The sequence below is a fragment of the Pipistrellus hanaki genome, assembly GCF_964339955.1.
Source record: "Pipistrellus hanaki genome assembly, chromosome: 2".
Lineage (NCBI taxonomy): Eukaryota > Metazoa > Chordata > Mammalia > Chiroptera > Vespertilionidae > Pipistrellus > Pipistrellus hanaki.
The window spans coordinates 199,947,108-200,190,066 of record NC_140504.1 but is presented as its reverse complement, the minus strand read 5'-3'; the positions used below and the strand labels follow the sequence as shown (position 1 = coordinate 200,190,066).

General features: G+C 57.5%; 11 protein-coding genes and 1 pseudogene across 37 annotated transcripts; 6 read left to right on the top strand and 6 right to left on the bottom strand.

Moving 5' to 3' along the window:
* The first annotated feature begins 6,357 nt into the window (after positions 1–6,357).
* On the top strand, positions 6,358–10,962 carry LOC311618370 (iron-sulfur cluster assembly 1 homolog, mitochondrial-like; annotated as a pseudogene). The gene is made up of 2 exons: positions 6,358–6,757; positions 10,771–10,962. The product of its transcript is annotated as an iron-sulfur cluster assembly 1 homolog, mitochondrial-like (transcript).
* Positions 10,963–21,694: 10,732 nt separating this feature from the next.
* LOC311616873 (uncharacterized protein) lies at positions 21,695–62,774 on the bottom strand. 2 transcript variants are annotated; one of them, XM_084872804.1, is made up of 13 exons: positions 62,212–62,774; positions 60,083–60,250; positions 59,320–59,497; positions 41,065–41,240; positions 40,892–40,975; positions 38,168–38,297; positions 37,063–37,208; positions 36,769–36,906; positions 35,940–36,079; positions 29,331–29,426; positions 28,957–29,052; positions 26,710–26,885; positions 21,695–21,940 (listed from the first exon to the last, which is right to left on the bottom strand). In XM_084872804.1, the coding sequence occupies exons 6-13, from the start codon at positions 38,244–38,246 to the stop codon at positions 21,825–21,827; spliced, it is 987 nt and encodes a 328-aa protein (XP_084728930.1). In that variant the 5' UTR covers positions 38,247–38,297; positions 40,892–40,975; positions 41,065–41,240; positions 59,320–59,497; positions 60,083–60,250; positions 62,212–62,774; the 3' UTR covers positions 21,695–21,824. The 2 variants fall into 2 exon arrangements, with proteins under 2 accessions (XP_084728930.1, XP_084728931.1); XM_084872805.1 differs by lacking the exon at positions 28,957–29,052.
* A 42,903-nt stretch (positions 62,775–105,677) lies between these two features.
* Positions 105,678–124,648, top strand: SAMD11 (sterile alpha motif domain containing 11). 3 transcript variants are annotated; one of them, XM_084872793.1, is made up of 14 exons: positions 105,678–105,697; positions 107,643–107,734; positions 111,279–111,460; positions 112,670–112,720; positions 116,143–116,267; positions 118,583–118,672; positions 118,818–118,952; positions 120,997–121,156; positions 122,105–122,220; positions 122,420–122,498; positions 122,593–123,059; positions 123,271–123,395; positions 123,723–123,833; positions 123,925–124,648. In XM_084872793.1, the coding sequence occupies exons 2-14, from the start codon at positions 107,663–107,665 to the stop codon at positions 124,168–124,170; spliced, it is 1,959 nt and encodes a 652-aa protein (XP_084728919.1). In that variant the 5' UTR covers positions 105,678–105,697; positions 107,643–107,662; the 3' UTR covers positions 124,171–124,648. The 3 variants fall into 3 exon arrangements, with proteins under 3 accessions (XP_084728919.1, XP_084728917.1, XP_084728918.1); XM_084872791.1 differs by lacking the exon at positions 105,678–105,697 and adding an exon at positions 105,769–106,714; XM_084872792.1 differs by lacking the exon at positions 105,678–105,697 and adding an exon at positions 106,935–107,020.
* Positions 124,303–135,853, bottom strand: NOC2L (NOC2 like nucleolar associated transcriptional repressor). Its single transcript, XM_084872794.1, has 19 exons — positions 135,719–135,853; positions 135,427–135,579; positions 134,163–134,337; positions 133,952–134,074; positions 133,209–133,329; positions 133,032–133,122; positions 131,391–131,469; positions 131,157–131,267; positions 130,858–130,971; positions 130,057–130,245; positions 129,787–129,926; positions 128,904–129,015; positions 127,830–127,943; positions 127,417–127,518; positions 126,246–126,389; positions 126,052–126,165; positions 125,489–125,621; positions 125,080–125,181; positions 124,303–124,855 (listed from the first exon to the last, which is right to left on the bottom strand). The coding sequence occupies exons 1-19, from the start codon at positions 135,757–135,759 to the stop codon at positions 124,746–124,748; spliced, it is 2,268 nt and encodes a 755-aa protein (XP_084728920.1). The 5' UTR covers positions 135,760–135,853; the 3' UTR covers positions 124,303–124,745.
* Positions 135,854–136,920: 1,067 nt separating this feature from the next.
* On the top strand, positions 136,921–142,267 carry KLHL17 (kelch like family member 17). 4 transcript variants are annotated; one of them, XM_084872797.1, is made up of 12 exons: positions 136,921–137,157; positions 137,843–138,099; positions 138,178–138,299; positions 138,410–138,631; positions 139,004–139,120; positions 139,335–139,548; positions 139,839–139,983; positions 140,065–140,232; positions 140,574–140,662; positions 140,765–140,838; positions 141,046–141,227; positions 141,418–142,267. In XM_084872797.1, exons 1-12 carry the CDS (start codon positions 137,054–137,056, stop codon positions 141,644–141,646), a joined length of 1,923 nt encoding a protein of 640 aa, XP_084728923.1. In that variant the 5' UTR covers positions 136,921–137,053; the 3' UTR covers positions 141,647–142,267. The 4 variants fall into 4 exon arrangements, with proteins under 4 accessions (XP_084728923.1, XP_084728922.1, XP_084728921.1 ...); XM_084872796.1 differs by having other exon boundaries at positions 140,765–141,227; XM_084872795.1 differs by having other exon boundaries at positions 138,902–139,120; positions 140,765–141,227.
* Positions 142,268–142,621: 354 nt separating this feature from the next.
* Positions 142,622–150,257, top strand: PLEKHN1 (pleckstrin homology domain containing N1). 2 transcript variants are annotated; one of them, XM_084872802.1, is made up of 15 exons: positions 142,624–143,182; positions 143,268–143,370; positions 145,972–146,118; positions 146,210–146,290; positions 146,398–146,470; positions 146,761–147,089; positions 147,193–147,273; positions 147,834–147,909; positions 147,999–148,147; positions 148,270–148,419; positions 148,587–148,727; positions 148,901–149,041; positions 149,312–149,521; positions 149,677–149,725; positions 149,808–150,257. In XM_084872802.1, exons 1-15 carry the CDS (start codon positions 143,100–143,102, stop codon positions 149,921–149,923), a joined length of 1,929 nt encoding a protein of 642 aa, XP_084728928.1. In that variant the 5' UTR covers positions 142,624–143,099; the 3' UTR covers positions 149,924–150,257. The 2 variants fall into 2 exon arrangements, with proteins under 2 accessions (XP_084728927.1, XP_084728928.1); XM_084872801.1 differs by lacking the exon at positions 149,677–149,725 and having other exon boundaries at positions 142,622–143,182.
* A 145-nt stretch (positions 150,258–150,402) lies between these two features.
* PERM1 (PPARGC1 and ESRR induced regulator, muscle 1) lies at positions 150,403–158,600 on the bottom strand. The gene is made up of 3 exons (XM_084872790.1): positions 152,330–158,600; positions 151,624–151,749; positions 150,403–151,394 (listed from the first exon to the last, which is right to left on the bottom strand). Exons 1-3 carry the CDS (start codon positions 154,983–154,985, stop codon positions 151,309–151,311), a joined length of 2,868 nt encoding a protein of 955 aa, XP_084728916.1. The 5' UTR covers positions 154,986–158,600; the 3' UTR covers positions 150,403–151,308.
* A 4,101-nt stretch (positions 158,601–162,701) lies between these two features.
* Positions 162,702–167,462, bottom strand: HES4 (hes family bHLH transcription factor 4). 2 transcript variants are annotated; one of them, XM_084872807.1, is made up of 4 exons: positions 167,221–167,462; positions 167,039–167,134; positions 166,861–166,948; positions 162,702–166,785 (listed from the first exon to the last, which is right to left on the bottom strand). In XM_084872807.1, exons 1-4 carry the CDS (start codon positions 167,326–167,328, stop codon positions 166,400–166,402), a joined length of 678 nt encoding a protein of 225 aa, XP_084728933.1. In that variant the 5' UTR covers positions 167,329–167,462; the 3' UTR covers positions 162,702–166,399. The 2 variants fall into 2 exon arrangements, with proteins under 2 accessions (XP_084728933.1, XP_084728932.1); XM_084872806.1 differs by having other exon boundaries at positions 162,702–166,948.
* Positions 167,463–173,718: 6,256 nt separating this feature from the next.
* On the top strand, positions 173,719–174,804 carry ISG15 (ISG15 ubiquitin like modifier). Its single transcript, XM_084874284.1, has 2 exons — positions 173,719–173,851; positions 174,254–174,804. Exons 1-2 carry the CDS (start codon positions 173,849–173,851, stop codon positions 174,743–174,745), a joined length of 495 nt encoding a protein of 164 aa, XP_084730410.1. The 5' UTR covers positions 173,719–173,848; the 3' UTR covers positions 174,746–174,804.
* Positions 174,805–176,959: 2,155 nt separating this feature from the next.
* On the top strand, positions 176,960–208,936 carry AGRN (agrin). Of its 8 annotated transcripts, XM_084874255.1 has the most exons (39): positions 176,960–177,262; positions 179,104–179,365; positions 191,999–192,046; positions 195,724–195,939; positions 196,020–196,244; positions 196,332–196,556; positions 196,671–196,877; positions 197,704–197,922; positions 198,000–198,194; positions 198,274–198,474; positions 198,552–198,700; positions 198,793–198,898; positions 199,646–199,762; positions 199,838–200,002; positions 200,130–200,273; positions 200,404–200,528; positions 200,603–200,708; positions 200,792–201,118; positions 201,196–201,333; positions 201,751–201,878; positions 201,981–202,095; positions 202,171–202,290; positions 202,376–202,723; positions 202,843–203,035; positions 203,140–203,355; positions 203,684–203,910; positions 204,002–204,136; positions 204,297–204,387; positions 204,538–204,702; positions 204,770–204,881; positions 205,082–205,093; positions 205,288–205,404; positions 205,476–205,668; positions 205,737–205,824; positions 206,010–206,033; positions 206,623–206,655; positions 206,856–207,080; positions 207,366–207,469; positions 207,764–208,936. In XM_084874255.1, the coding sequence occupies exons 1-39, from the start codon at positions 177,056–177,058 to the stop codon at positions 207,919–207,921; spliced, it is 6,186 nt and encodes a 2,061-aa protein (XP_084730381.1). In that variant the 5' UTR covers positions 176,960–177,055; the 3' UTR covers positions 207,922–208,936. The 8 variants fall into 8 exon arrangements, with proteins under 8 accessions (XP_084730381.1, XP_084730382.1, XP_084730383.1 ...); XM_084874256.1 differs by lacking the exon at positions 205,082–205,093; XM_084874257.1 differs by lacking the exon at positions 206,010–206,033.
* A 9,908-nt stretch (positions 208,937–218,844) lies between these two features.
* On the bottom strand, positions 218,845–224,532 carry RNF223 (ring finger protein 223). 4 transcript variants are annotated; one of them, XM_084874269.1, is made up of 4 exons: positions 222,429–224,532; positions 221,444–221,633; positions 219,989–220,227; positions 218,845–219,934 (listed from the first exon to the last, which is right to left on the bottom strand). In XM_084874269.1, exons 1-4 carry the CDS (start codon positions 222,455–222,457, stop codon positions 219,265–219,267), a joined length of 1,128 nt encoding a protein of 375 aa, XP_084730395.1. In that variant the 5' UTR covers positions 222,458–224,532; the 3' UTR covers positions 218,845–219,264. The 4 variants fall into 4 exon arrangements, with proteins under 4 accessions (XP_084730395.1, XP_084730396.1, XP_084730394.1 ...); XM_084874270.1 differs by having other exon boundaries at positions 218,845–219,961; positions 220,079–220,227; XM_084874268.1 differs by having other exon boundaries at positions 218,845–220,227.
* A 479-nt stretch (positions 224,533–225,011) lies between these two features.
* On the bottom strand, positions 225,012–231,471 carry LOC311617676 (uncharacterized protein C1orf159). 8 transcript variants are annotated; one of them, XM_084874276.1, is made up of 9 exons: positions 231,345–231,464; positions 228,447–228,701; positions 228,281–228,356; positions 227,575–227,661; positions 227,329–227,394; positions 226,634–226,828; positions 226,387–226,412; positions 226,134–226,164; positions 225,012–225,608 (listed from the first exon to the last, which is right to left on the bottom strand). In XM_084874276.1, the coding sequence occupies exons 2-9, from the start codon at positions 228,642–228,644 to the stop codon at positions 225,511–225,513; spliced, it is 777 nt and encodes a 258-aa protein (XP_084730402.1). In that variant the 5' UTR covers positions 228,645–228,701; positions 231,345–231,464; the 3' UTR covers positions 225,012–225,510. The 8 variants fall into 8 exon arrangements, with proteins under 8 accessions (XP_084730402.1, XP_084730400.1, XP_084730405.1 ...); XM_084874274.1 differs by having other exon boundaries at positions 226,634–226,768; positions 231,345–231,463; XM_084874279.1 differs by having other exon boundaries at positions 228,482–228,701; positions 231,345–231,461.
* Between the last annotated feature and the right edge of the window lie 11,488 nt (positions 231,472–242,959).

Here is a 242,959-nt window from a genome sequence, read left to right as displayed (position 1 = left end):
ATCACACTCGCCCATTCCCAGTGTACGCCGAGTATATTAAGGGTAGGGCATCCTCAGAGGGCTCAGACTACAGCACCTCCCAGTGAGCATTTCTGGGTTTCAGGATGATCCCGTCCTCCCTTTTGAGCCTGTGTCTCCTGCATGTACTGCTGTCCTCTGAAGGCCCAAGCTGAGAACATGGGCTGACCCCCACCATCCCTCCCACCCATTCTCCGCCTGGTCAGTTCCAATCCCTCACCCACATCCACACCCCCTGCAATTGAGCTAATCCTCTCACTACCGTCTCTGACCCCTGAAGGGGGGGTCTCCCCGCCTGACCACCTCTGTCTTCTACATTGTAGCCAAGGTGACCACTAGCAGGAACTCTTCCAAGGAAATGTTCCCACTCAGAATCCTTCAGGTGCCTCAAGGGACAAAGCCCCAGTCCTTGCAACCGCTTCAGCCCTGCTCCCCTGTGGGCCCCACACGACCACTCTTCTTGCTCCTCACACACCCCTAGGGGCTTCCTCGCCCTCCCCTATCTCTGATCTGCAGCAAAGAAAATGAAGGTGGAGCTCTGCTCAGCCCTGTGTTCTAAAAGGGGAAACTGAGGCTTGACCTACTCAGGTCACATGGCTGTCCAGGGGCTGAGCAAGAAGTCCAGGCTGGCTGACACCTGAGCTCGAGCACATGGCCTCCTTCCTCAGTGAACTTTTGTTTGAATAGATGAGTGTTAAATGAATCGATTCTTAAACTCACAAAATACCAGAGTTCTCAGTAAAGGAAAAGGTTTGTTCACATATTAACGATAAAAACATCTTAACCACTGGAGCAGACCATCACAGATTGCTGGGACACGAAACACAACATTCACCCACTTATTTTGACGTGCTGGTCAGCTTCTGAGCACTTAGCACTTAGGGGGCAGGTCGAGGGACCCATCGTCCCCTGGTCTGGTCCTGGAACGTGCTGCCTGCCCGCTGGCTTTGGCCCTGGTCTCCGTGATCACTGCCAGGGACACAGCATTGTCTTTTCTCAACGAAAATCCCATTTCTCAGCCTTCACAGGATCACTTCCTTATCTTTCAATGGTAAGGTTCCAGTACGTTTACTCAAAATGTTGAAGATGCGGAGAGACTGTACCTGGTGAAAATCATACAAAAGGGCCAGGATGGTGAACAGGCTGCCACCCTCCTTGCCCTCGCTTCCCTTTCTGTAGACATCGTCAAACTTCCTCACTGCGTCCTACAGACAGGGAGCCCCATCCTGCACAAAGAAAACAGGCCAGACCTTAAGTTGGGAACTATTATAACATGGCGGCACAGGTAAACGCTTGTACTAGTATGTACTGCCTGCCACAACCACATCAAAATTACAACTAAAATACAGAACAACTATCATCCAGAACCGTGGGCAAGCTGGCTGGGTGGAAGTACTACCACAAGAGAGGTCAAGAGCAAAGGGGCATTGAGACTGGCAGGAGGTGCAGAGGCATGGAATGGGCTGGTTGGGCACCCGGGAGTGCGCTTTTGTAATCGGGAGGGAAATGGCCTCTTTGGAGGCTGCCTGGAGGAGCAAGGACCCCAGCCCCTCATCAGCCCCCAGCTGGGCCTCATCTTGGCACCTCCAAAGCCCAAACAAAAAGGAGGAATCTGCAGATATCTCAGTAGTTTCTGCTGGGTGGCCTCAGGCAGTGGCTGACTTGTTACCTCCTTTGAGATCCAAGAGTCAGTGTACCCAGTGGTCAGTGTGAGACCAGACCAGTTTCCAACCCTTCACATGCATAAGTGACATCCTCAAGGGGCAGACTCAGTGAGCACCAACGCCCCACCGAAGTAAGTCCTGCCCCATAAGGATGTCTCCTGCAAAGCAGCTCTTCCACTGTAGACCCAGCTAGTCCGCACAGCCAATTGGCCTGGAAGGTAGCTCCTCCCATTGATACCAACAGCAATCAAGACTTAACTACAACAATACTTTGTGAGCACACAGCTCACAAAGGAGTACACCAAGAGTGTCCCATCTCAGGTGATTGGGGAAGCCTATAGGAAACCTACCAACGAAGGGCACTCTATCAATTCAAAGAGATTTAGCAGCTACCCAATACGAAGAAACAAACACAGGATAGCAACCAAAATGCAGAGACAAAGAAACATGTCACAAATGAAAGAACTTGAAGAAAGCCAAATAGTGGATATAGAGTTCAAAACCACAGTTATAAGGTTATTCAAAAATCTTCTAGAAACGTCTGAGGAACTTATTGAGACCTTCAAAGAACTTAGTGAGAATGAAAAAAAAAAAAAAGGAAAAGGACCAGTCGGAAATTCTGTATACATGGATTAAAATAAAGAATATATGGAGACTCGACAATAGACTAGAGGAACCCAAGAATCAAATCAAAGATCTGAAATACGAGAAAGCAACAAACACCAACCAGAAAAACAAAAAGAAAAAAGAATCCAAAAATATAAAGATAGTGTAAGGACTGTCTGGGACACCCTCGAGCATACCACTATCCGAATTATGAGGGTGCCAGAGAAAAGAGAAAGAGCAAGATATTGAAAACATATTTGCAAAAATAATGACAGAACACTTCCCCTACTTAGTGAAAGAAACTGACTTACAAGTCCAGGAAGCACAGAGAGTCCCAAGCAAGAGAAACCCAAAGAGGGCCACACCAAGACACATCATAATTAAAATGCCAAGGGCAAATAACAAAGAGAGAATCTTCTTTAATTTAATAAATATTTATTGTTCATATTATTACAATTGTTCCCTCTCCCGCACCCCCAAAACTCCACTCCAGTTAGTTCCCACCCCATCCTCTGCCCTTACCTCCCCACTACTTTCCTCAAACATAGGTGTACACTTTTTGTCTAGTCTCTTCCCACACTTCCGAAGAATTGTCAGCCCACTCCCTTTCTATGCCCCTGATTCTATTATATTCACCAGTTTATTCTGTTCATCAGATTTTTTTATTCACTTGATTTTTAGATTCACTTGCTGATAGACATGTACTTGTTGTTCATAATTTTTATCTTTACCTTTTTCTTCCTCTTCCTTTTATTAAAGAATACCTTTCAGCATTTCACATAATATAGGTTTGGTGGTGAGGAACTCCTTTAGCTTTTTCTTATCTGTGAAGCCTCTTGATCTGACCTTCAATTCTAAATGATAGCTTTGCTGGGTAAGGTAATCTTGGTTGTAGGTTCTTGCTATTCATCACTTTGAATATTTCTTGCCACTCCCATCTGGCCTGCATAGTTTATGTTGAGAAATCAGCTGACAATTATATGGGTGCTCCCTTGTAGATAATTAACTGTTTTTCTCTTGCTGCTCTTAATATTCTTTGTGTTTTGCTCTTGGCATTTTGATTATGATGTGTCCTGGTGTGGTCCTCTTTGGATTCCTTGTTTGGGCTTCTGTGCACTTCCTGGACTTGTAAGACTATTTCTTTCATCAAGTGGGGGAAGTTTTCAGTCATTATTTCTTCAAATAGGTTTTCCGTATCTTGCACTCTCTCTTCTTCTGGAACCCTCATAATACGCATGTTGGTATGCTTGAAGTTGTCCCAGAGGATCCTTACACTATCTTCATATTTTTGGATTCTTTTTTATAGTTGCTTTTCCGGGTGGGTGTTTTTTGCTTCTTTGTATTTCAAATCTTTAACTTGATTCTTGCGATCCTCTAGTCTGCTGTTGTATCTCTGTATATTATTTTTTATTTTAGTCAGCATATGTTCAATTACTAGTTGGTCTTTTTCATAACCTCAAGGGTCTCACTAATATTATCAGCATTTTCTAGAAAATTCTTGAAAAACCTTATAACCATGGTTTTGAACTTTAAATCCAGTCGTTTACTTTCCTCCATTTCTTTCATTTGTGATGTGTTTCTTTGTCTCCGCATTTTCGCTGCTTTCCTGAGCTGGTAGAGTAGCTTTGTGTGCTAGGTGTCCTATAGGGCACAGTGGCTCAGCCTCCCCAGTTACCTGAGGTGGACACTCAGGGTGCACCCCTTTGTGGACTGTGTGCTCAGCCTTTTTGTAGTTAAGTCTTGAGGGTTGTTGGTATCACTGGGAGGAACTGACCTCCAGGCCAAATGGCTGTGAGGATCAGCTGTGTCTACGCTGGAAGAACTTCTGTGCTGGAGACACTCTCATGAGACAAGACTTGCAAAATTGCAAAATCCTGTGTGCTCAGCTTGGATGGGGTGGAGATTCAGGGCGGAACAGACGGCTTTCCCTTCAGCCTGGCCCTATGAGGCCCCTGGGTCTCAGTGTCCTTCAGTAATCACTGCAAGCACCTCTGAGAGAAAGCCACCCTTGAGTTTTGCCCGCTGCCAGCCAGTCCAGTTTCTCCCCGAATGAGACGGGGTTCCAGAAACTCGAATGGAACTGGAGTTCAGCACAGTTGCGAGCCCTTGTCTCCCTCCCACTTTAGAAAGCCAGCCACGCACTCAGCTGCCCGTGCACATAGTCACCCGTCCCCTCCGTGTGCTCATCTCCGTATCTCAGCCTTTTGCAGCTCCTCAGAATCAATGTGCTTTCCTCTTTTCTTTTAGTTGTAGAATTTCCACTCAGCTAGCTTTTCTATGGTTCTGGATGGTGTCCATTTCGTCTTTTAGTTGTAGTTTTGATATTGTTGTGTGAGGCAGCAGTTTAGGTATTTACCTATGCTGCCATCTTAGTTTTTCCCAAAGAGAGAATCTTAAAAGCAGCAAGAGAAAAAGTTAGTTACCTACAAGGGAGTACCCATAGGATTGTCAGGTGAACTCTCAACAGAAACTATGAAGGCCAGATGAGACTGGCAAGAAATATTCAGAGTGATGAATAGCAAGAATCTACAACCAAGATTACTCTACCCAGCAAAACTATCATGCAGAATTGAAGGTCAGATCAAGAGCTTCACAGATAAGTAAAAGCTAAAGGAGTTCATCACTACCAAACTAGTATTACATATATGAAATGCTGAATGGTATTTTTTAAGAAGAGGAAGAAGAAAAGGGTAAAGATAGAAAATTATGAACAATATAGTGACAACAAAAACATATCTATCAACAAGTGAATCTAAAAATGAATTAAAAAATCTGATGAACAGAATAAACTGGTGAATGGAACAGAATCAGGGGCATAGAAATGAAACAGACAGATGATTCTCAGAGGGAATGGGATGTGGGAAGAGATTAGACAAAGATCTTATATGCATGTATGCAGTAAGTATGCTTCTTTGTATTTCAGATTATTACAATTGTTCCCCTGTTCCCCCCCCCTCCCCAATAACTCCCCTCAACCCAGTTCCCACCCAGACAATAAGGTGGCAAGGGCCTGCAGTGGGGTGGGGTGGCTGTGAGGATCAGCTGTGTCTACGCTGGAAGAACTTCTGTGTAGTTCTTATACAATATAGTTTCATATACAATATCTTATACAATATAGTTTCATATACAATATATAATCTTTATTGTTAAGATTATTAAAGATATCCCTCTTATTTCCCCCATAGCTTCACCCCAGGTGGAGTGAAGCTATGGGGGAAATAAGAGGGATATCTTTAATAATCTTAACAATAAAGATTATATATTGTATATGAAAGAGAAAACAGGCAAAAAGTCATCGCAAACACCTGACAATAGTGGCAGTGAGCTCCTCTCAGGGGCCCTTTATTCCAGCCAGCTGAAGTGTTTATGCTGGAAGAGTCAGTACTTTTCAAATCAGCGCATCAACATGCACACGGTAGGATACACACCCCCACAGGACACACGTTTTAAGACCCCGTCTGAGTGTGCAGTACTGCTATAGGGCCGCAGGGACTGGTGGAAGCAGCACAGAGCAACCTGCCCGGGCAATGGGACCTGCCTGTAAGCACACCCTCTCACCTCAGCCAGCAGTCTAGCTTCTTGGAGACAAGAGCACCACACGTCTGTCTGCAATGCCGCACATCCAACAGCACTCATTGTGAATCACATGCTGACCCTGGAGGAGGAGGAGGCGGGAGCAGGGCCAGGTCGGGGCATGGAGCCCTGTGGAGGGGCACTCTGGAAGGGACACCTGCCAAATGCAGACCTGAGGAACCAGCAGCTGTGCCCAGCCATGCAATCACTAGATGGAAAAGATCAAACTCTGAGGAAAAGGAGCAGGAAGAGGAACCCAGATGGAGGGGCATGGGATAAGAGTTGGTTTCGGGGGCTGCTTCAATTGTCACATATATGTGTCACTGCTGACGGGCAAACACTAAGTGCTGCAAGCCTCCAGAGAAGGAGCAGATGGGTTGGAGAAAACCATGACCTCACAGAGGCCAGCGCCCATAGACAGGGCATATTCTTTATTTAATAAATAATGTCAACTGTGAACTCCCTATTGGAGCTCCTCACTAAAGATCAACCTGAGGAGCTTGTGGCGTCAATGCGCCGCTGTGTCCATGGAGAGAGGCTGAGGCATCTGAGCTGCTGCGGCCCAAACCATCAGGGGCCCCGGGACGGCCAGGATGTCGGCTTCGTTAGTCTGGGCCACCGTCCGGGCTGTGAGCAAGAGGAAGCTGCAGGCCACCCGGGCCGCCCTCACCCTGACACCTTCAGCAGTAAACAAGATAAAACAACTTCTTAAAGATAAGCCTGAACATGTAGGCGTGAAAGTTGGTGTCCGAACCAGGGGGTGTAATGGCCTTTCTTATACTCTAGAATATACAAAAACTAAAGGAGATTCTGATGAAGAAGTTGTTCAAGATGGAGTCAGAGTGTTCATCGAAAAGAAAGCACACCTAACACTTTTAGGAACAGAAATGGACTATGTTGGAGGATCCAAGATGGCTGCTCGGGTATACACCTAGCCGCAGCAGCTCACAACAATTTCAAGGGAATACAACTAAAATGTAGAGTGGACATTGCCCAGAGCTACAGGTAGTCGACTGACTGAAAACTCTACAATAGGAAGGAGGGAGAAAACCAGAAGGAAAATCAGAGGAGCTGAAAAAAAGCCTAAGGTACGGAGACATGCTGCGCGCTCGCACGCACGCGCGCGCGGAGAGGTCGCAGCCGGAGAGGAGGAGAGGGCTGGGTGCTGCCTGGCGTTCCCTAGCAGGAAGGAAATAGAACCCCCAGCCTGGGCTGAACCCCCGAACCGGCAGCGCTGAGCCCCAAGTTATGTGCCAGACCCTGGGGACCCAGGCTCCGGCAGGGGGAGACAATCCCGGGGGACGGCGAAATGCGGGGCCCCCAGAGTCGCGCGCACATGGCGCGCAGAGGACTGAATGTTGACTCTGATGCTGGATTACCCTAGCCGGAAGAAACAAAGCCTCCGGCGGCAGCTCTGAGCCTCAGTCCAGACCGCCCCGAACTCCAGGTCTGGGCCAGTCCCTGGGGACCCAGGCTTGGGCAGGGGGAGACGGAGCTGTGAGGTGGAGTCCTGGGAGCGCGGCGAAAGGCCGAGCCCCCGGAGTCGCGCACACTGTGCGCAGAGGACAGTCTGTTGACTCTGATCCTGGACTCCCCTAGTGGGAGAAAGAAAGCTCCAGACTGGAGGAACGCCACGAGGAGCAGGAGCCCCTGCCGGACACCGGCCAGCCGGGCGCCAGCAAGGAGCCGGGCGACGGGACCCCCAGTGGGGGGGGTGCCCCTGAGCCTTCGACTGCTGAGCGCTGGCAACGGAGCCAAGGACGGGGGCTGCTTCCTGGGCGGCGCCGACCCCGGCAACAGGCTGGAGCAGCGCGGGAGCCCACGGAGAACAAAGGGGTGCCACAGGCCAACCTGCTGAGCTCCCAGGACAAGGAGGAAGAAACCAAAGAAGTTCTCAATGTGAAGAAATCAAGTGAGAGCAAATGATAGTAAAATTACTTAAGAATACAAAGATCTTGAAAAATCAAAGACTAAGTCAGAACTCAACGCACCAGCCAACATTGCAACATAAATGCGTTTTGTTTTTTTTTTAAAAAAGAAAAAAAAAGGAGAAAAAAGGGACAGAATGTTGGAACAGCGGCGACCAGGCCTAGAGTGGCCAGGCACAAGGCAGTGGCAGCTGGGCCCGGAGCAGCAGTGGCCAGGCCCCAGAGCAGCAGCAGCCAGAACAAGAGTATCAACGGCCAGCACTGGAGCAGCCAGACCTGGGGCAGTGGCAGCCAGGCCTGAGGCAGAGGCGGCCAAGCCCAGGGAAGCCAGTCCAGGAACACCCAGACACGGAGTGGCTGGGCCCGGAGAAGCCCGGTCCAGAGCAGCCGGGTTGGGAGCAGCCAGGCCCAGAACAGCAGTAGCCAAGCACGGAGCATCCAGGCTGGGAGCGGCCAGGCTCGGAGCAGCCGGGTCGGGTGCGGCCAGGCCTGGAGCAGCAGCTGCCAGGCTGGGAGCAGCCAGGTCCGGAGCAGCCGGGTCTGGTGTGGCCAGGCCCGGAGCAGCGGCTGCCAGGCTGGGAGCGGCCAGGCCCAGAGCAGCAGCTGCCAGGCTGGGAGCGGCCAGGCCCGGAGCAGCCGGGTCTGGTGCGGCCAGGCCCGGAGCAGCGACTGCCAGGCTGGGAGCGGCCAGGCCCGGAGCAGCCGGGTCTTGTGCGGCCAGGCCCGGAGCAGCAGCTGCCAGGCTGGGAGCGGCCAGGCCCGGAGCAGCCGGGTCTGGTGCGGCCAGGCCCGGAGCAGCGACTGCCAGGCTGGGAGCGGCCAGGCCCGGAGCAGCCGGGTCTTGTGCGGCCAGGCCCGGAGCAGCAGCTGCCAGGCTGGGAGCGGCCAGGCCCGGAGCAGCCGGGTCTGGTGCGGCCAGGCCCGGAGCAGCGACTGCCAGGCTGGGAGCGGCCAGGCCCGGAGCAGCCGGGTCTTGTGCGGCCAGGCCCGGAGCAGCAGCTGCCAGGCTGGGAGCGGCCAGGCCCGGAGCAGCCGGGTCTGGTGCGGCCAGGCCAGGAGCAGTGGCTGCCAGGCTGGGAGCGGCCAGGCCCGGAGAAGCGGCTGCCAGGCTGGGAGCGGCCAGGCCCGGAGCAGCCGGGTCTGGTGCGGCCAGGCCAGAAGCAGCGGCTGCCAGGCTGGGAGCGGCCAGGCCCGGAGCAGCGGCTGCCAGGCTGGGAGCGGCCAGGCCCGGAGCAGCCGGGTCTGGTGCGGCCAGGCCAGGAGCAGCGGCTGCCAGGCTGGGAGCGGCCAGGACCGGAGCAGCCGGGTCTGGTGCGGCCAGGCCCGGAGCAGCAGCTGCCAGGCTGGGAGCGGCCAGGCCCGGAGCAGCCGGGTCTGGTGCGGCCAGGCCAGGAGCAGTGGCTGCCAGGCTGGGAGCGGCCAGGCCCGGAGCAGCAGCTGCCAGGCTGGGAGCGGCCAGGCCCGGAGCAGCCGGGTCTGGTGCGGCCAGGCCAGGAGCAGCGGCTGCCAGGCTGGGAGCGGCCAGGCCCGGAGCAGCAGCTGCCAGGCTGGGAGCGGCCAGGCCCGGAGCAGCCGGGTCTGGTGCGGCCAGGCCAGGAGCAGCGGCTGCCAGGCTGGGAGCGGCCAGGCCCGGAGCAGCGGCTGCCAGGCTGGGAGCGGCCAGGCCCGGAGCAGCCGGGTCTGGTGAGGCCAGGCCAGGAGCAGTGGCTGCCAGGCTGGGAGCGGCCAGGCCCGGAGAAGTGGCTGCCAGGCTGGGAGCGGCCAGGCCCGGAGCAGCCGGGTCTGGTGCGGCCAGGCCAGAAGCAGCGGCTGCCAGGCTGGGAGCGGCCAGGCCCGGAGCAGCGGCTGCCAGGCTGGGAGCGGCCAGGCCCGGAGCAGCCGGGTCTGGTGCGGCCAGGCCCGGAGCAGCGACTGCCAGGCTGGGAGCGGCCAGGCCCGGAGCAGCCGGGTCTGGTGCGGCCAGGCCCGGAGCAGCAGCTGCCAGGCTGGGAGCGGCCAGGCCCGGAGCAGCCGGTTCTGGTGCGGCCAGGCCAGGAGCAGCGGCTGCCAGGCTGGGAGCGGCCAGGCCCGGAGCAGCAGCTGCCAGGCTGGGAGCGGCCAGGCCCGGAGCAGCCGGGTCTGGTGCGGCCAGGCCAGGAGCAGCGGCTGCCAGGCTGGGAGCGGCCAGGCCCGGAGCAGCAGCTGCCAGGCTGGGAGCGGCCAGGCCCGGAGCAGCCGGGTCTGGTGCGGCCAGGCCAGGAGCAGTGGCTGCCAGGCTGGGAGGGGCCAGGCCCGGAGCAGCGGCTGACAGGCTGGGAGCGGCCAGGCCCGGAGCGGCCGGGACCAGAGCAACCGGTCCCAGAGCAGCCGGGTCGGGTGAGGCCAGGCCTGTAGCAGCAACAGCCAAGTCCAGAGCAACTAGGTCAGGAGCGGCAGTGACCAGACCCGGAGCAGCTGGTTGTGGAACGAACCAGAGCAACAGAGGCCAGGCCCGGAGCAGCCAGGCCCGAAACAGCTTGCTCCTCGCCTGTACCTGCCCACGGCTGCCTCTCAGACATGGCTGGAAACTTTTGCGGGAACTTGAGGGTCTGCTGAATCAAGTGATGAAGGCTTAGATCTGGATGTGTTGAGTTAGTATAGCGCTGGGGTGTTGATCTGTGAGTGCCTTGGGTGGGGCCTGGATGAGGCTGGTTGACCTATTTGAAAATGTCTTCTGTGTGAAGTGTATCATTGGGCATGTGGAGGTATTATTGATATGAGAAAATGCTAAGTAACAGATTTACTATCTGAAAAGGGATTTACTATCGGGGAAAGGGAGGGAGGAAGAGACTGAACATAAACTGTGCACCTATGGATGAGGACAATGGGGGATGGGGAGGGGACAGAGGGTGGGGTGGGAACCTGGTGGAGGGAGGAAGAAATGAGGAACCTTTGTAATAATATGAACAATAAAGATTGATTTTAAAAAAATAAAAAAAATAAAAAAAAAAGAAATGGACTACGTTGAGGACAAATTATCCAGTGAGTTTGTGTTCAATAACCCCAACATCAAAGGAACATGTGGCTGTGGAGAAAGCTTCAATATTTGACTCCTCAGGACTGCTCTGGCTGTCCGCTCCAGGAAAGCTGTGGAAGAACTCGTGACTGTCACGTCCTTAAGGTTGACAATGCATGGCTGCCTTACGAGGAAAATAAACTGATGCATTTGAAAATGAAAAAAAAAAAAAAAAAAAAAAAAAAAGATCAACCTGAAAAGCAAGCCACGAACACAAGACGTTATGTTCAAATGTAACTTAAAAAGAGCGAAATTAGCCCAGGGGCATGACTCAGTGGTGGAATGTCAACCAACGAACCAGGAAGTGGGGGTTCAATTCCTGGTCAGCGCACATGCCCAGTTTGCAGGTTCAATCCCCAATGTGGGGTGTGCCAGAGGCAGATGGTCTATGATTCTCTCTCATCATTGATGTTTCTAGCTCTCCCTCACCCTTCTTCTCTTGGTTTCAAAAAACAAATTAGAATGCTGTAGTCATCAAGAAAAATTCATGTATAAAATTCTATGGTGCAATGTTATCAACACAGGAATGGATTGACTCAAGTACAATTTCCTCAAATGTGTTGGACGTTTTCATATAAAATATAACTTCATATAAAAATAATTGAAAAGGAGCAATACCATCCATGTTGCTGGAGTTGCGTGAGCACACATGGTAATTCCGGCGGGACTCCCATATCTGCAGAGACCTGATGGCTCAAGGATCCATGAGCAGCAGCAGCTCCGTGAGGGACTGTGGGCTTGGGACACACTCTGGGTCCCACGAGGCCGCTCCTGGCACCACACACCTGGAGCTCATGGTGCCCCTGGCATCACTTCCGGTGTCCTTCCTGTCGCGAGGAAGGCTGAAGAGCCCAGTGGGCAGTGACCTCCTGGGCACACGTCCAGGGGACGCCTGACCTGCAGCAGGTGGTCGGGTCTGTGGCTTTTACTCCCTGTCGGTGACTTTATTTGTGAGCCGAACCCTTGGGCTGAGTAGGACAGGTCCCACACCGATGCCCTGGGCTGAGGAGGATCCGGTCCCACACCGAGGCCCTGGGCTGAGGCCCTGGGCTGAGGAGGATCCGGTCCCACACCGAGGCTTTGGGCCGGGAACGCCCCGGAGCAGAGTCCTGAGCGGCCCACACGGGGCAGAACAGCCCGGGCTCCATCGGCCTCTGCGGGGAGGGCGGCCTGGCAGGTGAGGAGGGGGCTTCCTCACAAACAAACCCTGACTCAGAGGGGCCCCCTTGGCTGCTGGAGCAGCAGAGCGGGGCCCGATGCCTGGAGGACCTGGAGCCCGAGCGGGGCGGTCCTCAGCCCGCGCCCCAGGGCCCCCAGAAGCTGACTGACTCCCCAGTGACCGCTGCTCCCCGCGGGGCTCCTCCCAGGGCTCAGCCGCCTCAGGGCCCGCCAGCCGCCCCCAGGCCCACCTCTGCCTCAAGGCTCCCTGGCACCGCGCTGCCTGAGGGCCCTCAGGTCACACAGTTCCAGCAGCAAGAGCACCTGCAGCTGACTTCCGGGAGGGGCGGGACTTCCTGGCAGAACGCGGTGGGCTGTGCACTGCGTGGAGCCCGTGGTCGCCCCCTGCTGGCGGGAGGCGGCAGCACAGGGAGCTGCGCTGCCCCAAAGAGTCTCCTGTCAGAGCACTGTGAAAGGAGTAGGGGTGATGCAGAGATGTGCTCCCCCTTCCTACAGGAAAGCCCTGCAGTTTCCTGGCTCACAGGCCTCTTTCCGCCCTGCATGGAAGGGGCCACCCCGGTGGCAGGGGGTACATCTTGACATGCGTGGGCACATGGACGGGGAGAGAACAGGCCCATAGGGAAACGTCCCTTGTGCCTGGGCGTGCCTTTGCCAGCATTTATGGGAAATTCCTACTGGTCTTGCTGCTCTGAGATTGGTGTTTCCACTCAGCCCTGTGCCTCAGTGTCTCCGTGTGCCGTGTGGTACCTCTTCTGGGCTGTGTGCTGTGTCCCCTGATCCAAGCGGATGGGACAGAGTGAGCGTGGCCATGTTGGGAATAGGGCCTTGGCAGGTGTCAAGGTCAGAGTGGGTTTCACGATCTTGGATGGGTGGGCCATCGCTGCCGTGACAGGTGTCCTCGAAAGAGGGAAATGACCCCTGGGGCACAACCAAATGTGGTGGACGCCAGGACAGATGCCTCAAATTGCTTCTTTATCATGTTAATTGTTCCTGCACTCACCTAAGTAAGAGTCCATCGTTTTACTTTTTATCCAATCCCAGAGGTTTCCCACTGCTTAGGCCATCACCAATGAATTTCATGTAACCCACCTATGTCCCTCCTTTGATTGCAATGTAGAAATAGAAATGTAACCTGCCATTCTTTGGAGCATTATCTGAATCCATTGAAGTTCTGCTTCCTGACATATGTCGACAGTTTGGCTCAGATAAACTCACTAAAATTCTTTAAAAAAAAAAAAAGAAGAAGAAGAAGAAAGAAAGAAAAAGAAAAAGAAAAGAAAGAAAAGAAAGAGGGAAATGAGAGTCACTAGCAGAGAGAAGGTCGTGTGACTTGGACACATGCAGAGATGGGTGCGGAGGATGGGTCTCCAAGCCAAGGAACCAAGGACAGCTGGTAGCACCAGAAGCTGGGAGAGACTTTCCCTTGCAGCCCCAGAAGGACCAGCCTTGCCCTGATCTCCAGGGGGAGCGTCTCCCAGGCAGAGTGGGGAGCTCTGGTCCCTGCCCAGCTGCCTGGTCACTGTGTCCTTCATTCCTGGAGAGAAGCCACAGAAGAGGAAGGGACTCCCAGCTGCAGCCTCCAGGCTGGGGTTGAGGATCAGCAGGCGGAGTGCCTGCGAAGCTGGCTCATCCCTGGCTTCCTGAGAACCTCACTGCCCCCACCCAAGTCTCTACAGCGTCTCCCTTCTACCCTCCACCCTGGCGCCCATGCCTCTTCCTCATGCAATGATTTCTCTCTGGCCAATTGGGAAGAGGGAGCCATTCACCCCATTTAACAGGAACCAAAGAATTAAACCATTTATTCCCACGGGGTGCTTAGAAGGGGTGTAGCACACAGTAGCTGCTCCCTGAATGAATGCCAGCAACCTCCGAAGGTGTTCAGGGCAGTAGGTGGGCAGGAAGTTCTGTTTCTCTGCTCTGGGTGAGAGGCCTGGTCGCAAACATGAGACAGTCCATGAATAACACAGGGGCTGATGGTGTGCTACAGGGCAAGTGGTATGGACAGGGTGCAGGAGTGCACTCATATGTCCATGAAGGAGGGAGGGAGGGACGGAGGGAGGGGGAGAGAGAGAGAGAGAGAGAGAGAGAGAGAGAGAGAGAGAGAGAGTGAGTTTGCAGGACATGCCAGATTTTCATAGGCTGTCATCCTAGAAATAGCTGAGGGAAAATGTATAAATCTATTTTAATGAAAACGTGAGTGCAAGTTTCCCAGCTACTTCTGTGCCAGCTCACACTCAAATTGAGAGAGGACGCCTGCCCACCACCCCCACCTCCTTCATTGACTGCTTCCAGGGTTTTCATTGCCCACCTGGTAGGTGAGAGGTGAGCCTGGAGATGCCCTGTGAGAAGGGAAGGAAAATGGGGGGACCCTAGGCTGCAAGGTCACCCTGACCCTCTTCTCCAGCTCCTTTCACCAGCCAGCCACCGAGCCACAAGCCAGCTGTCTTCCCTGGTCTCCACCCACTGAGCCTGGGAGAGAACATTCAGGAAGACCTGGGAGCTGACCTCAGTCCCCTGCAGCCCTTCCCCAGCGCCTCCCACAGGTCCTCTTTGGTGTGCGCCCAGCAGAGGGCTCACCCTCACCCTCGCAGGCCCCCTCCCTTCAGCCCACCCAGGCTTTTTACAAAGAAACCCTAAAGCTTGCCACGTGCCATTGTTTCCTTGTAACTCACACTCTTGGGGTTACTGAGACCTATTGTACCTGCGTGGGGGTGATATCATAGAGCAGGGTGGCACCGCACACCTATTCCCATCTCCCTGCTTAGGGACACTGTGTCACCAGGTTGAAGTGGACACTGGTGAGAATGTTTACACCGTAGGAATTGGCCAATGTTACCAAACCAGGACTTAATTTGTTTTCTGCTGTGCCTGTTGTCTCTAGATGTGAGAAAGTGATGAAGAAAATGTTAATAGTAAAGATTAAACCTACAAGTGTGTCCTGAGTGAATGTTATGGCACGTAAATGGTCTCCCTGGTTTTAAAAAGATGTCTGTAGGCATTCCAGGGCAAACACATTACAGGAATGGAGGGACTCAGGATTGCACCCAGAAAAGCACTACGCCACTGAGCAGTCACTCACATCGTGAACAAAAGAGTGAGGATCCCACACACACCTTCCGCTTGTCTTACCTGCTAACGGGAGAGAAAGCATCACCCAACCTTCTCGTGGGAACGACACTCACCCGTCAGAGGAGGGCAAGCACAGCTTGGCTGTAAGTACATCTGTTTGGCAAAAATCAATGAGAGCTTTCTAAGGGAATCAATGGGCTGCGTATATGTTTATATGTGTGTGTGCGTGTGTGTGTGTGTGTGTGTGTGTGTGTGTGTGTGTACATATAAAGGTATTTCCTCCTCTTCCTCTAGTTGTTTGGTAAACATTTGGCTGGATCCTTCCTTCCCAAGGTTTGCCCAACCTGTTCCCATTTCCTCACTGTCCTGTTCTCCCAGGGGGAGCCCCTCTGGGGCCACAGGTCACCCCACCCTCTCTGCAGGCAGACCTCAGCCCTGAGCATCACCTGGATGTTTCCCACCCCCAGACCACACAGCTCCCAGCCAGTGCAGGGTGGGGGGGGCATGGAGGTCAGGAGGGCGTGGTTAGGGAGTCCTCTCAGCAAGAGGACCCCGTGGGACCGCCCAGGGGCCCAGCACCTGGGTTCCGTAGTCTGTGAGCGAGACGTCAGAATTGGAAGCAGCTGAGGGAGTGATGGATGGGACACGGGGAAGAGTGGGGGGTGGGGGGGGGGTACCCAGCAGCGTCTGGGTGCGGGGGACAAGGTGAGAGAGGAGGCTCACAGAGGCTTTGGTGGGAGGATGGGAAATGGTGTGCTGAGCATTTAGGTTTGGCAGTGTCTTGGGACATCCAAGCTGGAACAGGTCTGGAGGCTCCCAGGGAGGCCTGGGCTAGAGGTGCTCCCAGCCTCGGGGAAGATTGCAGGGAAAGCTGTGGGTGTGCACCAGCTGGTCTGGGGCTGGGGGAGGGGTGATAGCAGAGGGGGTGCACTCATTGGTGAGCCCCATGGAGCACCTAGTCCTCAGAGGGATGGGTGTAGCTAGTATGGAGGCTGAGGGAGGGAAGTTCACAGAGGAAGGTCACTGGGTGGATGCCCAGAGGTGCCAAGGGGCTGAGGAGCTGTGGGAGGCAGGCAGACCAGTTGGCAAGTCCCTGCCAAGACCCAGGACAAGGGTGTCGGGGGTCCTGGGATGAGAACAGTCAGCTAAGTGGGAGGCAGATTCCAGACCCATTTCCAGTTCAGGGGAGCTACCACCTGTGGGAAGCGGAGAGAGGAGGGGCCCCCCTGCACCACAGGCTTTGGGCTTCTGTGAGGGACAGCTGGTGCCTTGGGTAAGCAGGGAGCCCAGAGGAGTCAGGGGGAGAGGGGGAAGCCTGCAGCCCGGGCAGGAGGTCCAGGCAGCCGACATCAGGCCTGAAGCTCAGGAGTGGTCAGTGCTAGGGGAGCAGGTGGTCAGCCCTGCAGAGGGGGCGGAGGTGTGGGGGGACTGCCTGCACGGTGCAACCCGGGAGCCAGCACCCAGGAAGCTTTCAGTGAGTGTCTGTGGAAGGGATGTGGACTGGCCCAGGGGCTGGCCAGTGGGAGCCCTGGAGAGCTGTCCCAGGCGGGAGAGAGTCAGGGACAGAGGCTGAGTGCTCCCAGGGGGGGGGCCTGGCCAGAGTCAAACCCTGCAGCAGCCCAAGGCCAGGGGAGGCGGCCTGCAGGGCCTGCGCTCAGTTTGGGTCCAGCACGGGGAGGGCGGCGCGCTGAGTGCGGCTCCCACAGGAGCTGGGCCACGGGAAAGAACGGGAAGGAGGGCGAGGAGGCACCTGCCAGCAGAGGCTGGTGAGGAAGGAAGGGTCACGCAGGTGGCAGCTGGACAGCCCGCCATGAGAGTGGGTCGGGGGATCTCAGGTGCCTCCCTCCCTCCTCTGCCTCTTCCCAGTGGAGTAGCCTTGGAAAATCCAAAGGATGGTCTGGAGCTGAGTTCCTGCTGTGCTATAAAACCCAAATCAAAATGGATTAAACTCACATGAGCTTACAACAACACCCAGAACTGGGACGGCTGCTGCCTGGTGAAGGGAAGCCTCCTTCCTCATCCTCTGACCGCCTGGCCCCGGGAGGTCTGCATTCCAGGGCCCAGGAGCCTGGGGTCCGACTCGGGGAGCCCGGAGCCCCGACATCGCTGCCAGTGATGCGCGGAGAGGAAAACGAGGACTCAATTATACACCAACTCACTTTATTAAAAACTCAATTCTACTCCAACTCACTTTATTCAAAGCCATCCTGGATCCACCCTACAGGCTGCTCAGTACAATCTCCAAACACTCAGAAGAAAAGCCTGTCAGTGCTCAGCACGTGAGCTCCAAAGGAAAACCTTCCAGAACCGCGTCACCAGGCCGACCCCATCCCAGGAAGAGCACCTCAGGAACAACAGGACCCGAACGCGCAGGCACCCGGTCGCAGACATACAGCAGGTGCGACTCCCGATGGCAAAGATTGACGACAACTGATGTAAATACAGGCTGTCCTCCAAAACACTATATAGAGGTTAGGCTGCTGCTGGACAATGTGTCCCCGCTGCATGCAAATACATGCTGTCCCCCAAAACACTATAAAGAGGTAAGGCTGCTGCTGGACAATAAGTTCCACTCGATGTAAATACAGGCTGCCCCCCAAAACAGGTACAGAGGTCAGATGGAAAAGGACACTCACAGGATATAAATATAGGGTGTCCCTCCGAAAACGTATACCAAGGTTAGACACATGCACCCACTGACTGGAAATATAGTGTCCCCCCAAAATGTACACACTTTAACAACCGCTAAAGCACTTAATTGTCACTCCTTTTCAGGTTTAACCGACTTGAAGAAATGGGTGAAGACAGACTAAGATTTGGATGAAGAACATTTCTCCCTGAGGCTTTCTACGAGGACACACACAAGTTAAAGTTTAGGGACCCACGCCCAGCAAGCGAGGAATCCAGGGCAGCTGCTGGAAGAGATGCGCACAAACCCCGAACCGAAGGAGCGATTCTTGATGTTTGGACTCCATGGCCGCGGTAGTCTGGTCCAGGCGCTGCTGCTACGGAGGCAATGGAGCCGCAAACACCGAGAATCGCTGTGTTCGTGTTTCTGCGCATCCTCTGTCCACAGCGGCCCTGGATGCCTGCACTGTGGCCCGGGTGGGACCAGACCCTTCACCCTGTATGTGTCCCCAAAAGAAAGTCCAGAGGATACATCTTTGTTCAAAGCTTAGTCTGGCATCACCCATCCCGTCAAATCCGTTAACCTGAAAAGGAGTGAAAATGGAGTATCAGCTGTTAAACTGTGTGTACATTTGGGGGGACACGCTGGGTGCATATAGTATTTGGGGGACACCCTGTAGTACCATACATTTGGGGAACAGCCTGTACTACATACATTTGGGGGGACACCTTAAAGCACATAATTTCACGAGTGCCTGCAGCAGTGGGTAATATATTAAATTTGGTTTCTGTCCCAGGAATTCACTCAGAAATAATGAACCAAAGTCTGACCCTCAATGGGGACACTGGGCGCTGCTGCCCCTATACCTGTCAGGCAGCACCTGCCTCTCGCACATGCTCCCTCTGCGCACTGTGGCTACTGCACGGAGGGGCGGGCTTCTCTGACCCAGGCCTGGCAGAGCCAGTGCTTGTAGGAAAGTGAGCAGGGGGCAGGTCCCGGGAGGCCCAGGAGCCAGCTGGAGAGAGGCAGGGCCTGAGACCACCTGCCTGGCAGACGCCTGGGCCTGGGCAGAGGGGCGTGGGGCCAGGCCTGGCTGGGCGATGCTCTGGGGTCACAGCGAGCCTGATCCAGGGTCACCCCGGGCCTCGAGGTCTTTGTAGTTTGGCCGGTCTGGGCTTCCCTTGGATTACTGGATTCTGGGGACAGAGTCAACTTTAAGAACCATGAGGGCGCAGCCCCGAGAGCATGCGTGAATGAGTATCTGCTCACCCGGGGCCACGCACACACGCTTCCATGGAGGTCAGGTGGCTGACACGTGATCTACGGGGCACGCTCACAGTGTCTGCCTCGGAGAGTGGGTTAGTCCTTGTCCTGCGCACAGCCCCAGGCCAACGTGGATTTGGTCCAAAGAGACCATTGGCTGAGGGGCAGGTGCGTACTGCCATGGTGGGAGCGTGACCCTGGGGCTGGCACAGCGCTGTCACTAACAGATGGAAGCAGCGGGAACCCTTTCTCATTCCAAAGGCGATCCCGGCCCCTCAGGTGGATGGGAGAGGGGGCCCAGGCGGTCAGAAGGCTGGTCGGAGTTCGTAAGGTTCAGGAGCTATGGGGCCAGGAGACGAGTCACCTCGGCCACGCTCCATCCTCAGATACCGTCTGCCGGGCCCAAGCTGCTGTGGGGCTGCCGCCTGCTCTCTGCCGCCTGTTGTTCCCAGGACCCATGTCCTCAGGGGCCGTTGACGGGGAGCCATGTCGGGATCCCTGTATGATCTAGTGGCAGGGAGCCCCTCTCTGTGCTCCTGCCCTGGACCCGTCCCCTCGGAGAGGCTGAGGTCCGCTGGGAAGGGGCCTCGGGGCCACTTGCCCTGAGTGTCGGGGCTGGCGCTGGTCCTGGCAGCCGGGGCTGTGTGGTGCTGGGCTGTAGCCGCTGCCTCCTGTGGCCATGGCGGGCTGCGGCGGAGGGCAGCAGAGGAGCCAGCCTCTCTTCCTTTGGGGGAGCCAGTGAGAAGGGCCTCCTGTCCAGGGGTCAGCAGTGGGGCCCAGGCCCTGAAGGAGCTGAAGGAGGAGAGGCAGGGGGTGGCTGGCTGGATCTCTGCCCCCCAAGGACTCAGAACCTCCGGCTGCAGGGAGACTCCTGTTTGCAGGACTCTGGCCCGCGGGCCCCAAGCAGCTGGGCTAAGGCCAGGGTGACGAACCTGTTCAGGGAAGCGCCCGCGGGCAGCTGTGTGGGCGGTCGGGCAGCCGCGTGGCGTCCAGCTCTGCCCAGAAACAGGCTCTGGGAGGCGGGCTGCCTTAGGTGCACTGGGTGGGCCTCGGCCTCAGCAGGTCTCAAGCTGGGTTTCAAAAGCTGCCGCCCTCCAGCAGCTTCCCGGAGGGGCTGGCAGTCCTCCCTCCTCTCCTGGCAGCTGGGCCTGCTGGCCTCCAGTGGTCAGTGGTAGGGAGAGCGTGGTGGTTCTGACCAGGCACCTTGGAAGGTTATCAGGCAACCGGGAGTTTCCTAGAGAGAAGAGAACAGGACAGAGAGGCGGGAGTGAGGACAGGAGGGTCCTAGGAGAGCCCTCCCCTCCAGGGCAGCCCCTGCGCAGGCCACATGGCCAGCCCCAAATTTCCCGCTCCTGCTGGGCCTGCTCACAGCCCAGCGTGGCCCCAGCACACACCGCGTCTTGGCCAGGAAGCCAGGGCTGGGGCTGGGTCAGCAGAGGCATGTGTGCAGTCCAGGCTGCCTCCCCGGGGGGCGGGGGGCTCCCGTCAGTATTAGGTGCCCAGGGCCTGGGGCAGAGAAGGACGGTGAGAAATGGGCTGCCACATCCCATGCCAAGGTGGGCGGCCACACCGAGGCCTAGAGGAGAGGCAGCAGGGCACACGGAGCCCGGGACAAAAGCGGGCCTGTGCCTCACGGCCGTGGTCTGAGCGGAGGCCCTGGCCGCAGACCTGAGCCAAGGCCCCGGGAGGCCGGCCCTCGCTCTAACCCTCGCTCACAGCACGGGCCCTGAGCAGCTGGGAAAATGTGAAGGACCAACTCACGAGGCTCCACCAAATGTTGGCACAAGGCCAGCACATGAAGTCCTGGGCACAGCTGCTGTGTGACGCTATGTCCTCAGATCCCTGACCTAAAAGCACCCTGACCCGTGTCCGCTCAGGACCACCAAGACCTCTGGGCCGGGCCCTCACGGGCCAGGACAGAACCCTGAGGACTTGATACCAAGTCGGTGGCCACCCCAACAGCCGTTGGCTTAAGAAGTCCTAATCTCCACATGGTGCCTTTACTGCACAAGGAGCTCATCTTGTGTTTTGTGCTTTTCTGCAATCTGTGCATTTAGTCATGAACAATACTCTTATCAAAGGCAAACAGAACCCTAATTTTAAGAAACCATGAGGGAAAAACCCCTAAAAGGCCTCCAGCTACCTCGCACTGGGACAAGATGTGCTCTCAAAACCCAAGTGGCAAATGCACGCAGCTGGAGTACCAGGAGCAGGAGGACAAGGCTGTTTTGCACAGCGTCCGGCTCCAGGCAGCCCGGGGGCTGTGGGCCCGGAGCCCTTCCACTGTCCGGATTGCAGGCCCTCACCTCACTCTGCCAGGACCTGCCCCCTGCCCCTCAGCTCCTCAAGGTGTACACCCACCATGAGGTCGGAAGCACCTGGCGTTACCACTTGAAATCAGGCATCCAGTGCGTGAACTCACCATGGGGAGAGCGAGGCGGAGATGGACAGACAGCAGCCAAGCCAGAGTCACTTCGCGTTTCCCAGTGCCCCTCGGGAGCCCGGCGGAGGCAGGAGCAAGCTGTGCCAGCCCAGGAAGCAGGGCCAGGGCCGGAGTCCAAGTAGATGACACAGAAGTTAGTGAGGCACACCGATGGCGGCTCCTTGGCTTTGATGTGGCCTTGTTGTCATGGCGATAGAGGTTTCCATTTGCTAAGGGATCTTTTTTTCTTATTTTCCATAAGTACTGATTTTCTTTGGGCTTGTTTGTTTGTTGATGTGTTGTTGTTGATTTTGTCTTTTTTTTCTTAAATTTTCAGAAATAAAGGGTATATGGTCAAGACAGGGATAAAGGGGAAGGATAATAAATCTTCGGGGTCGGAAAAAAGGGAGAGGCTAGTTAGGGGGGTTGGGGGGGGACTTTAACGTTTGCAGCAACATATCAGGTTAGACAAAGTCGAGCTGGCCCTGGGAGGCTGGTCTTTGACTTTGTCCTTCTTCTTCCTGCTCCAAAAGGCACTCTTTTGTTGCCCGGTTGCTAAATTGTTAAGCCAAGGGAGGAAAGATAAAAAACACAGAAAATAGCAAGTGAATGAATTGAATAATGACCAATGACGCTACATTCGCTAAATGTACTTGGACAATCAGAATCCTGTCCGGCCCAGGAGAGATGCCACATTCCCCACGGCCCACCCCGAACCAGGACTCCGTGAGTCACTTGTGCTCTGACTCCACTGAGCCCCAGGAGTGGCGCCTGGAGCCGGTGCTCTGCGGAGCTCCAGAGGAGAACTCTGTGTTGCTGGAGGAGACGACACGTTAGACCACTTTCCCATGTCACCGGGTGGCGTTATTAAACAAGGTGTTTATCGATTTAGGGCTCGGCTTTTCTTACTCCTCCATGTTTTGGTCCAATGTGTTTTTATTGATTGTCAGAGAGGGAGAGGGAGAGGGAGACAGAAACGTCAATGATGAGAAAGATGGATCGACTGTCTTCTGCACGCCCCGTACTGGGGATCGAGCCCGCATCCCGGGCCTGCGCCCTGACCGGGAATCAGAAGGTGCTCTCCTGATTCACGGGACGATGCTCAACCAACGCAGCCTCACCAGCTGGGCTTACTCATCCATTTTAGTGACAGGCTCCCTGGCAACTTGGCTCACACACAACCAACTCCTGCTCCTCCACAAAGACCTTGGGACACTTAGGGCACGTCTCTGGCCTGCTGCATGCAGGGACGTAGTCCACCCCAACTACTCAGTCATAATACTTCTTTTTAAAAAGTCCTCAAGGAGAGTATAGTTTTCATTGATCTTTAGAGAGAGAGTGGAAGGGAGGACATAGGTGGAGGGAGGGAGAGAGGGAAACATGGATGTGAGAGAGATACGTCCACTGGTTGCCGCTCTCATAAACCCCAACCGTGGTTGTGGATCAATCCTGCAACCGAGGTATGTGCGCCTGACGGGAAAGCAAAGTTGTGCCCCTTTGGTCCTGTGATGCTATCAGCACTGAGCCACACGGGCAGGGCTAACTCATGATCCTTTTTATTTTTTTACAATTTCATTTTAAAAATATATTTTCCTGATTTTCCACAGAGAGTAAGGGAGAGGGATATAGAGCTAGAAATGTCAATGAGGGAGAATCATTGACCAGCTGCCTCCTGTACTACCCCTACCGGGGATGTGCCCGCAACCACGTACACACGCCCTTGACCGGAATTGAACCTGAGACCTTGCAGTCCACAGAGCGATGCTCTATCCACTGAGCCAAACCCGTTTCGGATCACTGATGATTCTTAAACTTCTAACAGCCTCTACGGCAGGATGACTTGAACATAATGAAAATGCCTACCTCGCCGAAACCGGTTTGGCTCAGTGGATAGAGCATCAGCTTGTGGACTAAAAGGTCCTGGGTTCGATTCCGGTCAAGGGCATGTACCTTGGTTGCGGGCACATCCCCAGTGGGGGGTGTGCAGAAGGTGGCTGATCTGTGACTCTCTCTCATCGATGTTTCTAACTCTCTATCCCTCTTTTCTTCCTCTCTATAAAAAAATCAATAAAATATATTTTAAAAAGAAAAGGAAAAAGAAAACGTCCACCTCCATTTCATACCCAAACTCCCTCCAAACCAAGGGTCATCGCAGCTCAGATCCCAACACATCCTCTCCTCTGGGTTTGCCCTTCACAACCTTCAGATCAGAGTCTCATCAGAGCAGGCGAGTGGTCTGACTTCCTCAACTCCTCATGTACATGGATGAATGGAAGGGATTCTCCCAGTTCTCACTGAGGATTCAAGTGCAGGGCGGCACCCCTGTTATTTCTGCCCCCACAGCACCACCTGCTGGCCACAGCTCACACCAAAGGAGAAGGGACCCACTATTCAATGCTGGTGCCCCAAGATGGTGTAGCATCTTCAGGGACCAAAGCAGCTTGAAGTGCAGGCCGTGCTCACAGAGGTTAAGGGCTCGGGCCTGTAATCTGTCAGGCCCAGTTCGGAACCCAGCTCCAACACTTGTCCTCTGGGCCAGTGCTTACCCTTGTCAAGCCTCACCTTCCCGGCTCTGAACAGGGGACAGGAAGCGTGCCCAGCTCACCCTGCAGTTAGACTCAAGGAGACGGATTAGGCGGGTCACCTACAGAAAGGCTGCTGAGCCCAGAAAGCACCATCGCACGGCTGCTGTTACTAACATCAACCACAGACCTGCTCACTCATGGATCCTACCAGAGCTGGATCTGTCAAGCAGTTCTTTCTCAGAAAGTGTTGCTAACTCAATTAGGCTGATTATAGCTCACTAATCAACTTAGCCAATCACAGGAGTTGACGTGATACATGTCAAAGAGTTTGTAGGGCCAGTATGAAAACCTGAGGCTACAGAACCCTCTAGATAAAACAATGTCAATAAGTCAATAAGCTTCATGATCATTTACCTGCACGTGAGTGTTTCACCTAATTCGCCTCCTGAGAGGCTGGGAATGCAAGCACCAGTCCCCAGACAGTGGGTCCGGGAGCGAACACTTCATGGCTGCATCTCGAGCCACACGGCAGGACCTGAAGTGGTGACAGCCCCTCGGAACGGCTGGTGAGCCAGTCACACTCACAGGGCGGCTTGTCCCAGGCCCTGGGGCCTGTCGGGTCCTGTAACGCCAGCCCCTGGGAGCGCACGAGTCTCAGGGCTGGCCCCGTCTTCAGAAAGCCCTAGTGTCCTTCAGCAAATTGCACTTTCCAAGGGCACACATTTTGCGGGATTACAGATGAACTAGAGGTCCGGTGCAGAAAATTCGTTCACAGGGGATGTGTGTCCCCCAGCCCAGCATGCACCCTCTCCAATCTGAAGATGTTGGGCTGCCTATCGGGATCAGGCCTAAATGGGCAGTCGGACATCCTTCTCACAATCCAGGATTGTTGGCTCCCAACTGCTTGCCTGCCTTCCTTCCTGATTGCCCCCAACTGCTTCCGCCTGCCAGCCTGATCACCCCCAAACCACTCTCCTGTGAGCCGGATTGATGCCTAACACTCACAACTGCTTTCCCCTGCAGGCTTAGGTCCCCCCCAATTGCCCTTTCCTGCAGGCCCAGTCACCCCCCAACTTCCCTCCTCTGCTGGCCTGGTCATGCCTAACTTCCCTCCCCTACAGTCTTCATTGCCCCCAACTGCCCTCCCTTGCAGACATGGTCGGTCCCTACTACCGTCCCCTGCTGGCCTGATTGCCCACAACTGCCTTCCCTTGCAGACCTGGTCCCTCCCAACTGCCCTCCCCGCCCTGCTGGCCATCTTGTGGTGGCCATCTTGTGTCCACATGGGGTCAGTCATCTTTGACTACAATGGGGCAGTCATTTTGAATGTTGGCGTGAAGGTCAATTTTCATATTATTCATTTATTATATGAGAGGATTAGACAGGATGGAGGCCTGGTGAATGGGTGGGGCCAGCTGGTTTTCCCAGAAGGGTGCCTCGGACCAGGGTGGTGGTTCCCTTGAGGTGTGAGGTTGCCTGGGCCAGGGGCCTTTTGTGGTTTGCATGCAGGCCACGACCCCTATCAACCCAAGAGGAGGTCCTGGTATCTGCTATTCATTTATCCTCTATAATTGAAACTTTGTAGCCTTGAGCAGAGCCAAGCCTCCTGCTCACTCTGTGGCTGCAACCATTTTTGCTGGGATTTATGCATCTTCTATAATTTCAACTTTGTAGGCATTAGCAGAAGCCAAGACCATGGCAGGCAGAAAGCTTGGTTTTCTCCATTGCCAAAGAAACCCAAGCCTTCTGCTCTCTGTGTGGCCGCAGCCACCTTGGTTGGGTTGATTTGCATACTCGATCCTGATAGGATGGTGGGCATGGCTTGCTGGTGTGGCAGAGATACAGTCAATTTGCATATTACTCTTTAATTAGATAGAATAACCAATAAAATGATATTTCCAAGTGAATTTGAAAACTAAACCACATTTAAGGCGATGGCTCTCTTCAGTCGGTTGTAAGATGAACACCCCCTCACCCCCCTCCACCACACCGCACCTCTATGAAACCAGGATGCAGTCGGGGCACTCTCCCAGTCACTGTCAGCAAGCTGGCAATGCTGACAAAACCGTCACCTCGGTTTGCATGCAAGCCACGACCCCTATCAACCCAAGAACCTGCCACCACCCATTCATTTTCTTTTTATGAGCACGAAATGGGGCAGCTCACAGCTGCCAGCCTCTTAGGTCCCAGGAAACGCAAGCAGCACATGCAGCTAGAAAACCCCTGGCACCTCTGGCTCATGCCCGCCACAGTCCTAAATGCGCGCCCCCTGGTGGGAGGACTCAGGGCCTGGTCAGGGGGGGGAGAGGAGAACCACACCTGCTTTTAGAGGCCCGGGAAGAGCAGAGCCCGAGCCTTGACAAAGACCAGGCAGATGTCCATGATGTGTTACATGCGTGGGATCTCCCTGCAGAAATGGCTAATCCGAGGCCTGGCACAGACCAGGAACCCCACAAACATACTCTCCTGAGCTTGTCTCTGCGGTAATTGTCGGGAGATCTGCTCTGGATACTCGAGGACCCAGCACAGTGTGCGTGATGGGGAGGCTTCTCATGCTGAAGGTACTAAATGGTTCTGGGACGAAACCACCACAACAGAGACGGGGGTTCACATTCTCTACTTGGGTGTCCACACACGTAAGGGGCCCGACGTGGGTGTGTGTGTGCAGAGCACCCCTTTCAGCCTCCAAGCACACGTGTGGACACCCAGCTGGCTTCTCGATGCTTCCGCCCTGCCCACAAGGGAGGCCTGCCATCCTCCCCTTCACTGGCCTCCTGCAGCCAGGCCAGCGCCTCCTACCTTTTGGGAGGGGCCCACTGCCGGTGTCTCTGTCTTCCAACCAGCCCGAGACGGCTGAGGTGGCCTCCGGGGACCCGGGAGCGCTCTCTGCGGGTGACTTGGCTTGTACTCTTGAGCCGTGTCTCTGGCGTTGGAAGAATCTGAGCAAAGCTCTGAGTCGACTCCTGCTCTTTCTCCTATTAGAAGCAGAGGTTCAGGACATGCCAACCCTCACTGCCCCTCCAGCCGGGAAAGTGGCCGTTAACTGGGGCTTCAGCACCAGGTTCCCACGAACGTGTGTCACCAGCACCATGATCATCGCATGTGGCCTCATGGCATGGGACACATTTGCAGTTCATGCGCACAGACCCCGGGAGGGGAGAAGCATTCCCGGTGGCAGAAACCCACACTAGCCTCTCGGGAACCAGAACTTCACATGCAGCCTCCACTCTGGGTCCCTGGGAGGCACCGGGACAGGTGCCGTGCTCATCTAGCTGTGCTGGCAATTGTGCATCCAAGGGCCATTTCCATAAGAGCAGGACCTCCTCATTTCCGGCCAGAGCTAATAGTACGTGGGACACGCGGGCAGACTTTGCCCCTTCTCCGCAGTGAGGAATTGGGGCGAGGGGGCAAGAGGGCAGGGCCCAGTGGTCCATTTGGATGAAAAGGAGTGAACACTGACTTGCGTGCCTCAGGGGTTAGAGCACTGGCCCGAGCACCCAAGGGTCAAGGGTTTGATTCTGGGTCAAGGGCATGTACCTGGGATGTAGATTTATCCCTGGGCCCAGTGGGGGTGTGTGTGGGCTGGCAACCATTGAATGTGTCTCTCTCATATTGAGGTCTCTCTCTCTCTCTCTCTTTCCCACCCCCAAGTGATGTTTAAAAAAAAATTAAAATAGCCCTAGCCAGTTGGGCTCAGTGGATAGAGTGATGGTCTCTGGAGTGAAGGGTCCTGGGTTCCATTCTCGTCAAGGGCACATGCCCGGGTTGCAGCCTTAATTCCCCATGTGGGACATACAGGAGGCAGCCAATTAATGATTCTCTCTCACCATTGATGTTTCTCTCTCTCCCTTCCCCTCTGAAAACAATAAAAATGTTTTTCCAAATATATAGACTAGAGGCTCAGTGCACGAATTGGTGCACGGGTGGGTTTGGCCGGCCCAACCCGATACTGGGTCCCATCTGGCCTGGCCTGCCTGGAGGAGGGAACGCAGGCCATTGGCTGGCTGTCAGCGTTCCCTGGTCAAACTCCCAGTGAGGGCACAAGTTGCATATTAGCCTTTTATTATAGGGAATAAATAAAATGAAATAAAAATAAATAAATGGAAGCAGTGAACTTAAAGGGTAATCACTGCAGCTAACTTCAAATGGCATTCTCATGTCACAAGAAGAACCGCATCTGGTTCAATCCGGCTCTGCAGCGGAGCAGCACTGTGCTTCCTCAGCTCCCTCCCTTTCCCCACTGATGCTTTGATGTGCTATCCACTCCAGGGCCGGGCAGAGGCTGGGAAATGCTGAGCTTCTGGGATGTCCACAGGAGGCCTTGCGGGATTCATGGCGATTTGACCTCAAGGCTGGGCTGGGGCAGGGGAAGGCCTGCTGGATTGAGCCTGGCAGTCTCAGGGACCAAGCTGGCCCCCCGCTGGGCTGCTGCTCTGCAGAAGGGTACGTGATGGTGAGCCACCCTGAGGCCCAGAGACTCCAGAGGAATGTAGGGAAGCTCAAGAGGGAAGCCTGAAGACCATGGGTGCTGGCCCGGGTGTCCGGGCCACTCTTCCTTCCCCAAACAGAAACATGGCGTTCCAGGTCCTGAAACCTGGAGACACAGCCTGACAGTCCTACTTCAGTGGCCCTAAACCACAGACTCCAGGCCCCTCCCACAGGCTCATGGCCAGCTGCATTCCCCCTCCCTCCGAGGAGGCCCCCGGCGGGACAGAAAGAAACTCCGTCTGTCAGAGCTGGGAGGGACATGCCCAGAGGGGACCTGCCCCGGAAGGGAAGGTGGGGGCCCACCGAACTGGCCCCTGCTCCAGGTGGCTTTCCCCACTCCTGACAGAGCAGCTCTGTATTCTGAGTTTAAGAGCATTTCCCTGGGACTCAGACATCACGGAGCTCATGACCGTCATGCTCGCCACGTGAAAATACAGGGATGAAGCAAGTGGCGTGGGCCCACCGAACTGGCCCCTGCTCCAGGTGGCTTTCTCCACTCGTGACAGAGCAGCTCTGTATTTTGAGTTTAAGTTACCGCCGCCGCTGAGAACAACTCACATCCCTGCAGCAGGACTCTGGGCGTCTTTTGTTTGTGTCATTGAGTCTTCATCCTCCTCCTCCGCATTTCCTGTAGGCTGGGTCATCAATGAGCCTCTGTGAAGAGTGGAGAAAGAGAAAATGATCTGGTTTTACATAAAATGTGTAAACTGACTTATCGGCCTGGGCTGGGACCTGGCCCACAAGGGCCGGCATTTCCCTGGGACTCAGACATCACGGAACTCATGACCGTCATGCTCGCCACGTGAAAATACAGGGATGAAGCAAGTGGCATGGGCCCACCGAACTGGCCGCTGCTCCAGGTGACTTTCCCCACTAGTGACAGAGAAGCTCTGTACTTTGAGTTTAAGTTACCGCCGCTGAGAACAACTCACATCCCCGAAGCAGGACTCTGAGCGTCTTTTGTTTGTGTCATTGAGTCTTCATCCTCCTCCTCCGCATTTCCTGTAGGCTCGGTCATCAATGAGCCTCTGTAAAGAGTGGAGAAAGAGAAAACGATCTGTTTTTTCATAAAATGTGTAAACTGACTTATCAGATCGGGCTGGGACCTGTCTCACAAGGGCCGGCATTTCCCTGGGACTCAGACATCACGGAGCTCATGACCGTCATGCTGGCCACGTGAAAATACAGGGATGAAGCAAGTGGCGTGGGCCCACCGAACTGGCCCCTGCTCCAGGTGGCTTTCTCCACTCATGACAGAGCAGCTCTGTATTTTGAGTTTAAGTGACCGCCGCCGCTGAGAACAACTCACATCCCTGCAGCAGGACTCTGGGCGTCTTTTGTTTGTGTCATTGAGTCTTCATCCTCCTCCTCCGCATTTCCTGTAGGCTGGGTCATCAATGAGCCTCTGTGAAGAGTGGAGAAAGAGAAAATGATCTGGTTTTACATAAAATGTGTAAACTGACTTATCGGCCCGGGCTGGGACCTGTCTCACAAGGGCCGGCATTTCCCTGGGACTCAGACATCACGGAGCTCATGACCGTCATGCTCGCCACGTGAAAATACAGGGATGAAGCAAGTGGCGTGGGCCCACCGAACTGGTCCCTGCTCCAGGTGGCTTTCCCCACTCGTGACAGAGAAGCTCTGTACTTTGAGTTTAAGTTACTGCCGCTGAGAACAACTCACATCCCCGAAGTAGGACTCTGAGCGTCTTCTGTTTGTGTCTTTAAGTCTTCATGCTCCTCCTCCACATTTCCTGTAGGCTTGGTCATCAATGAGCCTCTGTAAAGAGTGGAGAAAGAGAAAACGATCTGGTTTTACATAAAATGTGTAAACTGACTTATCGGCCCGGGCTGGGACCTGGCCCACAAGGGCTGTCATTTCCCTGGGACTCAGACACCATGGAGCTCATGACCGTCATGCTCGCCACGTGGGGATATGGAGATGGAAGCACGTGGCGTGGGCCTGGGAACCTAACACTTGAGGAGACCTGCTAAAGCCCCAAGGATCAGGCAGTACCTCATCTCATGAGAGTAAGGCCCGAACCATGTGAAACTCAGGATCACAAATCCGTGGGCTTTGACAGCTCACACCCCGGTTTCCTTCCTGGAAAATGAGTCCCCCGGTTTGAGGCAGCAGCTCAGGCTCCTTCGGCCAAAAGGCTGCTCAGGTCCCTCCTAATCCAGGGCTTTTCCGAGAGCTCACCATAAAGTAGGCAGAGTGAAAAGTGATGACTCACAAACCGCTGGGCCTAGGCCCACCGAACACGCTGGGTTCCCAGCGCCCTTGGCTCAGCATCTGCTCTTCCAGTCTGTGTTCTTCTCCTCCCACAGTCGTGCTCCTCGGCCTTATGCTAGAGCGCTTTCCTGTCTGCTTTAACCGACCCCCACCTCGAGGCGCACAATTTCACGGAGCGCAGGCCCCGCAACCCTCCCTGGGCTGGGAGGACTCCCCTCAGAGAAGCTCAGGAAGCCAGCCAACTCCCTGGCCTCCTGCAGACACTGTCTAATGCAAACCACATCATCCCCTGGGTACCAAAGCCCGACGCTTCCAGTTGGCACCTGCCCAACCTCCGCTGGTCATTTGTGCCCACTACGTTACAGAGAGCCAACTCAGGCCACAGTCATTTCTGCCCCAAACTACAATGTGGCTTTCCAGGTAAGCCATCCTGAGTGGGTGGCGAGCCGGCTGGAGCTGAGCTGAAGAATCCGGGAGAACGGTGAAGCAGCACCCTGACCCCGGGGTGCTGGGACAGGACCCTGTAGTCACTGTGACCTTGTCCCTGTCCCTCAGGGCCAGCCATACCCCACCATAAGGAAGGACAGTCCAGCAGCACTAGGACCGAGGGGTGAAGGCCACCCTGGACCCACCAGATGCCTCTCCGGTTACTTGACTTCCAACCACAAGGTTCCCAGCACCAAGCCTCTCCCTCCTGCCTCATTTCAGGCAGCTCCCTTGGCCTCTAGACCATAAACACTCACTCCTAGTGAATCCCACTCCTTAGCGAGGCATGGACGCCTTCCACATCTTATTGCCCCCTGCTCCAGCCTTCCTTCCTGCCACTGCGTGCGCCTTCCCTGCACCCAGACCACTCCTGCTCCATCTTCACGCCCCCCCCCCACGTCCCGCCCCACTGGCTGGCCCTGGCTCCATCTGGGTCAGCAGCAGAACCCCGATGCTCACCACCACGCTTCCTTCTACACCCCCATGGAGCTCCTCACCATCTGTCTGCTGTGCACACATTCTGCTCACATCCCATCACCCCTGCTGGTGCGTGGCCACCGGGTCACAGGTTCTGTGCCCCTCGCAGGGCCTACGCCACAGTCAGGTCCGTGTCATGTCAGCAGAGGGAGGACAATCACGGCGCACCCACAACCCTCTCTCCAGTTCTTTCGGGGGAAGTCAGACACAAAAAGAGCTCATCCCATGATCCTGGATCTCTCCCCTAGGTGACTCTTTTCACCTCTCATATTTTTTAAACGGAGCTTAACTCAAAAGCAGAGGAAGAAGGGGCTGGCAGTGGGCCATGTCTTGGAAGCCAGCAAAATGCAACCACCCCTCCTTGCAGAAATCTAGACCCATTCCTGGGAAAGGAGAGGCAGGGGCGCTGGGAAGATGGTCTGTCCCCTTGCCCTGCCCTGGGGACGCCAGTGCACCAGGGGGCTCTCTGCCCTGAATGTGGAGGCTGTGTGTGGAGCGGGAAGCCGGGAGCCGTGGAGACAGGCATCGGTCACCCCACCCCCTTACTTATTCTGATGCCAGGTGCCCGCATGCTCTTCCAGGAGAGTCTTGCTCAGCTGTTTCAGTGTGTTAGTCTGACTCCGGACTTGCCTTCTTTCCTCCTCCAACTCCTTAGTCAAGAGTGTGAGCGACTGAAACAGAGATCAACAATGTGTCCCCCACCACGGCCCCTGTGGCTCCACTGCTGGGAAACTGCTCCCAGAGAAGAAAGGCCACGTGCACAAGAGGGCCTTTTCGGTAGGAGCCACACCCGTCGGCAGGACCAACACAGCCAATGACATGGGGAGGACAAGTGCACCGGCCAAACGGGCGGCCACTGCCCACGTGTGGCCGCTGAGCACTGAAACACAGTCAGTCTGAGCTGAGAGGCGCCCTTAGTGCAAAATGTACAGCACGTTCTGGGAACTTCACAGCCAATTTCAAAAGAAATGTAAACGATCTCATTAATGAGCTGCCCGGCAGGTGTGGGTCAGTGGGTGGAGAGGCCTCCCAGGCACCAGGAGTTCACTGGTGAGATGCCTATTCAAGCAACACGCCCAGGAGGAGCGGTCGATCCCCAGGAGGGGGCGTGCAGGAGGAAGCCATCACAGATTCTCTCCCCTCACTGATGTTTCCATCCCTCTCGCCCTCTCCCTTCCTCTCTCTGACATCAATAAAACAAATGATGGGCTGGATAGGAATTTCGGGCTGAGGTGGTTCAACTCCTGATCCCGAATAACACCCAGTGGGAGGGGCACGAAAGCCCAAGCTTTGGCTTCAATCAAACGGAGTCCAGACCCACTGCCTCCGAGGTCTGAGGACGGGCCCCCCAGCTCAAAAGGCATCGCGAGAAAATTCAATGCGATGGCACGGGAGCACAGAGCACAGAACTCAGCCCAGAGGACAGAGAAAACGGCACTTGGCTATTTCCATGCACCGCCCCGACCCTGCAAAAGCAAAGGTCAGGCCCTAACCAGTTTAGTGCAGTGGATAGAGCATCGGACCTCGGACTAAAGGGCCCTGGGTTCCTTTCTGGTCAAGGGCATATGCCAAGGGGGTGGGCGGTATCCCCCGCTGGGGTGGTGTAGAAGGCAGCTGAATGATGCTTCTCTGTCATCATTGATGTTTCTATCTCTTTCTTCCTCTCCCTTGTTCTCTCTCAAATCAATAAAAATGTGCTTTAAAAAAGAAAACAGCAAAGGTCCGCTGAAAGGTCTTTTCTGACACATCCCCAACAGCCAAGGTGCTTGTGCCCGTTAAACGCCTCTGGCTGACTCCCGGCCTCTGGGTGACATTCACACACAGTGTTTGGGCACAGATGCCAATGAGGACCCATGCGGACCTGGCTGAGCCCCCGGCTGTCAGCGCAGGGCTCAGGCCCGGTGTCCTGGGGCCGGTGGGCCTCACCTCGCACTGGGCACTGAGCTGTGGCAGATTGATTTCCTTAGACCATTGCTCCACCCTCATCTTGTAGTACTCGTTCTGGAAGATCTGAAAATTCTCCTGCTCATTCTCTAAGGAGGCCTGCAGATCCTCGATCTTGGTGAGAAGCTCCCCCTGCTCCGCCTGCAGCTGCTCGGTCCAGGAGGTCAGTCTGTGGGTAGAGAGCCACAGGGCCCAGGGCTGAGGAGCACTCCCAGCCTCCATCCCAGGGGTGCGCCTCCATCACACCCACCGCCTCTCTGGGCCTCAGGGTGTCCCCTGTAAATGAGGGCTGAGCACAGTCAGCGCTTCTCCAACTGTGTCGCTGGGGTTCTATGTGGCCACCCAGTTGCCCCCTGTGGACTGGGGACACAGGACAGGCAGGCTCGGACACTTCAACAGAGCAGCCTGTGACAGCCCTTCCCATGGAAGGCTTTGCAGAGCCGCCTCTTTAGAAAAACGGTTCTTGCACTAAAACACTTTTGGAAAACATGGAATCAGAACATCGTTGCTCTGAAACTCTGTCTTTGCCAGCTCTTCTCCCCAGGCCAAGTCCCTTTCTGATTTCAACTCCTGACACAAATAAACTGTGAGATTCTGGAGCATTATGTAAAGCTACTGACATCAGCATCATCATCGCCATCATTGTCATAATTACCTGACTGGCTTTCTGGGGCAAAGGGTTATATCTGAAATCTCAATGCTCAGAGGCTCACAGACTCAATATGAACGCAGAGGGACCCTGTTTGGCCCACACAGCTTTGTTATTTAATTTAAATTAGTAAGTTATTTAATATTTTTAAATGTCAAGTTTCACATCAACTCTCAGCTATTTCCCTTCTCAGAGGGTGGGAGAAAGCATAAAGCAAAGGCTTTATGCTTTCTCCCACCCTTTTTAAGCAGGTGTGGCTCCGCAAAGACAGCGTCAACCTGTGTACGGAACCGCCTCGGGTTGGATTCCCAGTCAGGGCCATGCACCTGGCTGAGGGATTGCTCTGTGGCATAGAGGGGTGTGTGCTGTAGGCAGCCAGGAGAAGTATCTCTCACATTGCTGTTTCTCTCTCACCCGCTCCCTTTCTTCCTTTCACTCTCTCTGAAGGGCAGTGCAAAAATTATCCTGAGATGAGGATTAACTTTTTGTTAAAAAGCAGAAACAAAAGGATGACCCAGCAGTGGGGGTCTGCCTCCAGATGACAACCTTCAGAGGGTGTGCATTCTCCAGGAGGCCTGGCCTCCTGCTGACACTCCTCCCCCACCAGCTGGACCCGCCTCCCTCCCTACTCCCCCTCCCTCATCCCCCCCTCCCCCCACAGGCACCTGAGTTTGTAAGTTTGTTGCCCCAATATCTACTCAAACAAGGCTGGGCAAAGGAAGGCTTCCTGTGGTCATGCATCTGGGATGAGATAAGACCTGGATTTGAATCCTGACTGGCCACTACCCCCAGGATTGACCTGAACATCTTAGTTACTCTCTCAGAGCCCCTTTCCTCATCTTTAGGGAGGGGAAAAGGATAATAGCACAGTCAATTCTCACGATTCACAGGATAATGTCCTATGAAGCCACTGTGAGCACTGAGTCAGTGTAACTGCAACTGTCCCAACGTTCCTGGAGTCTCTGGCCACATTTTTGTCAACCAATCAAGACCTAAAGACGCTTTGGTTACTATGCTCACAGCCATCAGCACCATACCTCGGGCCTGAAGGAACCTCAGGTGCTACTTGGATATTGTCCCTGAGGCCCAGTGCAGCTTGCACTTGGGGACACTAGACAGCCCTCAGCACTGCATTCGGGGCCATTTCACACAGCGACATCGCCACGGAAAAGCACGAAAATAGAACCCACGGTCCTCAATGGAGCGCGGAAGGGACGCTCATTTGCAGTGTGAGAGCTGAAACAGGCAGGAGTCAGAGGCCTGTTCAACCGCAGATGCAAATGTGCACATCAGGCGACTCCCGTGTCTCCCCCTCTGGACAGGCCCCTGAGAGGCCACGGGGACCGATGTGGGGGCGACAATGCATGTCAGCCAGCAGGTGAATTCACCCACAGGGAACGCGAGAATGACACGGAGCGAGCACACGTCCTTCCCGGGATCGCAGGTGTGAGAGGATGAAGTTGCCCTTGCCCGACACAGTCATCACCATCGTCACGTGGGATGGGCGGCCCTCCAACCCTGGACCATGCTCCATCCCAGTTGTCACTAGTCCTTCCATCCCAGCCACCAGCTGGAGGCCCTTCCCCCGAGACCATCAGCTGTGACCCTAACGGGGTGGAAAGGGGAGGGGGGAGTGCGGGGGTAAGAGTGCACCCTAACCAAGGGCCTCACTGGAGCTGAGCTCAGGGGGCGCTCAGAGAGCTGGTGGAATGAAACCCGGCAGATGCCGCTGCAGGGCAGAGGCAGTTACCTGGCCACCTCCTGCTGCAGCCTCTCATTTTCCTGGGTGACCAGGGCATTGGTCTCCTGCTCCCGCAGCAGGGCCTCCTGGACTTCAGTCAGCTGCTTCTGCTGCTCCCCCAGCTCCTCAAGCTGCTTCTCCTCAGCCCCCTGCTGGTTCAGGGGGAAAAGGTGAGGATGCCTCACTGGGTGCAGGCCCCGGGGAGCTACTCACTCCCCATCCCTGCACCCACACACCCAGTGAGGGGCCAAGAGCAGGGCAAGTGCAGACCCCAAAGGAGCAGGGACCCTTGGGGCAGGCAACACCCAGCCATGCTGAGTGCGGTTCTCCCAGCGCTTAAGGAACTGTGGTGGGACAGCCCAGGGTATGAAGGGACCATCACATGGGGCTACATGAGTCCCGTGTCCTCTCCACACATGGGAACTTTAGGGCAAATGATGCCGGCTCTCTGGATCAGCTCCTTGGTTGCCCTCTTTGATTACATTTAAAACCCTATTTTTTAAAGCACATGGAACCTCAGTAAGGATGCAGAATACATGGACAACACTAACATCTAATTTTCCCTGATATTGACAGAACAACTATCCACCCTGCACAGCCAGCAGCACCTCCTTCTCGCACCCCCAGTCCTGTCCATCAACAACAAGATGGCCGGTGTCCCGGGGAGCCAATACCTGCCCCGGGGCCCTGCCGTGGCTGAGAATTGCTGTTCTGAGCTGCAGCTGAGCTAGGGAACTGGTCACTGGGAATCACTGATCAATGACCAAGACACGGCTGTGATCCTGGACCTCCCCTCCGGCAGGCAGGGGCGCCGGGGTCCTGCGCTCTGAGGGCCTACCTGCGGGGACCTGGGCAGCGTCTGGTTTTCGATGATGTTGAACATGTGCTCCTGTTCTACCTCCAGCTCTTCTTTGACGCTCCACAAGTGCTCATTGGTGTTCTTCGCAATCCGTAGTTGGATCCCCAACTTTGCCACCTGCAGAGCCAAAGACCCAGCCCGTGCCAGTCAGGTCACAAAGTGAACTTGGCTTTAAAGCAAACAGCAAACCTGTCACCCCCTGTCACACCCGGCCTCCGGCTGGCCCATATGTTCCGGACACACACACACACACACACACACACACTCAGTTACCTGCTCCCGGAGCTGCCGGTTCTCTTTCATCAGCTCCTCACACTTGCTGTTGCTCTCCTGCAGGGCCTGGGTATCGCCCTGCAGCTCCAGGACTGTGTCCTGAGGGGCCTGGGAATTTTGCCCCAGTGCCAGGGTCACGCTGGAGGCTGAAGAGCAAAGTGGAGTGAGAGCCCCGATCCCGGGGCCTCTGCTCCCTTCTTGACTCCGCCTCGAGACGGTCATTCCTCCGAAAGGGCCATCCCCCTGAAGCCTAGGTCTAAAGACCAGAGACGGCCAGCTGGATGCCCTCTGTTGTTCACAGGGTGCTGTCGCTGTGGGTTGTGGCCCCTCTGCTGGCTCCTCTGGGGTGCATTGGGGAGCCACACAGAGTTTAAGAAGAAAGCAGGTGACCGTGGACAGGCCAATACAAAAGTTCAAGATGCTGGAACTGCTGGAGCCACTTTTTGTCAAGTTCCAACCTGACCATAAAGTCAAGGATTTCAGACACTCACAGAGAAGGCAAACAAATGCTTGGTCTCTGCCAACCCTCAGAGTGGGGTGTTGGGTAGCTCAGTGGGGTGTTGAGTAGCTCAGCTGGCAATGTGGGGGGCATGAAAATTGACCAGTATGTCTGTGGGGGGTAGAGCCTCTGGGGCGCGTGTGCCCAGAACTTACCACCCTTGGGGAGGAGGGGTTCCTAAGCAGCCAGCCCCTGCCCAGGGAGACAGAGCAGACTGCACCCATTGGGAATCAGCCCAGGCTCCTGTGATAGTGCAGGTTAGTGACTGCTGGGGACGGTGCCTCAGTCCCGCACAGACAGATGTAAGACAGCCGCTGGGGGCCAGCGTGCCGTCCTCTGAAGGTTCCTGGGACTGTCTGCATGGGAGCTGAGAAAACTGGCAGCACTTACATTGTAATTCATGTCCTGACTTCAAGGCTGCCAGACCCTTCATGTTCTCCTTGGGGAGCAGGCAGTTGACAGTTCCAAACAGCCCTTGAATCAAACCCCATGGACTTGGGCTGAGGATGGGCTGACCCAGGAGATTCAGAGCCAAGGGCTCAGCTCCCTGGCTGAGGGAGAAGCTGCGGCCAGGCCGGCTCCCCAGCGCCAGGGGCTGCTGCCTACCTTCTGACTCCTGGCCCAGCTCCGCGTTCCGGTGGTCGGACTCGTTGATCCTTAGGCCCTGCTCCGCCTCCAGGGCCATGTTGTCCCCCAGCAGCTCCTCAAGGAACTGCTGGGGGCTCTGTCCAGGCTCCTAGTGCAAGAAGAGGGGTGGGTGAGGATGCGCACCAGGGCACCTTCTGGGCAGGCCCTGCCCCGTGCAGCTGCCCTCCTTCCCCCCGGATGCAGGGCCTCCATGCACCTGCTCACTTCCTAACGCACAGCTGCACAAAAGTGACTCCAACACAGGGCCCAGCTGGGACACCTACAGCCACTTAGACATGCTGCCCCAGTGGTAGGTGATGAAGACACTCGAGGTCAGTGATATCTGAACAAAGTGACGCACAGCACGGAGCTGTAAAGCAAGGATAGGAGGGCGGGCAGCTCTGAGGCCCTTAGCTGGTTTAACATGTCTTGGAAAGGCCATGGGGACCGAAAATCACAGCTTAACACACATGCTAGATGCCAGCAGAGACCCTTTTTGCCACATCAGCCACCTACATCCATCCTTTCAGAAAAGCAACACAGCAGCCAGGCCTTACCTGTGGGTTTTTGTTGTTGTTGTTGTTGTTGTTTAATATCTATACTAATAAAAGGGCAATGTGCTAAATAGACCAGTAGTCTTCTGGACATCCTTCTAGATAAAGCCAAGGTGGTGGGGACTAAAGCACAGGTGTTAGGGTTATCAGGCCGGCAGGGGAGAAAAGGTAGGAGTGATCAAACCGGCAGCAAGGAAGAGGAGTAAGGGAGGGATCAGGCTGGCAGAGGAGCAGTTAAGTGGTGGTCAGGCAGAAAGGCAGGGGAGCAGTTAGGGGCCAGCAGTCCTTGATTGAGAGAGGAATGGCTGACTGCCATAGTAGGCCTAATCCCTGAAAATCAGAGAGCCCCAGGTTGGAGGGTGCAGTCCCAGATTAGAGAGGTGCAGGAGGCCAGGCTGAGGGCCCCCCACCCCGAAGCATGAATTTCATGCACAGAACCTCCAATGTATTTCTTTAAAATATATTTTTATTGATCACGGATAGCAAAGGAGATGGAAAGATAGACACATCAATGATGAGAGAATCACTGACCGCCTGCCTCCCACAGGACACCCCTCGGCATGGAGCTACCACCTGGGCATCACCCCTTCAGCAGGCCCTGTCTGCTTTGAGGGCCTCTGTAGTGCCCACTTAAGCTGCTGAGCTTAGCCGATGACTTTTGGCTGGCAGCAGGCCCCTGTGTTCGCTGGAGCAGAAAATCAGGAAGCACACCACATAAACCTAACACTGCCCCATCTCTGGTACCCTGATGTGAGAGTGTCTGACATGTACAGCCTCACCTGCTTGGATGAGAGGCCTGCTGATAGGTATGGGACTTCACTGAGCCCATTTCCTTAACCAGGAAGGGGTGGGGCTAAGAGCTATCCAGGTTTGAGGGCTGAGCCTAGGCCTCTCAATTCCACAGTCACTCCTCTCATCTGGGCACTGGAAATAAATGGCTATTCGAGTGAGTTGTTGTTAAATACATAGTTCCCTTCTGAACAGGTCACACATGTCCTCTCGAAAAACCAACAGCTCTGGACAGTGTCTCGGAAATGAGGGCTGAGAAACAACAAACAGGACTGTGGGCCTCCGGGTGTCAGGCACATCTGGTGTGGGACGCCAAGGCTGGGCCCTCACAGGCCCCCTCACGGGAGGAGTCCGTGGGGCCTCTTCCTGTCCCAGGGCCCAGCACACAGAGGGGAGCCGTTCCACTCTTTCCTTCATCTGTCCTCTGGCCCAGATCCCTCCCAGAACCACTGTCCTCGGGGGCTGAGTCTCCCCAGTCTGCCTTCTCAGTTTGGGAACACGCATACACCGGATGTGTCGGTTGCTCTCGGTGGGCAGCTTTCCAAGCCTGGCCCCACGCAAGGTTCTAACAGCTGTGAGGGGGCGGTAGCTCCTGCTTTTCCATTTTTTGTTCATTTTACCCCCATGATCCAGCACCCAAGTTTCTTGGTGGAAGGGAAGCCGTGGACCTACTGCCAGTGGGCACGGTTCTGATCAATGCCTGGCAGTGGGAAGGGTTAGCTCACAGACTCTGGAGTCGCCTGGGCCCCGTGTCTCTGCCCATCCCCAGCCCAGGGCTCGGTGCCCTCGGTCCTTGCTCATTCAATCTTCACAAGAGCCCCGAGTGTGAGGCAGGGAGGGTCCCTTCTTACCCAGGAAGAGGCTCTGCACTCACCGACTGTATGTCCACCGGCTCTTCTCACACCGACTTTTCACACCTGCTCTCCACAAACTGACAGTTCACCAAACTACTCCGCACACTCCAACTCCACAGAAACCCGCTCCGCTCCCACCAACTCCTCACCTACCGACTCCTAACCCTCCTACTCCACGCCTACCCACTCCACAACCACCCACTCTGCACCTAACATTCCACTGTCTCCATGCCCACCATGCCAAACGGCTCTAGGCCCCGCATTCTAAACGGCTCTGCCAGCGGCTCAGACCCCTCTCCCTACAAAACTTCAGACTTAGCTGGGCATATAAAACATAAATAAACATAAAGGTTAATTTATACACCCTATATCATAAATGGAAACTAACCACTTCATTCTAATATGTCTACCCACGTTTTGAAAAATTTTTTCCCATCAGCCAAATTACAAAGATTTGACCCATTCCTTTAAGGGAACATCATTCACTTTATTTTGTCAAGTCTTACCTAGAGAGCTCAGCTCGGGAATTCTTCTCCCCATCCACTGGGAAGAGTTCAGACATAGAACCCTGAAGTCCACCAGTCAACTGCCTAAAAAACAAATTGACAGACCACTAACCAATATGTATTTCATACCAAACATGAACAAAGTAATGCTGTATATTTGGAAAATACTTTACTTATTTAAAAATATATCTTTAGCCGAATCCGGTTTGGCTCAGGTGATAGAGCATTGGCCTGCGGACTGAAAGGTTCCAGGTTCGATTCAGGTGAAGGGCATGTACCTTGGTTGCAGGCACATCCCCAGTAGGTGTGCAAGAGGCAGCTGATCGATTATTCACTCTAATCTTCCTCTCTATAAAAAATCAATAAAATATATTTTTATCTTTGCCCATAGCTGGGGAAAGAAGTCCCTATAGACCGGGCCATAAGAACAAGTATTGTAAAATCCAGTGTGGATTGGGGCTGAATGACACACAGGCTGCTGGAGACCCAGCTGCTCCTCTTAAAAGGCCAGCACCACAACTGAATTTACAAGCTCCCACTTGTGCCGAGTCCAGTGCCTCACAAGGCTCTGGGGACCCAGACAAATACGGGGAGAAACTGGACTGTCTGGCATCGGGGCAGGAATGCGGGGGCAGCTTTCTTCCAGATGGAGATGCTAGTAGTGGTCATTATTCCTGTGCTGGAACCTCCCTGGTGCAGGGCTGACTGGCAGCCATTTCTGTTTGCTCTACCCTGAATATTCCCTTAGACCTCTCCTCACCCAATTTACAACCCCAACCAAGCTGTGAGCAACAGCTATTATATATAATTGGCCTGTCCTTGTTCAGCCTAAAACTTGTCTACCAAGCTGCAGCTGGAACAGGAAACTGCAAAGCTATCAATAAAAATCCCAAGGCTGGCACCAGCACCAGCCTGCCTTGCTTCACAGCTGGGCCTCATCTTGGCACCTCCAAAGCCCAAACAAAGAGGAGGAATCTTCAGATATCTCTGTAGTTTCTGCTGTGTGGCCTGAGGCAGTGGCTGACTTGGCACCTCCTTGGAGATCTAAAAGTCAGTGTACCCAGTTGTCAGTGTGAGACCAGACCAGATTACAACCCTTCACATGCATAAGTGATATCCTCAAGGGGCAGACTCAGTGAGCACCAACGCCCCACCGAAGTAAGTCCTGCCCCATAAGGATGTCTCCTGCACAGCAGCTCTTCCACTGTAGACCCAGCTAGTCCGCACTGCCAATTGGCCTGGAAGGTAGCTCCTCCCAACAGCAATCAAGGCTTAACTACAACAATACTGTGCACACAGCCTACAAAGGAGTACACCAAGAGTGTCCCATCTCAGGTGATTGGGGAGACTGAGTCACTAGGCCCTATAGGAAACATACCAACCAAGGGCACTCTATCAATTCAAAGAGATTTAGCAGCTACCCAATACGAAGAAACAAACACAGGATAGCAACCAAAATGCAGAGACAAAGAAACATGTCACAAATTAAAGAAATTGAAGAAAGCCAAATAGTGGATATAGAGTTCAAAACCACAGTTATAAGGTTATTCAAAAATCTTCTAGAAACATCCGAGGAACTTATTGAGACCTTCAAAGAACTTAGTGAGAATGGAAAAAAAAAAAAAAAAAAAAAAAAAAAAAGGAAAAGGACCAGTCGGAAATTCTGTATACATGGACTAAAATAAAGAATATATGGAGATTCAACAGTAGAATAGAGGATCCCAAGAATCAAATCAAAGATCTGAAATACGAGAAAGCAACAAATACCAACCAGAAAAACAAAAAGAAAAAAGAATCCAAAAATATAAAGATAGTGTAAGGAGTGTCTGGGACAACCTCAAGCATACCACTATCCGAATTATGAGGGTGCCAGAAGAAGAGAGTATTGAAAACATATTTGCAGCAGACCGGCATAAAGCCGGAGTGGCGGGCTGCGGACCCAGCCGGGGATGCCCTCGTCCCGCCAGATCCTAAGAGAGAAACCAAGATGGTGGCGTAGGTGAACAGCTGGTCTGCTGCTCGCACAACAATTTAAAAAATTAAAACTAATACAAAGGACATCTATCATCCAAAACCATGGGAAGGCTGGCTGAAAGAGAGGGGAGTGCAAGCGCTGAAAAGCTGAGGAGCCTAGGAGAGAAGATGGCGGCCGAACAGATGGATTTGTTCTGACCCTGGTCCCAGAACAGATAAAAGCAGCGTCTGAGTCACTCAGGGAATCTTGATTGGCAGCTAAGGGGCAGAAGAACTCTAAAGGAAGGTAAGGAAGGGTCCGCTGGACAGGATTTCCTGACCAAGCAGCCAGCCCTGCGGCGGCGGCAGCAGCGGCGACCTCTCCTTGAGCTACGGGCTCGGAGGGAAGGCTGTGCCATCTTACCAGGAAAGGAGGATCTTCTCTGAGGCCTGGAAAACCCACAGCAGAGGAGACCTTCGAGTAGCTGTGACGCCCCAAGTGGTGCAAATACGTGGATTCAAGGAAGTTCTTCAATCACCACGGAAAGGAGAAGGAATACCACATAGCCAGACATCCTGAAGAGAGAGACCATGGGGAGACAAATAGCCCGCACATGAAAGAAAAACAGGCATCACCAAAAAAGGAAGTAAACAAGTTAGAGGCAAGCTACCTACCAGAGCAAGAATTCAGAGTGATGATCATAGGATGGCTAAAAAGAATGGAAGAGAAATTTGATGATATGAATAAGAAACAAGAGGAAATGAAGAATAACCAAGAGGAAATAAAGATGAACCAAGAAGAAATGAAAAATGATATGCTACTATGAAGAACTCAATAGAAAGCATCAAGAGTAGACTAGAAGAAGCAGAGGACCGCATCAGTGAGCTAGAAGACAGGATGGAAAAAAATACCCAATTAGAGCAGCTTCTGGGGAAAAAAATTAAAAAGTAGGAGGAGAGCCTAAGGGAACTTTGGGACAATACAAAACAAAACAATATTAGAATAATAGGGGTTCCAGAAGGAAAGCAAACTGAGGAAGACATGGAAAACGTATTTCAAGAAATAATGACAGAAAACTTTCCTGAGATAGAGAAGAAAAAACCCACACAAATCCAAGATGCTCGCAGAGTCCCAAGCAAGATGAATCCCAGAAGACGATGCCAAGGCACATTATAGTTAAATTGGCAAACACCAACGACAAAGTAAGAATCTTAAAAGCAGCCAGAGAGAGACAGAAAGTTACATATAAAGGAACCCCCATCAGACTAGCAACTGACTTCTTAACAGAAACTCATCATACCAGAAGGGAATGGGATGAAATATACAAAGTCATGCAAAGGAAGGGTCTGAATCCAAGAATACTGTACCCAGCAAGGCTATCAATCAAAATTGAAGGTGTAATCAGGAGCTTCACAGACAAAAAAAAATCTAAAGGAATTTATCTCCACCAAACCAGCAATGCAAGAAATGCTAAAGGATCTACTGTAAAAATAAAGAAATAGGAAGTGAAGAAGGAACACAGAGATATAGAATAAAAATGGCATCAACTGAGTACCTATCAATAATATCTTTAAATGTAAATGGATTAAATGCTCCAATCATAAGACATAGGGTAACAGATTGGATAAGAAAACAAGACCCATATATCTGTTGTCTACAAGAAACCAACTTCAGAAAAAGACGCACACAGACTGAGGGTGAAGGGATGGAAAAAGGTTTTCCAGGCAAATGGAAATGAAAAAAAAGCTGGGGTAGCAATTCTTATATCTGACAAATTCGATTTCAGAGTGAAGGACATAACAAGAGATAATGAAGGCCACTTCAAAATATAAAGGGAGCAATCCAACAAGAAGAAATAACCCTGGTAAATATATATGTACCCAATATGGGAGCACCCAAATACATAAAAAAAAAAAAACTGCTGGAGGACATTAAGGGAGAGATTAATAGCAATACAATCATAGTAGGAGATTTTAATATCCCACTGTCACCCTTGGACAAATCATCTAAACAAAAAATCAGCAAAGAAATATCAATCCTAAATGACTCACTAGACCAGATGGAATTAATGGACATCTTCAGAACATTCCACCCCAAAGCCACAGAATATACATTCTTCTCAAGTGCACATGGGACATTCTCAAAGATAGACCACATTTTGGGATACAGGCAAAGTCTCTGCAAGTTGAAGAAGATAGAAATCATATCAAGCATCTTCTCAGATCATAGTGGCATAAAACTGGAAATTAACTACAATAAAAATAATCCAAAGAAATCAAACACATGGAGACTAAACAGCATGTTATTAAACAAGGACTGGGTTACCAGAGAAATCAAAGAAGAAATTAAAAACATCCTGGAAACAAATGACAATGAAAACACAACAATCCAAAATCTATGGGACACAGCAAAAGCAGTTTTGAGAGGGAAGTTCATATCCCTACAAGCCTATTACAAAAAAACAAGAAAAAATGGTAATAAATTATCTAACTCTACAACTCAAAGAGTTAGAAAAAGAGCAACAAGAAAAGCCCAATGTAAGCAGAAGGAAGGAAATAACAAAAATTAGAGTGGAGATAAATGACATAGAGACCAAAGAAACAATACATAAGATCAACAAAACCAAGAGCTGGTTCTTTGAAAGGATAAACAAGATAGATGAACCTCTAGCCATGCTAACCAAGAAACAAAGAGAGAGGACTCAAATAAACAAAATCAGAAACAAAAGAGGAGAAATAACAACACAGACCACACCGAAATACAAAGGATTGTTACAAAATACTATGAACAACTCTATTCCAACAAACTGAACAACCTGGAGGAAATGGACATATTCCTAGAAAAATACAACCTTCCAAAACTCAATCAGGAAGAATCTAAAAATCTCAATAGACCAGTGACTTGGGAAGAAATTGAAACAGTCATCAAAAAGCTTCCAGCAAACAAAAGCCCAGGGCCAGATGGCTTCACAGGAGAGTTTTACCAAACATTCAAGGAAGAACTAAAACCTATCCTCCTCAGACTATTCCAAAAATTCAAGAGGAAGGAACACTTCCAAACTCCTTCTATGAAGCCAGCATCACCCTAATACCAAAACCAGATAAAGACAACTCAATGAAAGAGAATTACAGGCCAATATCCCTCATGAAAATAGATGCCAAAATCCTCAACAAAATTCTAGCAAATCGGCTCCAGCAGAGCATCACAAAGATCATACACCATGACCAAGTAGGATTTATTCCAGGAATGCAAGGTTGGTACAATATCCGCAAATCAATAAACATGATACATCACATAAACAAATTGAAAGATAAAAATCATATAGTCATATCAATTGATGCAGAAAAAGCATTTGATAAAATCCAACACCCTTTCCTGATAAAAACTCTCAACAAGGTGGGAGTACAAGGATCATACCTCAACATAATAAAAGCTATATATGATAAACCCACAGCCAACATCATACTCAATGGGCAAAAACTAAAACCATTCCCTCTAAGAACAGGAACAAGACAGGGATGCCCACTATCGCCACTCCTCTTTGACATAGTACTGGAAGTACTAGCCATTGCAATTAGACAAGAAGAGGAAATAAAAGGCATCCAAATTGGAAAAGAAGAAGTAAAGTGATGCTTATTTGCAGACGACATGATATTGTATATAAAAAACCCAAGACTCCATTAAAAAACTAATTGACTTAATAAATGAATTTGGCAATGTAGCAGGATACGAAATTAACGCCAAGAAATCTATGGCATTTCTATACACCAACAGCGAACTTATAGAAACAGAGACTAAAAAAGCAATTCCATTTACCATCGCACCGAAAAAATTAAGATACCTAAGAATAAACTTAACTAAGGAAGTAAAGGACCTATACGTGGAAAACTACCCGACACTGAAAAAAGAGATAAGGAACATGTAAACAGATGGAAGAACATACCATGTTCATGGATTGGTAGAATCAACATCATCAAAATGTCCATACTTCCTAAAGCAATCTATAGGTTCAATGCACTCCCCATTAAAATACCAACGGCATATTTCACTGACCTAGAAAGAACTCTCCAAAAGTTCATTTGGAACAATAAAAGACCCCGAATAGCCACAGAAATCCTGAGAAAGAAGAGTAAAGTAGGAGGGATCTCAATACCAGACTTCAAACTGTATTACAAAGCCACTGTTCTCAAAACAGCCTGGTACTGGCACAAGAACAGACATATAGATCAATGGAATTGAATCGAGAACCCAGATATCAACCCAAATCACTATGCCCAATTAATATTTGACAAAGGAGGCACGAATATACAATGGAGTCAAGACAGTCTCTTCAATAAATGGTGTTTGGAAAATTGGACAGATACATGCAAAAGAATGAAACTAGATCACCAACTTACACCATACACAAAAATAATCTCAAAATGGATACAGGACTTAAACATCAGACGGGAAACCATAAAAATACTAGAAGCATCCACGGGCAGCAAAATCTCAGACATATGCCAAAAGAACTTCTTCACTGATACTGCCCCTAGGGCAATGGAAGCTAAAGAGAAAATGAACAAATGGGACTACATTAAAATAAAAAGCTTTTTTACAGCAAAAGAAACCATCAACAAAACAACAAGAAAACCCACTGTGTGGGAGAACATATTTGCAAATATTACCACTGATAAAGGTTTAATCTCCAACATCTACAAACAGCTTATACAACTAAATAAAAGGAAGATGAATGATCCAATTAAAAAATGGGCAATGGACCTAAATAGAATATTGTCAAAAGAAGACAGAAGGAAGGCCAAAAGGCACATGAAAACATGCTCAAAGTCACTAATTATCCAAGAGATGCAAATCAAAACAACAATGCGGTACCATCTCACATCTGTCAGAATGGCCAACATCAACAAATCAACAAAAGACAAGTGTTGGCGAGGTTGTGGAGAAAAAGGAACCCTCGTGCACTGCTGGTGGGAATGCAGACTGGTACAACCACTGTGGAGAACAGTGTAGAGTTTCCTCAAAAAACTGAAAATGGAACTCCCATTTGACCCAGTAATCCCACTCCTAGGAATATATCCCAAGAAACTAGAAACATCAATCAGAAAGGATATATGCACCCCTATGTTCATAGCAGCACAATATACATTAGCTAGAATCTGGAAACAGCCTAGGTGCCCATCAGCAGATGATTGGATCCAAAAACTATGGTACATCTACACAATGGAATACTATGCTGCCATAAAAAAGAAGGAATTCTCATCATTTGCAGCAACCTGGATAGAACTAGAGAACATCATGCTGAGTAAAATAAGCCAGTCAATGAAAGAGAAATACCACATGGCCTCACTCATTTATGGATATTAAAGAATATTATAAACTGACAAACCAAAAGTCAGATATAAAGACAGTAAAGCAACAAGCAGACTATAAAATTACAGCGAGGAGAGTAGGGAGATCTGGGTGAGATAAGAGATCAACCGAAGGACTAGTATACATGCATATAAGTACAACCAATGGACACAAAACTCTGGGGAGGGAGGGTAGGTATGGGAGGGGAGAGCAATGTTAAAATATGTACACAGATAATAATTTAATAAAAGAAAAAACATTGGATGCAAAGAACAAGAAAAATTAAAAAAAAAACAGAAAATAATAATTATGCAGCATCAAACATCAGACAGACACAAAATGAAGGATACTATCCCTAGAGCCCACAACACAACCACACAACAAGACTCTTTCATAACTCCAAGGAACGCATGCAAGATGACAACAACAGTTATGACAAGGAAAAAAACTACTCAAACAAAAGCACCTCACACCTGTCATTTTCAAACTGTAGCCTTTCAGCACATGGCAATCAATCAAACGCAAGAAACAGGAAAACCCAAAAGGCACGTACATCGGCACACAACTGGCAGACAAAAAAAGAAGCACATAAGCCAAAGCAGAAAAAACTGCACCAAAACACTCACACACATTGTAAATGACAAAGCAGAACAAAACACCCTCCCCAGGCTCCCCACGAAACTCGCCTCAGGAGCCAAGAATGCAAGCGACATAGACGTAGGCTTCTACAAACGCAACGATCCCATCTCTTCAGGCGCTGCACAAAGAAAACATGGCAGGCACAGGCGGAGCACGAAGCCTTGCTGCTCATAAACACGCACAAAAGGATGGGATCGTGAAGTTCGTGTGCCTGTCATCAAGACAGGGACCTGCCCTGTAACTACCACATGCAAACCTCAGGAATGGCCTAACCGATTGCCATCTGTCAACACCGTTCACTGCGTTCAAATTTTCTACAGAAAGTGGCAACTTCCCTCCCTCACCAGAGTTCACTGAATTCAGAGACCTACAACAAGGGGTAAATTCCCACTCTCACCAAACTACATTCATTTCAGAGATATCACACAAGTGGTGACCTCCCTCCCTCTTTCAGAAACTCTGAGGACACAAAAATGTGCAGAACAAAAGGCGCAGGTAGCAGAAACCGGGTTGGTTCAGTGGATAGAGCGTCGGTCTACGGACTGAAAGGTCACAGGTTCAATTCCGGACAAGGGGAATGTACATTGGTTGCGGGCACATCCCTGGTAGGGGATGTGCAAGAGGCAGCTGGTCGATGTTTCTCTCTATAGCTCTCTGTCTCTCTCCCTTCCTCTCTGTAAAACATATATATAATATATATTTGTGGAATCTTTCTTTGTTACGGCTATTAACCCTAGATCCCACCATCAGGTGGGAAAATCACTCAGCACCCCGCCCAGACATAGAAAAAAATACCCAGCAATCACCTGGCCCTGCACCCAATGGCTGCCCTTCCCTACCGTAAACGCTCCCCAAGCCCACGAATGCGGCATCCAATGAACAGCAGGGAAGCCAGTGCCGCCCTTGTCCCCTGAACAGGAGGTATAAGAGAGGGGTGCGAAGTCTCCGCCCCCTTCCGCGTGCCGCGTTCCTCCTCATGGGGATTGCCTGCTGACGTGGAAACGACACCTTGGAGAAACTCAGGAAAGTGGACAAGGACCGGAAAGCACGCTCCGCTCGCCTCCCTGCAGTTGAGGGAAGACTCCGAGCCGGCTCACCCGGCAGTACAGACTCGGACTCGGTGCCAGAATCCAGCTTGAAGCTCATTGCGGCCCGCCGACTGCCCTCCGCACCTTGCGGCGAACCTGAGTGAGTTGCCTACTCTGGAGGCACTGCATTCCTTTCTTCTGTGCAATGCCAAAATTCACTGTCAAAAGCTTCAGAGTTAGATAATCGGGCAGAAAGCAAGGAATGGGGAAAAGGAGCCAGACAAATGTGTGCAGGCATGTGAGTGAGCAGGATAGCCAGGCACGCAGGAATAAGACCTGAACTAAGCCTGCTCCCAGGAAAAACTTACACATACTCCCTCCTGGGGGACTCGTGTGTGCCCATAAGGGACCTGGAAACTCTGGGAGAGCAGTGAGGGCATCCCTGAGGCACAGCATGCTGCCCCATGGAAAAACTCCTCACGTGGCATAAGTGACGCTTGGAGCGCCCATAAGGCCTACAAGCAGGCCAGCTCCACCAGACGGAGGCCGTTTCACACGGATGGGAGAGAAAACAAGGCATGTAACGGGGTTAAATCCCTCCCTCCAGGAGCTCGACCCTGAAGCGGCACACTGGGGAAAGCATGCCACAAGATCCCTACAAAGTACAGGCAAACTACAGTGACACCATCCTTAAAAAAATCAACAATAATCTGAATACTGACAATGATGGCATTATTAATATTGCCAGTGACATATAAAATACAGTGAAAATTAACTAATCCGTTATACTTAAAGGACAGGAAACATAGTGAACCCAAACTACAGCAGCGAATGTGAACATGAGGCAGGGCTTGCTTGAGGAACACAAACTCGTGCCTTGTACACACCTGAAACGAGGAAGACAAACAAGTAAGAAAGCGGAAAGATCACGAGCACGTGAAACAAATGGAGACCCAGCATAGACAAACAACTTCCACTAGAGCGCCAACGAAGGAGGACTACACAAACGGGTAAGCGAAAAAGGATCCATTGCCAACCCTCCACCTTCTGCTCCACATCTGCACTATGCACTGTTGGCATGAAATCCATTCTGTGTTCGCCTACCCCACCTAACTGCATGCTCCCTCTGCTAACATTCCCCACGGGACTGACAGGACAGAGGGACAAAGAAAAAAATGTGCAAAGTGTTAAACGTGCCTTTTACTGGGCGCAGTAAGGAAACAGCACTTCTCACAGAGAGGGAATAAAGCACTGCCACATGTTCCTAACTTGGAAACTGAAATATAGTGGCAAGCATACTTTGGGAAAAACTGTTTCAATTTTAAACCTACTAAGGCAAGTTTTCCTATGCCTGGGACCATGCCCTTTGGAGATTAACCACTCAGTTCTGCTTCTGCAACATAGGGCCACATTCCAGTGTCCAGCAGGATGTGACTGGGAACGACCCTGCGGGCTGACCACAGTTTTTAGAATATAATCTTTAGGATTTAAAATTTAGAACAAGAGAAAATTCTTGTGTTTTGAACTGTTGCAGAGTTCCCGAGCGGTTGGATAGTGCAGGGGGAAATTTTGGAGACGCTTGGCTTTGTTCATCGCGCGATGGGTTTATGGGGCATGATATTGACATTGTGGGCATATCTGGTCTATGGCCTACAAGGTCAGACAGCTAAGTTTATCATCGTCACTCCTCAAACGGGCTAAAGCAAACTAGAACATTTTATCTAGAAAGAACAGCAGAAAAATTACAGTTTGTTGCAGAATGGGGGTTTTCCTTTTCAGAAAATTTAAAAATAACTACCTGCCCCTAAAGCGGCGCAGTCGTGTGGAGACCGCCTGCGTGTGGTGCTCTCGCATCTTTCCTGGCCACATATTTCAATAAACTGGGGTTCGACCACACGACAGAAACGCGAGTGCAGATGCCCAGCCAGTCATCACGGAGCTGTTAGTAGGTATGACCAAAAATAGCTTCACACCACATAGCTCTTGATGATGATGCATTTCTTTCCGAAAGGCATATATCTAAGAAGAAAAAGACATATCCGGCACTGATGCTGAATGACTTCCCCGGAGATGCACCCTAAAGAGGAGGATGAAGCACGACGCACCACACGCTCGGAAAACACCTGCTGCCTGAACTGACAGGTGAATGTCTGTGCCAGAACACAAAACTAAGCACGTGCCTACCTGCCACTGCACATGGGGGAGGGTAGTCAACACTAACGACAGCTAAAGCATGGCCTCCAGGCAGCAGACATAGAAAGACCTCTGAGATTGGGGAGAGGGCCGTGATGCACCATTGTAGGTGCAGTGATTTCATTAGGTGGAGTGATATGATGGGGTTGGGACCCTAAGACGGGAAATGACAGGTGGACCAGAATGCATTCCACCCATCCAGAGAAAACACCCTTTCTCCCTGGGCTCAAAGCAAACTACTGTGCACAGAGAAAGGCAAAGAATAAGCGTCAGGAGAAGGTGAACCATTCACAGGAAACTTGAGTGGCATTACTGGGAAGTATTTACAAAGTTGCAATACTCACATAAAGAGTACAGTGAAGGAGAGGGAGGAGGAGGAGGGCGAAGAAGAAAACCTCCCTGGAACATTTCCTGGGAACAATTACTAGCATGAAAGACGCCTGTAAATTGGTGCCTGTTGGGGGATTGGACTGAAATACAGGAGGGATTAAGGTCTCAGCCAAAGGCATAGCATTGGGAAACTATAGGTAAAGATTGTGCAATGAACATCACCCAAGCTTCCAACAGACGCGTTTCAAAGCTTAGGCACTGTGAGAAACATGCCGGTCACTCCATGGAAGGCAAAGCTCATTAACGCAACCCCTCACCAACACAGGAAAAAGAAGTGCCGGAGACTGTATGTGTCACCGCCACTGCTGCTGCTGCAGGGGACTACTGAGGACTACTGTGGACTGCAGGGGACTGCTGAGGACTACTGTGGACTGCAGGGGACTGCTGAGGACTACTGTGGACTGCAGGGAACTGCTGAGGACTGCTGTGGACTGCTGGGGACTGCTGAGGACTGCTGTGGACTGATGGATGACTGGAGAAAATTCCAAGTAGTTGCGCCTTGTTCGGACAACACAGCAATCACTGCTGAACACACTAGCTGGTGGGTGCCATGTACAGGGAGGAAAGGACAGTACGATACTGCTTTGTAATGCTCATTCCCCAGGAATTCAGGAAATGAGCCATAGACCAAAAAAACCAGACCCCCTGCACGGCCCCTCAAAGGCTGACCTCCCCCCAACCCCCTTACCCTACATGGACCTCCCGTGACCCCATCACACTTTGCGCCACAGCTACCCTTCTGTCCCCATGCCCCCGACCCCACCGCCCTGTCAGTGTCCATGCTTTCTTCGTACGTGAGCCACTCCGAACATGACACATGGGAGAGAACCACCATGCATGGCAGGGTGGGCACTGGAAGGGAAATGACAGAAAAACACATTGAATTTCAGACAATGGGGGCCGAGGGAGGTTGCAAAGATGGGTGAGTGGGTGGGGTGGGGTGGGGTGAGGTGGGGTGGGTGCGTGCGTGCGTGCCTGCCTGCCTGGCTGGCTGGATGACTAGGTATGGATGGGTGGGTGGATGCGGCCAACATATAACGAGCCGGCAAAGGTGCCAGACGGTAGCAGGCCTATTCAATGAGCTGGCAAAGGTGCCAGACGGAAGCAGGCCTAATCAATGAGCTGGCAAGAGTGCCAGATGGTAGCAGGCCTAATTGATGAGCTGGCATGCATGCCAGATGGTAGCAATTCTACACAATGAGCTGGCAAAGGTGCCAGACAGAAGCAGGCCTAATGAGCTGGCAAAGGTGCCAGAAGGGCCGAAACCGGATTGGCTCAGTGGATAGAGCGTCGGCTTGGGGACTGAAGGGTCCCGGGTTTGATTCCGGTCAAGGGCATGTACCTTGGTTGCGGGCATATCCCCAGTAGGGGGTGTGCAAGAGGCAGCTGATTGATGACTCTCTCATCGATGTTTCTAACTCTCTATTCCTCTCTCTTCCTCTCTGTACAAAGTCAATAAAAAATTATATTTAAAAAAAATAAAAGGTGCCAGAAGGTAGCAGGCCTAATCAATGAGCTGGCATGCATGCCAGATGGTAGCAGGCCTACACCATGAGCTGGCATGCATGCCAGACAGAAGTAATATCTTGGACAACTGAGCTAAAAATCATGGGTGTCCTCACAAAAACAGATGGGGTTGTGTATCTGATGAACACAGAAAACACTCATTAAAACAGAGCAACCGGAACCACTGTAATGAGAGATGACACACACACTCATGCCACTCATATGTACCTGTCTCCATCCATGGGGTGGGAAGACTAAGACTTGAATGGGAAGCACCATGATTGCGAACAATGGGAAACATGAAAAGGGTGGAACACGGCTGACACCGATAACAAAAACACTGGTGGGGAGGGCACCGTGGAACACGAACCAGGAACACTGCAAAGCGTGCCTCTTAGCTACCCAAAGCTTCAGGACGACTGTGGGACAACGTGGGAAAACACAAAACTGGGCAAAATCAAAATCCACACACTTAGCCAACGTTTATTCCAGGCAAGGGTTCTGTGAGAATTGGGAAACAGGCAGGTGGCCACACACACTGACGTGACATGAAAGTCCATGAGGTGGGTGGAAGCAGCAAGTGCACTAAGGGGAGGAATGATGGCATAAGCCTGAGGGGGAAAGTTTGGTGGAAAACATTGTCCCGGGGATGGGGGCGATGAACTAAGGTGGGCACCCTGGACTATGGCAGTCCGACTCATGCCTTCAAATGGCAGGAGTGCGAGTGGTCTTTTACAGGGAGCCCCACTTCTGAAAAGGACTACACGGGCAGGACTGCTGGGGTGGGGGGGAGGGGGATGTGACAGCAATGCTGGGCGTGAATGAGGAATAACACAATAAAAACAGGATTCTGGAAGGGGTCAGACATGGTGGCCTTTCTGTGAGGGCAGCACCAGAAGGGGTGGAAAGGGGCACTAATTTTGGAAAAGTAACCTCTGAGAAATTGAGACGCAGACTCGTGCTTTGGTGGTCAAACAACATGCACTGTTGACCACACACTGGTGGGCTGAAGTGAAAATGGAAAGTCATGCCATGATTCAAATACTGGATAGCTACAACAGCTATCAATCATGCCTAGGGAGGCAGAGGACTTTGGTTCCCACACTAGGTACCACGCCCAGGTCACGAAATACACTGACCCAAGGCCTGGCAGCTTCACAGCCTTGTGCACCTCCCCCCCATGTGGCTACATGCTCATGTGGATACAGGTCAGCCACCACCAGCTGTGCTACCCAGGATGATGGGGGGAGGGGGGGCAGGGGGAATCCTACTAAACTTGTGGAGTATACATTGTGGCTGGGAGTTAGCATGACTAACTGCATACAATAAACAGCATGGCTACACTGCATGCAATAAACGAATAGGATGGAGAGGCTCCTGGGGTTACTGCTGACAATGATATCCCCATGCAAATAATAATGAGCATACACAGTATGGGGATATATAACCCTAGGAAATGCCATCTATAAGAGCACACACCGTCTCTGAGGTGATGAGTACTCACTGCTCCCAAGAAAAATAGCAAATAACTGGTACCTGATGGGGTCAATTAGGGAAAAAGCCAGTAGAAATGCAGGGGGGGGAGGGTACCAGGACATCCATAGGTTTGAAGTATCAAGTGAGCCCTTTTGCAAGTACTCCACAGCACCTCAAGAGCTTAAAGACATGTGACCAAGGAACAGGGAGGGATATGGGCATACATAGCACAGAGATTGACTGAGGATACAGATCAGCCACCGCCAGGCTGTGCTACCCACCCAGGATGATGCAGAAAGGGGGGTGGGGCCGCAAATACAATTCTGTAGATGCTCATTGTGGGTAGGAGGTACCATGACTACATAGAATAAACAGGCTGGAGGAGCTCCTGGGGTTACTGCCACATGACCATGGTGATACTATAACCATAGTAAATGCAAATACCTACAAGGGCACACACCGTCTTTGAGCAAATGAGTACTGACTGCTCCCCAGAAAAACAAATTACCTGTTAGTAAGCAGGACAGAGTTCCATGGACTCAATTAGTAAAAGGGGCAGTACATATGCAAGGGGTGGCTACCAGCACATCCACAGGATGGTAGCCTGCACTTGGCCCTTTCTCAACTAATCCACAGCACACTGCAGCACCCCAAGAGCTAAGAGCTATATGACCAAGGAACAGGGAGTGATATAGGCACACATGGCACAGGGATTCAATGGTTCATCAGCACATGCACATAACATATAGAGAAATATCGCAAACAAGTTTTTTCAGGCAAAGCAACAGCCCTCTAGGGACCTGGCTGAGGCCAACAAGGGTACTGCTGGCAGCAAACTCACATATGGTGACACACGGTTATCTAAGTCAAGTACTGGGATACATGGGCCATACATGGTGCACTTCCTCATGAGAAAAAGTGCAAACTAAGACGGGACACCTCAGGATCCAATACTTAGCAGCATAGACTGCCAAGAACACTCTGCACACTTACTTGGCTGCAACAAAAAAAAAACTTCCAACACCCTAACAGCTGCATGGTTTCTATGCTTTAAAATTCAGACATTACAGGTGCAAACCTCCATGACTGCGTCACTATATTTATCACATCATGGAATTTGGTGGTGGTAGGGAAGGATGGGTTCATAACAGCAACAGGCATAATGAACCAATCACAGTAACCTCTGTATTCCACATGGGAAGGTTTAGACACCCTGGGCAATGGATGTCAAATACATTTCTTAAAATGCGCTGAGTGCATGATTAATGTCCCTTAAGTGGTTTCACAACGTGCCCACATTTTGACAGGCACGCTATAGCAGTGATCACTGTCAAGCAGGAGGGGGATGGATACAGGACACTATCTACTGGATTTCCCAGTCACTAGGGCTGGACATGTATGAGCTAGCACACAACGAAAACGATTCTAGGGGGATGGCTTTCACATGTGGGCGTCTGTGTGAGGGCAGCACCCCAAGGAGGTGAAGAAATGAGCACTACTTTTGCAAAAACAAGCCCTGGCACATTGGGAGCAGGACCACAGACATTTGTAAAAGTACACATATGGATGCTTGACAGCACACTGATAGGCTGCAGTGAAAACAATGGTAACAGGGATGCCATCATTCAGCTGCTGGACAGAGACATCAGCTACCAGTCAGGGAAACGGAGGGCTTTTGTTCCCAAGCAACACAGCACATCCGCACAACCAAATACACTTCTTGCCGGAACCTGCCGGCTGATCGACCAGGTAACCTGAATGAGGGGGTGAGGCTGAGAAAGAAAGATAAGAGACAGGATGGGGTTGGGAGGACTGCAGCTCAAGACTGCAGCAACTTTATTAGTTGCAAGCGTACATTTATGAGGCTTTTCTGGGCATTTCTCCAAGTGCCCCTTTCCCAGGACAAGGCCGCCCGTCAGCCCCTCAAGACATTCTTGGAAGAGATACATAGAGCAAGCGTCTGGTTAGATATCATTGAGAACAGCCTAGCTGAGAACATCCAGATAAGTCGTGCATCACGCGCACTCTCTAACAATGGGGCTATGGTCTGCCCTGTCCCTGGTTGACCCTGAAGGCTTAGGGGAGAGCAGGTAGGCGTCCCTACCCTGCGCTCAATCCCCTGTAGGAGAGCAGGTAGGCGTCCCTACCCTATGCTCCATCCTTGCCCTTGGGCCCCACGGAACACGGCTTCCCACAACTTCTCATGGCCCTTTTGCTCATCTTGGGGGACCTCACACTCCTGAAAATGCACGTCAGTCACCGTCAGGCTGTGCTGCACAGGATGATGCAGTCGGGAACAGGGGGCAACAAATTGTGAGTGCACATGATGTGGGAGGCAGTTGGGAAAAATAACCGCATGAAATAAGCATAACCTGGATAGGCTCCAAGGGTTGCTGCTGCCAGGCAACCATGATATGCCCATACCAAAAAACAATGGGCATCCAGGACATGTGAATATAAAACTAGGAAATGACACAGAACACAACAGTACGCACCACCTTTGACAGTAATAAGTACTTGCTGCTGCACAACAACCAGCAAAAATTGACCTGTTAGTGAACAAGCAAGGGTCTGATGGAATAAGGTAGGGAAAGGGGCAGTAGAAACAAAGGTTGCTTGCAGCATATGCACAGCATCGCGTGAGGTATTGAAGTTAGCACTTATTCAAAAACTCTGAAACGTACACTCCACATTAAACGTACACTCCACATTAAAGTTAGCACTTATTCAAAAACTGAAACATACACTCTACATTAAACTTAAAGATGCCTAACCATGGAACAGGAAGGGGTGTGGGCATACATGGCACAGTGATTCCCAAGGACAATAAAGGATGCTCAGAAAATGCACATAGTAAAAAAAAGAAAGAAAGAAAATGCACATAGACAAAAAACTCACAAGGAAGTTTTCACATGGAAAAAACAGCATTTAAGGGAACTCAGTGAGGCAACAGAGGTGCTGAAATCAGCCAAATCACAGGGTGGGAAGGCTATTGCCAGCCACAGTGCTGCAACGATCTGGTGCTGTGCCGCGCATCAAAGTCCAACTTGTGGAATAAATGGGCTATGCATAGTACAGTTCCATGAGATCCCCCATAAGATGAAGTGAACACTGTGGTAAGATAACTTGCAATTCCAATACTCAGCGGCACAGAATCCCAACAGTAGGCTGCATACTTATATATACCTTGTCATTCAGACATTGAATGCTGGCATGCCTGGCAACAACAGATAGGGGACATGAAAAATAACACAATCCACAGACTGTAAACATATGGCTTACAGCACGCTGCAGGGCAACACTATTACAATCTCACATACAATATCCCACAACCTCTCACAGCTGTCCATCTCCTGCACTGTCAAACCTTAAAACCTTAAAGCACTGTGGCTGCTAACAAACTCAACGGAACCTGCCACCCACCCACCAAACGATGCGTTCCATACACGGGTGCATTCACACATTTCCAATAAACAAGCCACACAGGAAAAGGGAATTCTCCTCACGATTGCAACGGGCAGGGGCAAGGACGGGCCGTGGCCTCGAGTGCCCATGAAAACACGTACAGAAACTCATCATAACACATTCAAAAAGGACATTACAACATGACCACACACAAGCAATGCTAATAAGCATACACGCTGAAAAAACATGGCCACTTTGGGAAATACATTAGCTGCCCCATAGGTTCAATAAACCTTAAAAAAGATGGTTGCTTAAAGTAGGTTGCCATCAACATTTCTTTAGATAAAAACCTCACATAACTAAACCTGTCACTGTCGACATGAGTACCCGACATACACGGCACAATGCGGTGGAACAAAATGGGATGCCTCAGGGATGTGTTTTAGGAAGATTATCAGGGCACATGGACAAACACACTCTGACATTGCCTTGTGCTCATGCTCTGAGAAACTACGGCTTCATGGAAGGGAGCGATGCCGCATACAAAGCCAGGGCTCAGTGGATACTCCGGAACGTAGGCTAAGCATCGGAGAGCGCAGATGTGGGGCATGCGCCTTCCTCGTCCTGAAAATACCGCTGCTCCTCCGTCCACGGAAATCTCTCCATCTGGAACACATTGCATCAAAAAACATATACATCAACCATAAACTCCCAAAAACGCTCCAAAAATCAACAGTGGATCCTGAAAATATCTTTCCACAATCACAGTGAAATTAAAATAAATTAAAGAAAAAGATACATTACAAACATGTTTCGTTTGAAAACATTAATCTAAAGTGCATCGAAAAATTTTTTAATATACCAACCTGAAAACAAACGAGACGGCAAACACAAACACATGCACGTACAACAAAAACTTGCTTGAAAATAAATTACACCTGCAACGTGGGGAACCACGATACGGGAAAACATGGAGACCGGTCGTAGAGGAAAAATGGCCAAGGACAACCATCGATTTTACAAGAACCATTACAAAACAAAAAAAAGGACTGATGATACATCATATGTCAATATAGTTTCTCTTTCTCTCAGGGGCACGATTCGGTGGCTGCAATGGACACAAATTAAAAATGCACATGGGACGGGACTCCTAACGATGTCCCAGACACTTCAAAAATCTCAAACTACCTCCCGAAATTTATACAAAACCCCATCCCACAACACAAGATACCGGAATACCATAACACTTACAATAACCTTCACGCTGCAACGGACACTCCTTTTCCATAGACAACCTGCAGCTTCATTCTTTTGCGGCTTCACAGTCACTGCACGCGCCTTGCACAAAAAATGCCGTGTCCCACGCTCACTTGTCCGGGAGGATGGATGGCCATCCTTTTTTGGGAGCAAGTGCCACTTCTGAGGGAGAGAAAATAAAGGTGATATGAAACACTAACAAAGAACACATCAACATTCTCACGATGCTTTCCTTAGGTCACAGAGGTACTGAGCACATACACACAAACATGGAAAAAGGCACTCGCTTAGGTTCACGCTCCACACAGAAACCTGGCACCTCATCCGCCACTGGAGCCGTCAAACGGAGTGCAACAAAATAAACAAAAATAAAAACCTTCACGTTTTCATCACTTCTCTTGCTGCAGCACTTCATTTCCAACAATTACTCATTTTGGACTTTCAATGTCACACCATTCCAATGAGTACATGACCATATTTCACAGACAGAAAAGGACACATCAAGCCCACTTTACAAAATCACAAATTCAACTGAAAGGAATAGGGATCACACGTGCTGCAAAGACAACACCTTCACTCACAATCAAGGCGCCTCACAGGCAAGGCTTGCGATGGCACATCTTTAACACTCAATAGCACCACCATCCTGCTGCTGCTCACTCATGGCAGCATCAACTTACAACTTGCACAGCTCAACACTCTCCACTTCACTTCAAAAAGGAGGCGGGGATGGGGGGGGCAACATCTGACTCACAGTGCCAATCAAACATCTCACAGGGAAGTGCCATACAACACTCTATAGATAACCCCTTGGCGACCATCAGAGAAAAGGGGTGCCCAACCCACAGCACAGAAACTCACGAATGCCAATTCTCCCTCATCAGGGATTCTACAGCAGCATCCATCAATATTTCTGCTTCCTCTCTCTTCCTTTACCAAATAAGAAAATAACTTTCCAATACATTTTTAAAAACACTACGATTCAACAACAAACTACTCAGCACAATCTTTTTCAACACTCAATAACACCTTTGCATGAAAAAATGGCATGGCCATGAACTACCCTCACAAATAACACGCTCCCCTACATGGGCTATGTCCACGGTACACACAGTCTCGTTAGGGACATCCTTGCCTTCCTGAGACTAAATAAATACATACAGAAATAACTGCCTTCACAATCACAGCCTCCAGCTCCATGCTATCTCCCTGCTTTGCTCACGACCACCTACAACGGACTGTCTGCCTCAACCAGACTGCCCTCCATGCCTCCCTCAAAAATCACCGCCTCTCCAGGACCATCTCTGCAACAACATCTTCTCACAACACCCCTACCACTCCACCCACCCACTGCCTGCTCCACAATGGTGGCCTCCGGGGAACTCATGGCCCACCTCCAGGGGAACAGCTCACTTTCTCAACGCAACCAAAAACCATGCCCCCACTCCAATCTGAAAAGCATCCCTTGCCGGGACTGGGCCAAAAAACAGTTCACAAATACACACCTGCAACTTCATTCCATTCACCAAACGAATCACTGTACCCTTAGACAGCTTCCACGATTGCTTACCTTTCTTTTGGACCTTGTTTTCTACACATTTGTTTGCGGACCTAACGTTTCAGCACCAAGGACAGAAACACATTCCTGGATGGCCCAAAAAACACCACCAGAGGATCGCTTACACGCAGGAAAAAACTCACAGCAATTGCACCTTTCCTCAGCCAATCACACTCTCTTGGCAATCCAAGCACAACAAAAACTCTCCCAAATCCCAAAACAAAAAATACCACCTTCCATCAGGCGCAGTCACGGCACTTAACACATAGGACACTCCTCACCTTGACATCCCTCCCTGGCATTCAGCTCAGCCTGCCTACAACATCCACAGCCTATTGCCTTGCCAACAACACTTCTCGGACTCTCACTTCCACAAATTGTCAAATTCACACACCGGACTGTTCCAACTCACCCTCAGGTGGGAACTTCTGCACAGGTGACTGGGGTCCCTCAGCCAGAGAACTGGACTTATACGGGTTGCCCACAGTACTCAACTAAAATTGACCGAGCATAAACTAAACACAGACACAAGAGTTAAAATACATGAATCCCAAGGTTTATTTACCAGAGTCCTGGTGGTTTCCAGAAGCCTAGGCAGGTCACCTGGAGATCCGCGCCGACAGACACACACACTGGACAGGAACACATTGCTGCAGCGTCTCAGTCAGGAACGAGGCCTCAGAAGTTCGGCTCACAGGAAGAGTGACAACTTCGCTCAGGCAGAGTCTCAGGCAGTATTTCGAACAGGGAGAAGAGAGTGGGAGAGCACGTCGGGTGGAGGAGCCCTTCGTGGTCTCTGCCCAGTGCCTTAGGTCCCTTCTTTTATGGCCATTTCTGGGTGTTTCTTAATTCCTTCTGGGTGCAACCAATAAAGCTTCAGTGTGTCTAATCAGGCACTCTCCAGGTACCTTTTGCCTCAGTTCCCAACTTTCCAGATAAACATTTGTTAGGGTGTTCACACAGTTACAACTTTCCAGATAAGGGGCGTTAACACAGTTAGAGGCTCAAAGTCAGTTTTAAAACTCAAGTTTTGCCGGGACCGGTTTGGCTCAGTGGATAGAGCGTCGGCCTGCGGACTGAAAGGTCCTGGGTTCGATTCCGGGCAAGGGCATGTACCTTGGTTGCGGGCACATCCCCAGTGGGGGGTGTGCAAGAGGCAGCTGATCGATGATTCTCTCTCATCGATGTTTCTAACTCTCTATCCCTCTCTCTTCCTCTCTGTGAAAAATCAATAAAATATATTTTTAAAAAAACTCAAGTTTTACAAAATGGATTCAAGTCACATTATATGGAGCTACTTATACTAAGCCTAAAACACATTTTAAATAATTTATTTTACTTAAAATAAAATCAGAATAAGATCAGAAATACAATTCACACTTAAACTATAAATCACTCATAAAAGTAAATGCTTTCATTCCTATTTTAAATCACACAAGTAATTATTCTTACACTGTTTTAAATCCTTAAATCATCACACTAATATAACTATAACACACACACACACACACACACACACACACACACTTGTCCACAGCAGACCATGAACCATGAGCCAACATGAGCCATGAAGGCAAATCTTGGGACCAAGCAGTACAAGCAGACAAAATATACATTCCCTAAGGACCTAATGACATAGCTGAGAGGAGAACCCACACATGAACAAACAAAGGAAAACCAGAAACACCCAAACAGATGAAAAGCTACCTAAACACAATTCACCCGGAGAACACAGACACAGCAGATGAAATTCAGATCTGCATCTGGAAACTCACATCCCTAAGCAGACACTGCACACCGGACGCCAGTCACCAAATGGCAGACACAGGAGTTGAAGAACAGGCCCTCACACTGAGAACAGAGCACCAACACCTAACTCCAGACATTCTACCTAACCGTAACCCTAACCCCACCCCTATCCTCCACAAAAATCTTTGCAAAGTACAAGAAAATTTCAAAAAGCACAAAATGATGGTGCAGCGTCAAACATCAGACACAAAATCAATGAGGACAATATCCGTAGATTCCAGAAGACAACTCTGCATCAAGAATCTTTCCTGCCGAAACCGGTTTGGCTCAGTGGTAGAGCGTCGGTCTGCGTACTGAAAGGTCCTGGATTCGATTCCGGTCAAGGGCATGTACCTTGGTTGTGGGCACATCCCCGGTAGGGGGTGTGCAAGAGGCAGCTGGTCGATGTTTCTCTCTCATCGACGTTTCTAGCTCTCTATCTCTCTCCCTTCCTCTATGTAAAATATCAATAAAATATATTTTAAAAAAAAAAAGAATCTTTCCTAACTTGAGCCAAAACCGGTTTGGCTCAGGGGTCCCAAGTTTGATTCCGATCAGGGGCATGTATGTTGGTAACAGCAGGCAGCTGGTGGATGTTTCTCTCTCATCGATGTTTCTAGCTCTCTATCTCTCTCCCTTTCTCTCTGTAAAAAATCAATAAAATATATTTTAAAAAAAAAAAATCTTTCCTAACTTGAAAGAGCACATGTAAGATGTCAACAATATTTACTTCCAGCAACCACACAAGTCAAAGCAGAAGCATCTACCACCTGTGAATTCTAGAATGTGGCCTTTACGCCTCAGGGCACAAATCTACGCTCCAACAGAACACATCGGAATTTAAAAACTGCACTGTAACACGAAAGAACATCTAACCAAGGCAGCTTCAAAATTATGAAATGGCGTGCAATTCAAGAAATGTCCACAAGGCGGCAGCACAGAATCGCAGATCATATGCACACAATGGAAAGTGTAAAAGACAGAAGCAACAATTCCAACATTGGCCACAAGATGGCAGCAGAGGATCACACTAAAAAATGAAGCAAAGCAATCAAGAAAACACTTGAGGAACGGGGCCTATAAAGGAAAACCACAGATGAGAAAGCGAAAGGAATCACCCGAACGTAAGACACAGGAGATCCGCAAAAGGTGCAGACGGCATCGCATACTGTCAAATTAGATCGGCAACCTTAGTGAACACCAGCCCACATAACTCGTAGACACAAAAGTAAGCACAGAAGGCAAAACAGCACAAAGTTTGGACAAGACACTCATCACAGGGCAAAAATTGTAAATCACTCCGCACAGCAGACAGTCCTCCCCAGGGTACCTGAGCTACTCACCTCAGGAACCAAGACTGCAACCGCAATGCTCACGCTCAACAGCAACTACACAGCAACACAGACCATTAGCATGTAGCTTCTATGAATGCACAGCCATTTACAGAACAGCAGGCATCATACTTACTGCTCATTTGGCCACCAGGAAGAAGATGGTGGGGAAAGTGTGTACTGTGCTGTGCTACTGGTACAACACCCATGGATTTGAAGCTAATTCCGCTCTACATACTCCAATAGTAGCAATTCCAGATTAGAGTACAGACTGGAGGTACAGATGAGTAATGAAAAGCAATCCAAAAACCAGGCTTCCAGGAATCACAACATGGGCAACAATGATAGTTGATGACGGGAAAGAAAAAGGAAAAGGTGGGGGGGAGGCAGTCTTTGGCCCACCTATGAAGAGGAGCACCTGTATTTCTTAGTGACAGAAGCTTTTCTGCAACTGCAAAGCAATAGACAACTGATGGAGATGCAGCTACTGTGGGTGGTGCACCACTATCCACTCATTTCAACTGCAGGGGAAAATTCAGGATGAAGGGGTGGAGCAGTTGAGGGGGGGGGGGGCATGGAAGGATAAGGCAGTACACTGCCAAGCAATAGCTAAGATGGCACAAAGCAACTGCACCAACCCTATGCTAACACTTGGGGGTACCCAATAAATCACTGAATTACAGCCACATTCCATCTTCCACAATTGCTCAATAAGGGAAAAGAAAAATCATAAGCCAGGACTGCCAGAGAATAGGAACACAACCTGGGAACATACCAAGTAAGGACTGCCATGACACATGCCTGAGCAACATAAGAATGCTTGCAGCATAGGAAACAGAGATTATGTACATCATTTGGGACTACAGACTATGGAACAATTATGCTGCCTGCCAGTGTACTGTGCAACTGGAATTGTCAGTGCTTTTAGTCACAATGCTGCAGGCATACCACACCCATGCTGTGGGGACGTGAGGTAGGCTACACAAGAGTCTATGGGAACAGCAAAACATACTGCTAACAGCAAACTCAAAGAGTGAGCAATGGAGAAAATGCAGGAAAGGAGCTACAGGTAGCCAAAGACCTGCAACAAACGTAGCTTATGCTGCACATCCTCCAGGTACCTAAGAGCTGGGGAACAAGCGGAAGGACAGACTTCCAGAACTGAGAATACAAATGCAATGGCGGTAGTGACTGTATTGGTGCTGCTGATTGGGAAACGGGACAGGGGAGCATGCTTTTCAGCCATCCCATATGCCACACAGGTATTCAACCACACACTACGGCAGCTGCACGTTAACAAGCACCCCATGAAGATACGGACCCTCAAATGAACAGAGAGGGTAGGGCACTTGATCATTTCATGACCAAAGACAAACTGAAGGGAGGAAGCACACTCAATAACGATGTGCAACAAACTGCTGGGAGAGAAACTGCTATAGTGGAAATACAAGTAAAACTTCACACAAAATTCTTCAAATCAGACCTAGCATATAAACTCTGAGCAATCACAAAGCTTAATTAAGGTTTTCTTAGAATAAAGAAAAATGCCTTTTTTCTCTCATTAATGGGGAGAGAAGGAGGAACAAAACAGTACAGGATACCACTGAAAAATTAAAAACATCCCCATCTTTGACTTTCCATTCCCTCTTTGTGCATGCTTTGCAAAAATATGTGACACGCAAACTACTGCACTGAGCACTGAAGGCAAATGGGGGAGGGCATGTTGACTGCAGTGATGTGGATAAAGGATGATGTGTACGGACAGAGTTCACTGTTAACTGAGATTTTCACCAAAAAGTGTACTGCCTACTTACTGCAACAATGACATGAAAGAAAACTGATTTCATGTCTTCTTTTTCATATTGCCTCATTGAATTCCACTACCAGCTGTAATCAAACTACAAGGGCAAAGATATACGACCAAAGTGACTTCTCCAAGGCACAGGCATCATGACACTGACTTGTAAGGGGCAAGGGACAGAACCATGACACTACAGCAACTGGACACCAGGGAAGATCTTACTAGCTAGCCTAGATAACAATGACCCCTGCCTGACAGCAGAACAGAGGGAGGAACACATGCTTCTCATTTGACATAGGACAATGTGGGTATGTATGTATGTGGGCGGGTGGGTGCCTTGAGTTTTAAGCAAACCAACATAGACTGGAAACTACTGGCATGATACAAAAAAATCACTGTGCATGCCCAAAACAATTTACTGTCAACTTATGCCACCATGGGATAATAGCTACAAGATTTAATTGCCATCAGTCTATCTATTTGCATTTGGTGAGTGGGAATCAAAAAATTACCAAAAACACCACAAAGATTACATAACTTAACACTACATTCACTCATTTCTATATGCTTCATTTACCACGATGAAAGACACACGACCACCCTACTTCAACTAAAGACCAACAAGATCTGAGGCATGTAGGCAAAACTAGGATGAATGTGACATGACAAGAAGGATCATGGCACAACATGTGATTGCTACCAGGAAACATTGGGTCCACAGGAAAGTTTACAGGTCCATCTTTTTGTGAACAGGGAGGAAGCACTAAACTTGTCCAACACACACACAAGCTTCACATACTCATTGCAACTTGGATGGTATGATTTGTCCTCTATGGTGTCAGACCAATAAACCACTACATTGTAAATGCATTTCTTTCAGCCACAATACAAACCAGATGCCCAGTTGGATACTAACCCTAGTATTTCAAAACAATGTGACCTAACTGAGGGTAAATGGACAGGAGACAATCACAACTGGCAACCAGAGAGGCATGTGTGGTGAAACAACACTGGCCCTGGGAGGTGCAATGCTATGTAAGCTAGAACCAGACCTTATGTGAACACGCAAACAGGGAGGAAAGGAGGGAGGGAGGGAAGGAGGGAGGGAGGGAGGGAGGGAGGGAGGGAGGGAGGGAGGGAACCGTCCCATCTATTCTAGAGAATGTCAATGGAAACCACACAGAACAATACCTAGTGATCACATGGACAACAGCTACAGCACATTCAGTATCAGCTACCTATCTGAGAATTAACACTTGTCAGAACACAAAATGACTAACACATTTGGTACAAATATATAAGGAAAGTGTGACATTCCCAGACCATGAACCTATAAAATGGACACAGGAAAAACAAGGCAAGCACATAGCATGCACACTATACACAAACAACAGCAATATCTCATCCAAGTAGAAAAAACAGGAGGCTGGCAGAGGAATGTTGTGAACAGACAACTCCAGGGATCCGGGATGGCGGTCTTACACAATGCCCTTCTGTCTTCTCTTCTTCGAACGCACCAGCCAGCATGTTGAGTTACCAAAGATAACAATGCAACATCATGTGAACATTAATTGCATTTGAAAGGACACCATTCACTCAAAAAAAGGAATGACTATGGTCCATTACTGAGGTGGTTCAAGCCCCCGACCACACAGACACAATCACCAAGCATCCGTGCACAGCGGAACACAAATGCACACCTTCCATAAATACGGCCTTTTCAAGGAAGCATCAACATGACACGTGGCTGTGGCACTGTTGTGCCCAAGTGTCATGATCCCCAAAGACTACCAGGGAGCCGAATCCAATGCAATTGCAGAAAGCCTGTATTTACTTCGGATTAGTCCGAGCTGGGCCCCACTTACACTGGAAAAGGCATGGTGGGAGAGAGAAAGAATTTTTTTTTAATATATTTTATTGATATTTTACAGAGAGGAGGAAGGGAGAGAGATAGAGATAGAAACATCGATGAGAGAGAAACATCGACCAGCTGCCTCCTGCACACAGAGAGAAAGAATTTAACATATCAATGGGTTTTATAGGGGTGATGATGTCCCTACTTTGGCTAACCCTGATTGGTTGGGTTAGGGCTAGGGTCCAGTTACACAAAATGGAGTCGGGAGTTGCCTCACAGTACAAGATGAAGTTGGGAACTGGCCCAAAACAAATACAAAAATAGCAACATATACATAGTACAATCTCATGGCATCTTTTCTTCAAGAGATAAATCTTGCAATCCCCCTGATACAGTGGCGATGCTGCTTCTATAAATGTCTCTCCTGAGACATCCACACTAATACTGTTACAGAGTTCCTGAACAATCAAACAATGCAGAGGGAGACTTTGGAGAGACTTACTTTATTCATCACGCGATGGGCTTAGAGAAAATGAATTCAAATTCTAAGCAAGGCTACAAGCAGAACTTCCCTTTTTATTAAAGAGACAGACCTATGTGCACTTAGTGGTTATCTCTATGGTGGCCTTGAAAACAATACAGTTCTATCCAATTAAAAAATGCACCTGGCATGGCATTGAGATTATGGGCATATCTAGTCTCTGGCCTACAAGGTCATACAGCTAAGTTTATCTTCATCATTCTTCAAACAGGCTAAAGCAGACTAGAAAGCAACATTTTATCTAAGAAAAACAGCAGAAAATTCAAAACAGCAGTTTTTACAAATAGGGGTTTCCTTCTCAACACAGCTTCTCCACCACGATTACAATGATACAACAAAAATGATGCACACAAGAATACACATGGACTGAATGCTCTCCAAAGTGGCGCTATATATAATATATACTATATATATATATATATATATATATATATATATATATATATAAATTTTTTACAGAGAGGAAGGAAGAGGGATAGGGCTAGAAACATCGATGAATGAAAGAGAAACATCGACCAGCTGCCTCCTGCACACCCCCTACCGGGGATGTGCCCAAAACCAAGGTACGTGCCCTTGACCAGAATCCAACCTGGAACCCTTCAGTCTGCAGACCGATGCTCTATCCACTAAGCCAAACCGGTTTCCGCCTAAATGGCACTTTTTAACAACTGATTTTAGACATTTTAACTCAAACAAGAAAATGGACGTTTGTTGTGGGGTCGAACCCTGGGTTCAAAATAAGACCAGCAGAGGCTGATTAATTAATTTTTAAAAAGGCAAGGATTTATTGAACTGGCCAGGACAGCCTCGAGAGCACCACATGCAGGTGGTCTCCAAACGACTGCACCATTTCAGGGGTAGGCAATTCCTTTTAAAGGTTTAAACTGCAAGAATTTTCCTGTTGTAATCCTAAAGACTAAATTCTAAAGACTGGGGACAGCCCGCAGGGTCGATTCTCAGTCACATCCTGCTGGACGTTGGAATGTGGTCCTATCTTGCGATAGCGATAACACAGAAGCAGAGCTCAGCGGTTAGTCTCTAAAGGTTATCTACAGTTTCTATCTCTGAAGCTACTGAGTCAGTGGGAATCAATCTCCTGTGGTCCTGGTCCCAGTCAAGGTAAAATTACCTTAGCCTCCAGGTCTTCACCTGGAAGCTGAGGTAAGTACCCAGTGTTTGAATCAGATGCAAGAGCCAGACTTAGCAGGGTTAAAATTCAAACAGCAGTTTTTACAAAGTGTGGCTGCCACTCTATTTTACATAGGGGAGGTGGGACAAAGCAAACTTCTGGGGCGGGCTAAAAACAAACAAAGATAAAGCACTTAGGTTGCTGCAGAGGACTTAACAGTCACCATTGACAGGATCACAAGAACAATACACCAGTTAGGATCCGAGACAGGGGGCTGGAAACAACGGAACTTCAAAGTGAATAGAACATTTCACAACTAGGTCCTCTCAGATCCAAAAGGACAATAGGCCCGATAAACATGCAAATGGCTCATCCTCAGAGAAAAGATTGCCCGAAGACATGGCTACCCAGTAGCAACTCCTTGGCATTTCAACGTTGGCATTCACAGGACAGCCTTGGGGGTGACTTTAAGTCTCCAGTTGAGGATGCCGAGTAGCACTGCCCTCACTGACTCAGGGAAACGTGCCTGCCTGGAAACAAGACAGGAAACACATCCACGAGTCACCACACTACACACACCCCATCTGCGTTCTCCTAATGGAAAATGGTCAGCGCCCTGCCATGGCATCAGGGACTGAGTAAGAATCAGCACTCAATCCTCGCATTCAAACATCCTGTAGGAAGTGCAAAACACATCCTGGAGAAAGTGGGGTGTTGGCGATGGGGGATGCTAGCAAGCCAAATGTGAGCGAGCACTTCATTGTGCAAACCTTACATACACCACACACCCCAGGAGAGGTACTCAACACGGATGCTGAAACACCTGCGAATGGGTGGGTTTACAACAGGAAGCCTAAGGGGAGAGGGACACACAGGTCCACAGTGAGTGGGTGAGAACAGGAAACATAGACTCCTCACATGGCTCAGAGACATCACTTCCCAACCCCAACATTCATTCCAGCTTCAGATTAGTCACATGGCAATGCAATGATGTTCTCAAGGGATCGCACACTTGGACTAGGCCTCTTCCGCCTCACACGTCATCCAATTTCATTTCCAATTAAAAAAATAATAATTAAAAAAAACCTCCACACAAGCGGCTCCTGACATTAGGGATACTCAGCTCGGTTCCAACACACTTGGGAGGGGGCAACCATAACCTACACAAAAAAATGCACAAGGTCATCACGTGAATCAGGGGAGTGACAAATACAAACACACCTTTTCCTTTAGCAGCACCCCACCTTGGGGTACCTCAAAGGATACCCCCTTTCGCACACCCGCTACAAAGGGGCACGTCTGCCCTCACTGTTCCGTCAGGATCCTCACATCAGAGATCACACGGAAATGCTTCCAGCAAAAAAAAAAAAAAATTCACATTTATCGTCGAAGAGGACTTGGCGCCACCTGCTGGCGAACACGGGCAAGGGCTTTACAACTGGAGTCCTCTCAGAACCATGGACAGAGACATAACGGCTAGCACCAAGATTCCTGGGAGCAAGTTGGCAAGAGTACAGTGTTCTCCTCCTAGATCATTCAATTACAAGAAACATATTTTCAATACAAATAGATGTTTGCTTTTAAAAAAAATACAAAAATCTTATTTTGGTAACAAAATATTCACACACGGAGTGCAACAAAATAAACTGCCATGCAAACCTTTAAGTTTCAAAAAACATCACTTCTCTTTCATCAATTTACTTCACACACATACTGACTTTGACCTTTCAATTGCACAGGATTCAGAAAAATCTTCAATGATGACGTTTTCACATTTAACATACGGAAAATGATTGCAATTTCACATCTTTAACAGTCAACAACACCACTATCCCGCTGGTGATCACTGGTTACAGCATCAACTTACAATTTACACAACTCAACACTCTCTACTTCACTTTAAAGGGGGGGGGGGGGGGGCGCGGACAGAATCTTGGTCAGGATGGAGGTCAGTCACCTCACAGGGAACTTCCATACAACAGTCTCTGGGACATCCCTTGCAGCGATGGGAGGGGAGAGGTGCACAACCCACAGCAGGAACACTGACTTATGGGAATTCTCCCCCATCATGGATTCGATCACACCAGGAAGATTTCTCCCTCCTCTCTCTTCCTTTAGCAAATAATAAGATACCTTTTTAATAAGAAAAAAATTTAAAATATGTTTCAACAACCTATTCTACAGAATCTTTTGCTCCAGGCAATAGCACCTTCAAATGATAAAAATTGCATGAGTCTATCAACCACAACCCTCACGAATGACAGGCTCCCCACTACTGACTGCCCCTGCATTGGGGGTCTCCACGGTATAGACGGCCTTATCAGGGTCAGCCTTGCATCCTTGGGACGAAATAACTACATAAATAAATAACCGCATCCACAATAGTGGCCTCCAGCACCATGGATGACTACTTAGGTCAGGACCGCCTACAAGGGACTGGCTGCTTCAATCAATAGGGAAGATACGTTCTTGTGACTTATTAGTTGTGCTTATAAATTACTGGGCCCTGTTAGAGTCTCAGATTTCCCATTCCACTTGCTAAAGACTTTTCCTAGCTTTTTAATATCCTGTCTGCCTCAACTCTATAAACTTGGGGACTCTTATTAGTGTTGAATTCAACACAATGACCATCACTGGGCAGACAGTAGATGCCAGAGACAATGAGGACCCCAGACACACACCCTGGACTCCAGATCCTAGACCATACAGCAGATCACAAACTCTAACCTGGACCCACGGCTCTGGGACTCAACTCAAACCGATTCCCCAGACTCAACCGTACTATGTAACACAAAAACCAGAAACCAGATACCACAGACTGTCAGTGCACACTTAAGACCAGATTCCAGCTGAAACCGGTTTGGCTCAGTGGATAGAGCATCGGCCTGCGGAGTGAAAGGGCATGTACCTTGGTTGCAGGCACATCCCCAGTAGGGAGTGTGCAAGAGGCAGCTGATCGATGACTCTCTCTCATCGATGTTTCTAACTCTCTATCCCTCTCTCTTCCTCTCTGTAAAATAAATAAATAAATAAATAAAAATTAAAAATTCAATAAAATATATTATTAAAAAAAAAAAAGACCAGATTCCACACATCAGAATCTGAATCTATACCTGAACTCATATCCCACGCAGAAACCAGGACACGAAGGAATGCCCAAAGAGACCCACAACATCAGACACACAACAAATACATTTTTGACGTGAAACCATAGACCCTGGACATATAGCAGGGATCAATAATTAAGATGCCACAGCCACAATGTGGAGATGGAGACAGACCAGACCTCAAGTGCCAGATGCCAGATGCATGAACTGAACCAGATCCTCACATTGCACACAAACCCGTGATTCAATAAAGAGAACCCACGTCACTCCAAGTCCAAGCAGCTACTTTCACAAACACTGTTTTTCATGCCAATAAAAATGTATAAGAGAAGAAAATAATTACAGAACTTCAAAATTCTACCAAACCCTGCAGTGTCACACACGTAAGGCTAACAGAATAAAATAGCAATAATAACACTTACCTTTTCTGGCACGTGTCCATAATTTCTCTGCTGCTGCAGCAGTGTGAAAAGTTGGCTGTGTCCCAGCCAATAATTTCACAAGGCTGGCTCTTCAAATCTGTGGGAGGTTTAAAAAGTAATTATTTGACACATACCTTGTAAATTCTAACAGCTGGGATAATAACAAAATAAACATGATCAAATTAACAAGAGATGTACTACATTAAATACATGCACAAGGAAAACTCACATACCAATGAATGCCAAAGACAAGAAGGAAATGTTAGAAATAGAAACGGGAAATGTTGGAAATGGGGAACCAGGAAGGGTCTTAGATTGTGGAGGTAAAATGGGTGATATTTAGGAAAATGCAGGATATATGGAATGTTAATTTTTATTAGGTAATTTCAAAAACTATAGGATGGGGAGAAGGGGTAAGATGTGAATATCAAGAAACTCCTGCCAAGACCAGTTTGGCTCAGTGGATAGAGTGTTGGCCTGCGGACTGAAAGGTCCCGGGTTCGATTCCGGTCAAGGGCATGTACCTTGGTTGCAGGCACATCCCCTGTGGGGGGTGTGCAAGAGGCGGCTGGTCGATGTTTCTAACTCTCTGTCCCTCTCAATTCCTCTCTGTGTAAAATCAATAAAATATATTTTTTTTAAAAAAGAAAGAAAGAAAGAAAGAAACAAACAAACAAACAAACAAACAAACAAACTCCTGGGAGCCTGGATAGTGTGACTCAGTGGTTGAGCATTGACCCATGAAGCAGGAAGACATGTTCGATTTCATCAGGGCACATGCACAGATTGTGGGCTTGATCCCCACAGTAGGGGGCATGCAGGAGGCAGCTGATCCATGATTATCTCTCATCATTGATGTTTCTTTCTCTGTCTCTCTCTCTCTCTCTCTCTCTCCCTCCCTCCCTCCCTCCCTCCCTCCCTCCCTCCCTTCTTCCCTCTCCCTTCCTCTCTAGAAATCAATAAAAATATATTTGAAAAGGGGAGAATCCAAGATGGCGGCATAGGTAGCACCTAACTGCAGCCTCACCCAACAATTTCAATAAAATACAACTAAAATAAAAAATGGACATTACCCAAAACTACAGGAAAGTCAACTGATTGAAAATTCTACAATGAGAAGGAAAAAGAAAACCAGAAGGAAAATCAGAGGAGCTGTAAAAGCCTAAGGTACGGAGACATGTTGCACGCACGTGGAGAGGACGGAGCCCGAGAGGAGGGGGAGGCTGAGTGCCTGGCTGACATTCCCTAGAAGAAAGGAGATAAAAGCTCCAGACTGTGCTGAACCCAAGTTCTGACAGCACTGAACCCCAGTTCTAGGCCAGACCCTGGGGACCCAGGCTCATACAGAGGGAGCCCGGGCTGTTAGGCGGAATCTCAGGGGAGCAGCGAAAGGCAGAGCCCCCGGAGGCACACATATTGCGCTCAGAGAACAGGCGGTTGACTGTGCCGCTGGATTGCCCTAGCGGAAGGACACAAAGGCTCCAGACTTCTCTGAACCCCACTTCCAACCACACTTCCAACTGAACTGAACCCCAGTTCCAGGCTCATTGGGGGAGAGCCTAGACTGTTTAGTAGCAGGCGAAACTGGAGGGCACCTTTCTCTCAGAGGTGCTTGCAATGAGTACTGTAGGACCCTGAGGAATACTGAGACTCAGGACCCTCATAGGGCATGGCTGACGGAAGCGAAGGCTGTAGGCTCCACCCTGAAACTCCGCCCTATCCAAGCTGAACACAGAGACTTTTAAGGCTACCAACTCAGGGAAGCTGCGAAAATGCCGAGGCAAGAAAACAGATCACAAATGAAAGAAATGAAGGACAAAAAGCGACTGGATATATTGCCGAGACCGGTTTGGCTCAATGGATAGAGCGTCGGCTTGGGGACTGAAGGACCCGGGTTCGATTCCTCCGGTCAAGGGCATGTACCTTGGTTGCGGGCATATCCTCAGTAGGGGGTGTGCAAGAGGCAGCTGATCGATGACTCTCTCTCATCGATGTTTCTAGCTTTCTATCTCTCTCCCTTCCTCTCTGTACAAAATCAATAAAATATATTTTAAAAAAAAAAAAAAAGCGACTGGATATAGAGTTCAAAACCACGCTTATAAGGTTTTTCAAGAATTCCCTAGAAAAGGTCAATAAGACCTATGAAGATATGAAAAGGGATCAACTAGAAATAATAAGGGATCAACAAGAAACAAAGAATACATTGTCTGAAATAAAAAATATTATACAGAGTCCTAAAAACAGAATGGAAGATCACAAGAATCAAGTCAAAGATTTGGAACATAAAGAGCCAGAAGATACTCCTCCACAGAAGCAAGAAGACAAGAGAATCCAGAAAGTTGAAGATAATGTAAGAAACCTCTGGGACAACTTCAAGCGAACCAACATCAGAATTATGGGGGTCCCAGAAGAAGAGAGAGAGAGCAAGATACCAAAAACTTACTGAAAGAAATAGTGACAGAAAACTTCCCCCACCTGGGGAAAGATTTAGACCTACAAGTCCAGGAAGCGCACAGAACCCCAAACAAAAGAAATCCAAAGAGGACCACATCATAATTAAAATTCCAAGAGCAAAAGACAAAGAGAGAATATTAAAAGCAGCTAGAGAAACTGGTAGTTACCTATAAAGGAACACCCATACGATTGTCAGCTGATTTTCTCAACAAAAACCATGCAGGTCAGACGGGAACGGCAAGAAATATTCATGGTGATGAATAGCAAGAGCCTACAGCCAAAAATAATCTACCCAGCAAAGCTATCACTCAGAATCGAAGGCCAGATAAAGAGCTTCACTAATAAAAAAAAGCTAAAGGAGTTCATCACCACCAAACCAGAATTATATGAATTGCTGACGGGGGTTCTTTTGGAAGAGAAAGAAAATAAAGATAAAAATTATGAACAACAAATACATAACTATCAACAAGTGAATCTAAAAACCAAGGGAATTAGCTGAAACCGGTTTGGTTCAGTGGTAGAGCGTTGGTCTGCAGACTGAAAGGTCCCAGGTTCGATTCCGGTCAAGGGCATGTTCCTTAGTTGCAGGCACATGATCGGTGATTTTCTCTCATCAATGTTTCTAACTCTGTCTCTCTCCCTTCCTCTCTGTAAAAAATCAATAAAAATATATTTTAAATAAATAAATAAATAAATAAATACCAAGGGAATTAAAAAACCTGATGAACAATATTAACTATTGAATATAATAGAATCAGAGGTATGGAAGGGGAGTGGACTGATGATTCTCAGGGAAAAGAGGAGTGGGGGGTGTGGGAAGAGACTGAACATAAACTGTGCACCTATGGATGAGGACAATGGGAGGTGGGGAAAGGGCAGAGGGTGGGGTGGAGGGGGAAAAAATGAGGAACTTTTGTAATAATATGAACAATAAAGGTTTATTTTTTTTTTTAATTTATATGCATATATATATAACCCATGGACACAGACAACAGTATGGTGAAGGCCTGGGGGATAGAGGGTGGGAGCTGGGTAGAGAGGATCAAAAGAGGGAACATTTGTAATAGACTCAAAAATAAAGATAAATTAAAATATATATATTTGAAAAGAAAAAAGAAAACGTCTGAAAAAGCAAATGAATGAATAAAGGCTATCCCGATCAGATAGAATAATGTATTGTATTGTAAAGCTATAGTAATCTAAAAATTTAGGTAATAGCTGGCTTGGCTCAGTGGATAGAGCTTCAGCCTGCGGACTGAAGGGTCCCGAGTTCAATTCTAGCCGAGGGCACAGGCTCGGGTTGTGGGTTTGATGCAGAAGGCAGCCCATCAATGATTCTCTCTCATCATGATGTTTCTATTGTATCTCTCTATCCCTCTCCATTCCTCTCTGAAATCAATAAAGAAATATATTTTTAAAAATAAATAAATAAAAACTTTGGTAATATCCTGTGAATAGAAAAGTTGGTGGAACGCAATACAAAGTCGAGTAATAGACTAAAATACATATAAAAGTTTCGTATAATAAAAATATCTCCTTAAACCAGTGGGAAAGCATGCATTATATAATAAACTAGGGGCCCAGTGCACAAAGTTCATGGATTGGGGAGGGGTCCCTCAGACCAGCCTGCCTCCTCTCACATACTATGAGCCCTCAGGGGATGTCCTATGGATGACTTAGGCCTGTTCTCCATTGGGAGTGGACCTAAGTCACAGTCTGGCTTCCCTTTGCGGAAGGCAAGGCAACAGGGCTGATTAGGGGAAGGTGCCAACCCCATCACCCCAATGCTGCAGACACTACACTGCCAGTCACTGCAGGCACCAAGGTATTTTCATCAACACAGACTCCAGTAACTTCACCATGAAAAAATGACAACTTTCTTTAGGAATTTTCAAGATGTGTCTTTCATAGGATATGGCATTTATCTCTATTTTTTTTTTATCCTCACCTAAGGATATGTTTCCATGGATTTTCCACCTTCCATCCAATCGCAGGCTTCGCCCCTCCATCCCCCCACCCCCCAACCCTCGCACCTCCAAACACAGGCTTGGCCCATTCCCAAGCCTAATGCCTCCACTCAATGATCGCTGGGAGTGATCTGGGTGTCAAGGAGGTTCCCAGGACCCAGGTATGTATGCAAATTAGCACCCATCTTTGTTGTGGTAATTTGCATGCTTACTCTGATTGGCTGTGGGCATAGCGGAGTTATGGTAAATTTACATGTTTCTCTATTATTAGGTAAGATGGTGTTGGAAACAGCGGAATGGGAAAAAAATATTGAACGGAAAACTATTCATTTCACTCATAACTAGTATATAATCTGGAAGCTAACAAAAATATAAGGATACAGCTGAAACTGGTTTGGCTCAGCAGATAGAGCGTCGATCTGTGGACCGGGTTCAATTCCGGTAAAGGGCATGTACCTTGGTTGGGGGCACATCCCCAGTGGGGGGTGTGCAAGAGGCAGCTGATCAATGTTTCTCTCTCATCGATGTTTCTAGCTCTCTATCTCTCCCCCTTCCTCTCTGTAAAAAATCAATAAAATATATTTTTAAATATACATATAAGGATACAAAGATATAAAAGTGAAAGAGTCAAAAAAGATATATTAAGCAAACACAAGCCAAATAAAAATTATATGATAATGCAAAGACTTAAAGGCAAAAAGCATTACTGTAAATAAAGAGCACTTCATATCAATAACTTCATTTTAACAGAAAGAGCCACATTCGCAATCACTTCATTACATGAAATCAAAGTACACAGAACTGACTGAGCTACAAAGGAAAACTAAACAATTTTATTATCATAACTAGGGGCCCAGTGCACAAATTCATGCACCTTAAAAGGAAATGTAGGCTGTGAGGCCCATCCTCCATGCCCGTACCCGGCCACTCCCACCACAGCCCCCCAGTCCCATCTGCCAGCAGCCCCACTTCTGCCACCACCGCTCCCACACGCTGACAGCACCGTCCCACTCACACCCGCTGACAGCGTGGAACCATTGAGGCCAGTGCCAGCAGTGGGTGCGGGAGGGTCACCGTCAGCAGGTGGGAGAGGCGGTTGAAGCCCTGATCGCCCCTCAGGAGCACAGGGAGGTGGAGAAGCCCTAGGGGGTGATCAGGACAGGCAGCTGCCACTCGCACCTGCTGATGGTGCCAAGTGATCAGGACTAGCACCGGGCACCAGCGGCAGATGAGTGGCAGCTCCTGCACTGGCACTGGGTGTAACCGGCAGCTCCAGCAGCACTGGGCAGGACCGCGGCACGCGGGAGCAAAGAATTTTCAGTAACCTCCAGAGCCTTGCCTCGATGGCAGCAACCAACATCCTGCCTTGGTCTGGCACCCTGGCTCACCTGCTCCACCATCCCACAGCAGCCAATGCCCATCCCCCTGGTGGTCAGCAGCACATGTCATAGCAACTAATTGTTTGATTGTTCCACCATTCAATATATTTGCATATTAGTCTTTTATTATATAGGGTAAATTTATAATCATAATACATTTAACTCACCTCTCTCATTCAGAGACAAAGGATAACTCTTTTAGAGACAATAGCCTCCCACAAAGAATTCAGTAAAAATATAAAATACTTCAACAACCTGAGCAGCAAACTGCATTCAGTGTTCAGAGAACCCACTGTACCCAACAACCTTTCCTGCCGAAAGGCACAAAGGTGTTATCACCAAGTTGCACACAAGATGGCAGAAGAGGAGCACACTTCAATTATAGTTTATGTGACTATGCAGTACCATGAAGCAAATTTCAACAAAATTCAAAGAACTGAAATTTTATACAGTATGCTTTTTGCTGTCATTGCAGTTAATCTATAAATCAGGAACAGAAGGCACTTAGAAACTCCTTTTATTTAAAAGTTATGAAATACACCTCTAAATAACCCCAAAATACATCACAATTTCAGTTACAAAATAATTTGACCTGAATGATAATACATACCAAAACTTAAGATTTTAAAAAAAAAAAAGTGCACTAACACATGCAAATATTAGGAATAAAAGTGGAAAATTTGCATGTTTTGCTTTTATATTAAGAACCTAGCCTGTTGAATGTAGCTCAGTGGTTGAGCGTTGACCTGTGAACCAGGAGGTCATGGCTGGAATACAGGGCACATGCCAGGGTTGTGGGCTCCCTCCCCAGTCGAGAGTATGAAGGAGGCAGCCAATCTCATCATTGATATTTCTATCTCTCTCTCCTCCCTTCCTCTCTGAAATCTATATATATACATAAAAGAACCTAAAACATTAACAGAAATTGAGAGAAAACAAAACCAAGGAAATGTGTGTGTATCTGAAGAGGGATATACTTAATACCATAGCAGTTTTTTTAAGTCTTGGGGTAGAATTTTGAGTTAATTTTATTTTTTTCTGCATTACTGAATTAAACTACAACAAACAAAGCCATTTTCATTTTAGGGGGAAAATATTCTCAAGAAAAACATGGTATAATTTATAAATAATAAGCTCTACTGTTGTGGAGACAACACAAGTCTTTTCTTTGATCACCAAGCCTGGTCTCTTAGTATAAAGAAAATAGAAGCTCTTCCTAATTGTTTAGCCCCAAGTGCCTCCTTTCATAATTCGCATTTTCCCCTATGCACTCCCAGCAGTTCTGAGAGGAACTCCTAAGCTTTGGGTCCCTGGAATTTACATGAGCCTAGTTCTAACATTTACGGTCGATGTTCTTTTCAACACAGAACAGATCTCTCAGGGTCTTCATTCTTTAAATTATAAAATTCACACACACACCTTTTTTTTGGTTAATCCTCACACAAGAATATTTTCTTCAGTGATCTTTTAGAGAGAGAGGGAGGGATGGGGGGAAGGGAGAAAGGGAGGGAGGGAGGGAGGGAGGGAGAGAGGGAGGAAAAGAGAGAAACATCCCTGTGAGGGAGACACATCGATTGGTTCCCTCCAGTACTCACAGGAAATCAAACCTGCAACCCAGACACATACCCTTCACTGGGAATCATCTATCCACTGCCCTATACTTGCCATGCCAAATCCCTGTTTTATAGCTTTAACATTCGTTGCTGACAGTCCGAGTCCTAGCACCTGAGCTCTGCCTCCAGAGAGACTGCAGGATGGGACTGTGCAGCTCAGTAGACTGACAGGGAGGCGGCGCTCCAGAAGCTGGTGTTAGGCTGCAGGCCGTGCCTATGAAAAGTGATCCCACAGGAAAAGACCACCTCTCGAGTCCGGAAAAATCCTGTTGGTCATCTTTTATCTGCGACCCAATGTTTGATGTCCCAAAACCCGTTATTTTACGAGGCATGCTGACGAAACTGATCTAAGAAGACATCTATATCATACAAAATGTATTCATGGTTTGGGGTTATTGACTAACACTTCTGTGCTGTTCCATTAATTTACATACAGTTGAATGCGAAAAGCAATGAGGTAATATTTGGAATACAAAGGTTTTGAGAAACAGTGAAGCAGGATGAACCTGGTACTGCGTGGACCCAAACCAATGAGACCTGACGGGTGGGTAGTCAGCAGGCTCCTGTTTGCACCTTAAGCCTTTACGCTAGCGTTCCCTCCTGACACCAGGCAGCGCCATGGAAATCTCCTAGGAGAAATGGGGAGAACCACATGTTCCTTCTTACCTACCAGGTTAGCATCTACACGCACCATGCACAACCGTGTCCTCTGGATTCCCACCTTCGGACGGTAAATAAAAGCTTCACATCCAGCAGTAAACCTCCATGCTTACACTGTCTACGCATTTCCCCTTTAATCTTCACCGACTTCAGAGGGTGCGGGGGAGAGAAACTCCGGACACGCCGGGACCTGGATCCAAACGCAGTGCTGTCGGCTGCGGGAAACCGAGTCACGGGGCCATGTTGTTGCCGCTGAAACACGTCATCATCGCTCACAGAACGTCCTGACAGCTGCGGGCGGTGCACCCAGAGGCTCCGCACGGAAGCAGCAGAGCCTGAGGGGCTGTGGCTCCTGAGGAATGAGTCCCAGCGACAGCGGGGGCGGCCGGAGCGGCCTCACGGGTCCCGCCGCTCGCCCGACCCCTGCCCCCTGCGCCACCTCCCGCCTCCCCCTTCCACCCCCGGACCCGTCACCCGTCACCCCACACCCCACACCCCACACCGGAGGCGTCTCCTCACGGCCTCCGCCCCCTCACCCTCACCCCTCACCCCTCACCCCTCACCCCTCACCTCTCACCTCTCACCCGGAGGCGTCTCCTCACGGTCTGTCCATCTCACCCCACACCGGAAGCCTCACCTCACGGCCTCCGCCCCCTCACCCCTCACCCCTCACCTCTCACCTCTCACCCGGAGGCGTCTCATCACACCCCACACCCGGAAGCCTCACCTCACGGCCTCCGCCGCCCTCCTCACCTCTCACCCGGAGGCGTCTCCTCACGGTCTGTCCATCTCACCCCACACCACACACCCGGAGTCCTCACCTCATGGTCTCCACGCGGCTCACCCCACACCTCACACCCGGAAGCCTCACCTCACGGCCTCCGCCCCCTCGCCTCTCCCCTCTCACCCGGAGGCGTCTCCTCACGGCCCCCACGCGGCTCACCTCAGCCTCAGCCTCAGCCTCGCGCCCGCCGGCCTCTCCCTGAGCCGCTCCGCACACGTGAGGACCCCGCCACGCTGCTCCCAGGCACCACTCCCCTCAGGCCGCCAGCGCCCGCCTCATAGCTGAACCCGAGTGGCTCCGCCAGGGACACCTTCCTCTCCTCAGGTTCAAGGCCTCTGTCTCTCGCCTCAGCTCCCGCTCAGCCCTCACGTCAGGGCGGTTGATGCGCGGCGAGGCCACGCCCCTAAGTCCCAGGCCAGCTCCAGCTCAAGTTGGCCCGACCCCATTCCAACCTGGCCCGCCCCTCCAGACAACAGCTTTGTGGCATAGCCTTTTTTTAGTTGTTAATCCTGTTTGCATTGATTTAAAATATATATATAAACACTTCAGTAACAGCCTGAATTGGCATGGCCACATTCTCACGCGGCTGGGCTGCCGCTGGGACCACGGCTCTGCGTGACACCCCAGAGCCGTCCTCTGTGCGTGACCTGTCCAGGCACCCAGGTGAGAATTCCGGCAGGAGTCATGTTCCTGGAAACACGCCAACAAGCTTCCTCAAAGATTCTGCGTTTTAAAAATGGGCTTAAGCAAACCAAATTTTAGTCATATTTCTTTAATGTTGAAATTTTGGCTGAATTAGACCAAAAGATTAGAATCTCATGTGAAAAAAAATAAATAAAATAAAATAAAATAATATATATAGTTGATTTTTTTACAGAGACAAAGGGAGAGGGATAAAGAGCCAGAAAGGAGAGAGAAACATCGACCAGATGACTGCTGCACACCCCCCACGGGGATGTGCCCGAAACCAAGGTACATACCTTTGACTGGAATCGAACCTTGCACCCTTCAGTCCGCAGGCCAATGCTCTATCCACTGAGCCAAACCGGTTTCGGCTTGCATTGATTTTTTAAGAGAGTGGAAGGGAGCTCTAGCCGGTTTGGCTCAGTGGATGGAGCATCCACCTGTAGACTGAAGGGTCCCAGGTTCAGTTCCTGCCAAGAGCACATACCCATGTTGCAGGCTCCATCCCCAGTGTGGGACGTGCAAAATCAATAAAATATTTTTTAAAAAATAAAAAGAGAGAGAAAGTGGAAGGGAAAGGGAGAGACAGAGAGAAACACATCCATTGGTTGCCTCCCACATCCAGCCCCCAGGCCAGGAAAGGTGCCCTTGACCCAGGGCCAATGCTCTAACCACTAAGCAAACATGCTAGGGCTGAGGCTAGACCTTTTTTTTATTATTGATTTTTTACAGAGAGGAAGGGAGAGGGCTAGAGAGTTAGAAACATCAATGAGAGGGAAACATTGATCAGCTGCCTCCTGCACACCCCCTACTGGGGATGTGCCTGCAACCAAGTTACATGTCCTTGACCAGAATCGAACCCAGGACCTTTCAGTTCGCAGGCTGACGCTCTACCCACTGAGCCAAACCGGTTTCGGCTGCAGCTAGACTTTTATCTGTAACTTGTTGCTGGCATCATGTCCCAACTCCATTTATTATATAAGAAGAAGCCCAGCGTGCAAAATTGTGCGGCTCCACCCACCCACACCAGTCTTTGATCGTTTCTATGTTAGGGCCACTGGGTTTTTATAATATAGATGCACATTTTTCTAATGACCTGAGGAAGCATATTTATCATACAAAATTTATCTTTGGATTTGGGTCTCTTACTACACCGTCCATTCTGTTTCATTAATTATCTATTTGGCCCAGCTAGCTCAGTGGTTGAGTGTTGACCTATAAACCAGGAGGTCACAGGTCAGGGAACATGCCCGAGTTGCATGCTGGATCACCAGTAGGGGTTGTGCAGGAGGCAGATCAATGACTCTCTTGTTGTTTCTGTCTCTCTATCCCTCTCTCTTCTTCTCTCCCTAAAATTTAATAAATACATATATATTTTGAAATGTGTCCATTGGGAGCAGTGCACTCCTGAATCGTGTCCGGAGGAGGTAATCATAAAAAGGGGTCCAACTGGAATCAGGAGGATACTCCCCAGGAAACTGGTCCTGAGGAAGTGCTGACTTGGAAACAGCTGGAGAAAGTGCTCACAGACTCCAGCTGGCTGCAGTGCACCCCACCCCAGGTATCCCCTCTGGCTCTCAAACACTCGCTGAAACCCTTATTTCAGGCATCCCCCACACTGCCTGCACCAGGACTGAGACATTGCATCCAGGTCTCTCCTGGCCTGTTTTTGCAGATGCCAGATGCCCATTAGATGCTGGGGTGGAGTCGGGACACATAATTCATCTCAAGGTCTCTACTGGCCCTCATGTCCCCTGGCCCCTTTCCTTATGTCCTCTTTCCCATCACATCCTGGAGAAAGCAAGGGTAGAAAATTCAGCTACAGAGCTTTCTCCTTTTGCCAGGCAAGTGCTGTAACCACACAGGCTGGCTAGAGCTGTGATACAGAATTCTGCTCAAGGTCTTTCCTGGCCACGTACCCCAACCACAACTGTGCCCTTCACAGTGGGTTGAAGCAGGAGAGAGAATTTGCCTGCAGGTCTCGCCCTGCCCATTAAGTCATGACCACCTAAAAAGGTGCGTGGAAAGGAGATAAATAATTTGCTCACCTCTTAGACAAATACCTGCTCTGCCCCTCACATACTGCTCTCAAGGCAGAATGGAAATGTTGCTCCAGGTCTATTGCGTTCTTCCCCAGACCGAGAAGAACTTCATTCATGGTTCCAGCCAGGATAGAAAATCTGCGTCCAGTTCTCTCCTCGTCCATTACCTCAGGACTTCACGTGCAACTCACACTGCAGACAACAGATATGGGTGGTAAGAATAAAGATCCCTAGTATAAAAGGGCTCCTCATAAATAAATGAGCTCAAATTTAGCACACACACACACACACACACACACACAACAACAACAACAAAAACAAACAAACAAAAAGAGCCTCATATTCATTTCTAAACAGGGGCTTCTCATACAAACTCAATTCATGGAGTGACCAGCAAATGTCCTACCACATATAACTGACTAATAAGACATCTGAACTGAGCCAAGAAGAGATGACAGGACCAGACCAGAACACATAGACTGGAGCAGAGTGGAGCTGAAATGTGTCGCCTGAAAGGGAATTCACTTGGGCAGCCTGACTCCAGGGTTTTCTCAAGCCATGACTTAAAGACTCCAGTTGGCACTGAGCTAAAGACAAGGACCATCAATTAACAGACACCAGACAGCAGAGCCAGGCTTGGGACCCCAAAAACAGGCCATGGTCACCACAGCAGACCACAAACCAAAAGCTAAACCTCAGATGTAAAGCCAGACCTTGGGCCATGAATGCCAGACACCAGGTGACAGAGAATGACACAGGACACTTTACATCAGGCCCTGATGTCATAGCTGCACATGGACCCACACAGGAACGCAGGAAACCAGCCACCCCCAAACAGAACCCAGACAAAGAGCTAAACACAGTTCACCCCCAGACCACAGACACTGCAGTCGGAACTCAAATCTGTGTTTAGGAACCCAGGTCCCTAAGTAGGCACTGGACACCAGACACCAGTTACCAGATGCTGACACAGGAGCTGAACTACAGACCCCAGGCCTCACACTGTCAGCAGGGCTCCAAAGCAGGGGCCCAGGAGTTAGAAAATAATTAAAATTAAATTATAATAAAAATACTACATTACAAGACTTACAGAAAAATTTACAGCCTTAAGTGCACATATTAAGAAAAGAGACAAGCTGAATATTTACAAGTTTTATACCCTTCTTAGGATCTAGAATAGTAAAGTCCACAGAAAGTAAAAGAAAGGAACTGTGCATGCAGAAGTGTCTGGAAAGCTATGTACTTCTTTTTCTTTTTCTAAATAAATTTCTTTTATTGATTTCAGAGGGAAAAGGTGAGAGAAATAGAAACATCAATGAAAGGAGAAAATCACTGATTGGCTGCCTCATGCATGCCCCCCAATGAAGATCCAGCCCACAACCCGGGCATATGCCCTTAGCCGGACCCTTCAGTCTGCAGGCTGACATCTATCCACTGAGCCAAACCAGCTAGTGCTGGAAAGCTATGTATTTAAAATGAAACCAGTTTTTACAACTTGTGGCAGGATTTTGATTTAATTGTATTACTCTGTATAGTTTAAGGAAGCTGCAACAAACAAAGCCATTTTAATTTTAGAAAACAAGGACTAGAGGAAAACATAGTATAATTAAAAAGTATAAGAACTGCCGAAACCGGTTTGGCTCAGTGGATAGAGCATCGACCTGTGGCCTGAAAGATCTCGGGTTTGATTCCGGTCAAGGGCATGTACCTTGGTTGTGGGCACATCCCCGGTAGGGAGTGTGCAAGAGGCAGCTGATCGATTAGTCTCTCTCATTGATGTTTCTAACTCTCTTTCCCTCTCTCTTCCTCTCTGTAAAAAATCAATAAAATATATTAAAAAATAAAAAAAAGAAATGCCACAGGCCAGTGATGGGTGAGGCTGGCAACTCTTCATAGGGAGAGAGACACAGTCTGCCCAGCAGCCAGCCCTTTCTGCAGAGCTTGGATCTGGGCTGGGCATCCTGGGATTCTGCCCAAGCTCAGCTCTCTGTGAGACAGATGAGGCGTTGAGTTAGGCAGCTGCAGCCTGAGTTCCCTCTGTCACTGCGATGTCACCCCATCAGTGAGACTAACAGCCTGGCAAGGCCACCCAGGGCTTGGGGACATGCTGCGGTGGCCACCGGTGCCTTGTGAGCCTGGCCTTTGACCTCTCTGACGTCATCTACTGGGTCAGGTCCTGATGGGGCGCTGGGGAGAGCAGCAGAGCCTGGTCCCCCCTCCCTGAACCCAGACTTCCCTGAGTAGCACTGAAAGGGTCTGGCTTCCTCACGTGCCCTCTGTGGGAGCGATAACAGGGCCTCTGCACAGGTTCGCAGAGTCGCCATTAGGGAGCGCTGCTCCACCGTGAAACTCCTCACTGCTGAGAGGGTCATAAAATAGAGGCATGGAAATAGGGGTTAGCAAACAGGAAGCTTTTACAGAAAAGACATCGCAATGACCAGATCCCCAATTTCACTTAAAGAGGCTCATATTCTACGAAATGTCTGCATGTAGAAATTTGGTTTGTTAATTTTGACCAAAGCAGCGCCTCTGGGGACCCACCTAGTTCCATCAAAAAAGTGTTTTGGAACCGAACAAAAAAAAAAGTGTTAGTTGCACAACACTATGAATGCTCTAAATGCCAGCTAATTGTTTCATCTCAACACAAGAAACAAGACAGGGAAGCGGGCTTCATGTGCCCAAAACACCAGTAGTGAAGCTGTGCCTGGAGTCATACAAGCCTCGCCACCATGGATCCCCAGGCCCATCTGCTGCTCTGGGGTCTGATGTGTGGTTCCTCCCAGTCTCTACCCATAGGACCCTCTCCATGTCCCTACTGGCACCTTCCTCTCCACCTCATCTGCCCTCACCCAGGCCCTCCACCTGCACCCGCTTCATCTCTTGCGTTTCAACCAATTCCCTCTGAGACCCCACTTTCAATATGCACACCCCAATTTCAGTGACTGAGGACCAGCATCTGGGCCTGCACTCCTATCAGGCACTCCTGCCCTCAACCTGATGCTGGGAGTCCTTTCTCCCACAAAGGCTGACCCTCCTCCCCTAGGAAACTCCCATTGGATCTTCACCCCCTGCACTGCCTCTACAGCAGACCTTTGGCCCTTTATCACCCTCAGTCTCTTCCAACTTCAGTAGGAGGGATCCACTTTCCAGTACTCAACCTCCCCTCTACACTTTGCTCCTCTGTCAGACACTCTTGGTCAAAATCTAGGAAGAGGGTGGAGAAACCAAGATGGTGGCATAGGTAAACACCTAAATTGCTGCCTTGCACAACTATTTCAAGACTACAACTAAAAGACAAAATGTCTATCATCCAGAACCACGGGAAAGCTGGCTGAGTGGAAATTCTACAACTAGAAGGAAAGAGAAAAGAGCACAGTGCTGAAAAGCTGAGGTACAAAGGCGCATGAATCATGCTGGCAGCGGGCAACTGGGTGTGCTGCTTTTTCAACATGAAGGGAGACAATCTCTCAATTACTCTGAACTCCACTTTCTGGGGAGACGCTGGGGACACAAACTCCTATGGGGAGAAGCTGGACTGTCTGCCATCGGGTCAGAAAGTGAGGGTGACTTTCATGCAGAGTTGTGTCCAGCAATCATTGTTTACTGCACTGGAGTGTGGGACTCAGGAACTTGGAAATGCAGAGACAGCTGATTGGCAGCCATCACTGTTTTCCACACCCTAGTCTAGTGACTCCCTGAGACCCCACCACGCACAATTTACAATCCCACCCAAGCTCCACACAGTGGCTTTTGCATATAGATGGCCTGCCCTATTGCATCTTAACCTAACAAACTGCAGCTCTGGTAAGACAGCTCCAAAACCTCCAAACCCCAAGCAAAAAGGAGAAAACTGTAGTTTTTGCTGTAGCTCATGTTGGGTGGCCTCAGACAGCAAATGACCTGCACCCCGTTGGAGATCCAGAAGCTAGTGTATCTAGTGGTCAGTGTGAGACGACACCAGATTTCAACTGCTCACATCCATAAGTGACACATTCAAGAGGCAGACTCAGTGAGCACCAAAGCCCCACTGAAATGATTCCTGCCCCATAAGTGTGTCTCCAGCGCAGCAGTTCTTCCATTATAGACACAGCAGGTCCACACAGCCAATTGGCCTGGAGGTCAGTTCCTCCCTGTGACACCAACAACAATCAAGACTTTACTACAACAAGGCTTTACACACAGTCCACAAAGGGGTGCACCAAGAGTGTCCACCTCAGGTAACTGGAAGGCCGACCCACTGGGCCATATAGGACACCTAGCACACAAAGTCACCCTACCACTCAGGGAAGCAGCGAAAATGCAGAGACAAAGAAACAGATCACAAACAAAAGAAATGGAGGAAAACAAATGACTGGTTATAGAGTTCAAAACCACAGTTATAAGGTTTTTCAATAATTTCCTAGAAAAGGCTGATAAATTTAATGAAACCATTGAGGATATGAAAATGGACCAACTAGAAATTAAGCATACAATGACTGAAACAAAAAGTATTATACATAGATCCAACAGCATACTAGAGGAAAGCAAGAAACAAGTCAAAGATTTGATATACAAAGAAGCAAAAAAAACACTCAACCAGGAAAGCAAAAGGAAAAAAAAATCTAAAAAATTTGAAGATAGTGTAAGAAGCCTCTGGGGCAACTTCAAGCATACCAACATCAGAATTATGGGGGTGCCAGAAGAAGAGAGAGAGCAAGATACTGAAAACCTATTTGAAGAAATAATAGCAGAAAACTTCCCCCACCTGATGAAAGAAATAGACTTACACCAGGAAGCACACAAAACCCCAAGCTAAAGGTATCCAAACAGGACCACACCAAGACACATCATAATTAAAATGCCAATGGCAAAAGACAAAGAGAGAATATTCAAAGCAGCAAGAGAAAAACAGTTACTTACCTAGAAGGGAGCACCCATACGACTGTCAGCTGATTTATCAACAGAAACTATGCAGGCCAGACGGGAGTGGCAAGAAATATTCAAAGTGATGAATAGCAAGAACCTACAACCAAGATTACTCTACCCAGCAAAGTTATCATTCAGAATTGAAGGGCAGATAAAGAGCTTCACAGATAAGAAAAAGCTAAAGGAGTTCATTACCACCAAACCAGGATTATATGAAATGCTGAAAGGTATTCTCTAAGAAGAGGAAGAAGAAGAAGAAAAGTAAAGATAAAAAATAAGAACAACAAATACATATCTATCAACAAGTGAATCTAAAAATCAAGTGAATTAGAAATCTGAGGAACAGAATAAACTGGTGAATATAATAGAATCAAGGGCATAGAAAGGGAGTAGACTGATAATTCTCAGGGGAAAAGAGGTGTGGGGATGCGGGAAGAGACTGGACAAAAATCGTACATCTATGGATAAGGACAGTGCAGGGGAGGTAAAGCAGAGGGTGGGGTGGGAATCGAGTAGAGGGGAGCTATGGGGGGGAAACAATTGTAATCTGAACAATAAAAATTTATTAAATTTAAAAATCTAGGAAGAGTAGCTTACAGAGGATCTTTGCTCACTCTGCGCCTCCAGTCACACCCACAGCTCCAAAGCTCGCCATCCCCACCCATGTCTCCTCAGGGCTCTCAGCCTCTCCAAGACCTTTCTCAGAATTGACAGCTCCCTCCCCATCAGCACACTCCTTTGCCCAAAACCCAGCCCGAATCTTGGGGAGCACAGGTCACATGTGTCTCCATGTGAAGAAGCTAGGCCCACAGAAAAAATTCCAGGAGCTCCACTGTGTGGTGTCTTGCTCTTCCTGTCCTGGGCGCAATCTAAGGTAAGTCCTGAGGTTTTTCTGTCATTTGGCAGCAACTGAAGTCTTCTGCTCTTCGGCCATTTTTTCATGCCTTGTTCCCTCTTGTGTGAGCATACTCACCAGCCCCTTGCAGTGGGCAGAGGGAGATGTTCGTGCCACACACCCTTGGCCATGGCAAGGTCAAGGAGGAGTGGCAAGGCCGGGTATCATCTGGTAGTGGCTGTGAGAATCTATATTTTCTGGGCTTAGGAGTAGCTTGCAGGTATATCTCTGCTCACTCTCTGCCCCCCTCGCCACCACTAGGGATGTATTGCCTATAGATCCTCTGGGTATAGTTCCCAGAAGCCACCAGGAAGCTGTCTTCCCAGGTGGTGGGTCCTGATCACCAATGAGAGCTCAGCTCCTCCCAGAGTCACTATCCCCTACCAAGCAGCAGCAGCAGCAGCTAGCAAGCCAGCAAGGTTTCGCCTTAGGACTTCCCAGGGCCCCTCCTTCTACCTGAGGGGCCTCCCTCTGGCCAAGTCTCAGCTCACTATCAACTTTCAAGACAGACACCCTGTCAAAAATAGCCACAGAAGCACCGACCCTGCTACAAGCACAGACTGTCTAGTATTTTTCTCATTTATTGAACAATCTTTTTGTTCATGATCTGCCCCACACCCAAGTAGACTACAAGTTGCAGGCAGCCAGGACCTCCCAGCCCCTAGCACAATGAGCACATCGTAGGAGCTCAATAAAAACTGATCATCAGAAATAGATCCAGAGACACAGAAGCATGGAACAGACTATGGCATCTCAGAGGGAAGGGGAGGGTAAGAGATCAACCGAAGAACTTAAATGCATATAAGCATAACCCATGACACCGATAATAAGGTGGTGAAGGCCTAGGGCAGAGGATGGAGAGGGCCCACGGCCTAAAAAGGGGTCAATGGAGGAAAAGGGGGACATATGTAATACTTTCAATAATAAAGATTTAAATTAAAAAAAATAAAAAGGGCCGAAACCGGTTTGGCTCAGTGGTAGAACCTCGGTCTGCGGACTGAAAGGTCCCAGGTTCGATTCCGGTCAGGGGCATGTACGTTGGTTGCGGGCACATCCCCAGTAGGGGGTGTGCAAGAGGCAGCTGGTCGGTGTTTCTCTCTCATCCACGTTTCTAGCTCTCTATTTCTCTCCCTTCCTCTCTGTAAAAAATAAATAAAATATATTTTTTTAAAAAAAATAAAAATAAAAATAAAATAAAAAGGATAATCTAAAAACAATAATAATAATAAAAAAATAAAGCCTGGGCATCAGCTTGTGGAGCTGTTAAATCTACAGGCCACAGGGGTAGAACAAGGAGATACAGAGGCGCATAAGGGAGGGAGATAAGGGAGGGAGCAGGAGCCACACTGAGGGTGACCATGCAGTGTCTGGGATGGTGAGGGAAGGAGCTGGAATGAGGGTGTAGGAGGGGAAGGAAGGTGCAGGAGGGGGAGGTGAAGGGGGAGGAAGGCAGAGGAAGGGGAGGGGGCGGTAGCCTGAAGCAGGAGACAGGATCCTGATCAGTTGCCAGCGCTGTGCTGGTCCTGTCCTTGGCCTTCCAGTTTCCTCCTCCGTAACCTGGGGCAGTGCAGTGAGTGTTAGTGCCATGATCTATCCACGCAGCACAGTGCCTGGCACACTGCTGCTGCTACTGCCAATAATGGTCGCTGGTTGTGTCCTTATTGTTTTCCCTGTGATGTTGGGAGGAAGGACAGGAGGTAGATGGGCTGCCGAGAGCTGGTGGGTGTGGAGGGCCCAGGAAGGAAGGGGTGGCTTCCTCAGTGACCACAAGGGCACATGGCGGAGTCCTGCGCCAGCAGCGTCCTGCGCCAGCAGCGCGCTGGGTCCTCGGGACACCCCAAGATCTGCCCCCTCCTCCCTCCTCGGCGCAAGCATAAGCCTGACCCCCTGGGACCTGCGTGGCAGGACGAGCGCAGCCCCGCGCTGGGGACAGAAAGGGGCGGGAAGGGTTAAGCGGCTGCGTCGGGTGGGGGTGCCGGGAGCTGCCGCCGGCGAGTCGCCTGGATTGGCCGTTGGCCGGCGCAGGGACCCGGGGGCAGCTGCGGGCGGCCAGCCGCCCAGACTTCCCGGACGCGCCTGGCGCCTGGGCTGTGCCGCCGGCGGCCTCCAGGGACGCTGCCCAGCTGCCCGGGGACAGCTCCGCTCCCACCAGCCGCCCACCCCGCCGGTTCCCCAGGCTCCCACCCCGCTGGGCGCTGTGCTGCGGGCTCTCGCAGCGCCTGTCAACCCAATGACAGCGCGGCTGTCAGCGCCTCCCACGCGCTTGCCACTCTCTCTGCCCGCCAGCGGAGATGCCCCAGGGTCCAGGACTCCTGTGGGGCTGTGTCTGTCTGTCCAGACGCCCGGTCCGTGAGGCTGGGTGCTCCCAGACCCCAGGAGCCTCACAGTCTTTAACAGAGAGGGTGGACCTGCCCCCTGGCCTCCCGGGCTGTGGCCAGGGACCTGAAGAGGGCGGGGTTGGGGGGGGGGGCAACCGACCAGCACACCCTCCACAACCACAGGCAGCACCTGGAAGAGGCTCCGGAAAGCCCCACAGTGTGTGCTCCCATGTGAGGGCAGGAGTGGATGGATCTTAGTATTGTGAAGAGTCCAGGTGAGATGGGATTCTGTTGAAAAACATCTAAATTCGTTCAGAACTCCACTGCAGACTTAAGGTGGGGCAGGGGCTGGCTAAGACTCCTGGCCCACCAAAGTGGTTCAGTGGTTGAGGTCAACCTGGGAACCAGGAGGTCACGGTTTGATTCTCAGTCAGGGCACATGCCGGGGCTGCAGGCTCCATCCCTGATTGAGCGAGAGGCAGCCAAGGGACCCACTAGTTTCATTAACTAGAGGCCCACTGCAGGAAGATTCGTGCAATAGGCCTTCCTTTCCATGGCAGCTGGCACTGGTTTTCCTCCAGCACCCAGAATCCAGGCCTTCACTTGGGCTGCAGCAGAGAAGCCAAGCCTCTTCAGTCTTTAGTCTTCAGTCTTCACTCCACACCTGTGTATGCAAATTAACTCATATTTGTTGGTTTAATTTGCATACCCACTCCTGATTGGATGGTGGGTGTTGTGGAGGTTCAGCCAAATTGCATATTTCTCTTTTATTAGTGTGAATGTTTATATCTCTCTCTCCTTCTCCCTTTCTCTCTGAAATCAATAAAAATAAATATATATATTTTAAAAGACTCCTGGAAAAAAATACACTGAACACCTGCCTTCCTGCTTCCCCTCCCCACTAGTACCCTGTAAAACTTTAGCCCAATAGGGTTTTGGGGGAGGGCACTTTCGTTTCCATGCTCCAACTGTTGTCTGTCCTTCCTCAAGAGGGGCCTGGACTTGGTCTGTGTCCTCTGTCCCCCACCCCACTCCCACCCTAGCCTTGCCACAGCCTACCTGTGGCTCCTCCTCCTCACCCCATCCTGAGCCCCTGGATCTTTATACAAAGGCAGGAGCCTCCTTCCAGCTGCTTCCCCGGGGAGGGAAGCAGTGAGGCGAGCACCTGCCTGCTCCCTCATCTATCACCCGGAGCTGTGTCACAATGACATTACTCATCCTTGGCCAGTGATGAATGAGATCAGTCTAGAGAGGACCACACGTGTGGGGGTGGGGGCACCCCATTCAGGACTTCTGGGCCTGGATGCCAGAAGCAAGGTGCACTATGTGTCTGTGTCTATGCACTGATAGGTACTCTTGTTAGTAGATAGACATGTTTGTGGAATTCTGTGTGAGAGTGACAACAGTGGGGTGGGGGCCAGCTGGAATTTGGAGTTTGGGCATGACAGCCAGGGGAGAGCTGGACAAGGCTGCAGAGAGGAGTCAGAAAAGTGGGGTGAGCCATGGAGAGGGGTAGACAGAAGGAGGGGCTGGGTATCTAGAAGCCTAGCCTGGTGCCTGGTGCCGAGGGAAGGGAACAGGCAGCAGAGCCCTGCCCCTCCAGCCTGGAGCCTCCAGACCTTAAATATCCAGAGATCAAGCAACTCTCAGCACCAGCCGGGCAGCAGGATGGCCACAGGCTCCTGTGATCCTACTGATCCTCTCTCCCTTCTGCTGTCAGCCCAGGAACCCTTTAGAAGTCCTTAGCTGACCATGGAAGGGTAAGTTAGTCATCACAGCGAAGAACTGAGGAGGATGGGTTGGGTCCAGAGGACCAGGCCTCAGACCTGCTCTGCCACCTGCCAGTTGTCACCTGTAAAAGAAGTAAAGAGAGCACCTAACTCACAGGTTGCTGTAAGACTATGCTAGTGAAATGCTGAGTCACTGTGACACTTATTTCCAAGGCCTACTGAGGACAAGCTGGATCCTGAGGTCCCAGGTCGGGTGGGAATAGTGGGTGCCTGTGTGGACCAGAGTTTTGGAAATGCAGGGATGTGTGCTCAGAAGCTCGAGGGATAACGTTCTGCCCTGATTGGAGAGATCCAGGATGCTTCATGGAGGACGGACATAGCAACTAAAATTAGCAGTCGAGGTGAGTCAGGTTAGTGAGGGCCTGCTATCAAAGTCTGTTCTGGAACTTGCTCGGCCCACCCCTCCTGGGGAGCCCTGTAGAGGCTGTGACAGGTGTGTCACCTGCTCCACCTGGGTTGGGGTAACACTGGAGGGTTGGAGGTTCCTGCTCTGACTTCCCCAGCAGGAACGAAAGGCTATGTGAACGTTCACCTGTCCCTGGAACACAGCACTGGTCACAGAGGCAGACTCAGTGTTGGTTGAACAAATCTGAGAGAAATAATAAATGTGTGCTCACCCTGCAGGCAAGCGGAGCCATGGAGTTAATGAGTCGGGAAATGACAGGCTGAACACTCTGGGCAGTCCAGGAGAGGCCAGTGAAGACGATAGGAGCCTGGGAAGGCTGCCCCACAAGGCCAGGCTCAGGGGTGCTTAAGACTCTAAAAGGGAAGTGGGGAAGTTGAGGGGGAGGGGCGCAATACAGCCTGGGCAGAGGGTCTGTGCTGTCTGAGCTATTTGGGCCCCAGCTTCCCAGAGTCACTGCATTTGAGGACAATGCCTTGTAGGGAAGGGGGCCACCTCCCAGGAGTAACACTGGCCTCCCAAGTGTTATCTTTCTCCCCACTTGGGCCTCCAACTTAGGGTTACCAGAGGATCTACCTTGCTGCTGGATGTGCTGACATTTTGAACTAGGCCCTACTCCCAGCTTCTCTCTGGGAAAGAGTTTTGCCTGCCACTTGAAGAATTCCTGGCCCATTGGAGCCTTTGGATCCAATCTGCACCCCTGCAGAAGAAGAAGAAGAAGAAGAAGAAGAAGAAGAAGAAGAAGAAGAAGAAGAAGAAAAAGAAGAAGAAGAAGAAGAAGAAGAAGAAGAAGAAGAAGAGACAGAGTCCAGTTCAAGACCAAGACTGGTGGATGGTACCCCACTTCCCCTCCACACTCCCTGGACACCCCACACATGCTGCATATGCAGAGCTGAGACCAAGGCCCCGGCTGCCTGCAGGCAAGAGGTGAGCTCCTCCAGGGGCTGTGCCCAGGCTGCTCCTCCGCCCAGAGGGCCAGCCCTGAGAGTTGCCCCAAGCTCTGTGTGACTGGCCAAGGTCTGAACCCACCTGTTTTGGACAATGTCTGCTCCAAGCCAAAGCCAGATGCTGCCAGTCCTGCCCATGTCTCCTTTCTGCAAGCTTGTTAGAAAATCCCAAATACAGTGTTCACTACAGCTGCACCCAGGTGTTCAGAGGGAGGTGCTGAGTGGGGACATCTCGGAGCCAAGTGAATGCAGTGAGTTCAGTCGTGGGAAGAGAGCGGAAATTTGGATGTGGACAGAGCTCTGCAAGAGGTTCGGGCTCAGACCCCACCCCTGTGGAGGCACCCAGCACCGGCTAGACAAGTGCCACCTAGAAGGAACCACACCTTCCACACCTCCATTCAGGACATCTGTGGTCTGGAGCCCTGCACTGCAATTTCCCAATCTTGACTCAGCCCCAGCCTGCCCACTCTGGGGATGGTAACAGGAAGGACAGTGGACAGGGCATACCCAACAGATCTCATTTTTGTCGTTACCATAATTGCTGGGGTCTGTGCCTGTGTTCAGCTCCCACCTCTGCAAACCTCAGCCCTTCCCTCTGGGGGGCAGATGCAAACACAGGGTCACCACCCCCACTATCCCACCCTCTGCCAGGGCCTCGTTGGCACTACACTGGTGTCTGGACTACTTGATCAATGCCTGTCTGCCAGACCAGAAGCCCAGTACCAGACACAGGAAGACAGGGTAAGCCAAGGAGCAAATGCCACGTCTGCAGGTGCTCAGGTACAGGTGCTGGCTCTGCACCCAGGGAGGCATAGGCCCAGAGGTAGATTTTTCCTCTCCTTTCGTCAGGGGCTGGGATGGGCTGTCTGTGGGCCTCTGCTGTGCTGATAATGAGGATGGCTGCCCTTACTCACCAAGTGAACCCGGACTCCCTGGTTTGGCTTCACTGGCAGAGGGAGGGTCTGAGAGCAAACAGGGCCAGGGGCTGGGGGTCCTGCCACTGAGGGGGAGGGAGGACTGAGCTCCTCTGAGTCCCCACAGCCAGCAACCGCTGACAGCCAGGCCCAGGCAGGCAGGACCCTGGCAGTGTGAGTGATGGTGGGCTGAACGATAAGAAACTAATAATTTATGTTTCCAGCTCCACGGCCCTGGCGCCGAGGGAAGGCTGGGCCACAGCCGCCTCCTCACTCCAGCAGCCGCAATCCTTTATTGCACAAATTATTAACGACCAGAGAATGAACGACTCCATAATCAGATCAGGGCTGCCAGCACTTTTCATTTCACTTATTTGTATAAATTCTGAAGTCAGGGTCTAGCCTGAGTTCAGAAAGCCAGGATCATACTGGCTGGGTGCCCAGGGCTGCCTCCCTCACCCCTCCCTGCTGGACAGAGCCTGCCCTCTCTCCCCTACCTCAGGATTCCAGGGGTGATGAAGACAGAGGGGATCAGGGAGGTCAGAGAGGGGGTCCGGGAGGTGGGACTGCACTGGAGACCTGAGTTCATGTGGACTCTGTTCTTCTAATGCCCCAGGGCCACCTCCTGCCTGCTCTCAGAGGCAGGGGCTGGTCCAGGGCTGGGGAGTAGGAGAAAGCCTTCCCTGCTGAGTGGAAACCTGTCCAGGCCAGCATCTCTCCAAGGCCTGGGCCTGGACACACCTGCCCCTCCTGTCCTCCCTTCACTGAGCCTCGCAGGTGGGTCTGTCACCTGCCTTCTGCTCCTGTCCTGCTGTGGTTGGGCTGGGTTGCTGGCTCCCTTGAGCCTGGGGGCTTAAGCTGTGAGGTTTTCGGTGGCAGCACCGAAGAGTGAGCTGCCTGGAGTCCTCCTGAGTCCTCTTTTAATCTCATTGACCTCTCGTTATACTACAGCGCATAAATTCGGATTTGGAGCGCTTATGTTCCATCATAAATTGGGCTGGCAGACTTCCGATCAACAAGATAAAGCTGTCTCCTGTGAGGTGGGTGTTTTATTAGTCTTGGCCTCGGCGCTGCAAGCAGAGGTGGGAGGCGAGGCCTCAGCTCAACAACCCCCCTAGCTGCTCAGAGGGGCCGATGGTGCCTGGGGTCTGAGTCCCTCCTGCTGTCATGGGCAGGCACCAGGACCTGGGCCCACATCCCCATAGCACCAGCATAAGCAGCTGCCGGATGCCCAGGCTAGGCACTGAAGGGAGGAGACACAGGCCTGTGCATGCATGCCTTCCTTCAATAGTTCCATCTCTGTCCCCTTGCTGACACTCTGACCAGTTTCTGGAACAGCCTGCCAGCACCCTGTTCCTCACCCACTCTAAGTTCAGTTCAGTAGGAGTGTCTCTGAGCAACCTGGTCTCCCACAGCCTTGGCAGCACCTCAGATAACCTGTGGGACCAGCATGTGTGCCCTAACAGGAGAGGAGAGCAATCCTGGGAGACTTCTAGGAGGAGGGAATGCTGCTATGAGTCTGGAAGGCACGTAGGTGGGAGCAGAGCTGAGATGGCCACAGGCACAGTAAGCAGAGCACCTGGACCCTGGTATTTTTAGGGATCACAAATATAATTGAGAAAGAAAAAAGGATATAACAAATATCAAATACTGAAGCAGCATGGACTATATGCGTCTTCACCCCAACACAGTTGTAGAATAGAATTTAAACATTTTAATGAAGGGGGCTCACAAAAGCAAAAGGTACTACACTAGTCGTAATGGGGTCCTGAGTGGGTGCAGAATGGTGATGTTGGGGACGGGGGCTCCTGGGCTCAGGTAAGGCCTGGAGGACAGGGAGCCCGGACTGATCCCAGAGGAAGCCCTGAAGAGCAGGATGGCCAATGTGTCCATCGGGCGCTGGTTGAGTTGGACATAGTCTGGGGCTATCATGGAAGTAGTGAGGGGTGAAAGGGACCTGGGAAGGAGCACAGAGGGGAGTCCAAGTGAGTGCAGTTCTCTGGTGACAGGGGCCAGGTGGTGAGGAGAACTGGTGGAGGGAAAGGGCTGTGGGGACTGTGTGGTGGATGCACATGGCAGGCTGTAGGCTCGAGTGTCTGAACTGAAGCTAGAGATGCAGACCAACAATGTGAGGAAAACCACAGAAGTACGTACAAAAGATAGGAGTGGGCCCTAGCCAATTTGGCTCAGTGGCTAGAGCACTGGCCTGCTGACTAGAGGATCCTGGGTTCGATTTCGGTCAAGGGCGCATGCCTGGGTTTTAGGCTCGACCCCCAGTAGGAGGCGTGTAGGAGGCAGCGGTTCAGTGATTCTCTCTCACCATTGATGTTTCTGTATCTCTCCCTCTCCCTCCCTCTCTGAAATCAATAAAAATGCTAAAAAAAAAAAAAAAAAAAAAAAAAAGATAAGAGTGGAACAAAGGGTAGAACTCACCAATCTGTTATCCATCCACCAGCTCTCCACCCATCTAGGGTGGAAGGGTGGGGAGGCAGAAAAGCACCTGAAAGAGTGAGAAGTGCGAGAACGGATGCTGATCTGAGAGGAGGGTCTCGGGGCATGTGTAGCTTATCTAATATACAGCGAGGCACAAGCTGGAAGCAGTGTGGGGGCCAGAGTAGGGCAGGAAGAGGAAGCAGCACATTAGCATCAAGCTGAAGCTGACAAGTTTGCTGAGGGCCGTGTTCCTGGCTGGAAGTTGGGATAACCCAGCCCAAGTGTGGCTTTGCCCAGACCAGTGATGAATCAACTCATCCTGCCTCTGCAGCTCCAGGCTCTGGAGCGCACACATACCTGCTGCACCTCAGACAGTTACTCAATTGCTGGCTTGGGGCAAACTCTTGTATTTTGGTAAGACCGCCCAGTCCAAAAGGATGGTCTGTCTGTCCTCCTGGACGGAGTCTGTAGCACAAAGAGCATGAAAATTGATGCCTCTGTGGACCAGGCATGCAGACCCACATTTGAGGATCCCACACCCCGCCCACACTCTCAGACCAGCCCCAGCCACTAGCTGCCTTTCCTTCCTTTTCAGGGGTCTCCAAGAGCCTGCCCAGTGCCTCAGTCTGCAGGTGGGAAGCTCTCCCCACCCAGGGCCAGCCTGGAACTGTGCTCAATGCCCCTGGGACTGTGGTGACCTTAGCTATAGCCCTAAAATTGCCGCCCTTCCCCTGCCCATGGTAGGTTCTGGTCTGGCATGTGCATACGGGCTCCCCTCAGGGTCTCAGCCAATACCAGGTGGTGCCCTTCAGCCCACCCACTGACTTTATGTGCATCACAGAGTCGCTGCTGTCATGGCACAACGTGCAGGGCTGCCCCATTGTGACACAGATACAGAAGAGAACAGGACCCCTGATGGCTCACCGGCCATAGTAATAAAGAAACCCTCACAGACAGAACCCACAAAGACTTCAGTGCACCCACAAGGAGGGCACAGACTCAACCTGCCTTTAGAAGAATAGTTCCTATAGATGGGGGTCCAGAGCTTGGCCGCAGGTGGGGTTGGGCTAAGTATATGAAAGCCAGCCTGGCCAGAGCTGTGCTGGGAGACACAGAGAAACTAATGTTCACCTTTGCATGTCATTTCTGAAAATCTCTGAGAAATTAGTGTGACAAAGTGACTGCTGGTCGTCTGGTGATCCTGGTGGTGGGACTATGTGGGAGGGAGGAGGCCTCTGGTAGTCACCAGCTGTACTGGGGGTGTACCTGCTTCTTCATGCAGGAGGGGGCACCTCTGTGCCGCCCTACACGGTCAGCATGGACCTTGGGACAGCACCACACCTGTCCTTGGGCCCCACCCTCAGCTCTCGGTCTGGGCAATCCCTGCTAAAAATCCAGGATGCCTATGGCCATGGAAGCTGGGAGGCCCAGCTGGGCTGAGAGGGCTATGCCTATGGTTGGCAAACTGCGGCTCGAGAGGCACATGCAGCTCTTCGGCCTTTTGAGTGTGGCTCTTCCACAAAATACTGCAGCCTGGGCGAGTCTATTTTGAAGAAGTGGCATTAGAAGTTTAAGATTAAAAAATTTGGCTCTCAAAATAAATTTCAATCGTTGTACTGTTGATATTTGGCTCTGTTATCTAATGAGTTTGCTGACCACTGGGCTACGCCAACAGTGTGTGTGTAGCCAAATGCTGGCATGTGGGTAAGTCAGTGAACTACTGCGAGCAAGCCCTGCTTGCAGGGCGCTCCTGTATAGCAGGAAGACCACCATATAACCAGTCACTTCCCTGGACTCCCTGCACAGCCTGGCCAGAAACTTCTGCACACCTCCCCCATCAGCCCCTTGGATCTAGCCAGCTTCCCTCTAGGCTTCTGCTCTCACTGTCCCCACCTAGGTGTCCCCTCTTCAACTTCCACCTGCAGAAAGCCCACCTGAGCCCACCCCCGCTGTCCCCATGGGGCCTGATTGGTGCCCAGTGGCTGAGGATGGCATAGCCTCGTGTCTCTATTGGGACTGTGGTGGGTTCTGAGCCTCACAGGTCTGCCCAGCCCACAACAGGTAAACGTGCAGAGTAGATGCATAACCAGCACAGTTGGGATTGACCGTCCAGGGCATAGCCCCCCCCAGTGAGGCGCATGGGTTCCCAAAGTCTTCATGTGGGATCTGTGTTGCATGTGAGCTGATGTGCACAACAGGGCTGAGGTCACAAGAGGTGGGAAGTACAAATGCAAGAGGACGGAGCCTCTGCTGACCTCGCCTCGGCAGGAACACATGAGCACCTGGGCATCCTTCCGTCCTCAGGTCTGGATCTCTCCTCCCTCGCACTCAGCCGTGCTGGCACATTTTGGGACATGGGGTGTGGGGAGCCCAGCTCTGGTCATCTCCCTGACCTGGCATCTGGAAGAGGGGCCATCGTGGTGCTGCAATGGCTTGTGTCACTAGGGGTGAGAATTGCACAGGACCTCAGTGTCCACATCCATACCCCAAGGCCCCAGCCACATCCAGGGACCCTCCCTCCCTGCCTCCAAACCCAGGCCAGGTCCAGGCTGCAGGGAGAAGAAGGGTGGAACTAGCCTCAGGCCCTTCATGGGAGACTCTTCTGCTCTTAGCTCTTAGCTTCCTGGAGGGCTCTGTTCCTTCCTTTTGTTTGGCACCACCGGGGGGGGGGGGGGGGGGGGGGGGGGGGGGGGAGCCCCCAGCTCCTGCACTCCCAGCCCATTCCTGCAGGAGCATGAGGGTGTTAAGTTAGCATACACCCTGGGTGTGTGTGTGCTGAAGCTGTCAGCATCTTCACACCCGTCCTGTACATGCACATGGGTGTGAGCACACATGCAGGTGGCTGTTTGTGCTTTCAGAAGGCACGTGCTGTTACTGACGGGGTGTTTTGTGGGCACCAGAGTGTGTGCAATGAGTGTGCTTCCTCACAGCTTAGTTTCAGCTTCTCCATTCACACCTGTGGGGCCAGTGCGACTGTTCTTGCATACTTTCTCCAGTGAGGCAGGTCTAGGCCTGCCCTCCAACCCCCATTTCCCTGGATGAGCACAGGCCAGCTTTCCTGCAGCCTCCTCTCTGGAACTCCCTTCCTAGGATAATACCACATCTGGAGCTCAGTAAACGATTTGCTGATGAAGCATGAATGGAAAGAGGGCACTAAGGGGTGCAGTCCGGAGAGGGGCATTGGCGGGCACTCCAGGATGGGAGCGTCCTGGCAGGAGCACCAGTTGGGGACAGGGTCGGGCAGCGCCAGAGGGGGCGGTCAAGCCTGACTGAACGGGGGCTGGGGGTACTGAGGTCGGCAGCTGCCCCCGAGCTCCCCGGGGAAGTCTCCGGTCGCCGTCTGCGCCGCCAGCCGGGTTATTTATGACCCCCTCCCCTCTCTGGCGGCGGCGGTGGCGGCGGCGGCGGCGGCGAAGCGGCGGCGGCGGCTCCGGCCTCGGCCCAACAGCGGAGGGCCCCGTCAGGGGGACCGCGACCAGCGACCGCCCGCGCTGCGGAGGCCGGGGCGGGGCCTCAGCCGCTGGAGGTGGAGCTGTGGCCGCCGACCCACCGGCCCCCTCCCCTGGCCCCCCACACGGTGTGGCCCGGAGGGGGATGATTCTAGCCTCTGGCCCCAATCTGAGAAGTGCAGAGGTAGCTGTGGGTCCAGGTGGACAGGAACTGAACAGATCCTCGCGGGAACGGGATGATGACCAGGGGTGAGAATGCCTGGTCCCCGTGGGAAAATGGCTCTGACCCCCGGAAAGCAGAGGGTTTGTTTCCCAGAAAGAGGAGGGAAACCTAACCAAGGCCCTCGATGGGGAACCAGCAGGGAGCTTTGCACTCAGTCACAATCTTTTCAGGAAAGAACCCTAAAAAGATTGAGCAGCTGTCACCAACCTTTCAGACCTCACAGACCACCAGTACACCAGCGGTTGGCAACCCCTGCTTTAGAGAGAAGTGGAGCCAGATGGTGGCATGCAGGTTGGGCTGGCGGAGCTAGGTTAGCCCCACACCTTGCCAGCTGAACTCCTCCCCTGAAAGCCAGAGTTGGGGCCCCCAGGGCCCTCCTTAGCCACTGCGGGCTGTGATGAAAGTGTGAGAAGCAGTTCTAGAGAAGGAAAGGGAGGTCCCAGCCACAGGCTCATGGTTGTGACCAGACAGTGGGCACACTGGCCGTCCACCAAGCCCTGGCATCCTTGCACTGACATGATGGTTCCTCCATGGGCCGTGGCTGTAGACATGGAGGCAGCACATCTAAGAGCAAGACACAGGCTGCAGAGGTGCCATGAAGGGAGCTCCCACCATCAGGCTACGTAAGGACTCAGGCTGCAGATGGGGTGGAGGAGCCTCAGGTGGTGAAACAAGGAGTCACTCACTCACTTATATCCATGTTCCCATCAGCAGACAGATGTACCGGGAGTGGAGGAAACTGAAGGGGGTGCAGAGGTTTGGGTGCCCTGACCAGTTAGTTCCTGGTCTGAGCCCAGACCTCCATCGCATGCTGTTCTTGGTGCCCCAGCTGAGGATGAGGTGGGCAGTGGGTCTGTGAGGGAAAGCAAAATGGTTGCCAATGGTCAACCTCAGGCCCAGCTGGTAGGAGGTGAGTGGCAGTGGTGTGTCCTCTCACTCTCAACCCCTCCCTTGCAGAAGGTGCTTGTGCAAGCTGTGACCCAGCTCACCCTGCAGTCTGTTCAGGGATATGCCCACAGATGCCCTCAGAGGGACAGGGATTGGGGTCTGACTGCTGGGCTGGGATCTGAGGTTACTTCCAGCCTGTCCACAATGACACACCAGAGAAAGGGAAGCCTGTCTCATCGGTTATTACCACAGCTTTCCTGCAGCCTCTGAGTTTCTCAGCTTCCCTTCCTAATTCTCCCAGTGCAAGGATGACATTCTGGCCTGCACAGAGGTGTGGGCTGGTCATCAGGGACAAGCCGCTCTCATTCCTGCTCTCCAAAGCCCTGAGATAGACATAGATACAGCAGGTCCTCTCCTCCAGAGCTGCTCCTCACAGGAAACTGGACGTGCTCGAGGGCAGAGCCCCTTCTCCTCCCCCCACACCCCCATTCCTCACCCAGACTAGGTCCAGCCCACCTTCTTGCCCCACACCTTGGCACAGATACTGTTAGATGACCTGGATATGAAACAGCTGTATGACATCAGGAGTGTTACTTGACTTTTCTGTGTCTCACCTTCCTCCTCTATAAAGTGAGAAAGATAAGGAAATAGTACTGAAATGATCAACTTAACTAAGGCATATAAAGCAGCAATCAATAATCAATAGAAATGTTATTGTTATTCACAGAACACAAACCCTTCCCACCTCAATTGCCAAGGCCTCACTCCACAAACCTAGGCCTCACACCCTGTAGGTGCAGAGGACCCCCCCCCCCCCACACACACACACACACTGATGCCCACCACCCACAGGCACTGGGCAAACACTCCTATCCAGAGCTGTAAGCTCACAGTACACACCTGACGAGGAAGGGAGGGAGGTGGCGGGTGGGGGGTGGGGCGGGAGAGCCCAATCCCGGATCCCCTCCTCTGACAGGAGCCCTCTCTGATCTGGGGCCCACCCCTACCCCACGTGGTGTCACAGACTACAGCAGCGGGCCCCAAACAGTAACTCCCTCAACAAAGGCGCTTTTCGTGCGCCTGGTCTGGCCAGCTCGCCCCCACGCCAGGTCTGTCTCCCTTCGTCCTACCCTCAACCACTCAGGGGTGCAGCCCGGTCCCGCCGCCTCCTTCTGAGGCCGGTCGGCCTTCACGCACCCCCTGTTGGAGCCCGCGCCCGCCCGCCCGCCGCGCCGGGGCCTTTTAAATGGGCCAAGTTGTGGCGGCGGCGGCGGCGGCGGGGGGAGTCTCCCAAGTCCCCGCCGGGCGGGCGCGCGCCAGTCTACGCGGGTACGCAGCCCGGGCGACTGAGTGGGGCGGGGCGGGGCGGGGCGGGGCGGGCGGGGGCCTGGGACCCCGGGAGGGGTGGGGCGCGGGGCCCGAGACTTCAGGACTCCTCTCCGCCCCGCTCCGCCCGGAGGCGGGCCGGCGAGCGGCGGTGGGGGCGGGGCCGCCCCAGGGGGCGCGGGCGCAGGTGGCCCGGCGCCCCGCGGAGCCCCAGGGCCCTGGAGCTGCGGCGTTCGGCACGTCGATCCGGAATCGATAGCAGCTCCGGCAGCACCATGTCTCCGTTAGCCGAGGCCCTGCCAGCCAGCTGGGCAGCTGTCCGAGGTGGCCCGGCAGGAGGCGCGGCGGCGGCGGCGGCTGCCGGCGCCGGGGCGCAGTAGCGGGCAGGGCAGGCGCACGGCCAGGCGCCTCCCGGGCTCCCCTCCCGCCAACGAGACCCTGCGCCAGCCTGGGAACAAGTTTCGCCGGCGGCGGGAGCCAGGCTGCAGGACCGCTGGCCCGCCATGCCGGCGGTCAAAAAGGAGCTCGCAGGCCGCGAAGACCTGGCCCTGGCTCTGGCCACCTTCCACCCGACCCTGGCGGCCCTGCCGCTGCCGCCGCTCCCTGGCTACCTCGCGCCACTGCCCGCCGTGGCCGCCCTGCCCCCGGCTGCCTCGCTGCCTGCCACGACCGCCGGCTACGAGAGTCTGTTGGCTCCGCCGCTCCGCGCCCCGCGCGCCTACCTGAGCCTGAACGAGGCCGCCCCGCACCTCCACCTGCCCCGGGACCCTCTGGCCCTCGAGCGCTTCTCCGCCACGGCGGCCGCGGCCCCGGACTTCCAGCCGCTGCTGGATAACGGCGAACCGTGCATCGAGGTGGAGTGCGGCGCCAACCGCGCTCTGCTCTACGTGCGCAAACTCTGCCAGGGCAGCAAGGGGCCATCCATCCGCCACCGCGGCGAGTGGCTCACCCCCAACGAATTCCAGTTCGTCAGCGGCCGTGAGACGGCCAAGGACTGGAAGCGCAGCATCCGCCACAAAGGTGCGCCCGCAGAGGGGCCGCGGGCCGCCCCTGCCCCTGCCCCTGCCCTCCGCTCCCCGAGGACCCGTGGTCCGGACCCCACTCGTCCACCATCTGGGAAAACTCCGTCACTGCCCAGAGAGGGCGCTGTGACTCCGGGGCGGCCGCAGGGACACTCTCCGTGTCCCCCCCCCCCCCCCCCCGCCGCGCCCCGCTGCCCCCCCGCCTTGCACAGTCTCCTCTGTGGACCCGGGCCGAGCGTCCTCAGCCTCCACCGTTCGCCCAGCTCCAGCTGCGCACTAGCCGGCTGCTCCTTACGCTCCGAAGGTCTTTGCAGGATTGCTGGGCCTCGGGACGCAGGGGAAGTTACGGAAACTCGGAAGAGAGGGCGGGCTGGGCAGGATACTCCACGGGTTCTGGCGGGAGTGGAGGGCACACGTGTGGCCGAGGTGCGGGTGCGAGCTGCTGGAGAGAAGGGCGAGGCGTAGGGTTGGCACAGGCAGGTGGGGGCGGCGGGGCCGCGCATCGGGTCGGGGGCGCGCGCGGAGCTGGACCGGCAACGAAGCTGGGAGCAGCCAGTTGAGCTCCTGCAGGAGCCTGGCTGGCTCTTCGGGGCCTGAGCGGACAGCCAGGAGAAGTGCGGTGAGCGGGGGTGGGGGTGGGGGTTAAAAAGCTGGGGACCCAGTAGCGTTCGACTTTGAGGTTCGCGAGTCCACAGTGGCCCGCCTCGGTCGGGAGAGCGCTCGTCCAGGTCTTCAGTTTCGGAGCTCTGGATATTCCCGCGGGACCCACGAAGATGGGGTGGGCGGCAGGGCTGGTGGTGGGTTTGGAAGTTGGCCTGAGGTGGGTGTGCATATTCGTGCCGGGAGGGAGCCCCAGCCCTGCTGCTGACTGCACCCCGGAAGTGCCACCCACTCCCTCACCGGTCCTGCCTCGCCTCTCCTCGCAGGGAAAAGCCTGAAGACGCTTATGTCCAAGGGGATCCTGCAGGTGCACCCTCCAATCTGCGACTGTCCGGGCTGCCGAATATCCTCCCCGGTGGTGAGCTGTGGGAAACAGTTGGGCTTCGGGGCCTTCTTTCTTTCCAGGGGAGCATGTGCTTATTTTGTAGGACCCAGAATCCTCACCTCAACCCTGCCAGTGTGCAGGAGGAGCTCCCTGGGCCAATAGGGGCGACATTGCTTGGGGTGGGAATCCTGGGCACCTGGAGGCCCCACCCCTTTGGATCCTGCCTGTCCTGAAGCTTTTCTTTGGGAGTCTCAGAGCTGCTTTTCCTGAGTCCTGGGAATGTGAGGTTTCCTCCCTGGAGAGTCTCGTCCAACTGGCTTGGAGACCCTGCCCTCAGCAGCCTGGGCGGTCACCATGTCGCCTGGCCAGCTCGGAAGAGGAGCTGGTCCTAAGTAATGCTTGGTCTGGGGTGGGACAGTGTTGTCCGGCCGATGTGTGTCTGGGGGGTGGGTACAGGCTTGGATGTGAATGATGTGCCTTTTTGGGTACCCACAGCTGGAACCCTGCAGGGCAAGACCTAGGGTGTGCAAGATTGTCTGGGGCAGCTCTGTGCTGTGTGGGCCTTTGGTAACCAGAACTGAGGCTAGTATGGGGCCCCCAGCCCAGTGTAGACATGGCCAAGGGGAGCCGAGCAGAAGGTGCTGTGCCTGCCCCGGCACATGTCCTCCAGGCAGCAGCGGGTGGAGGGTTGATCTGGAAAGGAAATTTCATCTCAATAAGGACCAATTTCAAGGCCCTGGGGAGAGCTGATTAGAGCCCTGGCTGCATAGTGGGTGGTTGTGCTGCTCTGACTGGCATCACCCAGCAGTCCCTCTCACAGGAAGGAGTGGGAGAGGCAGAGGCCTAAGAGGACCCAGGGTCCCTGGCCTTTATCTTAGGGACAGCCCTCGGTTGGGGGAAGGAGATCCCGTTCTGGGTTCCTCTTGGGCCCTGGCGGCAAGGAATTTGGAGGAACTAGGAAGCGACAGACACCTGTGAAGACAGACACCAGGTCAGACACGCACATGCTGGGGAGGGGACTCACTGCATGCCCACTGCACACATTGTCTGACATGAGCTCATCACCCACAGCCATGCCTGCACAGGACAGTGTGTGCACAGGTAGCCCACCTTCTGCCACGGCCTCTGTACCTTCCTGGGGCCAGAGACCAAGCTTGTGCTCCACTCTGCACCCTCTCAAGCAGCTGGAGCAGAGGAGGGGTCCTCAGCGCCTCCTCACCGCTGGCCTGGAGCTTCTGTTCAGGTCGGGGGAGCTCTGCCTTCCCACAGGAGCAGGGGAGCAGGTGGCCTGAGCCCAGGACCAGTTCCTTATGGCTGTGGTGTGGATGGCGGTTCAGACAGGGATGGGGACACAGTTTAGGACTGCCTGCCTGTCCGGGGCTCCCAGGTTCCTGCTTTGCATGAGCGATCGCTCAGACCTGGGCTTGTCCCTCCTGAGCCTGGTCCCTCCCAAGCCTGTCATTCTACCCTGCCCTTAAAGAGCGCCATGGAACTCCTGTCTTTCCAGCCCCCACTTTTCCACACAGACGGGCTTCTCACACAGCCAGCTCCATAGGTGTATGTACACCACACAGTCACAGATACTCAGGGGGCAGAATTTGGGTCTGTGGCACAGGTATCATGCAGCCACACAAGCGGCCATCCTTGCTGCCTGAGGAGCCAGTATTTGGCTAGGGGTGGAGGTTCGGCACCCAGTTTTCAAATCTGTGCTGCTAAGTGGGGATGAGTGGCTGAGGTTTCCAGTGTACGTGGAAGGCATGAATGTGCCCTGTCCTTGGTCGGGGTCAGGGCTGCCCATCCTGTTTCTGTCTCTGAGCCCCCCTCCCAGGGGAGTACCCACAGGAGCCTCCCCAAGCCAGCAGAGCTGGTCTGGCCTCATCGCAAGCAGTAATCTTAACCCGCCATTTCCCTCTCCTCTTCCCTATCCTACGGATGAGAAGCAAAGAGCACACCTTTCCTTTCCTTCTTAAGTGGGTTTGATTCAGTAGGAAAGAAGGTCCTGATGCTTGGCCTACAGCAGGCTAGAGAAGGGCAGAGCTGAGCGGGACCTCCCAGCAGAGTTGCACTCCAGACAGGCAGGGAGCTGTACCAAACTCCCAAGCCCACTGGTCGGTAGAGGTATGGGGACCAGACAGTGGTCACCTGTGCAGCCTCACCTGCTGATGCTGGTAACGAGCTGGGCCAGGGTTAGGGTCAGAGAGGGGCTACGGATCAGGCCCTGTCTTATAGGCTACTCACAGACTGACACCCCTCCCACAACCTGTGCCGGCTCCCGGCTGCCCAGTCTGTCTCACTGAGAGCTGCAGAGGAGACTGGAGGGTGTCCTGGTAGACTCCTGAGGGCAGGTGTGGAGGAGACCGGGGCGCCTGAGGGTGGGGGTGCTGTGTGTCTGGACATGATGGTGGACTGGGTCTAAAGAGAACCAGAACTCTGAGGACAGGACTGATGGCTTCAGGTCCAGGGGGCACTGATGCAGGGAGGGGCCAGGTCCCCCTGACACTTTGCTCCTAGAGCTCAGGGGTATGGTGGGAACGCCTTATCCTGGCAACAGAAGGAAGGAGGTCAAAGGAGGCCCCTGGGACTGAAAATATGAGAGAGAATGAGATAATCCCAGGACCCCTGCCACCTCCCTGAGCCAGTAACTTGTTACTAAATAAGAAAAAGCTCCCTGCCCACCACAAAACCATCACTGCCTTTTCTTCTTCCCCTGGGCGGTGGGACCTGAGACAGTGGACAGGGCCGTGTGTGTAGGAAGCTCTCCAGCATGTGTGTACCAACTCTAAGCATGCACTAGTTTTTGTGGAGTTCCCTGTGCATTTGTGTTCTGGCTCAGGCACCTCAGCTCTGTGCCAAGAGCCCTACCTGGTCACAGTGGGCGGAGGGGTGGGGCTCAGGGGCCTTGTGGGAAACTGGATCTTCTAGGGCTCCTGGGCTCACAGTGCTGGGCTGGCCAAGGGATCAGTGAACCCAGGCCTTCGATTTATCAAGGACTTCAGACCCCCTGGGACCTGGGCTCTGCATGGCTTGGTCTCCATTGGGGGTTCACAGAGTCTGAGTAGGGTTGCCAGGCAGACACGCATGCACACATGGAGGATACTGCACATCAAAAGAGTGACAGGACACACAGAGAGGTTGTGGTGCAGACAGAAGACCCCTCTGGGCTCTGAGGAACTGGGGAAGCCAGGTCTGCCTTCAGGTGGCATCTCACACTCAGGCTGATGGCTGGGACGGTTGGGCTGGAACGTGCAGTCAGGACAAGGCAGTGCCCAGAGCAGCCTGGCCAGGGCCACCCCGAGCCTCAGCCCTGACCAGGGTGGAAGGGTGCCCATGGAACGGCTCTGCCCGAGGCCTTGTCTCCCTGCTCTTGGCCTCTGGTCATTCGTGGCTTTTGCCAGCCCTAGGGCCCGTCCTGGAGGCTGGTGGCCTACTCCTGACTAGGGCAGTGGGGAGCATGGGCTGCTGACTGTGCCTATGTGATCTCAGTGAGGCTCTGTCACCTGGGCCTACTAGGGGTCGGGCCAGGGTGCAAGCCACCAGGGAGCCAAGGGGCTTACCTTCCTATTTCCCCTCTGCGCAGAACCGGGGGCGATTGGCAGACAAGAGGACAGTTGCTCTGCCCTCAGCTCGGGTCCTGAAGAAAGAACTGACCCCCAGCTTCTTAGCCAGCGATGGCGACAGCGATGGGAGCGGGCCAGCCTGCGGGCAGCGGCCTGGCTTAAAGCAGGAGGACGACACCCACGTCCGGATCATGAAGAGAAGGTACTTTCCCAGGGCGAGGACGTGGACGGCATGTGGGCTCAGATGCCAGAGGGACGTCAAGACAGGTCTGCAGGCAGCTGGAGGCAGGTCCAGCCTGGAGGGGAGTCCTTTGCCCTTGGGACTGGGCCCGAGTTTAGCTTGTTGTGCCTCAGCTGAAGCATGCCAGTCCCTCCTTCTCATGGGACCACAGGGACTGGATCAGCATTGTTGGGGGTGAGCACAGCAATGGGCTGAGGAAGGAAGGAGGACTGCCCAAGGGCTCCGGGGGACAGGGAGCCCCAGGCAGGTTTGGGAAGGGGTGCCTGGTCCCGCCACAGCCAGGTGAGGGGTGAGGAGTGGGTGGACCCTCCCTCAGGGAAGCCCCTGTACACTTGTGCTCATGTGCCTTGGTGGGTGGTAGCTCTGATGGGTCCTCACTGTCCCATCCCAGGCTGGGCCCACCCTTCCTGACCTCCCACATCTCCTCTCATGGCAGAGGAACCTCTCTCTGGCCATCCATCGTGATGCATCCCCAGAATTTTTAGGCCTCTTCCCACCTAGTCTTTCAGCACTTTCCAATGTCTCCTATGCTACTAGCCCTCTCGTACCTCGGGACCCCATTGCCTTCACCCACACCTGGTAAGGTGAAGCACCACACAGGCTTCCCCCTGCCTCCTCAGCCATGGTCTTTCCAGGGCACTGCTGTGGTGGAGGGCCTGGCCACAGGGCAGAGCTGGGCATGGGGCAGAGCTTCGCATGGAGCAGAGCTGTTTCCTGCCTGATCTCTGGTCCTGGCTTCCCTCCTGCCTCCGTGGTGCAGTGGTCACTTTTGGGAAGGCGACTGGCAATAGCTGGTACCCCGGGGCTTATACCTGGGCGGACACCCAGCCATTGGCACGAGTGGCAGTCTCCGACTCATTCCTGGCATGGTTCCAGTCCAGCTGGCGTAGCTCTCGTCACCAGGAGTTCGGGTTTGGTCATATGAGTGACAGACAGAGGAAGCTGCAGCCCACACCCCAGCACAACATGGGGCTCCTTGGGGCCCACAGCAGAGACATGGGGCCTCAGCTCTGTGCTTCCCACCTCCTGATGGCAGCCCTCGATGATTGAACTGGTCCGGATAGCGCTGGAGACGGGGTGCTGGGGGTCGATGAGAGACATGCCGCACACCCGTAGGCTGTTCGGCAGCCCATCCTGGAGGCCATGCTGACTTTCCTTCTTTCCTACCAGGGTCCACACCCATTGGGATGTGAACATCTCCTTCCGAGAGACGTCCTGCAGGTGAGGTTGGGGCCTGGATCAGGCTTCCTCCCAGACAGTGTGTGCTTCTAAATCTCTCCAGCCTCCTCCTTCATCTGCGGTCTGTCTTTTGACTTGTGCCTGGGCCTTGGCAGCACAACCCTGGATCCAGAGTGCCCCCCTCCAATGGGACTGGCCATTTGAGCCCATTTGCCTAAAGATGAGGTCATAGCTGCCCCCTCCCAGCCTCCCAAAGACCCACCAGGAGGTGAGAATGGTGATGTGTGAATGGGATCTTGAAGGAAGCATGGGAGTTTCCTAGGGAAAGGGGATGTCTGCAAAGACATGGAGAAATGAGGGGAAGGATATGGGAGCGGAGGAGGTTCCCAGTCAGCAAGTCTAGCTCGATCAGATGTTAAAAAGCCTTGGATTCTAGCCCTCTTGGGCATTGTCCTCCAAGCATTGGGGAGCCACTGAAAGTTCTTGAGCTGGAAGAGTGACCAGGTGTATGTTTTCAGAGGTCCTCCTGAGGTTCTGCCCAGCAGGTGGGGGGTTTGCTGAGTCCACAGTGATTCAGGCTGTGGAGGCAGGACGGAGGGAGATAACAGTGAGGGGACCTGAGAGGAGGTTGGGGGGCATCGGGAGACCCAAGTTTATGGTTCCCGGGGGACAAGGGGTGATCAGTCTGTGGGCAGAGCCCAGGATGTACTTTCTGGCCAGTGGGGTCAAGTCTTCTCCTCCTCCGGGGAGGCCACAGGAAGGGCAGCGGCAGTGAGCATCAGGACTGGCTGAGCTTCCTGGAAGAGCACGGTGGAGCTGTCCTGCCCACTCCCAGCCTGGCTCTGAGGTCTAGATCTGGAGCCAAATTACAATGAAAACATCTTCAAACTTATTTCTTCCTCGTTTTGAAGTTACCAGCTGAACTGATCCTTTTTATAAACCATCGTGAACAGAGATGACATCTTATGAGGCTTGTACTTGGGAAGCCACAGGATAAATTTATTCGCGAAGCCGGTAGGAACCCAGGAGCTGCTGCTCCTCCCCAGGTCAACTCTCCCTGCAGGCCCCCAACAGCGCCCCCACGCACCCGGCCTTGGAAAGTGGGAGAGGTTCCCCCTGCTCAGACAGGCAGTAGAAGCAGCTAGGACCACATCCTGGCTTTTAGGAGAGGAGATATGGTGAGGTGGGGAGGAGTGGCTCCCCGCCATGCAGCACCCGGCCCAGCTGCCTCATACTCCCCACCCTCTCTGTCTTTGTTGCCGTGGCCCTTTTTGGCCCTGTCCCTCTGCTCTTTTATCTCTAGTCTCTTGTCTGTCTGTCAGACTCTGTCCATCTGTCCAATCATGCCTGTTTGTCTGACATCTTCGCTCTCTATCCTTCTCTGTCTGTCTGTTCGTCTGACTCCATCATCCATCTTCATCTGCCTCTCCATCCTGTCCTTCTATCCATCTGACCCTGAAGTGAATGGGTTTCAGCAATGGGCAGCAGCAGACGTGGTCCCTGCCCTGTCGGAACCCCTGAGCTGGCCAGGAGGTGGGAAAGGACTGAGCAGTGTGATGGTCGCTGAGGAAGCCTGTAAGGCTCCTTTTCCTCCTCCCAGCACACCCTCCTCCACTCAGTCCCCCAGGGAACCTCAGAGCCCCCCTACAAATTGCGAGTAACAAATAACAGGTGAGAGAGAGGGTGTTTTCATGGCTTTGAGAACTCATGGGATGCCCAGTGAGGATTCACCTATTATCAGTAGTGTGTGCAAAGTTTCTTTGTCATGTAATTTGTTCAGTGAGTGACCAGAACAGACTTCCCAGGGCAGGAACTGCCTATCTTAGAGTGAACCCTCAAGGCAAAGAGTGGGGTGTCCTGGTTTCCAACAGGCATCACCCCCAAGGGGCTGCACCTCCGAGTGCCCAAATGACCTGTGCATGAAAGAACTGGTGGCTGAAGTGGAGGCCAGTTCTCACCTAGCAGTCACCTTCTGCAGGAGCCTGGGAACCTGAGGGAAACATTGGCCCCGCCTCTAAGCCCCACCCCACCCTGGTGCTGAGACAGCAGCTCATCTCCTAGCCCCCTCAAGTTGATGAGGATGAGTGAGGGGGTGGATTAGCTTCTAATTAGTCCTCTACAGTACCTGCTCCCACCTCACCCCCTACGGCGGGGGGCACCTTCTCTCCTGAGGGTGAGGTGGGAGGGAGCCCAGCCCTGGTGTCTTTGGTGCTGAAACTGATCTGCTTAGGGGACAGCCCTGGATTAACTGCTCAGCCGCCCAGGCCAAGTTGCAGGGCTACTTAATGAGGTTTAGGGTCGGTTCCAGGTCACTCCATGGAGGTCCCCCTGCAGTGGCCCAGACAGGAGACTGCTTGGTTACAGGTGGGCCAGGGAGCAAGGGTGCTGGGGGGAAGGGGCAGTCCCTCCTGCTTCTCCTCTGTCTTTTTTTAATTATTATTATTTGCCTCTTGCACACCCCCCACTGGCCATGTGCCTGCAACCAAGGTTCGTGCCCTTGTCCGGAATCGAACCCAGGACCTTTCAGTCCGCAGGCCGACGCTCTATCCACTGAGCCAAACCGGTTTTGGCTTCTCCTCTGTCTTGCCCCAACTCTATCTGCAAGGTGGCAGGTGACCCTTCTTCACTTATGGAGTGGGCCGCCATCTCTACAAGTTGCACTGGGGTTTCCTCACTCCCTCTTCTCTCTGGGGTTCTGTAATATAGGGTTGAGCTGATTTAACAGGAACAGAAGCAAGAGAACAGAAGAGTTACCTACATGCTTACCCTAAGCCCTCCCCTCCCCCCGCCCCCCAAGGCCTGGCCGAGGTTCTGCTGGGATCCTTGAGGTGAGCAGGCTCTCACCATGCCTGTGTCCATGTCCGGAGGTCCACAGGGCTGTGGCCCCCCTGAGTGCATGTGCCTGTGTGTCATGAATGTGCGTCTCCATTCATGTGCTGGCCTTTGGTCTGACCCTTGGTTTCCTTATTTGAAGAAATCGGGGGTCCCTGGCTGGCTGCAAGTTTTAGTTAAAATAGTGTGGGCAGCCTTCTCTCTGAAGCAGCCAGGGCTTCAATAAGTGCTGCACACACGTGACAGTGTGTACCCGGGCTCCCCGGGGGCAGGTGCACTGCCTGGTGGGTGCCTGGCTGCCTTCCCAGTAGGGAGCATGGGCACAGTTCTGGTCACTAGAGAGAGCATGGCAAGGCTGCGCCAGCCCAGCTCTGCACAGACCCTCCCCGGAGCTGCCGTGGCATCTGTGTGCAAGTTCCACTGCACAACAGACACTTGGCAGGTGCTAGCTGTTCGATGTTGGTCCTGCTACAGGGATGCTCATACATGTGGGGTCACAGGCCACCCCGGAGGTGTGCAGAAGGCATGGTCGCATTCAGATGCTGCCCCCTGATGCTGTACATGACCACACTCAAGCTTGGTCTGGCACCCTGCCTCATGGGTCCCACCTTCCCCATCTTGCCTTGCTGCAGCCAGGAGAGCGACCTTCCCACACTCCTATCCAGCCTGCATCGCAGCAGCCACCTCGTTATGCCTGAGCATCAGAGCCGCTGTGAATTCCAGAGAAGCGGTGTGGAGATAGGCCTGGGAGGTCCAGGTGAGGATCCGGGAGCACCAGGGGCCAGGAGGGGGCTGCCAGGGCCACAGCAGCTTCGCCTGAGGACAGCCCTTGCCGCCACCCTTCCAGTATCTGTTCAGTGGCCTGGATGCCGCCCCCGCCCCCCCCCCCCCAGCCTTGGCAGGCAGCCAGGGAGGCCAGTGGAGGAGGAGGGAGGTGGCGAGGCCGGCTGTCCCCTGGGGCTGCATGTGATGGTAATTGTGTTAATCCCGGCCAGCAGGGCAGACGGGGGCGGAGGCAGTGGCTCCATGGTGGCTGCTGCTGCGGTGGGCTTGGAGTGGCGAGGCCTCTGTCTGCCGCTGTGAGCAGAGGCAAGGACGGTCAGGGATCTGCGGGTCTCTCAGAGGCTCAGAAAGGCACACCTGCAAATGGCATGCACTGAGCACCCTCCAGCCCCACAGCACACGGGGTCCCAAGAGGGAAGGGTCCCTCACTGAGCAGGAAGGCTGGGTAGGAAGGTGCTGGCCCAGGAGCTCTGGGTTCACCTAAGCGGGGTGGCTCTGTGAGGGGCAGCAGCTCAAGAGAGAGGGGCTGTGGGCTGGGAAAGGAGCTGGCAGGGTCCCTGGCTGTCCTAGGAGCCCTGGGCAGGGAAGTTTCCAGCAGTGGCTGCAGTTCTCAGGTAGGCTGGGCAGGGGTGCCAGCATCCTGGGCCCCCAGAGCGTCCTATTAGTGCCCCCCCACCCCCCCGCCCACATGCCTGTGCCTGGGAAGGGCCTGGGTGGGGACTGCTTCTAGAGCCACGCTGGAGGCTGCTGAGCAGGCGGCTGATAAAATCTAATTGCCCCATCGATCGGCAGAGCCTCCGGAGCCCTGTGATGATTGAGATATTCTGAGCCAGGGGGCCCACCCTGGACAGCAGGGCGCCTGCACCACACGTGTGCCCAGCCCCAGCCAGGCTGTGCTGGGGCCCTGCATGGCTGGGTCAGGGTGTCCTCACTCCCACTTTGTGCCGAGGTCACCACTGCTCTGCAGGAAGTGCCACCTGTGCACTGGATCCAGGTTTCACCAAGGTCTCGACCCCTCCTCGGAGCTGTAGTACCCTTTGCCTCCCTCTGTTCCTGTGGCCCTGGCGTGGGGTCACCTGCCTGTCTTTATCTGCTCTACCCCAGATACCACTGCTAGTCCTGTCCCCACAGCCCCAGCCCCTCCCTGGCCCCTGAGTGGGAAGGTCGGGAGGACTGGGTGGGGGGGGTTCAGGTGGGTGGGGGCAGCACCTTGTGGTTGGCGCCTGCTTCTGGATATAGGTTGTGTCTCTGCATAAATGTGGCCCTCGTTGCAGACTAGTCACCTGGCCCTCTGGCAGGGCCTTATGTAGCCACCACGCGGGGACCTCTCCCCGCCTATATAGAAAGGGGTGGGGGGTTCCACTGTGGACAATGGGAAGCAGGTCACAGGGAGGTGAGAGCCCTGGGTTATGTGCAGGTTGGGGTGTGGACCCAGCCCAGGCCCAAGCTCAGGCCAGCCATAGTTGGATATGCAGCCCTCCTACCTGAGACGCTGAGGCCACCGGCTGTCCACTGGGCTTCCCTAGGGGTCTCGTGCTGGCTGTGCCTCCATCCTGCCAGGCCCCTGAGGTAAGGATGGGGCAGGGCCTGGGCTGAGCCACGGGACAGGCCAGTGGCAGCAAGGTGGCCAAGATCAATAAGTTATTAGCACCATTCTGTCAGCTGTAAAGTGGAGATTGATCGCGCCGCACTTCCTGGGCTGATAAAAATGACAGATTAAGGGAATAAGGAAAAGGAGTTAGGCTCTGGAGCTGATGGCAGTGTCCCTTCTCCGAGGTGTCCTGGCGGCCCTGGGTCACAGAGGTGGCAGCTCCTGCACCCCATCCCCAGGCCTCCATGAGCAGAAAGAGTGTGGGGCAGTCCTCATCCCTGTCCTGGGAGTAGCACAGGAGCCTCTTCTCCCTCTCTGGCAGGTGGTGAGCAGGCCTACACTTGCACTGGACAACCATCTGGCTGGGTGGGGGCAGCAGGGTGCCTGTGGGGTCCTGAGTTGCCACCTGAGGCTATTACCAGAAATGTGCCATCACACACACACACACACCCAGAGCCCAGGGCCAGCACTGTCCTCTGGCTAGAGGCCTGGAGCTTGGCTAGGCAGGGCCTTGATGTGGCCAGGACCTACAGACATCCTGAGCAGTGATGGGTGTGGTTCTGGGTTGACCTGGGGCTGGACAGGGCCAGAGGCTGGAATTACTGAGCCTGGGTCGTCCCTCTCCCTCCCTGCTCTTCTCAATCTCCATCCCTCCAAGCCCCGAGATACAGAGTGGGGCTCACTCTACCCTCCCCCAGGTGACCTGTTGGGCAAGAGGCTAGGCCGCTCCCCCCACATCAGCACTGACTGCCCTTTGGAGAAGAAGGCTCGAAGCAAGTCCCCCCAAGGTGGGAGCCCCATGGGGGTGGAGGTGGCGGGGGCAGGTCACAGGAAGGGGGGGTATACGGAGACCCTGCACAGGGTGGGGTCAGCCCAACCTCTCCACTGGGGCGGTACCGAAGGAGACGCCTCCCCATGTGCTCCCCCCACCAGAGACTCTGCTGCTGTCAGAGCTGGGGCCCAGCATGGCCCCCGAGGATCACTACCGCCGGCTCATGTGCGCCCTGAGTGAGGCCAGCACCTTTGAGGACCCGCAGCGTCTCTACCACTTGGGCCTCCCCAGCCCTGGTATGTGTCCCTTCCCAAGTGTCCCCCTACTGTGCTGGCTCTCCCTGCCCGTGGAGGCTGACACTCGCCCTGAAAAGAAACCCTGGGGTCTTTGGCTGCTAACAAGGCTGCACTGGGTGCAGGGCCTCATAAGCAAGCTCCCTGGAGGTGGGCAGAGACATGACTCTCCTCCATCTGCCTGAAGAAGGACCCCACTAACAGGTCCCCTGCGGCCCCACCCCTACCCCCCACCTGTGTGCCCCCTTCGGCCCCACTCTCTCACCTGCAGGGCCACACACACCCTCGCCACATGCAGACACTATCATTTCACTGTGAGCCTGAGTGGGAGTGGGGGCTGATGCCCCTGCCATCCATGCAGGCAGTCCTGTCCCTGTCTCCACTGCAGGCCTCCACTCCAGCTGGAGGGTGCCGCAGTGTCAGGGCCTCCTCCAGGGAGCCCTGGGCCTGCCTGAGGGAAAGGAGGGAGGGGGAGGGGGAGGGGGGAAAGGGGAAGGGGGAGGGGGAGGGCGGAGGAGGGGGGTGAAAGGGGGAGGGGGGAGGGGAACGAGGGGGAGCAGCAGCCTTAGGAACTTCCCTGGTGGATCCAGGAGGACCGCACTGGTACTCAGAAGCCTGGCTGGAGGCGCCTGTCCCTCCCCATGCCCCACCCTGTCCACAGCCCTGACCATCTGTCCGTCTCAGCTCTCAGCTTGGGAGTCCCACCCACCATCGCGAGGTCACACCTCAGCACCCTGCCCAGCTGCATCCTGACCCCAGCCCCCAGTCTGCGGAGCTTGGCTGTTGTGGCTGGAAGATGGGTGGGGGGTGCTAGGAGAGGGGGCAGGACTTCCTCTCCTCACACAGGCACTGTCCCCCAGGGCAGCGAGGCACCGAGAGCCTGAATTATTCACCAAATGTTAATAATTTAAAAATCTTTCTTTTTAATTGCTTTCCCTGCCCTGCCTGGGGCCGGCTCGGCTGGCCTGCGCGGGGGAGGGGGCGCCGGCCGCCGGGGAGCAGTGCCGCGAGCTGGGCTGTCAATCACGGCCCGCGCCGCCGCCCCCGCTGCGGAGCCGACTGTAAATAACCCGGCCGCCAGCGCGCGGGGGCGCGGAGGCCCCGCTGGGATCGATGCAGGCGGCCGCGCCGGCTGGGCTCTGCGGGCTGGCACCCGGCCCGGGCAGGGCCCACCTCCGCTTTTCGGGTAATTAATTTATAAACAGGCGGCGGCGGCGGCGGCGGGAGCCTGCACACGCGGGGGGGCCGCGGGGGGGACTCGGAGGCCCGGCCCCGAGCAGGCTGGAGGGATGCGGATGGGTAGCAGAGAGCACCAGGCGCTGGGTGGAGTGCGCAGCCTCAGTCTGGGGTTGGAGACCACACTGCCCTCCAGGAGCAAGCGGGCGCCCTCTACCTTGGGCATCCCCCTCGCCCCCCTTCTCGAGGCTCCTGCAGCCTTGGTCTCCATGCTCTCTGAGCTCAATTTCTTTTTTTTTTTTTTTCTTTTTTTAATATATTTTATTGATTTTTTACAGAGAGGAGGAGAGAGGAATAGAGAGCTAGAAACGTTGATGAGAGAGAATCATCGATCAGCTGCCTCTTGCACACCCCCTACCGGGGATGTGCCCGCAACCAAGGTACATGCCCTTGACCGGAATCGAACCTGGGACCTTTCAGTCCGCAGACCGACGCTCTACCACTGAGCCAAACCGGTTTCGGCTGAACTCAATTTCAGCAACACTCATGCACCCCCAGCCTCCCCTGCCTGCCGGGTCCCCCCCCTTTCACCCCTCCCACTGCAGTTTGGTTACTAACATCCCCATATCACTTCCAAATGCTTTCCTGGCCCCCTCCCAAGACAGATGGGTGCCTCCCACTCCCACCCCAGCATCCTGTTGCACCGTAATGACCTGTCTCCCTTGCCCTGTGGTCTTTTTGGGTCAGTGTGAGGACGTGCTCTCACTGGTTCTGGTCTTGGTGTCCTTGGCCAGCGCCCTGCGCTTGCCCAGGGTAGGGGGGTGAGAGCCCAGGGGGCTCTGGGTCACTGCTGTTGTCGCCCCTTCCCCAGACCTCCTGAGGGTCCGGCAGGAAGTGGCAGCAGCAGCTGTGAGGAGCCCCAGTGGCCTGGAAGTCCACCTGCCCACGCCCACAGGTCAACGTCGGAAGCAGGGCCTGGCCCAACACCGAGAGGGCAGTGCTCCAGCTGGCACCCCATCCTTTTCAGAGAGGTACTGGTGTGTCTGCATCTCAGAGGCCCCCATAGTCACGGTGCTTGTTGCTGGGGTGGGTAGACATCACCTGGTTTCTGCAGGTCAGGGTGGCAGCCTGCACCTTCATACTTGTCAGCCACCTTGACTCATCCCAGCCACTGGGCTGGCCCTGGGTTCATAGCTTATCGTGCAGAAGGGACCTGAGGCCCTCCTGAGCTGGGCAGAGGCCCGAAGAAAAATATTCTTGGGGTAGAATGCGTGGGGGTGACCCCCGCTCTGGTTGGAGTGCTAAGGACGATTCTCTTTCCATTGATCAACTGTGGGACCTGCTGAATCCAGGTGCCCCCGAGACAACTGAGGGCCTGGATCCCCCAACAGATAGGTGAGGGCGTCAGATGCAGATTGGGGGACTTGTGGAGAGGGGGCAGAAGGCAGAACTCGGACGTCGGAGGCCCCTGCCTCCAGCAGCATCGATTCAGACTCGAGCCTTTGGCGACACAGACGCTCGTTGCGGCCCGGAGGCCCCAGGAAGGGGGGAGGGGGGCGGCAGACCTGAAGAAGAGCGAGCGAGGGATGGGGCGGGAAGAGCTGCAGCGATCTCAGCCTCTGGCCCGCTCCCCGCTTCCCCACAGCCCCCACCAGAGCGCCGTCTGCAGCCGCCTCCCGAGTCGCGGCTAATTGTGCTCCGCCCCTGGCCGCGCGGGGTCCGAGGACGGGGAGGCGAGGGCCGGCGCGCCGGGTAATTACCGCCGCAGCCGCCGCCGCCGCCCGCCGGGTCAGCCTCCGCGCCGCCGCCGAGATTAATTGGCGCCGCCGGCGGGGGCAGGGCGGGGGCGGCGCGCGACCCGAGGCCGAAGGGGAGCGGCGCTCCCGCCGCCAGCGGGGCCGCAATTAGCGGCGCGGCCGGGGGCGGGGCGTTCCGGGAATGGAAGGGGCGCACGGCGCTCACCGCCCTGCCGTCCACAGGGAGCTGTCCCAGCCGGCCCCCCTGCTGTCGCCCCAGAATGCTCCGCACATCGCTCTGGGCCCCCACCTCAGGCCTCCCTTTTTGGGGGTGCCCTCGGCTCTGTGCCAGACCCCAGGTGAGGAGGAGGCGGGTGTTGGAGGCTGTGTCCAGGGGGGACCCTTGCGTTCGGGTCCACACGGTTTGCCTGTGCCCCACCAGCGTCCGCGAGTGTTCCTTTAGGACCCAACCCTGCCAGGGACAGCCGGGGTGGGGGTAGGCGCTTGGGGGGCATGGACCGCTCGGCCACCCGCTCCGTGGACTGTCTCCTTCCCCAGGCTTTGGCTTCCTGCCCCCGGCCCAGGCGGAGCTGCTCGCGCGGCAGCAGGAGCTCCTGCGGAAGCAGAACCTGGCGCGGTAGGTGGCGGGGCTGGCTGGGCCGGAGGTGGCCCCGTCCCGCTCGCTGGGTCCTGACCCCCCCACCCCGCTGCTCCTCCCTCCCTCCCGCCAGGTTGGAGATGTCGGCGGAGCTGCTGCGGCAAAAGGAGCTGGAGGGCGCACACCGTCCTCAGCTGCTGGCGCCAGAATCTGCGCTGCGCCCGCCGGAAGGCGCAGAGGCCCTTCTGGTGCTGAGACCCAGCTCCACACCCAGGCTGGCGCTGCCCCCGCAGGGACCCCCGGGTTCCCCCACCCCGCCTCGGGAGCCCACCCGCCGCACCCCTCGGAAAGGGAGCGTTAGCCCGGCCTCAGCCCGGCCCAAGGATACCGCCAGGGCTGGGCTTTGGGTACTGGATGGCTCTGAGGATGAGCCCCCCAAGGACTCGGATGGAGAGGACTCCGAGATGGTGACTGTTGGGGGCCGGGGCCCTGACCCAACTGGAGGGACCAGCTCTGAGGGGAAGGGACTTCTCTCAGGGTCCGTGCTGCCCCCATCTCTGCCCTTGAACGTGCCCTGCGTCAGCCCCTACTTACACACAGGTGGGCACCCCAATGATCTAGAACCTTCAATGGAGGTGGGAGGGGTTGGGGGGGTCGGAGGAGACTATCCCCCCCCACTTCCCCTTAGGAAAGTCCAAGGGGGGAAAAGACCCATTTATAGTCATGATCTGGACAAGGGCAGAGGTGAGCAGATGGATGGGAATCTGGAAAAGAGGCAGCCACAGTCCTAGTAACACCCCCTCCCAACCAGGAGCCACGGGGGGACTCTTCAGTGATGGGGAGGAGGCCACCGCCCCTGAGGACATCAGCAAGTGGACAGTGGATGATGTCTGCAGCTTTGTGGGGGGCCTGTCTGGCTGTGGAGAATACACACGGGTGAGGGGGCACCTGCCCAAGATGGTTCTGAGCCCCTGTCCCCCGTGCCTCTCCTCACCCGTTCCCCTCCTCAAAGGGTATAGGGGGCACCGTGCATGCTCCCATCCCCACCCGCAGTGCTGTGCCTTCCACATAGGCATATGCCCAGGTTTTCTTTCACATGAATATTTCCCCTAAAACTTCACAAACGGCTCCTCTTGGCTCCACTTTCCAAAGCCTCGAGCCCTCCGCCACCCCAGCCTGACCTGACAGCCTTGGCCTGGCTGAGGGAGTTTGCAGGGCAACCAGGCAGTTCCCACTCGGGCTGACAGGCTCTCACTCCACCAGGTCTTCAGAGAACAGGGGATAGATGGGGAGACCCTGCCCCTGCTGACCGAGGAGCACCTCCTGACCACGATGGGCCTGAAGCTGGGGCCTGCTCTCAAGATCCGGGCACAGGTGCGTGCCAGGGGGCGGTGGTCCCACATCCTGGAGGGACAGCACGAGGCCCTTCCTGGCTGCAGACCCCAACCCAGGCCTCTCTCCATAGGTGGCCAAGCGCCTGGGCCGAGTCTTCTACATGGCCAGCTTCCCGGTGGCATTGCCACTGCAGCCACCAGCACTGCAGGCCCCCGAGCAGGAGCTCACCTTAGGGGAGCAGCCCCTGTCTCCAGCAATGACCCCCTCACCCTATGGAGGGGGACAGCCCACCGCTGGCCAAGCTTCACCCAAGCAAGAAAATGGGACCGTGGCTCTGCTTCCAAGGCCGTCAGACCCCTCCCAGCCTCTGTGCTGAGTTGTGGGGGGCCTGAACAGGCCTCCACCCTTTAGTGCCAGCCACTGCAATACAAATGCTCCTCCACACAGCTGGTTTTCCTTTGGTTTTGGAAGCAAAAACACAAAGAACTTTTAAAAGAAAACATGTGACTTAAGAGGAAAAGAATGTGTTTTCAAAGACTTCTGGGGGTGATGCAGAGCCTGGCACACATGCCTGGGATCCAACCTGGGTGCTGCAGACAAACCAAAGACGAGCAGTTCGCCGGCCAGGCGGCCCCTGGCTCCCTTGGGAACTGGGACTGCAGTGAGATTTCAGCATCCTGATATCAGGTGAGAGCTCAGCTTCCCTCAGGGGTGCCCAGCACCCTCCGGTGCAGCAGTGGGCATGCTCCACAATGCAGGTGTCCGTCACCAAGGCTGCCACTCCAGTGATCAGCACAGTGCTTGGTACTTCCTGGTCTTTTATGTTGTAAAAATAAAGCCCTGTCCACCTTCTACTGTCCTTCCTGGGGTATGAGCACTGACCCCCAGGCCTCACACATAAGGCCACGCTGCTGTGAGATGGGGGACTGCACGCAGCCCAGGGCATGGCCCTCAGTCCTCCTCCGAGAGTTGTAGGTCTTCCAGTTCATCCTCCGGCCCCTGGGCCAGCAGTTGCCATAGCTCCCGGGGGGCCAGCCCTGACTCTGCATCAGAGCCTCCATCTGCAGGGAGACAAGGAGGCTACATAAATTCTGCTTTATCAGAAAGAAGCCAACTTGGGGGTTACTCATCACTAATTAATCACAGCACTAATTAATTTATATGTGCCACTGCTGCTGGCCACTAGGGCCAGCAGGAACAGAGCAACTGGCCCTACATCCCCAGGGAGGAGCCTTGGGCACACGGGCTCAAAGGGCACAGCATCCTGACCCCAGGAAGCACTCACCCTCTGAGTCGCTAACTTCTTGACCGCTACTGCTGCCGTCCTTGTCTTCATCCTGGTCTTCCTCCTCTATCCCCTGCTGAGCTCCAGGAGACCTACGTGTAACTGGGGGCCAAGGGAAAGAGCCCATGGGAGGGGTCCACAAGCAGAGGCACAAGGGGAGGGTAGCTGGGCTCATAGCCCAGCACCCACCCTCCCCTTGGGCCTTCTTTGTGCAAGTGGAAAACATTCAGAACTGCCCTGGAGAGTAGTGGGGAGAGGGACAAGGCCTAGGAACACATGTTCCAATTCCAGGAGGCCCACCTCAAAGAAAGCAAAGTGGTGGGGAAGGACGGAGTGGCCCCAGCAAACAGGAGCAGAGGTGGGAGTAGGTGGCTGGGAGTTCTGTTCAAGCCAAGCCATGCAGGCCCACCTCTCTCTGAGAAGTCCACAGCATCATCCTCATCACTGTCCAGGTCAAAGAGGTCCTTAAATTCCACCCTGTCCTCATCCTTTCTGTCTCCCAGCTTCCGCCGCTTTATTTCAGGTAAGTTCAGATCTTCCAGCTGGAAGACCCAAAACAAGAGCAGAAGGCGAGGGTGTGCTGGAGCCCTGGGTACCAGCCCGGTCACACAGCCACAGCCGTGCTACCAGCAAGAACCCTCGTTCCGACTCCACACCTAGACCCGGTGTCCTGTTTTCTTCCTCCACACAAATACCTGCTGGGCCACTTTTCCTCCCAAAACCTAGTGAGCATCCCTAGGATTCCTGGACAACTACCTGCCAGGTGAGGGAGGAGGCCCCAGCCACCCACTGGCCTTTAAGTCCCATCCAGGTCACCGCCGCATCCTTCAGGGCAGCCCCCGCCCTTGCAGACATTGTTCCGAACAGGCTCCACTCCCATCCCGTCTTAAAGTCATAGCCAGGGTGCTAGGTCCTCATCTCAGAACAATCCAGCCAGGCAGGCCCAGGCTCCGACACCCTCTCAGCCCATACCCGCTCTTTGCCACTGATTTCCAGCTGGATCTCTCGGTCCCTCAGTTTCCGCCAGTGGCTGTAGTACTTGGTGAGCGGAGTCCCCTCCTCTCGGATCTGCTTCTCCCAGTCATCCTGTGGGAAACGGTTTGGGTCATGTCCCATCCTTGGCAAAGCCCCAAGCCCCAGCCATACTCGGTGTCCTCCTCACTGACCACGGCCTGCCGGTTGGCCACGCCGAAGGAGGCTCTCTGGCGGAGGCTGCAGATGTGGTCTGCATTCTCCTGCACCTTCTCCAGCAGCTGGCGCACCTGCCGGCAGTAGTTGGCCACCTTGCATTCTCGGAGGAAGGACTTCAGCTGCAGAAGGAAGAGGGGCTCGGCCAGCTCCACACAGGGCTGCTCTGCACACATCCAGGGGCCCACCCCCCACGTGTGCCCGAACAAGTGGAGCCGTGGGGTGGAGCCATCTGAGAACCAAGGCTTGGCCCCTCGGATCCCCCGTACATGAAGCTGTTCTGGCACAGCCACTCATTCATTTACACACCTGTGGGGTCTTTGTTTGTTTGTTTGAATATATTTTATTGATTTTTTACAGAGAGGAAGAGAGAGGGGTAGAGAGTTAGAAACATTGATGATAAACATTGATCAGCTACCTCCTGCATACCCCCTACCGGGGATGTGCCCGCAACCAAGGTGCATGCCCTTGACCGGAATCAAATCCAGGACCCCTCAGTCCACAGGCCGACACTCCATCCACTGAGCCAAACCAATTTTGGCCACTTGTGGGTTTTTTCCTTCGACAGCAGAATCGAGCAGTTGTGTAAATCACAAAGCCTGGCTCTTTACAAAAAAAAAAAGTGCCAACCTGTGGAGCTTCAAGCCTGGAAATAGAGCCTTGCCCACCCAAACCCATGTCCTGTTGGGCCTCTAAGCCAATGCACTGGGTGGAGGCAGCCCCACCCCAGGGCGGCCTGTGCCTCCCTGAAACAGGAACATCTAGGCTAAAAAGCAAAGGACTCCAGAGAGAGCCATCAGGGGCTTCCGGGAGGGTGGACGCACCCCTGCCCCCGATGGCCTGAAGGAAGCTGAGGCAGCCCTACTTTCACACCATACACAGGACCACAGGGGAGGCATGCAGTCAGGAGACCAGCCCACTCCGTCCCAGGAAAGACTCCAGGCCATCTGTCCCTGGGCTGTGGCAGGCCTGGGATCCTGGTAGTCACCCAGGCCAGCGTCCCACCACTGGCTCTGTGGCTGACACCCAGAAGACTGCCTTCTTCCGCCCCTGTGTATACAGGGAGCTGAGGCCATTAAAACAGTCTAGTCAGCCTCACAGTAGGTCACAGAGAGATCTGGGCAGGGCAACCGGACAATGAGCACTCACCTGCAGGATGGCGGGCAGCGCGAGTTCGGGGAAGGCAATGCTATGGGCCTGGCTGTGCAGGTACTCGAGGGTGAGGTCATACAGCTGCTCCACCAGCCCGTCCTGAGGAGCAACGGGAGAGGAGCTCAGGCACCTCCCTCACAGGCTGAATGCCAGCTCCCTCCCAAGGCAGGAAGAGGTGGGGAGCTACAGCTTCACTCAGGTTCATGGGGCTGGGCCCACAGGTGTCTGCTCCCTGACCCTGGGAGCCTACGAGAGTCTACGCATAACCTACACCGGGCAGCGAGCCCTTCCTGTCCACACTCCTCTTGCCTCCATGGTCACTCAGGATGCTGACCTGCGTCCTCTGACATCCTGCGGTGGCCCCTCCTGGGGCACTCCCTCCCTAACCCCTCCCTGGAGGCCAGCCTCACCCGGTAAGCCTTCTCCTGCAGGTTGACCTTGGACAACTTCAGGATCACAGTGAAGTTGATGGGCTTGGAACTCATCCGTCCCGGCTTCCTGTTGAAGTCAACCTGCTGGAAAACCTGCAGGACCGACGGCCTCTTCAGCCAGACTGCAGTGCCCACATCCCACTGCACCCTACCCACACCAGACCTGCAGCCCCACAGATCCCCCTGGCCCAAGAGCTGTTCGCCCCCCAGAGTGGAACCCTGGCCAATGGTGTGCCCAGGCCCCGGCCTCCTACTGCTGCTGCTGACCCTCCCCTACAACCCGGCCTGAGTGCTGCATCCCCAGGAGCTACACACCGAGGGGCACGAGGTCTCAGGCGGGAGCTGGCAACCTTGCCACTGCATCCTCTACAGAGGGCAGGCTGTGTTCTGTGTGGGTCCTGCCTCGGGGAGGAGCCCCCGCCCCCCCGTCAGGAGAGTAAGGCAACCCACTGGCCTCTAGCTGGGCACCTCTCCCCAGGATACCAGCGCTAGGGAGGTGGGGGCAGGGGGGGTTCATTCTATGAGCGTGAATCTTCTGTCCCTGCCTCAGGGGTGATCGGGATGAGTTCCTGAGGGGCACATGGGCCGAGATTGGGGGAGCCCAACTGGGAAAGGCACCCCCAACAAGAGACTCCACAGAGCTGAGCTCAGGTCAGCTCCAGATGAAAAGCAGCCATGATGCGTGGATAACAAAGTGGTCCCCGGGAGGGCAGGGTGCTTGCTTCCTGGGTTGGGGCCTAACCACGAGTGATTTCTGGCCTGAGCTTGTGTGAGCATGCAACGCAGATGCACACACTTGTGCACACACATGGGGACGTGCAGAGGGCAGATGCAGCCTTGGAATTAGACCTGGGTTTCCGGCCTGGATCTCCCGCTCGCACTCATCTCGGACAAATGCCCAGATTGACCCAGGTCTGTGCCTTAAAACCAGCACCTCTGGTCCACCCCACAAGGCAGCTTCCTTGTCCTCACTGCTGCTCTTGCCAATTAACACATGCCACCAGCCTATGCAGGACAGCGATGCCCTTGCAGCACCTGGCCCTGCCCACTCACCTCGAGGATGAAGGGCAGCACAGGGATGAAGGTGCCGGTGCCCTCGGAGAGCAGCGTTAGGATGCGCACGCAGTGCATGCGCAACGGGTAGAAGCGTGCGGTGGGGACCAGCCTAGGAGCAAGAGGATGGGAGTCAGACAAGGCCCAGCCCCCCGGGATCCCACAAGCCCGCCCCACCCTCCTGGCACTGCCCTGACCTTTCCCATGGAGCCCCAGCTGCAGCAGGGATCCTCCCTATCACCCCTCAGGGTCACTGGCCACACCTGCCCCACCGGATTACTGACAGAACAGGGCAAGACACAGGCCTTCAGGACTTGACTCCTTGCTCAGTTATGGGGCTGAAGGGACACCCAACCAGGTCTAACTTTGTTTCAGTTAAATGTGTTTGTAGGGATCATTCATTCAAGCCTCTCATCCCAGCTTTCAACTCTCCTTCAGGACAGGGCTGCCCCCTCCTGGCCAACAGCCACCAGGCCCGCACAGCTCCTCCATTCTCTGCTGAGACCCATGCCCAATACGACATCCAGGACTCCACACACCAGACCCCACCTGCTCTGTCCAAGAACCCTGTGAGAATGAACCCAATCCCCTTCAAACTGCACGTGGCCCTCTCCAAGAATGCACACTGCTACGTCCTCAGACAGAGACACAAGGGAGGCACTCACAGTGCAAGCCACCGGGAAGCTGAGCTACCCAAGCCTGGGTGTACCCCCACGCAGGGTACAGGCCGTAGGCAGCTCCAGCCCAGCCCCTCCACGGATGTCACTGAGTAACAGACCGCAGCACAGACCCTCCCTAGAGACCTGGCCACCTGGGAGAGGACCCCTGCAGGAAGCCTGTGATTTGCCCTCCAGGCCTCAGGGCCCCACACACTCAGACTCACTTGATGCAGCCGAGGACAACCTGGGCGAGGGGGTAGATCAAGGGCTGGAGGGTGTCGCTGGGGCAGATGGTGCTGAGGACACGGCACCACAACTGCAGGCAATGCATGAACTGCCAGTTGTACACAGACTGGTGTGTCTCCTGCAGGGAAGCCCCCAGGTCAACAGGGTCCCCAGGGCCCAGGCCCTCCTCTGCGCCATGTGCACAGGCCCCAGCAGGCTGTGCCCCTCCCAACCCCACAGCCAGGACCCTGTCCAGCCCGGCCACACACCTTCTTGCGCATGGTCATGGCGTTGCGGAGGTGGATGGCGAGCTGGCGGATGTACAGGAAGGCATGCTGGTAGGCAACGCTGGTGTCCAGCGCCAGCAGCTCGGTCAGTGTCCGCTGCATGAAGCTGATGAGGGGCAGCGTGCTGGGGGAGGTGAACTTGCAGTTCCTTACGTACGTGATGTACATTTGCTGCCGGAAGACCAGTCACAGCTGCCTGAGCTCCCAGGCCCCAAGGCCCCACCACAATACCTGGGTCTGACCCTCAGAGCTACTGCCTCTCAGAGCCACAGTCCGGCCGTGTCTGCTGCAGACCCTCTCCTGGGGCCCCTGCTGCTGCTCAGTTTCCGCAAGGATGTACCCAAAACCTTGGGCACAGAGTCTGCGGTCAGAGGGAGGTCCCACTACCTAGGGAGGGTGAGCTCCAGCAGGAACGAGTCTGAGGACCAGCAAAGGGACCATGAGGGACTGAGAGGAGGAGCCTGCTGCCAGGCCTATGCAAGGGGATCTGGAAGTTCCATGCGAGGCAGGCCACCCTCGTTTGGAGCCGGGCACCAGGGTCCCTGCCCCTCTCCACACCGATGTCCTTGTGCACTGAGGGAACAGCTGCACACTGTAGTCCACAGAGGCGGGGCCGGGGCAGGAGGCCATCATTGTCACCACCCCTTCCCAGGGAGAAAAGGTGACAAAGACCTGGGTCTGCCTCGAGCCAGCCCCTGTGAGAGGTGCTGACCACGAAGGCAGCCTGCCAGCCCCTCAGGCTGAGCCTTTCAACCCAGGGGTGGGAAGCGCCGGCCACACTACCTTCAGGACGGGGCTCAGGAAGGTGTCTTTTTTGTGCCGGCAGACTCTGATGAGGACCAGGAAGGCCAACACTCGGACTGTCTCTTCGCCCGTGCTCCACAGGACCACCATCCTCTGCAACGAGCGAGAGGTCACAGCCGGCCCCGGCCTCCCCAAGTCCGGCCAGAGGCGTCCATGGTCATGGCTGGAAAGCAGCCTCGGCTCAGAACCTGTTCCCACACGCCCATCTGTGTTGCCGGTTTGGGGTTATGCTTAAGGGCAGCCACATGCACTTGAGCACGTCAACGGGGTATGCCCACCTTGAGCAGCATGCGGCACTGCTTGGGGAAGGTCAGGAAGTAGGGCACGGAGCTGCTGATGTGCTGCAGGAGCGCTGCCGCCACCGTCGCCTCTGCCACACAGGCCACGAGCTGGGGGAGCAGGAGGTCAGCACCACCAAACCCACCACATGGAGATACAGAGAAGGACCAGACCACTGCCCGTGGCCAGGCCCTGGTGACCCAGCAGCGCCCCACCCTCCATGGACACCACACCTGTATGACTGAGCTCAGGTAAGCCTTGACGTCCAGCCGGAGCTTCCCCCACAGCGGGCTACTGGATGGCTGCAGCAACCTGCAGAGACCACCCCACCCCACCAAATGAGACCAAAACCTTAGACACCCCCGTTTACATTCTGTCCATGCACAGGACACAGGGCCCTGTGGGGAGACCCTCTCGAGAGTGGCCATGACCAATGCATGAGGGATAGACTGCCACTTCCCCAGGGTTCCCAGAGGGCATACACCCAGGTGCTAACCACCACCATTGCAACCAGGTTTTCTGTGGCCCGAACAAGCTTTAAAAAAAAAATCAAAGTCGCCCTGGCCGGTTCCCTTAGTGGATAGAGCATCAGCCTGCAGACTTAAGAGTCCTGGGTTCAATTCCTCTAGTCAAGGGCATGTACCTCAGTTGCAGGCTCAGTTCTCGGCCCCAGTCGGGGTGCAGAGTTAGTGTGGGAAGCAACCAATTGATATATCTTTCTTTCTCACACCAACGGTTCTCTCTGTCTCTACCCGTCCCTTCCATTCTCTCTAAAAAATCAATGGAAAGATACCCTCTTGTGAGGATTAACAACAACAAAAACCCTGAATTGGCTGGTGTGGCTCAGTGGGTTGAGTGACATCCATAGACCAACGGGTGGGTTGCAGGCTCAATCCCAGATAGGGACGTGAGGGAGGCAGCTGACAGACGAGTCTCTGTCATCAATGTTTCTCTATCTAAAAACCAATAAAACATATTTTTTAAAAACCACCTGCTGAAGTACATGAAGGGCCAAAGGCCAGGGGCACCATGGCGGCTCCCTCTGCCCAGGAGGCAGTTCTTTCCACCTCCTCCCCCAGGGGCAGCCAGCGGCCTCCTTCCCAGGAGGGCACCACCAGCACTGCCTCTGCTGCCGCACACCCACTGCCAGTCCCCTTCCGCCATACCCTGCACAGACAGGGTGCCTCCACTCGGCCCAACCACCTCAGTCCATCAGGCCAGCCTGACCACCACCACCAGGCTCAGGTGATGACAGAGGGCCTCTCTCTGGACACCTCTTTCTTCCTTTGAAAGGCATTTGGGCCATGTGGCCCTCCCTGCTCCAAGTAACCCCTGTTCTACCAATCTGCTGCCCTCCTCCCTCCTCTGAATACAGCTTCTCTGCTCGATCTACTTCTAACTCTTAACCTGGAAGGTAAGGTTCTCAAAACCACCATCCACCAGGACCCCCCAGGAGACACACCCAGCAGCTGAACAAGAGTGAACAAGACTGTTCATCCAAAGAGGAAGATGAAAAGAATAGAGAAAGAGAAGGAAAGAGGGAGAGAAAAGGAGGAGGGGAGGAAGGGAAATAGCGAGGGAGAGGGGAGGAGGGAGAGGGAGAAAGAATTCTGACAGGGGAAAATCGTGAACAAAAGGAAGCAGTTTGTGGTCCCCGAGAAATTCTGGGCCAAGAATGTCCCTTCTCAGGAAGAGAAAAGGAAAGGGCCACTCCAACAGGCCCTGGGAGCCGAGCCTATCTCCAGAGCCCAGAGGGAGCCTGCTGTCCCCAACATCCCTCTGTGCCAGCTGGGCCCGAAGGGAACTGCCAGGTCCCAGATCTCTGCTTTTCCCACACTGCAGGGCCCTGGGTACCCCACCCTATCCCCCCTCACCTGCTGCTGTCCTTTGTAACTTTTCGAAATAGCAGCTTCTGGAGGCATCCAAAGAGGTCTCTGATGCAGAAGGTGACCAGAGCATTGAACACTGCAATGAAGGGACCAGAAATGCTGTTTACAGGACAGCAGATGGAACAGAGAGCCTGTATCCCAGGTCCCCTGGCCCCAGCTCACCAGCACTGTCTGTGACCTGGAATTTAATGGCCTCAGCACCCTCTGGGTCTCCTTGGGTGGTAGCCACAGCTGCTCGGAACGCCTGCACAACTTCATGGAACAGCTTTGGAGTTAGGTGTTGCTAAAGGGGCAACAGAACCCAGAAGGTTAAGGGAGCCATCGGCTGTGCTGGACAGAGGGAGAGGCAGCCAGCAGCTCCCAGGAGAGAACGGCACCCCTCACCCTCATTCTCACACAAGGCAGAGGTGGGGTGAGTGTTCCATGTGCCAGGAATAAACAGAGTTCAGAATCCTCCTGGGCGGGCAGGGAGCCCAGCTCAGGGACCACAGGGGAGGGGCTGAGGGTCCCGGATCTGGACAATGGCCAGCTGTGCACAGCTTCTGTAGTTCTCCCTTTCCATCCCTTCCTTTCCCTACAGAAACCACGGCCAGACCCTCAGAAGAAGAGGCCTGACTTGACCAACTACCAAAGGCACAGAGACTTCAGGGAGCAAGGAGCCAAAGAGAGAAACTGAGAGCAAAGGAGCAGGCACAGCCGCTAGGATCTGACTGAGGAGACAACGCAGCCCTGGAGCCTCCTCGCCTGAGGAAGAGCTATGCGAAGTAGTTGGTTTCTAGGAGGGGACCTCCCTTCTGCACAGTACCATGTGACTCAACCGAGTCAGGCCAACTCCTAATCACACACACACACACACACACACACACACACACACGGGGAGCGGGGGGTGTCCAGCCATTTCTCACTTTCGCTGCCTGCTTCCATCTCTCGACCATGGCCAGGGTCACTGGGGTAGAATCCCTCTTCTTCCCCTTCGATCCTCTGGAGGCCCCATCCTTGTCCTCCTCGCCTTCCTCCTCACTGGCTTCCTGCGCCAGACAGAGGGCCGGGCTAGAGCAGGATGTAGAGGCCAGGAGTGTGCCCTCTGCCCCCATCCAGCTCTGTCCGGGCCCTCACTTCCAGCATGTCGGGCAGGGAGTGCAGCTGCTCCTCTCCATCCTCAGAGCCGTCCGAGTCGCTGAAGTTCAGCAGGCTCTGGTCGTTCTCCTGCAGGAACTTGTAGAACTCGGGGTCTTTGTCCTTCAGCCGAGAAAGCTGGTCCTTGTGCTCAGATGCCCGGCCTTTACGTAGGCTGGGGAGATGGGGGTCAGTCACCCAGTCAGATGGATGGGCAGAGCCCGTAGGGGTGGGAGGTAAGGCTTCCTGGACTTCCCACTACCAGCTTCCTGACCTCCTCTGGGAAGACAGGGGGCTAACCTGCTCCCTCACAACAGCTACCCACAACGAAGGCAGGGGATTTCTAGGGGGTAGGTTTTAAGATCGCTCTGAGTCGCAAGCTCCAAGCTCACACATCCCACAGCCTACATTTCAGTAGGTGCATTTCAAACCCAACATGCACAACACTGAACCTAGGGCTCCCCAAACTTGCTCTACCCACCCCTGCTTTACCTCAGTGGTGGCAACTCTACCTTCCAGGCACTCAGGTGAAAGGTCAACCTCTGTCTGTCTCCCATTCCCAGCATGCGCTCTGTCAGGAGCTCCCACCAGCAATATCTTCAAAACCCCTCCCACCTCTTCTCTAACCAGCACCATCTTTCAGTACCCATCCCTGCGTCTACAGCAGCCCACGTGGCTCTCATATGTCACGTGCCATTCCTTCACTCTCAGCACAAATCCCTGCGACTTCCCTTGTTACTGGGACACCTTAGAAAGGGCCCCACCATCACCTCTCCAGGTCCACCCCTCTCCTGCCACAGCCACACTCACCTTCGCGGGAGGCCCGCTCCCAACCCGGCCCGGCTGTCCTGCGCCTGCAACACTAGGACACGCTTCCCCTACCGGCGGCGCCGCCGGCTCCCTTAGGTCTTTGGTTATCTATCACCTCTTCCAACGACCTTCTCACTCCACTTAGCACAAGATGCCAGCCACGCTCCAGCTTCCCCTTTCTGTCTATCCCTGCACTTCCTGGCTCTCTCTACCCAGCCTAAGGGGGCCTCCCGGGCCGGCCTATGCCCGCCTCCAAACCAGGCTCGGGCAGGCACCGAGCGGCCGCTCGGTAAGCATCCGGTGAAAGAGTAAACAAGCCCGAGAGTGCGGGGCAGGGGCCATCAGTCCCCAGACCTCAATGCTGAGGCCCCAGGAATAGCCAGCACCCCGCGGTTGGGGCACCGGGACGACGAAAGGGATGCAGCGCACACGCCCGGGGACACGCCCCGCTCACCTGGCGGAGGGGCTTCCGCCTGGCCCGTCCGGGTTCCGGGAGGCTCCGCGCGCCGCCCGCGCCTCGGCTTCCTCGACTGCTTCAGGCTCCGACTCGGACTCGGAGTCAAAACCCGAGGCCAGGAACTCATCCACCGTCAGCTCCGCCAGGCGCCTGCGGGCCCGACACCGGAATCACGAGCGCCCGCCAGCCCGGTGCCCGCCCCGCTGCCCGGACACGGAGGGACGCAGAGGGGCCCCTGTGGACTGGAGCGCCGCGGGGAAGCCTCATCGGTCCCAGACTCTCAACTCACCGCTTGCTGCCCCGCACCGCCGCCATGCGCTCCGGTGGCATCGTGAGCTCCGCTTCCGGCCCCAGAATGCCGCGCGCCAGCCACACTTCCGCCGCAGGCCCCACCCCTTGCCCCGCCCCGCACGCTGGCTCTGCGGTTCTCCAGCCGCGGTCCCTGCGGTCTGCGAGCGGGAGGGCGTGTGCACGTCCTCGGTGCCGCGGGCGCCCAGCTCCAGGGTCGCGCGGAGGCGGCGGCTCCGGCTCAGGCCCGGTTCGGTCACGGCTCCCGCGCGCCTCCGCTCGGGCACTGGGCGGGACGCGCCGCTCACGCTTCTTCTCCGTAAGAGGCAGTGATGACCCTACGGACCTGGCATCAAGGGGCCTGGGGCCCACGGCCCAGCGGGTCACAGCCTCCCCAGGGCTCCGTAATCACGTGCCTGTGAGGATGTCAATGCATGGACAACGGACAAAATGCACCACTGAGGACCCCTCTAGAGAGACCTCTTACAAATCAGCAATAAAAACCCTAACTCTGGTAGGAAAAATAAAGCAAAATAGAAACGGTGATGCTTAGGTGAGCAGTTCGCCAAAAGATTCAGGACACCCTGTGGCCAGACTGGCCTCGCCCGACCAAGGAGGGTCAGAGCCAGGAGAGCAGTTTCCGCTCCACGGGACGGTCCCTTAGTCTCCGTGGTGGGGAAGGGGGTGGGTGGAAAGCGCTCTTATTCAAGGCAGTTTGCCCAAATCCGCCGAAAGTACTAGGCTTGGTACTTCAGTCCAGCGACTCCCCTCTGCTGTGAATGCACTGTGAACACTGTGCCTAAGGCCACGGCCCCCGGGGGCGGGGGCGGGGACTGCCCCTTTCCAGTGCTGATGTGCAAAGGCCCAGAGGCTGGAAGGCTGGAAGGTTGCCTTAAGGAAGGCTTGTGCCCTCCTTCCCGCCAGACCCCCACGGTGGATCCCACAGCCCTGCTCCTCCCACCCCCACCCCGCAGCCCGCGCCCAGCTCCAGGTCTGGGGCTTGTGTGGGTGGTGGGGGCTTCTTGGATGGTTAGCGGGAGCGGCAGGCCGGGAAGCATCTGGAATAGAAGCGGCAGACGGGGCTGGGGTGGGGCGGGCGCCTCCCGGGGGAGCGGGCGGGCGTGGCGCCGGGACGTGGAGAGGATTCGCGTTCCACGCTGCGCGCCCGCAGCTGCGGGAACGCGGGAGGCTGGGCGGGCGGCGCCGAGAAACAACGGCTGCAGGCAGCGGCGGGAGCCGGAGACCCGAGCAGCCGCCGCCGCCGCCGCGCAGCCCTCAGCGGTCCCGGCCGTTCGTCTGGCGTCCTCCGCGGATCGCGGGTCCGGCGGCCGAGCCCATGCAGCCGCGCAGCGAGCGCCCGGCCGGCAGAACGCAGAGCCCGGAGCACGGCAGCCCGGGGCCGGGGCCCGAGGCGCCGCCGCCGCCGCCGCAGCCGCCCGCGTGAGTGCGGGACCGGGGACCGCGGGCCTGCGGGCGTCTAGCGGGTCCGGGAGGAGAAGGGCGGGGCGCGCCGACCTGGCGGGCTGCGGTGAGGGGACGGCCCCCGGCGGTGGGTCCAGCTGCCCCTCCGCGTATCCACGCGCCCCGCGGGGCCGGGGTCCCGGCGGCGGCGGCTCCCGGAGGCTCAGCCCCCCCGCCGCCCGCTGCCCTTGAGTGCCGGCCGCGCCGCTAGTCTGCAGAAGGGGGGCGGGGGGTAGGCTGGCCGGGCGAAGCCTTTGGAGGGTTCAGTGAGGTCACGCCTGGCCGGTGGGCTTAGGGGTCCGCTTCAGCCGCCCGAGCCACTGACCAGTTTCATTCCGGGCACTTCCTGTGCCAGCGGGGCTGCGGGCACCCGACTCCTTGATCTAACGCCCCGAAGGGGCGGGAAAGGCTGGCCATGGACAGAGCAAAGCCGGTTCTGAGGAGGCCTGAGCACATGGGGGCTGGTGCCCAAGGAGGGGTGGGCAGAGAGGCTGTACAGGCCCAACACCCCGACCTCAAGCGGGATGTGGGAGACTCCTGGAAGTGAGGGAGCAGGTAGGTGAGCCTAGGCCGCAGGGGAGGTCCTTGCAGGTGCCAGGTATGGCCCTGGGGGAGGAGTGGCCTCCTGGTGCCCCGGTCCTGACCCGGCACTGCCCGTCTGCAGCACCGAGGCAGAGCGTGCACGGGCCCGGCAGACCCGGCCCACAGCCCCCATGGAGGGCATGCAGCTGCTGAGCCGGGAGGGCCACACCGTGTCCCACAACTCCAAGCGGCACTACCACGATGCCTTCGTTGCCATGAGCCGCATGCGACAGCGTGGCCTCCTGTGTGACATCGTTTTGCACGTGGCCGCCAAGGAGATCCGAGCTCACAAGGTGGTGCTGGCCTCCTGCAGCCCCTACTTCCACGCCATGTTCACAAGCAAGTACCACCCGCCAGTGGGCACCAGGGGCCCTTCCGGTCTCCCAGGGGGACTGGCCTGACCCACCATCCCCACAGATGAGATGAGCGAGAGCCGCCAGACCCACGTGACCTTGCATGACATCGACCCTCAGGCCTTGGACCAACTGGTGCAGTTTGCATACACGGCTGAGATTGTGGTGGGCGAAGGCAACGTGCAGGTGAGGTGCTTTCCCCTCCCGACCTGTGTCCCACCTGGTCTCCTGCCTCAGCTGTCCTCACCTGTTTCTCTGTCGCTGCTCCCCGGCCTTCTGTCCCTCCTCACCCACAGACTCTGCTCCCTGCTGCCAGCCTTCTGCAGCTGAATGGCGTCCGTGACGCCTGCTGCAAGTTCCTGCTGAGTCAGCTTGACCCCTCCAACTGCCTGGGCATCCGGGGCTTTGCCGACACACACTCGTGCAGCGACCTGCTCAAGGCAGCACACAGGTACGTGCTGCAGCACTTCGTGGACGTGGCCAAGACCGAGGAGTTCATGCTGTTGCCACTAAAGCAGGTAACGTGCCAGCTGGGGTGCAGCTTGGGCCATGACCCAGTCCCTGGACCCCAGAAAGCACCCAGCCCTTGGACTCTTCAACCCCCATCATTTGGGCCCTAAAGGCCCAGGCCTCTGCCCCCTGACCCTTATTCCCAGCCCCACCCCCTGCCTCTGACACATCCCCTGCCCCCATCTTCTGACCCCACCCAAGCCTTCTTCTTTGCTCTGGGCCTGGGCACCCAGGAACTGGGTCTGTGGTTCCTGACCCCACTTGGCCCCTCCTCATAGGAACACTGGGCCCCCATTGGACTCTCCTTCCCAGGCATCATCAGGGCTCCGTGGGCCCCCAAGGCCCTCCCCAGATTTCAGGTCGAGGGTCCCTACCCCCAGGTGCTGGAACTGGTCTCTAGCGACAGCCTGAACGTGCCTTCAGAGGAGGATGTGTACCGGGCCGTCCTGAGCTGGGTCAAGCACGACGTGGATGCCCGGAGGCAGCACGTCCCGCGGGTGAGGCCAGCCCCGGGGCCGCTGTGTCAGGAGGGGGTGCGGTGTCTGAGGACCCGGGCGCACCTGGGCTCCTCCGCGTCCAGGGTGTTGCAGGCACATGTCCCGAGAAGTGTCCGGTGGACAGTAGACAGGTGTCCGGGGGGGTCTCACTGCTAGGAGGAAGTGTGCCCGTGGGTTCTGCCTGCTGCCTGACCATGGTGCTCCTGCACCGCAGCTGATGAAGTGTGTGCGTCTGCCCCTGCTGAGCCGGGACTTCCTCCTGGGCCATGTGGATGCTGAGAGCTTGGTGAGGCACCACCCTGACTGCAAGGACCTGCTCATCGAGGCCCTCAAGTTCCACCTGCTGCCAGAGCAGAGAGGTGTCCTGGGCACGAGCCGCACTCGGCCCCGACGCTGCGAGGGTGCTGGCCCCGTGCTCTTCGCTGTGGGTACGCCCACCTGCTCGGTCCCCACCTCCCTTCCCTCTCCCTCACCTCTCTGTCTGGCCCTTCTATCCGCGAGCCCAACACTAGCCCGTCCCACCTGTGCCGGTCACATCCTGCACCCACCTATGCGGCTCCTCCGTCCACCTTTGGAGGGCCCCATGCGGTGTGACCCACTCAGATCCCTGTCCACACCCTTGGAGCCCCCGTACCCTCCACCTTGAGCTGTGCCAGAGCCCCTCAGCCCGTTACCTCCCTGAGCCCCTCATCCTGACCCCTCCCCTACCCCTCCCCAGGTGGCGGGAGCCTGTTCGCCATCCATGGCGACTGTGAGGCCTACGACACACGCACGGACCGTTGGCATGTGGTGGCCTCCATGTCCACACGCCGAGCCCGAGTGGGCGTGGCGGCAGTCGGGAACCGGTTGTATGCAGTGGGCGGGTAGGTGTGGAGGCTGCTCTTGGGTGAGGGCCCATGTGTGTCCACTGGGCCAGCCCTGACCGGAGCGGACCCCTCTCCTAGTTACGACGGGACTTCAGACCTGGCCACCGTAGAGTCGTACGACCCTGTGACCAACACCTGGCAGCCCGAGGTGTCCATGGGCACGAGGCGCAGCTGCCTGGGTGTGGCTACCCTGCACGGGCTCCTGTACGCAGCCGGTGGCTACGACGGGGCCTCGTGCCTCAACAGGTAGTGGCGGGGTCGGGGCAGGGTGGTGGCTCTGCCGCAGGTGTGCTGCATCGGGACTGCAGAGGTCATACTTCAGGGGGAGCAAAGCGGGATCCCGTCTGCCTCAAGTCCCCTAGGCCTGTTCTCTGTGCCAGCCACCTGTCCCTTCTGCTCCTCTCTGGGGTGGGCCCGGGTGGACACGGGCACAAAAGGGCCCAGGCACCGGGGGCCATGCACACCCAGCAGGCCCGCTTCCTGTTCCAGTGAGACTCTGGGGTCAGTCTCTGACTTCCCGTCCTCTGGGGGCGGGGCAGCCCTGGTCTGCTACCGCCCAAGGCCAGCAGCCGTCCTGTTGTCCACAGTGCCGAGCGCTATGACCCCCTGACGGGAACGTGGACGTCCGTCGCCGCCATGAGCACCCGCAGACGATATGTCCGTGTTGCTATGCTTGGTGGGTGACAGGGCTCGCTTGCCGTGGCGCCCACCCCTGCCTGCCCCGTCCTGGAGACCCCACACACAGCAGGCCGGCCACGGTCATGTTGACTCTCTGCAGATGGCAACCTGTATGCAGTGGGCGGTTACGACAGCTCCTCGCACCTGGCCACTGTGGAGAAGTATGAGCCCCAGGTGCGAAACACCCCATTCACAGGTGTTCCCCTCCCCAGGTGCTGTCTGAGGTCAGCACTCTGGCCACCCGCACCCCCAGAGCCTCAGACCTTTAGATCCACCCCCCCTCCCCCCCGTCCCACAGACACCTGGCCTGGAGGGGGCAGAGTGCTGGGCAGGTGGAGGGAGGCTGGCAGTAGGTATGCCCAGCGGGTCCCCTCACCACAGGCGAACACGTGGACGCCGGTGGCCTCCATGCTGAGCCGGCGCAGCTCGGCCGGCGTGGCGGTGCTGGAGGGAGCGCTCTACGTGGCTGGCGGCAACGACGGCACCAGCTGCCTCAACTCTGTGGAGAGATACAGCCCCAAGGCCGGCGCCTGGGAGAGTGTGGCGCCCATGAACATCCGAAGGTGTGCTGGGACACAGCTCGGGGGGCCCCTCACAGATACCCTGTGTGGTGTGGTCCCCCTCCCTGCCCGGGCTCAGCCCTAGTAGTGCTCCCCACCCCGCACCTCCCAGCTCAGCCTGCAGCCCCACCCCAGAGGCTTCTGCCTTGGCCCGGGCCCATCTGCCGTCTCACTCCCGGCTGTCCCGCCCCAGGAGCACCCACGACCTGGTGGCCATGGACGGCTGGCTGTATGCTGTGGGGGGCAACGACGGCAGCTCCAGCCTCAACTCCATCGAGAAGTACAACCCGAGGACCAACAAGTGGGTGTCTGCGTCCTGCATGTTCACGCGGCGCAGCAGCGTGGGCGTGGCGGTGCTGGAGCTGCTCAACTTCCCGCCCCCGTCCTCGCCCACCCTGTCCGTGTCGTCCACCAGCCTCTGACCCACGCGGGACTCACAGAGGCTTGCCCGCAGCCTCCCACATGCCTTAAGCCCCACAGGGGGCCCAGCGCCTCCCTGCCCTCACCTGTGCATCGGGGTTGGGCTCCCCACCAAGGACGCCCTGTACTGTCTGTCCACGTGTCCGTGTCCATGCCACAGTGTCCATTTATGTATGTGTGTGTATTTATGCGTGCGTTAACTTATTCATTATTTATTGATGATGAGTAGTGCCACAGCTACCAGTTCATACGATTGCTCTGGAAGTTTCTGTGTCTCTGGGACCAAGATGCCATCCGGGTGTCCTCCGGCCTCACTGGGGGTGGACACTCAAGGGATGTGGGTCAGGGCCAACTCGGACTCTGCAGACCTGGGGGGACCCAGGGGTAGATGCAGAACAGTGGGTGGGGAGGGGGCCTTCTGAGCAGGTGCAGACCCCCAGCCTCCGCTTTGCACAGGCCCTGGCCTCACAGGGCAAGGCGTGCTGCGGAAGCCTGCGGGGGAGGGGCTTCCTGCCTGTGGACATGGTGTCTCCTGGACCCTGCACTGAGCTGGCACCGCGAGTGCCACAGACCCCTCAGCAATATGAGCTGCCTCGGACAATAAACGTGTTCCTTGGGCTCTGGGCCTGTGTCCAGTGTGGTCTCTGCCTTTTGGGGTTCTGTCTTGAGTGACCGGGAAGGTCTAGGGGTGGGTATACAGTTGGGCTAAGGAATGGCATTGGCATCCGGGGCCTTGGAGGTGGCACCATCGGGTCCAGCTGGGGCAGCGCTGCGATGTCCCGGACGAGAGGCTGACCCTGGCCCCTCAGCCTGGTCCTGTGTGGCCCCAGGTCTACCAAGCCTGTCCCACATGCCTCGGAAGTCCACCCACAGCCTCCTTCCTTCCCGGGTTCTGGTTAAGCCTATGGGACCCTGACCGTGGCGCAGAGTGAGGCCTGAACCAAGGCAAGCGAGGTGGGGGGCGGTCCTGGCTTTCCCTTCCCTCACTTGGACTTATTTCTCCAGCAAGCACACATCTCCTCCTCCACACCCCCCGCTACAGTCACTGGTGACTCAGGTTGGCATTGAGGTGGAAACAGGATGTATGCTCACGTGGGGTGCCTCGACGGGGTCCCTGTCTCCCCGAGCTCTAGCCCCAGACACCCCAGCCGAGGTTCAGGCAGGGTGCGCGCTCAGAGGCCAGGCCTTGGAGGCCCGTCCTTTACAAGTGGGAGGCTGAGTTGGGGCCCTGGGCTGGGCTGGGGAGGCCTCCCGGTACCGCCCAGGACTGCCTTCTTATGCAGAGGACCCAGGGCTGAGGACTGAAAGGCTGGGCCCAGGTAGGAGCCGACCTGCCCAGAGAGGCTCCACCCTCAGCCTGTGTCAGCCCCGCCCCAGGAGGTGGGGGCAAGAGGCTCAGGACCCAGGGACCCAGACCTGTCGCTCTGCTCACCAGGCCAGCCGCCACCGCCGCCCATGGGGAACAGCCACTGCGTGCCCCAGGCTTCCAGGAGGCTCAGGGCCTCCTTCTCCAGAAAGCCCTCGCTGAAGGGCAGCAGGTGAGGGGGCGCGGCTTGAGGCTGGGTCTCAGGGTCGCCTCTACTCGCCTGGGGCCAGGCTGTGAGCCCCTCCCTTTGTCCGCAGAGAGGATGGCACCAGGAAGCTGGCCGGCCTGTTTGGCTCCGAGGCCAGTCCGGACGACGGGGACACCGCGGCCGACAAGATCTTCTGCTACATCCCGGGGACGGTGAGCGGTGGGCGTGCCCTGCGCGGTGCGGCCGCCGGGGCGGGGCGGGACGGGGGGGGGGGGGGGGGGGGCGGGCGAGGGACCGTGTCTGCTCTGCCCAGGGCCCCCAGGGGCAGCCCCGAGGGGCGTCAAACCTAGAAGCAGGTGAGGAAGTAGGAGCAGCCCCGCCCTAGAAGCTGGTCTGGCCGAAAGTCTGAGCTGAGAGCGAAACTGGGGCCAACTCTGAGTCAGTGGGTGAGCAGCGCCGGCCCCAGCTGGGCGGGGGCGGGGCCTCTGAGAGTGGCCCGGCTGCGAGCTCGAGCTCGAGCTCGGGGTCTGCAGCTGGGCGGGGACTGGCCAGCGTGCCCAGGCACCTTTGGGTTGGACCAAGCACGTGTCTCTGAGCTGTTCTGTGTGGGCCTGGATGTTGTGTTGTCCCTACTGTGGTTGTGAATCCCACCCTGTCGGCTCCTTACTCTGAGTAAGGGGCTTGGGTGGCAGTGAGCCAGCCTCACACTTATTCCAGGACTCAGTTTCTTCCAAGGTGACCCCCAAAATCCAGCACCCACCACTGCCCCCTCCCATAGCAATGCCCTGTGGGCCCTCACCCCCACTCCCAGGGCCGTACTGCAAGGACTGGCACAGTTGAGCTGAAAATCACCCGCCCTCTGCCCAGCCCCTGTCGGGGAGAGACACCCAGCGTCCCGATGACTGGCATGCGTCCTAGCTTGTGAGGGAAGTGACCCCCAAGTTGTCATTCCAGGAGAGGGTGTAGGAGAAACAGGTGTAACTGTGCCAGGGGCTTGGGCCAGGGCTCCGCCCTGCATGCCTCGATTGGTCCCTATGCTGGTGTGGGATTCCACCACCACCTTCTCAATGTGTGCCCGGCAGGCGGGCCCCTCCATTCCCCCTGAGGTCCAGGGCTCCCTGGGGCAAGGACTGGCTTCAGCAACGTGCTCCCTCAGAGGGATGGGGTCCCGCGTGGCCCCGCCTCGGACCTTAGCTCCTGCTGTCCAGGCCCACACATTGTAGGGCTGGGTGGACTCCTCCAGGTGTGACGGTACTCTTGCCAGGACTGGGGGTGGCTGGACAGGGCACCGGCATGTTGTGTCAGGAGATGGGGCCCCAGAGAAGTCGGCTCTCTGTGGTGGCTTTGAGCTGACTCCTCCCTGGACCCTAAGGCTGAGTCCGGGCCACAGGGCCAGTTTCGCAGCCCTTCCTGCTCTGTGGCCTATTTTTCACAGTCCCATCCCGGCATCATTCCCCGAACTGGGTGTGGGTGCAGGAGGCCCCACCCAGAGGCAGGGAGGCCAGGAAGCTGCGCGTCTGTCTGTGCACATTCCTGGGCTTGTCTAAGTAAGGGGCGGCTTGGCTTGGCCAGGGCATGGCAGCCTGGGAGGCGGCCCCTGCCAGCTCCTGGAGGAAACATGGCCCTCCACAGAGCCCCCTCCAGCCACAGCCCTGTCTGACTCCCAGTCTGATGATCAAGCTCCCATTTGTGGAGGCCTCTCTGTGCCCCAGAATTGGCTGTGTGTGTGCGCTGGCAGGCACTGAACCTCCAGCAAACCTCAGACCTGTCCTGGCCCGGACAATACGGCAGTGGCCAAAACAGACCAAACCCCTGTTCTCAGGGTGTTCCTATCCCTGTGACACAGAGCCAGATGGCCAGACAAATGAGCACAAGGTATTATTATGAGGAAGATGAGGTTAGCACTGAGGGGTGGAGAGCGGTCAGGGGGGTGGGAAGTTGGAGGGGCAGACAGGGTGTCACCGAGGAGGCGGCGGCTTGAGCTGCTCCCTGAGGAGGTGAGGAGGTGGTCCCAGGCAGAGGGTCAGCAAACTGGGAGGCTCTGCGCTGGGCATGTGCCTGATGTGAGGAGGAGGCAGGGAGGGGGCGGGTCCTCAACGACCCCTCAGCCGTTGCCAGGCAGGAAGCCCGTCCGGCCCAGGGCTAGGCAGCATGTCTGGGCACATTTGGGCCTCCACTACGTTACGTCAGGAGATCAAGGTCACGGCTCCCTTCCAAGCTCCATGTTCACAGGCGTCACACTGACTCAACATGGGCTGCAGAGGGGCTGGCAAACACATCAGGCATCCTCTCCCCGCTTTTTTAGAACCAGGTCAAACATTTTCCAGTCAATGGAAGACTCAGGAAGACTTTTAAGTATGTATATTTTTATTGATTTCAGAGAGGAAGGGAGAGGAAGAGAGAAACATCAATGATGAAAGAGAATCATTGATCAGCTGCCTCCTGCACATCCCACACTGGGGATGGAGCCCAAAATCCAAGCATGTTCCCAGACCGGAAATCAAACTATGACCTCCTGGTTCATAGGTTGATGCTCAGCCACTAAGCCACATCAGCTGGGCCAGGAGAGTTTTGAGTACTGTCTCATTCAGACACCAAAATACTGTGACCAACCAGACTTAGGGGCTGAATAACCAAAATAAGGGTACACAGCTTGGGAATCTCCTTTGAGTCCAAACATCACTGTCTCCACCACTGGCTGTGTGATTCCACGACTCGAAGTGAGGTGGTGTGTGTGTGTGTGTGTGTGTGTGTGTTTGTATGTGCGTGTGTACTGGAGTTCAGGCCCCCCCCCTGAGCGGTGCTCCTTGCAGGACCTCCCGGGCCTGGAGAGCCAGCAAGAACACCTGGACCAGCCGTTCCTGAGCGTTTTCAAGAAGGGACGGCGCAGGGTGCCTGTGAGGAACCTGGGCAAGGTTGTGCACTATGCCAAGGTCCAACTGAGATTCCAGCATAGCCAGGTGGGGGCCGGGCTGGGTGGGGGTCGGACCCAGCCTGCAGCCTACCTCCCCCCCCTCCACCGGTGCTCAGCCAGCAGCCCTGCTCCCCCAGGATGTCAGCGACTGCTACCTGGAGCTGTTTCCTTCCCACCTCTACTTCCAGGCCCACGGTTCCGAGGGACTCACTTTCCAGGTGAGGGACCTGGGCACAGGGAGGAGGCTGGGGGGACAGGGAGGGAGCCCCTGAGGGGCCATGGCGCCTGGGGGTGCTCAGCCTCCGATCCTGCCGGGCTCTGGCAGGGGCTGTTACCGCTGGTGGAGCTGAGCATCTGCCCGATGGAGGGCTCCAGAGAGCATGCCTTCCAGATCACAGGTGTGTGGGCATGAGCAGTTCCGCCCAGGAGGGGGAGAGGGCTAAGGGTGCCCCCCAGGGCAGTTGAGGAGCACCTGGCTCCCTCAAAGCTCCCTCTGGCCAGACCCAAGGGCATTGGCAGGACCCTGAGTGTTGAGAGATCCTCTTTTCTTCCAATGGGCACATGGCCGTGTGCCTGGCTGGGGGGAGTGCAGCAGGTCCTGGTTAGCAGCCCTGGGGTCTGCGGGAGGGTCCTGGGGAGGGGCCTCTCCTGGGGGTGCCGGCCCAGCCCCCCTGCTCTCCACCCACAGGCCCACTGCCTGCCCCCCTGCTGGTGGTCTGCCCCAGCCAGGCTGAGCTGGGCCGCTGGCTCTACCATCTGGAAAAGCAGATGGCCCTCCTGAGAGGGCTGCAGCGCTGCCACTCAGCACCCCCGCAGGTCAGTACCACATCCCCCAACCCCCTTTCCCAGCCCCCCTGCCTGCCTGCCCTGACCCCTGTTTCCCAGGGGCCCCCTGAAGACCAGCTCCCCTGGAGTCTGCAGCACAGGCTGACCCAGCTGCGCACCGCATGGGGTCGCCAAGTGGTGGGCAGTGCCATCTGCGCCTCAAGGGTCAAGCTGCAGCATCTGCCATCACAGGTGGGTGGGGACACAGGCTGAGGGGTGAGGGGTGAGGGAGGGTGGAGGCAGCAGGTGGGGCCAGGCCCTTGCTGCACCCCACTCTGCCCTTGACCCCCGCCAGGAGCGATGGGACCGGATCCTGGTCCTGTACTCGACTTCCCTGGCCATTTTCTCAGAGGAAGCAGACGGGCTTTGCTTTAAGGTAGGTCCTCCCACTGGAACCCGCCCCAGGGAGGCACCTGTGTGTAGGGGTGGGAGGGGGCGGCGGCTCAGGAGGAACCTGTATTTCGGGGCCAGTTGGGACAGAGCATCCTGGCCCCACCTACCAGCCTGCTGCCCTGGTCAGTCTGGTCTCAGCTCTGATGTGAGCAAGAGGGGCCCTGCCCAGGCACCTGTGTCACTGTGGAGGGTCCTTGGCCACATAACCTGGGGGTGACCATGGTCTTCAGTTGCCGAGAAGCACCATGGGGGCTCCAGTCCCCCCAACGTCCCTCCCAGTCAGCAGTGACGGAGGGGACCCGTCCCCACGAGCATGCGTCTGTGTCTGCCATTGGTTGATGAGGTCCCCACCCAGAGGCCGATGGGAGGCAGGGAGATGCCCCTGGGGCAGATGGGGAGCCCACATCCCTCAGGGCTGTCGGCCTTGGCCTTGCCTCACCCTGCCCAGTATCCCCATCTCTGGAGGGCGAGGGGAGTGATGGGCCCAGGCAGAGCCCCAGGGTTACCCCCAGGCGAAGGCCCACCTCCCTCACTGCCCCACAGGGAGAGCTTCCACTCAGCGCCATCCACATCAACCTGGAAGAGAAGGAGAAGCAGATCCGCTCCTTCCTGATTGAAGGTGGGCTCTGACTGGGCCTGGGAGGGAGGGTGCCTGCGGCTCCCGGCTCTGCCCTGGGCCTGGGGACGCTCACGGTGTCTGTGTGCCAGGCCCCCTCATCAATACCATCCGGGTGCTATGCGCCAGCTACGAGGACTACAGCCACTGGCTGCTCTGCCTGCAGACCATCTCCCACCGGGAGGGAGCGCCCCTGCTGCCCGGCCCGGAGGGCTTCCCGGGGCTGCGGGCATCCCCCCAGGTGAGGGTCAGCAGGTCCTGGGGGGCAGTGATGAAACAGAAGGGCAGAGGGTGTGACTGGATGTGGGTCAGTGGGGAGAGGGATCCTGCCACAGGGCTTACTACCCCCTACCCCCTACCTAGGTCCTGGGCAGTGGCCGAGGCTCACTCTCCTCAGATGGACAGACCAGCTGGGACTCGGGGTACCCAGCACCCCACTCTAACCGCACCAGCCGTTCCCTCCCCGAGTGCTCAGTTCCATCCAGAGCTGGCTGCCCTTCCCAGCCTGTATCTGTGAGTGTCTGGGGGTAGGGGCAGGGGCCATGAGGTGAGCTTGTGATGGGGTGTCAGGTAGCTGCATGCACCCTCCCTCACAGAAAGCCAACTCCTGGGGAAGGGGACTCAGAGGTTTGTGTGGGAGAGGGCCCCGGGAACCTTCTGGAAGGTCCTGTTTCCCGCAGGACCAGGCCAACCCTGGCTGGACCAGCGTCAGTGGGCAGAAGGCAGAGCTAAGACGGGGCGGCAGCAGTCGGTCACCCAGGAGCAAGGCCCAGTGTGAGAGGCCTGGCCCAGCCACTCCGCTGCACCTGGACCTGACCAAGGTGGGCCCAGACACTGACCCAGCCCTGAGCCTGGCTCTCCTCTGCCTGCACCTCCCTGGCCTCTACCTCCTGGGCCCGGAAGGTCCTGGAACCACCTAGGAGCCTCTCTTGAGGAGGGAGGCCATGGGGTGGTCCGCTACTGGAACCCTGTCTCTTCTACCTCTTGCCTGCAGCTGACCAGGCCGAGCCTGGAGGGTGGCCCGGAGAACTCAGACCACTCCCCGGAGGCACCTCATTCCCCCCTCTACGCCGACCCCTACACACCACCTGCCACCGCCCACCACAAAGTCAGAGACGTCCGGGGCCTGGGTGAGGTCAGTGCCCTGCTGGGGACAGAAGGGCCAGATGTGCCATAGCCTGCTGCTTGGAGTCTAGACCAGTGGTCGCCAACCTTTCGGACCTCCACGGGCCACTGGTTGGCGACAGCTGGTCTAGACTATGCTCCTTCCCCTGGGTCTGAGGTTTAGAGGAAGCCTGAGGTCTGCTCAGGCCACAAGAGGCGACAGGAGGTTGCGGACAGGGGTCCCTCAACTCTGCCAGGCCCAGCCCAGGGCCTCAGTCACTCACCGACACTTCCCTGGCAGTTCCTCGCTGCAATGAAGAGCTCGCTCGGACCCGAACCCTCGAGCCCGTTCCCCTCCGTGCCCGTGTCTGTGCCTCTCTCCAACCCCAGCTCTGGAGTCTCCAGCCCCCACTTGCTCTCCAGGAAGGGAGCCCTGCAGCCCCGGGCCTCTCAGCGGCACCGGGGTTCCATCAAGGGCCACGGGCCCCGGCCCCCAGACTCTCCTCAGCTCGTGAGTAGCCGCCCCCTCCTGGGCAAGGGTTCTGTGGGCCCTGGGGGACCCCCCAGGAGTAGGAGATACAGAGCTGGATACTGGGGCAGCTCTTGGGCTGGTCTCCAAGCCCTTCCCCAGGGCATGGCTCTCACACTTGTGTTTGGGGTTCCCAGGTCTCTCCTCCCAGGGAAGTTTCGCCCGACCCCCCATTGCCTCCCCCAGGTGAGTGAGAGGCCCTGTCTCCTTCTGGGGGGAGCTCGGGCGGCACTTCCTGAAGACACACACACCTCTGCTCTCCCACCAGACGGCGGACCCCCCAGGAGCTGTGACAAAATCTGGGACCAGGCTGTATCTCCCTCCCGCCAGCGGAGGCCCCGAGAAGCGCCTGAGGCTGAGGGGGGACTCACCCAGTGGATCTGAGCCGCTTCTCAGGCCCACCTGCCGATGTCGACTCTGGGGGTTCTCCAGCAAGGCCTGGGCTTTCTCGGTGGGGCCTCCAGCCAACCACCTCCACCCGATAGCCAGTCAGGGTCTGACCCCAAGGGGCGGAGGGGGATCTCCAGAACCCTGAGTTTTCTAGGATCTGGAGGGGCTGGGGGGACAGCTTCTCCCCAGGACGCCCTGCCTAGTGCCCCGAACCACAGACGAGGGCAGGATGCCCAGAGGGGCTGAGCCTTGGCCCCCAGGGAAAGAGTGAGGGAGAGGCTTGAGGGGCTTCACCTGGGAGTGGGAGAACGGAGCAGGGATGAAGGTGAAGGTCAGAGGGCTGAGGAAGTTGGGTTATGGAGAGTCAGAGTATGTGAGGTCAGAGGTCATGAGGAACCAAGGTCAGCAAGGTCAGAGGTAGGAGGCTGCCCATGTGGGTGGGTGGCCTTGCTCAGGAGAAAGGGACAAACGACTAAAGAAGAAAGAAGAGAAGATTTTATTTGTCTGTGTCCACACGTTCTTTACTCACAGCCAGGAGGCCCTGTGGCCCCGGGACCTATGCTCACTATCTGTCTGGATACCCTTCCAGCTGCCCTTCCAGATACCCAGCTGCCCCTGCCCCCCCTTTTGCCCTCCCTGTGGCTCCTCTCAGCCCCGGGACAAGCTCAGTGTCCCATTTCTCAGCCTGACTCCATGAAACTCTGCTTGGAACCTCATCCAGGACTCTTCCAAGGAGGGGCTCCAGGCTCTGCCCTACAGACCCCCACCCACAGGGGCCACTGGGTTCACCTTCCTGAAGCCCCTCCAAGTACCTGCTCCTTGTCTCGGGCAGCAGCCAGGAGACCTTGGCACAGGCCCTTGGGTTCAGGGTTCCAACAGGCCAAAAAGGCCCTGCCAGCCCCGCCCCGCGCCTGCCCCTTCCCCAGGTGCTTGGACACCCGCTGATTGCCTGCTCCATCCCACCTCTCACCCTCTAACTTGCTAACCAGACCAAATACAAAGGCCGGGTTCCATGTGATTTTGGAGAAACCACAAGTAATTTCTTAGTGTAAGCTCTCTCAGACCGCCTGTCTGAACTTCCAGCTTTACTGGACACTCTGCTTATTTGCTAATCTGGCCACCTTCCTAACCCGTTCCCTGCTGCACCCCAGCCACCCCACCTTCCCAGTCTCCCCTCCCAGGTGCGGGCACAGCCTCGGCTTCGGCCACTGGCCTGAGCCTCGGGTGGAGTCCAAAACAGCCAGGACCAAGGACACTGGCTCCTTCTAGATGCTGCCGCGTAACACAAAGGTCCAAGGGCAAGGCCAGAGGGCAGCACCTCGGCCTGAGCACCTGTGGCCATTTCCTGGTCCTGCGACTTCCTGGGCTGAGTCTGGCTCCTAGGGGCTGGGGCTTCGGCGTCCCTGCCTCACCTGCCGGCGGAAGTAGCGGATGGCAGAGATGGTGCCAATGTTGGCCAGCAGAACTGCAAGGGAAGCAAGAGCTGCCTGGGTGCCGGCTCCTGGCCTGGTCACCACTTGCACCTGCAGGGCTGGCCTCGAAGGGTGAGAGGAAGCCAGTGGGGTGAGCAGTGGGTCAGCAACAAGAGGAGCAAGGTCAGGGAAGAAATTTGTGTCTCCCAAGCACCCTGACCCCTGCTGGCCCCTCCACTTGACTTCTGGGCACCACCCCCAACCCCCCCAGGGCCCTCAAACCTGTTTTCCAGGCGTCTGGGGTGTGCAGATCTGAGGTTCTCACAGCCCAGGTGGCAAAGGCTACAAACACCAGGCACATGTCCTTCTGGCTGAAGGTAAACGAGGCAAGGGGACCCCAGGACTCCCCTAGGAAAGAAAAGCACAGTCTGAGCTCCAGCTGCTCCCCTCAGATTCGTCTATCCTGGGACATGTCTGTCTAGAGACACGTCTGTCCTGCACATGTCTGTCTGGAGACATGACTAGCCTGGACATGTCTGAGTCACATCTTCCCCGTGATGCCTCTGTTCCAAGACACAGGCAGCGTGTGGCACAGCTGAGTCAGGTCAACTTGGGCCAGTTGCCTCTGGGCACCACTTCCTGTTCCTAAACTACCTTCATGAAGGAATGTGAGACCAAGTCCAGTGAGTGCCCAGTGCCTGCCCTGCAGGAGGCCGGGGGCAAGGATGTCAAGCCATCTGGGCCTGAACTCAGGGTGACGGTCGTTGCACAGCCAAACCCTTGACTGACCTGGGCTTCCCCACCTGGACTGTGTCCTGGGATGGCTAGAAACTGCTCCTTCCTTCTAAGATCCTCCTTGAGGCCTCCCCCTGGCCTAGACCAACCTCCTGGCCTGCCTCTCCCACCCCCGCTGTGGCCTCCTGGCTGACATCCCTGGACAGTGTGTTCCCAGGACCTGGACAGGCCATGGGGCCCACGAGACACGCACCTGCTTGCCTGAGCACCAGGTCGAGCTGCTCTATGGCCGCTGGGCTGGGCTCCGGTGCAGGGCCAGGCTGCGCCTCCTGGGGCCCCGTGGTGGGGGCCTCCTGGGCCTGCAGCTGGAGGAGGGCAGCAGGCCCCAGCACGCCCTCCAGCTTGTCCTCCCCAAGGAAGTGTTCGTAGGCCTCCGGGAAGGAGATGGGCTCAGGGTCTCCGGGCAGAGGGGCTGGCACGGGCTTGGCCTCTGGGGCCGGGGCCGGGGAGTGGCCCCCCCGGGGCCCAGACCTCTTGGCTCGGCTGTCCCGGAAGAAGAACTCACACACTTCTGGCCACTGCATTTGGGCCTCGCCAGCCTCTGCCTCCTCCTCAGCCTCTTCATCCACCTCCTCAATGGTGTCACAAAAAAAGAACTCGTAGGCCTCAGGGACAGTCACGGCAAAACAGCTTTTATACCCAGGCCCCCCCGAGCCAAAGGCGGCGGTGGGGGGCAGGTGCTTCAGGATCCGAGGCTGGGGAAGCCTGGGCCCAACGGCCACTGCATCCCAAGCTCCGGGCCCCCCACGGCCCCCTGCGGCCAGCCTGGGGGCTGAGGGCCCGGCTGTGGCTGGCGAGAGGGGGCGCGTGGCCTCCTCTGACCCTGGCTCCTGGGGGCTGGGCTCAGACACAGAGAACCGCACTTTCTTCTTCCTGCCTGGGACAGGCCCTGCGGGGGGCGCCCCCGAGGGGTGTCCAGGGGCACCCTCGGAGGGCCCCCCTCTGGGCTTCTCTTGGCGCCCTCCTGAAGACCCTGCTGAGCCCAAATCCAGCTTGGCCTGTGGGGCGCCCTTGGCCCCCATTGTGTCAGGCCTGGCCTGGGGGGTGGGGGCCAGGGTGGGTGCACCCACATCAGACTCTGCCTTGGAGGCAGGTGCGGATGAGTCCACCTGTGGCTTGACCTTTCTGCCCGGTGGGGTCAGGGCCACATCCAGTCTAGGCTCACAGGCGGGTATAGATGGAGCCGTGTTAGAATGAGGCTCGGAGGCAGGTGCAGACAGAGCTGTGTCAGGATGAGGCTTGGAGATGGGTGTAGACGGAGCCGTGTTAGAATGAGGCTTGGAGGCGGGTGAAGATGGAGCCTTGTCAGGATGAGGCTCACAGGAGGGTGTAGACGGAGCTGTGTCAGGATGAGGCTTGGAGATGGGTGTAGACGGAGCCGTGTTAGAATGAGGCTTGGAGGCGGGTGTAGATGGAGCCTTGTCAGGATGAGGCTCACAGGAGGGTGTAGACGGAGCTGTGTCAGGATGAGGCTTGGAGATGGGTGTAGACAGAGCCATGTTAGAATGAGGCTCGCAGGCGGGTGTAGACGGAGACTTGTCAGGATGAGGCTTGGAGGTGGGTGCAGACGGAGCTGTGTCAGGATGAGGCTTGGAGGTGGGTGCAGATGGAGCCATATCAGGATGAGGCTTGGAGGCAGGTGTAGACGGAGCCATATCAGGATGAGGCTTGGAGGTGGGTGTAGACAGAGCCATGTTAGAATGAGGCTCGCAGGCGGGTGTAGACAGAGCCTTGTCAGGATGAGGCTTGGAGGTGGGTGTAGACGGAGCCATATCAGGATGAGGCTTGGAGGCAGGTGTAGACAGAGGCGTGTTAGAATGAGGCTTGGAGACTGGTATAGACGGAGCTGTGTTAGAATGAGGCTTGGAGGTGGGTGCAGACGGAGCTGTGTCAGGATGAGGCTTGGAGGTGGGTGTAGACAGAGCTGGGTCTGACTTAGCCATTAAGAAATCTGGACCAGGTTCTGGGGCAGGTGTGGCCACAGCGAGTGGCCCAGCTCCAGGGGTCATGCTGAGTGGGTCCGTACCTTGCTCAGTCGTGAGGACAGGTGTAGACAAATCCAGTCCTGGCCAGGCCACCTGCTCAGGGGCTCCTGCAGACTCCAGGCCCCGCTCGTCCTGCCCGGCTCCTGCTGTCAGCTCGGCCGACCCAGCTGAAGGGCCCTGCCCCCCGGACCCAGCTGGGCCTCGGCCCGCCTTGGGCCTGGCCTCGGGGAGCAGTGGGGAGCCCAGCGGGGAGGTGGGAGCAGAGCCCGCGGCACTCGAGCGCCCACCCCCCTTGGCACCCGCAGCTCGCCTCTTCTTTCTGCTGGGGCTTCGGGGTAGGGCTCCGGGACTGCTGGGGAGCCGCTGGGGCAGAGGGCTGCGGCCTGGGGACTCGGGGCTTGGAGGAGGCTCACCAGGGGGTCGAGGGGCAGGGTCCCGGGGGGCTGGCCCCTGCAGAAGCCTCTGCATCTCTTCTTTGGAAGGCACTAGCCCTTGGAGGGACACGCTCTGGCCGGGAGAGGCGGCGCCCGAGCTGAGGGACGGCCGGGGTTCTGACTGTGCTGACGTGCTGGGCATCTGCTGACCGGCCCCCAGGGCCAGGGTGGGCTCCTGCCAAGACCTGCTGACCAGCTGCTTCGTGGCCGCCTGGTCCTCCTCCTCGAAGCCAGGCCAGCCACTCCCCCCGAGCAGGGGCCGAGGCCCAGGGGGACTGCTGCCGCTGCTGTCCCCTTGGTCAATGTCACTGGACAGCAGCTCATCCCCAGAGGCCAGGCTAGCCTGCAGGAGGCCACACTCCTCGGCGGTGGCTGAGAACTCAGCCCAGTCCTGGTCACTCAGCTGGACACTGTACTGGAAGTTCTCCATTTCGGGCAGCAGGACACGTGAGCAGCAGATCCGGGGTCTTCACCCCCTGCCTGCCTGCCAGCACCTCTCCGCCTGGCTCAGCACTGGGCTGGCATCTCCGACCTGCAGGCCAGCAGAGCAGGATGCAGACGGCAGCTGGCTGCTTCCTCCAGGTCCAAACAGCTACAGCCCCACCGTCTCTGCTTCCAAACTGAGCCCCCGTGGCAACTCTCCGACACGTGGTCACATTCCTTCCACCAAACGCGCTCTGGATCAGTGAGGGACACGAAGAAGTAGGATCCTCGAGAGTAGATCTTTCAACCCCAGAAGTGGCTTTCCTTCACGTCTCCAAGCATCTCCTGCTCAGCTGGGTCGGCCTTACCCTCCAACTTTCCTCTGGACAGGCCGACGTGGCTGTGGGGAGTCCTGGACTGTCCCAGCATGCCCCAGGTGGCATTTGGCCATGGGGGCGTGGCCACAATATCCAGCAGGTGACCAGCCTTGGGTGATGACCTTCCACTAGCCTTGGCTGGGACAGGCTGCTGGGTTTCCTCTGAGCGCACGCTGGTCACGCTGGTGCTGGCCGGAGTGCTCGCGGGTCCCCAGCAGGAGCCTCGGGAGGAGGCCCCAGAACAGAAAGGAGCTCCTGCTCGCCGCGGTCATCCTTAGGGTCTGTGTCCCCGACTCAGATGTGCCCCTCCCCCTGCCCCGTCTCAGTGACCCAAGGTGACCCTGGCTGGAGCGTCTCCAACCCCTCAACCCCTGTGGACTGCCCTTCTGTCTCTGCGATGGAGATGCTGGACCCCAGGCACTGAGGCGGCTTACTGACCCTGAACCTCACCCTCCTCTCTAGCTTTAGGGAAGGTCCCTGGGGGCTGTCTGCCTCGGGAACCCCTCAGGGCGGGAATGAGGGGCTGCTGTTGCCGTACCTGAGACCCTGCAGCAGCCAAGCAGCAGCGCTGGGCGTCTAAGCTGCCTGTCCATGGCCTGGTGCTGGCTCGCCATGCAGCCCCACCCCCACAGCCAAAAATACCCATCCCAGGGTCACATGTCTCCAGCCTGCCAGCAGGGCCCAGGCCACAAATAGATGGCATTTGAGGGGCCTCCAGCTACGTGAGGGACACCTTCCTGGTCAGGTCGGACTCTGGCCAGAGAATGCTGACCAGCAATCAGCACGTGGCTTCTCTTTGCCTGGCTGAAAGCTGCTCCTTCTTCTTAAAGGGACCCCACTGCTGGGGGGACTTTTTCCGCCCCCCATTCCCCCACCCTCTGTCCCCCCAAGGCCAGTCCAGAACCTCTGAGTCTTAGAGCTTTGTCCTAATGCATGTGGGGAACGGAGGGAATAGAGTGACACGGTGGGAAATGATGGATTCCAGAATGTTCCTCCAGGTCCTCTGGAGGAGATCGGTGCAGACACCTCCCCCCGCAGCACTACCCATCCTGTGGGGAGTGTGGGGGGCATGTGGAGTTGTTGAAGGCTTCCAGTTGGAGGGCACCCCAAATGGGCATGGCCCCTGGGCCCCTGGAGAGGTGAGGAAGGAAAAGGGGGTCACTACTACCAGCATCTTCCCACATAGGCTCCTGGGGATGGGACCCCAGGCAGGGGTGAGGAACGGTGATCAGATGCCACCACCCCAGGTGAGCCAGTCCCCAGGAGTGGGGGGGGGACATGCCTCTGACACAGCTGGCGAGCAGCAGGTCCTGCCAGGACCCCCCTGAGCACTTTGCCAAACACTGTTCACCCTGAGGGACACCTTCCTGGTGGGGTCGGGGTGCCAGGAGGACCCTCTTTCACAGCAGAGTTGGGTATGGCACAGAGAGGGTAAGCCACACAGCCAGCGAGTGGCAGCGTTGGGTCCCAAGGCCCCTGCTGTGGGCCGGGCTCCTGACCTTCTGGGCTTGGGGCTGCGCTGCCTTTCCCTGGGCAGGTCAGGCGACGCATCGGCCTCCCCACTGAGAGCACAGGAGGGAGCAGCGGGGCAGACAGCATATGGGCACACAGGGAAGACCATTCCCAACAGCCCGCGTCATGGGAGGAAAGCCCTGTGAGGCCGAGGGACAGGCCTGGGGGCGCGGACAGCGGGGACAGCGGGGACAGCAGGACTGAGCTGCGAGGGCGACAGTGGAGGCATTGCAAGGATTTGCCAGAATGGGCACTGAGTGTCGGCAAACGATTCCATGTGACAGGTGTTCAGGAAGCACTCCAGGGAACAAATGGCGAGTGAGCGCATGGCGTGGCCACCGCCAGGCGCCTCACGGGAAGGCTCTTGCTCCGGGGCAGGTGAGGCTGGCCCGGGAAGGTCACCCTCCGAGCCCGTCCACGCCTGTGTCTCTGTGGGGCTCCTTCCTGGTCACCCAGAGCTCTGCACCAGGTCCAGGCGTGGGGATTTCGCACACCAATTTCAGTGCATCCTGGCGCCGTCTGCCTGCCATAGAGACTCAGATCCCAGCTTAAGGGCTTTGTCCCACAAGGCTGCCCCTTGGACTCCAGGCCCCGGACATCTGTCTGACTTGGCACAAATCAGAGGTTCCCATGGCTGCTGCCCCTTGGATTGGGCTCCGTAGCTGGGTGGCTCACAGAACTCAGGGAAACACCACATTTGCCAGCCGATTATAAATAGATGTGACAATGGACACAGATGATCACGGATGGAAGTGATGCGTTGGGCGTGGCAAGTGGAAGGGGCAGGGCTTCCGTGTCCTGGGTGCCACCAACCAGCAGCTGCCTTCCCACTCACTCCAGCCCCCCGGGTAGACAGCAGACTACCTGGGGTCGGTCATTCACTCTGAGTTCAGCCTGTCCCCGCTCTCGGGAATGCAGGGCTCACCAGAGCTGCTCACGGGACGAGATTCTGCTGGTGCTCCTGCCATCCAGGACATGACAGGGTTTCCAGAGCTCGGTGCCAAGAACTGGGGCAGAGACCAATCTGTACAAAGTGTGTTATCTCACGGTCATTTCTTTCCCTATCCCTGGAGCTGGGGACTGGGGGCTGGGCCGTCAGGGCCCGCCAGGCGCTCACCAAAAAGCGCCTCCTGGGCCGAGGCTTAGGTTGTTTTCCATTTGCAGCTAATAATCAACAGCGATGTGGTGACCGGCCAGGAATATCCTTTTGGCAAATGTGTGTCCGTGGTTTTGTAGAGTGCAAGGGTCAGAGGCGGTGGGCCTGCCGGCGGTCCTCCTGGGGGGTCCTGCATTCACCAGGGGCCAGACAGTCTGGGACGGTGTGCCCACACCTGCCTCCTCCGGGCACACACCTCCTCGATAACAGTAAGGCTCTGGCCATCCAAAGCGTCTCCTCAGGGCTTTCTCCACTCTCCAGGCCTTTTCCTTACTCGTTTGTGGGAGCTTTCACACACTTTGGATATGCATCTTATTAAATGTTTGCACTTTGATTATCTCTCTCTTTGTCTCACTTTTTCAGTTTCTTCACGATGCCTTTGGATGAACAGAAATTTATTTTACTTTATTTTGGATGAACAGCAACTTAAAGGGATAAAATTCAAATTTTAGCACAGTCCAAGTTGTCCACAGTTTCCTTGGTGGTGATCACTTTTCTGTCCCCTTGAGTTCCCTGCCTTCCCCAAAGCCTTGCAGGTGTGGAGAAGGTGGCTTGTTCCCTTTTAAAGCCTCACTACCTTACCTCTCCCATCGGACCTGCGACCCAGCTGGTGCTGAAGCCCCCAGGATGGTGGGTGATGGGGTGTCCTGTCACTTTGTTTCTTGTGGACACCCAGGGCCGGGTCTCACTCTGTGGCACACACATATGTGGACTGCATGTCCAGGCAAACACGGGCTCCCACCAGGGGAGCGCTCTTTGACAACTGCTGGCGGCCCTGGAAGGAGAAAATACAGGATCACAGGAGGCAGGGAGGCTGGCTCCGAGGCTCTGAGGAGTGCGGTGGGCAAGGTTGGAGGCCATGCAAGGAGAAGGCCTTTTGAAAACCAGCTGTTCGGAGACCTGCTTGGCCCTGGGGAGGCCTGGCCGCAAGGGAAACAGGAGAGCTCTACCGCAGGTCATTGGGACACTGACACAGCTGCTCCATGGAGGCTTGTCTCTGCGGAGACCAGCACCTGGGCGGGAGGGAGCGATTCTCTGGATGGAACGCAAAGCCACAGTGGGAAGCAGTATCAGAAAGAGGCAGTGAACGGCAGCCTGCGCTACCCCTGGCGGCCACCAGAGGACACAAGACCCCCACGGGAAGCCAGCAGAGCACTGTGGGGTAGGGGGTGGGGGAGGGCTGTACACTTCTTGGGGTGCCACGCCCCCCTTTTGAAGGTTTGTAGCCCCTGTGAGACTGTAAATACCCCAAAACAAGAGCCAACTTTCAATGAGCAGCTATTCCATGCCGGACACTCTTAAATGCTTTCCACAGATTACGGGCTTTTTACTTTAAAAATTGTAATCATTTTAATGAGGTATAATATATACACGACAAACTTCACATATTTAAAGTGTAAAATCCGCTGTGATTCGGCAGGTATACACCCAGGAAGCCCTCACCTCGATCCACAGAGTGAAGGGCCCGTCATCCCTGAAGGTTCCTCTGCCTGGAACCGCCTCCCCTGGGAATTTTATGCAAATGGGTCAGGCGTTGGTTCCCTCCCATGACAGGAAGACTCGTCTGGTGTCTGTCACTCGGCATAATTATTTTGAGATCCGTACACACCAGTGTGTACATCCGTAGGTGTACTTATTAATGTGGAGTGTCCTGTTGTTGGCTACACTGTTGGTATTTCCGTTCACCCTCTGATGGACCTCTGGATTATCTCTGGTTTGGTAATAGTCTATATAAAGCTGTGTCTGGGTCTTGGGTAGAGGTGGGCTTCCATTTCTCTTGGGTAAATATGTAAGATGGGGTCACAGGTCAAGAATACCCTTCACTTTCTAAGAAAGTGCTAGACTGTCTTCCAATAGGATTAGCTGTCACTCCCAGCAACAGTGTGTGAGGCACATCCTCGATGACAGGCGTGGCCCGTCTTCTGTCATCGGTACACGTCCAGGTGCCTCACTGGCTGGGACCTGAACTTCCTTGCTGACTAGTGATGCGGAGCACGCCTTCATGTTTAGTTTTGCTTCTGCCATAAGTTTCTTCTGTACGATGACTCAGATCTCTTGCCCATTTTCTTAACTGGGTGAGTTCTTTTCTTATTGCTGACTCCTGAGAGATCTTTGAATCTTCTTCATCAGATGTGTGATTTGCAAATGTTTCCTGCTACTCTATGGCTTTTCTTTTTCTTTTTAATTGATTTAATTGATTTTTTTATAGAGAGGAAGGGAGAGGGATAGCTAGAAACATCTATGAGAGAGAGACATCGATCAGCTGCCTCCAGCACACCCCCTATTGGGGATGTGCCTGCAGCCAAAGTATAATATCGATACATGCCCTTGACTGGAATCAAACCTGGGACCCTTCAGTCTGCAGGCTGACGCTCTATCCACTGAGCCAATCCGGTTTCGGCATCTTTTCATTTTCTTAACAATGTCTCTTGAGGAGCAGAAGTTAAAAAATTTATCGGTGCCCCAGCAGCATGGCTCAATGGTTGAGCGTCAACCTATCAACCTGGGTTGACCCAGGTTGCGGGCTTGATCCCCAGTGTGGTGTGTGCAGGAGACAGCTGATTGATGATTCTCTCTCATCGTTGATGTTTCTAACTCTCTCTCCCTTCCTCTATGAAATCAATAAAAATATATATTTTTAAATTTATCCATTTTTCTTCCGTGGATTTTTTTTTTTTTTTTTTTTTGTATCGGATCTAGGAAATCATTGCCTAACCAAAGGTCACAAAAATGTTTTAAGTTTTCTCAAGAAAGTTTTATAGTTTCGGGTTTTGCATTCAGAACTATGATTTGTTTTGAGTTCATCTGTGCCTATAGTGTGAGGCATGGTTCCGGGTGATTTTATTTGTATATAGATGTCTACTTTTTCCTGGTCCAATAATTGAAAACACTCTTAGTTCTCCAGGGAATTACCTTTGCACCTTTGTTGATGATCAACCAACTGCATAGGAAGGGGTGGGTCTACTTACAGAGTTCTAAGGGATAGTTTTCATTTTTAGTACTTTAAAGATGTTCCACCGTCTCCTCACATGCATTTTTCCAACAAGAAATCTGCCGTCATTTTATCTTTGTCCCTCTGTGTATAACGCTTCTTTTTTCTCTAGCAGCTCTTAGAACTTTCTCTCTATGGCTATTTCTGTAGAGAGGAGGTCAGCAGGTTTATCAATACATGATTCACACATCATACAATCCATCTATTTAAAGTAAATGATAAATGGTATTTAGTTGTGCAGCCATTATTATAATCAAATTTAGAACATTTCCATCACTCCACAAGAGCCCCCCCCCCATTCCCCTCAACCTCCCCCCAGCTCCAGAAAATCACTGATGTAGTTTCTGTCAATTCACATATTCTAAACATGTCAGATAAAAGGGATCATACAATATGTGGTCTTATGTGTCCGGTTTCTTTCACTGAGCATAGTATTCTCGAGGTTCATCCATGTTGTATGTAGCATGTTTCAGTACTTCATACCTTTTTATTGTCAAATAACATTCATTTGCATGGCTATACACACTTATTTATCCATTCAGTTTGTCAGATGACAGACATTTGGATTATGTTGACTTCTTGGCTATTGTGAATAACTAGTGGCCCAGTGCATGAATTCATGCACATTGACAGAAAATTAATTAGAAGAAATATTTTAATATTGCTATTCATCCTTTCTCTATAATAGCAGTATCAAGAGATGAAATTAGTAAAATGTACATGAAAATAAATATAAATTGATTAATAAAAAACAATAACATGATATAACAACAAATATTTTCCATTAAAATTTTACTGTCAGAATCTTCGTTTATCATTAATTTTTAAAAATATATCAGGTATTCTGGAAAACTTATGTCATTTGGACAAACTTTGCCTTTGCTACAACACTGAGTAAATTTTTCATCAGATGGTTTTTCACTGGAGAAATTTAGGGATAGGCAACATTGACGTGTGACAGTCATTCCACCAGAATGTGTTTGATAATTGCACCCTCATTTACCTCATTTTCGCTATGAAGGCACTTCCTACCAGTATTGGTAGTACTTGTCGAGGACTGTTCTTCAGACATATTCTGTCTACGATGTCGCTTTCTTTCAGCTTCAGAGGTATGTTGTGCCAATAGTTGGTCTTCAGATACATTCTGTCAATGACACTGGCTTCAGCTGTAGTTGACCTTTTTAATAATTTTGTAGCAACAGTTAACCTTTTTAATAATTTTGCACCATGGCGTTGGATGCTATTTGGTGGATAGTTACTCTGGGGGGGTGGTGGGGCCTGTGTCCCACTTGGGGGAAGCTGAGGGTTGCTTTGGCAGCTCCTGCATTGAGTGTCTGCCTCCTGGTGGTCAGTGCGTGTCATAGTGACCAGTCATTCCGGTCCATCTGCACATTAAGCTTTTATTACATAAAATACTGCACATGCTTTTCTGTGCACATTTGTTTTCATTTATTGTGAGTCCAGGCCCAGGAATGGAATTACCACATGGTAACCCTACAGTTAATCTTTTAGGAACTTCCAGACTTTTTCTAAAGTGGCTGCACCTAACCCATGGACACAGACAATAGGGTGGTGAAGGCCTGGGGTGGGTGGGGGCAGGCTGGAGGAGGTGGGGGGAGGGACATATATAATTCTTTCAACAATATTTATTTTAAAAAATTAAGTGGCTGCACCATTATACTTAAAAAAAAATTTTTTTTAATTGATATTCAGAAAGGAAGGGAGAGGGAGAGAAACATCAATGATGAGAATCACCTAGCATGCCCCACACTGGGGACCAAGCCCACAACCCAAGCATGTGCCCAGACCAGGAATCAAACCATGACCTCCTGGTTCATAGTTGATGTTCAACCACTGAGCCACACTGGTCAGTCCCATTCTACATTCTTACCAAAAACATGTTTCAATTTCTCCACAAGCTCCTAACATTTATTACTGTCTCTTTAATTATAGCAATCTTAGTGTGAAGCGGCATCTCTTTGTGGTTTTGATTTAAATTTCCCCGATGGACAATGATGCTGAGCACCTTTTCATGTGCTTACTGTCTATTCAGATTCTTCATGCATTTTTAAGTGGGTTTTTTAAATCTTTTTTATTATTATTGAGTTGAGTTGGTAACCCTGGCTACCAGGCTGCAGAAGGGTCTTTGTGGCGTGGACATGTTTGTGGCTGTGCTGTCTTTAGTTGACGCCTGAGGCCTGTGCACCCTCAACCCCTGTTCCAATTGAGGGTGCTCCACCAGTTACTGCCACAGAAGTGCCCCCAGCCCTGCCTGGACGCACAGGGGTGGCATGAGCTGTGGCTGCTCAGCAACCACGTGGCAGGGGCTGCATCCACCATTGAGGCTCACTTCGAACTTACTTCCAGATCAGTCAGGCCAAGCCCCACTGCTCATCAGCTGAGCTGCAGGGCTGTGTCTATTCCCACTCCCACTCCAGTCCTCCCCCACAGTTCCATCCTTGCAAGAGCTCAGCAGGGGTCATCCTGGCTGGCCATGGGCATGTGTTTATTGCTATCATTATTTACATTTATCTTAGATTTTATATAAAATTTCTTGTTACCAATTTAGCATAACAGATTAACCTAAATTATTAATGACCAGCATTCATTCTCCATTCAGTGTCTGAAGGCCAGGAGTCCAGTAGGGGCTCCGGGATTCTGGCTCAGGGACTCCCAGGAGCAGCCCTGACTGTCGCTGCAACTGGGGTTTGTCTGAGGGCTGGCTGGTGCCAGAGGACCTGTCACTGAGCCGACTGTCATGGCAGTGACTGCAGGTCTCGAGACCACTCTGGGTTGCCTTCTTCACAGCAAAGCACAGCTGTTCTCCCCAGAGTGAACACTGTCAGTCAGACAGACAGACAGAGAGCAGGCAGCACTTGCAACCTTATCCTGAAGAGACAGTCCGTCACTTCTGCGGGAGCTGAATACCAGGAGGTCCCTGGGGGCCTCGGGGAGACTGCAAGCCCAGGGCGGATTCTTTGCCCAATGAGTGCATCCCAGGAGGGTGAACCCCCAGGGCTCCAGGGGGCAGAGATGGACAGCCCAGCCCAGCTTTGGGGAGCAAATGTCCCCACAGAAGGGAGGAAGCTGCTGGTGCCTGAAGCGAGTCGGCACCACAGTGGGGGTTGCTCCAGCCTGTCCCCCATCGAAAATCTCCTGGGCTTGCTGAAACCGGTTTGGCTCAGTGGATAGAGCGTCAGCCTGCAGACTGAAAGATCCTGGGTTCGATTCCAGTCAAGGGCATGTACCTTGGTTGCGGGGGGTGTGCAAGAGGCAGCTGATCGATGATTCTCTCATCAATGTTTCTAACTCTCTATCCCTCTCTCTTTCTCTCTGTAAAAAAATCAATAAAATATATATATATATATATATATATATATATATATATATATATATATATATATATATTTTTTTTTTTTTTTTTTTTTAAAGAAAATCTCCTGGGCTGGTTCTTTCTCCTGAGCTCACACCTATGATTTGCTGTCACTGTCTGGTCCCCAAGCCCTGGCCCTACAGGCAGACAGACATACGGAAAGGGACTGACAGGGTCCAACACCCAGAGCAGGCGGATCGGCTGAGAGTGCACATTAACTCAGCAAGCATTTATTGACCCACAGCCCTTGCAGGAACCAGCTGGAAGGAGGCCAAAGACTGGAGAACAAGACGCTGCCTGCCATGGTGGGGAGTGACTAAGGCACATACCCGCTCCCCAGGAGGAGTTCTGGCCCCTCCCTGCCCCTCCACATGCCAGGCCTGAGGTGTTTCATCACTACTTGGCAGGAAGTGTCTGCAAGACAAAAACCAAGATAAAAATAGCCGGTGGGAGATAGACCTGGTAGGGACAGCACTCCATGGTTCGGGCTCCAGCTCCCACCATAGGCTGGGCCGCAGCTCTCCACTGGCCTAGGCAGGTGTCCTGAGGGGAGGGCTTCCTCCCACAGCCGGAGTCCAGGGTGTTGTTCCAGAGAGCCAGCTGCCCTCAGTTGTTAGAAAGGGACAGCCTTGGTGCTGCCCTCCCCCCAGGCCCTCCCCATGGGGCCGCCTCAGCTCAGTCTGCTTCTCAGACCTTCCTAACCAAACTGGGATGACTACCTTCACCAAACCTAACTTCAGCGTTCATGCAAATTAACCGATTAAGTCAGTGTGGACTGAGTGGTTCCAAGTGACGAGCTCAGCTCTGAGCAGGCCCTGACTTTCCCCCTCCCCACTGAGGCTGCACACCCCAAACCCCAGGCCTTCCCCTCCCCGAGCTCCCCTCCCCCAGTACAGACCCTCTGCAACCCAGGCCTACTGAGTGTGTGTGTCCAGGCCACTGCCACCATCCTAAGCCACTGACCCAGCCCTGACTCTCAGGGACACGAGTGCAAGGCAGCAGAGAGCAGGGAGGACTGGCCTGGTGGGGACTAGGAGATTCCCCGCCAGGGGGGCACCGATGTGGGAGCCGTGAAGGAGGGGCAGGCCAGCCTCAGACAGTGACTCACCCTCCTCCTGGATAGGCCCTGGCGGGGCAGGCAGGCAGGCAGGCAACCATCTGAAATGAATCTTGGCTCCGCCTCAGGCGCTTCCAGTCCCAGCTAAGTACCTGGGACCACCCCCTCATTGCACATGGAGCTCAGGCCCTCCTGGCCCAGTGTCCAACGCCACCTAGCGTTGCAATCTTGTATTGCAGCGCTGACGCACGCAGTTCCTCAGGATGGACGCTTACTCAGGATGAACCCCCCAGTCCTTTCTCACTGTGTGTGTGTGTGTGTGTGTGTGTGTGTGTGTGGTGGGGTGGTCCCAGGGCAAGGCCAGACACACAGCAGGATTGGACTTCGGTGGGAGCGCACTCCCTGAGCCCCGGACTAAGTGCTTGTGCCAGCCTCGCTGCAGTTGCCTGCCCGGGACTCAGATGCCCTCTCCAGCTGGTCCCCACTGCTGGGGAGACTGGCCTAGGGCGCGGTTCCCGGAGGGGACTGACGGTAAACGTGAGAACAAAGCAGGAGGTGCACCAGGCGCCTTAAAAATATTGCCCAGTGACTGGACTGGCGCTTCCCAACACTCGGGTGTGTTCTGGAAAACGTGATGACTGTCCCCTTCAGACTTCACAACCCCTCCCACTCCAAGACGGACCGCTGGCTCCCACACAAGTGCGGGCCCAAGAGGCCCCGGGGCGCACCAGTCAGAGGGCGGGGCCTGGGAAGGGGGCGGGGCCTGAGAAAGGGCGGGGCCTGGGAGGGGGCGGGACCCGCACGGAGCTTGGCCGCTGAGCGCTGGTGCCACACGCGCTGCCAGACTAGATCCTCCCCAGAAAAGACAGAACAAACACAAAACTCTCACTGCAGCCGCTGGAGATGAATATCCTCGTTACAGCCTCAGCAAAGCCGCGGCTCGGGACGGGACGCTCACCGCAGCCACGGCCTCCAGGGCGCACTGCGGCCCGGCAGCCCCGCCGAGGGGGCGGCGCGGGGCGCGCGGGTCAGGCCCGGCAGGAGCGGCGGCGCCGAGGCCGGTTCGGGGCGCAGCGGGGGGAAGGGGCCATCGAAGCCCGGCAGCGGCGGGCGGCCCACGTAGGCCTCTGGCGTGGGGCCCTCCGAAGCGGGGGCCAGGGGCGCGGAGCGGCTCGGCGGCCCCATGTGGCCCAGGCAGGCCGCCAGGTGGCCGAGCAGGCGGGAGCGCACGTCGGCCGGGACGTCCTCGCAGGCGGCCAGGAAGCGGTGCACCTCGGCCAGGCACTCGCTGAAGCCGGCGCGGTACTTGCTCAGGACGGCGGCGTCGGCGCGCGGCGCGGCTGGAGGCAGCGGGACAGGCGGGGGTTCGCCGGGCGGCCCCGCGCACCGCCCCTCCCACTCCCACCGCGTCTCACCTGCCGCCGGCCCGCGCCGCAGGCTCCGCAGGTGCCTCACGGTCATCTCCAGGATGTCCGCCTTCTCCAGCTTCGAGTGGCGGGCGCTCTGGGGGCGGAGCCGGTGTGAACGGCTGCACCCGCAGTGCCCCGACGCAGGTCCGCGCCTCGGACCCCCATCTCGCTCCTCCCGACTCACCTCCTTCCTGAGCGCGTCCAGGAGCAGGGCCTTGAGCTGGGCGAGGCTCTCGTTGATTCGCGCTCGGCGCCGCTTCTCCATGACCGGCTTGGAGGACTGCAGGTCGGGCCGTGGGCCGTGGCTGAGTCCCGTGTCCATCCGTCCCCCCAGGCGCCTCCCGCCCAGGCCCGACCCGGTCCCACCTTCCGGTGCGCGGCCGCATCCCGGAGCCGGCTTGGGGTTCGGCTGGCGCTGGCGAGCGCGGCTGCCCGCGGCGAGGTCCCCGGCCTCCCCGGCGTGTCCGCCGGCATGGCGAGCCGTGCGCCCCGGGGCCGGCGGGCGCGGCGCCCCGTCCAGTCCTGCAGCTCCAGGCCCCGCGGCCGCTTCCCGCTATTTCAGGAAGCGCCCCCCGCGGCGTGTGAACCCCGCTCCGCGCTCTTTCCCACACTCGCGCCGCCAATGAGCGGCCGCCCCGCCCTCCGCCGGGCCCCGCCCCCGCCGGCCCCGGCAACCGTCGGTCACCGTGGGCCCCGCCCCCGCCGCCCGCGGCAACCGTCAGTCACAGTGGGCCCCGCCCCCGCCGGCCCCGGCAACCGTCAGTCACCGTGGGCCCCGCCCCCGCCGGCCCCAACAACCGTCAGTCACCGTGGGCCCCGCCCCCGCCGGCCCCAGCAACCGTCAGTCACCGTGGGCCCCGCCCCCGCCGCCCGCGGCAACCGTCAGTCACCGTGGGCCCCGCCCCCGCCGGCCCCAGCAACCGTCAGTAACCGTGGGCCCCGCCCCCGCCGCCCGCGGCAACCGTCAGTCACCCTGGGCCCCCGGCCGCCGCGTCAGTCACCGTGGCCCCCGGCCGCCGCGCGGGGACAAAAGGGAGGGAGCTGGGCCTCACCCGCTCCCGCCTCCGGCCCCGCCTCCGGGCCGAGCGGGAAACCGGGGTGCCGCCCCCTCGAGCGGCGCTCGGGCGGGAGGCCCCCCGGGCGCCGGGCTGGGGACCCGGGCGGAGTCGCGAGGCCCACCTTCCCCCGAGCGGGAAGTCCGAAAGGGAAATCCTCGAGGGGAACCGAGTCCGGGGGGCGGACGCACCTCGACCAGCACCCCCCTTCCTGCTCCGCCATCCCGGTCCCGCCGGGCCTGGGGCCTCCGCACAGCCGGGCATCGCCCTGAATGCCGCCGCCTGCAGCGCCCACGAATGGCCCGTAACCCGTGGGCGTGGGACCCAGCCCCTGGGCAGGAGGGAGGGCGCTGACAAAGGTCATAGCAGTCAGGGTGGATCCCAGCACAATAAATGACGGCACAAGCCCAGTGAGGGTGAGGCTTCAGACAGATGACGGCATCAGACTGACGTAAACCTGGCCAGGAGAGGCTGCGAGGTCCCAGATAATCAGAGATGATTGTCTCAGGGTGAAGGTAGGGGTGACGCGAGCCAATGGGGTGACTCATGAGGCTGGTGATGTCAGGGTCAGCCCCACCAGCAACGTGGAGGGACAATAGCTACGGTTTTGTTTATTTTAAAGAGGCAAAGTGAGGAAAGCAGGGCTATGCTTACTTTCTTTTCTAAAAATAGAGGAAGAGAGACACAGAAGTATCAATGATGAGATACTTCCTCTATTTCTAAAAATAGAGGAAGAGAGACAACAAAGTATCAATGATGAGAGAGAATCGTGCATCTGCTGCCTCCTGCAGGTTCCATACCTGGGATCCAGCCTGCAACCCAGGGCACGACCGGAACCGAACCTCCAGACCCTTCAGTCTGCAGGCCGTCGCTCTATCTATCCACTGAGCCCAACTGGCCAGGGCTGGGCTAGGCCTGATTTCGTGTCTGACGTTGTTTTCATTTTGAACTGTGTGGCAGGGACGCTCTAGTCTTGAATCCTCGGGGTCTCTGGCCTGTTTCCCATGTTTTCCAAGGCCCACAAGCCGGCCTGGCCTTGGGACTTCTAACCGGTGGGAGGCAGGCAGCCGGCCAGAATCATGCTCCCTGTAAGAGACAGACAGACCTGGGGGCCTGGGCTGCTGGGAGAGCAGAAGCCCTTCTTCCACTGGATGGTCCGGGGTCTTTGGGAAAGTAGGCGGCATGCAAGACTGCTAGGCTGGCCGAAACCGGTTTGGCTCAGACTGAAAGGTCCCGGGTTCGATTCCGGTCAAGGGCATGTACCTTGGTTGTGGGCACATCCCCAGCAGGGGGTGTACAAGAGGCAGCTGATTGATGATACTCTCTCATCGACGTTTCTAACTCTCTATCCCTCTCTCTTCTTCTCTGTAAAGCACATATGTCAAACACAAGGCCCTCGGGCCAAATTCAGCCCGCCAGGCCTTGCAATGTGGCCCGCACCGCGCTGTCATCACTGCACTCCGCTGTCAGTTTATGACATTGTCAGTTTATGACTGTTCAGTAAACCATTCGGCCCGCGATTTAGGCTGGATTTTAGATTTTGGCCCCTTCTCTGATTGAGTTCGACACCCCTACGTAAAGAATCAATAAAATATATATTAAAAAAAAAGACTGCTACGCTGCGTGGAAGGGCTCCAGAGGGGAGGGGGGCCTCAAGGGGCTTTTCTGATCCAGAGAGAGCCAACTATCTACGCCGAAGGGTCCCCTCGCCTGCTGGGAGCCTACATAGTGGTGGTGTCCATGGAGGTCCTGCCCCAGCACCCGCCGGGGATCCGTCAGGCCCTGCAAAGCAAAGTCCCGCTCGCCTCCGCCTCCAGAAGCCTTCTAGCATCCCGGAGCCAAGCCGGCCCCTTGGCGGTCAGTCTGGGGCGCCAGGTGTTGGGGGAGATGCTCAGATCCTCCTGCGACACACGTGTCTACACAGGGGTTCGGGGTGCAGGCCTCCGGACTGGCCTCAGGCCCAGCTGCTGCTCACCAAGGTGAGGCTATCCCCACCCCCACCTTCTACTGCCCAGAGGAGCCAGTGGAGCTAGGCAGGGCTCTGGGAAGACGCGGGGCACAGACAGATCCGCGGAGGGGACCCTGCCCACCGAGAACCTCCTGGCAGCGCTGATGGGTCCAGGGCCTGCTCAGACTAGTCCTCCTGGCAAGGAGATCTCCCAGACCTGAAGCCCCCACTCCACCCCAGGGGCCACCTGGACCTCCTTCTAGGCGCCTTGGGGAGAAGCTGGGGACCCGCACTTCCTGGAGGGGGGGTGCTGGGACCAGTCTAGGGGGTTCTGGACTACCCCAGCCGCCCAAAGAGACAAGATAGGCAGATGTTCAGACAGGAAAGACTGGCCTGAGAGCCCTGTTCTTGAGCTTTCTTTCCCTTAGAGTTGTCAGCTGGGCTCATGTGCCTAACTCTAACCCTAACCCGAACCCTAACTGTTTCCTCTCCTGTGCAATAGGTTATCTTTCTATTTTTCCAGGGGTCATTAGGAAGATGACTGAGATCCTACTTTGATAGCACCCAGAACATAGAAGTGGACATATGTCAGCGATAGCTGTTAGTGCCCAGGAGGCAGACAAGAGAATGGGACAGGGGGGAGACTGAGGCAGGAGGTGCTGCCTAGACCCTTTCCAGAGAGGAAGGGAGGCCTCCCACCCAGGGTCTCCTCAGGCCTGTGACTTGAAGGAGGTGCAGGAAGTGAGCCATCTGCATCTTGGGGGGTGGGGTGAGGTGCAGGGGACATTCCAGACAGAGGGATAGGCAGTGCCAGGAACTGGGGCAAGAGCGAGCCAAGTGCCAGAGGAAAGGAAATGAGGAGCCCGAATGGCCAGTGTTCCTGTGTGCGCCAACTTATCACTCTGGAGGGATAGAAGCAGCACCACTGTACCTGCAGTAGCCCAGGTGAGAGGAGATGGTGCCCTGGGCCAAGTGTGCAGGGGTCAGTGGTGAGGACTGAGAAGTACTTGGGAAGGTGTTTGGTCGCTGCTGTTGTTATATATGTGCAAGTCTTCAACATACAATATATATATAAGCGACTGAACTACCAAAGGACTGGTCAACCAGTTGCTGTGAGGCGTACTGACCACCAGGGGGCAGATGCTCAATGCAGGAGCTGACCCTGGTGGTCAGTGCACTCCCACAGCCAACCTTCCAAGGCCCACCACCCTCCCAGAGTCCCCTCCCTTCCCCTGCTGGCCTGATCCAGGCTGAGGGACTACTCCTGTGCACAAATTCATGCACCAGGCCTCTAGTCAAGTATATGAAAAGTTGCCAAAACTGGTTTGGCTCAGTGGATAGAGCGTCGGCCTGCAGACTGAAAGGTCCTGGGTTCGATTCTGGTCAAGGGCATGTACCTTGGTTATGGGCACATCCCCAGTAGGGGGTGTGCAAGAGGCAGCTGATCGATGATTCTCTCTCATTGATGTTTCTAACTCTCTATCCCTCTCCCTTCCTCTCTGTAAAAAAAAAAAAAAGATTTATATTCAGCCCAGCCAGTGTGGCTCAGCGGTTGAATGTCAACCCAGGAACCAAGTCACTAGTTGATTTTCATTAGGTTTTGGACTTGATCCCCAGTAGGGGGTGTGCCGGAGGCCGCCGATCAGTGATGTTCCTCTCTCTATTTCTCTATCCCTCTCCCTTCTCTCTCTCTAAAAAATCAATATTCAAAACACTTTCTTTTTGCTACTCTTTGACTTTTTGTTGTTGTAACCCTCACTAGAGGGTATATTTTTCATTGATTCAAAAGAGAGAGAAATGGAGAGGGAAAGGGGGAGAGAGAGAGAAAGGAACATGGATTGGTTGCCACCAGTACTCACCCTGACCCAGGATCAAACCCAAAACCAAAACCTGGGTAAGTGCCCTGCCTGGGAGTTGAACCAGACCCTTTGGTGCACAGGATGCCCCTCTGACCAACGCAGACACCAATCAGGGCTGTTTAACTCTTTGAGGAACGTCTGTTTTTCCATAGTGGCTGCGCCATTTCATCAGCAATGTGTGAAAGTTCCAGTTTTTCTACATCCTCATTAACACTTGTTCTATTATTAATTGCTAGAGGCCCAGTGCACAAAATTTGTGCAAGAGTAGGCCTTCCTTCCCCTGGCTGGCAGCTGGCTGCACCGTCTTCCCTCTGGCACCCGGGACCAGGGCTTCCCTCACAGTCCCAGCTTTGCCTGGAAGGGCATCTGGTCTAATTAGCATATTACACTTTTATTATTTATGATTTATAGTCATGCTAGTGGGTGTATCATATCTCGTGGCTTTAGCATTTCCCTAATGCCCAATGATATTGAGCATATTTTCATGAGGCTGTGCCCATTTGTATATTTCTTTTGGAAACATGCTATTCATGCCGAAACCGGTTTGGCTCAATGGATAGAGCATCGGCTTGGGGACTGAAGGGTCCCTGGTTCGATTCCGGTCAGGGGCATGTACCTTGGTTGTGGGCATATCCCCAGTGGGGGGTGTGCAGGAGGCAGCTGATCGATGACTTTCTCTCATCGATGTTTCTGTGAAAGAAAAAAGCCACATGCTAACCTGACCAGCTCAGGGAAGGCCTGCGTGGCAGTCTTGCAAACCCAGAGATCTAAGATAACCACAAAAGATGGTTTGAAAATTAAATATCTAACAGGTTATAGTAGGTAGTCATGTCACAGATATTTTCCCAGACAAAGATCAACTTTGATCTTTTTACTGAGCCCATTTGCCTCTTTGCCTCTAAGATAACATATCTGTGAGATGTCTGGGTAACTTGTAACTTCCCTTTTTTCCGGGGCCCCTGGGGAACAACCAAATGTGGTGGGCGCCAGGACAGATGCCTCAAATTCCTTCTTTATCATGTTAATTGTTCCTGCACTCACCTGAGTACACGTCCATCATTTTACTTTTTATCCAATCCCAGGAGTTTCCCACCACTTTGCTTTCTCCCGCCTCCTTACTCCATCACCAATGAATTTCATGTAACCCACCTATGTCCCTCCTTTGATTTCGGTGTATAAATAGAGAAATGTAACTCGCCATTCTTCGGAGCATTATCTCAATCCGTTGAGGTTTTGCTTCCCGGCAATTGTCGACAGTTTTGGCTCAAATAAACTCATTAAAAAATTCTTTACAGGTTTCAATGGTTTTTTCGTTAACATTTCTAACTCTCAATCTCTCTCCCTTCCTCTCTGTACAAAATCAATAAAAAATATATTTAAAAAAAAAAGAAAAAAAAGAAACATGCTATTCATGCAATTTTTAATTGAGTAATATTTTTGTTGTTGAGTTGTAAGATTTCTTTTTATATTATGGATAGTAGATCCTTATCTGACATGATTTGCAAATATTTTCTCCCATTTCTGTGGGTAGTCTTTTCACTTTGTCAATAATGTCCACAAGTTCATTTTTGTAGAAAATAAAAGATACATCTCTTTCATTAAAAAAAAAAAATCTGAACAAATATTGGTGACCATCCCTGGGTAGTTTGGGTTATCATTATTTTATGTTATTTCTGAATTAACCGTGATAAGATTTTCCAAGTTTGTTACTTTCGAAAGTTGGTAAATGGAAAGTGAAACTTTCCCATCATTACTTCATGTTGTTATGGCTTTTGTTGTTTTGTGCAGGCCATTGGTGGGGGGGGCTGGAATGCACACTCCTGGGGAGGGGGCACACATTGTGTCCCACCAGGTGGGTGGGAGGTCCCTCCAAGGATTCCTTACTGTTCTGCTCCGGCTCTGTTTCCACCACTGGCTCCCAGGCTAGCCTTTGGGAAACGGAAACTGAAACTGAAGCTGAATCAGTGGCTGGTAGGCTGCTCCCAGACACACCCTCTGACGTGTGAGGCTCGGGCTCAGAAAAGGGGTGAGCTGCCAGCGCCTGCCGGAGAGGAGCTGGAGCTGAGAGAGCCAGCGCATCATCATCCTTGCCGTCTCGGCCTGAGGAGGACCAGGCATCAGAGCCCACAGCCATGGTGAGGCGGGTGACAGGCTGGGCAGGTGGGCTGGGCACCAGTCCCTTATCCTCTCCCTCCTTGTGCCAGGCAAGCAGAGTGGCTCTAAGCTCCCAGGTTCCTAGGTTGACGCCAGGGCTCCTCCTGACACCAGGGTCTGGGTCTTGGAAGGTGGGTTCTGCCCAGTGGCTGCTTCCAGGTCCCTTGGGGGACATATAAGCTAGTGAAGCGAGATAAAGTAGATGGTCACAGGAGGCTGGCTGTTCCTCTAGGAATCCCCTCTTGTGCTGCACTTGAGGTCTCTCCTGGTGGGTGGAGAGGACACAGGAGGGAGCAGAGTCCGGGGCCCTAGGAGCTTGCCCTGCGACCAAGGTCTTGTGTGTAGTGGTGCCAGGGTTTCTGAGCTCCATGTGATGTCCACAGGGTGGCTACCTGAGGGTGAAGATGCTGAGCAAGGAATTCCGGGTGCCCATGAGGGACTCCATGCTGTTGTCGGAACTGAAGGAGCTGATCACCAAGGAGACCCAAGTGCCTGCCTTCCGGCAGCGCCTGGTGGTCCAGGCAAGCACTGAAGTGCTGCAGGACGGGGTTCCCCTGGCCCGCCAGGGCCTGAGCTCTGGCAGCGAGGTTGTGCTGGTGGTGCAGAGCTGCGACAAGCCCCTGAGCATCCTGGTGAGGAACGAGAGGGGCCACACCAGCGCCTACGACGTCCTGCTGACGCAGAAGGTGGCCGAATTCAAGCAGCAGGTGGCTGACCGGGAGAGAACGAGTGTCCACCAGTTCTGGCTGAATTTCCAGGGGGTGCCCCTGGATGATGAGAAGCAGCTGGGGGAGTACGGCCTCACAGCCCACTGCACCGTGCAGATGAATCTGCGCCTTCGGGGCGGCACGGAGGGACCAGGAGGGCAGCGCTGAGAGCCACACCAGCCAGTCCCTGGCCAGGAGGGCCCATAATAAACGTTGATGCAAAGATACTGGCTGCCTCTGGGTCTTTCCTCACACCTGCCCTGGCACTCTCGCTTCCGCTGGGGGAGAGGGGGAGGAAGAGGAAGGCAAGCAGACCCAGGGTCTTTGGGTGGTCACAGCCCAGAGCTGAGTAGGATCACCCAGTAACAACATTCTCCCATACGCCCACCTTGCAGAGAGACTGAAGGTGCTTTCCCACACCTTTGGGAAATTAACTTCTAGGGAAAGAAAAGGGCCTCACTGGTGTCCATCCCTGGCCCAGGTTAAGCATGGTCAGGCTCTGCACACCTGGCCCCACCCAACATCTGGGTCAGCAGACAGCAGGGGGTGGGGGGGAGACAACACGGTGGAGGCCAGGCCAGGACCCAAAGGCCACAAGGCCATATCCCCACTGAGATCAGCACCCCTGGCAGCGGTGGGGGAGGAGAGTCCTAGGGCCTGCCTGGGTAAGCTGGGAGGGGGCTCCGGGCCTCTCTGTCCTTCGGGACCCACCAGCCCACTCTGTCCAGTCTGCATTGGTCTGGAAGGGTGTGGACAGGGCCTGAAGACATGTGGAGCCTGTTCAAAGCAAACACATGCACCTGCTTTCGGGGTTTCACTCTGGAGAGGTCACCGTGGCCAGAGGGAAGGGTGCCTGGGTGGGGGACGCCTGCAGAAGAGCTTTGGGGAGCACCGCCTGGCACAGGCTGCGGTGCGTGCACACCAGATGCTCTCCGTTTCCCAGATGAGCCCACAGGAGCCAGGCTGAGCCAGCCTTGGACACAGGCAAGATGGATGTGACAGAACAGACACCTCTCTGGGCCGAAATCCGAGACAGAACAGACACCTCTCTGGGCCAAAATCCGAGGTTCTGGGGACACTCAGACCTCAGCTTTCAGATTCTTCGGAGGAATTTATTTGGCTGGAGACCCAGCGTCCCCTCTCCGGACTGTGGGAGTCTCTATTTGGGCCGAGGGGTGGGGAGCAGCCTCAGGTCTGCCTTGCCTAGGACGGATGCGTGGGCCGGGGGGGCGGGGGGGAGGGGCGGCTCTCCAGGTTCCAGCCACACTTCCTGGGCCCCACTCTCACCTCTACTTCAAGTCAGCAAGTGTAAGCACACAGCTTGATGCCACCCTCCTTTCCTGAACCCCCCCAGGGTCTGGAGAAGTAGGATCCTCCAGAGGGGCCTCTGCACAGCTACCCCTTCCTAGCTCCTGGCCCCGAGCTCTGTGGCAGGCTTGGTGAGGGGGCACCTCAGATCCAGCCCTGTTAGAAGGTTAGGGGCCTCCTCCCTTTCCCCTGCCCCTTCCCCTCCATAGTCAGCCAGGCCAGGCTCCAGTTTGGACGTTCTGGATCGATCGCAGTTTGTCCCTGCACTTGGCCGGCGGGAGCAGCGCCCTCTGAGAGCTGGAAGGGGGCGTGGCCGCCCCCCCCCCCGCAACCAGTGACCCGCAATTGCCGCCGCTGGACAGCAGGGGGCGCCCTCCGCCCTGCATAAAGGCCAGAGCGGACCCAGGACCGGGAGGTAGGCGGGTCTGCGATCAGCTTTGACCAATCGGCGCTGCGCCGGACCGCATTGGCCCTCAGCCGCGGGGGGCGTGGCCTATGGAATTGCCGCCCCTCCCGAGCCCGCGGGGGTCCCGGCCCCGCCGAGCTTCCGTCCGGGGTCCGCTGGGGGCTGGGTCCCCCCGCAGGCTCCCTGGTCTGCAGGGCTCCAGCGCGGCGGGGTCCCGGCAGCTGCCAGCCCCTCCCCGCGGCCGGGGAGCCCCCGCCGCCCGGCCCGGAGTGGCCTGGAGCCCCTTGGAAGTCCCGTCACGTCGCCTCCCGATTGTGCATTAACCCGGCTCCTGCCGCAGTGCCGGGGCGGGGGCGCGCGCCGGGGGAGGGCCGTCCGTCCGCGGGGGGCACACGGCACCCCGGCCGCCCTCTGGCCCGCCCTCCCCGCCCGGCCCGGCCCGGCCGCCCCTTGTCCCGGCCCCGCCGCCCCCTGTCCCGGCCCCGCCGCCCCCTGTCCCGGCCCCGCCGCCCCTTGTCCCGGCCCGGCCTCCTCCGGCGCTTTGTTCGCGGGGCCGGCGCGGGTCGGGGCGCCGGGCGGCGGGGCGGCGCGGGGGCGGCGAGGGGGCGGGAGCGGCGGGGGCGGTGCTCCCCGGGCCCCGCCCCGCCCCGCCCCCGGCCGCCCGCTCCCACCGCCTCCCGGGAGCTGCGTCCCGTCCTGTCCAGTCCGGTCCCCGGCGCGGCCCGGCCCGCGCTCGCTCCGGCCTTCCGCGCCCTCGGCCCGCCATGGCCAGCCTGCGGCCGTCCGGCCCGGCCCCGCTGCCGCCGCTGCTGCTGCTCCTGGTGGCGGCCGCGTGCCCCCTGCCCGGCGCCGACGGGACGTGCCCGGAGCGCGCGCTGGAGCGGCGGGAGGAGGAGGCGAACGTGGTGCTCACGGGCACCGTGGAGGAGATCCTCAACGTGGACCCGGTGCAGCTCACGTACTCGTGCAAGGTGGGCCCCGCCGGCACGCCGGCCCGGAGCCCCGCGGGCCCCGAGCCCGGGCTGGGGGCTCCGGTCCGCGATCCCGGTCCCGAGCCCGAGGCCCGCCCCCGATGCCCGGCCGCCGCGGAGACCCCCGCCCGGCCGTGGGAACCGGCCCAGACGCCGCAGCGCCCGCTGCCTTGGCGACCGCCGAGCCCCCGGGTGGGGCGCGGGTCCCGGGAACTCGCAGGCGCCGCGGGGAAAGTTCCGCCGCAGCCCCAGCGAGCGGCGCCCAGGCCGGGCCGGTCCCGGCCGCCCTCCGCCCGCTGCCCGCCGCGCCGCCCGCGGAGGGGCGCCCCCTCCCCACCCGCCCGGGAAGGGCCGGGGCCGGGGGGACGGCGCTCTCTGCCCGGGCGGAGTGGGGTTCCTCTGGGTCAGGGCTCGCCCCCAGGGCTTTCCCGGGGCTGGAGGGGTGGTCGGGAGAGGGGGTTTCTCACCTCCCCCTCGGGGACCCCGGGGGGGTGCTGAGTGCGGGTGTGGGGCCGGCGCTGAGGGGGGGCGGGGCCGTTACTGAGCTCCAGTGCGCGTGGGGGCGGCCGGGCAGGGGCAGGTGCCTCATCCGCTCCTGGGAGAACCGCATCCCCCGGCCACGCGAGGGGGCTTGGGGCTCTCTCCTCAGTGGGACCCCGCAGCCCCGGGGCAGGACGGTGGGTTTTACACCACAATCCATTCCCAGGGTGTGCTCGGGGACCCAGGCCCCTCCCCACATCGGGCCCCTCAAACTGCCTCCCCGACCAGAAACCGGATCATTCCTCCTGCTGGGAGATGGGAGCGGGCCGCAGCTCCGTTTGGCTGGGCCTGTGAGGGCTACCGCCGGGCTCCCCGCTGGGCCCCCTCCCCTCCACCTCGGGGCACTTTGCCAAGTCCCTGCAGGATTTTCCCGACTTCCTCCCCGCCGCTCCTGGGTGTGGCTGGGGTGGGGGGAGGCGATGAAAGCTGCCGGCCCTCCCCCTGCTGGTTTTGTCCTTCTGAGCCTACTGTGTGTCTGGAGGTGGGAGGGGGAGGGCTGGGCCGGGCTCACCCAGGCCCCTGGAGGGTGGAGGGGTCCCTGCAGATCCTAGGCTCCCAGCAGGGGGGCATAGGCAGGTGAACTGGCCACCATTGTCTTTCATCCCCCATTCCAGCAGCCGACCCCCAGCTCCTGAAGAGAGGCCATTCCTCAGGGAGCTGGCTCCTGTCGGGGGACCTGTTCCTTTGAGGGCAGCCCGTTGTTCAGCCTGCCTCTCCTGCCACCCTCCTGCCACCCCCATTCCCCATCCCTGTGGACTGCGAGCCTCCCAGGGCACAGTTTGTCGGAGAAGGTGCCCTCGGGGCCCGCAGAGCAGAGCAGGAGGGTGGGGCTGCCCTGTGCTGCCCAAACTTGATTTTGTGGTTCTCGGCTGCCTTTCCTGCACTCACTGCGGGAGCCTGGCGGGAGGAGGGGTCTTTTATCTCCTGGGAGGGGGTGTCTAGCCCACCCACAGGGCTGCAAAGAATGCAGCTGGCCCAGAGCCCCAGCTCAGAGCTTGTGGCCCTGAAAGCCTGTCATCCATGAGAGCGGCTCAGGCCCCGTCCAGGGCAGGCCAGAGGAGGGGTGGGCAGATGGGAGAGTAAGGCATGGAGGGCGGGCAGCCCAGGCCAGGGGGTCCCCTTCCATATCCGGCCGGAGCTGACATGGCACATTGGAGTGGGGTGGCTGGGTCAGTTAGACCTGGGGGTTGGGAGCTGTTTCCTGGAGGAAAAGGCCCAGACGCCCCAGCCTGCCGTTTGCCTCCGGCCTCCTCTTCCCAGTGGGAGTGGATCGCTGAGACCTGCCCCCCATTCTCCCCCAGGTCCGTGTCTGGCGGTACTTGAAGGGCAAAGACGTGGTGACTCAGGAGAGCCTGATGGATGGTGGCAACAAGGTGGTGATTGGCGGCTTTGGAGACCCCCTCATCTGTGACAACCAGGTGTCCACTGGGGACACCAGGATCTTCTTTGTGAACCCTGCACCCCCGTACCTGTGGCCAGCCCACAAGAACGAGCTGATGCTCAACTCCAGCCTCATGCGCATCACCCTGCGGAACCTGGAGGAGGTGGAGCACTGTGTGGAAGGTGCGCGGGGCCAGGGCGGCCGAGGGGGCCCGAGGGGAGCGTGCTGTAGGCTGGAGCAAACTCTCGGGGTCTGACCTCCTTGCAGCTCCCCTGCTCCTCGGCTGTGTCTGCCATCTCCAGGTCATTAGCAGTGCTCCCCAAAACCTCCACAATGCCACCATCTTTTGTCTTGAGCTGAGCAAGTCCCAGCCCTGCAAAGGGACAGGCCTCCCTCTCTTACCCCCCCCCCCCCCCCCCCCCCGCCCCGCTCTGCACCTCGCAGAGGGTCCTTTTCTCGAGGAGAGGCTGGGACCAGGTGAATGAACACCAGCTGTTCATGTTCCTGCAGAGGCCCAAACATCTGTCTAGACAGGGCCCGGATGTTGAGCAATCCCTTGGGGGTGGGGCCTATAGATGGGGCACAGCCCCCTTATGTGTTCCAAGGCCTGTCATTTCTGGGAAGGGGCAGCTCTGTGGGGTGAGGGCTTCTATGGGTTGGATGGGGTGTGGGACTCCGTTATCGGGGTGGGGAGCTTTTTCTTATCGTCTGTCCCCACACATCTATTCTGAATGGCCTGAGAGCATCCCTCCCCCACCACAGTCTCTGGGAGGTGAGCAGGAGTCACATGACCAGGGCTCTCTCCCCTCACCCCCCTTCATCCCAGTATAGTCCCAGTTAGGAGTTGAGATCCTTGGCTGAGGAATGTGGCAGGGAGAGAGCCGGTGTCCCCACATCCTGCCTGTCCCCTCTTGGCTGCCTAGGAAGGGATGTATGGGGGGTGGGGGGGGTGAGAATGTTTCTCCCCAGGGCAGTAGGAGGGGTCTGTTACTTCCTGCCCTGGGAAGGTGACCCTGTCCCTCTGATTGGCTCTTTTGGCCAGTAGGGAAGTCCCCCTTCTACCCAACTTAGTGCTGTGGTGCTGGCTTGTTTTTTGTGAGGTCCTGGATGGTGGACTCATCTGGCCTGGAGAGGACTGTGCTCGGGAGGCAGACCCAAGTGGGCGGGAGCCCCATGATGTCTTGCCCAGACTGTGGTTGGCTGCTTCTGGGGCTGCCTCGTGGTCCCCGGCCACAGCGTCACACAGAGGAGCCAGCAGGGCTGGGTGTCCTAGTCCCTTGCCAGCACTGGCTGGACTGAGGGTCTTAGCCTGGCTGTCCTCCTCCCTGGCAAGGACTTGAGACGCTGGCCTCACTCTGGAAGCTTGTGGTTGAGGGAAAAGATGGGAGTGAGACGTGGAGATCGGGCATCTGTGTGATGTGATGCCCTGTTGTGGGGGGAGGGGCAGGAGGGCTAAGGAGAGGCTGAAGAGAGGGCCAGGGACAGGACAGAAAATGCCCTCTCCCTCGACAGGGAAGCATCTCCAGGGTCAGCCGTTAAGTATACTGCTGGGTGGGTCCAGCCCGGGGGTCTGTGACCAGTAACTGAGGCCTGATGTGGGGTCAGAAGGCTTGTGGTGTGAGGGCCACCACGGGCACAGCGAGATTGGCCATCCTGCCAGAGCCCCACCCACACCAACCCGACTCTGGACACACCAGGCTGGGCAGAGAGACAGCTGGACAGGAGGGCTCACAGGGAGAGCCCCCAGCTAGGACTGAGACTTGACCTACTGTGTGCTGCCTGCCCTGGCAACCAACGCTGAGGGGCAGGACCCAGGCTCTGGCCAGTGTGCAGTAGAGGGGTGAGTGCCCAGGAGGGCTGAGCCACCAGACAGACCCCCTGAGGTAGGCTCCTCCGTAGGGGGAAGGTCCGCAGGGGGAAGGAGTTCCTGGAGATGAAGGGAAAGGAAATGGCTTGGAGCCTTGTGGGTGGAGGCCGGGAGCTGGGAGGGGAGGGCCCAGACTGAGGAGCCTCCCACTGCAGGCTCTGGATTTGAGCTGGGCCACATGGATCTGCTTTAGAAGCCAAGGAAGGCGCTGAGGGCTGTGGGCTGGGCGCTGGGGCAGGGCTGATACATCACAGTCCTGGCTTAGATGAGGGGGGTGTCTCCCCTGAGTGCCCTGAAGCCTGAGGGACCAGGTCCCTGGAGCTAGGGCCAGGCTGGGGAAGGAACAACCTTGTGCCCAGTCCCTCAGGCTGGGTGGGTGGGAGGAGGGGCCACCTCCTGTTCTGTAGGAGATGAGAACCACAGATCCCACCCCAGGCTCCAGGAACCCAGGCCTCAGCCTAGTGAAGAGCCAAGGCCTGCGATAAGCTGGCCCTTCCCTGTCAGACTGACCCCATTTTGCTTCCAGGGCCCCCCAGGGCCCAGGGCGAAGTCTGAGCAGCCACTGATCTGTGGAGGTCGCCCCAAGACCACCAGGTCTCACTTGTCCCTAGCACACTTCACCCCTGCAAGGCCCAGAGCAGCCAAGGTCCTCCCCCCGGCCTGGGTACTGGGGCACCTGCTGCTGTCAGCACACCTGTCCCCAGCTCTGCTGGGCCCTGCCTTCCGCAGTGTCTCTCTGGGACCTGCAGCGCCTTCCTGGCTCTGCTGCTCAGGCCCCTTCCCCAGCCTCTGCCCCCGGAAGGCACTCCTCCAGTTCTGACCTGGGGAACCACATTCCTGGCATAACTGAGACAGGTATGTGTCCCTCCCTCTGCGCCACCTTTGGGTGAGGGAGGCCTGCAGCCCGGGACAGCCTCTTCCAGGAGACTCCTCCCCCCTGCTGCTTTGTGGGGGGTGTGGCCTGGCCTCCTCCACTGACAGCCACCCCCACGCCGAGCCTGCCCAGGCTGGCAGCTGAGCAAGCATCTCCTCCAGCCTCGGCCACCTTGTCCTGGTCAGGGCACTGCCCACTTACTCCACCACATGAGGCTAGTCCTGGCCTCCCCTGCAGCCCCCGGGACGACACAGGCTGGCCAAAGGCCGGCAAGGCAGCCGGCGGCCCTCCCCTCCCCCGTAGGAGCCGGGAGCAGAGAAAGGAAGTGTTGTCTGCCCCCGCGGGGCCTGGCACAGGGACAGGGGCCTGGCACAGGGACAGGTCGAAGGGAGTCTGGTGCTGGCCCTGCCCAGCCCTGAGACCCGGGTCCTGGCGATCACTCTCTGGGCAGCGGTGCTGTAGAGGAGTGGGCCCTGCATGTCAGGAACTGACCCTCCATCTGCCCGTCAGGCAGGTAGCCAGCTGTCCGGGACGTTTCTGAGCTGCCCCCACCCCCCCGCCCCCCGCCCCCTCCCGCTGCCTGGCTCTTAATCTCTGCACCCCTTGCGGTTCCTGGGCCTGTCCCACCCCCTTCACATTCTTCCCCGCTGACGGGAGGTGATTTCTTCCTGTTCACGGCTCCCTCTCTTACTCTCCTACCCTCTGCTCTGTAGGTTCCCACCCTGCCCCCTCCAGGCCCCACCCAGCCCCCTGCCTGGCCCCTCCCCCAGCCGGGCCTGGAAGGGGCAGGTCGGGGCTAGAGGCTGCCCGCCCGCCTCTCCTTTCCTCCAGAGGCTGGGAGCTGGGGGCGGCCTGCCCAGGTGGGGCGGGTGCTTCCACCTGGCGTCCGGTAGGAAGGCACAGTGGGCGCCCCCAGTGGCTGAACAACGGGCTGCCGTCAAAGGACTGGACGTGTGCGGGCCGGGCTCCAGGTGGTCCTGGTGCTGGCGGGCGGCGTGTGCTCCCTGGGCAGCTAAGGCCTGTGACCTCGTCGCTTCCCTTTGGGCTGAGGTGGTGGAAATACTGCTTGGCTTTTTCCATACCGACCCACCCCCTTGTTCCCCACCGAGAGACGAGCCCAGCCTCCATTCTCCCCACAACTGGAAATGGGGAAAAATTGTTTTGAAACTGCCCTCCCGCCCTCGCTCTGTCACACGGGGGTGCTGGACCGAGCATTCTGGTGGGGCCTGCCTGTAGGCTCACCGCCGCCGGGTGCTGGGGCCTGTGCTGCTCAGGTGAGGCAGCTGAGGCCTGGAGCCAGCTGGCCAGGTCTGGGGCTGCACGTTGGGGCAGGAAGTGCAGGGACTGCCCCAGGAAGTCTGGGTGGGGGAAGGGGGAGCGCGCCAGACCTGGGACCTCAGGTCAGGCAGCGCCATCCTCGTCATTCCCTGGGCATCCAGGCCAGGCAGCACCCCCGCTGCCCCCTCCACCTCCACACACACACACACACACACACACACACACACACACACACACACCCCGTCTGTCTGCTTTGCTTCCTTCCTGGAGAGCTAGTCCCCCAACCCGCAGGGGGGAGGTAAACAGCTGCAGGAACAGGCTCTGCCCACCCCATCCACCCATAGCCCATAGCTTCCACCTGTGGGAACCAGGCCAGCTGCCCCCCCGCCCCTCATTCAGCCCTTGCCCAGAAGCCTGGGTGGAGGGCCATGGACTTCCTGTCTGCCTTGCCCTCCTGGCCCCAGCACTCCCTCACCACAGGCCACTGGGGCTGCGGCATCATCACCACAGTGGCCCTAGGGGCACTGACACCCAGAGACCCAGGAAGAGCCTGCCTCTCACTCAGAAAGGGACAGCACTCCAGTGAGTTACCCCAGGACTGACCAGTGACGCAGCTCAGCTGAGGAGGCTACTGGGACCCTGTGGGTTTGCACTGGGACCCAGAAGTGGTCATGTTGGAGTCAGGCTGCGGCTGAGATCTGAAAAGGGTGATCTAGGCCTGCCTTGAGAAGCTCCCCTCCCCCTCCACCCCCCCCCACACACCCCCAGACCCTGGGAACTTCCTCTGAGGAAGGCCCCCTGCGGGGCACTGGCAGCTGGGCCTGGGAAGGGGCAGAGGCCCCTCCTAGCCCCTCCCTCATGCCTCCCATGGAGAGCTGCATGGAGAGGGAGAGCTCCCTTCAGCTGTGCAGCGTGCGCATGTGCATGTGTATGTCTGTGACATGCCCTCTCAGCCTCAGACGCAGTGATCGGTACACAGGAGAATTCCGTTCAGAGCCACCGCAGGTGGCCTGTGGTTCCTGGTTTCCCTGTGCTCTGTTGAGGGCCAGGGGCTGGTAAGGGGCGACCTTTGCTAGGGTGCCAGGCCTTGGGGACAGGGCTCCAGCCTCTGTCCTCTGGGTGTCCCAGCCTCTGCTTGCTGTAGCTGCCTGGTCTACCCCAGTGTCCAGCTGTGTGTGTCTGCATCCCTCCCTCCCCTGCGCCTGGCAAAGGCTGGGCACCTCCTCCTGCACCTCAGTGCTGGCGACCAAAGGGCTGTGGGAGGGCATGAGAGCCCTCACGTACCTGCCAGACCCTGAGTCTGACACAGGGCTCTGGTGGGGTCGCTGGACTGAGGGGGCCTGAGCTTCCCCTGCTCCTCCTCTCAGCAGCCCTGTCAGTCACCAGGCGCTGGGCCCTGGGCAGAGCAGGCAGCCTGGTTTCGCTGTGCTGGCACCTGTCCCTGTGCTCACAGGTGTGAGGCCAGTGCACAACTGGGCCAGCCGTGGCCCTACCGGGCAGGTAGGGAGGAAGGTGGGCCCATTCTCTTCCTGGAGCCGGTGGAGGGGGGCTCAGCATGTCTGTTCATTCATTCACAGTTTCTTTCTCACCCACATTCCCACCCACCACCCCCAGCAGATCCTCAAAGGGCCACTGGGAGGGGTGGCTGCTGTCACCTGCACACACCCCTGCCGGCTCCGGATGTGCCTCCCAAGGAGGCAGGTGTGTGCAGGGGGAAGCACATTCTGGGCAGAAAGAGTGGGATGAGGTGAGCCGCGGGTGGCCCCTGGAGTGTGGGTGAAGGGCAATGGAGGGCGTGGTGCAGGGGAGAGGGCTGGGAACCCTCAGCTCACTGCCAGGCCTGGATGGGAACTGAGCCACTCCTCCTGCTGAGCCAGCCTTCCACCTGACAGCTGGCACCTTGGCCGCTGGTCCCATTAGCACACACCCCTTTCGTCCATCCGCACCTGGTGGCCCCAGAACCTCCCTGTCCCGCCTGTCTGTGCCTCTCTTCAGCTCTCTCCTCCCTGGGTCTGTCTGCAACCCCTCTTCATCCTGACGCCCAGCTGGCTGCCACCTCCAGGAAGTGCTCCCTCACACCCTACTTAGACCCTGGTGCTGGGCTGTGTGTCACCGTGGCCACACAGCTGGGTCCCGCAGAAAAACCCTCCCCACTCACCACTGACTCACTGACCACACCTGGCACCTCCCTTGCTCCCCAGCTTTCTCTTTCCTTCTGGAGATGTGCTTGGAGCAGTTCTGACGGTAAGGGGCGGGGGGGGGGGGGGGGGGGGGGTCAGCCCCACCCCATCCCTACCTTTCTCCCATGGCCTCCTTCCCCCTCCTCTGTTCCGCTGGCGCCCCCTAGCGGCTCTGTGCAGGCTCCCTCACCCTGGGTCTTCACCACACTGGCTCTGCCCAGCTCCTGCAGCCTCCTGAGCCTGTTCTCACCTGGGCACAAGTCGTTGCCTGTCTGAGGGCTCCCCCTCCAGGGCTGTGCACACCCCTCTCCCCCTGATTCAGGTCTCTGCAAATATCACCCCTCAGACCCTCCAACCTAGTGCACCACTGCCACTGGGTAACCTGAGCTGAGAATTTTCGGGACTCTGGACACGCCTCCAGCATTTAGCCCCTCCAGGAGGAGCTCAGACCAGCGGGGGAGCGGGGGAGGGAGAGAGAGCGAGGGAGGGGTGCGGCAGTGCCTGCAGCTGCCTTCCCCGCTCCCAGCCCTATGAGCTGGTCCTGCTGAGCTGCTTCCAAACCTCGTTTAATCCCACCATCCTGCAGAGCGAGCTAACTCACAGCCCCTGGAGTCAAACGTGAGCACTCCAGCCTCACCTGCGGCTGTGATCTAGGCCTGGGCTGGAGGCCACCTCCTCCCGAGGGGCTGGCCTGGGTCCAGCAGCTGTGTCCTGTTGTGAACCGCCAATTGTCTGCTCCGGCTGGGGGAGGGGCCTGCCGCAGCCTGAGACCGGACACCGGGAGGCCCTGAAGGGGCAGTTGGGGAGGGGTCTGCTCTGCTCGGGCCTTTTCCCTCCTCCGCCCCTCCTCCATCGAGACAGCCAGACACCTGTGACGTGCGAGCGCATTTAGTGGTGTGTGTGCACAAGTGAGACGTGCCTGCCCCAGAGAGGAGAGCTCCGCCACCCCCACCCCATCCATCCTCTCCCTCAGGATGAAGCCAGGGTCATCTGCATGAGAAAGGGGCCTGCAGGTTGCCAGGGGCTGGACTCTGTCCTTCTAGACCCCATCCCCCACCTTCCTTTTCGGGGCCAGAGAAGTAACCAGAGCCTGTGCGTGTGCACACGTGTGTATGTGTGCTATGTGGATGCGGACCCAGTAGTGTTGCATGAAGGTGAATGTGTGTGTGAGTTGCCCAAGTGTGTATGTACACCGGTGAGTGAGGGACACACGTGTGCACCCATGCAGCTGACACCAGTGCCCATGCAAACTTGAGTGGGTGTGTGTGTGCCTGTGTGACACCTCGAACACAGAATGTGTGTACATGTGTGTGTGGTTGCATGTTGCTCTGTGTGAGCCCAGAGTCCAGGGGGCTGATTCCTGGCTCTGAGCACCCTCTCTATTCCTTTGTGGGGCGTGAGCCGTCTGGGCTGGTCTGGGCTGAAAGATTGAGTCTGAAGATCCCAAAATAGCTTTGGTCGCCTGAATTCCCCTCCCCCAGCTGGGTCTGGGGCCTCAATGGCCCTTTGTCTCTGAAGACCGCCAGCCCCTGTGGGGGGCTCGGGCTGGGGCTGGGCTGGGAGGGACCAGGCAGCCTGGCCGTCCCCCCCCCCCCCCCCCCGCCGGGACATGCCGGCCCCAAGCCCCACCCCAGAGTTGGCTGGTTGGCCAGCCTCTCCTTGGCAGCTCCCAGGGTCCCTGCCAGCCCCCCTGGGCTCCCTCTGATCCCAGGCTTATCCTTCCCACAGCCTGGTTTTTCCCCTCCCACTTCACGGAGTCCCCAGTTGCAGTGGCAGCAGCAAACAGGGCCTGTGTGTGTGTCCCCCGTGGGCCCTGGGCACCCTGGTGTTGTCTGAGGGGCCATCTCTGAGCCAAGGGATGCGGATCCAGTCCTGGGGGGCTACGAGAGAAGCAAATGGGAATGTGTGTGACCCTGGGCTCCCGGCCAAGCCGTGCCCTGAGGTAAAAAGTCAGACCCTGCCCTGGGTGCTCCCAGTCCAGGGTGGTGCTGGAGGAGCCACAGGCACTATCAGTGTGGTGTGGGCAGTGCCAAGGTCCAGCGAGGTGAGGGGCGGGGCAGGTGGGAGGCCCCTGAGGAGAGGGAGGCAGCTGAGGGCTAGGATCGCCAGGGGCTGGAGGGGTTGTTGCTCTGGGTCTGCCGGGCATTGGGTAGGGGAGCCACTCTGATTGGCGTTTCCTGTGATGTTTTATTGGATCCTTGGGTTCCAAGAGTTTGAAGACCTCTGCTGGGGGAGATGAGGACCCTGACTGGGGGGCTGACCCCGTGTGGGGTGTGGCATCCGTGTGCCTGCTGAAGGACGGAAGGAGTCAGGGATGGGCCTGGCAGAATGGGCGCTGGCAGCAGGTGGCCGCAGTGAGGAAGGCGGAGTGTGTGGAGGAGCCCTCCTGACCGAAGGGAGTGATGGGGGGGACCCCAGGGCCTGCAGGTGAGGCAGCTGGATATCTGGCAGGTGGGACGCCCTTGGGGGAGGGTTCTGGCTGGAGGCACAGCGGTAGGTGGCAGTTGCCCCGTGGTGGTGGTGGTGCCAGGAAGGGTCTGGGGAGAGGGACCCCAGGGAACTGGGTGTGCTTAGGGCCGAGATGAGATCTCAGAGGACGGGGTGATACTGGTGGCCATGCCACAGCCATTTGTCTGGAAGGAGACCTTCGGACAGCAAACACACATGCCCCTCCCCAGGCCCGGCTCAGGGTCTGAGCGTGAACGTGACTGTGGGTGTGATAGGCTGGCTGTGACTAAGTGTGGGGTGAGGGATGCCCTTAATGTCTTTTCAGCTGGGGCAGGGAGTCGGTCAGTGGCCATAGGAGGAACTAACTGGCCAGGAGGGATGCTGGGATGGGGCGGGGTGTGGCCTGACACCAAAAGAAAAGGGACCCATATGCTGGAGACTGCTCTGTCACTGTGAGAAACGTCCAAACCTGTAGAGCGTTTTTATGAGTTTATTTGAACCAGGCTGACGTCAATTGCAGGGAAACAAAATCTCAAAGGATTGAGAAAACGCTCTGGAGTGAGTTTTACAGCTTGTTTTATACGTTAGAGTCACAGAATCACAGGAGAAGGGGGGAGGGGGGCAAGGTGAAGTCCGGGTGGGTAACACCTGTGGGGTTGGGTAGAGCAGAACGGAGACACGGACTTGTACGGTGGTGTGTGCAAGGCCGTTAAGGCAGTGTTTCCCAACCTTCTCTCATGATGAGAATCACCTGGTGGAGTTGTTAAAACACAGATTCCTGAATCCCAACTAAGAAGTGCTAAACTAGGATTTTTGGGAACATATAGGTAAAATTGTATACTTAACTAGTGCTCTAAGACAGATGTTATATACAGAGCACTAAGTTAGGTATGCAATTTTACCTATATGTTCTCAAAAATCCTAGTTTAGCACTTCTTAGTTGGGATTCAGGAATCTGTGTTTTAACAACTCCACCAGGTGATTCTCATCATGAGAGAAGGTTGGGAAACACTGCGTTAAGGGACATTCACAGCACAGGCAGAGGGTGTGCAGACGAGAACCATCCCCGTCTTGCTCTGGGTGTGCCCTGAGGGGACTGCAAAGATATTCTCTGGCATTTCCAAGGTATGTTATCTTAACTGCAGGGGTGACCTTTGTCCCTGGGAGCTACAGGCGGAAGCACAGGCCCGGGCAGTGACGCCCGCCTTGACCTGGTTTAGTCGGGAGTTGCAGGCTCTGACCATCCCCGGCGAGCTGGTCAGGGTTATCGTGTGGCCCCCTTTTCCTCCTCAGCTTCCTCCCCCTCCCCCCGCCCCCAGGAAGGGCCGGCAGACTCTAGGAGGGGCAAGAGGGCCTGGCAGGGGGCAGTGCCTGTGACCAGGTCCAGGATGGAGGGAGCCAGCAGCGGTGGGCGTGGTGGGGGCACTTAGAAGGTGGAGGGTCGGGGTGTAAGTGGGTGGGCTGTGGCCGCAGAGGGTGGGGTGTGAGTGGTGGGGCAGGACAGGGGCTTGGGAAGGGGACCCCTGGGGGAGGATGTGGAGCCTCCTGACCACGCCCAGCCCGGCTGTGACACCCCGGGCCTGAAGTTCCAGGGGTGGCCGCTGGGGGACGCTTCAGACTCGCGGGCGGACCCCGCCGGGAGTGAGACTGTTGACTGACCCCTATTTGCGCGAGCTCATTTGCATGCTCCACCTTCCGGACGAGAACTGGGGGTGCGTGAGCGGTTGGAGGCGCTGCGGTCTATTCCTAGGCGCTGTGGGCCCATGGGGCCGCCTCCACTCCCTTCTGTGTGTCTGTGCTTGAGGGTCCTCCGCACACAAGGCGGGGCGGGGGGTGGGGGGGATGGACAGAGACACGCACCGGCCCAGTGATCCCGACAGCCGCCCAGAAAGGGCCCCTCTGCAGACCCGAGCTCCCCTCCCCTCCGAGGGCTCAGACCTCACACTGCACCGCCCAGTGCACCGCCCAGCCCAGCCCAGCTCCTGGAGCGAAGGGACGGGGCCCTGGCCGCCGCAGCCCCAGCTGCTGCCCCTCCTGCCTCTGACAGCGCCCCACTCACCCCACCCCACCCCGCCCAGCACCTGCCCCCTCCTCTCCCCGCACCCACCTCTGCCCAGCCCCCACCTCTGCCCCTAACCCCACCTCTGCCCCTACCCGTCTCCTCCCAGCCACTGCCCCTGCCCGACCCCTGCCTCCTGCCCCTGGCAGCGCCCCCCTCACCCTTCACCCACCCCTCCCAGCACCTGCCTCCTCCTCTCCCCGCACCCACCTCTGCCCCTACCCCGTCTCCTCCTAGCCACTGCCCCTGCCCGACCCCTGCCCCGCCTGCCCGCGATCCCTTTGTGCCGCCTCCGCCCTCCTTCCCGTCCGCCGCCGCCGCCCGTCTCTGCGCCGCGCCTCCCCGAGGACCTGGGGGAGGACCCGGGGTCCCCAGGCGCATCTTCCTTTGTCTGCTCCGCCCTCCGAGGCCCCTCGCCCCGCATTCACGGCCTCAGCCCGGGGAGGGCGAGGGGAGCTGGACGGCTCGCCTGGAGGCGGGAGCCGGGCGCGGCCTGCCTCTGCCTCTGCCGGGCGGCGGCGCTTTATTCTCTGCCGGGGACGCGCACGCTCCTCCCGCTGTGCCATCGCGCGCCGCTGCCTCTGCCAGGACCCTCCGGCCCTGTCCCCGCCGCCGCCTCCGCCAGGGACCCAGCAACCAGGACTCTCCGCGCCCTCTCCCCGCCCCGCCTCTGCCAGGACCCTCCGCGCCCTCCCCCGCCTCTGCCAGGGGCCCGGCCGCCAGGACCCTCCGCCAGCGCCCTCCGCGCCCTCTCCCCGCCTCTGCCAGGACCAGGCAGCCAGGACCCTCCGGCCCTGTCCCCGCCGCTGCCTCCGCCAGGGACCCAGCAACCAGGACTCTCCGCACCCTCTCCCCGCCCCGCCTCCGCCAGGACCCTCCGCGCCCTCCCCCGCCTCTGCCAGGACCAGGCAGCCAGGACCCTCCGCGCCTTGGGGGGAGGAGGGCGGCCGCCCCGCCCCCGCGCCTCCGAGGGCCTCCCCACCGGCAGCCCCTGGACAGGTTAAAGCCTCTGGCAGGACAGGACTGAGAGGAACCAGGCTCCGCGCCGCCGCCGGCTCCAGAAGACAGCCCTGCAGGGAGCTGCTGGCGACGCCGGCCGCGGGCATGGGTTGTGGACAGCAGGGGTGGCCACTGCCCCTCAATCCCTCCTCTGCCTCCCTCTGAGCCCCAATTTGGGATTTTACCGCGGGGGAGTTCTGCACACCTCCCTCATGAGCCTGGAGGGTGTGGAGGGGGCTAGGTGCCCCCAGACTGGCTGGAGCTGAACTTGGAGCGCACAGCTGCGGTCAGCTGTCCCAGGACTTTCAGAATGGGGGGAGTCGCCCTGGAGAGGCCCAGGAGCGCCCAGTGAGGCCCTCACACCCCAGGAGGGGAGGCCCAGGAGCCCAGGCCATGCCTCCGCTGGCGCTGGAGCGGGACCCGCAGCGGCAGCCTGGGGTCTCCCTGCTGGTGCGCTACCTCATGATCCCCTGCAACGCCTGCCTGATCCTGCTGGCCACCGCCACGCTGGGCCTCGCCGTGCTGCTGCTCCTCAACGGCTGTACGTGGCTGCACGGTGGCCACCCGCCGAGGGGCCCTGCCCTGGGGCCGAGCTCCCGCCCCAGTGCCAAGGCCTGGTCGGCAGGCAGGGTCACCGACAGGTTGCCAGCTGGGGTGAAGCTCAGAGGAGCCACCTGCATCTTCTGGGACAGGATGGGCCATTCTGGATTCCTGGTCCCTGGACGCCGTTCCTTGGGCTCTTGGGGGGCTGGACATCGTCCTGAGTGGCAGGAACAACTTTCTCGGGGGCGGGAGGAAGGGGCCAGGTGGCTATGCTGGGAGTGGGGTTGTGGCAGTGTGGACGGGGCTCGCCTAGCAAGCAGGTGGCTGCCACCGCCTGCAGCAGGGGCCCCGCTGACTCCTGCCAGGCCTGACGGTGCAGCTGGAGACCAAACATGAGCAGGGGCCTCTGCCTCTGTCCACCCCTGGCCTCTGCCAGTCCTCAGGGCTCAGGGTGGGGCCAGGGAAGGGATGGGCAGGCAGGAGTGACCCCACAGGTAGTGTGAAGGGACTGGCTTGGGAAGGGCCTGCTCATAAGGGCCTAACTTGGAGATTTGTTTTCTTTTTCAGACAAACCTGGGACCCACTTCACATCAGTGCACCCCACACCTGCAGATGGTGAGTGGAGGCCTCCGTTAATTACCTGCTGAGCTTGGGAGTCCATGCCTAGAGGAGTGATGGAACTTTTGGGGGGAGGGGCCATTCTTGGGGTATGTCTGGAGCCGGGCGGTGGCTAGACAAGGGACAAGGGAGTCCACAGAGCTGGGCAATGGAGGGCGCATGTCTGAGTCCCAGGGCCCGGCAGCTGCTTGGCCAGCCATGCATACAGGCGTGGCTCTCACTCCTCTGAGAGTCAGGCCTGGAGCCCACAAGTTGTGAGATGGTCAGACAGGCGCAGAGGGTGGGAGCTGGGGGCCTTGGCAGGACCAAGGACGACACCTGTCTGGGACGGGGTTGGGTTGGAGGATCTGTCCCTGGGACTGAGCACGCTGGGGCCTGGCCCCTCGGGGCCTGTGGGTGTGAGAGGGGAGAGAGGGAGCTGTTAGGGCTGCAGGGGTGGCTTGCATTCGGGGAGGGGGCTCCCTGCTGGTCCAGTACCGGCCCAGGTTCACGGAAGTCGCCTGTTGGTATGTGGGATGGGCCGTGAGAGGAGGCCGGTCTGTGCTGGGCTGGGGAGGTGCCCAGGACTGTCTCTCAGGCTGTGGGCAGGTGCCTCGGGCGGCTTGGACTTACAGATTGGGCTCCGTGAGAGGACACCCTCTCCCCTCTCTATGTCCTCACCTCCTCTCCTGATGCCTGAGGGCTGGAGGGTCTCTTGCCCTTTACACACCTTCCCACAGCTGCACACACAGGCCCCAGACCCGCATCCGATACCATTGCACACTCGTCATTCCTCCTAGGCACACACATTGCACATCTGTGTTCACAGGCGGGACATGGGGTGTCCTCTCCATCCCCAACCCACCTAAGCCCTGGAGCGGAGTTTAATATGCGCACTCCAGCGGGGCTGTAAGAAACCACCTCCAGCATTGCACAATGAGGGGGTGGGGGGGAGGCCATGGGCCTGCAGGGAGACTGAGGGCCGTGGAATGGCCAGAGACGGGCTCCTGCAGGAGGCTGGGCTGGGACAGAGCCGGAGCAGACCAGTCAGGCCACAAACCCAGGGGTGTCTGGGTGCTCCCCTGCATTTATGGGCAGCAGTTTGCATGTGATGAGAGCTAATACATGTATGCATGTGTGTGTGTGGATGTGTGATTGGACAGCAGGGAAGGGTTGTGGTCTCTCTCTGCTTACGCAGCTTTTATTATGTTCAATCAAGAATGTCGTCTTGAGACTTGGAGCGCTCTAGTCCGATGGAGGGGCAGGCACATAAATGGACAGTTGGGCATCAAGGGTACACAGGAGCAGCCCTCATCCCACTAACAGCCTGAGCGTGGCTAGTTCAGCCTGGACAGGGGACAAGTCCATTATGCTCCAAACCTCAGCTTTGCCCAAATCAAGAATCAAGTCACAGGATGCCACAGCTGCGCTGGAGACTGGGAGGGAGACCGCCCCTCAGGCTCTCATTCTGGGTGGGAGATGGAAAGGCTGGGACCTGGAGTCCAGCTCGATGGCCCCCAGAGGCATCCTGTCATGTGTCGCGTGTCCCTCGGCGCGCCCCCCAGCCCCCGCCCTGAGCCACCTCTAGGCCATAGCTAGTCCCTGGGCGCCAGTCTGAGGTCTCCTGTTCCTGCCCCAGCCCCTGCCTTCCCTCCATCCTCCGTGCACTGCCCCAGGGCCAACAGGGCTCCTCACCTCTCTCCAGGGCTCTGTCGTGAGAGGCAAAGCAGGTTCCTGGGCTGTGGAGAAAGGTGCAGGTCTTGGCAGGTCACCCGGAAGTGGGTGTCCTTGGCCAGGGGGTTAGGACGTTGGTCTGGCTGGACCAAGGTGACCAGAGGGAGAAAGAGGCCGAGCCCAGGGCACCAACACGGCAGCTGGCTGTGAAGCCTGAGGTCCGGGTGCCCAGTCCTTGGCCATGGGGTCAGGACCTGGGAGAGATCTTGATCAGCAGGTCCAGTGGAGGCCAAAGGGAACGGCCACCTGGACATCAGCAGGTGCCAGTGGTTTTGGCCTGAGGTCCAATGGGCTTGGGTGAGAGAGAGACCGAATGTGAGAGAAGTGGTGAGGATGTGACAGTGTGAAGAGGGGTCTGGGTGGACATGGTTAGGAGTGGTTTGAGCCAGGGCAGGGAGGCCAACACAATGACTGCTCGTAGCTGGCAGCCTCACAGTTGGGCACTGGGTCCCCCACAGCCTCTGCACACGTTGGCCCGTTGAACCCGCAACAACCCCAAGGCAGGTCCCCTGGCCCTTTCCCAGGAGGCGCTGAGACTGCCAGTGAATGCGGATCTGGGGAGAGCCTGGCTCCTGCGTATGATGAGGGATCCGGGGTGGGTGGTGGGGCAAGGGTGTGGCCCTGGGAGGGACATCAGGCTGGGGTGTACATGCTGGCCCAGGCTCTGGTTCTGTCAGCCCATGCGAGGGGCTAGGGGTTGGGGAGGCGGGTAGAGGGAGACACCCAGGCAGACATGCAGGAGCCTGGGGCGGGCGTTGCTGTGGCAACAGCACCTCAGCTCGTGGGCTCCCCGCCCTCCATAGAACTGAGGGTGCTTCCCCCCACCCTACTTCCTGCGTCTGCTGGGAGGTGATGGGAACCCCCGTTCCCCATGACTTATTCATGCTGATTGGACCGTTAAATATTCATGAGGTCCAGACAGCTGTGGCCTCTAATGCGCCCCCACTTCGCCGCCTGCGGGTGTGCAGCCGCCTGCCCCCTGCTCTCCCGGCTGCTGCGAAGGTTCCGCGACAGGACGTGTGCTGGGCGCACGCAGCTCCCACCTGCAGATAAGAACTTAGATGTTTACAGAAAAAGTGACGGGTCTGCAGGCCCTGTGCTGGGCTCTCTGAGTTGGGGGGCGGGAGGTACTCGAGTGTGATGGGCAGGACAGTACTGAAATGGGGCGCAGGAGGACAGGGGAGAGGGGAGGCATGGGGGTGCCCAAGGAGCCCTGGGGAGAGAGGCTCACAAGGCTGGGGAGGCCCTCGGGTGGAAGGGCAGGAGGGCTAGCCACACAGAGTGAGGACCTGGGACGGCTGGCCTGAAAGATGAGGGTGGGCAGAGGCAGGGCCCATGTGGGGATGGTCCTGGGGTTGGGGGAAGCCTCCTCAGAAGCAGGAGGAGAGATGTGGGAAGATGGGAGCCAGGGGCAGTGGGGCGGGCGCTGGGTCCTGGCCTGAGCCAGAGAGTGGAACTGTGACCAGCCTCAGGTCTCCCACCCGCCCCCAGCTGTGCCCTTGGGTGACCAGGAAAGGCGGGGAGTGGTCCGTGGGAGGGAGCACGGGTCGGGATGCGGGTGGGCCAGGGCAGTGAGGGGGTCACCTCTGCTGGGGGAGGCTCCTGCGGTGCCTGCGACCGAGCTGGCCTGGGGCAGGCACTCCACGGGCCCGTGGGGGGGTGGCCCCCACAGGGGCCTGGGCCAGGGCACGGCTGGGGCTGGTGCGGCCCCGCGATGGCAGGGTGGAGAGGGCAGGGGTCCTGTGAGTGTGCCCACGAGCATGCGTGTGTATGTGACCATGATTGGCACATTGTGTGCGTGTGAGCATGTGTGGACACATATGTGCACATGTGACCGTGTCCTTGGAGTTGAATAAATGAACCGTATGGATGCTGGACCCTGTGCCCAGACGACTGAGCGGGGAGGGGTCTGGCAGGGCGGCTCTGACCCTTTTCGCCACCCCCCGCCCCTGCCCCGCCAGCCTGCCGCGGGATGCTGTGTGGCTTCGGCGCCGTGTGCGAGCCCAGCGTGGAGGGCCCAGGCCGAGCCTCCTGCGTGTGCAAGAAGCGGGCCTGCCCCGCGGTCGTGGCGCCCGTGTGCGGCTCCGACGCCTCCACCTACAGCAACGAGTGTGAGCTGCAGCGGGCGCAGTGCAGCCAGCAGCGGCGCATCCGCCTGCTCTTCCGCGGGCCCTGCGGTGAGTGGGGGCTGCCGGGGCGGGAGAGGGAGAGGGCGGCCGGCCAGCCGGCGGGCCTGACCCACCCGGCCCGCCCACAGGGCTCCGCGACCCCTGCGCCAACGTGACCTGCAGCTTCGGCAGCACCTGTGCCCGCTCCGCGGATGGACAGACGGCCACGTGCCTGTGCCCGGCCTCCTGCCGCGGAGCCCCCGAGGGGCCCGTGTGCGGCAGCGACGGCACTGACTACCGGGGCGAGTGCCAGCTGCTGCACCACGCCTGTGCCCAGCAGGAGAACATCTCCAAGAAGTTCGACGGCCCCTGCGGTGAGCTGCCCGCCCTGCCTGTGCCCGCCGCCCCTGCACCATCTCCGTGCGCCCGCCCCCACGCCCTGACCCGCCCTCCCGCTCCAGACCCCTGCCAGGGCGCCCGCAGCGACCCGAGCCGCATCTGCCGCGTGAACCCGCGGACCCGGCGCCCCGAGCTGCTGCTGCCCCCGGAGAGCTGTGCCCCCCGGCGGGCGCCCGTGTGCGGGGACGACGGCGTCACCTACGACAACGAGTGCGTCATGGGCCGCACGGGCGCCGCCCGGGGTGTCCTCCTCCAGAAAGTGCGCTCCGGACCCTGCCAGCCTCGAGGTGGGCGCCGCCCTGCCTGTGCCCGCCATCCCTCACGCCTCTCGGGCCCCCACAGCCACCTCAGCGCCCACGGGTCCCTGCACGGGCCTCTCTGACCTCATTGATCCCCCCCAGACCAGTGCCCAGACCCCTGCAGGTTCGGTGCCGTGTGCCTGTCCCGCCGAGGCCATCCCCGCTGCTCCTGCGACCGCGTCGTCTGCGACGGGGCCTACCGACCCGTGTGCGCCAAGGACGGGCGCACGTATGACAACGACTGCTGGCGCCAGCAGGCTGAATGCCAGCAGCAGCGTGCCATCCCCCCCAGGCACCAGGGCCCGTGTGGTGAGCACCGTGGGGGGTTGTGCCTGGAGCGGCTGATCCCACGTCGGTCCCTGTCCATCGTCACGCCATCTCCATCGAGTCCCCTTCCTCCTGGTCTTGGCAGGGCTCTTCTCCGTCAGTGGGTCCTGCTGCCCCTGGGGCATGAGCAGCCTGCAGCCTCTCGGGGTCCCCTCGGGGCGGAGCTGGGTTTTGCGGGGCCGGCAGAAGGTGGGGCGGCTCTGTCCACGGGTCTGTGCATCTCTGCGTCCGTCTCCTGTCTGTCCTTCCTTCCCTCTCGGCTGCACCTCTTGTGTCTTCCAGCCTGACCCACGGGCAGGAGGACGTGCAGCACCTGCCGCCGGAGCCGCGGTCTGAGGTCTGCCCCCGCGCGCGGGGGGGTGGCTCGCTGCTGCCTGGCTGTGTAGCCCTCAGAGCAAGTGGACAGACACCTCCCCGTGCGCCCTGGGTCTGACCTGGGCTGCAGACTCTCCCTACCCACAGAGAGCCCCACACGTGCATGCATGTCCCAGGGCGGCAGGGGTCAGGCATGGCCCGGGGCGCTGGGTTTCCCGGCCCTCGTGTAGCCCGCTGTGGGCCGTCAGAAACCCCGGTCCGGAGGGCAGCCCCACTCCGCACGCCTGCAGGAGGCTGAGGCACCTGGGTCTGTGTCCCTGTCCACGTCTGTTACGTGTCTGTCCCTTTCTCTGCTGCGTCTGTGCCTCGGCCCGTCTCCTGGCCCTCTCTTCCCGCGCCATCCCCACCCAGGAGGGCCTGCTGCTCAGAGCCGGGGGCTTGTGCGTCCGCCCGCCTGGGGAGGCAGGCCCACTGAGTGCCGCGTCCTCCGCAGACCAGCCCCCGTCCCCGTGCATCGGGGTGCAGTGCCTGTTCGGGGCGGTGTGTGCCGTAAAGAACGGGGAAGCAGAGTGCGTGTGCCAGCACACGTGTCCGAGGGTCTACAGCCCCGTGTGCGGCAGCGACGGGGTCACCTACGGCAGCGCGTGCGAGCTGGAGTCTGCAGCCTGCGTCCTCGGGCGAGAGATCCTGGCGGCTCACAGGGGGCCCTGCGGTCAGTGGCGGGCCAGGGGGACTTGCTGGGGGCAGGGGTCGGAAGCAGTCGCCATGGTGACGGAGCCTTCTCCCCAGACCGCTGTGGGCAGTGCCGCTTTGGAGCCGTGTGCGAGGCCGAGACCGGGCACTGCGTGTGCCCCTCGGAGTGCGTGGCCCTGGCCCAGCCCGTGTGTGGCTCTGACGGGAACACGTACGCCAGCGAGTGTGAGCTGCATGTCCACGCCTGCACACGCCAGATCAGCCTGCACGTGGCCTCAGACGGACCTTGCCGTGAGTGGGGGTAGGGGGGCTGTGGTCCCCGCATCTCCCAGTGGGGTCTGCTGACCCAGCCGGGTTTCGCCCTCTGCAGAGACCTGTGGAGACACAGTGTGCGCCTTTGGTGCCGTGTGCATGGCGGGGCAGTGTGTGTGCCCCCGGTGCGAGCGCCCCCCGCCCGGCCCCGTGTGCGGCAGCGACGGCGTCACCTACCCCAGTGCCTGTGAGCTCCGCGAGGCCGCCTGCCAGCAGCAGGCTCCGATCGAGGAGGCCCGGGCGGGGCCGTGCGAGCAGGGTAGGTGTGCGCAGCCGCGTGGTCTGCCGGGCGCCGGCTCCAGCGGCACCGCAGGGTGACCAGCCGCCTTCCCGCAGCCGAGTGTGGCTCCGGAGGCTCCGGCTCCGGCGAGGACGGCGAGTGCGAGCAGGAGCTGTGCCTGCGGTTCGGCGGCGTCTGGGACGAGGACTCGGAGGACGGGCCTTGTGTCTGCGGCTTCAGCTGTCAGGGCGCCCAGAGGAGCCCGGTGAGGCCCCCCCCTCAGGCGCGGGTGGGCAACGAGGAGGCGCCACGCCCCCGCACTGACACACACACACACACACCCCCCCCCCCGCCCAGGTCTGCGGCTCCGACGGCGTCACCTACGGCACCGAGTGTGAGCTGAAGAGGGCCCGGTGCGAGGCCCAGCGCGAGCTGTATGCTGTGGCTCCAGGAGCCTGCCGAGGTGCGTGCACCGGGCTCCTACGCATGTTTGCTGTCCCGTGTGTGTGCGTGTTCACAGATGTGTGTGCACACAGGTGTGAGGTGTGTGAGTGTGTGTGTGCTGGGGCAGGCAGGTGTGAACATGTGCTCTAAGTGTACAGTGCTGGTGTGTCATTGTTAGTCAGCACGTGTGCACTAAGCACCTACTGTGCGCCAGGCTGGACTTCGGTGCAAGGAGTCAGCAAGGCCCACCCTCTGGGCACTTTCTTATGGGGGAGCCTGGTGGTGACCCAGTAAATGCCACAGGTACACAGAGCCCACAAGTGTGTGCTCATTCGTGCACAACCCCTCGTGTGTGCACAGCTGTGTGTGAATGTGTGTGGTTTACAGGAACATGGATGTGTGTGTGTGTGTGCCCCTGACCACCAGCAGCCCTCGACACGTGTGCACATGTGGGAGCCGTGTCTGTGGGGAGGAAGAGTCTGCAGTCCAGTCAGGCCCAGGGCTGGACGGGTTGCAGAGACACACCCGAGTGTGTGCCGCCCCGGTGTGCCCAGGGATGCGTGTCCTTGATCTTTGGGTGTTCCATGTCCTGTGTGAACAGATGTGTTCCTGTATGTGGTGTAGGATCCTCGCCTGTGGCCTGAGCTCCGGCCCCAGTGGCAGCGGCATCAGGAGGGGCACGGCGGGCTGGGGAGGCGGAGGTGGAGTGGCCAGGCCCAGGGCGTGTCCGCCCTCCCTGGTGTCTGAACTCCCACCTCCTCTGCAGGCCCCACTGTGGCTCCGATGCCCCCGGCCGTCCCCCTGCACTGCGCCCAGACCCCCTTCGGCTGCTGCCAGGATAACGTCACGGCTGCGCGGGGCGTGGGCCTGGCCGGCTGTCCCAGTGAGTCTCCACGCCTGGCCCTGCCCTGTGCCCACCCCAGCCCTGCACCGTGTGACTCCCGCCCTGGCCTTGCAGGCTTGTGCCAGTGTAACCCCCACGGCTCCTACGGTGGCACCTGCGACCCGGGCACAGGCCAGTGCTCCTGCCGCCCGGGTGTGGGGGGCTTCAAGTGTGACCGCTGTGAGCCCGGCTTCTGGAACTTCCGTGGCATCGTCACCGACGGCCGGAGTGGCTGCACCCGTGAGTGCCCATCCCTGCCCGCCCCCTGGGCCCCCCCTCGGGCTCTGCCTGCCCTCCCCTGGCAGGGCTGGGCTCTGGGGCCGGTGGGGCACCAGGCTCACACCTCAGGTCCCCGCCTGTCCCTCAGCCTGCAGCTGTGACCCCCAGGGTGCTGTGCGGGACGACTGTGAGCAGATGACCGGGCTGTGCTCCTGCAAGCCGGGGGTGGCCGGGCCCAAGTGTGGGCAGTGTCCCGACGGCCGAGGCCTGGGCCCTGCTGGCTGTGAAACAGGTGAGGGCCCGGCTGGTGCCGAGGGCGGACGGGGGTGCAGGGGAGGGGAGTGCGGGGGGGAGCCTGTGCTGGGGGTGTGGCCGTCACGGAGGCAGTCTCCTGAGCCAGGGGTCCCCTGTGTCTGTGCCAGATCCCTCGGCGCCCAGGACCTGTGCTGAAATGCACTGTGAGTTTGGGGCGTCCTGCGTGGAGGAGGCGGGCTCCGCCCACTGCGTGTGCCCAACGCCCACCTGTCCGGAGGCCAACGCTTCCAAGGTGAGGGCCGGGGTGTGCGGAGGGTGGGGCGGGGGAGGGGACGGGACTCCCTGGCATCCTTGCCCTGTGCCCAGGTGTGCGGGTCGGACGGCGTCACCTACGGGAACGAGTGCCAGCTGAGGACCATCGCCTGCCGCCAGGGCCTGGACATCTGGATCCAGAACCTGGGCCCGTGCCAGGGTGAGGCCGCGGCGCCAGCACTGACCAGGAAGGCCCGCCTGCTCGGCGTGGCTCCCACCGATTCTCCCTCTCCTCCCCCACAGAGGCCGCGGCTCCCGGCGCCCGCCCCACACCCGCGTCCGTGGCCACCTCGGTGCGCTACCTGAGTGAGGCACCCCCGCCCAGCGCCCTCCCCCTGGCTCCCGGCAGCACCGCCCGCAGCCGACCCACCCCCAGACCCGCATCGCAGCCTCGGACCACGGCCAGCATCCCTAGGGCCACTCGGAGGCCCGAGCTGACTGCGCCCCCCACGGTGCCCCCCTCGGCGGCCAGCCTTGCCACAGCAGCCTTCAGCGAATCTGGCAGCGCCGACGGGAGCGGGGACGAGGAGCTGAGCGGGGACCTGGAGGCCAGTGGGGCCGGCTCGGGGGGTGAGTGCGGTTCCGGGACGCGGGGGCGGCCCAGGGAAAGCTGCGCCAGCCGCTGGGCTCAGACCGCCCCTCCCCAGGACCCGAGCCCCCCGAGAGTGGCGGCGAGGCGACCCCTGGGCCACCCATCGAGAGGGCTTCCTGCTACAACTCCCCTTTGGGCTGCTGCTCGGACGGCAAGACGCCCTCGCTGGACGCGGAGGGCTCCAACTGTCCCGGTGAGTGGGCGGCCAGGCTGGGGTGCAGCTGAGGCCTGGACCCTCCGGGGATGCTGCCGCCTCCTCTGGAAGCAGCTGCCCAGGAGGCCGGCCCCCTTTGGGGTTCCGACCTCAGCACACACGTGTGCATGGTCTGGGGATTCAGCACGCTCACGCACACGTGAGGTCCTGGACCCCGGCAACGTGGGTGCCTAGGACCCCGTGGTAACCCGTCTCTCCTGTCGCACGCCGGCCTGGGTGCTGCCCCGAGGAGTCTGCCTGGTAACTGCCAGCTGCCCTTCCCCGGCCCCCACTAACCTCATGACCATCCGACTAACCCCACCTCCTGCGCCCTGTGGCCTGCTGCTGGGGCTGCGGCCGGGCCGGCCCGGAGGCCGGGCGGTGCCAGGCAGGGCCTCACTGCACCCTCCCCCGCAGCCACCAGGGCGTTCCAGGGGGTGCTGGAGCTCCAGGGGGTCGAGGGGCAGGAGCTGTTCTACACGCCCGAGATGGCCGACCCCAAGTCCGAGCTGTTTGGGGAGACGGCCAGGAGCATCGAGAGTGCGGTGAGTTCGCGGGGTCGGGTGGGCGCAGCCCGGACTCCTCCCAGGCCCCACCCAGAGGCTGGCGGCCGCCCTGGCGGCCCCTGAGCCCCCTCCTCCCCACAGCTGGACGACCTGTTCCGGAACTCTGACGTCAAGAAGGACTTCTGGAGCGTCCGCCTGCGGGACCTGGGGCCGGGCGACTCCGTCCGGGCCGTCGTGGACGTGCACTTTGACCCCAGTGAGCCCCTCCCGCCCTCCGGGGGGGGGGATGGGCGCTGCACGGGCTCCTGTGCTCAGCGCCCCGCTTCCCCAGCCACGCGCCTCAGGGCGCCCGACGTGGGCCGCGCCCTCCTGCGCCAGATCCAGGCCTCCCGGCGCCGGGCCCTGGCGGTGCGGCGGCCGCTGCCGGAGCACGTGCGCTTCATGGACTTCGGTGAGCGCCGGCCCGGCCAGCGTGGCCCCCCCCCCACCTCTCCTGGCGCCCTCGGCCTGGCGCCTGACCACCCCCCTGCCCGCAGACTGGCTTCCTGCCTTCTTCACCGGAGCGACCACAGAAGCCACCCCTGCCGTGGCCACGGCCAGGGCCACCACCGCGGCCGCGTCCGCTGCCCCCCGGGCCCTCCACCCCGGCCACACCAGCCGGCCCGTGGGCAGGACCACAGGCCCCCCGACCACACGCCGGCCCCCCACCACGGGCCCCAGCCGAGTGCCCGGCCGCCGGCCCCTGCCCCCGGCCGCCCAGCAGCCCCAGCGGCCCTGCGACTCCCAGCCCTGCCTGTACGGGGGGACCTGCTGGGACCAGGACTCGGGGGCAGCCTTCACCTGCAGCTGCCCCGCCGGCCGGGGGGGCGCTGTCTGTGAGAAAGGTAAGCCGTCCTTGCGGGGAGGGGCAGGCTTGGGGGCTAGGCTGAGGGGTCGGGGAGGTTTCAGGCTGGAGGCCGGGCTGTGGGCGGTCCTGACCCTCCACCTGGTGTCGGCCTGGCAGTGCTGCACCCCTCGGTGCCATCCTTTGGGGGCCGCTCCTTCCTGGCCTTCCCCACGCTCCGCGCCTACCACACGCTGCGCCTGGCGCTGGAGTTCCGGGCGCTGGAGCCCCAGGGGCTGCTGCTCTACAACGGCAACGCCCGCGGCAAGGACTTCCTGGCGCTGGCGCTGCTGGGCGGCCGCGTGCAGCTCAGGTGGGTGTGGCCGAGGGCGGGTGGGCGGGGCCTCTGCAGCGGGTGGGCGGGGCCACGGGCCTGGCTCCCGTTGGCTGTCTGAGCACCCCTCCCCCGTACCCCAGGTTTGACACAGGCTCAGGGCCCGCGGTGCTGACCAGCTCGGTGCCCGTGGAGCCCGGCCGGTGGCACCGTCTGGAGCTGTCCCGGCACTGGCGCCAGGGGACGCTCTCGGTGGACGGCGAGCCCCCCGTCCTGGGCCAGAGCCCCAGCGGCACTGATGGACTCAACCTGGACACAGACCTCTTTGTGGGAGGCGTCCCCGAGGACCAGGCCGCCGTGTGAGCATCCGGTGCCCTGACCCCAGGCCTGACCTCTGGTCTTGGCCATGGTCAGGCTTGTCGGCCGAACGCAGGAGGCCTGATTGTTCCATCAGCAAAGGGGAGGTGGACGGGGGCCGGGGGGTGCACAAGAGGTGGGGGGGACCCCGGCTGCAACCCAGGCCTTAGCCCCAGCTCTTGCTCTGCTCTGACTCTGCCCCATCCGGGGCTGGTACCCCGAGGCCTAGTGTGACCCCCAAGGAGGGGTGGGCTGACCTTGAGTCCTGACCCCGACCCTCAGTCCCCCGTTTGGGGTGGGGAGTCACACGGACCCCTCCGTCTGGCGCAGGGTGCTGGAGCGGACGGCCGTCAGCGTGGGCCTCCGGGGCTGCATCCGCCTGCTGGACGTGAACAACCAGCGCCTGGAGCTCGGCGGCTGGCGGGGGGCCACCGGGAGTGCCCACGTGGGCGAGTGTGCGGCCCACCCCTGCCTGCCCAGCCCCTGCCTCGGGGCGGCCCCCTGCCAGGCCCTGGAGGACGGCCGGTTCCACTGTCAGTGCCCCCCTGGCCGATTTGGTGAGGACGGGGCCGGGGCCGGGGCCGGGGAGCACCTGTGTGTCTGCAGCGGGGGCTCAACCTCTCGGGGCCCCACCCTGTCTCCGTCCAGGCCCCACCTGTGCCGAGGAGAAGGACCCCTGTGACCCCAACCCCTGCCACGGGGCGGCCCCCTGCCGTGTGCTGCCCGGGGGCGAGGCCGCCTGCGAGTGCCCCCTGGGACGAGGGGGCGCTCTCTGCCAGACAGGTAGGGGCGCCGGGCCTCGGGCCGGAGGGCCGGCAGGTCACGCGTTTGGGTTTGGGTTCTGCTCCGGGTTGGGGGTGGGGTTAGGCCAGGGCTCAGGGCGGTGGGCTGAGGGGACCCAGGGTCAGCCCAGGGCCCCGTGTGCCTCTCTCGTCCCCCACAGAATGGAGCGACCCCGGGCCCTTCCTGCCGGACTTCCGCGGGGTCTCCTACCTGGAGATGAAAGGGCTGCACACGTTCGAGCGGGACCTCGGGTCAGTGGGACGCGGTGTGGGCGGCGGCCCCTCGGGTCAGTGGGACGCGGTGCGGGCGGCGGGCCCTCGGGTCAGTGGGACGCGGTGCGGGCGGCGGGCCCCTCGGCCAGCCTGGGAGCGCCGGCCGCGCTGACCCCGCCGTGGCCCCAGGGAGAAGATGGCGCTGGAGGTGGTCTTCCTGGCGCGCGGCCCCGGCGGGCTGCTGCTCTACAACGGGCAAAAGACGGACGGCCGCGGGGACTTCGTGTCGCTGGCCCTGCGTGGCGGGCACCTGGAGTTCCGCTACGACCTGGGCAAGGGGGCGGCGGTCATCAGGTGCGTGGGGCGTGGGCCGGCCGGGCAGTGCCGTCGCCGTGTGGCGCTCACAGGCCTCTCTCCCCAGGAGCAAGGAGCCCGTGGCCCTGGGCACCTGGACCAGGGTCTCCCTGGAGCGCAACGGCCGCAAGGGCGCCATGCGCGTGGGCGACGGGCCCCGCGTGCTGGGCGAGTCCCCGGTGAGCGTCCGGCTGTGGGGCCCCCTGCTCCCCCGCTCCCCCTCCTCCCCCTCCTCCCTCTTCCTCCTCCTCCAGGCGGCGTGGCAGCCCCATGCGACTCTCACTGAACTGTTTTCTCTCCCGTCTGTCCTGTGCCTCTGTCTGTCCGCTCTCTGCTCTCTGGCCTTGCTCTGCAACCCCCACCCCGCTCCGGATGTCAGAAATCCCGAAAGGTACTGGGGCTCCCGCTCGCTCCTCTGCTCGTCTCTGCACCTCCATCGCTCCCCCGTGCATAGAGTAGTCCCTCCCCCACTAAGCCCCATCGGCCACTCGTGTGGGATTAACTGCCTCCTGGCTGGGCCGGGGGCGGGGGCCTGGCGGACGGCGCAGCGTCCAGTCCCTGCCCCTCACCCGGCGCCCCCCGCAGGTGCCGCACACCGTCCTCAACCTGAAGGAGCCGCTGTTCCTGGGCGGAGCCCCCGACTTCAGCAAGCTGGCCCGGGCCGCCGCGGTGTCCTCCGGCCTCGACGGCGCCCTCCAGCTGGTGTGTGGGGTCTCCTGGGGCTGCAGGGCGGGGCAGGTGGGCAGGACGAGGCTCACCCCCCTGCCCCCCAGGTCGCCCTGAAAGGCCGTCAGCTGCTGACCCGGGAGCACGTGGTGCGGGCGGTGGACGTCGCCTCCTTCGCTGACCACCCCTGCACCCAGGCCTCGGGCCACCCCTGCCTCAACGGGGCCTCCTGCCTCCCCCAGGAGGCCGCCTACACCTGCCTGTGCCCCGGGGGCTTCTCGGGGCTCCACTGCGAGAAGGGTGAGCACTGCTGGCCGGGCCGGGGCTGCACGGGGCCCCCGAGGCCCCGCCTCACCGCTCTCTCTCAGGGCTGCTGGAGAAGGCGGCCGGGGACCTGGACGCACTGGCCTTTGACGGACGGACCTACATCGAATACCTCAACGCTGTGACGGAGAGGTAACGCCCTCTGCTCCGGCCGCTCGTCCGTCTGTCCCGTCTGTCCTGTCTGTGCCCCGTGCAGACGCTGGCCGTGCCACACCCACCCTCGGCTCCATGGCCAGGAGGGCAGGCCCGTTCGGCCGGCCCACTGCCCCCCCACTGCCCCTCCTGCCTCTCACCTTCTCTGTCTCTTTGTTTCCAAGCGAACTGACCAATGAGATCCCAGCGTAAGTAGCACCGGGCTCCTCCGCCTCACTCGCACTCACACCTTCTGTGCCCTTCTCTGTTCCTCGCACCGGAGGCAGAGGCGGGACTTCCTCCCCAGTGGAGGATGGGCGGGGCTGTGTGTCCTGTACGGGCTGTTTCCCAGCATGGAAGTGGGTGCTACCCCTTCCGGGATATGTGCTGAGGGGGGTTACCGCCCACCCCTCGGCTGCTGCTCTCACCACAGGAGCATCTGTGTGCGTGTGCGTGTGCGTGTGCGTGTGCGTGTGCGATGCTCCCGTGTGTGCGCTGGGACGTCCGGGGTCTCCCACCAGGAGCCCTCAGTCTCCATCCTCCCCACCTCATTGCCTGCCTTCTGACCCTGCTCCCAGCCTGGGCCATGCCCACCGGCTCTGCCTGCACATGCGAGTCGCACGCGTGTCATTGCCGGGCTCTGTGAGGGGTGGGGCAGGTGGCCACGGGTCCTCTGCCGAGGATGCTTGCTCCTCCTGCCTCCACCGTCGGAGAGGGGGCCTGGGGGCTGCTGCGAGCCACCCTGCACCACAGCCTTTGTCCCCTGCTCACCTGCCTCCCTCTCTTCCTGCTTCTAAGCCCCGAAGCTCCAGACCCCGGGGCCCTCCATAGGTAAGCACGTGGCACCAGCCCTGCCGTCTGCCCGTCGCTCTGCGCTGTCCCTCTGTCCGCCTCCCCCGTGTCTGCCGGTCTGGCCCTACCCCCACCGTCCGTCTCTCAGCCATCTGCCCCACCGTCGGCATCTATCCCCCCTTGCCCGCCCGCCTGCCCCTGATGCCCTCCGGGAGGCCCGACCAGCCCTCTCCCCCCAGCGAGAAGGCGCTGCAGAGCGACCACTTCGAGCTGAGCCTGCGCACCGAGGCCACGCAGGGGCTGCTGCTGTGGAGCGGCAAGGCCACGGAGCGGGCCGACTACCTCGCGCTGGCCATCGTGGACGGCCGCCTGCAGCTGACCTACGACCTGGGCTCCCAGCCCGTGGTGCTGCGCTCCACGGTGCCCGTCAACACCAACCGCTGGCTGCGGGTCCGGGCGCACAGGTCCGCGGGGCGGGGGCCAGGGCGGGAGGCGCCTGGACCTGCCTCAGGGCACACGGGGTCACAGCTGGCGAGGGGGGACGGGGGGACCCCGCGGTGTGCTCGGGGAGCCTGACCCGAAAGGGGTCCTCGGTGCTGGGACCCGGCACCCTGACCTGGCCCGACCCCAGGCCTCTCCGGGGGGCGGTGCCACCTTGTCCTGGCCCCGGGGGATGTGATCGGGCTCAGGACCTGGAGGTGGCGGGTGGGCCCTCGAGTCACCGATGGCTCCCCACCCTCCTCACCCAGGGAACAGAGGGAAGGCTCCCTGCAGGTGGGCAACGAGGCCCCGGTGACCGGCTCCTCCCCGCTGGGTGCCACGCAGCTGGACACAGACGGAGCCCTGTGGCTGGGTGAGTGAGCCGGGGAGACCTGCCGTCTGCCCGTCGCTCTGCGCTGTCCCTCTGTCCACCTCCCCCGTGTCTGCCGGTCTGCCCGGGGGGAGAGGGGTGCTCAGAATCTGAGGGACAGACCCCAGGTGCTGTGGGCCCAGGAGACCAGCACGTCTCTGCTGGTCACCGGGTCCCCCCTGGGCACGCACAGGCCCCGGGTCACTGGCCTGGGCATCGGTGCTGGTGGGTCTCTGCCCACTGCATCCCGGCCTGCCATCCGGAGTCCCAGCAGCCGCCCCTGTGCTTGCTCTGCAGGAGGCCTGGAGCGACCGCCCGTGGGCCCGGCCCTGCCCAAGGCCTACGGCACGGGCTTCGTGGGCTGCCTGCGGGACGTGGTGGTGGGGCGGCGGCCGCTGCACCTGCTGGAGGACGCTGTCACCAGGCCCGAGCTCCGGCCCTGCCCCGCCCCCTGAGCCCGCCCCCGCGCCCACCCTGCTGTAATTATTTTATATTTTTGTAAACGTGTTGCTTTTTTGATATGATTTTCTTGCCTGTGTTTTGGCCGGAGGGACCCTCGGCCTGGCCTCCCTCCGGTCAAGGCAGGCGAGCTGCAGAGGACTCTCGGGCGGGCGTGGCCGCGGGGCGGGCGTGGCTCGGACAGCAGCCTCAGGACACATCCGCCCCGGCCACCGTGTCCAGCCCCTCCGCTGGACGTCCCTGCCTGTCAGCAGACCCCCGCCACACGAGCTCCACCCGACCAGTCTGTGTGCCCAGAGCCGGGAGCCGCTGCCCAGGTGGAGGGGCCTCCCAGGCCTGCCCGGAGCTGGAAGCCGCACCAGGACTGGCCTCGAGCTGGCGGCTCCTCCCGGGCCTCCTGGGCCAGTACTGTGACTTAGAGGTGACGTTCCTGCTGGGGTCCCCGGCACCTGCCCTCGCTGTGTCCGCCACCCCTGGGGCTGGAGGCAGAGGCCAGGCCCAGGACTGTCCGGGGGCCCCGGCCTCAGCTAGCCCTGCCACCGGGCACGTGGCTCTGCCCCTTCCAGCGAGGGCCCAGTGTGGTGTGGTTGGTGTCCACGGCCTGCACGCCTGGGCAGCCTGCGTCCAGGCCTGACCACCAACCAGAGTGCTCAGTGCATTGATTTTACTTGACGTCTGGGGAGGGGGGCTCAGGACGGCAAACCCTCTCCCATCCTGAGGGGAGGGTGGGGGTTCTTGTTGGAGAATGACAGGGCCGGCCAGGTATCTGACCGAGGCCCAGGAGGGGCGCAGGGCCGGCAGAGACGTGTGCGAAGCCGGAACCGCCTTAAACTCCAACATCGCGTCTCCTCCCGACCGGCCTGCACCTGCTGCACTGGGGTGTGGCAGCCCCAACCCCCACAGCTGTGCTGGGCTGTCGGGCCCACAGGCTGAAGGGAGCCCCATTGTCACGTTACTAACACTCCCAGTCTGCCCGTCAGTCACCATGAAATAAAGTCTGAACATGTTAAAGGTGCTGTGTCCATGTGTGTCCTCTCCTGTGGCTTTTCTTAGGCCTCGGCACCCTTACAGCCTCAGACCGAGGGGCCCGGCCCTGGGGTGGGGCTGCCTCCGCGCACTGCCCTGGTGTGCGCACGCGTGCAGTGGTCAGCCATGTGTCTGAGCACAGGGTGGGGCGGGAGCTGTCTGAGCAGAGTGGGCCTGGGGGGAGAGGAGGGTGAGGGTGGCAGGGAAGCCCCTTCACTGGCTGACACCCTCGGCTGTGGGAGACCCTCAGTGGAAGCCCGAGGGCTGGGCCTGTGGAGCAGCTGTGAGCTCGAACCAGGAGCAGGAAAGAAGGGAGGGCCGTGTGGCCTCCTCGGGAGCTCCTGGCTTTTATTGAAGGAACTGTTCTGCCCGGCTGGCATGGCTCGGTGGTTCAGCATCAACCTATGAACTCCGAGGTCACGGGTCGATTCCCATTCAGGACACATGCTTGGGATGTGGGCTCGATCCCCAGTGGGGGGCATGCAGGAGGCAGCCGATCCCATGTTTCTCATCATGGATGCTTCCCTTCCCCTCTGAAATCAATCAAAAAAGAGAACTGGGTTTTTATTTTTTGTAAATACATTTTATTGATTTTTTACAGAGAGGAAGGAAGAGGGATAGAGATTTAGAAACATTGATCAGCTGCCTCCTGCACACCCCCTACTGGGGAATGTGCCCACAACCAAGGTACATGCCCTTGACCGGAATTGAACCTGGGACCTTTCAGTCCGCAGGCCGACGCTCTATCCACTGAGCCAAACCGGTTCCGGCAAGAACTGGGTTTTTTTATTTTATTTTGTGTTGATAGAAAAAAACACAAAATGAAAATAAAAACACCCATGAGCTCAGGTGACCCACCTGCTGGTGGTGTCCGCCTTCTCCTCCCTGAGTCCTAACGGCTTGTTCAGGGAGCGTGGGCTGCGGTGTGACCGGCAGGCGGCCAGAGGCTCTGCCGCTGTGGGCGGGTGCAGGGTGGACAGGCCACGGGTCAGGTGGTGGGCCCCTCCACCTGCACCTCCTGGAAGGTGGTGCCAGAGAGCAGGACCCGTCCGTACGATCATGCCGAGGTGTCAGGAGGCACACTCCAGGGCCCCAGTCTGGAGCTCTGTGCCCTCCAGAACCTGCTTCTTACCTTAACTTCCTTGATGATGCCAGACGTGTTGGTGCGTCACCTCTGAGGAAGTGGGGTGGGGGGCAGCGGGGTCTGGGTGAGGGGGCAGAGGTGACCTGGTGCAGGTGAGCACCCAGCAGCGCTGACACCCCAAGAGCTGCTTGGGGATGCAGGGGAGATGCCTCCGGGACCTCCTGCCCTTTGGGCCCCGTGGCCTCAGGCCTGGCCTCCGGACTCGGCCCCCACACCAGGCCAGACACCTCGAGGCCAGCCTCACAGCAGCAGGCAGGCGGGTGGGAAGGAGTTTTCTGAGGGAGCTGGGCCTGGGAGGTCAGAGGTGCTGTACCAGAGGGCAGATGTGCTCTGCAGGCGCGGGTGAGGTGTCAGGCGGGAGGGGCCGCAGGTGTGAGGACAGCGCAGGCCTTCCTCTCCCTCCATCGGCCCTCTGCTCTGCTCCAGGCTCCCTCTGGCCAAGGTCGGGAACCCCCTATTGTCTTCACTAGCAGAGAGGTGTGGCCAGGGATCCTGGGAGGCTGGTGAACCTTGAACTCTGGCAAAGGTCAGAGCTGTGTACAAACTGTGTAGTCCAGACAATGGTAGCTGAAGCAACTTCCTGTCCAGAGAGTCATTTAAATCCCTGCTGATAAGATAGCCTGTCAGTTACCGGAATTGCCTGCCTGAGGGCTATAGGTGTGTCCAACTGAACAAAAGGATGGCCAGACCTGAGCTGAGTGGAGTCCTTCCTCTTTCTTTGGGCTCCCACCTGGCCCCCCAATTTCCAAATTATTGTCTCTTCTCTGTCATTTGTGCATTGCCCTTCTCCAGAGCTTGAACCCTGAGCCACGTGGGATGTGGTCGTCACAGCCACCAGAGATGTGTCCCCCCTGGGGGCAGCCTTCCCCTCCTGGGCCTCCAGGAGGGTCTCGTCTCCCTCTGGACTCGGCCCGGACCCTGCCTACCTGAGGCAGCAGCCCTCTCACAACAAGCCCCCCCCCCCCACCATCACCGCCTCTTAAGGGCCAGGGTCAGGGTAGGACCCCATCAGGGAAATGTATGCGCTTCCTGCCTCCAAGGAGAGTGTGACCGGAATGGGCACTCCCTGCCTTTGCTGCGGATCTGGCTCCCTGGGAGTGCAAGCGCGCACACACACACACACACACACACACACACACACGTGTGAGCTCTGAAGCTAGCATGCATGTGCCTGTCAGAGGGAGCCACACAGGTGTAACAAACGTCACTGCTCCTAGCACTTGGCACACCCTTAGGCTTGGTGAGAGTGGAGGTCAGAGGAGGGGTCACCTATGACCCTGAGTGACCCCTAGATCACTGAGGGGCTGGACAGAGCCTGATCTGAGGGGCACAGGGGCTTCCCTCTCTGAGCAACGTCCTCAGCGCTGCAGCCAGTGACGGCCCCACCTCCCCCAGCAGCGCCTCAGGGGTGAGGGGCCCAGGACCCTCAGGGTGCTGTGAGGAGGCTGCTGGCACAGTGGCCTCTGCATGATCGTGGCTGAGAGCGTCGGCCTGCGGACCCAAGGGTCCCGTTCAGTACCAGTCCAGGGCTCGAACCTTGGTCGCAGGCTCCTCCCTAGCATGGGCCCTGGTTGTGGGCATGCAGGAGGCAACCAATCAATCAATGTTTCCATCTGTCTTTCCCTCTTCCACTCTGAGGATCAACGGGAAAATATCCTCGGGTGAGGATTAAAAAAACAAAACAGCCGAGACCGGTTTGGTTCAATGGATAGAGCGTCGGCTTGGGGACTGAAGGGACCCGGGTTTGATTCTGATCAAGGGCATGTACCTTGGTTGCGGGCATATCCCCAGTAGGGGGTGTGCAAGAGGCAGCTGATCGATGACTCTCTCTCATCAATGTTTCTAGCTTTCTATCTCTCTCTCTTCCTCTCTGTACAAAATCAATAAAATATATTTAAAAAACAAAACAAACAAAAAAAAACAAACAGAAAACAATATTGGAAAGGAATTGGGTCTCTAAGAACGTGTCAGCCGCAAAGGCCGGTGATCCGGTTCCGAGTTCAGTGTCCAGGGGACCTCAGGAGGAGGGTTTCCGGGGCCCCAGGGAAGCTGTGTGGGGCCCTGTCCGCTGTCTGCGGCTCGGCAGGGCAGGGGCTGTCTGTCATAGAGGGCTGGGGGCACAGACCCGGTGCCTACCACCCTGGTGCACCCTGGCTGGACAGGGGCCAGCCTTGGCCTTGCTGTTCCTGGCAGAGCCCATGACCTCCAGGCGAGAAGCACAGGGACTGCCCTGAAGGGGGCGACAGGGGGCGGATCCCCCAACAGTGTCTGCCCTTCCCGGCGCCATGACCAGGCTCCCCACATCAAGGTCTTCGGACCCGTGTGGACTCCAGCCACGCACTGCACAGCCCGCGTGGCGGGAAACGGCTCTGCTGGCAGACGGGGCGGCACCACAGGGCGGCAGGACCCTCGTCCGACAGAGAGCAGCGGCCTGAGTGTGTGCGCCTGTGAGTGTGAGTGTCCCAGGGCAGGGTCTGTGGGCCGGCCCAGGCGCCCTCCACCCCCCACAGCTGCAGCAAAGCTGAGGGGCTGTCCTCTGCCCGCACCAGGGTCCCAGGCACCCGATGCAGGGGCGAGTGTGCACAGGGCCCTGCAGCTGCCTCACCCTTGCCCTTCTGGCTGGAGATGTGGGTGAGCAGGTCCTCCCAGCCTCAGTTTCCCCATCTGCACTGCGAGGCCTGAGGGTGCATCCTGGGAAAGGGGGCGGGGCTGGGAGGGAGGATGCCTTTCCCCTCCTTGCTGAGGACCAGGCTGCCACCTGGTGGCCACCCCAGGCCCTGCAGGGCCTACCTGCCCAGCCTCCTGCAGACTGAGTAGGGGAGGGGCAGAGGGGCAGGACAGATGGTCTGGGTGGGCCTGTCTCTGTCTCTGTGTCCCCTCACCTGGGCAGATGTGACCCCAAGTCTCACCTGTGCTCCCAACCCTGCCCCGGGTCCTACCATGGGCACCTGTCTGGCAAGGATGCTGAGAAGCTGCTGATAGAAAAGAAATGAAGGGCCCTAGCTGGTGTGGCTCAGTGGATAGAACATCAGCCTGCAGACCGAAGGGTCCCAGGTTTGATTCTAGTCAAGGGCACATGCCCGGTTGTGGGCTCGGTCCCCAGTGTGGAGCGTGCAGGAGGCAGCCGATCAATGATTCTCTCTCATCATTGATGTTTCTATCTCTCCCTTTCCCTTCCTCTCTGAAATCAATAAAAATATATTGAAATAATAATAATAACAACAAGATGTACAATTCCGTTGTTTAAAAAAGAAGGAAGCGGGATGTCGGGATGCCCCCTGGTGCGGCAGAGTCAGAGGAAGCCGGAGGTTTTGCTGTCCACGCTCACACAGCCGCCGGACAAGGTGGACTGCGGCCGCCGGTCACCCAGTCTCATCTGCTCCCGGTAAAAGGCAGCGGCCAGGTGGGTGTGCTCCTGGGAGGCGGTGGTGGCCCTGCAGACTCGGTAAGTAAGATGCTGGAGACGGGCGGCGGGTTGAGAGCCACAGAAGAATCCTATGGTGAAGGTGGGCCACGTGCCCTCCGCCATGACGCATGGGGTCCAGAGTGGGCTGCCCAGGAGAAAGGGTGCAGGGCAGCAGGCAGAGGGGCTGCCCTGGAGAAAGGGTGCAGGGCAGCAGGCAGAGGGGCCGAATGGGCAGGTGTGGGCCAGGCAGCTGTCCTTGGGAGGCGCTGGGGACCCTGCTAAGCTTGGACATGGGTCTCTCCCTGCCAGCTCTCACGGCCACGGGGTCGGCTCAGCCAGCACCGACAGCGTGTGCGGGAGCTCGAGGCCACACACGCAGGTGAGAGGGCTTCTGGGAGGAGTCTGAGGCAGTGCAGGGAGGGAACAGTGAGGTGCTGCAGGGTGCTGGGTCTGGGAAAGGGGTCAGGGTGGTGGTGGGGTTGCGGGCTCTGGGGAAGGGTCAGCTGTGGCTGCAGCCCCGTCCTGCCTGGTGCTGCGGGGGCAGGAGGGCCGGCTCCTGTGTCCGAGGGAGGAGGAGTGGCCAGAGAACAAGCCCGAGGAAAGACCCAGGAACACCCTTCCCCGCGAGGGACCTGGGTGGCCGTTCCCCACCACAGGGTGAGGCTCCTCCTGCACACGCAGGACCCCTTCCTCCCTGGCATCTTCTGCCTGTGCCTCCTGCAGGGTGGACGAGCGTGCCCGGTGCAGGAGGCAGCTGTGCCTGGTCAGCTGCATGTCCTGGAAGAGCCAGTGCCCCAGCTGCAGACCTCGGCGGGAAGAGAGACATTGGGGGAGGGCATGGCAGCCCCAAGGGGTCCTCAGAGAGAGCTGGACAGACATTGTCCGGAGCCCCGCCCCAGGCTGAGGCGGAAGGGACATGCGAGCCACCTGGGCTGCTGGGCGCGCATTTGCATAGACTTGCATGTGTCCTGTCACTGGAAACAGCAGCAGCTGCCCCACACCCCCTTCCAGAGTGACCCAGAGGAGAAGCCAGGTCACGGACCGGCCAGGTGTACCTGCCACCAGGCCATCCGCAGCCCCCGGTGCCACCTCTGGGCCGGGTGCAGCAGAGACACCTGACAGTCAGGGCCCGTGCCCTGTGCTCAGCCGGGCTTGGGCGGCAGCTGGCCCAGCCTGCTTCTGAGGCTCAGGAAGCTCTGGGGGTGGGGAGGGCCTCCGGAGCCCGGAACCCCGTCTGGTCCTCCCAACCCCTCCTGCTCGGCCATGGCCCTGCTGACCACTCCTTCTGGCCTTGGCTTTCTCCTCCCGGTTTATCCCATGAGGCCCGCCCCCTCTCTCGGGGTCACAGCCACACCGGCTCTCACCCTGCGGCCTGCCCCGGCCTGCCCCGGAGGGGCCGCCACGCACAGTGAAGCACTCCGGGGTGCACAGGTTAATGATGCGGATTTTTTAATACATGGAGTTATACATATGTTGACATATATGCGATTTGTTAAGTGTGCTATTTTGTTGTATCGACAACAAGCTTCAAAACTTCATGTCAAATTTGCTGAAGGTGTTCACATCACAAGTTTTACGCTTAAAAGTGTTGAATTTCGAGCCAAAAAAGAACATCTGCGGGAGGTTTTAATTCACTACATTTTGAAGAAAAGTGCTGCTGAATACCTCGGGAAGCTTATGGTGAACATGCTCCATCTCAAGATACTTGTGAACGCTGGTTTAAACGCTTTATAATTGATGATTTTGATGTGAAAGACAAAGAACATCCAGGTCAACTGAAAACATTTGAAGACCAACAATGACAAGCATTATTGGATGAAGATGCGTGTCTAACTCAAAAACAACTTGCAGAAAGATTAAACGTTGCTCAGCAAACAAATTCCAGTCATTTATAAGCAATGGGAAAGATTTTAAAGAAAGGAAAATGGGTGCCACATCCACTGAACGAAAGACAAATGAAAAACCAAAAAGTCATCAATAAAATGTTGCTTCAACGGCATAAAAGACTTTTTTGCATCGAATTGTGACTGGCGATGAAAAGTGGACTTATTTTGAGAATCCCAAACGCACAAAATCATGGGTTGATCCAGGTCAACCATCAACATCGACTGCAAGGCCAGATTGCTTCGGAAAGAAGACAATGCTCTGTGTTTGGTGGGATCAGGAAGGTGTGGTGTGTTATGAGCTTCTCAGACCAGGTGAAACCATTAATACTAATCAATACTGACAACAAATAATCAATCTGAACCACACTTTGATCGTAAAACGACCAGAATGTTCCAGAAGACACAGCAAAGTAATTTTGCTTCATGATGACGCACCATCACACACTTCAAAACCAGTTAGAGACACGTTGAAAGATCTTGTTGGGAAGTATGAACCCACCCGCCGTATTCACCAGACCCTGCTCCTTCAGATGACCACTTGTTCCGATCGACGGCACACGGCCTGTCTGAGCAGCACTTCAAAAGTTACAAAGAAGTGGGAAATGGGGTCTCTGAATGGTCTGCCTCAAAACAAGAAAAATTCTATTGGGACGGTACCCACAAATTACCTGAAAGATGGGGGAAATGGGTAGCTAGCGGTGGACATTACTTTGAATAAAGCACTTTTGATGTTTCTCTTGAAATTATCGTGTTTTCTTTGCTTATAAAATCCACATTTTTAACCAGTTAAAAGTTAAATTGAACTACTAACCAGTTAATGGTTAATCCGAATTATTAACCAGTTGGTGGTTAATCCACATTATTAACTGATTAATAGTTAATCTGCACTATTAATCGGTTGATGATTAATCCACATTTTTAACCATTTAATGATTCGGATTTTATAATCAAAGAAAACACGATAATTTCAAGAGAAATGTTTTATTCAAAGTAATGTCCATCGCTAGCTACCCATTTCCCCATCTTTCAGGTAATTTGTGGGTACCGTCCCAATAGAACTTTTCTTGTTTTGAGGCAGACCATTCAGAGACCCCACTTTCCACTTCTTCGTGTTTTGAAGTGCGGGTGGCAGCACCTGCGTGGGCATCGCCATGGTGAGCCGCACCCCACCTCCCAGGGTGAGCCCTCCGCGGAGCCCGAGGGTGCTCCAAGCGCCTGTGGCATGCGTGGGAGCACCGGAGAGCTGGCCCGACCTGGGTCCGGCGGGGGGCAGGGCGGGGTCCCCGCCAGGAGGCTGCGGACACAACTAGGGCATGGGCGCAAACACCCACAGAACCGGGTGTCCGGCTGCGGACTAGAGACTCCGGTGGCGGTAAGGGGGCCACGCCCGCGCCCCGGGAGCTGAGCCCCTGAGGAGGACTGGCTGCCCGTGGGTGAGCTCAGGTGGCTGGGCTCGTCCCCTGCACCAAACAGCTGCTGTTGGATCCCACTCGGGGGCAGATAATGCACCACCACTCACTTCAAACAGTTAACGACCGTGTGGCTCCATCACCGAGGGGCGAGCAGGAGGCAGCGACGGATGCTGGCTTTCACTCACACAGTTTCTCTGTCTCTGCCCCTCCATCTCTCTCTCTCTCTCTCTCTCTCTCTCTCTCTCTCTCTCTCTCTCTCTCTCTCTCCCTCCTCTCTCTCTCTCTCTCTCTCTCTCTCTCTCTCTCTCTCTCTCTCCCCTCCTCTCTCTCTCTCTCTCTCTCTCTCTCTCTCTCTCTCTCTCTCCCTCTCTCTCTCTCTCCTCTCTCTCTCTCTTATTCTCTCTCCTCTCTCTCTCCTCTCTCCTCTCCTCTCTCTCTTCTCTCTCTTATTCTCTCTCTCTCTAAAAAAAAAAAAAAAAAAAAAAAAAGCAGGGCAGCAGCCTGGAGCTTGTCCAGGAGCCTGCCCGTGAGACCTGGACACTGGACCCGGGGCGGGCAGTTGGGAGATCCTGGTGTCCTGGCCCTTCTGGGACTCCTGGGTGAGGGGCGGGGCAGGGTTTCAGGGCTGTGTCTTGTCTCTCAGGGTGAGAGGCCACCAGTGACCACCTGCATAGCAGGGAGTGACCATGTGCAACCCTGTGCTCCACATGCTTGAGTGTCAGCCTGCATGTGTGACACACGTGATCAGTGAGCTGGTGGCCAGTTGTGCTTGTGCCGGCTCCCCTGTATCTTCCATGCACACAACCCCTGCCTTCTGCACACGACCCCTGCCCCCTGCACACGACCCCTGCCCCCTGCACACGACCCCTGCCCCCTGCACACGACCCCTGCCCCCTGCACACGACCCCTGCCTCCTGCACACAACCCCTGCCCCCTGCACACGACCCCTGCCTCCTGCACACGACCCCTGCCTCCTGCACACGACCCCTGCCCCCTGCACACGACCCCTGCCTCCAGAGCCTCCCCTCAGCCCTGCCTGCAGTGGTCGGAGCTCAGGCCATTCCATTGCAGTCACACATGGATAAATACTTGTTGAATGTGTGAGATGCTCATATGACCACATGTACAACCTCTCATGCCTGGCCCTGCCCGTGATGAGGGCGAGGCTCCGTGCACGTAGCTGACTGGTGTGTGTGCGTGCTGACTGGGAGCAGTGTCACTGTCATGCGGTCTGTGGTCACGGGCACCACCCACCCCAGTGGTCTGTGCTCCGTGTGTTCCCAGTACAACGCTGTTCTTGTGCTGTGATTGGGGGCCGGGGAAGGTGGTGTTCTGGCCCCCACGAGGCCATCTTCTCTGGGGTCCCCACCCCCCCGAGGCTCAGCTGGGTGCAGCAGGAAGTCCAGGGCTTTGGGGTGAGGGGTGAGCATGCTGAGCCATAACCGGCCGGGCCTCTCGTGGCCATGCCAACCTGGTGGTGCAGGGTTCCTGGGGCTGAGAGCAAACCCCGGGCGGGGGGAGGGGGGCGCCTGGCCGGGCTTGTCCCGTTACCAGCCAGGCCCCGGAGGGGGACTGTGGTATGTGGACTGTTGGACACACATCTGCACCTCTGCTTCTGTGCTCCCGTGACCCTCGGTTCCTGGGGTTCAGGGGTTCTGCAGCACCCCAGTCAGGCTTCCCGCAGGATCGTAGGGCCCTGACTTCTTGGGTTTCAGTCCAGTATGACGGCGGCTCAGGAGGAGGGAGCTCTGGACCGGGCCCGGCTCCCCCGTCCCAGGTGCTTCTGGGACCTCCCACCTCCCTTGGGGAGCTCAGGGTCCTGGGGAGCTCAGGGTCCTGGCGGGCAGCCGAGACCCGCACTGCCCAGCCCCTCCGCACGGAGGAGACGGAGTTGTACCGGAGGCTGGGGCCCCCTGCCCTAGGGACTGCTGGAGTGGGAGCCGGGGCGTGTCCTCTGGACTGAGGCTCTCTGGGGAGGGCTGGACCGTGGGCGGGGGGTCAGTGGGACAGGGAGGAGGGCGCACAGGCAAGGACCTTCCCAGATGTGGATACAAAATAATTTATTTACAAACGTACAGTTCCGGGGGCAGGCTCAGCGCCCCCACCCCAGGGAGGGCCGGCCCCGCCTGGGGAAGGAGCCGTGTGAAATGTGACCGTGAGGGTGAGGCCCCTCCCTTCTCACAGGGGCTGCCTCTGTGGGCGATTCACAGCGCGTACGGGGCCTGGCCAGGCGGTGGGCTGGGCCTCGGGCTCCACACCGGGAGGTAGGGGTGGTCTCGGGCTCACGGGAGCCCATTGTTCTGGAGGCTTTGGGGAGCCATCAGGATCCAGCCCCCGAGTGGGGTCAGGTGAGCCATTGGGGTCCCCAGAGATGTTAGGGCTCCTGTGGGGACTTGGGACTGATTCCCAGCGGCCGCCGCACCCCTCCCTCCGCTGTGGGCTGGGTCCCCCATGGGCATGGACAGCTACTCGTCGGCCAGCGGCCCGAGAGGGAAGGTGGCTGGGTAGCTGACGGTGGTGGGCGCGGCGATGGCGGGCGGCCGGGTCAGGCAGTGCAGGCTCCCGGTCCGGAGGGCACACTGCACGGGCCAGAGCACCACGCAGAAGAGTGCCAGCAGCAGGGCCGAGATGAGCGCCATGCGCTTCCAGTCCCCGCAGCGCGCCCAGCAGCGGGCCAGGCGGCCCCGGGGGCGGCCGCTGGGGCTGGGGCTGGGGGCGGGCGCGGCGGGCTCGGGCGGCTTGCTCAGGCCCACGTCCACACACACGAAGCCGGGGGTGGCCAGGCCGGGCGCGGAGGGGGGGAGGCAGCAGCACAGCTTGGTGCCCTCCAGCCACACCGGCTCCTCCCGCCGCAGGTGCGCCGGCATCTTGGCCTGCAGCTGGCGGCTGGTGCGCAGCGCGGGGGCCCCGTCGGCGGGCACGGCGGTGGGCTGCCGGCAGAACGGGCAGGGCACAGCCTCACCGCCCGGCCGGCCGGCCGGCTGGGCGGCCGCCAGCCGTGCCAGGCACTCCAAGCAGAAGACATGGGTGCAGGACAGCTCCTTGGGCGTCTTGAAGATGTTATCGTAGCCGGAGAAGCAGATGGAGCACTCCAGTGGGGAGGCCACCTTCTCTGAGCCGGGGGTGGTGGGGGACCTCAGGCCGCTGACCGAGCCAGGGGACCTCAGGCCACTGACCGAGCCGGGGGACCTCGGGCTGCTGACCGAGCTGGGGGACCTCAGGCCGCTGACCGAGCTGGGGGTGGTGGGGGACCTCGGGTCGCTGACGGAGCCGGGGGACCTGGGGCCGCTGACCGAGCTGGGGGTGGTGGGGGACCTTGGGTCGCTGACGGAGCCGGGGGACCTGGGCAGGGGGGCTGTGGGGCTGCCCAGGCGTGGGGGCAGTGTGGCCGTATGCCACACCTGCTGGTGAGACGACATGGCTAAGAGCTGTGGGACAAAGAGAGAGACTGTGAGTGACCCCAGGCTGCCCCTTCCTGAGAGGTCAGCCTGTCCCTCTCCCCTTGGCCCAGGAAGGACACTGCCCACCTGTGGGTGCCACCTGCACCCTGTCCTACCCCCTCCAGCACCTCACGCCGAGGCTGGGGCAGGCAGCCGGATGGGTCTGCGGACGGATGCCATGTGCACAGGGTGCCGTGCTGAGTGCCAGGGGGATGCCTCAGGCTGGCCCTGCCCTGGCTGGGCGCCCGGCAGAGGTGGAGTGACCATTCCCATCTGGGCTCCGCCAGGCCGGGCCAGGTCATGGGATGTCACAGCCACGAGCAGAAAAGGCAGCTTGGAGGGTGGGGGACTCAGCCAGGTCACCTGGCAGCGGGCCTGGGCTCTGGGTCAGTGAAGTGGGTTTGACACGGATCCCAGTGTAGGCACGTGGCTGGGTGCCAGGCCTGGCTGGGGAGGTCAGCACTGGGCCTGGGGCTGAGCCAAGCCGGCCTATGGGGGATGGAGAGGCCTGAGCAGGGTGGACTGGTGGCCCGGGGAAGGTTTGTGTCCCAGCCGTGCCCCAAACCCAAAGGGCCAGCCCGTCTGCTGGTGGCAGGGGCCTGAGTCAGCCCTTGGGACTCGAGGGGAGGATACACAGGCCTCTGTCCTCGGCCCGGCACACGGCTGCCTCCTCCTGTCCCATCCCATTCCCATGGGACCCTGCCTGTCTCCGGGCCGGGCTCGGGTGGCCAGCCTGCTGACAGGAGCCTGCCCAGTGCTGCACCCGCCCCTCCCCTGGGCCTAGGTCTCCACCTGGTGGACAGAGGCGGCCAGTGCCTTGGGAAGACCCCATCCCTGGCCCCGTGGAGCTCAGGAGGCCCCCGGGGCGGCCGGACCATGACGTGCTGTCAGTGGGGGGATGACTCCAGGGTGACATGCATGAAGGCTCCCCATGGCTGTCCCGTGACCGAGCCTGAGTCGGGGTGCGTCACTGTGATGTCACGAGTGCCCGCATCCCAGCACGGGAGGTCCCCGTGCCCTGGGGACAGGGTGTCTGCGGGTCAGGCCGTGGCCGCGGCCAGGTCTGGGGGACTGGCTGCCCGCCCCCACCCCCCCGGCTGGCAAGCCCACATAACCGGTTCCTTGGCACGGAGGCCCCACCCCAGGAGCTGCCCCACCCCGAGCCGGCCCCGGTGAGAGGTGAGAGCCAGCTGAGGGGCCTTACCTGGCGGCCGGGGGTCAGCGGGGCCGGGCCATGGTGCTCCTGGCCGGCCAGGGCCAGCCTCCGCGGCTCCTCGTTCTGCTCAGGCAGTGCTCTCCGGCCGGGCCCAGCCTGGGCTCCACACGCAGGTGTTCCTCCTCGGCGGTCGCAGCTGTCTCGGCGGCTGGGCTGGCAGGTGCGCCTCTGCGTGTTCCTGGCAGGTGGAGGGCAGGGGTTGCGTGTCCCAGTGTGCGTGCCGAGCAGGTGTGAGTCCTTGGGCTGGGCCCCGGCAGGTGTATTTATGGACTCAGGTCATGCTGGCCGGGGGCGTGGCCTCGGCCTCGGGATTGGCTGGCCTCCCGTCCTCTGCCTGGTGAGCTGGGCGCAGAGGGTGAGGTGCACAGCGGTCACTCAGGCCTCCACAGCCTGGACAGGTCTGGGAGTGGTGCCTGGAGCAGCCCTAGGCCTCCCAGCCCTCCACTCTGCACCTCAGCCCAGGTCCTTACACCCTGTGATCTCACTGATGTCCCCTCCACAGCCCTCATTCCTGTCCCCCACCTCATGTACACGACTGCTGACATGTGTGTCCATACGTGTGTCACCCCAATGTTCACACGCATGGCTCCCCAGACCTGGGATTCTGCTGCCCCTGTTCCCGCCCCCACAGCCTTTGGGTCCAGGGACTGGGTGAGAGGTCAGGGCTGGGAGCACTCCCAAGGAGTGGGGTCAAAGGTAAGGGTGCCTCAGGGACCAGGAGGGTCACAGGACTGGTTTGGGGTGACTGCTGCGAGCACCCTGGTTACACATGTGGGACCCTGGAGCCCAAGGAAGCCCCCGACCCACCAGGGGTCTGGAAGTCCTTCTGGGATGGGAGCAGTTTCAGCCGGTCAGCATGGGGTCCTGCAGACCTCGGGGCCGGCTGGGGCCTGGGGGCTGGGCTGAGGGGCCAGGGTTTACCCAGTGGCACAGACTGCACCCCTCCCCCACCCGTGCCCCGATGTACCCATACCTGACACCGCCCCCAGCCCCTGGGGTCATGCAGGTTGCCCCCCCTCGGCCGAGAACAGTGCACACCGGCCTGGACTCAGGACCTGGGCCCCCTGCTGCTGACAAGAGACGGGAAGTGTCCTGGTCCTGGTCCCTCTGCTCCGAGAACCTGAGGCCCCTGGGAACATCCCAGCTCCGAGGTGACCGGGCTCCTCAGGGGCCAGTCAGGGGCCAGAGGCGAGGGGAGCGGAAGGCCCCAGGAATGTGCCGTGGTGTGGCAGGAGGCAGGGCCAGACCTGGAGCAGCCATGGCTGTAGGTGTGTGAGGCCCCACGTGTCCTGTGTGGGGACCGGGGGGAGGGACACACACACACACACATACACACACATGGACACGCACACCCAGCACGTTAGCCTGGCTGAGCGACAGCGTGTTCCCGTGTGCAGGTGCATGGACCTTCGGAGGGGAGCATGGCTGCTGATGGGTGAGGCCCTCATGGCCCCCACCTTGCAGCTCTCTCTGGGCCCCTGGCTGGGCCCTCTGCCTTCACACCTCCTCCTCAGGCCCCACCCAGTCAAGCCCTGAGCCCCGCCTCCCAACTGCTACAGGTGGTCTCATGCTGACCTCTGACCCCTGTTGGCTCTCAGGGAGTCTCCTAGTTCTGGGTGAATGAATGAGATGCAGCTGTGACTCCAGGGCGCACCCCCAACCACCTCACCTCCTGGGGCATCGGGGAGACCCAGCCCCTCATGACATGGGCATGGTGCCCACCCGCCTGCTTTGGCCTGAGCTGTGACCCAGAAATCACCCCCATTGTGGCCCGTGTGAGGGCCTGGAGTCCAGGTGAGGGCTGAGGGCTGGAGACAGGAGGGGCAGTGCAGCCCCCACTCAGACCACCTGCCCTGCCAGCCCCCACACTCTCCCCTCTGGTGCCCAGCCCCTGCTGTCTGGCCTGGGGGCTCAGGGTCATGGGCTGGCGAGTCCAGCAACACCACCTGTGCTATCTGGGGCCAGGGTGCCCCCCACCCCCAGGCTCACAGGTCAGGGGAAAGGAGCCCGGTGTGGGGCTGGGGCTGGGGAGGGTGTGGAGAGGGCTGAGGGGACCCTGGGCTTCTGGGCGGGAAGAGGTGGCGGGTGGGGGAGGGCCTCCCTCCTCCAGGGCCTGGCCGGCCAGACCTGCTGTCCTGGTCGAACACGGTGGCTTCCTGTTTGTCCCCGTTACCAGCCTGGCCTGGTGCCGACATGGGAGCAGAGGGCATGAGCTGTCCTGGTGTGTCCCCCACCCCACCCCGGCTGGCGGGCTCCTCCTCCTTCCCCATGGCCCATGAGCAGCCGGGAACCCTGACCTGGTCTCCCCACCCCAGCCGTGGAGTGGAGAAGCTGTTGGGGCTGCTGTGGGCAAAGGGGGCGACCAGCACCTCCACGTGGCACCCCGGGACACTCCCCCCCCCCCCCCCCGGCACCCAGGATCCCAGCTATGCCCGCCTTCCCTCCTCCTCCAGGACGGGTACTAGGCCCCACCCGCCACTGGTTCAGTCTGGCCAGGCTCCCTCCCTGCTGGCGGCGGGCAGACCGCAGCTCAAGGACCGGGTGGCCTGCCTGCCAGGGCCTGGCCCTGGGGCGGCTGCTGGCCACGGGCGGGCAGGCAGTTCCCCAGCACCATCCCCAGAACAAAGGACAGAGGCCTGGGAGCCTGCCTGCAGCCCCTGCTGTGCACCCCTCGCCTCCCCAGCCCAGCAGACATCCCCCCAAGAGCCATAAACCTCAGACGGGGTGTCCCAGCACAGGCAACAGTGGACATGGGCTGGGCCAGGCTGTCAGGCCAGCTCTGGGGTGAAGCCCTGACTCCCCGTGGCTAGCCACCTGCTGCACACATCCATGTCCCCTGCTCACCAGCTCCTCCAGCTGGCACTGCCCACTGGGCACGCCTCCTGCGCCCATGGGTGTCCTGTGCAGGGGCCCCTGGCCACCCGTGGCTCCCACGCTGCCCACCAGCTGCTCCTGCTACAGAAAACCCTCTAAGCAGCAGCCGCAGCGTGCCCATCGCAGCCGAGGGGTCCTGCCTGCCCGGGAGCTGGGAAAAGCCCCTTCGCCGGAGAAACGCCGATGGTGGGGCTACGTGGGCTCTCCCCACGCCCTGTCCCCGCGAGGGGCAGCAGCTGGATGGGTCTCAGCCGGCGCAGCACAGAGGGGCCTGTGGTGCAGAAGGACGTTTATTGGACCAGGTCTGCGCTGGCTCCCTGCTCTCGGCTGCTGGGCGGGAAGACAAGCTCGAATCTGGACGCTGGACGGCTTCCCCAGCCGAGGGCTCGGGAGGCGACCACACGGGCCCTCCTCCGGCCGCAGACGGGGACGGACACTGAAGAAGAAACTGGGCTGCGGCCGGCGCCGAGCCCAGCGCGGGAAGTGGCCACGACACTCCTTCCTCCGGAGCAGCCGCCTCCCTCCGCCGGTCACGGGACCAGACGCCCAGGCAGCGTCCGGGCGAAGGGGGCTCGGAGGACATCCCTGGGGCTGGGCTGAGCCCAGCGCTGCAGGCACGTGTGTCCTGGGGGGATGGAGCCCAAAGGCTGGGCTCTGGGTGGGGAACAGACTTTCCTACAAATGAGTTTTTGCTTAAAAAGAGTCCGAAGTTGGCTGGAAACCAGCAAACACCTGCAACTCCTGGAACCAGGGGCCATGGGCTGGGGGTCGGCCAGGACAGCCCTGTAGGTGCCTCGGCCTCGGGACCGGTCCCATCCGACACCGGCCGGAACACCCAGTGGCCCTGGCCTCACTGCCTCCGGAGGTGCTGACACGGCTCCGCAGGCAGAGCGTCTGGCCGGCGCTGCAGCAGGGAGCAGCCTGCGGTGCCTCCGTCTCTCCTGAGGCCCAGACCCCCCAGCCCGGCTCCCAGCCAGTCTCGGGGACGCCTGCTGTGGTCAGTGACGCTGAGCGGCCGCGGGCAGGACTCAGCACGCAGGAAGCTGGCCGGGGGCCACGCCGCGCCTGCCGCTGGGGCTGAGAGCGGAGCTGGGCCAGTCCAGGCCTGTCGAGGCCTGGGGGGCACAGCTGCCCTGGGCGGCCTCCGTGGCGGGCGGGCGGTGCAGAGTGAGGTGCGCCTCTCAGACGTTGCTGACCCGGGCCTCCACCAAGGAGACGGCAGCGGGGCCCGCGTCCCGGTCCGAGGGCCGCTCCCGCCGGACGTAGCGCGGCTTTCGCACTGAAACGCAGGGGCAGGTGGGTCAGCGTGGGGCCGGGGGGGGGGGGGGGGCAGGCCCCACTGGCACCCCGCGCAGGGGCAGGTGGGTCAGCGTGGGGCCGGGGGAGGGGGGGGCAGGCCCCACTGGCACCCCCGCGCAGAGGCAGGACACGCCTGACCCAGCAGTGAAAGCCCAGGCCTCGGGCAGAGCAGGGACTTGGCAAAGGGCCAACCCAGGAGGCGGGGTGACCCGAGGCCCCATGCGGGGTTCCTCCTCCTCTCCCTCCTCCCTCCTCCCTCCTCCCCTCGCTTCCCCTCCCCCTCCCCCTCCCCTCTTCTCCCCCTCCTGCTCCTTCCCCCCCCCCCCCCAGACTCAGAGTCTCAGAAACCAAACGGAGGGCACAGGGCACGGGAGCCCGGCTGATAAGGGAGGCCTGGCCGTCGGAGCCGCCAGGGGTGGAGGCTGTGAGGCCACTGAGTCAGGTCCCGCTTCCCCTGTGGCCGGAGGCAGCGATCCACAGCCGGCAGACGTGAGCGCTGACGTACCTGAGGACTGCGGCGGGGGGATCATCGCGGCCTTGAGAGGAGAGGACAGTGAGACTGGGGCTGCCGCGCTGAGGGACAGACACGGGACAGACACGGGGACAGACGCGGGGACAGACGCGGGGACAGACTCGGGACAGACACGGGGACAGACACGGGACAGACATGGGGACAGACGCGGGGACAGACTCGGGTCAGAAGCGGGGACGGGTACAGGCACAGATGGGAGGGCACTCGGCCCACCGGGGTGACTTACGGCTTCGCTGGGCTGCAGGGCGGGGGCTGCGGGAGGAGCACAGGTATCACCGGGGGCCCCTCAGCCTGTGCCCCTCCCCCGGGGGCTGTGGGCCCCACATCTGTCAGCCGTGCCCTCACCTGGCCTTAAGGCCACATTTCCCACCTGCACGCGGGTGGTGGCCCAGGCGAGCCCACCTTCCCTTCAGCAGCCACCCGTGCCCTGCCCGGGGTCGGGGCTGGGGCGGGGGCTGGGGGCGAGGACGCACCTCTGTTCCTCCCGTAGCAGAGCCGGGGCAGCTTACTGCTGCGCTTGAGGTAGAAGAAGCCGGCCACGGCGAGGATGAGGCCCGAGCTGACGAGGAAGGTCCCCAGGAAGAGAGAGGCTGCCACGCGAGGGCCCCCTGCAGGCAAGGCCCCCTCAGCCCTTCCTTCCACACTGGGCCCCGGGGGCGCGGGCGGGCCTGGGGGAGGGGCACCTGAGTGGCTGCCCGGGGCCGCCAGCCTCGAGGCCAGGGCAGCGCACGCCACTCAGGAAAGCTCAGTGGGCATCAGGTAAGAGGGGGGTCCTGTGCCCGCCCCGGGACCCCAGAGCTGAGGGCCCTTGTCTGGCTGCAGTGTCTGCACCTGCAGAGCCCCCCGTCTTAGCAGTCAGGGACAGCACGGGACCTGGGCGTCTGTCCTCCGCCTCCGAGAACACACGTCCGGTCACACGGACAAGGGACCTGGCGGGCTGGGAGTGCGGCAGAGGGCGGACATGGCTCTCAGGGCTCCCCCTGCTGGGACCGTCAGGGTGCACGGGGAGGCCCTGGCCATGCCCACCGGCAGCCCCTGGCCCTGACGTGGACATGGCCCTGCTTGGCCAGCACCATGGTCGGGTCGGCAGTGGGACTGGGTCCGACGATGGCCCCTCCCCACGCCCCGTGGGCAGGCCCTGCTCGAGCCTGGGGGCCGGCGCACTCACCAGGACTCGGTCGCCCAGGCATCCCTGTGCTCCTGTTGGCGGGGGACTGCTCGCCCTGGCCAGCCACTGTGGGGGCACACCTGTCAGTGCGGACCCGCGGGGTGGAGCCCTGGAGCCCGGTACAGCCCACAGGGGCGCGGGTGTGACCGGGAGGCAGAGGGATGGGGAGAGGGGTCCGGGCGAGCCGAGGCCTCGGGGAGAGCGGGCCAGATGGGTGCGGGGAGGGGCCGGGGAGGGGCGACCTACGGCCTCTGCACTCGGAGCTGCTGTGGGTTCCATTCCTGCACCGCACGCAGCTGGCGCTCCCGTCCGCGTTCCAGCGCCTGAAGCAGCCTGTGCGACAGAGGCAGTGAGGAGGCCCCGGGCAAACCCTGGCAGCTCGCGCCCGCTGGCGCCTGCCAGTCCGTTCCCGTCTGGAGGTCGGGTGGCAGCAGAGGCCGGGCCTCTACAGCACAGCCCTGACCGCCAGGCTCAGGCCACCCCACAGGGCCTGGACCGCTGCACCCCTCTCCGCCAGGTGTGGCCTCCGCTGCCCTGCCCCTCCGTCGGGTCCCACATCGTCCAACCCCCCCACACCTGCCAGCTGCCACCAGCAACCAGCTCTGCCCGGCCAGTGCCCGGTGGGCAGCCCGTCTTGCCAGCTGCACCCTTAAGGCCAGGATTGTATCCTTCACCCTGAATGTTCTTCACGTCCTCAGCACTGAGCACGGAGGCCGGGCAAACATGCTCCACATGCGCCTCCCTGGGGGCAGAGCCGGCCTCTCGCCTCCCACACCTCCGGCTGCTCAGCACCAGTCTCCCCAGGAGCCCTGCCCACCAGCCGCGAGGAGGTGGCCACGCCAGGAAGGAGGCTTGCATGGGGAGCCTCCTGTGCCGTGCCCTCTGACCCCCCGGTCTGCAGCCTGCTGCCCTCACGGCTGTGAGAGCTGTGAGGCTCAGGCCAGATGCTCACCTGGGCCACACAGGCCTGCGCCGGGGCAGGTGGTGTTGGTGTCCACCACGTCCACACAGCACTGGGACTGCTGGCCCTGGAGGGGAAGGCCGGTCAGTTCCCAGACCAGAGACCCCGGAGAATGGCTCACCTCCAGAGGGGGCTGGGCCGCAGGCTACAACCTCACTTCCTGGCACCCAGGCCACAGGGCAGGGCACCCACCGCGCTGTCTGAGGACTTGCTGGCAACTTCCACCAGGAGGCCGGCCAGGAGGACGGCGCGCTGGAGCGCCATGGCCCAGAGCGCAGGGTCCGCAGCGGAGAAGGGCGCGGGGCTGCCGGGCGGGGGACCTGGCCTGGCCCCGCAGGACGCGAGCTGCAGACATCCAGCTCCTTGCAGCCTGGCGCTCTGCGGTCAGGAGGCTCACGGCCAGGTCTGAGGCCTGCAAATCAAGGTGCCAGGTGAGGCCTACGGCTGGTCACGGGTCACATGGAGTCTGACCAGGCCCGGGCCTCGGCCTCCGGTGCTCAGGGTCCCCTGGACTGGGTTTGGATGGCTCCCTCCCCCACAGCTTCCCGAGGGAGGAGGGCTGGCAGAAAGAGTGATGAGCCGTCTGCACAGGAGTGCAGGCAGGGCTTGGCCGTCCATCCCTTGTTGGTCCTGGTAAAACCCTAATCCCTGTCTTGAGCCTCTCCACCCGACGTGGACCTGCTGGGTGAGAGGGTGCCTCTGGGGCAGACACAGGCTGGTCAGGGACCCTTGGTCAGGACCCAGGCCCAGGCTCCCGCAAAGCTCCCAACACTCACACCCGACCTCCCTGTCAGGGGACTCAGAGCCAGGCTGTTGTGTCCCTCATGCAGCCAGGCCCACACGACCCGTGAGGCAGACAAGCTTTAGCAGACTCCTGCCAACTTCCAGGGGGGACCCCAACACCATCGCCTGGCACACGGCAGGCGAGTGTTTTCTTGCAGGAATGTCGGCTTTAGGAACACAGTGCACAAGTAACCGATCGCTGCCCTCCTTCCGCACAGGGAAAAGCAGGGCCTGGAGAGTAGGCTGTGGGGCCTTCCTGACAGGCAGGCGGTCTTCACGCTGTGTGCTTGGGCCTCTCCTGGGTGGGTGAGCCAGGACAGGGGCCTCCCCTCGACCTGCACCCTGATCCGCCAGGCACACCCTCCAGTCTCCCTAACTGCCTCCCCCAGGCCAGGGCTTCGCCTTAGGGAGTCCAGGGCACAAACATTCAGCCACACAGGAGATCCCGGCCACGGGCTGTTTCTTGGCACCATCGGCAAACAGTTCCACAGCCGGACACACTGGTCAAAACTGGTCCGACAGCCTGTGCCGGCCACTGCAGGGGAGTCACACCTCAAAACCACGGACGAAATGCAAGTCATTTTCTATTTTGGACCCAAAGCCAAATAACTGGGCAAAAGGATGTCTACAAGGTCAAGAGAAATTTGGCGAGAATTTAAACTGAACTATTTGTTCTTTCAAGTTCTTATTTTCCTTCGGAAAACCGGTTTCAATTCAGAACCGTCTTCAGGTCATGGCGATTCTAAACACGCCAGGAGGAAGGGTAATGGAATGGGATGGTTTTGGTCAGCTGGTCAGGGGCTGGGTCCTGGCAGGACGACCATGCCCACAGGATGCCCAACAGGAAGGCTTTGCTGGGTGTCCACCCAGAGCAGGGGACCCCTCCTCCGCCCCCTGCTTTCCAGGCCTGAGGCTGAAGGGGCGTGGGGAGCGTGTGGTCCAGCGTGTTTCAGGTGCGATGGCCTGCCTCTCTCACGGCTGCAAGTCACCGCCCGCGTGGGTTTGGCTGGCCGGCTAAGCCAGCAAAGGGAGCCAGAGTGAAGAGCCGCTCTAACACGTGCTTCTCCATCTGAAACCCCGACGTGCTGAGCGAACACAGTGCTGGCACACGCTTGACTGGACGAACGGGAAAAGGTTCGGGGCCTGGCCGGGAGCTCAGCTGGCCAGAGCGTCATCCCATACACAAGGCTGCAGGTCTGATCCAGGTCAGGGAACATACCAGAGGCAACCAATGAAGTAAGTGGAGCAAATAGATGTTTCTCTTTCTTTCCCTCTCTCTCTCTCAAACCAATCAGCAAGTGTTTTTAAAATGTGTTTTTTTATTGATTTCAGGGAGGAAGAGAGAGATCGATCCCCAGTAGGGGTCGTGCAGGAGGCAGCAGGTGCCCGACTGAAAATCGAACTGGGACCTTTCAGTCCGCAGGCGGACACTCTACCCGCTGAGCCAAACCAGCCAGGGCAGGACCCTGTTTGAAGTTTTGGTCTGTGACAAGGCAGAGCCCGCGCTGCCCACGCTCTGGTGTTCACCGGCCAGGGCTCTGCGTGTCCATCAAAGGCACCAGCCACTCGGAACCACCTGCCCAGACAGCCCTTCGCTGTGCTTTAGGGAGGGATGGGGGGTGGGGGGGAGGTGGGTGTGTGCCCGCCAGGAAAAGGGCTTTCTGCGCATCCCGGCTGTCTCCTCCTCCGCTTCTGAACACAGCGAGGCCGGTGGGACCCCGCTGGACCCCCGCCCGCGCGGTGACACCCCAAGGACAGGCGACACCGAGAACCACGCGGAACAAAAGCGAATTCGATGGGACAAGGCGGCTACAAGTTCGGTCACAAACAGCTTCGGGCAGAAATTGCGTTTACCAGACGCTGCTGCCTGAAATGCTGTAAAAATCGTACCCGAACTCCCTGGTCTCCATCACGTCGGAGCTAAAACACCTACTCCGTCCTCAGGCGGCGACGCTCGGCTGTGACCGACGGCGAAACCTACGTTTCGGCCAAGCCCAGGCTGTGGGGCGATGAACGCGGAAACCCCGGGGAAGAGGCCGCGGATCCCGGACGGTCCGGCGCAGCGGGCGCCGTGAGGCCCGGGGGGCTCGGGACGGGGTCCCAAGTCTGGCTACGGAGGCTCCCTCGTGTCCTTTGTCCGGTCCCCGGCCCGCGCCCAGCCCCGCCCCGAGACCGCCCTGCCCGCGCGGCGGCGCCTCCAGGCCGCCTCGACCCCCGCCCCCCACCTGCCCCCCGGCCCCCGCCGCCCGCCCACCCCCAGCCCTGCACTCACCCCGGCGCCCCTTGGGTTCCTCTTTCGTACCCCCCGCCCTCCAGGTGGTCGCGCCACGCACCCTGGGACTTGTAGTCTCCCCGCTACCACAGCCCGGGTGCCAGGGCGCGAGACTACCAATCCCAAACTACACTTCCCGGCGGTCTTCGCAAGAGCCCAGTCTCGCCAGGTGGGTTCCGGTACAGGATTCTCGCGAGGCTTTGTGAGACGCGCGCGGAGCGACCTGGGAAGTGTAGTGTAGGGCGCAGGGGTCCTGGCCTCCGGGCCCTGTGCTGGGCCTGGGAGGGAGGAGGTGGAGGGGAGAACTTCACCGCTCCGGACGCCTCGCGCGCCGGCGCTCTTGGCGTTGCTAGGAGACCGGAAAGCCTGGCGGCGGCCGGACAACAGCGGGCCGCCAAGTGCAGATCTGACCCGGTTACGGGCGCGGATAGAAGGCGACGCTGGCGCCGGCCGCCCCTCGGCTCCACTGGAGAAAGTGGCGGCAGGTGTGGCTCGTTGAGCACAGGGCCACGTGGCCGAGTGCGGAGGCCATTGTCTGATGGATGGGGAAGCACGCGGATTAGCCCATTTCGCTGCCGAGCGCCTGGGTGACAGCTCACTGCCTCCGAGTGGCGCCTGCAAAAACCGAGGCTCCCTAGCCCAGACCTTCGCAGCTTGGCTGCGAGGCCCCGCGGGTCCCGGCCACGCTGGGCAGGACGTTTACTCCACGTGGGGCTCCTGATGGGAAGCCCAAGACGCAATCTCTGTCCTGGGGCTCTGGTGCAGCGCTGCCACTCGGGTGTGTGTGTGTGAGTGTGACGTGGAGCCTCTCGGAGGTCAGGACCAAACAGGATATCGCGGTGCCTGGTCACACTTCCCTTGGGCATGCAGAGCGCCCCCGGGGGACGGGGGTGCCAAGGAGCTTCTGGGAGAAAAGACAGTGAGTCTGACCACTGCCCTTCTCGTGTTCAGCCTGTTCCCTAGCGGTGGAGGTGGCCCCCAGAACAGGCAGGCAGGTCCCTGGGTGCCCGGGGATGTCCTCCAAAGAGGCGCTGCTCTGCGTCCCTGGGCGGAACCAGTTTTCCTCAAGGGCCACTTGGCGAGCGGTGTCTGGGCCGGTGACTGGGCAGACCTGTGGCTTGGCTGCCACGGGGCACGACTGTCCCACAGGCTCTGCAGGTCTCTCCGCAGCCACAGGACTGAGCAGTCGGTGACCCGGGCTCCTCTGAGCTGGCCAAGCTGGTTGGACTGGTTCCTCTTCTGCCCAAGCCCCACCCCATGGACTCCTGGTGGGGAGGGGGCTGGGAGTGCGCCCCAATCAGGCCCAAGGCAGTGGGGTCGAGGGGATAGGACTGACCCCCTGGACTGGCTCTGTCCCAACAGGACCCCAAAGCGGGTGGAACTTCGGGAGTGTGGTCTCAGGCTCTGCCTCTGAGCCGCCCTCGACAAAAAGCAGCACGCCACCACTGAGTATGCCGTGCAGGGCGATGGCCTCCGGTGAGTCAGCGTGCTCACCAGCGGGATGCCCCTCAGGCCTCCACACGGTCTCCCGATCCAGCCTTGGAACGACGCCCTGTTTCCATCAGCATCCCTGAGGGCGTCTGGGTGAGAGGTGGGTGCCAGTCAGCTCTAGGGGCTGCAGGTGTGCCAGACCACGGGGCCACAGGACAGCTGGCACCTGCTCATGCCCACACCCCCTGCCCCGGCTCCTGGGCTCTGGGATGCCCATCTGGCCGAGGCCTGGGGGTTCTCCTCTCCTCTCAGGACACCGTCCCCAGCTGGATGCCAGAGTTTTCAGCAGCCACAGGGCACCTGTGTTCCCACGCAAAGGGGCCGGGTCAGGAGGGAGAGGGGGTGTGACTTCTCAGCTGGAGTGAGCGTGGGCTGGGTTTCTCTGCTAGGACGCCGGAGGATGGTTCCAGGATTCCCCTCAGGCCTCTGGCAGGATCTGCCTCCAGGTCTGGCCTCGGAATGGCACCCTGCTCCCGTCCACAGGAACGTGGGCGTGGGCGGCGGGATGAGCTGGTCACTGATGGCAGCGGGTTTTCGGGATGTGTGTCTGACGGTGACGTAAAGCCGCTCGAGAACGCAGTCACGCCGGGGAATGTGACGCTCACGTGAGCAGGAGGAACCGGGCCCCATCCCGGCTGCATTCCGGCTCTCGCTCTGCCGTCTGCTGAGGCACCTCCTGCGCCTGCCAAGCATCGCAGAGTGACTCTCCGGATCCCGGAGCGGAGCCGAGCCCAGCTCCTGGCCGCCCCTGGAGACCCGTGGACGCAGGGGTCCCGGCCTCCGAGGCTGTGCTTCAGCCTGACCCTCCCCAGCGCCATCTGTTCTTTCACCATCGGAGGGCGGCGCTTTCACTCAGGGCCTCTCAGCAGCGGAGTGTGGGCTCCCTGAGGCGCCACCGGAGAAGCCTGGGGCGGGAGGCTGCGGGTGCACGGACTGAGCCTGCAGAGGCTGGGCCGGGCCAGGGTGTGGTGTTCAGGGAAGGGCAGGCTTGGTGAGGACTGGGCACGGGTCCGGTGGTGGTTCAGGGTTGGTGGACACAGGAAGGCAAAGGTCCTGAGGGGTCTTTGTGGGATCTGTTAAAAGCTTGGTGTTTAAGTTTTGGGTGGTTTTTTTTTTCCATAAAGTTCCTGAACTGAACAATGAAGTTCTTTTATCTTTCTGTGCAGCAGTTTCTTTTTGTTTGTTTTTTGTTAATCCTCACCCAAGGACATTTTTTTCATTGATTTTAGAGAAAGTGGAAGGGAGAGGGGAGAGAGAGAAAGAGAGAGAGAGAGAGAGAGAGAGAGAGGGAAAAACATTGATCTGAGAGAGACAAATAGATTGGTTGCCTCCTTCCCTTCCCAACAGGGCCATAAGGCATATACTGCAACCCAGGATGTGCGAACGGGAATCAAACCTGGGACCTGGGACGCTTCAGGGCAAGGACAGTGCTCTAACCACTGACCACACCAGCCAGGGCTGTGCGGGAGGTTCTTGAAGCCCCACCCATGCCTCTGTCCGAGGCCACAGGATCCTCACCTTCCTCAGCTGAGGAGGGTCCCTCCCCTCCTACGTGGCTGAGAGGGCTTTTGTGTGTTTTTGTTTTCAATCAGGAACAGATGTTGACTCTCAAATACTTTTCAAACACATCCATTGAGGGCTCTAGCTGGTTTGCTCAGTGGATAGAGCCTCAGCCTGAGGACTAAAGGTCCCCCCGCTTTGATTCCCGTCAAGGGCACATGCCTGCATTGTGGGCTTGATCCCCAGTAGGGGGCATGCAGGAAGCAGATCAATGATTCTCTCTCACCACTGATGTTTCTTTCTTTCTTTCTTTCTTTCTTTTTCTTTTTCTTTCTTTCCTTCTTTCTTTCTTTTAAAAATATATTTTATTGATTTTGTACAGAGAGGAAGGGAGAGAGATAGAGAGTTAGAAACATCGATGAGAGAGAGTCATCAATCAGCTGCCTCTTGCACACCCCCTACTGGGGATATGCCCGCAACCAAGGTACATGCCCTTGACCGGAATTGAACCCGGGTCCCTTCAGTGCCCAAGCCGACGCTCTATCCACTGAGCCAAACTGGTTTCGGCTGATGTTTCTTTTCATTCCTTTTCCCTTCCTCTTTGAAATCAATAAAAAGATTTTTAAAAGTCTGTTGAGGTGATCATATGGTTTATCTTTTTTAGTTCGTTCATGTGGTGAATTATATTGATTTTCTAATGTTAGCCAACCTTCCGAAACCCCGCCTGGTTCCTGTGTTGCTGTAGACCAGTGTTTCCCAAACTTCTCTCGTGATGAGAATCACCTGGTGGAGTTGTTGAAATACAGATTCCTGAATCCCGACTAAGAAGTGCTAAACTAGAATTTTTGGGAACATATAGGTAAAATTGTATAGTTAACTAGTAAGCTTGTAAACATAAGCCAATAGGATTCAGGAATCTGTATTTTAACAACTCCACCAGGTGATTCTCATCACGAGAGAAGTTTGGGAAACACTGCTGTAGACAGTTTGCTAACACCGTCCATGTTAAGGATTAATTAGCTCAGAGCTTCCTGTCTGTGTTGTGAGGGACACGGACAGAGTTCTCTCGCAGCCTCGGTGCCCTCGCTGCTGTTTACCGGAGCCAGATTTTCCCGTGAAAAGATGCTTTTTAAAAAAATATATATATTTTATTGATTTTTCACAGAGAGGTAGAGAGAGGGATAGAGAGTTAGAAACATCGATGAGAGAGAATCATCGACCAGCTGCCTCTTGCACACCCCCCACAGGGGATGTGCCTGCAACCAAGGTACATGCCCTTGACCGGAATCGAACCCGGGACCTTTCAGTCCACAGGCTGACGCTCTATCCACTGAGCCACACCGGTGCCGGCCCCTGAAAAGATTCTTAACCGTATACTCAGTTTCTTCTCTTTTAGAAAAAACTCATTTTTAAATTTACTTTAAATCATGGTTATTGATCTCAGCGAGGGTCTTTGGCTTCTGCGCTGTGTCCCTCGAGCTCGGCGTGTTGCTGGAACAGGGCTGTTGGCGCGAAGGGCTTGCAGCCCTGGGTCACCCACAGCTTCAGAAAGAGGGGAAGCCACGGCGGCTCAGGCACAGCCGGGACCAGCTGCACCCACAGGGCCAGGACGGGCCCAGGGGAGCCTGAGCCTCGGAAAAACAGCCTCCCCCCGCCCCCCCTCGGGGCTCCGTTGCATCAGCTGAGGGAGGGGGGCGGGGAAGGGGGCCGTGCCTGGGCTGGGGCTCCGGCTTCCTGCTCCGCAGTCACCTGTGCTGCTCCAGCCTGCTCACCCCTTGTTCCTTACAGGAGGGCGCTTTGCTGTCCACAGCTCTTCCCAGATTCCCACCTGAGGGACGTGGCACCGTGAGATGCGGAGTGAGCAGGCTCAGGACCTGAATGCCCTCCGGGCGCAGAGAGCCGGGCTCTGTAACCCAACCCCGGAGCCCCCTCCCCTCCACCTGCAGGGCCTGGGCCAGGGAGGAGCAGGTGGAGGTGGTCAGTGCTTCCCACTGGCAGGTGCTGGGGAGGCTCAATTATCAGGGAGCTCATTGCCAGATTGGAGGGCGGTCCTAATTGCTGTGCTTCCCCCACTCCCCACCCCTTCTCCCCACAGGCCCCTTTCCAGGGCAGCAAGGCCAGCTCAGGCCTCCGGAGGGAAAGAGGCCGGCTGGAGAAGCCGCGGGGGGCCCCCAGCTAGAGTGTGTGTGTGGGTGGATTGGGGTGCTCACCCTGGGGACCTGCATACTCCCCCGGGGCCGCCAGCAGGACCCCGGTGCACAGCAGTGTGCTCAGGCCTGCGGGTGTGGCTGGGGTAACCTGAGCCCGAGAAGCCGAGGGTCACCTGGTGAACGGGGAGGAGAGGCCTCGGCAGCCGCAGGGCCGGTGGAACAGGGCCTCGGGGTGCCTGCCAGGCCGGGCTCCTGGGCCCCAAGTGCACATCGGCCTGGCCAGAACCTCCCAGAACCCAGCCTTTCCGGGAAGCCAGTCTCCTGTCTGTGGTCCCCAGACAGCGCTGCCTCGTGGTGGGCTGAGTGGCCAGGTCACGGCTGGGTCTGGGGCTCGGCAAGGGCCTGGCTGCGGCCTGGTGACCTCGACCCTCAGTCTGCCGGGCTGGTGTCAGGGACAGAGAGCGGACATGGAACTCCACCGTCCCCACAGCGCCAGGGGGATTCGGACCCCACGCTCCCCACATTCCCCCGGGGATTGGGGTACCACGCTCCGCATAGTTCTGGGGGAATGGGGGCCCCCCACAGTGATGGGGGGATTGGGATAGCACGCTCCCCACCCTCCCCACTCTCCCCTCAGCGGTGGGGGGATTGGGAGGAGCAGTCCCTTGTAATTCTCCATCTGGCCTGCAGGTGGCGCCAGTGGACAGCTGGGGAGGAAGCCTGGGCCTGGACCCTTCCTCCGGAATCGCTGAAATGGGGCCCCTCCACGGAGAGAAGAGTGGGGTGCTCCTGGGGTTGGGGCAGAGGCAGCCCCTTCCCTGGGAGGAAAAGGGGCCCCGCCTTCGACCTGTGCCCCTGCGTTCCACGCACCTGGAAGCCCCAAACACAGCGCCCCAGGGTCCCCCAAAACCTCACCAGCACCTCAGAAGGGACATCACACCGCCCGGCCAGGCAAGCAGCTGGGCCCTCCTGTTCTGGCGTCAGCATCCTCCTGCCTCGGGGCCCGCTGACTCCACGGCGCCCCCACCCCAGGACAGTCCCGTCTCCGGTGGACTTCTGGGTCCACGAGGGTGACCAGCTCCTCTGACCCTGGGCAGCCCCGTGGAGCGATGCCGGACCCCACCCCATGGCCACGGACTCGCCACATCCCCTCTGCTCCACTAGGAGGCGCCAGACAGACACACTGAGTCATTCACTCAACACCCCAGTCAGGGCTCCCCAAAGACACAGGGCAGATGGGTGCCCCCGGGCATGGGGCTGAGACGGCCTGGGTCTGCGGCCAGCAGGCGGGCGGCCCCGGAGGGCCTGTGGGGTCCTTCCTGTCCGAGTCCAAGGACAATCGATGACGAGCGCCCCAGTTTGAGGGGCGCCCCACCGGAGGGACCCTGCAGAAGGGTTGGGGCCCACCCTAGGGGAGGGGGACCTGCTTAACTCAACCCACTGATTTAAGTGTTAACCTCACCCAAACACCTTCCAGGAGCACCGGAATCGGGCGCCGGAGGCCCAGCCAACGGGCACAAAGTCACTCAGACTCTCGCTGCGGGGCGGGGGACGCAGGGCCGAGGGGCTGGAGGAGTGAGCTCATGACAGACATAAGCGGACAGAATGAGCACAAACAGGGAGTTCTCCCCACGAAAACCCCCACATTCCTGTAGGACAGTGTTTCCCAAAGTGGGGTGCGCGTACCCCCAGGGGTACGGGAAGAGTTTGGTGGGGGTACGCGTTGCACCGGAATTTGGTGGGGATGTGCACTGCACCGTGCTTAGCTGCGCCTAATTCTAGGTTCTCATGAGTACAAGAGGTACTCAGCGTTACGAAAATTATAGAAGGGGTACGCATATGTCAAAAGTTTGGGAACACTGCTGTAGGACATGTGGCCTGTGGGAGGCACTGTGGGCCATCAGTTCTGGCTTCAGGGCCCTGCCTTGTCTCACGTAGTTAAAAACAGAATGTGCAGCCCCGGCCAGTTCGGCTCAGTGGACAGGGAATCGGCCTGTGGACTGAAGGTCCCGCGTTTGATTCCGGCCACGGGCAAGGTACCTCGGTGGCAGGCCCGATCCCACCCCAGTCCAGGTGTGGGAAGGCAACAGATCGATGTGTCTCTCTCCCTTCCACTCGCTAAGAAAATCAATAGAAAAATGCCCTCAGGTGAGGATGAACCATAAAAATATGTACCTTTTCCACTTCACACTCTTAACCCACCACCCGCCCTCCATCAGCAAAAATGAACAAACCCAGAAACCAGGTGAGTGGCTCCCAAAAACCAAACCAAACGGAGGAGGCCTTGGCCTGGCCCAGCCGGGGTAACCCAGGCACCAGGAGGGTCCTCGCTGCCAGGACCCTGGGCGCACCCCACACCCCCCACCACCAGGGAGACACGTGACAAAAGTGATGGGCGGCACTTGTTTTTTAAAAAATATCATGTTTTTGTTGATTTGAGAGAAACATTGAGGTGAGAGAAACCCGAACCCACCTGCTGGGATCGAGCCCACAACCTGGATATGTGGGCTGACCAGGGATTGAACCCGAGGCCTGCGGCGTCCAGGGCGTGGTCCCACCCCCTGAGCCACGAGGCCGGGGCGGGAAGGCACTGCCTCGGCTGGTTATAAAAGGGTCACGGCGGATTTGAGGTTGAACGTGCATGTGGTGATATTGTGGATGTGTCACCCACCTCCCCGCTCTGGAGTTCAGCTCGACTGAACGTGAAGCTAAACCTCCAGCTGCAGCATCTGCTGCCCTGGATACGGCCTCTCACTCAGCAGGAGCAGCGGGAGCAGCGGGGGCAGCTGCCAGCCTTCTCCCGGAGGAACCCCCGGGGGAGACCAGGCCTGGGCGTGTGTCCTGGGCGGACACGGAGCAGGCGGGTTGCCCTGCTCGATGCGTGTGTGTGTGTGTGTGTGTGTGTGTGTGTAGCAGGCGGGTTGCCCTGCTTCATGCGTGTGTGTGTGTGTGTGTGTGTGGAGAAGACAGGTTGCCCTGCTCGATGTGTGTGTGTGTGTGTGTGTGTGTGTGTGTGTGCGCGTACGCACGCGCGCATATGGGCAAAGCTAGATTTTTACTTAGTTTCTTGACGCTTACAGATGTCTTAGGTGGTGAGTTTTTCCTAACTAGACTTTAAGTAGTAAACGGTAGATTTTATATTAAAAATAAACTAAGAGGGTCACAGCGTGTCCCGCCCTGGGGGAAGCTGCCTCGGCCGCAGGAGTGAGACCCGCCCGCGGCCCTCCGGCTGGACCCGGGGCCATTTCTCACAGGCGGCAGCGGCGGCGGAGGCAGCGGACACAGCGTGGGGCGGGCTGGGCATCCTGCGCTGGCCCCGCCGGTGCCAGCGTGCTGAGGGTCCCGGCCCGCAGCGGGACCCCGGTCCAGCGCCCCCCACGCCCCCGGCTGCCGGCGGAGCCTCCGACTTTAGGCCCATTTAACCCTGGGTCCCGGCTGCACGCCCTGCCCTGGGCAAATATGTGTTTAGTCACCGAGGCTCACCGGGACGAAGGCCACGCCAAGCTCGTACCGGCCCGGGCGTCGGCGGGCCAGGCGGGGGCGGCGGGGGCGAGAGGGGGGCGAGGAGGGGGCGCGGGGGCCTTCGGGTTCCTGGGGCGCTCAGCAGAGACGCCCACCTGGCAGGAGCCGGTGGCGAGGGACCTGTGGGCACTGCCTGTGCAGAGGGCGCGGCGAGCCGAGCCGGCGCTGGGCCAGAGGCCAGGATTGCCCTGCGGGTCTCTGTGTGCTGATGGCGTGATAGGAGGGAGGTGGCTGCAGGGAGAGGCCTGGGGCCCCCACCTTCAGGGCTGCGGTCTGGAAAGACGCCGGGGCAGCCAGACAGGGGGCGGCCTCCGCCCGGCGGGCAGACCTCCCAGCCCCCCAAGGCCTTGGGCGCCGTGTGGGCGCCTGCCCCAGAGCGGTGCAGGGTGGGGACCCGCAGGCTCTCCTGGTGGCACCAGCCTGGGCCTCGCTCACTGGCGGGGGCGGGGGAGTGTGGAGGCTGAGAAATGTGCTGTGGGGACCCCGGCCGCAGGGCTGCCTGGGCCTCACCGCAGGGGCTGCCGGCTGTGCTGGGAGGGCCCGGAGGGGCCAGGTGGTCAGTGTGCACCCAGGTCCTGTGCCCCAGGCGAGGACAGCTCCTGCCCTGCCCTCTGGGCACCTCCTGGGCGGGTGCAGATCCTGAGGGCCGGGGCTGCCCACCCGGTCAAGACTGAACTCCCTCTGCGCTTTGGGGACTGGGCCTGCGGGCAGGGTGCTAGGCGGGTGACACGGAGCCCGGCCTCACTCCTCCGAAGGGCTGGCTTCCGGGAGCCACAGCCTGGTCCCGGCCCCGCCTCACGCTCCCGGCACAAACAGAGAGCTCGCTGCTGCCTGTCCGTCAGCTACAGCCCTCGTGGCTCCCAGGCCAGCAGCTCCCTCCCGCTGGGTGTGGCCGTTTGTGAGAAGGAGGCGCGGGCAGGGGGGCAGGGGGCAGCGCCCCGGAGGGACCGAGGGAGCCGCGCTCTGAGCAGGGTCCCCCACCACCTGGGGCCGCCCGAGGGGGCCAGGCTGGTGTGCCATGGGCTGCAGCCTCCGGCCTCAGTGACCTCACGGAGGCAGGCAGCACAGTGTGCCGGTCACCGCCTGGGCGCCGGCTCTCGACCTCGGCCCTGGAGTTCCAGTCAGAAGCAGGACAGACAGGAAAGGAGGGGCCACCTGACACCGTGGACAGACTCTGTCCCGGCCGCGGCCACAGGGCCGGTCAGTGTGGCCACATGCCGGGGCGGCCGGCCTCAGAGGAGTAATGACAGCAACAGGGAAGACACCTTGTCTCCAACAGGAGGAGCCTCATGGTTTTCAACCTCCGTTCACTTCTGTTCCATCTGCTCCAGTGACCGCAGCGAGGGCCTGTCAGCTGTGGTGCATGAGAGCTGGGTCATCCTTCTCACCCACCTGCACTGGGTGACCCATGGGTGATGCATGGGTGACCTCTGGTGACCCGGGGTGACCCATGGGTGACCAGTGGTGACCACTGGGTGACCCGTGGGTGATGCATGGGTGACCCGGGGTGACCCGTGGGTGACCAGTGGTGACCAGTGGTCGGCCTCCCACCACCGGGCTCATGGCCCAGTGGCCCTTCCTGGAGCTGTGCCTCCCGGCTGCCCAGGTGGCGGCTCTGAGCGCCCACACTGGACTTCGTTTGCGTGTCCTGTCTGAGGCGGCCAAGGGGGGGCAGTGTGTTCCCTCCTGCTCCCACCAGGTGCCCCCCAGCCGGGCTGCAGACGGGCTGGATGGTCACAGGTCCCCCCGGCCCCCGGGCTCCCTGCAGCCACACTGCAGTTCAGAAGGAAAAGCCTCTCGGTCGGCTCCTGGCTGAGCTGACGCTGCACTGGGCACCTCCCCTCTGGGAGGAAGGAGGGTCGGCCGTGAGTGCAGTCCGGGCCAAAGGGCACAGGGCCCTGAGTGTGTGGTGGGAAGAGCTGCTCGGGGGGACTCCTGGCCCCCGTGCCTGGGCCCCGGGACTTCAGGGGGCTGGCGCCTGCTGAAGGGACCGCCTGGCTGGGGTGGGCCCTGAGCTGTGTCGGCCTGGGGCCTGAGAGGGCTTCTCCAGGCTCTGCCTTCGCGGCCACGGGCCACTGTGTCCGCAGCAGCCAGGCCCAGGGCTGGACCGGTCCCCAGTCACCTCCCTGTGTGTGCATGTGGACAATGCTCACACACAGCATGCTCACAGGTGCACACACTCACACACAGGCACACAAACACATGCACTTGTGTGCGCACACACACACGCAAGCGTGCACACACATGTGCACACACATGTGCCCCCCACACCTGCCCCTCTGCGCTCACCTGCTCTCACCCCCGTCCACTCTGCCCGGTCCCCCGCTGTTGACCTTGCTGGGGACACTTCCCTAGGACCCTCAGCTTGTCTTCCTTGTCCACGTGGTGCCCAGACTGAACCCCCGTCTCCCTCGCCCTGGGCTGCCTTTGGCCGTGGCAGCCTCAGTGACCGGTACCAGCGGCTGCTGTCGGGGCTCAGGCACACGACCCCGGGGTGGGGTGTCTCTGCTCCCTCCCGAGGGCGGGAAGCCTGCCCCTTGGGGTGCACCCGCTAAGTCTGCGCGGTGCCAGTGTCCTCCGGCGTGGGATGTATGGGTCTCCCTCAGGCACCCTTCTGGGGTCAGGCCGCCCTGCAGCCGGAGAAACTCGGGGTCTTTGCAAAGGAAAACCGGCCTCAGGCTTCGTGTGCCGGTCCCTCCCCGTCGGGCCCCAGGCCCCCCAGGAGCCCCGTCTGGTCTCTGCCACTTCCAGCCGCGGGGTCATGCCGGAGCCCGGGATGAGGACAGGCTGGGGGTGGGGGTGTGGGACGGGGGAGCAGGCTGCGGGGCAGGGTGGGGAGCCGGGGCCCCACCCCCGAGGCTGCTCGCTCCCTCCAACGAGGGAGGGAGCCGGCCTCGCCCTCTGACCACTTTCCTTTTCTGTTTTTCTCCCCTTTTCACTCTTTTCCCCGCG

What these genes read in the sequence shown, in the direction of transcription:
- LOC311616873 (XM_084872804.1), bottom strand. Translation starts at nt 38,246, where the DNA reads ATGGCCCTGGAGGCGGAGCAGGGCCTAAGGATCAACGAGTCCGACCAC. An exon ending in CTGCAGCAGGAGGTGGCCAG is followed by an intron (nt 29,427 to 35,939) that starts GTAACTGCCTCT and finishes CACTCTTTACAG; the next exon opens with AGGCTCATTGATGACCGAGC. An exon ending in CAGTGGGCCCCTCCCAAAAG is followed by an intron (nt 21,941 to 26,709) that starts GTAGGAGGCGCT and finishes TTAACAATTTAG; the next exon opens with CAACCGGGCAACAAAAGAGT.
- LOC311617676 (XM_084874276.1), bottom strand. Translation starts at nt 228,644, where the DNA reads ATGTCTGCAGCTCGCGTCCTGCGGGGCCAGGCCAGGTCCCCCGCCCGG. An exon ending in CCCTGCAGCCCAGCGAAGCC is followed by an intron (nt 226,165 to 226,386) that starts GTAAGTCACCCC and finishes TCTCCTCTCAAG; the next exon opens with GCCGCGATGATCCCCCCGCC. An exon ending in CCCCCCGCCGCAGTCCTCAG is followed by an intron (nt 225,609 to 226,133) that starts GTACGTCAGCGC and finishes CCTGCGTTTCAG; the next exon opens with TGCGAAAGCCGCGCTACGTC.
- PLEKHN1 (XM_084872801.1), top strand. Translation starts at nt 143,100, where the DNA reads ATGGGGAACAGCCACTGCGTGCCCCAGGCTTCCAGGAGGCTCAGGGCC. An exon ending in CAGACGGGCTTTGCTTTAAG is followed by an intron (nt 147,274 to 147,833) that starts GTAGGTCCTCCC and finishes ACTGCCCCACAG; the next exon opens with GGAGAGCTTCCACTCAGCGC. An exon ending in ACGTCCGGGGCCTGGGTGAG is followed by an intron (nt 149,042 to 149,311) that starts GTCAGTGCCCTG and finishes CTTCCCTGGCAG; the next exon opens with TTCCTCGCTGCAATGAAGAG.
- HES4 (XM_084872806.1), bottom strand. Translation starts at nt 167,328, where the DNA reads ATGCCGGCGGACACGCCGGGGAGGCCGGGGACCTCGCCGCGGGCAGCC. An exon ending in ATGCGGCCGCGCACCGGAAG is followed by an intron (nt 167,135 to 167,220) that starts GTGGGACCGGGT and finishes CCCGACCTGCAG; the next exon opens with TCCTCCAAGCCGGTCATGGA. An exon ending in TGGACGCGCTCAGGAAGGAG is followed by an intron (nt 166,949 to 167,038) that starts GTGAGTCGGGAG and finishes CTCCGCCCCCAG; the next exon opens with AGCGCCCGCCACTCGAAGCT.
- NOC2L (XM_084872794.1), bottom strand. Translation starts at nt 135,759, where the DNA reads ATGCCACCGGAGCGCATGGCGGCGGTGCGGGGCAGCAAGCG. An exon ending in GCGGTGCGGGGCAGCAAGCG is followed by an intron (nt 135,580 to 135,718) that starts GTGAGTTGAGAG and finishes TCGGGCCCGCAG; the next exon opens with GCGCCTGGCGGAGCTGACGG. An exon ending in TGTGGACTTCTCAGAGAGAG is followed by an intron (nt 125,182 to 125,488) that starts GTGGGCCTGCAT and finishes CTTGGCCCCCAG; the next exon opens with TTACACGTAGGTCTCCTGGA.
- PERM1 (XM_084872790.1), bottom strand. Translation starts at nt 154,985, where the DNA reads ATGGAGAACTTCCAGTACAGTGTCCAGCTGAGTGACCAGGACTGGGCT. An exon ending in CCTGGTGCTCAGGCAAGCAG is followed by an intron (nt 151,750 to 152,329) that starts GTGCGTGTCTCG and finishes TTTCTTTCCTAG; the next exon opens with GGGAGTCCTGGGGTCCCCTT. An exon ending in CCCAGACGCCTGGAAAACAG is followed by an intron (nt 151,395 to 151,623) that starts GTTTGAGGGCCC and finishes CTTCCCTTGCAG; the next exon opens with TTCTGCTGGCCAACATTGGC.
- AGRN (XM_084874255.1), top strand. Translation starts at nt 177,056, where the DNA reads ATGGCCAGCCTGCGGCCGTCCGGCCCGGCCCCGCTGCCGCCGCTGCTG. An exon ending in GAAGTTCGACGGCCCCTGCG is followed by an intron (nt 196,245 to 196,331) that starts GTGAGCTGCCCG and finishes CTCCCGCTCCAG; the next exon opens with ACCCCTGCCAGGGCGCCCGC. An exon ending in ACGTTCGAGCGGGACCTCGG is followed by an intron (nt 204,388 to 204,537) that starts GTCAGTGGGACG and finishes CCGTGGCCCCAG; the next exon opens with GGAGAAGATGGCGCTGGAGG.
- SAMD11 (XM_084872791.1), top strand. Translation starts at nt 106,198, where the DNA reads ATGCCGGCGGTCAAAAAGGAGCTCGCAGGCCGCGAAGACCTGGCCCTG. An exon ending in GCGCAGCATCCGCCACAAAG is followed by an intron (nt 106,715 to 107,642) that starts GTGCGCCCGCAG and finishes CTCTCCTCGCAG; the next exon opens with GGAAAAGCCTGAAGACGCTT. An exon ending in CTCTCAAGATCCGGGCACAG is followed by an intron (nt 123,834 to 123,924) that starts GTGCGTGCCAGG and finishes CTCTCTCCATAG; the next exon opens with GTGGCCAAGCGCCTGGGCCG.
- RNF223 (XM_084874268.1), bottom strand. Translation starts at nt 222,457, where the DNA reads ATGACCCCAGGGGCTGGGGGCGGTGTCAG. An exon ending in GGGGCTGGGGGCGGTGTCAG is followed by an intron (nt 221,634 to 222,428) that starts GTATGGGTACAT and finishes TCCACCTGCCAG; the next exon opens with GAACACGCAGAGGCGCACCT. An exon ending in CGCTGACCCCCGGCCGCCAG is followed by an intron (nt 220,228 to 221,443) that starts GTAAGGCCCCTC and finishes TTTGTCCCACAG; the next exon opens with CTCTTAGCCATGTCGTCTCA.
- KLHL17 (XM_084872795.1), top strand. Translation starts at nt 137,054, where the DNA reads ATGCAGCCGCGCAGCGAGCGCCCGGCCGGCAGAACGCAGAGCCCGGAG. An exon ending in GGGGCCTCGTGCCTCAACAG is followed by an intron (nt 140,233 to 140,573) that starts GTAGTGGCGGGG and finishes TGTTGTCCACAG; the next exon opens with TGCCGAGCGCTATGACCCCC. An exon ending in GCGCCCATGAACATCCGAAG is followed by an intron (nt 141,228 to 141,417) that starts GTGTGCTGGGAC and finishes GTCCCGCCCCAG; the next exon opens with GAGCACCCACGACCTGGTGG.